General features: G+C 40.6%; 1 protein-coding gene across 8 annotated transcripts; it reads left to right on the top strand.

The window, feature by feature from the left end:
- The first annotated feature begins 118125 nt into the window (after positions 1–118125).
- Positions 118126–266737, top strand: FAT1 (FAT atypical cadherin 1). 8 transcript variants are annotated; one of them, XM_073341873.1, is made up of 30 exons: positions 118126–118673; positions 131038–134319; positions 169802–170116; positions 197702–197763; positions 208873–209202; positions 209748–209958; positions 213256–213324; positions 215763–215902; positions 228275–228550; positions 228814–229024; positions 232969–237036; positions 237679–237875; positions 239053–239206; positions 240929–241162; positions 242832–243221; positions 245077–245291; positions 245727–245864; positions 246260–246403; positions 247603–247800; positions 252462–253263; positions 254254–254385; positions 254497–254660; positions 255387–255849; positions 256223–256376; positions 256665–256775; positions 258212–258843; positions 259185–259322; positions 261602–261661; positions 264180–264215; positions 265269–266737. In XM_073341873.1, the coding sequence occupies exons 2-30, from the start codon at positions 131058–131060 to the stop codon at positions 265892–265894; spliced, it is 13932 nt and encodes a 4643-aa protein (XP_073197974.1). In that variant the 5' UTR covers positions 118126–118673; positions 131038–131057; the 3' UTR covers positions 265895–266737. The 8 variants fall into 8 exon arrangements, 7 of the variants coding, with proteins under 7 accessions (XP_073197974.1, XP_073197978.1, XP_073197973.1 ...); XR_012158655.1 differs by lacking the exons at positions 118126–118673; positions 265269–266737 and adding exons at positions 121367–121504; positions 259790–259843 and having other exon boundaries at positions 264180–264206; XM_073341872.1 differs by lacking the exon at positions 118126–118673 and adding an exon at positions 121368–121504.
- The last annotated feature ends 21621 nt before the right edge of the window (positions 266738–288358 follow it).

The following is a 288358-nucleotide window of genomic DNA, read 5'->3' as shown; positions in this document are numbered from 1 at the left end:
ACTGCATACTCACTAAGCTTTTTGTTTGTCCCCAAAAATCAACAAGTTCAATGTTAAAAGCAGTTGCAGACTGGTGACTGGCCTGCACACTGGAAAACTGGTAAGTACTGGTGAAGAAAATCCCTCCCCCTCCCTCTTCTGCCCCCCCTGTCCCCTCCACCACCCAGTTTGATTTTCCTATTAGTTCCCTACAGCAAACTGTCTCCATTATCATGTTTCTTTTTCTTTTGGCTTATGTGGCTGTGTTCCGGTATTTACTTGATCCCTTTCCAGTAATGTACAACATCTTCTGTTAGGTGCTAGAGACTTTGTTTTAAAGAGTAGAACTTGACTGCAAACAACAACAACAAAAATCCTGCACAATTAGTCTCCAAGGGTCTCCCAAGTCCTAGTGTGAAACTTAGTGGGGGAGCCCTGGTTTGTTAGAGCCAGTGTTGAAGTTAAGGGTCAAGGTCAGGATTTCACAATCTATTCAAGCTTTAATCAAACTTGAATCCCAAGGACATTCTTGGCTCAGCAATAATACACAGTGGAACTACTGCCCAAGCTCTTTTCCCATCACAAGGGAAAGATTCATTATTGTGCTTTATTTTGTGTCCAGTGAATGTTAGTTTACTTTTAATGTGAATCTAATTAGGGGCTCAAAACTGATATGCGCCTATATTAAATCATACACACAACTGTTGATATTGCATAATTTAAAATGAATGCTGCAAGACCCTCAGAAGTCATGGGGGGGTGGGGGGGAAGCAGCATCAAGAAACAATGGAGGTGCTCTTACAATCCTGTGATTCTCTCTTCCCCTGTAGCTGTTTTCCCCACAGCAGACTCCTTCCTATCAGTAGTTGTCTTGTGGAGGGAAAAGGCCTAGGACTGTTCCTTTGTGGACAGGGAAGTCAGCAGGCCCCATCTCAGGATGTACTCCATCTGTTTCTTCCCCCAAAATTATTCCCTCTCCTTCATTTCTCCCCTCCTCCAGTGTCATGACCCTTGGGTCTTAAATCTGGGTCTGCAGGCTTCATATGGGATAGCCATGCTCCAAATCTTCATCTGGCAGCCTTCTATTCCAGGGACCCATGAAACCGAGCCCCAGTTTGAGGCTCTGCCTCTGCAATACTATTGGTGGAGTCCTGGAACAGTTGACTGGCCTGCTCACCATTTTTAAGCCAGCAGCAGGAACAAAAAGCTATCTGAACAACTGGGATCCATTCCTTTCTGGAGTGTGTATCTTCGCTCCCTGATTTCCTCGCATCTGATTTGTTGTTCTGATCTGCAGTTTGTCTCCTGATGCTAACTCCCTCCCACCCCCCCACTGGTACCCTGACCTGGCCTGACTCTGGTTCCTGACACGTGGTTCTGATCTCCAGTTTGTCTCTTGCTTCTGACTTCCTGCTATCCTGACTCCTGTCTTGACAGTGAATTCTGCTCTGACTACATGACCCGACTGTGACATCCAATTCCTGTAAGTGCAGAAGAAGGGGTTTTGTTTTGTTGGGGGAATTTGGAGACAAGAGAGATGTGCCTGTTAATTCAGCCTCCATTCATTTCACCACTACATGAAGGAGGAGGAGCTTCTGCTTCCCTTCCTACTGTACTGAGTTGGAAGAAGGCCACTACTGAGTTTTCCTTGTTGCTCAGTAGGGTTGCCAGATATAAAACAGAAGTAGTAGGGACAGTTACAAAAACTCAGTTACACTCAGTTAGGAGTGGCTTAAAAATCACAAGATTTTTATTTAAAAAATTGGGCATTCTTTTTGCCTGCTGGTTTCTGAGCCTTTAGGGTTACACTCATGTTTTGTCCTAGGCCCGGGAGGCCTGGCAGGGGTGCTTTGAAAAAGCGAGGCTCACACGCTGCAAAACGGCAAATTATTGGCTTCACTGAAGGCAAGTGACACACCCGCAACAGGGACTTCAAGCGCTGCAGTCATGGAGGCGGAGAGCCCAGTGCACAGGAGCAATGCCTGGGACGGAGTTCAATGAAGGGGCGGATAGCAGGCATTAATATACACTTAACATTATCAGCTCATGTATATTTACTAAGGGGTTGTGCTCCCTTACTGGCAAGGGGCCACACAAGGCAGTCAAGGCCGGTTGAGGACCAGTTTCGACCGGTTCCTCATGTCTGACACTGATTGATAGTAACCGTCTGCACGAGAAAGTGTTCTTCCCTAGCTAGGCCGTCACAGAGTCTTCCGCAGTCCCTTACACTCCTCTCCTCGCTTTCTTGAGTGACGTCAGGGACCACAAGGATAGGTTACGGCGGGGGTGCCACGTGCAGCATTGGGAAACCAAGCCACGGCCGCAAAGGCAGCATAAATATAAGCCAAAGAGGCACACAAGGCCCGAAACGAGGCCTTGGATAAGGTGTGCGGCCCAACCTTATAAAGAGGAGAGCCAGGACCAGAGCTAGGCGTCCCCCTGCTGTTGGCGATCCCTTCTGCTGACTGGCAGAGGCGGTATAAGTCGGCCTCAGTGGAGGGCCCGGCATCTGTTACATTAAAACAACACATGCCAATAAATTTTTGGCATTGTTGGCCATGTTGCAGTAGTAAATAATTAACAGCCAGTCTATTTTGCAACATTCCCTGACGTACCTTACCCAACTCCTGTGAAAGGAGTGCAAGGACTGTAGAGGTCAGGTTAATGGCTTTTGCAACAGTACAGGCAAAGTGCTCCACTGCATGATAATTGTGTACCACCAACCCGGGAATGCCAATTAACGAAAAAGCAAGAGCCGCCGCCTCCGGTTCAGAAAATAAGGTTACATTAGATTTACAGGAGGAATTGAGAGGGATGGTATCTCTCCTGTGGCGGGCCGGGAACTATGAGGAATGTGGAAAAATAAGGGGGGCCACTTGGCCAAGAGCACAGGGGCCCCCTGAACTATTAGCTAGGATGTAGGTGTAAGTGGCCTTGCCACATAAGAGGAACCATCCTATGGGCAATTTCTTATGCCCATATGCAAACGGAACAGCAGTGTTTTTATTACAGACCAAGTCCCTGTTTGTGAGGTTTGTCACAATTGTCGTGGAGTTTACAAAGGAGATACAGGCGGGGGCAACAGTTACAGCAGCAAGACGAAAAGAATACATAGACACATCCAGGTTATTTTGGGCTGGACCTAAGGCATACAAGTTTGCATAGGTAATATTTTTATTACTCGTTTTTAGTAAGGAATAGTTCTGCATAAGGGCCGGTGCTGTACAGACGCCGATGAAACAGGTTTCCATTAAGGCACCCATGGCGTACATACGTGGTAGGCAAAACGATGTCGCATTAACAACACTTTGGGCTAATACCAGCCAGGCGTTCACCAAGGAAGTTGCAGCTCCTCTTACAATACTCAGAGAGAGCGCCGCGATAAGCGGGAGAGCGAGACCATACGGGCAGTATGTTTGCCCATCCTTTCCCGGTAGTGAGGACCACGGCGGCCTGTGGTTCTTGCTGCGGTAGCGTTCAGCACACGCTAGCTAGCATGTGCCACTTGGCCTCGCTCGGGGCACTGGTTTCCAGACCTATGGGAGGCAAAGGAAAGAGTTTACACAGGGCCTTCCCTCGCTTCCATTGCAACGTCTCGTTTATAACGTTAGTACAAAAGAGGGCGCCCAACGAGCGGTCCAAACTCAACCAATATGGGGGATAAAATCTTAAGCCCGAAACCAATGGTGTGATGAAGAATAAGCGTGGGGGCTCACATTGTAGCTGCAACTGGGCGGACCAAGGGCCCACCTCTTGCCTGGACTGCAGAGCAGAGGGGTGTGGCGCATATAAGGTCACTAGACCCTGCATGGGGTCGACCACACCCGGTGTGTGGAGGAGGTTTACCCGTAGGCAGGTCGGTGTGGTAGGGGACAAGGTCAAACACTGGAAGGGTGTTTGGCCACCCAGGGAACGATTATTTAGCAGCCAGACAGCTTGGTTCAGTACCCCTGACCAACCGCGGAGCATATGGGTGGGGGTAAGGTGGTGGATCTGATTCTTCAATAGCCCATTCAGGCGTTTAATGAGGCCGCTTGCTGTGGGCATGTACAGAAGGTGGTAATGCCAGTCTACTGCCATGTCTGCGGCCCAGGTCCGCACCGCCTGGGCTGTAAAGTGGGTTCCTTGGTCACTCTGCAGAGTGCGTGGAGTCCCGTAACAGGAGCATAATTGCTGTAGCGCAGCTAACGTGGTGGCTGTGGCCGCAGTTGCATTAGGACACACGAATAAAAGTCTGGTATAAGTGTCGACAGCCGTAAAGGCATACTGCCAGCGTCATTCCTGAGGCAAGGGGCCAATATAGTCCACTTGCCAATCCTGACACGGGCCAGTAGCTCGGTGGACCTTACCGGCCAGTCCCGGGAGGGCAATGGGTGCCAACCGGGAGCAAACCGGACAGCTGGCACGAACCGTTCGACATGCTGCCAAGGGCAGGGAGGCGCCTTGGTGGAGGGCCGCAAATTGCATTGCTCGTGCTCCGCGGTGGCCTCCTTCCACATGGTACCGCTCTGCCAGGTGCAAGACCTTTCCTCGGGCCATGTCATCGGCCGTCGCATTCCAGTGGACCTTGGAAGTGCTAGCCTTAGTGTGGGCATTCACATGTCGCACGACCAGAGGGGCCTGCCGGGCGTAGCATAGCAGTTGTTGCCAGAGTGCGGCTCCCCACAGGGGCCGGCCTGCAAGTTCCCAGCCCTTCGCCTCCCGTGCAGTTATCCAGGTTCGGAGGCCCTTATACAGTACCCAGCTGTCTGTATACAGGTACGCCCGTGGCGGGGCACTCTCAATCGCTAGGGTGGCGGCCCGCAGCTCGGCCCATTGGCTGGAGCTGGCCATTCCCCAAGCCATGGCAACTATGTCTGCACAGGGGGCATATGCTATGGACCACCACTGCCGGGCCCCCTGAGCTGTGTAGGATGCTGACCCGGCCGTAAACCACGCATATTTCCACTCCTCTGTGGACAGTTGGTCCACCGGAGGGGCCTCCTCTATAGGGGAGGAAGGCACAGGGTCCTCCCCTGGGGGCAGCTCATCGGTGAGGGAGGACATGTGCTCCAACTTGATGGCCCCCTATAACAGGGCATGGGAGGTAGAGAGAGAGGGCCGGCCCGTTAGCATGCGCTGCTGCAAATGTTTCCACTTAAAGTGGGTGGCAGCCTGCGCAACCCCTGTTTGTGTCTGTGCCTCTGCCCGTACCCAAAGCCCCAAGGGAATGGGCGTGCGCACAATGACCGGTGTGGAGCCCATCATGGGCTCTGTATCCTGCAGCGCCCAGACTACCACCAGAATTTGCTTTTCAAGAGGGGTGTACCCAGGTTCAGCTCCTTTTAGCATACGGGACCAGAACCCAATGGGTTCCTTCTGCTGGGCCCCTACCCTCTGCCACAACCCCCAAGAGGCCACGTCAGCCACCGTGGTAACTTTAAGTTCAAAAGGGACTCCAGGCTGTGGAGCATGGAGCCGAGCATGAGTAAGCAGGGCCTCTTTACACAGGTCAAATGCAATTTGATGGCCCCATGTCCATTGCCAGGGCACCACCTTTCGTACTAGAGCCTGTAACAGCCTCATCAGAAAAGCTAAATGGGGGATAAAGGCGCGCCAGAACCCAAGGAGACCAAGGAAGGCTTGCAACTCTTTTTTCGTTTGGGGCGGCGGATAACCCTGCACCGTTTGTTGCACCTTCTGCAGAATTTGTTGCTCTGGTCCTGCCCACACGATCCCCAGATACACCACTGTCTGCACGGGGCCCTGTATTTTCTGCGGGTTCAGGGCCCACCCACGCGCCTCCAGGCCAGCAACGACCGCATGTAACGCATCCGCCATCTGCTCACGTGAGGGGCCAGAGACCATTACATTGTCAATGTAATGATAACAACTGGTTGCGTCTGGCAACCGTACTCTGGCAAGGTCTGCACTCACCAACTGGTGGCAAATAGTTAGGGAGTGCTTCCAGCCCTGGGGCAAAACACAAAAGGTGTACTGGTGCGCTTGCCACGAAAATGCAAACTGTTCCTGACTCCCGTGGGCGATGGCGATGGAAAAGAAGGCATTAGCAAGATCTATGATGGCGTGCTAGGGCAAGGCCGCTGCCGCAATACGCTCAATCAAGGTTACCATATCCAATACCACGGCTGTCAGCGGGGGGGTTACCTTATTTAACTCGTGATAATCTACCGTTATACGCCAGGTTCCATTCGGTTTCCGCACTGGCCAAAGGGGGCTATTATATGGGCTTAGGGTGGGCCGGATAACCTTGGCCTCTAACAGCGCGCAGATCATTTGAGTGATCTCCTCTTCTCCTCGGGGAGGCGATACTGTCTCATAGACACCACGGCGGTCAGGGGAGGCAACACCATGGGCTCCCAGCGGGGAGAGCCTCGTAGGATCGTCAACGCCCGTACCTCTCACGCCCGGGTCGCACTTACATATTGGGGATATCCGAACGTGAAGAGGCTGTACTGGGTAACCACAGAGCGACCCCGCAGGACGTCAATGCCCAGTATGTATTCTCCGATAGTGGCTGCCAGAACCGTGGTCCGGAACGGGGGAGCCTTTCCCAGGGTAAGGGTAACAGTGACCTCATAGGCCGGGGTCTTCGCCCCTCCGAGGCCTTTAACCACAGTGGTTCGGCCTTGGGTCTGCGCAGAGTGTAAGATGTATCTACCGTATCTACCAGCGCCAAAACGTGTTACACCCCTCCCCTAGGCCAGCGAATTGCTAGGGGAACATAAGGGCATTGGTCCTGCGCCTCCCTATCGGGTGTGGCCATCGCAACATGCGGGACGGAGGACCCACCGTGCCCTCAGTACGGGCGTGGCAGTTTCCATTCAGGTGGCGGGGCGGAGGGCTCCACTGGCTTCGTACACTCCACTCTCCTCCCCCTTTTCTCCCGCGCTACGTTTGGTAGGGGGCAGCTGCATCCACCGCTTGCAGAGGTCCGCCATTGGCTTTCCATTGATCTTCTCTCGGGGGACACCAGCCTTTAACAGATCTAACCACAAGGTTTTCCAGGGCACTCATATCTCTCCCTTTTCCTGCCCTCCGCCCTGCTGCCCTTTTGCAGCCTGGATGGCTTTAGGTTTTGCACCCGCCAGGGTGACCTCCAGCTGCATGAGGGTGGCAGCCAGGTCTTCTATGCACCCGTCCACAGCCATAACGACTGCAAGGAGGGAGGGTTGCAACTTGTCAGGGGCTAGGCGTAAAACGGTGGTTTCGATGGATTTTGTCACCGGTACATCGTCTGGGCCTTCCAACCCACCCATGGAGATGGCCCAAGCCATCCCCAATTGATGGAGTGTTTGCACCCCTTCGGACACGGTCCTCCAGGGGCGCGTGCCTGTGCCTCCAATTCCCCCACCGACAGATATGCTGCCTCCACTGCTCCCGCCAGCCAGCGGTACAGAGAGGGAGATTCAATCACCTCTCCCTCCACCTGTGGCTGCGGGGGGGGGGGGGTTAGCCAACTGCACATGTACCTGAGAGTCTTGTGAGAGAACGCCCAACTGTTGAAGCTCGTAACAGAGCAGCATGACCGTGTTACCAGCATTGTCCCACACCCTCACAAGCCACTGCAGGACGGTCTCCCCGGGCTCCTGTCGGAACGTCTTCATGATCTCTTGCAGCTCACTTGTCTTAAACGTGCATATGATCTCTGGTTTTAGGACATTTCCTTCTGCTCGCAGCTCCCGAACCGGCTGCACCTGAGCACGGAGGACTCCTCCTCCTCATCTTCCAAGGAGGACGAGGAATCCCAAATATTCCCATCCCAGGTCTCGGGGTCCCAATAGGGGGCGGCTGTCACCGCACACACCTGGGCGGCGGTCACCGGTCGCTGCCCGTGTTTGAGACGCCGTTTGTTCGCTACCCGGACAACTAAGACTTCACAACGTCTTGTCAACTCCTGGGTGCGTTCCGCCTGGGAGGTGACAACCTGCTGTGCCACGGCGCAGGCCTCCGCCTGCGCCATGCATTCCTGAGTCTTCCCTTCCAATGCTCACTGTAAGCGGAGCAGCTCCTCATCCTGGGCCCGGATGGTGGTCAGGAAGAGCCACCCTAGCTCCCCCATCGCCCGCCGCTCTGTCCCAGCCAGCTGCACGGACGTAATCCCGGCTGCCTGTTGAAACTCTGGCCACTCCGCCGGGGCAGCCCACCCGGCTATAGTACGTGCTATCGGCCCCCAGCTCTCCGTCAGGGGCCATCCTGGTATGTGCTGTAGGGACAGCAACAGCTTCCCCACTTCCCCCACCTTTGGCCAAGGAGGCATCGCTCTCGGAGCAACCCTACTCGCTGCGCCAAATGTTCTGTCCTAGGCCCGGGAGGCCTGGCAGTGGTGCTCTGAAAAAGCGAGGCTCACATGTGGCAAAGCGGTGAATTATTGGCTTTATTGAAGGCAAGTGGCACACCCGCAACAGGGACTTCAAGCGTTGCTGTCATGGAGGCAGAGAGCCCAGTGCACCGGAACAATGCCTGGACGGAGTTCAACGAAGGGGCGGATAGCAGGCATTAATATACACTTAACATTATCAGCTCATGTATATTTACTAAGGGGTTGTGCTCCTTTACTGGCAAGGGGCCACACGAGGCAGTCAAGGCCGGTTGAGGACCGGTTTCGACCGGTTCCTCATGTCCGACACTGACCGATAGTAACCGTCTGCACAAGAAAGCGTTCTTCCCTAGCTAAGCCGTCACACAGTCTTCCGCAGTCCCTTACAACTCACTTCACATTTTCCAGCTTTTGACCACAACCACCAGAGCTAGAAACTTCCTTTCTTTTAAATTCTCTGGACTCCAGCAACTGAGACTTTAGGAAAATCACCAAAAATTGCTAGACTTGCATTAAAATCACAATGGTGGAAACACTGGATCTCTCTCCTGCCTGTTTAGGATCTGAATGTAAAGAGCTACACAGAGAAAAGCATTTGCAGGACAAAACAACACGTTTTATTGGTCTACAAAACCTAAGGACCATGCTGCATATTACTGAGTGCCATCTACTGGCACCTTATCTGCTTTTTGTATATACAGTATACAGACATCTGTCTATAACAAAACACTCATGCAACCCCCTACGCAAGTGGGTATCTCTCCGTCTCCTTCCCTATCCATCATATAGTATTGCACAATTATGTGTATTGTGGATGATGGGAGATGCACTTTTTTTGTCATTTCCTTCATTGGCCACTGGCAGAGACCGTATTCTAGCCTGGATGCAGCATTATTTTGTTTTCTTTTGGTAATTGGTGTGTTCCTAGAATGTCTTAACGCTAGTTTTATTATATTTTAATATGTCAGTTTTTATGACAAGTTTTAGCCATTCACAATTGGAAATAGCTGTGCCATACATCTTGCTAAATAATTAGCAACAGAAGCAGTGGCTGACCCTTGAAGACAGTGAAGTTAACGGGTCCTACTCTAATGAGTTCTGGGCCCAGATCCTAGCCTAAGCTGCAGCTGCTTTCCACTTGTACTGCATGTGCAAATCAGCCCTAAAGTCACAATAGCTGGGCCATGGAAAGATGACCTCAGTGTCAGAGAAGGGTCTAGTGATACAGAGCTGACATGGTGGCTCTTACCCAATCATCTCTCCCTGCAATAAGAGGGAAAGGGGACATGTTTGTGTATCTTCACCACACTGATCCCTTGCTGCCTTTAGAATAGATTGCAGGCAGTAAAAGTTAAAGCAGCCCTCAGACTGCTCCGGTTTACATCAGAGATCTGGTCTAATGTGCATCAGTTCTAGGATCTGGGGAGTACTCTGTGCTACCTTTGCATGTACACACCAACATGCTTGTACACCAAATTCCACTGAACACTTCTCAGCTACAGCTATGGATTTTGGCCCTGCTGTAAATATAATTGTAGCCAAAAGTAATCACTTTTCTGTAGTTTACTTATAAATAAAATGACTGTTGCAATGACTGTGCATTCAAAAAATGCTAAAATAATATCAAGACAGCAACCATGGTAAATTCAGGTTGAAAAATGAGCATATCCATTTTCACAGTATATAATCATGTTTAAAAAAAAGCTTTCTTGGAGGAATGTGGAATGACTCAGAATCTTAAATTATATGACGGGTAAGGCAATTTGGGATTGTTCAGAATCTGAAACACCAAAAAAAGTAGGCCTGAAAAACCATAATATTGTGGAACTCAATCAGCTAAAAAGTGGTTTGTGAGAACTTAAAATTATAAATATTTTTACATGAAATGAGAATGCTTACATGGGAAGGTTTTTTTTCTACCCTTAGTAACAGGAAGCAAGAAAAAATATTCTCAGCTTATGAAATGCAACTTGAAAATTCCAATATAAATAAATCATGGGAAAATCTCCTAAAGGCCAGGGCTTGTGCACTCTTTGCTTTAAAAAGCACGTGCTGTGTTTTCCTTACTTTGATGGTTAACTAAACACTGAAAACGTACTGCTGGTTATTTTGAAGGTGTTTTACTTTGGAGATGTGTAATATAGCTGTTTGGCCTTAGAGAAACAATATCAAACATACCATACTTAATTTGGTATGAGAAACATACCAAACTTAATTGTTACTGTCATACTAAAATTAGAAGTAAAAAGCCACACCAAAGAATTCGCTTTCTTCCCTCTTCAAAAAATAAACAAAACCCTTAAAACCCTGTTGGAGTATCCAAGCCTGCATTTAACAAGGGAGCACTTCAAATGACCTTGAGAACAAGATCAATTATATAAAACTCTAGAAATGGAATTCTGACTTGTTCCTTCCTTCCTTTTGAAAGGTTGTGACCTGTAATAAGTCTGAACTGAATACATGTTGTGTCTGAGAACTTTGGTGAATATATTGGCTATCTTCTATGAGTTATAGTAAAACCAAAAGTGATGTCTGGTGGTGATCAAAACACCATCCCATCTATAGGGGAAGATAATTATCTGATCAAGGAAATGAGTTTGAACCGGGGAGTGTTATTAGCACTCGTACCAGAAACTTGGGAGAGAGAGAAACCCACAAATAGGACCGATGTTAGAACTCTCCTCTACTTCAATCCCAGTTCAGTGCTGTCATAATTCTCAGAAATACTATAAATCCTGCTTCCTAGGATCTGAGCCCAATTAAAAGCCCATTGAAGTCAATTTGGAGACTTCCCATTGACTTCAACACACATTTGCTCTGGTCCTAAACAAACTACTTTTAATTCTTTCAGCCCTGGACTGAACTGACGGTTGATGTTGGTTATTACCAGAAACATAAACTCCCAGATTTGGTGAATACAAAACATATCAACATTGCCAGTCTGTACCACTTTGTTTAATATAGAAAGGGAAGGTCGTAATAAAACACTGTGTTTCTAAGTACCCAAAAATACTGAAACCCTAAATAACTTTAAAGAATAATTTAAGTGGCAAAGCCTTAAAACAAAAAAGTTTATTATTATTGTTGTTGTGTCACTATTGTTGTAGGTGTCACTGTTGTGGGTGTATTAATTCATTTCTATATTAAACCATTGAAAGAAATGGCAGGAAAATAACTAAATATTGATTAAACAACTTATTTTGTATTTTAGATATTCTTCACATAGGGCCCAGTCCTTTCTCAAGCAAAACTTCTATTGATTTTAATGGAAGTTTTGTCTCAGGAAGTAGCTCAGGATCAGGCCCACGATAAAAAATATTTATGTATTTAAGTTATTGGAGATTCATATATGGGGGTAAAGAGCTGAGTTTTAATTCTTCCTGACCCAAAAGGGAAGCATTTAGGCCCCAATCCAGCTAAGCTAGTGGTCCCAAAACTTTTCATTGTTGTACCCCCACTCCAGAGCCATGGACAGGAGCAGAGCCACGGCTCCTGGAATGGGGGAACGTGGCAGGGATAAGGGGACTGCAGCTGGGGTTAGGGCTGGAGCTGGGAGTGGGGCTGGGTGCGGAGCCGTGGCCAGGCTGTGGCTGGGGGCTGAGGCTGGGGGCAGGGCTGGAGCAGAGCTGGGAGTGGAGCAGGCTCTCCCTCCCCACTGCACTGCACCCCCCTAAAGGGGCACACCCCACAGTTTGGAGACCTCTGACCTAAGCACTTAAAGGACTTAACTCAAATGAGACTACTTAAAAGACTCAAAGTTAAGCACATTCTCATGTTCTTTACTGGATCGCAGCCTTAACCTATACATTTTCAAAGAACTGAGCTTGATGCATCACAACCATAAAAGGGAGTCACATGGCTAAACTGTACATAGGTCTCTGAAAATGGAGCAAGAAGTGTTTTATTTAAAATTTTAAATATATTTGATTTAATAAACAATGAGTAGAATTTCTACTTAAACCAATTAAACGTTAATTCTATTTTGTTCATGTTACTGAATAATTTGCTCACTGCTAGACAAAAAATCATAATGAATAACTACTGTAACGATTTTTGCCAGTTTTCTGTTGACAAATCGTCCACAAACATATTACAGTTTTCTCAAATGTCATTATTTAAAATTACTCACTGAATAATTTCTGCCAAAAAAAAGGATTTTAGATTGATTACAAGTTCATTGTGAGATTTCAGTATTCAGAATTCAACTGTTTTTGATTGGAAACATAGATTGTATTATATGTCACTTTCTTAAATAGATAAGTGTAAATCTTAACATCTGGTTTCTGGTGTAAATACTCATACTTATGAATTCAGCATTTCTTGCCATGGATATTCTGCAATATTAAAAATTTAAATTTGCTCTTTTCATAAATATTTGAGTCAGGTACACACATTTTCTAGCGTATTTATGGAAAATTGGACCAACCAGTCAAAGCAAATTAATTTAATAATTCTAGAAATGTGTTTGCAATATTGTCTAGACCTAATATTTAGAAGAGATTCAATGGAGGCAATGGAAGTTTTGTTTAGTAACTGCAGAATTTGGCTTGCTATGATAACCCAAAGATTTCTCTCCTGTTAGTTATGGGTTAGTACCTGTGTTTCTTTTGGATGGAAGAATTTGAATTCATGGAACTCTCATTCTGAAAAGGGCTACCTTCTATCTTTCCCCTCTTCTGTGTTTAAATCCCACTGACTTCAGTATGACATAAGCATGTGCTTAAAGTTAAACATATGCTTAATTGCTCTCCTCAATAACAATGATTCCCCGAATCAAGGCCAGATCTTTCTAAAATGCTTGATTTTGGTTAAAAGAAAAAACTGCTGATGAATGTACTCATAAATTGGACTATTTATTGCTTTACGCAGTTACTCTGTTAACACAGAATGATATCTTTAAGACTGCTGAATCAGGGCAAGAATCAAGGTTTCTTTATACAAATACTCACAATTACAAATGTAAACTTCTTTCCATTTATGTTCTGTAATACTCACTTAAAAGTTGCTATTTTGGCACACATTCCTGCTAGAAAACTCATTTGCTACAATATTAATTGAAAGAAAACATAAAAAGGATGTGATCATAGTAGTAGCATATTTTAAACAAAGTTGAATTGCTGTAGATGGAAAATCTTTTGCAATATTTATCTGGTTCTGTAATTCACTAACCACTTATTTAAAATGAATTCACTAACCACTTACTTAAAATGAATTTTGGGTAGAGGCTTTATTTCTTAGAATTTTGGGTAGAGGCTTTATAATTCTGTGGTTTTGTTCCTAGTTTACAGTAGAAATTCTGGCCCAAACACAGGAGTACAAACTGTTAATGGCATTTTCTCTTTTAACTTTTTAAAATAAAATGTCATCCGTTTCCTTTTGAAGGCAAAAACAAGACAAATACTTCACATTAAAAATATGATGAATAACAGCCATTTTGTGCTCAATAGAAACACAATTAATTTCTGTGAGCCAGTGGTATTCATTTTTGCAGCAATATTTCATTTTAGTGGCTGTGGGAAATATGAAGCCAAACCATAAAACAAACTTCTGAGGACATTTAACCATGAACATATTATACTTTTCTACAAAAGAGAATGGTGAAAGAGTTCATCTTGAATTGATCTTCTCTTTGAAACATGAAAATTAGTGAAGAAAATATATTCTGCTCAGCTGTGTTTCCACACATCTGCACAGGACATTTCTCCATTAGGATTCATTGAGAAACAGGAGAATTCTCAAACAAGAGAATTCCAAACCAGTTTGGAAAAAAAAATCACTTTGCTCAGTGTGTCAAGAACTAGTGATGGACAAACCATGTCCATATTTGACTCAAACCTTTCCAACTCCCTTGAACCAATCGAATCCCTCTAAGAGGTTCAAAATTTCAGCAACCTTTTTTTTTTTTTTCATTTTACATACCTCTATATTCCTTGGCTGTAGATTGTCCACAAAGAGAAATGCTAGAATACTATGTGAAAACCATTCTATTAGTGCTACCAGGCTGATCAGCAATAGCAAATGACAATCCTTAGCATTACTTTTATCACAAAATGTACCTTGAGTATTTGTTTCTACCCCGATATTAGACCAAATTTCAATGAGGGAAGGTTGTCATTTATTTTTTAAATAAATTGAGTCCCTGTGATGGTGTCAGCTTGGCATCCTTGGAGAACTAAGCCATCTTGGCATCCTTAGTACAGTGTAGGCAGTGGAGATTCTTTTATACTGTCTCAGAAACAAAAAGGCAACTGTGATTTGGACAAGGAGCATATCTAGGGATAAGAAAGTAGCTGATCAGGGCACACTGGTGAATGAAAGACGGACATACGTATCAATTTAAGTGGCAAGCACAACATTATTAACTTAATGGGGAAGGGCACTATTAACCCTCCCACACATTTATATAATCAATAACTGAAGGTAGACCCTCTTGAATCTTACCGTTAGGACTTAGTTCACTTTTGAATGCTCTCACCCTGTTCCCTGTGAGGGGAGCAGAGGATACTAAACAAGTTTTCAGTCGGCAAAGACTTCAGGACGCCCCTTCTTTTTACAGGCAAAAGGATCCCCAGCCATATCCCAGATCTCATGTGCCTTGGGGAGCTAGCCCTTTTAGCCTTTCTCTGCACTGTACACCGGCCGCAGTTTGCAACGAATGAAGCATTCCTATATCACCATGGCCCCACACAGATGAAGAAGAGCCCAGAGAGGCCCTGGTCATGGTGCTAGTTCCACCCCTCTTGCCACGTCAATCATCCATGATGGGGAGAAGGTCTTTAGAAAGGAGGAAACTTTAGTCATGGGGTGGGGGGGAAGGAGCAGGATTGCCCCAAGCAGCAGACTGCAGGAGCGACCTTTTTTTTCTTTTTTTAAGCTATTTTAAAGAAATAGCTTAGGTCTGTAACAAATGCTGATGCCAGAAGTGGATCCCGTGTCCATTTACCCCAGAGGGAAAACTGGTAGCAGCTTCCCCAAGAGAGGGTCCCATGCAAGTCCTGAGAGAACAGATAGCATGTGGTTGTGACAGCAGATTTTTCCTAACAGTCATTCTTAGTGTGACTTTCCATAGTGACCACAGGCCTGAAGTCGGTCCATTGTGACAAAATTGGACCAGGTTAACTATAACCAGAGCATATGGACTATCTAATTGGACCCAAAACAATGAATGTGGCTCCTCAGGTGAAGTAAGTGAGAGTTGCCTCTTGTAAGGGTCAAGACCAGGCAGACTAGTTTATGTGTTCTCTTCTTTCACCAACAGCAGAGAAGTATCTCTTTCTGTTCCCCTAGGCAGGCTACCCAGATGAAGTAGAGGTGAAGACTTTGGTCATCAGCTGTGCCTTCCTTACCAGTCTCCCGCCTCCACATCTGGTGTCAAGCTCTAACCCAGCGACTCTGTCACCTGATTCCAGTAACTGCAGCCATGTAAATCAAAGATCACAAGACCCTAAAGCAGTTCGAACCCTTTACCTTAAATATCTTATTTTTCCTTTTCCCTCAGTTTCATATTTTTATTTTGAGAGGGATGCCTCCTTGTTGTTCTAGGCTGTGAATGTGTGTACTGAGTGTATGTGTGCATTCATGCATGTCTTTTTGGGAAACAACAGCATTAATAATTATCTTAAATTGAACCCAAAATCTATCACTTAATCAGTGAAGTGCTTCCTTGGTTAAAAAAGTATTATTTGAAGCTGCTATTGTGAACTGTGAACATTGTTCAGCAACTAATTCTGTTCTGAAGTCACTTAGTAAAACTGGCATAGTCTGTGGGTGGGGGAATAAGCAGAGAAAAATATTAGCTGCCATAACAGTAAGATTTAAGGAGGAAGTGTGGAGTAGCATTGAGACTGTAGGTTAAAGAATTCAGTTTGGCATCCACGCTTCTTTAAGACCTAAGTGGAGTCTATTGCTCCAGGCAGTAGCCTAAAACCAAAATGGACAGTCACGTCTTACACCAGCTAAATTGATTTCACTGTCGAGACAGGATCTCTTAGTTGGGTTTGTTTAGGTTAAAGCAAAACAATACCTCCCTTAGTCTCCTGATGCAGGATTAATAAAAGGCAATTCTTTCTTATGTCAGCCTCATGAATTGATTACCCACTGAATTAATATGGTGATTTGATAAACTGATGATCTAAGCCAATATCATTATTAACCCATTGAGCTATTGATTCAATCTAAGTTGTGACCTTGATTTGATCATTGTATTGTTTCATTCTTAGTTTAGTGAAGTAATAGTAGCTTTAACCTTAGTGATATATTTGTTTAATTTTAATATTTGCTTGCTTATTCTATTTAATAAAATCCACAAAAAGTACACCAAACTGGGTTATTCTTTCAAATTGCAACATGGGTCAGAATCACAAGGACTAAGGTAAATTAGTTGAGTTCCAGATAGCTGTTTGGCCTTTTCCTTAAATTAAAACCTTTACCCTCACAAATGCAAAGTATTGTGTGTATGTTGCTATCCTCAGAACATAAAACACAATAAATGTATGTGGTTTTTCATTATAAACAGCAGGAACTAGTAACATTAGATTGACTATTTCTGAACTGATGTTGTTTCATAGAATATCAGGGTTGGAAGGGACCTCAGAAGATCATCTAGTCCAACCCCCTGCTCAAAGCAGGACCAATCCCCAATTTTTGCCCCAGATCCCTAAATGGCCCTCTCAAGGGTTGAACTCACAACCCTGGATTTAGCAGGCCAATGCTTAAACCACTGAGTTATCCCTCCCCCACATTTATAGATGTATGAATTGTTTATGGATATATGAATATGATTAAGGCAAACTCTTAAATGCTTTGTAATTCAGGGGCCTTTCTGGGACTCTGTGGCCATTTTCCTTTCCAGTCGGCTGAAAGATTATATATTGGAGATACTGAACAATAGATTAAAGTTATAGCCCATACATATTCAACGATTCTGTCCCCTACAGTACCATTGCACTGATGATCTTTTTTTTTAAGAGTTCATAATCACATTCCACCCCTGCTGTGAATGTGTGAATCATTCATTTGGAGCAAATATGGTGAGTTTACAGATCTGGGGGTGGAAGCTGGAGAACGTAGGGGGGCAATGAGAGGAGCTTTTCCAGCAGTTGGATAACCAGTGCCAATTGTATCATCCTTCCAAATGAGAAGAGGAAAATAGTGATTCACTGCAAGCTGTTTGTCAGTAAAGACAGACTTTCAAAAATTCATATCCCAAGGAATAACTTTGTATTCCATCTTCTATAAATACAATGTGTGCATATACAGCAAACACATGACCCCATTAAACAAATTGAAAACTGAGGGACCGATCTTCAGCTGGGGTAAAACAGTGTAACTTCACTGACAAAGGAACTACACCACCTTACATCGGCTGAGAATCTGGCCCCAAATATACTCTTAGCCAAACACTCTGTTTTGTTTGCTTTTATTTTTTGTAGTTTTGTGTCACAGGAGCTCGCTTTGAAGAATATAAAATCAGTATAAGCTTAAGTTATTTTTTTTAATTAAATGTTAAGTTTTGCACTGAAGACTAAGAGCAGCTAACAATAAATGCCTGAGGGAGGGATGAGTTGATGTTGTATGGCTACGTGAGATAGGACCAGCCACAGACACATCTTGCCATGTAAAATATTGGCAGACACAACAATAGTATCCCTCAAGCATCTATTTGGCTTCAGCTTCAGCCCTAGCTTCAGCTAAATCCTCTGGGAGTTTGGGAGTAACACCGACAAGGACAAAATCATTGGGCTCATTCTATAGAGACCTCCCTTCCTTCTTTCTTTTTGCCTCTTTGTGGCTTATGTAGCTATGTAACCAGAAGATGATGTCAGTGTTTTCCGTGCGCCACGTGTTCAACTTCAGAAACCCCCTCAACAGGCAAGGGACATCTGCCATTTTGTATTTCAGTTCAGATGCAGAATGTTAGAGTGAGTCACTCTGATTTCTGTCTCTGCCTAATAGTCATTTCTTTGCTTGCTGTTTCCTTAAGCTGACAATATCTGTTTTCCTCTGTGTATGTGGGAAAACATCACTCCCCAGACCTCGGCTGTCAGGCTGCTGTTGCTACTGTGCTTCTTTCCAAGCTGCATGATGCTGTCTAGTGTTTGGATCAGGGCCCTGTCAGATGTACTCAGCCATTGTGTCAATTATTCTTTGCTTACAGTGCTTTCTGTCTCTTTCTGTCAGGCACAAAGAAGGAGCCCATGGTATTTTTAAATTGGGGTCCACAATCGTAGTGCTTTTGATCACATATTTCACTAAGGTGGCAGTTAGCAGCCAAGAAATCCACTTTTTTTTTTCTGCCAGACCTATAGTCCTTTTTCTTGTTGCACCATGTGGACTTGAGCTCATTTTTTTTCCAACAGGAAAATCAACTGGAATGACCTGGCAAACACCAGTGTGATCCTCATTGGCCAGGATCTTGGAATTGTCAAAGGGCTACGGAGCCCTTATTAATCACCCTGGTGAACAGATGGAGATAGCATGTGTGTGAGACATAAAATTGAGGCTGTGGATACTAACAATGCACTTCACCAATTAAATAGTATCCTTCTATATAGGATGGGGGAATGCACAGTGGGTCCGGGAACCCACATGGCAATTAATCAAATAAAAGAGAGAGGTGACTTCATTATTCACAAATAGCATTACTGATATAATATGAAGAGCCCTTTCCAGCATTGCCCGGGGATGCATAACATCCTTGTGTGATCACTTAGCTGGCAAACTGGTATGGGACTTAGTGGTGTGGAGAACCTTGTGTTGGCATATCACTCTGAATATGGCAAGGGTCAAAATGAAGAAAATTCTAAATTGTATCTTAATAAGGCAGTTGAATGGTTGAAATCTTATGTGAAAGACTAATGAGATTTTGGATTTTGCATGTATTCAGCAGCCAATATTGTGCACCAAATTTCACTTACTTTTGTCTTTTACTAGCCCTGCTCCCATTTTGCTTAGGACTTCAGGAACTTTGTTTTCCTTTGAATACTGAATTATTTGAAATGTGGCCCACTACTGCTAACACTGAGGGTATATCTTCACTTTGGAGTTAGCCTGGGCTCTTACTAGAGTGTTTCATTTAACACCCCTCATATCCACACCCTAAAACCTCTTCCTCAAGTTTAGTGCTGCTTTCAACACTGTCTAGCCTGCCTAGCTAGGGGTGCAGGTTACAGACAAGATTCCCCTCTCACTCAGGCTGGTAACCCACCCACTTTGCGTGTTGACACAGGCTAAATCACCTGAGAGCTGATAGCCTTCCAGTGTCTTCCCACAATTCCCTCTGTGTGCTCAGAAGAACAGACAGGTTCCCCCCAATTGACTGGTAAAGAATCAGAGCAGCTCAGCTTATTACAGCACAAAAATGATGGGATATGGCCTCAGAAGTGCTAGCAAATACATACCAAAGAGTGCAGCACTCCCAAGGACAGAGTAACTCGAGTGTGACTAAACAGAACTGGGTGTTGACCACCCAGGCAAACTCTGCAGTGAAGAAATACCAAGATATGGTGAATTTAACTCATGTGAATAGTTCCACTGGCCACTGTCACAGACAGGACACAGGGCTTGATGGACCATTTGTCTGATCCAGTATGGCTGTTCATATGTTGTTAAGTTAAGTAGTCCCATTAAAGATAAACTCATGTAAAAGTGTTTGTAGGACTGGAGCTTTACTTTTAAAATATCCAATCTGGGCAAACAAATAGCAATAAATTGAAACAGCACGGCGGGAGATTTTTTAATATACAGGACAATATAGACGACCCACTTGAGATCTACATGTGTGGGATTAGCTGCTTGTATGAGGTTTAATTGTTTGCCAAATTAGTGAACAACAAGGAATTTCCACTTGGCATATTGGCATAGACTTTGGGGGAAATTTTGCTTTCATTTGGCATACTCGGCTGGAATTAGCATTTCTCTAAAATAGACATTGCTCACTTGGGTCCTGATCCTGTGTGGTGCTGAATACTCTCAACAATCATTGAATTAAACTGACTGGGAATTGAGGGGTGTCAGCACCTTGCCAGTTTGGAATATTGATTGGTTTTGTTCTGTGGGAAAGGACAGGCATTTATGGATATTGGTTTACCTCTCTCTTATTCTGTTTCTGTCTGGAATCTGAGCCTTACAGGTACAGCACATCCCAATATTCAGAGAGGTACATGCATACATCCTTGCTGAAAGAGATAAATATAGCAGACCATAAAAGGTATAACATGATTGCAGTATACTTCATGGGAATCTAACTGTTAGAGCATGAAGTATTGTGTAATGCTTTTGCAGAGTCTGTCTCAAGAATGTGGAATGTGACAATGTGATAAGCGAGAGAAACTGGAATTTTCTTTATAGCTTGCAACATTCTTTCCAACTCCTGACTTAGCTGCTGGATATGTTTGCAAATTGCACTGCCTTGAAATGCTGCTATTTAAATATATACCCCTTAAAATTGCCACCTTGCACAGAAAATGAATGGAAAGGAAGCAACTTAAAACCAGCAAACATTTTTTATAAGTTAAAAAGAGACACCAGCCTGACTCCAATATGGCATTTCAAGAATGTTACAAATGATCAAAAATAAATACAGATGGAAAAGAGAGATGGACAAAACTTCTAAGAAAGCTTTCCCCTTACTATTGCTACTGCTTAATGGTCTTGGGTGGTCTAGTAACAGAGAAAACCTACCATCTTGTCTGAAATCAGTAAATTTTTGTTTACATGGAGAGATTTCCATGCACATTGTCAACCTTGTTTTTTCAAAGCCTTTTTATACTGAATCATATATCATAATATTTGCTAATCACAAATTCTAGTTTCAGGAAGGGCATGATATAGATACCTTATGAATCTTTAAAGAAATATTTGCATTACATAAAATGGGTGCTATTAACATTTCATTCCTAAATCTTTTCAAATGAACTTGTGGTTTTTATTCTCAAAACAGTGAGTTCCGTTCTCTGTTTACGAGCATTAAAATCATCAGGGTGAGTGAAAATAGGGTTGTGTTAGGGCTTTGTGGGCTTAGTTACATCCCTTTTTAATTTGTATCAGTTACAGTACTTGGCAATGAGTTTTTTCAAGTTCTGAAAAAAGTCTCTGATTCCACTCAGCCCTCATCTGTCCCAGTAAACTAATGGAATTTTGTTGTGGACAAATATACAAGGGCAGAACAGTGATATTTGTACTTCTGAAGAGCAGTGTATGCATTTGTTATGCATTTGTATAATTTCACACACATATGAAACATTTCCAGGTTCCCTGTAGCTTCACTGAAAGATAAAATGGATGACCAGTTGTCAACAGTGCCTCTAGTACAATCTTCCTACAGTACCTCCATTACAGTCTATGATCATTTGATTGTGTACAAACCCTGCTTTGAAACAAAAACAATTGCCGGAGCAAATTTTCAATATGTTGACCTTCATTTTTAAAGTTCCTCATGTACATCAAAAGGGTCTGTGGAGCTAAACAATGAAAAGATTTTTTGTTGTTCATTTCTATGGAGCTACGGAAAGTGGCTCTTAAAATATGCATGATTCCCACACAAAATGCAAATAACTGGAGCCATTTTGTGATTGCTCAGTCATATGAATTAAGCTTACACTTAGCTCTGTATTAACTCTACTATCAGGTAACCATTATAATTATAACAGCAGCCTTTAGATCTTCAGAATTTTAAGCTCTTCAAGTGGATTACCATCTGAAAAGTGCTGTTTTCAAAGACCAATTAAGACTGCATTATCATTGCTTTTCACCAAAGAACAATGATAATACCAGCATTATCAAGGTCTAGTCCAAAGCTAATACAAGCTTCAAATTAGGATCTCAACTGATCTCTTAATGTGTATTATAAAAGCAAAGAGTCTATGCTCAGACATGTCCTTTTAAAAATATTTTATCCTTCTGGCAAGGGAATTTAAATGTGTAGCAATAATGATGAAATTTAATTGGTGACATGGAGCTGCAGGTAACTACAATTCTTTTTTACTTTCTAGTCTGAATGTTTCTTGAAGTCACTTATGTCATAAGATTTTGCAATTATAACTTAGCTACAATATTTTGTCAATTTAAAATATTTTAATTGAACTTCAGTTCCCAAAAAGATGCCAAGGGCTCTTAATCTGGGTAGAGAAAATGTGGATAAATGAGGATGAAAGTGTCAAGGTGGCAACATTTTCTCCTTTCAAATTCATGTTTACTGGAAATTATCATGTGCTAAGGCAATCATCTACAAATGGGAAATATAAGGGGACAAAACAAATTCCCAAATCTGCAATTTAGCTGATTTGTATTATGTAGGAATTAACTTACTCCTTCAAACCTCTCTGAACTCTACAGAAAACATTAGGGGATTTATGTGACTTCACTTACAATAGAACATAACTCAACTACATTTAGATAGGGTTTTTTTTAAGACTATATTGTCCATGTCCTTGTCAATATGAATTGGCTTAAAAGGCAGATGAAAATACTATCTGGTTATGATTACCTTTTAACTGTGCCTTCCTAAATAATTATTTGCTAACAAAGACTAAGTGAAAATGGCTATGTGCAAACATTAGAATTGGTGGCACAGAAACACTTGGGTCTGTCTCATCCATCTCATGTTGTAGTTTTTCAGTTTTATCTATTAGTTTGGATTTTTTCCCTTTTCTCTGCATTTACTTTTTTTTTCCGGTGGATGCACTTCCTTCTTTAACTTTGCCTCTTAACCACTGTTGGCACAGTTCTGCTAGCAGGAGCAGGTATGAACTGTACAGCTGGGAATCCCCTAAGCATCATGGCCCAGATCCACAGATGGGCAGTAAAATGCCTAGGAAGTCAGTGGAATAGCAGTTGGGATCTACAAAGCCTGAGCCTAGGATCCCCATACAATGACTGGTGAGAGATAGGCACCTAAGAATAAGATGCACAAAAGCCAGTATACTAGATGGGGAGCCACTTAAGACAGCCAATGGGAGATGCTGACAAGAGTGGTGTTCCCTAAGCCTTGTTGCTCTCAGGGAGTGCAGTGCCTAATGCCAGGATGCAGGAAAGTGCCTATCTCTGTTTGCAATCCATGGTTTCCTGGAGTCAGGCAGCTTAGCTGCTTAAGCTGTTTCTTGCAAGAAGGAGTTAAGCAGGTGCCTGCCTCCACACAAAATGGCATGGGGAAAGAGTGAGAAGGACAACAGTCTCCCTTATAACTGTTAGTGCCATGGTTAGGGTACAGAAAGCAATAACCAAAGAAGGGGTTTGTTAAAGAATTTCTCCAGTATGTAGCAGACTTTTTATATGCCGAGCTACTGTAGGTGCTGATATCCAATTTTGCATCTAATGGAGATGCAAAGTCAAGGAAGAGTTTTGAGTTTTGCTTCTGTATTTGGTTACAGCATTCTGGGGACTGGAGTTGTCCCCCCATATTGGATCCAAGAGGCAGATATTGTTTCTGGGCTACATCCGTAGCCCTCTGTCCAAGTAGTCTCTGCTGTTCAGGCAACACAAACTGACCTGAAAAGATGGGTACCTGGGGATTGCCCTACCACAGGAGAATCCTCAAGAGCTGTAGAGCTATTGTAACTGGTGTTATGCCACTGCCCTAGTGTAGAGGGCATATTGGTGGTGATCTGGGGCATGGGCTTTACCAGTGCCAGATAGAGAAACTTTTTTCTGCTCCTTAGATCCAGCATCTCAGTCAGTTTGTGTGGAATCCTAAGGATCTGGGTCTCTGTTTTTAATACTACTGAAGAAAATATCTGTTTTCCATGTCTTATCTAGTTCAATACAAGTTTTGATATTTTGTTTGTTTGTTTTGTTTTAAATTGACAGAGAGTAAAGCACCTTGGGACATGTTGTGTAAAAGAACTGTTTGTATTTGCACTGCTTTGTTTACCTGTGAGCAGCAATCAATATTGCTTGTATTTCACCCTGTTCATCTACCAAATGTGCTCTTAGAATATCATCTTTTACTATCTATTCCTCGTAGCAAGTCAATGCTTATTTGTAATGCTTATCATCTTCTTACTGAAGACTTAAAATCTTTAGGTCTGTACATTTCTCTTAGTGAGAGAACTGAAAAGGCTGAAGTTGGTATACTGAGAGGGCATAACATGGATTGGCGTTGGAAATACAAGTGGTTCTTGGATGGTTTAACTCTCATGTTCGGTAATAAACAAGACAAGACCCTATGTATTCTGTGGCAAGCTGGATCTAAGTTTTGCAGCAAGGACCCAGGAGAGCTGGTAAAAACATTTTAATTGAATTTTTGAACATTTGCAACCGGCTCTAGTCTCTATATTCTGCAGCAATTTGGCAAAAAATATTGCACATTCTAGTGCAGTTTCCGAGACATTTTTAAAAGGGAGGTTTTATTGAATCAGGTATGAAATCAAATAATAAAAGCACTACAGCAGCCCTTATATTATGCTCTTATAATATCGTGTTATGTTGTCCCCACCTTTTCCATTTTTAGTACGCCCCAGATTGTCATCTGGAGGTTTCTTGGTAGATTTGTTATCAGATTACCAGAAAGGCCAGATCCAAAGCCAATTGAAGTTAACACAAAGACTCCTGTTGACTTCAATGAGCTTTGGATCAGGATGTTATTGCACTTTGAATGCCCCTAAATCTGCTATCATATGTCAATCATTTTCTTGAAATTGTCATAACTCAGGCATCATTGTTGCTCATATTTCATGAACATAAATGTGTACTGAGAACAGTTATGAAAAAAGACTAATCCATAAATCCTGCACTGCTGAACATATAGAAAATCTGAAGAACTATCCCCTGATGTGGGGGGGACAATTAGCACAGAAAGACCAGAGGCATGAGAATGTGCAGAGACTCCTGACCCTGTGGATCTCCGTGTGGAATGCCAAGTCCTACTTCTCCATGTGCTATTCTAACCTCCCTCATTCTTGTAAAAATGGTCAAATCAATGGCTATGCCATCATTGGTCCCTTAGTCACTGGCCACACAGTACAATCCCCTCCAAAAATGGTACAAGCCATCGATACAAAATTAATGCTAAAGCAATATTAATTTATACTATACTTTCCACTGTTACTTAGGTCAGAATACCCCCTAGACCAACTGACTCACAGTGCTTCCCCTATCAGCCACTTCCTCTTAGATTTTGTGGAGATTCAGATGTGTTTATGCACAGCAGCAGCATAAAAGGTTGTGTTTTTTTCTCGACTCCCCCCACTTCTCACACCCTGTCTCATTTTCATGTATTTGCTTTCCTCCATGGTTTGCCACAGAATAGAGGGGACCATTTGGCCCTATATGATCAGAACAGTCATTTCACTGTTTCAAAGTTAAGACCCATTGGGCTATTATTAAATAAATGTTTCCTCTGGAGAATTCGGGCCAGATCCTGACCTCATTGACACTGGTGTACATCCTGTGGAATCCCACTGACTTCAAGTGTTTCACGCTTTGTAAAACTGAGCTTAGTGTCCTTTGGTAATAAATACAAAATATGTATAAGAGAGAAGGATGTTAGCTAACCTCCAACAATGACAGGGACATTCCTACCCTTGATTTGTACACAAGAGCCCCTGATCCTGTACCTGCTGAAATCAATGGAAAGACTCCCATTGGAATGCATCCGATGAAGTGAGCTGTAGCTCACGAAAGCTTATGCTCAAATAAATGTGTTAGTCTCTAAGGTGCCACAAGTCCTCCTTTTTATTGGTTTCAATAGGTGCTGGATTGAGTCCAGATTCTCCAGGGAGCTGCCTTGTTATAAAATCTCCCTGAGCTGCACCACCTACAGCACTGGCAGATGATGATGTGATGTCTCTCCCAGAATGGTTGCTTCCTGTAGTGATTTAATCTAACATGGCGAGGCAAGTCAAGCATACAATTAAAATACACTTCCTTTTGGCTTCTAAGCACACATGTGATTTGCTAAAGTTAACTGAAGTTTGCTGCTGTTCAGATGATCTCTCATATAATTATTATTCTAATTTAAATAGCATAAATTAAGCAACATTTTAGTCAATTTCATGTATCTCTTTTAAGCCTGTTTCCTCTGTTTATTTTTATCATTTTATTGTCTCTGCCACTGTTGTCTGATATCCCCCCAGCTCTGTGCCTCGCACTGTCTGCCCATGGCCACCATAACCTTTTTATTTCTAGCACTTAGCTGATCCTATCCTAAATGCCTTTTATCCCTCACTGAATGTAATCTGACCACTTAACTTCCACATATCTATCCCCTTCTTCTGTCCTCTTCTTTTACAAGGGTATTGACTCCCCAGTGTTTTCCTTTTCACTTTTACTATGTGCTTCTTATTTCCTGCAGACTGAAAAAGGCCCCTAGGCAAGCCATAATCTGTAATCATATTTACCATTTCCAGTGTTTGTTTTAGAAATCGTTTTTTATCTTGTAGCCAGCACATTGACATTTATTCTTTGTTTTTAATGTTACAGATTTTTTTTTTAAGCAAACTGAGATAGCTGACTTGATGACAAAGAGCTGCCTGTCTGCCACAGGGCTGCCAACAAGGGGACTTAATCTTAAAACTAACCCTTGGGAAGGGAGCATTCAGGGCCTGTTTCAGATCTCACATACATTGGTAGAAATCAGGAATAATGCCACGAAACCAATGGAATTATGCTGCTGTAAAGCAGGTGGAATGTAAGACTGGAATCTGGCCCTTTGGAAGGTTTTGCTGTGCTTATACAAGCTGCAAACTAATCCCCCTCCTTCCTCATTCATAAACTTCAGGCCCATTGAAGGAAGGTGGTGCAAGTCTAGCCAGAGAAATGTGGAACTCTTAAGGAGGAGAAGGGGCAACCCCAAGAAAGAAAGACTTGACAACAATGCACAAATAGAAGCCCAGTGAGTAGAGCTGGTTGGAAATGTGACAGAACATCCTTCTGTCAGAAAATTCTCCTTTTTCAAAAGCTAAAAGCTTTCTGGGGTCCTGTCCGTTTTGATGACATTTTGTTCCAGCAGGAAAAAATGAAAAAACAAACAAACTTTTATAACATTTTCAGAATGAACGTTTCGATTTTCCATTTCAAAATGACTTTTCATTTCCAAATGTATTTAAATTCATTTGTATAACATGAAATAAAAATGTTTCCAGGGGTCCAAAACACATTTCTTTCAAAATTTCCTGAAAACAACATTTAAAATGTTTGATTCTGTTCAGTTTTGGAATAGAAACATTTTCAAAATCATGGCATTTCCTCTGAAACAGAAAATTCTGTTCCTGCCCAGCTCTATGAGGGAGCATAATGGGAGACGGGGAGAGAGTGAAGGCTAAAGTAAAATAACTTTCCTGACTTTTCCATCTTTGGGGAGAGTGGAGATGATTTCATTTTATAGCACTCAGATTCAAAAATTTTTAAAATGACTCTGTTAGTTTCATACCAAACCTCAGCACATCCCCTGTAAGAACAAGAAATTGTGTATGTTTGCTGTAGTGTTCCTCAGATAAATCCTCCTACAGAGTCATCTTGTTCCGGGAGAAGAGAGTTAAAGTTATGTTAAGTGAAGAAACAGACTTTCTGGATTTGTTTGGCAGGAATTATTCATGCACCCTGACACAACTTAAAAGGTTTGCAAAGTTCTAAAATGAATAATTCTGGAGATGCCTCTTTGGAAGGATTAAGATGCAGAAAAGATTCGGCTTCAGGTTTTTAATCAGTGAAGCATCATGCACTCCTGCTTTTAGGGAATTCTTGTAATCTGCCTTCTCTTTCTCAATCTTGTTCATTTGGTACAGCGACTCTTTCAGCTGTATTAGTAATAATTTACTTTTTCTCTTCAAAGGGTTACTACATTTTTCTCATTTTCTGATGCCCGTTCAGGTGCACAGTGTAAATGGAGAAGCGGGGGAGGAGGGGGAGAGACTGTGATTCAGCAAGACAGCAACTCATGACTAGCCTACACTGGTGGCAACAGGACAATCAATGTGTTTATAATAGCTCTGACCTTTGCTCTAGTAAGCCCTTTTATTTTATTTTAAAAGAGATGGAATATGTATTCCTGCCTAGGTACAAGTTTTTTTTCATAGACCAATAGGAGGTCTTACTGTGGCAGAACTCAGTCAATGAGTTCCTTTAATATTCTTGTACTCAGTGGGTAAGAGAGAAACGATAATTCTGGCAAATGCCTTGATCGGGTTTTCAATACAAGATGTTGCAAGAAGTCGCTATATAATAGTGCTGTCTTTAGGAAGGAAAGAAGAGTGCTCCAGAACATTTAATGAAATATTCGCACATATCATACCAATTATCCATAATTTTTAGGAACTCATTCAAAGCACTCAGCTACTTGATTATTATAATTACTGTACATTCCATATCTCTGAAGAGCACCAGCTTCCTAATAAGGAGGAAGAAATCTGTCTAGAGGCATGCTCTAACAAAACAATAGAAAATAGCCCAATAACAATGCCCTTTTCATGGTGCTTACCATGCCTGACTGCTGTGTAAGCAAAAGCACAGCAAACTTTTAATGTGAATTAAGAAAATTCACTTGATACCTGGGAGCTTAGGAGGTCAGAGAGAAAAACATGCCTTGTGAGACAGCTTTGCACATAAGTGGATTCAATTATATGTTTGCAATCAGAACAATGCACCAGCCTACACTTTGTGTTTCTGTAAAGTAATCTTCCTGAAAAACAAACTGACTTTATTATTAGTCTTATTGCTCCTGTTACAGTACTTCAATAGAAGTTGTAAACTATTTTCATTTTTTTATTTTGTGATAAAAAGATAGTTCACATTACTGTACTCAGAAACTAAATGTTACATTTATATATTCTTCTTTTTTTTTCAGCAGAAGTTTGCATCCATAATCAGTCCCTCTATTTCAAACAATATTACAGCAAAATCCTATCAAGGGATGTGTGTTTTCTGAAGATATTCCTTGATCCTACAATCCAACTGGATTTTCTCTGGAAGCTTTTTCTTCTTTCTAAAATATAAATGTATTGACTCGTGTGCTCATAAAGGTACTGGATTGATAGTCCTGGAAACTTAATTCCTTTATGCAAAAGAGGGACACAGCAACAGTACAAATTGCCCTACACTCCCACCACCAATTTACTTCAACACTAACACACACAGCAGTACAGGGGGCAGTTGGAATGGGGCAGGTGTGTAGCCAGGGGCAGAGGATTCAATGTTATGTGACTCCTGTAGGCCTCTGCCATGTTATGGTTCTCAAAGGGCTACTTCAACCAATAGGATACCCAAATACTGAGCCTGGGCACAGACCTGAGGATTTGGTCCTTAGTACAAGTTTTTTTTCCATTAGTGTGGTGGAGTTTTTGAGCTAAGCTCTGTATATCTCCATATTAGAAATTGTACTGAAACCTTTAAATCAACACATATGTGCAACTGAACATAAAAATGTATTTGGTTACTACAAAATGAACTGGATTTGAGCTGATGTACTAAGTGAAAGTTTCCTTTAGGCATTGCCAATCCCCTGAGTTATCCAGCCTGCAGCTACCTGGAAATGTTGTTAAATGTAATGAGGTATATTCTGCCCTAAGTGATACCTTGAAACCCTGTTGACTTCAGTAGAGATGCAGCTGTGTCATTGTGGGCAGAATTGTGCCCTCTGATGCACCCTAGTAATATATAAATATTTTATTGCCACATGCAATTTTTTTTTTAACTATGATCAGCTCTACAGATTAAGAGCCACTTTTGCTGCAGAGAACTGTAATTCCATTCTGTCTTTCACATCAACATCATCTCCAGAATGACCAGCTGGGCTCAATTTCCAGAATCTTTTACTGCAGTTTCTGGAACCTTAACCCCTTCCCCCTCCCAACAACCACTACTCATTCGCATTCATAAGGGCACAGACTACAATGTCCTTTTCTGGTGGGGTGAGTAGAAAACAAAGGGAGAAGCCAAGCAGGAGATGTGGGTTGGTAATGGTAGTGGTCACAGGGAGGAATTAGGACTTTGAGTGACAATCATCTCCCAGGGCTGTTGCTGGAGCAGAACTCAGTACAGTCAATTCACAGGCAGGATATAAATTGGCCTGGTTGAGATTTACAAAAATTATTTAATTTGTATCAAGGACCAGGATCCCATTGTGCTAGGTCCTGTACAAACACAGGACAAAAGATGGTCCCTTCTCCAAAGACCTTATAATCTAAGTAAAACAAGAGACAAAAGCTGGATATAAACAAGGGAGCATGAGGAAACTAGGAGACAATACTAATTTCATTAGTTTCAGCACACCAGTTGCCTAATAGTTTTGATTTTTTTTTAAGCATCACGAAAAGGAGAATTGTAAAAGAGGACAATGAAGTGGCTTTGCAGATATTTCTGGGGAGCTCCTCCCAAGCATGAGAGGCAGCATGGGAGAAAGCACTAATCGTTGATGAATTTAGTGACCTTTTGGCCACAATCTCATATTTCCTAGCTCTGTGAGCCAAGCCGTGTTGTTTCCAAATTACTTAAGGCCAGATTTTGTCACTCTTTCTCACACTGAATGGTATCTTGCTCAATAAGTGATTCTACTGATTTCAATGAGCTTTCTTATACAAGTCGCTTCTCATCAGTGGGACTAAGGGGTTCACAATTTGGCCCAATGTGAGTACGTGTTGCAGAATCAGACCCCTAGTGTTTTTCTAATATTCTTTTCAATATGAATATTGTGCAGAAACTGTAAGATAGTGAATTATCAGGACTATGTAAACATAGTACAGTACTTCTATTTTAATATTTCCAGCATTTCTGAATAAAAACATTTTGCATATATCAGATGATGTCACTCCTGGGGTATTTATGGATAAAATTATTTTCTTTGGTTTGTTATCTGCAGTATGACTCTCTGTTCCTCATTTTGCGTTTGTTCCACCTGTGAAATGAGTACAAAATGTATAATACAAATCTACAGTAAGGATCAGAGCAGAAGTTTTCCCTTCATTTTTGTTCTTTATAGCTTCAGTTACTTGTCATACAACCAGGGTGAAGAATCACAAACATAGTTGCCTTCTAACACTAAACAAGAAACATTACTAGAATAAGAAAATAGCTGACTAAAGCTACTTCCTCTCTGTCTCTCTGTTGTCCTCTTCCTATCTAGAGTATGCTTTTGACTGTCTTTGACTGTCTTTAATGAAACAGTACACATTTCCTGACCAAGTACTATTTTATTCTGATGAGCACAGAGGCCCAGATCCTCAAAGGTATTTAGGTGCCTAACTCCAATTGAAATCCACTGAAGGAGGTAGGCATCTACCTAACTTTGAGGATCTGGACCACTGTATCTAGGTTATGGCTGTGTCATGTTGCAAATTATTATCAAATATTTGGGGCCAAATTTTGCTCGCTTTTACAACATGCCACTTCATGGGGCACATTGTTCATGTCAAAGGGTGCTCTGCTTGAAAGCATTGCAATTGTAGACATTTGGAACTAAATTCTTCTCCCTTAAGGGGGTGGCCCAGGTGTAATGAGAATCAGCATTTGTCCACAAATGTTTTCTGAAAGTGCTGAGTGTTCTCAGAGTGCTCTTTTTCTTTAATAAGGGCTGCTCAGTGGGATAAAAAAATGCAAAAGAGCCTCTTAATTAACATTATCCATCTTTGGAATATAATAATATCAAACCATCTCCAATTAGACTTTCAGTAAATTGAAACTGATATTGTAAACAGAGTGTTTGACAGTGATTAGCAAAGCTCTGTGAAGAATGCAATCATTGAATGCTATGCCAGTTATTCATTGAAGGTAGACCTCAGAGATGTCTAACCAGAAAAAGATTATGATGACAAAGTTGAGGATGCATTACATTACATCAGAATATCCTGCAAAAGTGTGGGAACAAACTGTAGCATTTTCTATAAACACATTACTGTGAACAAATTATTATTTTGTCTTGATTTTTTCACCCACAGACTTTAATGAGCTTCACAAATAATGAGAAGTTTAGTAAAAAATATATTAAAAACACATTTTCCTTGGAGAAGTACAGCAAACAAAAATTCTGCTTGTAATAAAACAGACTATGGCTAGCCATTGCATCATGCTCATTAAGGGCTGCATTTATAATTGTTTTAATAATGATTTTCCAGATTGCTTTAATGATTCATAATGGGCTCAGTCTTCCAGTTCATGCAGGGCTGGCCTTACCATGAGGCGAACTGAGGTGGCCACTTCAGGTGCCAGACTGGGGGAGGGCGCCACTAGGACCCAGAGTGTAGAAAATTGTGTCTGCTGCTGGTGCATATGTATTCTCTCTGCTCTAGATGCACAGAGATGGTGGAGTGCTGTGCTGGAGGACAGAGTGCACAAGAGACATAACAGGGAGGGAGGAGAAAAGTGAGAGGGAACAACAGAAAGCAGCAGGAACTGCAGGGAGAGAGAGGAGAAATCTCTTATGTACCTCTCCTGCACCCCCAGGAGCCTGGACTGATTAATCTCAGCTTCACAGGGAGCTTCCTGTTTCCTGCTGCTTCCCTGAACCCACTTGAGGAGAACAGGAAGTCAACTGAAGTAGTAGGAGCCACTTAGGCCCTTAAGACGCTGATATCTTCCGTCACTCAGGCCCTGCTACCAGCCTACTTATTTGGCCCCTTCAATTGAGTGTTGAGAGCCACTATAGCTGGCACAGAACAGCAGTCATGAGTGAAAGAAGAAAACGCCCCTCTGGGGCAGCATTCAGAAAAAGAAAGAAAGCAAAGGAAGCTTTTCTATCGAAGCAGGAAGGAGCTCTCCTGAGATGCATAGACACAAATGTTCACGGTGAGCCTTCCAGCCCCAGTGAGGATGTGAGTGATGAGGCGATGCCTGATCTTCCAGTTAGTCAGAGTGCAGGTGACCTGGCAGCTACTGCAGCATCCATATCTCCATCTCAAATGGATGTAACCATGCACATTCCTGAAGAAAAGTGTAGATCAGAGAAGAGTGTGGTGGAGGCACAAGAAACAGCTGCTGATGAGTTTAGTTCCTTAAGTCTAGATGATCCAGGACTGTGGACCCACTTGAGCAGTAGCCTGAGGGACTTCCTTGTACTGCATGGGCTGCAGCAAGTGAAAAACTTCATGTTCCCCAAAGACAATGAAAATAGAAGTTTCCATCCAACACATTACTGGCGTGAAATCCCCAGTGCTGACAAAGTGGAGAGGCCATGGCTTATGTACTCAAAAACCCAGAATGTTGCATGCCGTTTTGTTGCAAACTCTTCCAGTCTAATGTTCCAGCCACATTGGATTCTACAGGAACAAAGGACTGGAAAAATCTGGCTAGAAATCTGGCATGCCATGAGAAGGCAGCAAATCACCAGAGAGCATTCCATAGGTGGAAAGAGCTTGAGTTGAGACTAAAGTTAAAGGCCACCATAGATGATCAGCATCAAGAGAAGATTGCATCAGAGTCTCTTTACTGGCAAAATGTTCTGAAAAGGCTCATTGCCATTGTGAGAGTGTGTGCTACCCAAAACCTAGCACTGTGTGGCACTTCAGATCAGCTGTATGTGCCAAACAATGGAAAGTGCCCTAAAATTGTGGAGCTGATGGCTGAGTTTGATGCTGTACTCCAGGAGCATCTAAGAAGAGTCACCACCCAAGAAATGTACACACACCACTACGTTGGAAAAACAATTCAAAATGAGATCATACTGTTACTGGCAACAAAATTGTGACAAAAATAAGATTGTGGCAGATCTGAAGTCAGGAAGATATTACTCTGTTATTCTGGACTGCACACCTGACATCAGCCATACGGAACAAATGACTTTAATGGTTGAATTCTTTAACCAGGTGCTAGATTGTGCAATACAGTCAGTTGAAGAACATTTCATGCAGCAAAAGGAACACAGCAGTATATTTGGGATGTTGTATGATATTCCAAAACTCCTCACTATACCCGAAGAAGACCTACACCAGTAATGCAGGGCACTAGAAACAGTGTTGACACATGATGATATGCACGATATTGATATGAGTGATTTAGGTGATGAACTGAAAGCCCTTTCAAGATACATTTCAGCAGGATCAACTCCAAAGGCTTTTCTGGAACATATATGCACAAATAAGATGATCACCCTCTTTCCAAATGTTTTTGTTGCTCTGGACATACTTCTAACAGTTCCTGTAACAGTTGCCAGTGGAGAACGCAGCTTCTCCAAGCTGAAGTTAATAAAAACCACATCTACGCTCCACAATGACACAGGAGAGGCTGTTCGGCCTTGCAACCATCTCAATAGAGCATGAGCTGGCCCAGACTGTGGCCCTTCAGCAGGAAGCAGTTCAAGTCTTTGCAACCAAGAAGGTACGGAAAGCACCACTTTGATTATTCAAACAGATAAAAAAGCCAGAGTTTACTATGCAGACAAGAAAAGTTACATTTGCTGTTCAGGCGTTTGAAAGTTAAGTGTTACTTAAATTTTTTGAACAAGGCATTTTAAGTTGTTAGTTCTCCTTTATTGGGGTAGATAGCAGAGCAGTACCATGAGAGGAGCAGAACAGGAAGAAGGCAGAACTGAGAACTTTCAAAGTTTTGGCCCAAGCGAGGGGGCATGGGGGCGTCATTTGAGCTCCCCGCCTCAGATGCCAAAATGTTGTGGGCTGGCCCTGAGTTCCTGGGCACCCAAAGCTCGTTGAGGTAAAGAGGAGTTTAGATTATATATGGAATGGAGGGCAGGGTCCAATATATGTGTTTTATACAAGCATATTTGTACCTTTTTCTTTTGTATCATGATGACCTATGTATAAACCTCAATTGGCCCAGTCACAACCTCCACATTCAAGGTCCAGACCAGCCTCTTATTCTCATGGGGCTAAATCACGTATCTCATGCAGGCACACATTGTTGGGAGACGGATTAAAGTGCCTCCCCCACCTTGCATGGCCAGTATAAAGGAGGCTCAGAATTACAGCTTCTGTGCCCCAGAAAATGTTAGGGGTTACTATCCAGCTAATCCTCTGGGAGCAACTTGCCAGAAAGGGGGAGGCAAGGAGTAAGTGGAGTGATGGCTCCACCCCTTCTAGGCATCAGCCCACAGGCATTAAACTGGCTGCATCCTAATGAAGGAGGAGGGAATATGCTGCACTTTAAAAATGAATTTAGCAAATTGCTCTCCCTTGGTACAACAAGGAACTCCACAAAGTATTCTGATCCAGGGTAGTCCTATATAACATAATAAGGAAATCAGTAATGGGCACACAGGACTGAGCCCTCAGTTCTTGCTTGGCCAAAACTCCCATTGATTTCAAAGGTAGTTTTGATGGAACGGCAGGATAGAGCTGAATGCAGTTCTGAAAATTCCATAAGTGACAACTGATATTACCTTTCCTTAGTATTGTCAATGGAAAAACAGTCTCAACCACTAGCTTCCTGATCTTTTAAAATTCCTCCTGACTTGTAAAAATATGATTTACAGAGAGTGGGGAAAGGGATTCCTTTTCATTTGGTAGCAGTTCCATATATTATGCTCCAAAGTCTTGGAAACAGCTATGGTATAAGTGGCTGAATAATATACCAGACGGGTTTCTGTTCCTGTAAAACTGAACTACGCTTGACCTCAAAGATAATTTTGCCATATTGTAGCTATTGCTACAACAAGAAGATTCAGATGAAATTATACTGATGTCTGTGATCTACATAATCAGTCATTTCAAGTTTTATAAATAATTTCTGCTATGCTGTGAGTGTTTGCCATTTGCATTTCACAAAGTCTGTGGTAAGACAATTAATATTTCTGGGGAGGGGGAAATAGATTAAATATAATTACTCTCCTAGAAGCATGATTTTTTTGCTATTTTTTCAATTCATTGTGTAATTTGCAGGACACATCTTATTTGTAAAAAGAAAAAAACATGCTCTAAGGGATACAACAGTAATTCCTTTCAAACTAAGTGGGGTTAAAAATACATTGATGATTGGTTAGGAGTAATGCTGTTAGTGTAGAATCTGTCAAACAAACGATAAGCAGAGTAAAAATGCTACTAGACCACATGTAGCCTGCATTTTTCACATCTGTAAATTGTAATTTCAGTATTTGAAACATTTTGAGAATAAATGCCACAGGCAATAATATCTTGCTTAAACTTTTTCATGGTACAGCTGTTTGCAACTTTAAAATGGATGCAACTACATCCATTCCTAAGCCTCAAGAAGTAAAATGACAGCTACAAGTGCCTTGAAGAAATATGTGCTCCTGTTTGCATTGTCCTGCAGGTTACTCCTGAAGTGCATTAAATCTGCAGTATGGTAACTTCAATTTTAAAGAGAGCATTATGCAAAAAAATTATATCATGGCATCAAGGGACAATATTATTTACATTTGGAGCCCAATCCTGGTCCCACTGGAGCCAGTGCAAAACTCCTGTTGACTTCAGAGGGAACAGGAACCGGGTCTTTGCTGTAAACACTTCGCTTTTAATTAGCACAGTACATGTATTTGTTTAACCAGTTCAAAGCGCTCGCCCAAATTCCTAGGACACAGGATGAGACAATATTTGTCCATGTTAAGATGGAGGGCCTGATTCTCCACTGCCTTGCAAGTTGACGCTGCATATTCATTTAATCTTGAGTGCAGCTTCTATTTTGCTGAAGTCCTTGACTTCAGCCCAGCACACTCAAATCACAACTAGCCCCTTCTTCATGCCGTCAGCTTGGTGAGGCAGCTGGCCACCTGCCAAATCCTCTTGGCTAGCCTCTAAAATTCACAGATTACATAGGCCTATTCAATAGAGTCAGTAAGAATAATACAGAGCTTCTCAGACTTGATTGTTAGGCATCTCTTAAACAAATGTCTATTAATTTTTATCTGATAGCATAACATTAGAAAAAAATCCAGGAATCATGCTAAATGCATTGTTCAGTGATGGATCCGGGATTTTCCTAAGGCTCTGTGGTAAGAAACAGCAGGAATAGATTAGTTTCTTGTAAACTCTGATTTTCAGGGATTCACACCTCTAGGGGAAATCTTCTGGGGCTAGAACCTGACTAGTTTTCAGTATCAGAAGTGATTCTTACTTTTTATAAGAAGAAAAAATAATTAGGGGAGACACTCCTAGTCCTGGTGTATAGGAAATGTTTTTCCCCTCCTCTAACTCAAAACCAGACTTGGTTTTGAAATGGACATGTGGCAGCAGAACATAGGTTCACAGTGTCAACAACTTGCTTTATATTGTTTTAGTATCTTAATAGTAACTGTTCCCTCTCTTGTATGAATGGATATTTTTTCTTGTTAAGGAATTCCTTAATAATACTCACATAATGCAGAAATTTTCTATTCTGAAGACATTGGTTTAAAACATTATAGTCCCCCTAAAGTCATTTGGCAAAATCCTGATTTGCAATGACAGAGCAATCAGTGAAGCTCAGAAACAGAGGGTGCAAATGTGATTTTAAGTTTCCTTTTTTGTTCTCTCACTTCTTGGCCAGTATGTGCAGAGCCAGCTCTCCCATGCTACTTAGAACAGCCAGAAATTGTGCTGGGTGCAAAAGGCCATTTCAACAACTGGGATTTGCCAGAGCACAGGGACACCTTGGCCAAAACCCTTTTCCCTGGCCACAATCCAGGCTAGTTGCAGGATTCACCATTCACTTCACCATCCAAAGAATCCTCCAGGAAATGCAGAGAAATTTCCACTAGTCTAGGGCCTGTCCCAATAGCAATTTGGGCACTGACTTCAGTAGGCGTAAGATTGGACCCTGCTATTGTAGGGCCATGATAAAGCAAAGAAAGATACACTTTAAAAAGTTGCTGAATATGGCTACAGTAGTGCTGCTGAAATTATATTGCCATTAGTTCTGTTTTGACTAAAGTATCTCATTAACAAATATATATTTTGTTTAGTAATGTACAGTTTACATCCACACATTCATTTAACTTTTCATATCAGTTTGGACAGAAGCATTTTCATTCCCTCTCCACAATCCAAGAATAAAATGACTTAAGCCTTGTCTACACTAAAGGGAAAAGTTGATATAAGCTATGCAATTTGAGCTACGTGAATAGCATAACTCAGATCGATGTTGCTTAGATCTACTTACCACGGGGTTCACATTCCCGTTGACTTACACTTCTCGATCTGGTGGAGTAGAGGAGTCAACGGGAGAGATCTGCAGTCGATTTGCAGGTGTTCACTAGACCGTCAACCATCGCGTGTCGATCTCCCAGTAAGTATAGACAAGTCCTTAGATTAGCATATTTCCCAGCAGTGTCCTTCAGTGAAAATTCACATTATTTGTCTAGAAGCAGCTTTAGTACTTCAAGAACTTTTAGGTACCAAAGAATAGTCTTAGCTACTTTCCATATATATAGACACAAATATGATATGATTAAATGTCCTGTGATAAAGAAAGAAGTAGGAGAGATATGTTCATTAGGAAATATATGGGTGTAACACTAAATGAAATAGAAATTAGTAGTTAGAGCACAAAAATGCTAGTCAAGACTTCTGAGCTCTTTTCTCAATTTTTCCACTTATTTATTGTCTGACCTTAGTCAAGGCACTTAAGGTCTCTGAGATACCCTTTCTATGGATGGATAAAAAGCATAGTAATAGCTTCTTCACAGAGGTTTTGTGAATCTTAATATATTAATTGCAGTGATGTTTTTGTGATCCTTGGATAAAAAAGGAACATAAGAATGGCCACACTGGGTCAGACCAATGGTCCATCTAGCCCAGTATCCTGTCTTCCAGCAGTGGCCTGTGCCAGTTGCTTCAGAGGGAATGAACAGAACAGGACAATTTATCGAGTGATCCATTCCCTGTTGTCTGATCCCAGCTTCTGGCACTCAGAATTTTAGGGAGGTTAACTGCTGTAAGTATTATTATATAGATAGGTGACTAAACATATTACTTTAAAATTGTACTTGTATCTAGAAGGGAAAATGACAATGTACATCTGTGATGTAAATAAAGGACTGTTGCTTTTGAATAGAGGTGTGAACTGGTACACATTAATATCATCTTCAGATAAATCAACAACTCTTCAGTTCAGGAAAATTAAAGGTTATAATATTCAATATACACAAGAATTGCTTTTTCCAACTGTGCTGAATATTGCCGAAATCAAAAATACTTTTAATTATAACAGCATCACACTTTTTTTTATTTTGTTGTGACAAGCTCTAGTACAATTCTATATTTTGCAGTCCTACTCAATTTTGCCAGTTTTTCTCCACTATCTGAGTCTGGCCTAGCCTCTCTCAGCATGTTAAGTGGATGCTTCAAAATATGTTTTTTATGTTTTACTTCCACAAAGAGGCTGCAGTGGAGAACAGCAGCAAATGGGTTATTGTGTGTCTAATGAAAGTTACTAATTTTCCATGGTTTGTAATGCATAATTTTAGTTTCAGCAAGTTATGCACTCACACAAACACACATTATTTTCCTTCCTCATCCTCCTAGCACACACAAATATAAAGGTAATAAGGATAAATGGGATTTCTCTAATAGGAAAATACTAATTTTGCATTCTTTAAAGGGTATAGTTGAAACTTATTCTACCTTTGACAAAGAGGAGTCTATCCAAATGAAAATGAAGGCTCCAAAATGAAGGCGAAAACATGCTTAAAATCTCAGCTGAGATGTCTTTCAGTAATCAGTGCATAGGTGTTGCACCCTTCCTCCAGTCTCCTTGTCATTTTTATGAAAAGAATATCAATACCTGGCCTACTCATGAAAGCAAAGCAAGAATGGAGAGTGGGCAACCCATGTGCCAGCGTTATGTGCATGTTCGGTACCCCAGCTCTGGCTCTGGGATTTAGCAATTCTACAGCCTTTACGCAAAGGAGGACAAGACGTAAACACAGATTTGTTTGGTCCATATGTTTCTATGGTATGTAAGAGACATGGAGGGAGTGCAGTTAGGCAGACAAATATGTGTGAAAACAGCTGTGGAACTACAGACTTCCCCTCAGATGCACTGAAAGGGGAGATGTGCATATGAAGCAGTCTGCGTGGGCATGGAAATGCACCCTGATCCTGAAAAAGTGTGAAAGAATCCAATAGCCGATAGCACATATGAGGGGAGGAGTGTATCTGTCTCTATGGAGATATAAGGGACGAGTGTGTTTTGCTTGATTAAATAAACACTAGTATTTGCAAGCATGTGGCACACGGTCAATCACGACATAGAGTCATAGATTCTAAGAAGGGACCATTGTGACATCTAGTCTTATGTCCTATATAGCGCAGGCCATTGCACCTTCCCCAAAATAATTCCTAGAGCAGCGAACTTTTAGAAAAACATTCAATCTTGATTTTAAAATTGTCAATGATGGAGAATCCACCATGACCCTTTGAAAATTGTTCCAGTGGTAAATTACTCTCATCATTTAAAATGTACACCTTACTTCTAGTCTGAGTATGTCTAACTTCAACTTCCGGCCATTGGACTGTGTTGTACCTTTGTCTGCTAGATTGAAGAGCCCTTTATTAAATATTTGTTCCCCAGGTAGATACTTAAAGACTGTAATCAAGTCACCCCTTAATGTTGTCTTTGTTAAGCTATATAGATTGAGCTCTTTGAGTCAATCACTAGAAGGCATATTTCCTAATCCTTTACTCATTCTCATGGCTTGTCTCAGAACCCTCTCCATTTTATCAAAATCCTAGAATTGTGGGTACCAGAACTAGACACAAGATTCCAATGGCGGTTGCACCAATGCCAAATACAGAGGTAAAATGAACTCTACACCTCTCTCAGATGCATCCCAGAATCACCTTAGCTCTTTTGACCACAGCATTGCACTAGCTCATGTTCAGCTGATTATCCACAACAACCCCGCAATTTTTTTCAGAATCACTGCCTCCCAGCAGAGAGCTCCCATCCTGTAAGTATGGACTACATTCTTTGTTCCCAGATTTGTACATTTACATTTAGCTGTATTAAAATGCATGTTGTTTGCTTGTACCTAGTTTACCAAAAAAAGAACAGGAGTACTTGTGGCACCTTAGAGACTAACAAATGTATTTGAGCATAAGCTTTCGTGAGCTACAGATCACTTCATCGGATTCATGCAGTGGAAAATATAGTAGGGGGATTTTATATACACAGAGAACATGAAACAGTGGGTGTTACCATACACACTGTAACAAGAGTGATTAGGTAAGGTGAGCTATTACCAGCCAGAGAGAAAAAAAAACCCTTTTGTAGTGATAATCAAGGTGGGCCATTTCCAGCAGTTGACAAGAACGTGTGAGGAACATTGGGGGGGGGGGATAAACATGGGGAAATAGTTTTACTTTGTGTAATGACACATCCACTCCCAGTCTTTACTGAAGCCTAATTTAATGGTGTCCAGTTTGCAAATTAATTCCAATTCAGCAGTCTCTCATTGGAGTCTGTTTTTGAAGTTTTTTTGTTGTAATATCGCCACATTTAGGTCTGTAATCGAGTGACCAGAGAGATTGAAGTGTTCACCGAATGGTTTTTGAATGTTATAATTCTTGATGTCTGATTTGTGTCCATTTATTCTTTTACATAGAGACTGTCTGGTTTGGCCAATGTACATGGCAGAGGGGCATTGCTGGCACATGATGGCATATATCACATTGGTTGATTACAGACCTAAAAGTGGCAATATTACAATAAAAAATAAAATCCCCCTACTGTATTTTCCACTGCATGCATCCGATGAAGTGAGCTGTAGCTCATGAAAGTTTATGCTCAAATACATTTGTTAGTCTCTAAGGTGCCACAAGTACTCCTTTTCTTTTTGCGGATACAGACTAACGCGGCTGCTACTCTGAAACCAGTTTACCAAGTGATCCAGATAGTTCTGAATCACTAATCTGTCCTTTTCATTATTTATCATTTCCCCAATTTTTGTGTCATCTGCAAACTTTATCAGCAATGATTTTATGGTTTCTTCCAGCTCATTGATAAAAATGCTCAATAGCATTGGGCCAAGAACTGCTCACTGTGGGACTCCACTAGGAACAGACCCACTCAGTGACGATTCCCTGTGTACAGTTACATGATTGATCCATATGAGAAGTGCAAGGTTATGTTCATCTGATAATCACATTGGGGATCAAATGCACCGAGTTGGTACAGGGTTGGTAAACTGCTCAACCCTTATTCCAGGTAAAGTCAAGCTTCACTATTCTTGCCCTATTGTGACATAACCATATTGTCTTCACCATAGGACTGGGCTATTTCCCCAGCAACTAAAAATGTGGTTTGGAGAAGCATATATGTTCTATGATCTTTCCACATCTTTCCTATGTGATTTCAAAGGCATATGACTCCTTTCTGAGGACTCAATCTTTGCCTTTACCTGGCCCCCTTCCCATTTCCCCACTTGTAGTTCTCCATGGCTTTCCAATGCTTAGTGATTTTTCCACACTTGCCCTGTCTGCCCATGATTTGCCTAATCACTGTTTCCCCTGCAGTGCTCTGTCTGCAAATTTCTTTTCCATCCAAATTTCTCTACAATATTTTCCATGTAGTTCATAACATGGGAGCTTCCAGCACTGAGGGTCAGTTAAAAATAACATGCATAAGGTTCACAGTAGGTTAAATGCTGAGCCTTTCTGTTCGACGGTGACTCCTTAAAGGTAAGATCCATATAAGATCTCTCTTATTTAAATGACATGGAGCAGAAGTCATGACAGAATAGAGCCCTTTCTTTAATTTAGTATTCTGTCAGGAAATAGCTTATTATAACATACAGAATGATCTACCTGGTGGCACTCTGTTATGGAGTATTCATAGTAATGTACTGCTCATTTCCAGTCACTCTAACATTTGATATTTTTATATATGATAGACTTTTTGTAAAGGAATTGAGATGTTGAGCCAGATCCTCAGCTGGTGTAATTTTTTGCTGTTCCATTGACTTTCAACCACCTGATGCCAGTTTATACCAGCTGAGGATCTGGCTTGTTGTGTTTTGAGTGTTGCCTGGCTTTCACTGAAACACATGTTCCGTCTGAACTCTTTTTAATGTTTTTGTTTCAGTATCGCATATACCCTAACATATCATTCTAGTACCGCTCCTCCTCTCACATTCTCCCCAAGCTTCATCTTAATCAATAGCAATTGTTCTCCATTTCTGAAGTGCATTTCATCTTATGGATTCAAACCTTGCTTTAATATATATATATATATATATATATATATATATATATATATATATATATATATATATATATATAGTGATAGACCCAGGCCAGTTGGGTACAGCAGAGTAGTAAAAGGCAGATATACTGGCCACTGGATAAGCAGTTTTCTGTTCTCTGAGTGACCAGAGCAGGGGCTGCGCTAGAGCATCAGGAACCTGCTAGAACCAATTAAGACAGTCACGCTAATTAAGACACCTGGAGCCAATTAAGAACGTACTAGAATCAATTATGACAGGCAGACTTAACAGGACACCTGGTTCAAAAAGAACCTCCCATCAGTTAGTGGAGGGTGTGCAAGGAGTGAGAAGGCATGCTGCTGGAGGACTGAAGAATACAAGCGTGATCAGGCTTCAGGAGGAAGATCCTGCTGTGAGGATAAAGAAGGTGCTGGGGGGAGGCCATGGGGAAGTAGCCCAGAGAGTTGAAACTGTCACACAGCTGTTACAGGAGACACTGTAGACAGCTGCAATCCACAGGGCCCTTGGCTGGAATCTGTAGTAGAGGGCAGGCCCGGGTTCCCCGCATCCTCCCCAACTCCCTATTTGATATAAGAGGAGTTGACCTGGACTGTGGGTCCCACCAGAGGAGAAGGTCTCTGGCCTGTCCCCAAATCCACTAGGTGGGCCAGCAGAGGCTGTGGGGATTGTTCTCCTCCTTTTCCCCATGCTGGCCAGTGATGAGGTTAGCTGAATGAACGGCAGGTTTGCGCCACCGGCAAAAGTGGCCAAACTGAGGGCTGCCGTAAATCTCTGAGGCGAGCAAATCTGCCAATAAGTGCAGGATCCACCAAGGCAGAGGAGAAACTTTGTCACTATATATATATATATACACACACACATACATTCAGCACAACTGAAATGCCATCACCTCTGGAGAGGAGGACAGAAAGCAACCAATGTTCCATATCATGTTCTGGTGCAGTCAGGAGCAAAGAGCATTGGCATGTGTGGTTTCAGCAAGGTAAGTTGCTTAGGTGATGATAACCCCAAAGTGATGTAGCTGAATTAAAGCTAAAGTAAAGAGAGCCACAGTGTTAACTCTTTCATTGCCTAACAGCACATACAACTCAAGGTACCATAGTCACAATGATTCCATGTCTGCCATCTCTTCATGCTCAGAACCCTCTTTGAAGTCAATGGGAGTTTTGCATCAAGGATGACAGCAGGGCATGGCCCTCAGGCAGTAGTTTTCTTTGCTTTTCCTTCAGATTCCAATCATTGTGGCTAAGAAAGCAACATCAATGATTAAGTATGAGAGCATCTTTGACTCCAGACAGTCTTTGTTTTCCAGGCTAATTATATTACAAACCCTCTCTCTCCTTTTTAGTTTGCCTTGAAGCTTCTCCAGCTGGGCATGTTCTGCATGCATGGCATCAGATGAAATAACTTCCCCCAGATCACTTGGTACTATCAGTCAAATACCGTTTTCCTGATTCAAAGCAAACATCGTAACCGTTTTCTCCTTAATTATAGTAACAAGTTGGAGGGGGTTGTTGCTGAGCTTTGCAGCAGAAGGAACAAGTTAAAACCTTAGAAAAATTATGGTGTTCTTAGAGATCTGTCGTAGCATCTACTGGTTGTCAGGTGCAGAAAATACCTCCCCACGAAGGGCCAAATTCTCCTCTGATTTACATAATAGAATCACATGCTGTGTGAGCAAAAGTTAGCTAAGATGCTTTTTGATTGACTGACAGGTTAGCCACAAAAAAGACCCAAGTTGAAACTTTTGTACTAATTTATTTCCATATAGCTCCACTGAAGCTAGTAGATTGCTGTGGGTGTAAATGAGATCAGAATTTGGCCTCTGTCTTCTCAACACATCTGTTAATTTAATGGTAGCCATTTCATTTTGGGTTATGTTGGCTAGATCAGAATTTAAGGACCAGATTCAGATACCCTGCAGAATGAATTGAATGGAGCCTTATTGTATGAGTGATCCCACTGATTTCAATTGGACCGTTCATGGAGTAAAGTACTATTGAGCACAAGGAAGAGCAACTTGCATGTCCAAATGTGACACAACGTGGCATAATGATACTCTGTGTTCCATTCATCTGACCTCACATCAGATGCACCCTGTTGATATAGAGTGATGAAAATGGCACCACTGAAGGGCTGCTGCATCCCTAGGGAAGGAAGAGCAGAATTGACCTCGGAGGTAATCCTGGCAGCGTTTACATTGCCGGCCACTCTTGGGCAGTACACTGGGTAGAGGAGCTTTCAGTTCTGCTGGTTTGCGGCAGATTCAAAGGAGCCCAGGCAGCAATGGCTTAGGAGCAGATATGCCTAATTAGCACATCTCCCAGTGTCTTAGCCACACATCTCCTAGACCAGCATTGTCCACCTGTGCTGGTGCCTGAAGGTTCCCTGGCTCAGGGGATGATGCCTTGAGGCACTAGACCGCTATCCTTTAGCATATTATTTCAGTGCTAAGGGCACTATGCCAGGGTGGCAGGAGTTGGATATCACAATTTCATAGAATTGTTGGTGAATCTGAGTCTCTTTGAAAAGCAGCTCATTCGAATTCTTCATGGATTGTTTGTTTCTGTGTAGAATTCATTACCTGTACATTTCTAATTAGAATGGTTGCACTGGAACAATTGCTTCACTCTCTCCAGCTGACAATTATTTCTTCCCTCATCAGCATGCAGGACCTTTTTTGTTGGGTTGATTTACAACAGAAATTTGAACTGCAATATTTTTTATTTGTCCACTCTTTCCACTTACTCATACTTTTGTATGTCAAAAGTTACATTAAACAAATCAGTATTCATACTTTCCTGCCTAAAAGCACAAGTTTTCCTTCCAGGGGACGTTTTCACAGCAGCCAAAAGATTTGATTTTTATATTCATTTTTCCAGTATAGATAGCACTTTCCATCTCAAAAGTCTATTCTCCAAAATATATTAGCTGAATGGTGTAATGATCATATGGGTCTCTGCTCTTTTACTCCAGTTGTTTTCCACATTCCATGCCAAATTTTGCACATGGATTAATGTGCACTGAACCCCCATTTTAATAAGAATTCTTCATGCAACCCAGGACAGAATTTGGTCCTTTAACCAACTAGTACGGAAAAGGCAATACTATTGTCCTTAAATATAACACACACACACACATACACATACACAATTTTTCAAGCATTACATCAGGGTCAATCATTTCCTTTAAATGTTTTTACTTATTTTTATCCCAAGAGAAAAGTTATGAGTTATTTAGGGATTGTTACTGTTGTCATGGGGAGAAAGCAATCAGACTGAAGAAAATATGCTGCTAGTTGAGGAAAGATTGTTAAAAGTGTAGACACGCAGGCATGTGAACACACACACACACATCAGCACGAAGCCCTATATCTGTTAAAGAAAAGAACAGGCAGATATTTCAGCTGCACAAGGTAACAATGATTAGTTTTAAAGCATCTCCTTCAGCTGTTGGCTTTGAAGTCTTCAGAAGAAGAAAAGCAATGGCAGACGATTTGTGCTCTTTGAGTGTTTAATTTGAGATGGGCAGAAAAGATCATTCAGCTGAGTTTGGGGCTTATTAAGGATCTGTTATCTTCCTTTCAGCTTCTGGTACGTTAGATACTACAAAGTACTACAGCTTTAGTTACTACAAAGTACATTTTTGACATAATATATTTTTCCTGTGACATTTGTTTTCCTTGTGTGTAACAAGTGTATGTCATTGTATCTCAGTTATTTAGGCATCATTTTACAATTAATCGGAATACTTGCTTGCATAATTAGAAATCAAGCCTTGTGGGTTCGAGTTGCCTGCTGCACTTGTAACTGAATTGTAACATATACTAAGTGAGTAACTGGATTTCAGTCCCATGCCCTTCTATTATCTCTGAAACAAAATTAGACTTGCAATAAACATCAAGATGTCACCAGACAGTTTAATTGATTACATTTACTTAAAGTATATAAAACATAATTCATCTGTGAGATACACCACGAAAATTAAAATTAGCTTAACATAATAAGTACCAGCCTGCACCTCAGACTAGGGTGAGCGAATAGCAAATGTGAAAAATCAGGATGGGGGTGAGGGGTAATAGGAGCCTATATAAGAAAAAGACCAAAAAATAGGTCTGTCCCTATAAAATCGGGACATCTGGTCACCCTCCTCAGATGCTTTTTTAAGCTAATTTTTGCTTATGCTTTTTATGAAGATTTGAATACAACATCATTAAAAAAAACCCTCTCCCCAAACTCAGCCATGCCCTGCTTCCCTCCTGGCATGCAGGCTTCTCCCCTTCCCTCCCCCTTTATGTGGACAGGCTGCATTGCCAAAGCCAATACTGCTCCTGGCTCCTCCAATGCACCTGTGTCCAGACAGAGATTCTAACTATGTATTCCTCTACCCAGCTCCTGGTGTGGATTTGCAGAGACTGTAGCCTGCATTTCTCCATCATAAGAAGCCAAGCAGGGAGGACTATCCAGCATGAGAGGGGCCCACCAGTAGAATTTCTCAGGTGAGAGGAGGTGACTAGGCTCAGGAGCATCCATGCACATGAGGAACTCATTGATATTATGCATATGGAGAGCTCCAAGGCTGACAATGCAATATAGCTGGTGAGGACTGCCATGGCACCACCAAGGGAGGAAGAAACAGTTCCTTCGCAGGGAGGAAGCTGGCTGCTGGTTATTTCTGGAAACAGGCAGTGCTCCACCCCTGCTCCTAATGCAGAAATAAAATAGAAATAAAAAAACTGTATGCTGCCCTGGTATCAAGGGATGAGGAATCTCTCCAAAGGTGGAGGAGTAGAAACCATATACCCTGAAGTCTCGAAGGATCATGGCCAGCACTCCCAAGAGGTAACTAAGGATGGTGGAAGATGGTGACTCCCTTCTAAGAGGGACAGAGGCATCCGTCTGCCAGGCTGACAATGTATCTGGGGAGGTGTGCTGCCTGCCAAGGGCCCATATCTGAGACATTACAAAAGGATTGCTGAGGACCATCCGGCCCTCTGCCCATTACCCCATGCTGCCCATCCATGTGAACACTGATGATACTTCAAGGTCTGACCCTAAGCAGATAAGAAGTGACTACAGGGCTCTGAAAATGAGGATAAAGGAAGTGGGGGTGCAGGTGTGTTTTCACTGATCCTTCCAGTCATGGGTACAAGCCCAGGCAGAGACAGACACATCTGGGGGTGAATACATGGCTGCCTGGATGGCATTGCCAGGAGGACTTTGGCGTCTCTAACCATAGGATGCTGTTCCGAGAAGAACTGTTGAGAAAAGATGAGATCCGCCCATCAGGTAAGGGAAGAGTACTTTCAGATACAGACTGGCTAACCCAGTGGAGCGAGCTTTAAACTAGGTTCAACAGAGGAAGGAGACAAAAGCCCACAGGGAAGTTCAGAACATGGAGATCCGAGTGAAGGCTCAGAATCTAGAGGGAATATGGGCAATCGCAGCAGGGACAAAGGAGAGACAAGAGGGAATATAGGGGGAAATCTAATGACCATCTTACATGTGTGTGTATACTAATACAAGAAATATGGGGAATAAACATGAAGAACTAGAAATACTAATGAATAGTCACAATTATGACATAGTTGGCATCACACTGGTGGGATAATTCACATGACTAGAATATTGGTACAGAAGGGTGTAGCTTGTTCTGGAAGGACAGTCAGAGAAAAAAGGGAGGGGATGTTGCCTTTTATATCAAAGATGTATTCACTTGCACTGAGGTTAAGATGGATACAGGAGACAGACTTGTGAAAAGTCTCTGTGTGAGGATAAAAGAGATTAAAAAAAACAAAAGTGATATCATGGTAGGGGTCTACCATAGACAATCTAACCAGGAAGAAGAGATGGCTTTTTTAAAATAAATAAAATCATCCAAAGCACAGGAGTTGATGGTGATGGGGGACTTAAACTATCGAGACATCTGTTGGGAAAATAATACACTGTGACACAGATATCTAACAAGTTCTTGGAGTGCATTGGAAACAACTTTTTATTCTAGAAGGTAGAGAAAGTGACTGGGGAGAAGGAATTCCCTATTTGTCAGAATCAAATCTAGAAGAACTGGTTGAGAATTTGAAGGTGGAAGGGCAGCTTGGGTGAAAGTGAACATGAAATAATAGAGTTCATGATTCGAAGGAATGGGAGGAGGGAAAACAGCAGAATAATGACAATGGATTTCAAAAAAGGCAGACTTTAGCAAACACAGAGAATTGGTAGATAAGAGCTCATGGGAAGCAAGTCTACAGGAAAAAGGAGTTCAGGAGTGTTGGCAGCTTTTTTCAGACATTATTAAGGGCACAAAAGAAAACTATTCCAACGTGTAGGAAAGATAAGAAGTATGATAAGAGACCACTCTGGCTTAACCAAGAGATCTTCAATTATCTAAAACGCAAAGCGAGTCATGCAACAAGTTGAAACTAGGTCAAATTATGAAGGATAAATAAAAAAAATCCACCAGCATGTAGGAACAAAATTAGAAAGGCCAAGGCACAAAACAAGACTAAACTAAACTAGGGACGTACAGGATAACAAAACATTTTACAAATACATGAGAAGTGAGAGGAAGAACAAGGACTGGGTGGGCCGATTACTTAATGAGGAGGGAAAGACAATAACAGAAAATGCAGCAATGGACAAAGTGTTAAATACATTTTTTATTTCAGTTTTCACAGAAAAGGTTAGCAATGGATCGGACAAGGAACATAGTGAACATCAATGTAAATTGGGTAGGCTCTGAGGTTAAATAGGTAAAGAACAAGTTAAGAATTACTTAGACAAGTTAGATGTCTTTAGGTTTTCAGGACCTGATAAAATGTATCCTAGAATACTTAAGAAACTGACTGAATAGGTCCCTGAGAATTTGTGGACAACGGGAAAGATTCCAGAAGACCAGAAAAGGGCAGATATAGCACCCATTTATAAAAAAGGGAAATAAGGACAACATATGGAATTATAGACCAGTCATCTTAACTTTCGGTACCTGGAAAGATAATGGAGCAAATAATCAAACAATTTGTAAGCACCTAGAAGATAATAAAATTATAAGTAACAAGTCATATCAAACCAATCTAATTTCCTTCTTTGACAGTATAATAAATCTTGTGGATAGGGGGCAAAACAAGTAAATGTGATATACCTTGACTTTAGCAAGGCTGTTTCACATGTCTTTCTCATAAGCAAGTTAGGGAAATATAGCCTAGATGAACCTATTATAAGGTGGGTGCACAACTGGTTGGAAAACCATACTCAGAGAGGCAGAGTCCTGTGGCACCTTATAGACTAACAGACGCATTGGAGAATAAGCTTTTGTGGGTGAATACCCACTTCGTCAGATGCAAGACGTATTCACCCACAAAAGCTTATGCTCCAATACGTCTGTTAGTCTATAAGGTACCACAGGACTCTTTGCTGCTTTTACAGATCCAGACTAACACGGCTACCCCTCTGATACTTGACATACTCAGAGAGTAGTTATTAGTGGTTCACACTCAAGCTGGAAGGGCATATTGAGTGGGGTGCAGCAGGGATCTGCCCTTGGTCCGGTTCTTTTCAATAGCTTCATACATTATTTGAATAATGGTATAGAGGGTATGCTTATAAAGTTTGTGAATGATGCCAAAAAGGGATGCCAAACTGTTCCCTAAAAAAGCAAATATTATTCTGGGCTGTATAAGCAGGACTGTTGTGAGCAAGAAACAAGAAGTAATTCTTCCACTCTACTTAGCACTGATAAGACTTCAGCTGGAGTATTGTGTCCAGTTGTGGGTGCCACATTTTAGGAAAGATGTGGATAAATTGGAGAATGTCCAGAGGAGAACAACAAAAATTATTAAAGGTCTAGAAAATATGACCTATGAGGAAAGGTTGAAAAAAATGGGTTTGTTTAGTCTGGAGAAGAGAAGGCTGAGCTAGGGACAAGATAACAGTCTTCAAGTATATAACAGGTTGTTATAAAGAGGAGAGTGATAAATACTTATCAGGGCTGTCCCTAGCAGAGGGGGGTCCTGAGACAACCCCCACCTCTGCCCCAGGCCCCGTCTCCACTTCCCCCCGTCCCCCAAGTGCCCACCCACCTACACCTTTTCTCACCCCCGCTCTGACCCTGCCCCACCCCCACTCCACCTCTTCCCCAAACCTCCCCTCCCTCACCCCGCCTCTTTCCAGCTTCCGCCCCCTCCTCTGAGTGACGCTTGGAGTTGGTGGAGTGGAGCAGGGGCAGCCTGGGGTTGGGTCGCTCACTGCTGCAGGGGCCAAGGTCCCCACTTATCCCCCAGGCCGCCCTGGACCCCGCATCCCCCTGAAGCACAGGTCCCCCACAAAGCGCAGCGCCCAGGGTGGTTTCCCGGTTCCTCCTGTGGACAGGACAGCTCTGCTTCTTATCCACTGAGGACAGGACAAGAAGTAATGGGCTTAAATTGCAGTAAGGGAGTTAGGTTAATCATTAGGAAAAACTTCCTAATTGTAAGGGTAGTTAAGCATTGGAACAAAATATCTAGGGAGGTTATGGAATCTCCATTACTGGAGGTTTTTAAGAGCAGGTTAGACAAACACCTGTCAGGGATCATCTAGATGGTCTAAATATACATAGTCCTGCCTCAGTGCAGGAAACTGGAATAGACCTATCAAGGTCCCTTTCAGCCCTACCTTCCTATGAGTCTATGATTCAAGCCTGTTCCATCTATCTCTAAAAATGCAGTCCAACAGCCTATCTTCCAGCCCCTTTTCAATTCCCTGTCTTAAAATTCGGGATATACTAAGATTTTTGAGTCATATCCTCAGTTTTAGTAACTCCAATGGAACTACATTAGTTTCCATCAGCTGAAGCTCTGGCCCTTTGTGTATGTACAGTGTGTGTGTGTAAGTAATAGAGTTCCCCCAGCAGGCTGTTTAGCTCAAGCCACAAAGAGTCATGTGTTCAGTTCTTGAGGCCTCTGTCTCGATTGTTGGTGTTACTCAACATAGCAGCTTCACATAATTCCATGCTTTAAATTGTTGGGGGCCCCGATGGCTAGGGTAAGCTTCCTTTGTCCGGAGCAGATATGTAATCTGCTGGTTAGCACGTGTTATGCCTGTCATCTTTGCCTGATCTACAGAGGAAGAGTCTGTTACAGAGCCAGGCTATTTAGCTCAAGCTGTAGCGACTCATGCTTTTACCTCTGTAGGTCCTTGATTCAGTCTCTAGTGTGTCAGCCAAAATAGCAACTGTCAAATATGCAAGAGAAAATGATAACTGAAAGAAGGCTTCAAGGTCCTGCAGCATGACCTCAAATGAGTCTTGAAAGGCAGAGGGACAGGCTGAGCAATTAATTACTGCACTAGCTTGGGGGATGGATGGAGCTGCACTGTACCAGTAAGACCTCCAGGAGACACTGTGTCTTATTGTTGTGCCAGTTATTTTCTTAATCTTTCCAAAATATTGGTCAAATCCTAACAGTATGCAAGGGAGGGAGGGTAGATGACTATGCTGTACCGTAAAGCGATGTAAGCAGAGTCAGGATGAGCTCTACTCTGACATCTGGTGGTGAATTGTGGCAGGCTGTGGAAAAGAACTTCAGGGGCTGATTTCATTTGCATAGCCACACCCACTCCACCTAGATGCTCACTTTGCCTGCTGTGGGATCCCCAGTTTCTCTGTTATTGGGGCAGGAAGAATAAAATGTTATTATCCTGATTATGTGAATCAAGGACAGTGAAATTGTACTTGGCTTTTTGTTATGCTGGAGGGACTTGCCATCAACTAAGTAGCACTCAATAGACAAGGGACATGGGTTCCAAAATTTAGTGAATGGAGAGAGGCTGGGGATAGGCATTTGTACTTTGTGGTATGGTCACCTTCTGAGCCCTAAATACTAACTGTGTACCTTCTTTACTCTCCACTGTGTAATAGCAGAGCTAATTTTGATTCCACTAGGAGTTTGGTTACAGATTGTGAGCTAAATTCACTTTGGGCCAATGGTGCACCAGCACTGAGGCTCTCCTACTATGAGCTGAAATCACTAAGTACTGTGTTAAGTAGTAGGAAGCTGGAAGATATATTGGTGAATGGCTCGCAGGATGGCTGCTGGAGAGGAGCAGCTGGTGGAGAGGAATGGCTGGCAGCGAAGGCTGCAGCAGAAACCCATGGAGAGGTAGGGCAGTCGGCCATTGGAGCATGTAAGGTGCCCCTTTACTCCCCCACCCCATTTCCACACTGGCTGGGAGGGGGGTTAAAACCCTGCAGATGAACTTTTGAACTCTAGACTCACCAAGGACAGAGACAGAGACTTTTGGGTGGCGGAATTTGGGGTTGTTGGACTTTTGGGACTTTGGGTGACTTTTGGGTTGCTGGATTCAAGAACCAAAGGGAAAGGACACGGCCCAATTTGCTTGGGGTGGGTTTTTGCTCATGGTTCGTGTAATGAATCCTGTTGGTGGTGTTTCCCCAACATAATGCCACATTGTTTCTCTCTGTTATTAAAAGGCTTTTGCCACACTCTGTCTCTGTGCTTGCGAGAGGGGAAGTATTGCCTCTTAGAGGTGCCCGGGGGAAAGGGGGTGGTATATATTTGTCCCAGGTCACTGGGTGGGGTCTCGAGCTGGTTTTGCATTGTGTTATTGGAATGGATCCCCTAGATATTGAACCCGGCCTTTGTTGCAGCCAACTCTGACAGGCAGAAGGGTTACAGCTAAAACCAACCAAAATCTTCCCAGCTCAGGATAGGATGCTACATATTGTCCTAGCATACTGCACTGCAAGTCACTTCTTATTGCTTCTATCCACAATATAAATATGCTCTCAGTGACACATACTGACCCACTGCGTACGTGACAGCATGTGTTGCCACTACACATTAGCTGGCTTGTGGATCAGCGAGGTGTCTCCTCCTGCAGCACTAGGCTGGTATAGTCACGAGGAGCACAGTGTTGTGCAAGAAGCTGCACGCTATCTGGTTGGCCATGTTATATGCACTGCTGCTTAGACCCTTTTTACTTTGTAAACACTTGTACAGGGCAGGATTTAGGGCTATGTACTTCTAGCACATTCATGTTTCCATTCCACATAATTTCATTAGCTGACACCATTTTAATAATATTACAGCATATAAGCAGAATTTGTAATATTTTTCTTCTTTCCTTTACTTGTGGTGATTTATTCTTAATTTTACTGATATCCTCTACTTCCTTTGGCAACTGCCCCTCCCCCCACCACCACCACTTTCCTTCTTCTTTGTCTTCCTCTGGATGAAGAAGGAGAAGAATTGGGGTGTGTGGGTGAATGAAGGATGTCCTCCAGGTTAGTAATTTGGCTGTAAAATGTTCTTCCTTTTTCTCCACAGATCTCTCCCCTTGTGTATAAATTAGGGTGCCCATCTTTTCAAAAGGCAAAAGAGGTACACATGAAGGAGCCCTGCCCCTTCTGTGGCCCCGCCCCGCACTTCTTCACACAAGGCCCCACCTCTGCACCTCCTTTCCTTTTCCCTCCTCCCCCCCCCCCCCTCAGTGCCCTGTCCTCTGGCTAGGCTGGAAGCAGGAGCCAGGCCATGGTAAGAGCCACCCAGGAAGCCCAGGCCACTGTGGGGAGCCCCAGACCCTCCATCTGCCCTGGGCAGAGTACTGGGGTCCCGAGAGCTGCCTCTGGCCTGTGTCCCCACCCTTTGGGGTGCACCAGCCAGGGCAGGTGGAGGGTCTGGGGATCCTCACAGCAGCGTGGGCTCCCTTGGCAGCTCTTACTACTGCCTGGCTCTGACTTCTGGCCTGGTGGGGCCTTGGCAGGGAGAAGAGGCACAGAGAGCCGGGGCCCCCAGGGAATCCGGGACAAATGCTGTCTTGGAGTCATTCAGCCCAGGACTGGGACTTGAACTTTGCATTTCAGGACTGTTCCTCCCAATTCGGGACGGGTGGTCACCCTAGTCTAAATTCTTCTTTCAATCTTCATTTTTGGTATTCAAGTAAGTTAATGGCAAACATTTCTCATACAGTGCTGTATTACAGCATTACAAAATGTTGTTTCTCATGGATGAAAATAAGTTGTTCTGTGCTTGGCTTCAGTAGCCTGTGTGTGGCCCTGGATTCCCTCCAGGCTGCAAACTAATAACAGAAAATGCGGGGGAAAGAACAGCCTGTTCACCAGCAGAGGAAGAAACAGAGTGAATCAGGAAAACAAACAAACACTGAATTTGCAGGTATATTAGTTTCATTAGTAGGAAAGGAGCTGCATTTTGCAATTACCTTTCTCCTTGTGGACAACAGCCTGAGAAAGTGGCTATTCCAAGTTCAACATGCCTTCCGTGCCATTAAATCTTTTTATAAAGTAGAAGGAAATGTATTTATTACTCACCCAGCCAAAAGCTTTTGAGTGCTAAAATATTTCCCCTTCTCATTATTTATTTTTTTTCCAATTTGTAAATGTTATGAATAATACAAATAGCCAGCCCACATCAAAATCATTTCTCCACACATTTTGTCACAGGCCCAGGACCAGCCCTGCTTTCAATTATGCAAATGTTGTGCATCAAATTCAGATATTGCAAAACCAAAGTTGGGGCAGTTTGCATCCAGAGCCATTTTTATTTGGGTTTGGTCTATATTTATTTTTTTATATCTGAAAAATAAAAAGTATATGGAGATTTGGTGCCATCTGGGATTAGACACAGTTTGGAAGGGTAAATAACACTACTTCTGTATAAGTACAGTAGAAGGAAAAACAGAATTAACCCCTGACCTGGTTTTGTTGCCATTGACTTCAACAGGGTCAGGATTTCATCCAAAGACTTCAGAATATCAAATGAAGGCTTTCACTATTGTGATGCTCAAAACAAATCCAAGAAGCACATGTACCCCGTCTTCTTTGTAACAATTTTTCTGTGATTAATTATGTTTTCCCCAATCTCTGTCACCTGTGCAAGTAATGAATACAAATGATTGAACAATAATTCTTTTCTATCAAAGTTTCTGAAGTACAAATTTGTAAACTTGGGATTTAAAAAGCCTATATCCATTCCACGTTAAATTGTGATGCTGTCAATCTCCCAAATTGAGTAGAATCATATTGGACTGGTATTTAAACAGGAGACTTCTAAAGATCAAGTGCAACAGGAAATGGTGCTGATCATTTAGTAGGCGGTACTCATTATTTTGAATCATCACTGAAATAAACACCCAGTATGGTATTAGGAACATCCGTTAGAGGTGCCATTTTTCATATGGAACTTAGAATTGATCTCCTGACAAATTCTCATTTTAGAACACACAGCACATTTCACTGAGTTCTAGCCTATCTAATTATCCATACTTATATGGCACTAATCACCCTTCTAACTAGTATTAACCTTAGCATCCTGGATAAGTTCTAATTTAGATGAATACATTCTATTTACCTAAAGTAATTTTCCCTTTGAGTTTCTGATGAATGAATTATTTTTCTCTTTCTGTCCTAAACTATTGTGTAGTGCTGCTATGTGTTGTTAAAAACACAGGACCACATTCAGATCTGATATAAGCAGATGCAAGGCTGTTGAAGGCAATGCAAATTCACCTTGCTTACTGTAAATATGAGTTTGCTCTGTGCCGTTTCTTGCTCCAAAGTGTATATCGATTCTTCAGGATGAAAGACACTATACAAAGTAAGATACTGTTATTGATCTCCAGTGAGGGATCACATTTTATTTCCAAAACGCTAGCCTCCAGTAAATCCAATTATCCCTCTTAAGACTCAGTAGCCTCAAGCCCTTCTTTAATGCCTAATAGCAGATGATGCTTATCGGTAATTTCTTTTCAATTATTTCAGTTGTTCCATTTTTAAACAATGTATTATCTTGTATTACACCTGAGGCTTCTGTTTCTGTTTTTAATACAGTGCTGAGAACTTACAGTTTGAAGATTTTCTTGTTCAGGGTGCTCTCTAATGTAAAGATCCATGCATCAAAGGTTTTTTACTCATGATTTTCCTCTATTGTTTCCTGGCTAACAAAACCATGGACTGTTTTAATGCCACAGAAGGTTCTTGTGTATCAGCACCAAAGTGTGAGAGACATTGGTGCACTGAGGTGGAAGATCCATATGGATCTGTTACCTTCTGTGCAAGCTTTCTCAGCCACCTCAAGAGAGTGCTCTGAGTCTTCCCCACAGAGATTCCCGGAGTCTCTAGCACTGTCCCCATCTTATGTGCCATTGTAACCATTGTGCTTTTTGGAAAAAAAAAAGTGCAAAGAATTCTGAAACACACCCAAATGTCTCTTCTCTTTTGCACCCTATCATACAAAACAGGTGATCCTTAAGTTATCATGTATGAATGAACAGAGATGTAGTACACTATTTTGTAACTGGTGGTAAAGAGAGAAAAAACAGAGATAAAACCTCCAAATAAAAACTGAGTGGATGCATATTTTACATTAACAAAGCTGGACATAATACCTGCAGCTGAAACACAGTGAGGAAATCCTGCAAGCTTAAAATATATGCACATGGGCCCCAGTTTGACAAAACACACAAGCAGTGTGTTTTGCTTCAGTGTTTTGCTAAATTGGATCCATATTCCCAAAGCGCCACTGTGAGAAAGGTGGAGGAATATTTCCCCAGGCTACCAAATCACTCCAAATTGTCTACTGCACCCTAATGGTCCTTAAATGTCCCCTCCCTGCAGGTCACATGATAGAAGGATTCACATATGGCAGTTCTGGTCTCATCTCTGTCTCATTCATGAGCGATGCTCCCACAGTGGTCCCCCAGCATTCAGCCCTCCCTCCATGGCAGAACTGCACCATCTCAGCAGCTTGAGGTCTTCCTGCAGCTGCAGTCACGGGGGCTGCATTTGCCATAAAAGTAGGGAGGGAGAATGCTGAATAGGAACCTAAAAATCAAAATGTGCTTGCTGGGAAATAAACTGATAGATCTGGGGATGTAGATTGGTTCCCAATTCTTTATAGCACCCCCTAGCATAAGCAATATACATTATCATCTGATCTCTCACACAAACTGAAACAGTTAAGTAGCATGACAAGTATAAGATTAAGATTGTATCCGTCACCGATTAACATAATACATTTATTCATAATTTATCCATTAATTGATTTTTGGAAACCAAGTCCTAAAGATATTATTGGTATCACAAATCTATCTGTAGCCCCCAAGAAAGCTTTAAATTCAGATCTCTTAATTAGATTAAAGATATTTAAAATCTCATGCAGGCAGTTATGGTTATACATTTTGAAGTTTAAATATAAGTTATTCCAACAAAACTCAGCAGTTTCAGCAGGATAAGAATAGCTTAATTCTTTTGCTAACTGTGTCCACCTTTCATTTAAACATGCCCCAGGAGAAACTGCCATCATAAATACAGAAGACATAAAGAGATGGAGGCTTGAATTTTTGGTAGTTTGTCAGAACACTGAAAAATAAAAAAGACGCATGGATGCTGTTCTCAGCCACTAAAATTGTTATTTTTTTCCTTTTTTCAGGTTTGTGGGCAGATCTAGGAGTAGGATTTTTCCCAAAGGCTTATATTATGTTCTAACATATGTTCTATATAATATGGGCTAGAGAGGATTGTGGAATGCTGTTAAGAAGCAGATCTGGATTCATACACAAGCTTCCCCAAAGTTCATGAGTGTTCAGAAGTGGAATTTTACTTCAGGTCCATTGTGTGGGCTATATACCACTTTCCATTCATATACCTGGCTCTTGTTCATGTCAATAACCAATCCACATGAAGATGGTATCGCTCTATAAGAGATGTTCATGATGGGAATTTCTCTTTGGATAGTCTAACAAATATAGTATTAAGAGAAACCTACAGTGTTCCATTTGCATGACTTGCCCCAGATACATCCTGCAGTGCAATACAGTACATAACTGAGAAGCATATAAATTGTGTGCAGTGCTGTTGTAGCTGTGTTGGCCCCAGGATATAAAGCGGTAAGGTGGGGGAGGTAATAACTTCTGTCTGTGAAACAAACAAGCTTTCGAGATCCGCAGACCCTGAAGAAGAGCTCTGTAGAGCTTGAAAGCTTGTTTCTTCCACCAACAGAAATTGATCCAATAGCATATATTACCCTACCCACCTTGTGTCAAGCATATAAATTGTTACTTATACATTTATACTTTTCATTACTTACACCCATATTTAGAGGCAAAAGCAGGGTGGGTTTTGATTTTGTTTGGTTTTCTTTTAACATTAGCAGAAATTCACTTTACAGTCCTTTTTGTTTCTTTTGGCCTGCCTTACATGCTTTGTGATTATTTTTTTCCATATTCATGTGTTGTGGTCAGGTTTTATTACATGCAGGTCACAAGGCAGCTTGATAAACCAAGAAAAAATTGGAACTTATGTAGGAAAAATACATTCTGTACTCTTCTCATGCAACTCTGCAAAAATGTTATCAGACAATTAATTTTTTCATTAAAAGGGCCCACAATATTCCTTAGTTATTTCTCTGTTATCAAAATGGTATTATATTCCTCCGCAAAATAAACCAATCTCCTATTAGGTTCACAAAATGAAACTTGCCTGTTTGTATTTATATATTTTAGCATTTAATCCATAATTTTAAATCCTTGTTCATTTTTTTTAATATACCACTTGGCACTTTTATATGAACAAGGTCAAAGACTCACCTCTCTTGCTTAGCACAGAGAGTAGCAAACATATGTAAGTACAAGCCAAATGTGGCTGACAAGTTCAAAAGGATACAGTAGCCATGCTATATACTTGCCTTGCTTCCAAAGCTTTCCTACGATGCTCAGTAGTGTAGCATCTAAGAGCTTTACACTTGTTAATGAGCGTATCCTCACATCACCCCTGTGAAGTAGGAAAAACGTTATCCACATTTCACAAAAGGGGAGGTTAAGGCATAGAGAGAGAAGTAATTTGCCACAGAAAGTGTGTGTTAAAACTGGAAATCAAACCCACATCTCTTGGCCAATCCAGTGCCTTAACCACAGGACCATAGTTTTGCTATTAAAATGTTCAGTGTTGTGTGGAGATTGACCATGAAAAAAGGAATGTGCTAAGAGGAACACCAATACCACACAATTTCAGTGGACACTAGTTGTGTTCCTTAAGGCCTGTTCCTGATCCAGCCAAGTTAATGGCAAAACACCCACTGACTTAATTGGAATCGAGTTCAGTCCTTTAATTTTCTCTTTATATTATTACATCATACTTCACAGCTGCTAGCCTCCTAAGAAGGTGATGCAGTGCACTCTTGTAGGGGCCATTGAGATGATCATGCTATCAGGAAGAAGAGAGACATTAAAGAGCATGTCAAAGGGTAGGTTCCTTTGGGGCTTGCCTCTTTTCTCTTCCTCCATGGAAACCATTGCATTATCTATGCTCTTATTCAAGTGTTTTTTGAAACTTAAGGGTCCCCCCCCCTTTTTTTTTTTTTAGTTTTTCCACATAAGAGGGGGATTTCACTGCATTAAATAACAAAAAGTTTGCTATTTGAAGAAACAACTGTGCCGGGGTGGGGGGGTGGAGGAGGAATAAAAATAAATTGAGGAGAAGGGATCATATATTGTCAGCACTTCAAATATTTAAGGCTAGATTCTCAAGTCTGCTACACTCATTTTGCACTGAGAATGCAGCACAAGTGAACATACACTGACTAGACACTCCCCTGGACAATTCTCACTGTGTAGGGGGAATCTTCCACTGGTATAAAGCAGGTAAAGGTAACCAGCTGCGTCACCCATTCCTGTCACCTGGAGCATAAGACATTAAGTAATTAATGAAGAAAGCATTTATATTCTTAGAAAAGGAAACAAAGGCCAATCAGTGCAGAGCGTCATAATTAGTAGTGTACTTCTGGATAATTCAATACATGACATTTTGTATGTCATATAAATAAGCATGAGACTCTACTTTTACAGCATATTTTCCCCCATTGATCATTTACATGGTGTCCTTTACTCCTGTTTTCTCTGCACTGGTATCTTTCAATGGTTTTGTACTTGTAAATTTTTCTTGCATAATAAAGAACTGGTGTTTGTGTCTATCCTGTGTTTGAGATCCAGTGCACACAAAGGCCCCATAACGTTCTCCATTTGTCCTGTATCCAATGCATTGGTCAAAGTGCATACTTCATCACCAATTAGGTTGTGTCATATAGGCTATGTTCTTTCTCTAGAGAAGAGTTGGTGAACGTATGTGTTGGATTTAGTGTGCCTGTGCTGGGTGGTGATGGTAGCCTATGATATGCGGGAGGTCAAAGCAGATGATCTGGTGGTGGTCCCCTCTGGCTTTAAACTCTATGATATGCCTTAGGAGAGCATCCCAGACCTGCACAAAGTATTTCCATGCTTGTCATCTCTAATTTTTGCTCCAGACCTTTTTGTTCATATTTCTAAGTGTATGCCTAAAAGTCATCATAATTCCCAAGTAGATTAATATAACATGACATATAATTACTTTTTTGCACCTGTTCATACATACATATATTCTCATCAGCGGAGAGTCCATTACTGGGCTTCTAAATGTGGATCTTTGTAATTAGCAATTGAAATGCTTTGTTATTTCATTTCCTCTTTGTTGAATTCTTTTGATCCAGCACTGTGACTTTGGTTTCACATATCTTTGTCTTTTCTATTTTTGTGGGTCTGTGATTTGCCATGGTGACTTTTAGGAAGGGTGTTCATAGGGAAAGGGGCAAAATCATAGAAACACAAGATTGAAAATGTCCAAAGTCACAGGCATTATTCTGTGTCTGAAATTACCTTTATCTTTTCATGTTTAGGGTGAATAACAAGAATAGCACATGTGTTGTGATAACAGTGAGTAATTTGGAATACAGGAATTCCCAGACCACAGCCAATTTTTGCAAATTCAACCAAAGACCCCACATTTAAATAGACAGAGGGGACCTTCTCAACCCTTAGGGATTTAAAGTTTTCAGAAAGAGTTTTAGTCCTATATGTTGTTTCCTTGTTGTTACTGACAATTCTTGTAGCCTCCCATGAACCCTAAGATTTAAATATTAAACTTTTGATGAATGTTTATTGCCCTCACATGTCAAGAGCTAAGAGAAACATGACAATTAGTTGAATCCATGACCTTTTATGGCAGCTGTGAGAACATTTCTGCTTAAGCTCTAAGATATTTAAAACAAGCTAGAAGATGTATTCATTTCCTCCACTCCTCTCACTGTCTAACAGTGGACTTAACCCTGGCTAGTGCTAGTCAATGCAAAGTAGACAGCTAATGAACTTAGCAACATCCATGATTTCATGGAATTTTTATATAGCCTAGGCCTGCCTGAATGGCTCGCATGACATGATTTTGGCTCACCATTTTCCAGCATGGCATTCAGATCATCATGAGCCTGAGAAGATCAGGGAAGGGGAGTGGCTGTGCTTTTTACCTCTATGGTGTAGAGGCTTCTTCATCACTCCAACAGATTCCTAGTCCTGCATTTGTCTGGCCTGGTGTTATTTGTTAACAAATACAGCCTATTTGTGGTTTGCAAATGATTTAATTTAACAACGTCTTTAACTTCTTTGCATTTGCTATCCATTATTTGTGGTATGTAACTGGTCACAGAAATCAAATGATGGTAGTTCTGTTAATTGAGTGGATAACAAACTTTATAAACAGGCAAATAAAAATAGCCAGAGCTTCGCGAACCAGCTGAGCGGCGGAGAACCAGCTGAGCAGCGGGGACAGCAGAGCAGCACACAGCAGGAGTTTGCCTGGGACTGGTAAGTATCCGAGTCTGTGTTTGTTTGCTTGCTGAGGAAGTATCCGAGCGTGTGTTTGCTGGGGGGGCAGTGTGAGAGCCTGAGTGAGTGTCTGATTGGCTGCTAGCCTGCAGGGGGCGGGCAGTAGGGTGTCTGTTTGTTTGCGACAGGGAAGCCTGGCTGTTTAAAAATAGCCAGAGCTTCGCGAACCAGCTGAGCAGCGGGGACAGCAGAGCAGCACACAGCAGGAGTTTGCCTGGGAGTTCGCCTGGAGGGAGCCCAGTGAGGCTTACGTCTTGCAAACTGCTCTGAGGAAGCTCATAGTAGGAAGGTGATATGGAAGGGGGGGGTTCAGCTGTTGTGACCTGCACTGGATGTGCCATGTTTGTCTTTCTTCCACAGGACAGAAGCGACTTGTCTGTACAAAGTGCAAGCTGGTCTCCATATTGGAAGAGAAGATTGAAGGTCTGGAGCAACAGATAACAACCCTGCGTTGCATACGGGAAACTGAGGATTTCCTGGACGAAACTCAGGATAGGCTTCTAGGGGCACAAAGCTCTACAGATATAGAGCAGGTTGCACAGAGGAGCCAAGAGACCAGTGAAGAAGCTTAGCAACATGTGACCTCCAGAAGAGGTAAGCGGAATGTCCGGGTTCCAGTAACACAGACACAGGTAACTAACCGCTTTCATGTTCTCTCCACAGGTATCGTTGCGGAGAGTGGACCAGATGATATGTCTGGGGCAAGAAAGCAGAAGGAGACTCCGCTGGTTGGAAGGCATGAGATGCGCTGTCCTGAGGTTGGGGGTTCCACGACCACCACCCCCAAGAGGAGAAGGCGGGTGGTGGTGGTCGGGGACTCTCTCCTCCGGGGGACTGAGTCATCTATCTGCCGCCCTGACCGGGAAAACCGAGAAGTCTGCTGCTTGCCAGGGGCTAAGATTCGTGATGTGACGGAGAGACTGCCGAGACTCATCAAGCCCTCGGATCGCTACCCCTTCCTGCTTCTCCACGTGGGCACCAATGATACTGCCAAGAATGACCTTGAGCGGATCACTGCGGACTATGTGGCTCTAGGAAGAAGAATAAAGGAGTTGGAGGCGCAAGTGGTGTTCTCGTCCATCCTCCCCGTGGAAGGAAAAGGCCTAGGTAGGGAGCGTCGAATCGTGGAAGTCAACGAATGGCTACGCAGATGGTGTCGGAGAGAAGGCTTTGGTTTCTTTGACCATGGGATGGTGTTCCATGAAGGAGGAGTGCTGGGTAGAGACGGGCTCCATCTTACGAAGAGAGGGAAGAGCATCTTTGCCAGCAGGCTGGCTAACCTAGTGAGGAGGGCTTTAAACTAGGTTCACCGGGGGAAGGAGACCAAAGCCCTGAGGTAAGTGGGAAAGCGGGATACCGGGAGGAAGCACAGGCAGCAATGTCTGTGAGGGGAGGGCTCCTGCCTCATACTGGCAATGAGGGGCGATCAACAGGTTATCTCAAGTGCTTATATACAAATGCACAAAGCCTTGGAAACAAGCAGGGAGAACTGGAGGTCCTGGTGATGTCAAGGAACTATGACGTGATCGGAATAACAGAGACTTGGTGGGATAACTCGTATGACTGGAGTACTGTCATGGATGGTTATAAACTGTTCAGGAAGGACAGGCAGGGCAGAAAAGGTGGGGGAGTAGCACTGTATGTAAGGGAGCAGTATGACTGCTCAGAGCTCCGGTACGAAACTGCAGAAAAACCTGAGTGTCTCTGGATTAAGTTTAGAAGTGTGTGCAACAAGAGTGATGTAGTGGTGGGAGTCTGCTATAGACCACCGGACCAGGGGGATGAGGTGGATGAGGCTTTCTTCCGGCAGCTCACGGAAGCTACTAGATCGCATGCCCTGATTCTCATGGGTGACTTTAATTTTCCTGATATCTGCTGGGAGAGCAATACAGCGGTGCATAGACAATCCAGGAAGTTTTTGGAAAGCGTAGGGGACAATTTCCTGGCGCAAGTGCTAGAGGAGCCAACTAGGGGGGGTGCTTTTCTTGACCTGCTGCTCACAAACCGGGTAGAATTAGTGGGGGAAGCAAAAGTGGATGGGAATCTGGGAGGCAGTGACCAGGAGTTGGTTGAGTTCAGGATCCTGACGCAGGGAACAAAGGTAAGCAGCAGGATACGGACCCTGGACTTCAGGAAAGCAGACTTCGACTCCCTCAGGGAATGGATGGCCAGGATCCCCTGGGGGACTAACTTGAAGGGGAAAGGAGTCCAGGAGAGCTGGCTGTATTTCAAGGAATCCCTGTTGAGGTTACAGGGACAAACCATCCCGACGAGTCGAAAGAATAGTAAATATGGCAGGCGACCAACTTGGCTTAATGGTGAAATCCTAGCGGATCTTAAACATAAAAAAGAAGCTTACAAGAAGTGGAAGGTTGGACATATGACCAGGGAAGAGTATAAAAATATTGCTCGGGCATGTAGGAATGTTATCAGGAGGGCCAAATCGCACCTGGAGCTGCAACTAGCCAGAGATGTCAAGAGTAACAAGAAGGGTTTCTTCAGGTATGTTGGCAACAAGAAGAAAGCCAAGGAATGTGTGGGCCCCTTACTGAATGAGGGAGGCAACCTAGTGACAGAGGATGTGGAAAAAGCTAATGTACTCAATGCTTTTTTTGCCTCTGTTTTCACTAACAAGGTCAGCTCCCAGACTGCTGCGCTGGGCATCACAAAATGCGGAAGAGATGGCCAGCCCTCTGTGGAGATAGAGGCGGTTAGGGACTATTTAGAAAAGCTGGACATGCACAAGTCCATGGGGCCGGACGAGTTGCATCCGAGAGTGCCGAAGGAATTGGCGGCTGTGATTGCAGAGCCACTGGCCATTATCTTTGAAAACTCGTGGCGAACCGGGGAAGTCCCGGATGACTGGAAAAAGGCTAATGTAGTGCCAATCTTTTAAAAAGGGAAGAAGGAAGATCCTGGGAACTACAGGCCAGTCAGCCTCACCTCAGTTCCTGGAAAAATCATGGAGCAGGTCCTCAAAGAATCAATCCTGAAGCACTTGCATGAGAGGAAAGTGATCAGGAACAGCCAGCATGGATTCACCAAGGGAAGGTCATGCCTGACTAATCTAATCACCTTTTATGATGAGATTACTGGTTCTGTGGATGAAGGGAAAGCAGTGGATGTATTGTTTCTTGACTTTAGCAAAGCTTTTGACACGGTCTCCCATAGTATTCTTGTCACCAAGTTAAGGAAGTATGGGCTGGATGAATGCACTATAAGGTGGGTAGAAAGCTGGCTAGATTGTCGGGCTCAACGGGTAGTGATCAATGGCTCCATGTCTAGTTGGCAGCCGGTATCAAGTGGAGTGCCCCAAGGGTCGGTCCTGGGGCCGGTTTTATTCAATATCTTCATAAATGATCTGGAGGATGGTGTGGATTGCACTCTCAGCAAATTTGCGGATGATACTAAACTGGGAGGAGTGGTAGATACGCTGGAGGGGAGGGATAGGATACAGAAGGACCTAGACCAATTGGAAGATTGGGCCAAAAGGAATCTGATGAGGTTCAATAAGGATAAGTGCAGGGTCCTGCACTTAGGACGGAAGAACCCAATGCACAGCTACAGACTAGGGACCGAATGGCTAGGCAGCAGTTCTGCGGAAAAGGACCTAGGGGTGACAGTGGACGAGAAGCTGGATATGAGTCAGCAGTGTGCCCTTGTTGCCAAGAAGGCCAATGGCATTTTGGGATGTATAAGTAGGGGCATAGCGAGCAGATCGAGGGACGTGATCGTTCCCCTCTATTCGACATTGGTGAGGCCTCATCTGGAGTACTGTGTCCAGTTTTGGGCCCCACACTTCAAGAAGGATGTGGATAAATTGGAGAGAGTCCAGCGAAGGGCAACAAAAATGATTAGGGGACTGGAACACATGAGTTATGAGGAGAGGCTGAGGGAGCTGGGATTGTTTAGCCTGCAGAAGAGAAGAATGAGGGGGGATTTGATAGCTGCTTTCAACTACGTGAAAGGGGGTTCCAAAGAGGATGGCTCTAGACTGTTCTCAATGGTAGCAGATGACAGAACGAGGAGTAATGGTCTCAAGTTGCAGTGGGGGAGGTTTAGATTGGATATTAGGAAAAACTTTTTCACTAAGAGGGTGGTGAAACACTGGAATGCGTTACCTAGGGAGGTGGTAGAATCTCCTTCCTTAGAGGTTTTTAAGGTCAGGCTTGACAAAGCCCTGGCTGGGATGATTTAACTGGGAATTGGTCCTGCTTTGAGCAGGGGGTTGGACTAGATGACCTTCTGGGGTCCCTTCCAACCCTGATATTCTATGATTCTATGATTCTATGAAATGATGAATGATGAGTAGTGAATAATAAATAGCAAATAATGCATTTCCAGGATAAATTTTCAGGACTGGCAAATATTTTCATGAATAAAATGACAGTCATCTGAACACTGAATAATATAGCCCCACAAATAACACAACATGCTTGCCACATTATTTCCAAAAATATTCATGAACCACATTTTTTACTATTTAAGTAGCTCTGCTTTCCACACTTCCACTTTCACTTTTCTAGTTATATTCATGTTTGTTCCCATATGTGATGCATCTAGATTCCACTGTGATGGGTGCTGGCTTCCATAATGTGACTATTTCCATAATATGAGTATTTCTTACCTTGATTCATTACCAGTTCACTCACTGGTCTTCTCTATAACTCTTTATCAGAGGGACTCCAATCTGCATGTTAGTGAGTAACTTTACTACAAGATAAAGTTGTAATATGTCCAAGCCAGCAGTCCTCTTTCTCCAGTAATATCAGACACAGATGCTAGTCAGCTTTTCTGGCACACCTCCTTGTTTGTTATATAGTGGTACCATCTCACATTAGATATGCATGTTAAGCGTGTGAAGTTGAATGCATCAAGGCATTTAGCACAGAGAGATTCTGAATTATTTCATCTTGCCAACCTATTAGACATAGATAATCACAATTATATGTCCAAAAGAGTAAAATTGTCCTCTACCTTTATTGCTTCATTACTATTAGTGCACTTTCCCTCTTAGATTTCTTCCTACTTCAAATAGTGTATTATCTCTGTTGGGACTCTGTGAAGTTTTCTTTATACACACTCTATAGGACAAATTCTACTCATGATGTATATAGATGTATATCTGCAACCCTTTGGCTGGCAGCAGAAATATAAACTGGAAATTAGCTATGTCAATTTTAAGTCTTCTTAAATATGGTGCTGGTGATCTCCAGTTCTCTGAGACAGGAGTGAAGAAGGGTTGTGATAGGACATAATGAAGGGACCAGGACATGATCCACATATTAATTTGCCCATATTCATTGAATTAGCCCTGGCTGCTGTGCACATCTATCCATGCAGATCATTTCTGTTTTGAAGGGGCTGTTCTGATGTAGGGAGATATCCAAAGTATTTGGGGTCAGGTGTTGGGTATTAGGCTGCTCATAAAGATGTTAAGACTGAGTAAATTGTCAGAATTGACTCATGTGATCCAAACTGTAAAACAAAGAGTCTTTCATAAACATGGCTTCCCTCCAAAATCTTTATTATCCAGCTTGTGGCATTAACTAAATTTAAAAACAAACAAAACACAAAGGGTTTATAACAAGCAGAAAAACAAAAATCCTTAGTCATGTTACAGATAAAGAACCGCTTCTCCATCCGATCTAGTACTCAGCCTCCTCACAGCACCAACCCAGGAAACCTAAGCGTTCTTTTTATGGAGCTGCTTGGATTACCCTGATCTCTTTAAATCCAAGGATGAAGGCCCAGATATCCCCTTACTGCCAGTAGTATAGTAAGGACACTGCACTCTATCACACAGATTTTTTTTGCAGTATCTATGTGTACTGGTTTGGGAGCACATTATACCACTTTCCCCCACACTCATCAGAGTTTGGCATTATGGTAACTATGTAGGGCAGGTTGAAAATTTTCAGTTTAAATGAAAATTTGTTTTTTTACTAAACTAAATTGTTCACTAAAAGTGTACGATTTCTGCAGAAAATTTCAATCAAAAAATCAATGTCCAAGTACCAAAATGCTGCCACAGTGTCTGATGAGAGATGTAGTCCAATTGCCTCATGTTCCCATTCTCCTCTATGGGCCAGGCTTCCCAGCCAGACCACATCCACAATGATGCACTATGGCCAGAGACTCCATTTATGGATGCAGCCGCTTCTCACTCTGAGGGGAAATGGCAGCATGTCATGGGAGATGTAATCGTATAGAGGAAAATCGGAGCATGAGGCACTGCAGAGGCATTTCCAAATTAAATTATTTCAAAGTTTTCAGCCAAAATATTTCTGGTTTTATTATTCTCCAAAAAGTCAAAATTTTCCCTGGGATGGGGCAGGGCAAATAATTCTGATCAGTTCTACAAAAGTGTTCAAATTAGGGTGACCAGATGTCCCATTTTTATAGGGACAGCCCCAGTTTTGGGGACTTTTTCTTATATAGGCACCTATTTCCCTCCACCCCCTGTCTCATGTTGTCACAGTCGCTATCTGGTCACCCTAGTTCAAATGCAGAGGCCTAATGCTAGTCAATTAAATCCTCATATAGGCACATAAATAACTGGCCTGATTTTTTTTCAGAGATGCTGTGGACACTGAAGTGAATGAAAGCTGTAGGTGCTCAGTTTATTTGAAAATCAGGCCAAATACTTTGTTATCTACGTATGGATTTAGCTGACGTTAGGCACCCATGAAAATTTGGACCTAGCCACTAACTATAGGTCCACTCCAACATCTACTGACATACCTGGAAAGACTCCCAATGATTTCAATAAGCATTGGTTTGGTCTCTAAGTGCGTACGTGTGTATTTGTATGTGTACGTGCAATCTAAGTTCTTTAGTTAAAAAACAAAAGCACAAGAATGACATATGCAACTTATTAGAGTTTGTTTTACCATCCATAATTGGATGTAAAATCTTGGAAGGAAAATTGACTGACTCAGAACAAAGGATGACAACATTACGTCTTTCAGTCACCTTTGTATCCCTAATAGCTCAAAGCTGGAAGAGCTACAAAATAATAATAATTATAATAATACAAACCGAGAAAAGGAATCCCTCAACAGGGAAGACATGAAAATAGTCAGAAATATGAACAGCCACTTGCTGGGTAGATTCCATATAAGTAAAAGTGAAATAAAGTTAAAGAGAACAATGAGCCATGTTGGAAAGACGTATATTGACAGCTCTTCCTTGACAGAGGAAGCCCACAGAGAAAATGGAGATAATTATTTCTAAAAAGCAAAATTAGTTTTAGTGCTTCCTAGCAGATATGGTAATATTCTGTTATACGTCATCATTATACTGATATATACATGTGTATATCTGTAGACAGATATTGTATAAGGTTTAGATGAAGAACACTACATAAATATACCAAAAACATATACCTGAAATGGCAAGGCTTGTGCACATTTGCTATTGAAAATTGTTGCTCATACAAAACAGTTCTTCCTCCTTCTCACCTTTCTATGTATATTCTGACACCCACTGTCCTCCCCTTATAAATATGTAACTCCCTTTGGGCTATATTCTGCCCTACTTGTGCAAAGAGAAGCACATTGTGCCTGCCTGTCCTGTTCCAGCCTGCACCTCTTAGTTAGGGGCAGCTTTAATCTCCACTGAGGACTCAAGTCCTTCCTTGAAAATTTGCTAAGGAGATGAATAATGCAACATTTCTTTCAGATGCCCAGTACATGCTGCCTCCTTGGCTGCCGGCTTTCTGGGCTACACTGACTGGCTGAAAGCCCTGAGGGGAAGGAACAGTTTGCAGGCAGCCTTCGAAAGCTGGTACAGACCCTGGGTGAATGTGGTCCATTGACTCCAATGGAAGCAAGATCAGATTGTAAGAGAAGACTAGATCTTAACTATAAGGATGTATATTTTATTTTCACACAAATATTTGCTTACTACAAACCCAACATTCATGCAAATTGCTACATTCCTAAATTTTCTCAGCAGATTAACATTTCATTATGTGTGGGGAATATTTTGAAAATATAACCTCCAAAGTGTTTTCTCTCCTTTTAATTTTCCTCGCACCCCCTTATCAATTTAAACAGTTTTCACATCCCAGCTGAATTCTTTCTATTTTCACTTTCTTTGTCTTCTTCAGGTTTGTTCTTATCACATTCGCTGTTCATACTTCTTTACATGCATACGGCCTTCCTCAAAAATTGTCTCATTTTCCAAGGCTTGTCACAAATATGTGAGAACTAAAGGACCACAAAAGAGTAAAATAAATAATATCTGCTTTTGCATACAGTGTCATTTAAAATGTTAGTATCTGAAGGATGATAAAATAGTGAATGGGGATTTTAAAAAAAAGTTTACTTTATAGTTAATTACAAATAGCAAAACCCATCAGTTTTAAAAAAAACACCTAATAGATAATACTTGTGTGTATGTGTGTGTGTCAGGGAGTATAATGAAGGGCTCAGAGGACTGGCAATGAACTAATAGAGTCTCCTATCTTTAGATCACTCATTAGCTGCAATCTTGACTAAACTGGCAAAGTCATTACTAACAGATTGCAGTGTTGTAGCTGTGTTGATCCCAGGATAGGTGACAGACAAGGTACTGGGTGAGGTACTATCTTTTACTGGACCAACTTTTGTTGATGAAAGAGACACACTTTTGAACTACACAGACTCTTTGGAAGAAGGCATGATGGCATAACACAAGGGTCTCTGAATAATGGTATAAGTCATGTGTAACTGCAAAGAAACAATGGGAGTCTTATCAACTGTAACTTTTATCAGCTATTTCAGTAACCCATTTCAAATATATAAATGAGGTCAAATTTATCCCTAGTGTAAATCTACTGATATCACCAGAGGGACACTGACGTGTAAATTCATTGACAAAATCAATGTCTCTCTAGTGATGTCAATAGATTTACACCAGGGCCCTTCTGTAAAATGTTCAGTATGCGTCACTGTCCTCTACCATAGATTTCCAAACTCTTCAATAAATTATTTGCATTTTGGACAATAATGTAAACCAATCCCTGGTTGTACACAGTGTGATGATTATATGGTTCTCATGCCTTTGGGTTCAGAGAAGAAAGGCAGTGACTGTGCTGTTCCTGAAAGCCAAAAAGCGCTCTCGAGCTAATATTATAGTCTATGTCAATAGCAGCTTTAGTAGACAGATGTGATGCTAATATACACACCAGAGATTACATTCGAATGACATCAGTTAAAAAATACTGGTGTGCAATCTATTCAAAGCTTTGGTGTACATTTTATTTAAAATATGGCAATATACAAAAGTACCATAAAAGTACAGATGCACAAAAATATATTCCAGGCCTTATTCTCCACTGCCTTGCACATTGTGTAGCCTTTTACCTCTGTGCAAACTGAGTGTTAAGTAAAGGTCCAATCCATTCTCATTTGGTAATATTTTACACCCACTTAGCATTAACTCTGCACCAGGGCAAGGATATGAGAGGCAAATAGATGCTGGGGAAGAAGGAGCTTAATTTTACAGATGTAGAAGCAGAGGAACTGAGTAGCTCAATCCGTGACTTAGTTGTGTCCCTGACTGCTCTTGGCTGACTGAGTAAGGGTCTCAGTGCTATTGAAACTGCTAACTAGGCAGCCACCCTTTTAATCACACTCATGCACCATCCACTTGAAGATCTCTACCCCCAGATCACTCAAGATTCAGGAGCGTTGGGTACAAATTGTTCAGAAAATCACCTGAAGTCATTTTGAAGTTCACAACAGGTCACCTGTGCAAGCACAAGCTTTTGAAATCCTGGCATTGACAACTAGTGCTCAGCTCTTATAGCCCTGTTTACACAATTGCTCCCAGGCCCTGATTCTCTTGACACTTACACCAGTTTTATGCCATTGCATCTCCACTGTACATAAGATCAGAATCAGGCCCTCAGTAGTTGATCATGTTGCCACTGAAATCAACAGCAAACTTTCGATTCATTTCAATGGGAGCAGCATTGGGCTTTATGTGACTTTATTGCATATTTGAGTGAATCACACACAATCAAACCTGATATCAGCCACGTTTCATTATAGATAAGGGGTAAGGCCGCAATCCACAAAGGGACTTGGGTGTTGTGATGCTCACCATCACAATACCTATCTTTGTGTCACCTGGAAAATTGCTGGAACAACAATGGGATCCACAAACCCTCAGTTAGGTACCCAGTGGTTCCCAAACTTGTTCCGCCATTTGTGCAGGGAAAGCCCCTGGCGGGCCAGGCCGGTTTGTTTACCTGCTGTGTCTGCAGGTTCAGCCAATCGCGGCTCCCAGTGGCTGTGGTTCGCTGCTCCAGGCCAATGGGAGCTGCTGGAAGTGGAGGCCAGTACATCCCACAGGAGACAATGGGGAGAGATAGGCACCCAGGCATGGGTTCTACAAACGCCAACATGCTAGGTGGGGAGTTGCCTAAGGCAGCCTATGGGAGATGGTGATGGGGGGGGGTGTCAATACTAAGCCACTCCCCTCTCACAGAGATAGGCGCCTATCTCTGCCTGTGATCCACAGCCAGAACCCCCTGTGCTGGAGTAAGGCAGTTCAGGGTCCTAAGCTGTTCCTTGCCTGAAACACTGGAGAAAGAGAAAGAGCTTCTCTTACAATATTTAGTCCAGTGGTTAGAGTGCTTACTCAGGATTCGAGACACATGGGTTCAATTCCCTCTTTGCCTCAGCGGGAGAAGGATTTGAATAAGGGGTTCCCCACCTCTCAGCTTGCACTGTATGGTATTCCAACGAAGGTTCTCTCTCAATGTCTTCTGTTGCAGCTGTTTCACTGTGTATAAATAACTAAAAAGTCATTTGAGCAGGATGGACTCTGGGTCTCCTGCCTCCCCTTGGGACATTCTAACACCCAGCCAACAGAGTTTTTCTCTCTCTGGCCCAATAACTATTTAAATATTTTCCAAAGTGGAACAGCTTTAATGGGAGAGACTGAGGGAGATCCACAGCAGGGGTTTTGTGACTCACTGTAGCACCTGCATCTGGGATTGAGGAATTTAAATCTGGTGTTCAGGCACTAATTATCTTTGTGGCTCTGGGCCCAAGGGCCTCTCTCAAGATCTGGCCTCTTCATGCCATATGCAAGTGCCGGAGCAACATAAAGGGACTGTAAAAGGCCTGTGTGCAGCTGCAGGAGAATTCCTCCACTGCAAGTACTGCAGCAGACAATTATAAGGCTACCTTCTGAGAACCCCCTCACAAACCCTGCCGGAGATTCCAGGGAGCACTGCGTCCCTTGGGCAGCCCAAGGAGGCTGCTGTAATGTAGACAGGCCTCCAGGGCTGTTAAAATTATGCGAGGGTTCTCTCCCACCTCCAGAGCCCCTAGGTGGTGAGTTCTGTGGAGCACTTCCTAGAAGCACAGCATAGAACCTCACTTTAGAACTTGACCTGGGTTCACCCCTTAATGGAAGCTGGCAAAACCCAGGCTGTGGGTCCCTGTCAGCAGTAACTCCTGCTCTATGCTGTCCATAACTCCTGGAATTGAGAAAAAGCCAGTGATTAGTTAGACCCAGATTTAAGCAGAATCAGGGTGATTATGAAAGTTTTACTCATTCAGTACGCTCATTAGGGAGCCTCTATGGGCATGGCTTTATGAAGCCATACCACCCGTTAAAACCAAAAAGGGCGCCACTCCTCCATAGCTGAACTCCTGGGTGGAACAGACAACAATACTCCCACCAGCCCTACCCCGGGGTGAAAGCCTCTGACAGCATAGATTCCCTATTGGGCTAGGGGTTACAATGTATACACCCATGCCATAGGAGGAGAGGCAAGCCAAGAAGTCAATCTGACTCTTAACAGAGAAAAAAAAAATTGAGCTCTAAAAGTAAGCAGCAAAATCTACTGGCAATGACTCATCCAGTCATGCCTGATCCCCCTCCCACTGAAGTCAACGGGAAATTTGCCATTGACTACAGTGAGATCACGGTTGTGCTCTACAGTTGCTACATGCGTAAACCTGCTGTAAAATACATTCCATAATCTGTCTTCCATTAGTGGGGTCACATAAACATCAGTTATGAGCATGTTTACCAGACTCCTTTATTTTTCCAGTGCTTTAAAAGAGATTATTTATCTATGCCATAAATCTCAAAGTTTCCAGCCCAAAGACACATACAGTGTTAAAATGTGGTAGAGTATCTGCTCATATAAGAGATGGTCAGAAACAGACACAAATGAAATGTAAGTATCATGCATGCTTTTAAGGGCTTTTCATACTTACGGTTGAATTGCTAGAGAAGTATATTTTCTATTAATCAAAACGTGTGTATACCCGCAAGCTCCAGACTTCTTAAAACAAGTGTGGCAGTGTGGGCCATTGCAGCCACTATAAGAGCAATCTTTGGCATAAGTTGTGCTCTTTTATTTGAAGAATTGTAGGTCTAAAAGTAAATATCAAAATTTAAGACAGATTGCCCGATGATAGCTGCTACAAGCATAAGCCTGATTCAAAATACATTGCATAATCCACCTTCCATTAGTGAGGTCATTAGCAGATGTTGTAAAAACCAATTCTAAGCCTATTTACCAAAATTATTCCTCCCCCCCCTTGCTAAAATAAAAATATTGTTTATCTATGCCAAGGTTTTTTTTAAGTTTGTGAAACATGTCTTGTTCAAAAGAAAAGATGCAGGTTATAAATCTTTACTTATGTTAGGGTAAAATACAACTTCTTATTTCTTATTTCCTTCCCTTCTGCTAAAATTAAAATGTCTGTGGTCTATCTAGTTGTTTTTAGCATTCCGTACTCTGCAAAATGGGGTGAGAAATATAAACCACCAGAGATAAACTAGTATCCTGAATTTGCAAGTTTGTATATTTTATATATTTGTTTACATTAAGTGCTTTGAACTAGGATGATGTGATTTATATTGAATTGCCTTCTAGAAAATGTTCTTTGTGAAGTGATTCCAAAGTAGGCAACAATTTTTTTCTTTGATAGATTCACCCCATTTGTATATTGTAGTTTGTATTCTCTCCCTTCTGCTTAGCTGTTCTATAGTGTTGTTTTTTGTATTTTTGAAATATTAACAGACACACATACCCTCTGAAGCCCATTGAGTGTATTTTGAATGACTGAACTCTTAAACTAAAAAATATTGCACATTCCCTATTTTTCTCTCTTTCTGCCTTCATATCTGTTTTAGTTACTTTATTTTTTTCCTCTCAGATCACTACTTCAAGATACAAGGTCAACATGAACTAATTGGTAGCTAATACCCTCCTAACAGTTTTATGTGTGGAACAATTAGTTCTTATCCCTTGTTAATTCTAGAGCTTGGGCAGCTCGTCAGCCCCACATAAAGGGCCAGATCTTCAGCTGGTGTAAATTAGTCTTACTCCATTGATGTCAATGAAACAATGCCAGTTTTACATCAGCTGAGGATCTGGCAAGTTGTTTATTTTAAATTCCTGATAAAGCCAGCAAAGCACAATCCTCAATTCTGAAATCCTAAGGCAATTTAAGCTAACATTAGGCTATTGCTTAGTTTTGTTTGTTTTTTCTCTCTTTCTTTGTTTTTTTTATTAAGAAAATAAAGATAAATGTGTTAACATGTATCTTCTTGGCCTCAGAAAATTTTATATGCTCATATAGACAATTTGATGCTGTTTTCAGAGGCAATGATAAGAAAATATAGTCTGCAAATTATATTTTATTCACTCAGTTTCATGTTTTTAGTAGTTTTCTAAGAGCTAGAGGGATTAAAATTGCAGGTATATGAAAATTAAAAATTCTCCCCATTTTGCGCACTTTTTATTATGCATGCTATAGGCAAGCTAATAAATTTAGATATGCCAATGATTAGAAATGAATACATTATTGCTGCATTATAATGCACAAACAGGTTTTATGTTCTTCTGCATAATATTAGAAGCTCAAATTTATTGAGTCACAGCATTCTTATCATCATCCAGTTTTTAAATTAAGGCCGCAACCATTGATTTATATCAGACATAAAGAAGTTCTCTTGTCAAGGTGCTTGCTGATCCATAGTGTATAATTCTGATAAACTACTGGAGTCTGTGACTGGGTCATTAAGAATTTACTTGGATGTGTGTTCAAAAAAAAGTTCATTTTTACTGTTAATCTCTTTAAAATAGCATCCTCCTATTACATGCTATTATCTGCTATGAAATTGTCGACATTCACCAAATCCACATGCGCAGTTTTTCACTTCATAGAGCTTAAAGATAAAATGTAACTGCAAGATAAAACATAAAAGGGAGATACATATCTGTGACAATGCGCTATAATGTATTTTGAATGGGTAAATATTATTGGGTAAATGATTTAGCTGTAGAGACTGTTCTGATAGCTAAACAATCATTCACTCATCCAGTTAGCAATGATTAAGGACCTCATCCTGGCTGCTCTCTTTGAAATCAGCAGCAAAACTCCCATAGACTTCAATGGGATAAGCTAAAGCAGTGTTTCCCAAACTTGGGACTCCACTTGTTCAGGGAAAGCCCCTGGTGGGCCAGGCCAGTTTGTTTACCTGCCGCGTCCGCAGGTTCGGCCGATCACGGCTACCATTGGCCGTGGTTCGCCGCTGCAGGCCAATGGGGGCTGTGCCTGTTCTTTCTGTTTGTTTGTTTTCATGGGCCTGATCCTACAGCCTGTATATATGTGAGGGGTCCCATTGATTTAAATTGGACTATTTTCATGATCAAGAGCTGCAGGATCATGCCCTGTGTTTATATGTGCATTTTTGGACATTATTTACATCTGCTTCTCTAGGATAGTTTGTGATACCTTCGCTCACACTGAATAGTACCTGAAACCATTAATAGTCCCACTGAAGTCAGTTGAACTGTTACTACTTGAGGAATAATGTACTACTCAGTATGAGTAAGAGCTTGTCTACATGGTGGGGCAATGCTCTCTATGGAGGACATGATTTCTAAACATAGTAACATGTGGTGCATTTATTGGTCCATGTAAATTCTTCTGGTGTGCACAAAAGATTCCCTGGTGTGTCTTAACATAGTACAGTTACAAACAGCACTACATTAAAGCACATCAGCAAGGTCTACACAGACTAGTTAATATACAACATGTTAGTGCACTTCAGAAATCACACCACTGTAGGCTGTACCCCGTCCCTCACCTTGCAGACAATCTGTTAGTGTATCACAGTCTGGCCCTTTAATGCTAAAAGAAGCAGCAGGTCCAAGGAAGAGATTTCAAACAGGTAGCTTTGACTATCTCCTGACATTTTGAGCTAGATTCTTCCAAACAAAAATGATCTATTATTTGTTTTTAGTTTAGATTCTTAGAAAATTAAGAGTCCAGTTCTGCAAGACATTCCTCACATGGGTAGTCCCATTGACATCAACAAAACTATTCTCATGAGAAAGGACAGTTTGCACAAGTGTTGATATTAGGGTTATTTCAAATTTGAACAAATAGTTTCAGTGAGAATAATCAAACTTCTGTAGTGAAGGACAACCAAAACTTCCTAAATACTGAATTAGGCTAGTATATACTGTAAATTATTTCATGGTATTTACAGTGTCTCCCAAAAAAGGTTAAAATCTATGCACTCCAGTTTGTCAACAAAATATAAATAACACTGCTGAGTATGTGAATTTTTTCTGATACTTTCTGTGTTTATACACAACAGATCTGATACCCACGTGTGCTGTCAAAACTTTTCTATGTATCCTGTCCATCATATAAGATATATCTTTATTTAAACTGCAAAATGGACTCGACCTGATTGCTGAGATGGATTTAAATAATGTCTGTGGTTATCGAATGTGTATATACACTGAGAAGAAAACAATCCCAGAAACATGCTTCCGTCTTAAAGACTTGATCCTGAGAACACAGGCTACCCCAATTAACTTCAGTCCTCAGTATTTCTCAGGATCTGACCGTGAAGTGCTTCAGGAATCCCTGAAAGTATTACAAATTACATAAACATGAATGGGGTCTATTTTATGAATTTGCTGATGTGCCAGTTAGATTTTTAAAGCGGTAATCTAACAAACTAAATAGGCCTATCATGCTGACCAGTACTGTATCACTGGTTCCTTATTCTCCTATGTCTGTGTGTTTCCCTCTGTTGGCTCATCTTATACTTAGATTCCAAACTGTTTGGGGCAGGGACCATTTTTTGTTCAATGTTTGTACAGCACCTAGCACGATGGGGTCCTACTGAATGGCTGGGGCTCTTAGACAGTATGGTAACACAAATAAAAATAATAGTTATTTTAATTACAAGCAATGTACTTTAATTACAAAATTCTGGTACAGAGACTTCATTGGTAGATTTCCTAATCTTCATTCTGTCTAAACTTTAACTGTCTAAACTTAACGCCTTTTCTTGCTTTTTCAATGTCGCAACAGTTAGTACTCTGTTTCTACTATACAAGAGACTCAAGATCCATGTGCAGGTCTGGGACCTGATTCTCTTCTCACTTGAGGAGGAAATAAGGGATCTTTTATGGAGGATCCTTTCAAAAATTAAGAATTGTCACTACTTACATATCATGACTGCTGACACAGAATTTAGCTGAGCTGTGAGTTTTATGTCTTTTGTTCCCTCTGCCAGATTTTGCTATCTTCCCTTTGATAGTTCCAAAATATTTCAAAGGAGTTGACAATATTATACCCTAAAAACTGTTAGGATCCTAGATCCAAGTCAAAATGAGATTATCCTGTTTACGGTACAGTAGTTCCAATTTGACACAAAAAGAATACCTGCACACAGACAAAAAAAATCTTTCACAAGGAGGATAAATCCAGTGCTTGTAAGTAATCACAGTCAGCGGTAACTGCACAATTTAATTTATGGTGTCTGGCCAATTTGGGATCTATAAGAGAAATGTGGCTATTGGGCCTGATTTGCTCTTCACTTTTACTAGGTTACCCAGGCGTAAATCCATTGATTCCAGTGGAGTTACTGCTGCTGATTTACACTGATGTAAATCAGACCTGCAGTTTTAAATCAGATACCTGTCCAGTCATTAACTCTTCTTTAATAACCGTGTACATTAGTTTGCATTTACAGCACATATATTTTAAGAACACTGACAGATATGGTGTAATTTAACTTTGCACATTTCTGCAGTTAAGAGAGAAATTACAGAACAAAAGAAAATTATTTACACTACTAACTTACCGAACAGAAATCAAGCACTTACTCTGCTGTTGGAAGCAACACCTTCAAAACCACATCCTTTCTAAATTGTTATTGGAAGCTCTCACAAATATGGGAGCCAGAAGTTAAATAGTCTCAAAGATTGAAGAAAGCCAAGATGCAGAAGAAGTAGATGTTATGTGTCTGATTCCGATTCTAATACAGTTTGAATGCATTTATGCTGGGATAGCCATTGAATGTCAGCCTCAAAAATATTTTTTACCTGAGCTAAACTTGCTTTCTACCAACATGAAAAAAATTTAATAACACCCAGAAATGTAAGTAAAATTCCTGACTTAAAATCTAATTTAGCTTTCTAAATTGCATAGAATACTACTGTACTATTTCAAGAAATGACAGCAGGCATATAAAATTTATGGGAAGCAGAGGTGAAGGGAAAGTTATTTTACTACATTTTTGACAGAGGTTATGCAAACCAAACTGGTATAAATATTCTTATTAAATTGAATTTTTTGACAAGTTTTGTCATGGATGGTTAGGAAAATGTGTAGGAAGCATGCTGAATGTGTAGAAAATAATTGCAGAAATGACTCCATTTTGGTGGATTTCTGCATAATTCAAATACTGTAGATAGTATGTTACATTAATATGTAATAACCTGCAATCTAAGTCATCTGTGGTTACTAAATAAGTCGCTTGTAATTACCACTGATGTGGCACATTCATGCTTCTGAGTGAATTGTTCCTTCAAGATATGTATTTGATTAAACACAGATAGGTAGTAGGGGATTGAATAATATCTTTCAGTGAAATTACACAGACCCAGCTACAATAATCACTTTTGAAAAATAGCAGCATTTAGAAGGACTGTCATGCTTTCAGCTTTTGAAAAACTTCTTAGACATTTGCATGAAAACCACAGGTTAATAATGCAGATTTTAATTGTTCTCCATTGATTACACTTTTGTAGGTAATACAGTATGCATGTTAAAATGAATGAAGAAATAATGTAGCTGTCTTCATGAAATCAATTTCTCTCTAAATTTTGGGTCTAGGTCAATACAAACATAACACCCTGCACGTGAAATATCCTCCTATGATGGAAGTAGCTGCTTTAAAGAGTAGGAAAGATATAAAAACATGAATTATTAAGCCTGAATTTTTTTCACATTCCTACCAGGCTAGGTCAACAAAGAGTATTTAGGAAAGAATGAACTTTTTTTCTCCCTGCCAGATATAATTCCACAATATAGTGGACCATGATTTCCTTTTAAAGCCAATCTTTCAACTGTGTTCATCTGTGTCAATACACATAATGCCTAAAGCAATGAAGGAATTTAAAAAAAAATGAAACCCATTAACAGAGTGAGGCTGGACAGCTGTTATTTTTGGTTAAGGATATTATAGTTTATAGGAAAACTCCCAGAAAAGAATGGAATGTTTATATGCACATTCTTTGCAGATGAAAGTCGTTTAAGTATGGCTTGGTGGTAAAGCCCTATAAATATGAATGTATGGATGTTGGTAGTAAAGACAATTGTATATTATCACAATCCCCAGGAAACATTTGTTTTAAATGTGTTTATTATACACTCATGGAAAAAGAAATGAATTGGGCCTCATCTTTCTCCCATTGAGACCAATAAGAATTTTGTCACTAACTTAAGCAGGAGCAAAATCAGGCCCAACAATTCTATATTAAAGAGACAGGTAAGTTTATATACCTCCAATCCAATGTAAAAATGTATGGCCTGGATCTATGGACCCAGCAAGAACACATGTTGAAAAGAAACTCCTTCTGAAAATTTCAGAGTAGCAGCCGTGTTAGTCTGTATTCGCAAAAAGAAAAGGAGTACTTGTGGCACCTTAGAGACTAACCAATTTATTTGAGCATAAGCTTTCGTGAGCTACAGCTCACTTCATCGGATGCATTCAGTGGAAAATACAGTGAGGAGATTTATATACACACAGAACATGAAAAAATGGGTGTTATCATACACACTGTAAGGAGAGCGATCACTTAAGATGACCTATTACCAGCTGGAGAGCCAGGGGGGTGGGAGGGAGAAAACCTTTTGTAGTGATAATCAAGGTGGGCCATTTCCAGCAGTTAACAGCAACGCCTGAGGAACAGTGGGGGAATAAACATGGGGAAATAATTTTACTTTGTGTAATGACCCATCCACTCCCAGTTTCTATTCAAGCCTAAGTTAATTGTATCCAGTTTGCAAATTAATTCCAATTCAGCAGTCTCTCGTTGGAATCTGTTTTTGAAGTCTTTTTGTTGTAATATTGCAACCTTTAGGTCTGTAATCAAGTAACCAGAGAGATTGACGTGTTCTCAGACTGGTTTATGAATGTTATAATTCTTGACATCTGATTTGTGTCCATTTATTCTTTTACATAGAGACTGTCCAGTTTGGCCAATGTACATGGCAGAGGGGCATTGCTGGCACATGATGGCATATATCACATTGGTAGATGTGCAGGTGAACGAGCCTCTGATAGTGTGGCTGCTGTGATTAGGCCCTATGATGGTGTCTCCTGAATAGATATGTGGACACAGTTGGCAATGGGCTTTGTTGCAAGGATAGGTTCCTGGGTTAGTGGTTCTGTTGTGTGGTGTGTGGTTGCTGGTGAGTATTTGCTTCAGGTTGGGGTGCTGTCTGTAGGGAAGGACTGGCCTGTCTCCCAAGGTCTGTGAGAGTGATGGGTCATCCTTCAGGATAGGTTGTAGATCCTTGATAATGCGTTGGAGAGGTTTTAGTTGGGGGCTGAAGGTGATGGCTAGTGGCATTCTGTTATTTTCTTTGTTGGGCCTGTCCTGCAGTAGGTGACTTCTGGGTACTCTTCTGGCTCTGTCAATTTGTTTCTTCACTTCTGCAGGTGGGTATTGTAGTTTTAAGAATGCTTGATAGAGATCTTGTAGGTGTTTGTCTCTGTCTGAGGGGTTGGAGCAAATGCGGTTGTATCGTAGAGCTCGGCTGTAGACGATGGATCGTGTGGTGTGGTCTGGATGAAAGCTGGAGTCATGTAGGTAGGAATAGCAATCAGTATGTTTCCGGTATAGGGTGGTGTTTATGTGACCATCACTTATTAGCACTGTAGTGTCCAGGAAGTGGATCTCTTGTGTGGACTGATCCAGGCTGAGGTTGATGGTGGGATGGAAATTGTTGAAATCATGGTGGAATTCCTCAAGGGCTTCTTTTCCATGGGTCCAGATGATGAAGATGTCATCAATATAGCGCAAGTAGAGTAGGGGCATTAGGGGATGAGAGCTGAGGAAGCGTTGTTCTAAGTGAGCCATAAAAATGTTGGCATACTGTGGGGCCATGCGGGTACCCATAGCAGTGTCACTGATTTGAAGGTATGCATTGTCCCCAAATGTGAAATAGTTATGTGTGAGGACAAAGTCACAAAGTTCAGCCACCAGGTTTGCCGTGACATTATCGGTGATACTGTTCCTGACGGCTTGTAGTCCATCTTTGTGTGGAATGTTGGTTTAGAGGGCTTCTACATCCATAGTGGCCAGGATGGTGTTTTCAGGAAGATCACCGATGGATTGTCGTTTCCTCAGGAAGTCAGTGGTGTCTCGAAGGTAGCTGGGAGTGCTGGTAGCGTAGGGCCTGAGGAGGGAGTCTACATAGCCAGACAATCCTGCTGTCAGGGTGCCAATACTTGAGATGATGGGGCATCCAGGATTTCCAGGTTTATGGATCTTGGGTAGCAGATAGAATACCCCAGATCGGGGTTCCAGGGGTGTGTCTGTGCGGATTTGTTCTTGTGCTTTTTCAGGGAGTTTCTTGAGCAAATGCTGTAGTTTCTTTTGGTAACCCTCAGTGGGATCAAAGGGTAATGGCTTGTGGAAAGTGGTGTTGGAGAGCTGTCTAGCAGCCTCTTGTTCATATTCCGATCTATTCATGATGACGACAGCACCTCCTTTGTCAGTCTTTTTGATTATGATGTCAGAGTTGTTTCTGAGGCTGTGGATGGCATTGTGTTCTGCACGGCTGAGGTTATGGGGCAAGTGATGCTGCTTTTCCACAATTTCAGCCCGTGCACATCGGCGGAAGCACTCTATATAGAAGTCCAGTCTGTTGTTTCAACCTTCAGGAGTCCACCTAGAATCTTTCTTTTTGTAGTGTTGGTAGGAAGGTATCTGTGGATTAGTATGTTGTTCAGAGGTGTGTTGGAAATATTCCTTGAGTCGGAGATGTCGAAAATAGGATTCTAGGTCACCACAGAACTGTATCATGTTCATGGGGGTGGAGGGGCAGAAGGAGAGGCCCCAAGATAGGACAGATTCTTCTGCTGGGCTAAGAGTATAGTTGGATAGATTAACAATATTGCTGGGTGGGTTAAGGGAACCACTGTTGTGGCCCCTTGTGGCATGTAGTAGTTTAGATAGTTTAGTGTCCTTACTCTTTTGTAGAGAAGCAAAGTGTGTGTTGTAAATGGTTTGTCTAGTTTTTGTAAAGTCCAGCCACAAGGAAGTTTGTGTGGAAGGTTGGTTTTTATGAGAGTATCCAGTTTTGAGAGCTCATTCTTAATCTTTCCCTGTTTACTGTAGAGGATGTTGATCAGGTGATTCCACAATTTCTTTGAGAGCGTGTGGCACAAGCTGTCAGCATAGTCTGTATGGTATGTAGATTGTAATGGATTTTTTACCTTCAGTCCTTTTGGTACGATGTCCATCTGTTTGCATTTGGAAAGGAAGATGATGTCTGTCTGTATCTGTACGAGTTTCTCCACCTGCTAATAGCTCATCTTAAGTGATCACTCTCCTTATAGTGTGTATGATAACATCCATTTTTTCATGTTCTGTGTGTATATAAATCTCCTCACTGTACTTTTCACTGAATGCATCCGATGAAGTGAGCTGTAGCTCACGAAAACTTATGCTCAAATAAATTGGTTAGTCTCTAAGGGGCCACAAGTACTCCTTTTCTTCTTCTTAAAATTGAAATTCCACTCATTTTAAAGATTCTGTCATACAGGTGGCAAAGAGATTTGGGTAAATGTGAGTTCTTTGACAATTGTAACTAGTATGCATAGCAGAATAAACAAGTTTAGTTGGTGTAGATAAACTGACCGTATGTTTCTGATCTTATGTAATAACAACAATAACTGTCACTTACATAGTAGATCTCATAGCATTTTATAAAGTACTATTATCCATTCCCATTTTATAAATGGGCTAAGTGAAGCATACAGATTTGAAGTGATGCAGCAAGTAAATGGCAGAACCAGGAATAGATCCCCCTATTCCCTGACTCCCAGTACTATAGTTGCCTTTCTGCTAGACCATAAAAACTTCCCACTACTTTGGTTATGATGACTAAACATGACATAGACATCACAAATGACATCCTAAATGTAGTTAAGGCACCTTTTTTCTTATGATATATCTGTTTCAAGTGGTGTGACATTATTGACGTAAACTGTGACCGTCTAGATCATCGTTGCAACCAGGATCCTATGGTTACACCAGTTCTTATACAGAGGAGGCCACATGGGGTGTCTATGGGAAGGTTGTCGTTTGCTGGTTATAATTATGCTGTCTGTATGTGTGTATCATTTTTGTATTTGAAGTTATGAATATTGTCTATGTATTTGTTTGATTCTAAGTAGCCCCAGTGAAGCATTTGGTCAGCTTTCTGAGAAAGGACTATTCTCAGTAAGTGCCCAATCAATAAACACTTAACTGACAATGGACTTTGGGAGACACTAGTCCACATCTGAGCTTTCCTTGGAACATTCAAACTAGCATGTAAACAATGGCGTCGGCCTGCAAAAAGCTGAATCATTCATAGACATCTGACTTGCCCAGGTGGCTGCAAACTACATCTTGTTGAGGGGATTTTACATAGAAGAACAAAGGGGTTTCCACCCACAAGAGAAAGACTATAAAAGGCCCTGGAAACCCCTCCATTTTGTCTTCAGCTGGCTCAAAAGATAGCCTCTCCACCCCAAAGAGATGCCTGAAAGAAACTGGAACAAAGGACAATAACTACAGAGGTGTAAGTGATTGCTGGACCCAGACTAGGAAGGAGTCTAGTCTGTCAAAGAAGCTTATTGAAACATCTCTGATGGTGAGATTTACCTGCATTTAGTTTCTTATTGTATTAGGCTTAGACCTGCATGTTTTTGTTTTATTTTGCTTGGTAATTTACTTTGTTCTGTCTGTTATTACTTGGAACCACTTAAATCCTACTTTTTATATTTAATAAAATCACTTTTTGCTTATTAATGAACCCAGAGCAAGTATTAATACCTGGGGGAGCAAACAGCTGTGCATATCTCTCTATCAATGTTAGAGAGGGTGAACAATTTATGAATTTACCCTGTATAAGCTTTATACCGAGTAAAATTGATTTATTTGGGGTTTGGACCCCTTTGGGAACTGGATATCTGGGTGCTGGAGACAGGAACACTTCTTAAACTGTTTTCAGTTAAACCTGCAGCTTTTGGGGGATGTGGTTCAAATCTGGGTCTGTGTTTGCAGCAGGCTAGCATGTCTGGCTCAACAAGAGAGGGTACTGAAGTCCCAAGCTGCCAGGGATAATGGGCTCAGAGGTAGTCTCAGCACATCAGGTAGCAGTCCCCAAGGGGTTTCTGTGCCCAAACCCATCACAAGCAGTATCTATAGTTAATTATGACTGAGCAATGGATAAGTCAATTACTGGCATCAAACTGCCTTTCTGTGGTTGGAAATGAAGGCAACCAATGTTGGACCTTAGGAAACCTTTAAATAATAAATAACATATGATTGGACAATTAAATACTGTAAAGGTTTGGACCAATGCACTGAGATGAAGAACCACTTAGAAACCAGGTACAGAAGCAGTCAATGGATATTTAAAGAGTAATTCTGTGAGAACAAATTTATTATCCTTTCAGCATTTCCATTTCCAGTCCTGGCTGGAACCCAGAATGGCACAATCAACAATTGCCCAAATTAACCTGAACATTAAGACATTAAAATGAGGACTATAGATAGGATGAAAAAGGAGAAAAGTTTAATATCACATAGAGTTTTGATAGGACTGCTAATAAATAGATTATGCATCTAAATGTAAGAAAAACAGAAGTTTGCACTTAACCATGAGATAATGAAAAACTTTAATTGATGCTATCAACTGACAAGACAGAAGAAAAGAATAGAAACACATCAACCACAATATGTGATCAATATCACAAGGTTGAAGAAAGTGACTAGTAGCAGGCCTTGTCATGATAGATTTAGGGACTTCCAAAGACCAATTTATAATTGTATAGTTGTGTATATACTAAGTTTATATCTATTTAAGTTGAAAAACATGTTGTATAAGATTTCTGTTGCAAAAGAACAGATCAGTTAAAAACAGAATAAAAGAAAAAAGAAATGAAATGGGAAGAAATTAAAAAGGAATGTTTTTGCAAATCTCTGCATGAGCTGAAACAAAAATCAACCCATTTAAAGATTGGTTTCAGTTCAGTTCATCTAAGACCTCTGATTTTACTGAGATTATTTTCACTGTTAAATCCAACATTTTTGGGGGAGATTGCATGGAAAATTGCCTGTATACAGAGTCCAGGGTCAAATTCAGTTCTCCTGTTGGGTCAAATTGTTCACTGACTTGTACTCAGTGCAGTGCAGCCCAGTTGAAGAGTTGCCCACACTGTAAATCAGTACAGACTCAGATATAGTCCATTGTCTTTAATGAGACTGTTCACAACAGAATTCATCTCTTTATAGACAAATGTGCAAATCTTGTTGAATTGAGTTCCAGTTTTTGGTGGATTTTCTTTTAAATCATTGTTTTTCACTTCTGGCTTCTAGAGGCTCCATATTATCCATAGGAATCCAGGCACTCTTCCAACAAAGAGTTAGCAGAGTGTTTTTTAACAATTTTTTTATACTCATGGTGTGTAATAAGAATTTTCTTCCAATCTTGTAAAAATGCAATATTGTGAACATTTGGACATCTGATGTGGTACCAAATTTCTTGGTCTACACTAGGTCGAATTTAGCTGCGTTAGGTCGATTTAAACACAACCAACCCTGTTCCTTCAACCTAAAGGGCTCTTAAAATCAACTTCTGTGCTCCTCCCTGATGAGGGGAGTAGCGCTAAAATCGACCTTGCTGGGTCGAATTTGGGGTAGTGCAGATGCACATTGATGGTATTGGCCTCCAGGAGCTATCCCGGAGTGCTCCATTGTGACCGCTCTGAACAGCAATTTGAACTCCAATGCACTAGCCAGGTACACAGGAAAAGCCCCAGGAACTTTTGAATTTCATTTCCTGTTTGGTCAGCATGGTGAACACAGCAGCACAGGTGACCATGCAGTCCCCCCATAATTGTAGAGCATAAAATGTTTCTACGCTCCCCCATCATCTCCGTCCCTGAGGTTATCACAGATTAGAAGGCAAAAAGAACGCACTCGTGATGACATGTTTTCCGAGCTCATGCAGTCCTCCTGCACTGATAGGGCACAGCTGAATGCATGGAGGCATTCAGTGGCAGAGGCCAGGAAAGAATTAAGTGAGCATGAAAAGCGGAGGCAGGACGCGATGCTGAGGCTTATGGGGGAGCAAACAGACATGATGAAGCATCTGTTGGGGGAGCAAATGGACATGATGAAGCATCTGTTGGGGGAGCAAACGGACATGATGAAGCGTCTGTTGGAGCTGCAGGAAAGCCAACAAGGGCACAGACCCCTGCTGCATCCACTGTATAACCACCTACCCTCCTCCCCATGTTCCATAGCCTCCTCACCCAGATACCCAAGAACACGGGGTGGAGAGGCTCCGGGCACCCAGCCACTCCACTCCAGAGGATGGCCCAAGCAACAGAAGGCTGTCATTCAAATACTTTGATTTTTAGTGTCACTACAATAAGCTTGTCCTTCCCTCCTCCCACACCGTACCCAGGCTACCTTGTCCGTTATCTCATTTTTTTTTAATTAAGAAAGAAAGAATGCATGGTTTCAAAACAATAGTTACTTTATTTCGAAGCAGGGAGGGTGGTTGGCTTACAGGGAATTAAAATCAACAAAGGGAGTGGGTTTGCATCAAGGAGAAACACACACAACTGTCACTTCGTAGCCTGGCCAGTCATGAAACTGGCTTTCAAAGCCTCTCTGATGCACAGTGTGCTTTGCTGTGCTCTTCTAATCACCCTGGTGTCTGGCTGCTCAAAATTGGACACCAGGTGATTTGCCTCAACCTCCCACCCCGTCATAAATGTCTCCCCCTTACTCGCACAGATATTATGGAGCACACAGCAAGCAGCAATAACAATGGGAATGTTGGTTGCACTGAGGTCTGACCTCGTCAGCAAACAGTGCCAGTGAGCTTTTAAATGTCCAACGGCACATTCTACCACCATTCTGCACTTGCTCAACCTATAGTTGAACTGCTCCTTACTACTGTCCAGGCTTCATAAGCCATGGGAGCAAGGGGTAGGCTGGGGTAGGTGCGACCGTGCGGTGCTGCCATCTGGGAGAGCAGCCTGAGGCAGAAGCCTACAGCTCGCATGATATTCCAGGCAGGACTAAATCTCCATGAGACAAAACTTAAAGAAGAGAATGACCTGGAGTCTCTGGCTCCCATTTGGTGCTCTATGAGGAGAATAGCCATGTCTGTCCAGGTGCCCCTGATTGACCTCACCGAGGTCTGCCAGGAGCATCCAGGAGATGTACGACGGCTATCAATCCTATTGCACCATCTGCCACAAAGGCAAGGAGCTGCTGCTGTGTAGCAATGAAGTACCGCGTCTGCCAGCAGCACCCGGGAGATGTATGGTGATGGTGAGCTGAGTGGGCTCCATGCTTGCCATGGTATGGCATCTGCACGGGTAACCCAGGAAAAAAGGCGTGAAACAATTGTCTTCCGTTGCTTTCACAGAGAGAGTGGGGGGGGGCTGACGACATGCACCCAAAACCACCCACGACAATGTTTTTGCTCCATCAGGCATTGGGAGCTTAACCCAGAATTCTAATGGGCAGCGCAGACTGCTGGAACTGTGGGATAGCTACCCACAGTGCATCGCTCTGTAAGTTGATGCTAACCACGGTAGTGAGGACATACTCTGCTGACTTAATGCATTTAGTGTGGACATATGCAGTCGACTGTATAAAATTGGTTTCTAAAAATCGACTTCTATAAAATCAGCCTAATTTCTTAGTGTAGACATACCGTTACGCTCATAAGTGTGCAGATACAAATATAAGAGAGGAAAAAGATGAAGAATAATATCACTTACTGTTTAATTAACTACAATGTATTTGGTTGATTAGCCAATAGGTTTGTCATATTGTTCATTGTGTTATATTATTTTTGGTCACAATTATGTTGCTTTAAGAGAGTTTAGAGTTATTACTCAGAGAAGGGGAGAGAGGGCTCTAGCATTCATTTTTCAAGTCTACTTCTTCGAGTTTCTTCTTCTAGAGCAATGTTTTAAGTAGATGTCACCAATCCCACTGTTTAATAAAATAAAAATAGTATTTAATAATAAACACTAAGCATTTACCACTACATAATACTTTGCAAACGTTAAATAATTAATCACTGTGGTGCATCTGTGTGGTAAGTTTTACTATCCCTATTTTACAGATGGGGAAAGAAAGACTACTAGGTTAACTGTTTTTTTCCAAGGTTACTCTGTGAATCAGTGACACAGCTGGGATTGCATAATACTGTATTGTGCTTAGATCTTCCTTGCCCCCCTCCCACCGCCCAAATCTCTATTCTTCATTAAATCCTAATAGGCTTTAAAGGCAAAGAAGCAAATACAATAAATTTAATCTCCTCTTATGCTTCAAGAAGGACAAGAAGGCCCAAATTTTAAAAAGACATCTAAATTAGGCATGCAGAAATGTAAAAGAGAAGAGAAGCAGTTAACTTTACAATGAAAACAAGAAGTTCCACACAGAAAAGCAGTTATGCACACAAGTTAGTATTTGCAGTCACTTTTTTCATGTGTCCAAATTCACATATGTTTCAGGAACAATTTAGGAGTCCAGTTTTGAAAACTTGGCCTCAATTGCCCAGCACAGAGACACTTGAATGGCTTTTGAAAAACACAGAAATGCATTTATAAGGCAGAGCTCTAGCCTTATACAAATACTGAAGTATTTTCCAGGAATTGGCCAAAACACTCTGAATGCTATTATAATATGTAGGGTAACATTTTCCAAAGTTCCTAAGCAGATTAGATTCCTAAGATCAGTAGGAGTTAGGCATCTCACCTGCTTCGGCACTTTTGAAAACCACAGCAGGCTCCTATTTCTCTCATTAGGCGCCTAAATGCCTTTAAAAATCTGACTCCTAGCCACTTTTGAAAATCCTCTTGGTGCCTATCTGCATCTTTAGGCCCTTAGATACCTTTAAAAATCTACCCTCAAAGTCACATTGAGCTAGACCCACTAAGAGATTTAGGTACCTAAGTCACAAAGTTTAGATCTTCAATACCTGCTCAGTTGACACCTAATCCTGTAGGCATCTACATTTTCATCAGTAAAGTCCCTGGGTACCTACATTTCTGTCAGTGCTCATTCACAAAGCTGCCTAAGGCCTAACACCACCAAGCTACATGGCACCTAGCTCATGCCTAAACCCAGCAGGATTCAACACACTAGATTTTCCCCTGCTTATCCTGCCTGATCCAGTAAGCATTCTCAGAGAATGGCTAACCTGCACAAAAGACAGGCAAGGAAACGGTGGTGAACCATATCCTCCTTTTACATAGCACTCACCTTGGGGACCCAGATTCAGATCCTTCTCTTCTTGATTTTCAGGAGGGACTTGAACCCAGGTGAGTGTCCTAGCCAGTGAGCTATAGGGTATTCGGAGCTGGCATCAAATGCTCCCACTGAAGCTGTTCCACTATTATAAAATACTTTAATTAGTCACTGGGCCACAGAGAGCATGAGAATGCCTCTATAGCCTAGGGGTGAGCATATTCTCTTGGAGACCAAAGTTCCAGTCCCCGCTCCAGGAAATATTTATACAAAGTGGAATAGCCTTGACAGGAGAGAAAACCCAACCCTAGAATACTGTATAAGCCACTGGTTAAGGCACTCAGCTAGGAGACCTGGGTTCAAGCTCTGGCTCTGAATCAGACTTATGTGGGAATCTGAAGCTAGGTCCTGTGTGAGAGTGCTAACCTCCACCACTATTCATTGTGAGAAAGGGTTTAGACACCTAAATCTAGGAGCAGGTTTGTGGCTGTGAATCCTGAGTGGAGATAGGCACCTCCCTCTAGCCTGGGGTTTAGAGGCCTAAGTTCCCTTGTGAGGCAGAAATTAGGACCTACCCCTCTCCTTGGCATTTCCCACTGGCTCTCTTAGGCAGTTCCTTGCTCAGCTTGCTGGCTTCTTTGAATCTCATTCCAAGACACATTTCAGAGTAGCAGCCGTGTTAGTCTGTATTCACAAAAAGAAAAGGAATACTTGTGGCACCTTAGAGACTAACAAATTTATTTGAGCATATGCTTTGGATACAATTAACTTAGGCTCAAATAGAGTCTGGGAGTTGATGGGTCATTACACAAAGTAAAACTATTTCCCCGTGTTTATTCTCCCACCCCCACTGTTCCTCAGACATTCTTGTCAACTGCTGGAAATGGCCCACCTTGATTATCACTACAAAAGGTCCCTCCCCCCGCCCCTGCCCGCTCTCCTTCTGGTAATAGCTCATCTTAAGTGATCACTCTCGTTACAGTGTGTATGGTAACACCCATTGTTTCATGTTCTCTATGTATATAAATCTCCCCACTGTATTTTCCACTGAGTCTGATGAAGTGAGCTGTAGCTCACGAAAGCTTATGCTCAAATAAATTCCAAGACACCTAATTCTGCCCACCTAACTCTCTTGCATAGAGAGCCTGGGCATCTCACTCAAAGCTGTGAATTCTACCACATGACAGGGTGCCTAAGGTTAGGTATTGCAACTCTGAGCAGAAACCCCCTTTGTGGAGATAGTCCTTAGGTGCTTTGGGAAATGATACTCCCAGTGCTTTGAACCAGTATTGAAGAATGCCACAGTACATTTGAAAACGGTGAGTACACTTATCTCATGGAAAAGGATAAAGTAGAGTAAGTTAATTTAAGTTAATTCGCAATGAGTTTTTAATCAGATACTACTAAAGTGATGTTTAACTTTTCTGCAAACTGTGTTAATTGTCATTGGAACAGATCCTCAGGTGCTGTAAATGGACTTCAGTGGTGCTACCCTGATTTATACTCTATCTAGTCCTTAATTTTTATAGTCCTTCCCTGTTCCTTTTGCCTTCATCTTTCTTTTTAAGACCAACAGTATCTGTCTATTGACAGTTATATAACATTGCAACTGGGGAATTAAATTAAAAATTTAAATCTCAGGAGATAATGACTCCATTATGAGAGATGCTGCTTAGGCCTCATCACGAATCAGCAGGAGCTGATGTTAAATTGGAATAAAGACTTAATATTGAAAGGTGACTTAATAATGTTATACGAGTATATGTGGGGGTAAGGTGTTGGGGAAAGGGAAGATATGAAGTAGGAATCCACTTGCTTTCAGTACAGTGTTATAATAAAATTCAGAGGAATAAACTAAAATGATAAAACAGATATTTAACCTGGGTCGTAAAAAATAAATGTTTCATCCAAAGTCTTGTTAAAATATAGAAGAGTCTGCCAAGGGACATAGTTAAAGCTAAAAGCATCAGAGAATTTTAAACTGATAGAGAGGAGTATTTGTAGTCTCATCACATTTTGTGATATATCTGCTGAAAGCCAATTTGAATCAGTGATAGCCAAAAGGCAGCACATGAAGTCCAAGAAGTCTGTAGTGAAATACAGGCAACACCCCTGAGCACTCCTCCCTAATTTCAAAGATGAACTTGGTACCCAGCTGTATCAATGTTGGATATGGTACCTTCCTGTTGAATTGCTGCATATTTTAGCACCCGGTAGATTCTGGGGGGTTCCAAATCCCATGTGATACCAGATTGTGTGACATCAGGCCCTGCATATCCCAGATTCTTGCATGATCTGATGCACAACACTTTGCTTATGAAGTGGCACATCAGGGCCCAATAGATATGTATGGACCTCAAGATCAACTATGTAGGTAAGGAGGGTTCACCAGAGATCACTACACAGGAAAAGGGGTAGGAAAATGTAAGGGGATGCCTCTCATGGGTTTTGGCTCTAGGAGGGAGTGATCCAGCTCACTGCCTCAATCTATATCATATAAATGCTCTCAAAGTTTCAAGGCAAATAGGTGCTATTTATCTTTAAAAGAACAGCTCACTAGAACTACATTATTTTGCATCTGTCTGTTATTATTCTTGTTCTTGACCTTTTAGATCATTAAATCACCTCCATAGCACCACACATTAAAGAGAAATATTTTTGGAGATAAAGGGGACGAGATACAAAATGCATGTGTAGGCCACAATGTCAAAAACATCCCACATTACATGGTGCTGCTACACCAAAACCAAAAGAAATGTTTTCAAGCACTTGCCCACCTTCTAAAAGCCTTTAACATTGTTATTGCCACCAGAGAACTGATGTCTCTTCTTGCTAACTGGAAAATACAACTTTATAACTGCATTAAAAAGCTACTGTGAGACAATGATCCAGAGATGTGTCTAGAAGCATTTGTCAAGTCATTATTTCACTGTGTGGCATTATATGCTTAGGGCACCTTTCATGACATGGACAAATGAAATATTACATCTGGATGGTCAAGGATACCTACAAAAATAACAATAAGAAAACTTGAAGTGCCTTTTCTTTCAGGATGTTGCTGTGGTTTTGAGAGGGAGCAAAAGGCTTTAAAGAAGGTGAGTTGCACTAGGTGGCTTGGATCTTATGACCCAAACTTTTTTGAATGAATTTCAAGTTTAGGCATCAAGGACCAATAGGGAAACAGTAGGATCAAGTTAAAACAGAAGTGTATAATCTTTCAGTCTCATGGCAAGTAGTTTTGAAAACTTGAATTGAAACTTAACTAATTAAAATGAGGAAACAGATTTTTACCCTGTGGGGTGAAACGTAGAACAAACGGCAGATAAAAAAACTAACAGATGACATGTTAAGCCCTGTGCAGGTACCACCTCTGCATCTTCACAACAACACTGAGGGCCCAGTCCTGCATTCCATACTCATGCCAAACTTCTGAAGTCAATGAATCAAGAAAATACAGGCTCAGACTTTTGATTGTTTGGCGTCATCATTTTGCTGCATTTATGCTAGTTTTAATTAAATGCTAATACAAAAGACTTGTGCTATAGGGTAATTAAAAGAACAAGGCTTACCTTTTTCTGATTTGCTCTGCCTGGTGAAAGGAATGTCACTAATGTAATTCATTTCCTGTCGTGTACCCACTGGCCTTCCCACATTAAACATTGCAGCTCATATCTTTAACAAAAAAAAATTAAAGACATGTAGAAACACAAACCTCTCTTAACAATTGAACTTCTGTTAGGAGAAAAGATGACATGACATAACAGAGCAGAACAGGTAACATGCTGCTTCTTTCTTAATGAAAAATAAACTGGTTTGATTGTTACTGATGTAGATAGTGGAACTGCGCTGAAAGGTACAGAAGAGGCTAGGCAAAAGTATGATTGACCTGAATCTTTTATGTAGCAATTGATCATGCTCAGGCATCAAAAGAGCTGTCTTATTATGCTGCTTGTGACAGATTCCAGGGCTGGCAAGCAAGCTCCTTCAGGATCTCACAGACTTTCACATGTGAATCAGGCGATGAAGAACATGTGAAAATCACACAAGACTAAATTCACAAAAAGAAAAGGAGGACTTGTGGCACCTTAGAGACTCACAAATTTATTTGAGCATAAGCTTTCGTGAGCTACAGCTCACTTCATCAGATGCATTCAGTGGAAAATACAGTGGGGAGATTTATATACATAGAGAACATGAAACAATGGGTGTCACCATACACACTGTAACAAGAGTGATCAGGTAAGGTGAGCTATTACCAGCAGGAGAGCGGGGAGAGCGGCGGGAGAACCTTTTGTAGTGATAATCAAGGTGGGCCATTTCCAGTAGTTGATCAGAAGGTCTGAGGAACAGCGGGGTGGGGGGTGTGAAGGGGAATAAACATGGGGAAATAGTTTTACTTTGTGTAATGACCCATGCACTCCCAGTCTTTATTCAAGCCTAAGTTAATTGTATCCAGTTTTCAAATTAATTCCAATTCAGCAGTCTCTTGTTGGAGTCTGTTTCTGAAGCTTTTTGTTGAAGAATTGCCACTTTTAGATCTGTAATCGAGTGACCAAAGAGATTGAAGTGTTTTCCAACTGGTTTTTGAATGTTATAATTCTTGACGTCTGATTTGTGTCCATTTATTCTCACAGATCTTGGGAGACAGGCCAGTCCTTGCTTACAGACAGCCCCCCCAACCTGAAGCAAATACTCACCAGCAACCACACACCACACAACAGAACCACTAACCCAGGAACCTATCCTTGCAACAAAGCCCATTGCCAACTGTGTCCACATATCTATTCAGGAGACACCATCATAGGGCCTAATCACATCAGCCACACTATCAAAGGCTCGTTCACCTGCACATCTACCAATGTGATATATGCCATCATGTGCCAGCAATGCCCCTCTGCCATGTACATTGACCAAACCGGACAGTCTCTATGTAAAAGAATAAATGGACACAAATCAGACGTCAAGAATTATAACATTCAAAAACCAGTCGGAGAACACTTCAATCTCTTTGGTCATTCGATTACACCCTATACTGGAAACCTACTGACCGCTATGCCTACTTACATGCCTCCAGCTTTCATCCAGAGCACACCACACGATCCATTGTCTGCTGCCAAGCTTTATGTTACAACCGCATTTGCTCCAACCCCTCAGACAGAGACAAAACATCTAGAAGAGTTCTATCAAGCATTCTTACAACGACAATACCCACCTGCTGAAGTGAAGAAACAGATTGACAGAGCCAGAATAGAACCCAGAAGTTACCTACTACAGGACAGGCCCAACAAAGAAAATAACAGAGCGCCACTAGCCATCACCTTCAGCCCCCAACTAAAACCTTTCCAATGCATCATCAAGGATCTACAACCTATCCTGAAGGACGACTCATCACTCTCTAAGGTACCACAAGTCCTCCTTTTCTTTTTGCGGATACAGACTAACACGGCTGCTACTCTGAAAGAAGACTAAATTGTGTCCCTCCTCCCCCATAGGGAGGACCAACCCCATGTGGGTGCTCAGTGGGAGAGTTAGAGAGAAAGAAATTTTCTCCTCATGTAGAAAAGAGAACCAGAATTTCGACTCTGGGTACTACCAAATAGCACCTCCCTGGGAGAAAAGAGGGGCAAGGAGCAGGCAGAGCTATGGTTCTGTTTTTTCTATGCATCAGTCAGCACAGCCAGCCAGCCAGCTGAGGAGCAGGAGAAGAGATGTTTTAGACAGCATTCCCTCCCAACCTCCTAGTGCTGTCCCTGATTATAGTGCAGCTCTGGGCCCCGTGGTGTTTGCATAATCAAAGCCAGAGTGTCAAATGTGTGACAACTTGAACAGATGAGAATAAGGAGAGTGTGGATTAATCCCTTAAGGTATGGCTTTGTCCCTATATGAATCTGAATAAAGTATCCATACAGAAAGGAAAATACAGGCGAAGCCATTCCCTACATAATTGTGGGAAGATTGTGTCTTGCTATGTTCAGGCACCTAAACTTAAGGAGGGGAGAAGTCAAGTGAACTGAAACTGGAAAAGAGATTCAAGTGAACCCACTGCAAACCAAAACAAGTAAGCTTGGCATTGGTACTGCTCTGGTTTAGCTGTTTGAGCTAGACAGGGATCGGCAACCTTAGGCATGCAGCCTGTCAGGGAAAGCCACTGGCAGGCCAGGACGGTTTGTTTACCTACAGTGTCTGCAGGTTCGGCTGATCACAGCTCCCACTGGCTGCAGTTCACTGTTCCAGGCCAATGGGGGCTGCAATCGGCCGAACCTGCGGACGCTGCAGATAAGCAAATTGTCCTGACCCACCAGTGGCTTTCCTTGACAGGCCACATGCCAAAGGTTGCCGATCCCTAAGCTAGAATGAAATGGCCAAATTGTGAGCTGCTACTCACAGGAGTATAAGAGAGACACACCCTAGCCTTAAATATGTAGGAAGAAATCCTGGCCCCAGTGAAGTGAATGGGAGGGTTTTTTTCCCATTGACTTCAATAGGAGCCAGGAGTTCACTCTTGTTTTCAGTTTGTATAACATTATAGTGTGTTTAAATAACCCCTGGGGCCAAATTCATCCCTGGTGTAACTTAAGCAACTTCCATGAAGTAAGACCACTTCCCTTTAGTGAACTTATCCTAGGAATTGTGTTGTAACATCTGAACTATGATATTTTAAGGACCGGAGGGCAATGTCATTCACTGCAGCTATGGCTCCTCAAGCTTAAATAAAGACATGACAGACAATGCTGGATCTCTGTATGCAGCAAAAAGTCAAAAAAATATGAAGTCATGCTTTGCTTGTATTTGAATAAACCTCATTTTCTGTGACCTTTTTACCAAAAGGTATCCTTCAAATAACAATAACTGAAATATGTTTTTATAACTACTCAATATGTTTGTTTTCCTTTATATAGAGAGGCTTAATACAAGGGGCAGTCAGAAAGTTTCTTGCCTTACAAAGAAAAATACATAGTTTGTGTTCAATTGTTTTATTTTCACTATATATCCTCCACCCTTGACATGAATACATTTGGTCCTGAGAAGCTGCAACTTGACTATGTCTATTCTGTACAAGTTCTTGTCCTGCATGTCCAGAAATTTCTCAGCTGAAAAAAGTAACTCATGATAATCACCGAAACTCTTCCCTCCAAGGTATTCCCTCAACTTGGGCAACAGGTGGAAGTCTGAGGGAGCCAAATCTGCTGAATAAGCTGGATGGGGAAGCAGCTGAAAGCCACATTTGGTTGCTATAGTCACTGCAACCTGGGATGTGTGAGGTGATTCATTGTACTGGAGAAGCAAAAAGTTCCAAATATTCCCTGAAAAGGTCAAGTCACTCTCTCGTCTGATCATCCCTCAACATTCTGGGCACCCAACTTGCTGACACCTTTCTCAAGCCCAAATCTTCTTTAAGGTAGGCGTGCATTGACCCAGTTTTGATGTCCACTGTCTCAGCTATGTGTCTGACTTGTAGATCTTCTTTCATTCACCACCACCTTGTGAACTGCATCAACTTTTTCAGGGGTAGTGGCCTCTCTGAGGTGTTCTGACCATGACTCTTTCTTGGTGCTGATTCTCCTGCACTTAAATTGAGCAGCCCAGTTTTTCACTTAGGCATATGAAGGGGTATCATCCCGCTGTGTCATCAGCCACCATGTCTTCATGGATTTCCTTTTGGGAAGCCTTTCTTATGGAAGTACTTAATCACCGTTCTGATTTCATTCTTCTAAATTTTTCAAATCTTCAGTGACTGGCTCACTGGCATACATCCATGTATAAATTCTGAACAGATGGAAAAAGTAACTTCGAACAAAAAAAAATCAAAATATCAGTACTTTGATCTGTGAAATCTGATGGGCCCTAGGTTAGACCCTCATATGTAAGTTATTGCCATGTAACCAAGAGGAGAATTTTGCCCATTAGGGCAATTCATTTGTTGTAAGATTGTTATTTTGTGCTAATGCATGCCAATTGGCTGGGGTTTTGTCAAAGTATAACTGGGGGAAAAAATAGTTGTATATTATGTATGAGTAATATTTGATGTACATTTCACAAATTATAATATGAAACATATATCTTACAAGTTTCATTTTAGACCATGACGTTTTAGGCAAAAGGAAAGGAGCAGAAGCTTTTCATTGTATTTATGAAATTCAATGTAGCTTTTCATTGTATTTCTTTTCATACTCTTCTCTTTAGATGTTCCCCATCATCCCATACGGTTTCATGTGTGTCCTCAAGGTTTGCACAGATCCCAAGAAAATCTGGCATCAAACTAATGTATGTAGTTTGGTGTAAGATTTAATAAATGGATCTTTGTTTTATTAGGTAATATAAATTATTATGCATCATGCTTTATTGACTTGTATGAACATATCTGTACTGACTTCTAAATAGAGCTTGAGGAAGATATAAGTCTTGTACCTGCTTATGAGTTCAATTATTGAGACGCCCTTGGAAAGTGAGTGTTTCTCAGACCATGCTGAACAAAAAGACATAGCCAAGAAGGAGTCAGTCATGCCATGCAGTAACCTTCTTCCCAGCTGTTTGAACCATAGGAGTCTGTATTTTTCATCTTTGAAGGAACAATGAAAAACAATGTTTCATTGGTTTTAATGTTTTTATTGTTATTAATTATTTACAGTAAACTAACTACTCCACATTTCATGGTCTAAATCTTTCCCATGTGCAATTAAGTAGATGTAAAGATCATAGCTGCTTGTTCTTTTTGATGTATTATTTTTATTATATGGTTGTAAATGTACTGCCTTTTTTGTCAGTAGGGAATAATGATAATGGTATGTAGCAAGTGACCATACATTGAATTTGTTCAAAATCGCATGCAAAGGTTAAAACTAAAGGACAGATTCTGCACTGATTTTCTCCCTGTGTAACCCACTGAAACTCATTGTGTAAAAGACACTGCAGAATGGCACGTATGCTTATGGAATTAGCAACTTGGGCTAAGATTTTCAAAGCAGTTTAAAATAGTAAGAAATTAAAAGGAATACTTGTAGCACCTTAGAGACTAACCAATTTATTTGAGCATAAGCTTTCATGAGCTACAGCTCACTTCATCGGCTGCATACTGTGGAAAGTGTAGAAGATCTTTTTATACACACAAAGCATGAAGAAATACCCCCCCAACACCGCACTCTCCTGCTGGTAATAGCTTATCTAAAGTGATCACTCTCCTTACAGTGTGTATGATAATCAAGTTGGGCTATTTCCAGCACAAATCCAGGTTTTCTCCAGCAGGAGAGTGGGGTGGGGGGAGGTATTTTTTCATGCTTTGTGTGTATAAAAAGATCTTCTACACTTTCCACAGTCCAATGTATCCAATGCATCCAATGAAGTGAGCTGTAGCTCACGAAAGCTCATGCTCAAATAAATTGGTTAGTCTCTAAGGTGCCACAAGTACTCCTTTTCTTTTTGCGGGGGGGAGGGGGGGAGAGAAAACCTGGATTTGTGCTGGAAATGGCCCAACTTGATTATCATACACATTGTAAGGAGAGTGGTCACTTTAGATAAGCTATTACCAGCAGAAGAGTGGGGTGGGGGGAGGTATTTTTTCATGCTTTGTGTGTATAAAAAGATCTTCTACACTTTCCACAGTATGCATCCAATGAAGTTAGCTGTAGCTCACGAAAGCTTATGCTCAAATAAAAACCAATAAATTGGTTAGTCTCTAAGGTGCCACAAGTACTCCTTTTCTTTTTGCGAATACAGACTAACGCGGCTGTTACTCTGAAACCTGTCATAGGAAATTAAAATGATTGGGAACTGGGCATCTAGTCTCCTATGACTTTGTCCAAATAGTTTTGAAAATCTCAGCCTTATTGCCTGCTCCATATCAGTTTTAATGTACTATATAACTTGAAAAGGAGCAAGTTATCTGTGTAATCCCCTTTAGCTGCCAGGATTGATTAGATGTCTTCTGGAACTACTTCATGGAGATTTCTTGCATTTAAGATCAGGGGTCAAATTGGAAAAAAATATAGTGCTACTATCCGACGCTCTATCTCCAAACCCAACTCTTGGTTTGGGATACTAAAATGAGAAGCCACCTAGAATAGATTGAGCAGATCTCTAACATATGATTATCCCTCAGTGACCATTATAATCCATCAATGCCAGCTGGCAAGAGCGTTACAAGAATACTCTGTTCCTGGTCTGTGCATTCTGGTTTTCCAGAGAATATCATATGAAGTCTTAAATGAAAGCCAAAGTCACACTGGTTATTAATATTGTTGTAAAATGTATGTACAGATACTGTGCAAGAAGTTATGTGTATATATTGAAAATATGTTCCTGAAGTCTGTATCAAGGCAAAGTTGACAAATCGGTTTTCTGTCAGACCAAAGATGTTTATTCACCTGTCTCTCTGGCATGTAAATTATGCATTGTAAGTTAACACAATGGAGAGTTATTTACATACAAAATTAACAGGGTTAATTAAGAGGGCTGGACATTGCAGAGCAATGGTTTGGGGAAAAACTGGGACTAGAGCATGTTGGGGTCATCTTGCCATATGTAACCAGAATGTGGCTGGGCTGTAACAAGCAGGCTGCTGAAATCAAAATTGCTGAATCAGAGGTGTTTAATACACAGTCCACACAAGCTTCTATGCTGGTTGGGAGTGTGCAACAACTACCGAGCATTTTGAGGTTACAGAGCTACAGGGCAGCCAGTGACACAACCCCTCAGTGGTCTGGGTTGCACCCCAGAATGTGACAGAGACTCCTTCACAGAGATGAAGAAACTTTTCTTCATCTTCTGGACACCCTGGCATAATAATTACAGATAAATCTTTGTTGCAATCAGTCCTTAGACTTCTATCACTGGCACTCTAGCTGTCTTCTAACTCACTTCATGTTTCATGAACCACAACTACACCATGATGACAAAGCCAGGGACGAAGGCATGTAGGGGCTGATGGCTGAGGACAAAAGATCACTCTGAAATTCTACCTAAAGTGTTGTGGTTTTGTTTTTGTATTTTTAGACAAGCAGTATTTTCCCTCATTGCCATCTGAAAGTGTATAGCCCAACAGGTGCCAATATACTAAAAATGATTTCAAGGAAATAATTTGTCAAATAAGCTGGATGTTCGAGGGACACATCCGATGAAGTGAGCTGTAGCTCACGAAAGCTTATGCTCAAATAAATTTGTTAGTCTCTAAGGTGCCACAAGTACTCCTTTTCTTTTTACAAAGGGCCTAGCCACTGAAGTGTCTTCTGCGCACTTCGATTAATTTCAACACTTCAACATGTTAATGTGTGTCTACTTCATACTTGTGTAACAGGATAGGTATTAACTAAGAAAAGGGTTACCATGGTAAAACCTATTCATTTAATAGAAGATTGAAAAGGAGCATAATTAAACTATGTCAGTTTATTTTAGAATAGGATATTCTATTCCACATGCTTGTTTCTAAAAATATTTCAAGATTTTAAACTTAATGGGGAAAACAGTTAAAAAGATCAATTCTTGGCTAATTGTGCTCCTGTTTGATGACTGCATAGCCCACAAATGAAAAATTTAAAGGTGTCCACATATGGAATAAACTATCACAAAATTTACTTTGAGAATATTACATGTTTTCACTGAATTCACTCCCATCAAACAGATTGGATTCATATGTGGTTTAAGACTTTGGTGAACAATTTTCCTTTTGATCTAGCTTTATTTGCTTAGAGCCCAGTTCTGCCCCTTTACTTGTGTTGGTGGCACTTTTGCAGGAAGTTCCATTCAGTGAGAGTTACAGAACTGACCCTTAATTTTTAAAGGGGCATCTTTTAAAATAAAACCTTATTTTAAAGTGAATTTACCACCTGCCTGAATTTACTGAGTTAACCGCCTTAGAAACTGAATCCCTCAGTCCATTGAACAAGTACACCACAGAGAGTGAGACTGCAGGCTTCCCTGTTTACACCATGTGTGCGCTAAGCTGGACAAGGGTGTGTCTACATTGGAGCTGGATGGGGTAAATTCCAGCTTGATGAGACATAATCATGCTAGCTGTGATGAACCTAGCATGCTAAAAAAGAGAAGTGTAGCAGTGCTGAAAGGAAGGACTAGCCATTCTGAACACATACCTATGGTCTCAGACAAGATCGTACTTGGGGTAGCTAGCCCCTCATGCTGCTTGAGCCACTGCAGCTGTACTTGACTGGAGTGAGGAAGGGGTGATGCACCCAAGATCAGACACTTCATCTGACTTGAGATGTAGACACATTTGATTCAGGAAGGAAAGTTGGTGCAGTCTTTATTGATCTGAGGGCAGTCTTCGACACCGTGTGACATGCCGGGCTGACTGCCAAGCTGCTGCAAGTTATTCCTTGTAGGCCAACAGTGTGGTTCACGCAAGAAAGTATTAGCAAGTGAAGCTTCATTCTGTAAGTTAGAGAGAATACCAGTCACCTTACGTGTCCCCACAATGGCCTTCTATGGGGTCAGTTTTGGTCTGTTTTTTTCAAAATATGCACATATGACCTTCCTGAAATGCAAGGAAATAAATACGTGTATTCTGATAACATCTGTATTGCTGACACTGGAAACAACTTCCAGAGGATTGAAAGGAATCTCAGCCAAGACATGGATACTTTGACCACTTACTTCCAGCAATGGAGACTAATTTACAGTGAAACCAAGACAGTGGCAACTAGTTTCCATCTAAACAATTGTCTTGCCAATCAACTCATCTTGATCCATGTCCAAGGACAGTTACTGCCACTCCATCCAATTGCCACATACTTGGGAGTAAGACTTGAACATAGCCTGACATACCAGGCTCACCAGGTCCATCTGAAAAGGAAGACATCTTCCCATACTGCCTTGAAAAGCTATTGGGAACCTCCTGGGGAGCAGACCCTTTAGGCATCTATTTTGGCCCTGGTGTTTGCTCCAGCTGAATCCTGTTCTGCAGTCTTGGTTGCAGCCACCACAATAAGTGTATCAACATGGAGCTGAATTTGGCCGCTCATATTCTTAGTGACAGTTTGAAGAGTACCCCAGCCTCCACTCTGTATGTCCTAGTGCACATAAGCTCCGCCAGAGATTCCATTGCCGTTAAGTCTGCTTGGAGAGCTGCAAGAGACGAAAGCGACCAATTACATCTCAGGTTGACTGATGCCCCATTCTCAGACAGGGAACAACATACTGCACCAACCCAAAATAAACATTATATCTGCTTTACAGAAGAGAAAACTGAGATGGAGAGCTCCATAAATAACTTGCCTGAGGCCAGCGAGGGAGTTCGTATCAGGTTTAGAACTCAGGACAGGCATTCCTGACTTATTCAGACCATAATTCCTTTTGTAAGCACGGGACTGTAACTACTTGTCAGAAAGAAAGCTTTAATACGAATATTCTGCAAAATGGAAAAAAAAAATCACAAGGACAACACCATCAAAGAAAATGTTGTTTAAATATGAATTTCCTTCAAAGTGACTTTATACTGATATAACTTATTGGTAATGGCAAACATAAAATATTAATTAATGATCCACAATAATGCTGTTACTAGATTTTCTCTGTTCACAAATCAACTGCAATATTTTTTTCCTTTGGGTATTAGTGTGTCAATTAATATGCACCATGAATTATAAAAACTGGGTTTGTAAAACATTTCATTTCAGTAGCGAGAGCTTTAGCAACAGCATGGCAGGAGTTTTGTCTCAACAGCCTGAAGCAATCTCTGTGGAATTCTTTCCATAGGGCTGCACCAGTCCATACATAAGAGACAGTATCAGGACAAACGTCTTTGGGTATCAGTATTAAGGGCAAGATTGTAGTTTTAAGACACAGCCATAGTTAACTATATTGGATCATTGAAAAATCTGCATATAATCTGCATACATTTGCATTGTATGGGATTACAAGAAACCCATAGTATTACACATTTGCACATCTTTACTGGGACAAATGGTAGGCCTGTTCTTCTGTATCATCTTCATTTGAGGAGAGGATTCTTCCTTTCTTTCTTCTGCACTCCAAACTCCTTCTGCCTCAGCACAGTCATGCCCCACCATCTCTCTCTTGTCTTCGTCCATGAAGTCTGGCTGCTGCTTCTCCTCCCAGCCCTGCCTCAGCTCTCCACTCCAGCCAGCTTTCTCACAGCCATCATTTCTCACCTTCTACCCACCCTGGCTCATCCCAGTCTGGATTCGTCTCCCAACTCTATCTTCCCTTCCTTGTCCAGATCCCTGCAACAAACTTTGCCTCCTCACCCAGCCTGAATCAGAGCAAAGGGTAATTTCAATTATGTCAATGGGATCACTCAATGTGAGTCAAGACTGTAGGACTGAGCCTGTGTGGCATTCAGATCCATTTCAGATTTTACTGCAGAATTTGTTTTTGAGACACTGACTTAATAAGTACTGTCGCCGTAAAAAATAATACAGTAATTTTTTATTTGTAGGGCACCTCACGCCTGAAGGCCTGTTGTGTAAATAAAAGTAGGTAAATATAAAATGATGTTACAACTGCAATCAGAAAAGAACATATATGCTTTTATTTTACAACCATTGACCTTTATATGATCCCATTTAGGTGAAGAAATTCTTGAGTACAGTCACGTAATGCAATATTGGTCTAAATGAACAATTCTACAGTGTTCATTATCTGTCTAATTTACATAGTAACAGCCCTATCTGAGGTGCCGTAACACTACTAAATATAGTATAGAGACCAAACAAGACATTATAACTTTGTTATGGGGGATGGTGCATTACATTGACCTCGGACTGTCTATGTGGCCTTTGGTGATTTAATGATTCATAATATAAAGCTCTCCCCAAAAAAAAAAGGTGTGGGGAGAAAATTTCTTTAACACAATAATGAAAGATTAGTGGGAGCTTTGAAAATGCTGATTTTCAATTTAGATGTTCAAAACGAAGGTAGGAAAATCAAATTTACATGTACATTAAATCCTTTTAGTTTAATCTTCATTTTAATGTACATATTACTTTTGTGGCCAGAATCTCTTGAACATACTAAAAATGAGGAATCTGTTCCATTAACAGTACAATTTTATACATTTTCCTACCAAAAAAGTGCTTTTTACTGTGCCGCTCTTAAACTATGCAAAAATACTGTATCCACTGTATAGTAACACAAACATTTTCAAAGTTGGGTGTCTAAAGTTAAACATCTAAATCGACATTTAGGCACCTGTATAAAACTGGCCTGATTTTCCGAAGTGCTGGGCAGCCACAACTCCCACTGAAGATAATAGGAGCTGCAGTGCTCAGATATTCTGAAAACTGCTGGGGGCTATTTAAGAGCCTTAAAGTGGATTTGGATGCCTAAGTTTAGGTATCTGTATTTGGAATATTTGGCCCCCGCTTTGAAACATTTCACCTACATTTTCATTAACAGTGGTGAAGATATTTTACTTTTTATGGGAATTTATTTATTAATTATTATTAATTGACTGAGTCCCAACAACAGAGTGATCCCTGCTACCCTCATCTCTGTCATTGCTACTCTTAGTTGGAGGTTAGCTGTTTAATGCCATAAGAAATATATTGCTTCCAAGGAGGCTAGGTTGCCTCTCTCACCAATCACTCCCCTAGTTCTTCCTCACCATATCTCTCCCTATCCCTTTATGGCTCCTCCTCCGTCCTCCAGAGACCTCCCATCTTCCCCATTCCCTGCTTGCTGTACCAGAAGTCCCAGGTGAGGAGTGCTCCTTGCTACTCTGAGCGTCTCTTGTTGGTTACATACTTAGGGCTTGCCTACATGGAGAGTTAGTGCACAACAAGCCAGAGTTTGAACCTACGTCACACCAGCCTGCCACACACTGAGTCATTGTGTGGATCCTGGTACTGTGCACTAAAAGTTCCACAGTGCACTTTGTGCCTAGCAAGGTCTACACAGCCAGTTAATGAGTGGCACCTTGTAGATTCACACCCTGGCTTGTCACACACTTTCTGTGTGGATAGGCCCTTAGACTACTGCCATATGGCCTGATTCAAAGTCCGCAAAAGTCAATGGGACTCTTTCCATTTACTTCAGTTGGACTTGGATTAGGACCATATTGCAGAACAGTAGGTGACGAGAGAGGTTGTTAAAGTATTCTGAATGAGGTAGGGAAGCGAAGCAAAGCAGCTTGCTGGGTAGGCTGCTGTCTTCTGCATGTGATTCCATTGAGTAGGGAGCTGCAGGAATAGAGAAAGAAAGAATAAAATAAAATAAAATAAATAAACACCCTTACTCACTGGCCAACAAAATCTAATCAGCCTGGATTTAAATACAGTTTAATTACACCTAGATATATTTTTAATGTGGTGTATATATAGATATATAGTTTCTCAACCTAATTACCATTGTGGGCCACATATGTGGCCCACAATGTGTTACATGGGCCACAGGTTGAGAACCACAGCGCTCCTCCCAAAACGCCCACAGTCCCCTATGCCCAGTACCCCCCCTGCAAAGAGTGGGGCCAGGAACGGAGCCCTGGGTGTGGGCCAGGTGGCCAGACCACGGGACCCTGCTGTGTGGGGAGGAGCGAAGCGCCCGATGCAGGCTGGCAGCCAGGACCCAAGAAGGGGGGCCAGGAGCAGAGTGCCACCTAAAACCTGGGGCTGCTTCAACACCCCGGCAAACCCCTAGTTCCCACCATACCCACCCCCTCACTGCCCAGAGCCCCTCACCCCCACCCCAAGCGTGCCCACAGATCCACTCTCCTGCCCCCTGCGGCACTCACCAGCTCCCTGCTGGCAGGAGCACTGGTGCAGGCTGCAAGACGCTGTCTCCCCCTTGGCCAGCTCTGCCCCTTGTCAGACCAGAGAAGCAAATTTTGAATTTTTTTAGCACAGAGCTGGCCCGCAGCTGTGTGCTAATTGGGCCACGGGTTGAGAACCGCTGATATAGATATTCATGTAATTGTAGGTTGTATGTTGGCTTGAGGGAATCGCTATTTAATATGTATGTGTAAAAACTGTATATTATATTAAAGAATGTTAGAATGTCACTGTATCAGTTAATTAGTGTCAGTGGTGTTGGTTGTCAAAAAATGTCTAATTTTATGTCTTTCACTATATTTATGAAATTAATACCTCAGAAGTGTGGTAGTGTTTAGTAAAACAGTTGCCTGAAATGATGCAAATATAAAACTTTATTACTACAGAATGTTAAATATTTTTAAGAACTGTTTGAGACACTGATGTAAAAAGACCACCCTAATTTAAAACAAACATTTTAAGTCTAGTATATTGTAAACTATTCAATGAATTGAAATAACCTTAACTAAGAGAATATAAAACCATGCTGAAATGGACACCGTCAAGGAGTTTAGATGCAACGTTTGTCTTTGGAAGAAAATAAATAGACTTTTCCCTCTATGAGTTAAAAAAAATATTCCATGAAAAGAAGGTTTTTTTAATTTACAAATTCCTTTCCAGTGTGCAAACTGGGGACACAGCAACATTGTGCAAGTGAATGAGCACCGGAAAATAAATGGTTATATCCAGCTCTGCTGGGTACATTACAGGAATTATCACTTGATCACTTTGAGTGAAAGTAAAGTAATCCAACTCGTAACAACACAGTACCTTCAGCTTCCCACTTTCAATCCCCTCACTATATCACAGTCATTGAGCCCACTGACTACTCCTCTTCTACTCCTGTATCCCAAGGCCAGACTTTTTCTTCTTACTGTCTTATGTACTTCACCATTTTAATTACTAGGGCCCAGACCCTCCAAAGGTATTTAGGCACCTAACTCCCATTCATTTCAAATGGGCCAAAGGCTTAGTGTTGCAAGTCCCACTTAGTGTTATAAGGTCTAAATCTTATTTTCAAATGTGACTTAGGCACTTAAGGCTAGATCTACAAAGATACTTAGGCAACTAACTGCCTCTTTAGGCACCTATATCCAACATGTAGGTGCCACTGACATTCTCAAAACCACTGCTCAGCTGCCACATAACGCTGTAGGCATTTGAATTCTACTAGGAGCCTGTGTTTCCCCTGGTAGACATGCCCAAAGCTACCTGGGCCCTTAGGCCCAGATTTTCAAAGATATTCTCTAAGTGTCAAGTGTTCATAATATAAACACAGTCCAACACAGATTGACTGAGCTGTGGATAACCAAAACTTGGTTATGGTCACTGTAGCACATAAGGGATTGTACTGTATTGTTTACTGCACTCTGAGTTCCTCAAATACAGTATAAAGCTCAGTGAAGAGCCACTGGCTAGCTTCCCTGAGGTTGGGGATTTGAAAACTGATGCAGATGATGTTGCCAAGTCTGCCTAGCACTGAGCAGCAGACTACTGTGAGGGATCACGGGCCGTAAAGTAGTGCTCAGGCCATAATTGCCACCCAGTTCACCTGAGTAACTAGGGAAGGTCCAGGGAAGGGCCTGTCAAGGTTCCTTCCCCACTCTGAACTCTAGGGTACAGATGTGGGGACCTGCATGAAAGCCCCTCTAAGCTTATTCTTTCCAGCTTAGGTTAAAAACTTCCCCAACGTACAAACTTTGCCTTGTCCTTGAACCCTAGGCTGCCACCACCAAGCGTGTTAAAGAACAGGGAAAGAGCCCACTTGGAGATGTCTTCCCCCAAAATATCCCCCCAAACCCTACACCCCTTTTCCTGGGGAAGGCTTGATAAAAATCGTTACCAATTTGTACAGGTGAACACAGACCCAAACCCTTAGATCTTAAGAACAATGAAAAAGCAATCAGGTTCTTCAAAGAAGAATTTTAATTAAAGAAAAGGTAAAAGAATCACCTCTGTAAAGTCAGGATGGTAAATACCTTACAAGGTAATCAGATTCAAAACATAGAGAATCCCTCTATGCAAAACCCTAAGTAACAAAAAGACACAAAAACAGGAATATACATTCCACTCGGCACAGCGTATTTTACCAGCCATTAAACAAAAGGAAATCTAACGCATTTCTAGCTAGATTGCTTACTAACTTTACAGAAGTTCTGAGTCTGCATTCCTGATCTATTCCCAGCAAAAGCATCACACAAACCCTTTGTTTCCCCCACCCCTCCAGCTTTGAAAGTATCTTGTCTCCTCATTGGTCATTTTGGTCAGGTGCCAGCGAGGTTATCTTAGCTTCTTAACACTTTACAGGTGAAAGGGTTTTGCCTCTGGTCAGGAGGGATTTTATAGCATTGTATACGGAAAGGTGGTTACCCTTCCCTTTATATTTATGACAGGGTCCAACCCCTAAAGCTCCCAATTGGAAGAAACATCCAGCCCCTTGACTGGCTAAGGAGACCTATATAAGCCAGGAAGTCACATCAGGATTCAGGAAGTTGTCTGAGCAACTAAAGGAATCTTTGGCTGGCTGCTACTATGGACCCTTCCTGCCAGTTCCCAATTCCTGCTTCCCCACCTGCTCCGGGTTCCTGTCTTCCCATCCCAGACTCCTGTCTACTCCCAGTTCCTGCTTTCCTGCTCTACTCCAGGCCCCTGCTCCTCTGCCTTATCCCTGACATTTTCTCTAGTTCTGACCTTCGGCTTGGTACCTGCCACTGTCTTTGGTTTTGTCCCTCTACTCTGACCCCTAGGCCTGACAGCCCATGCCCCAGTCATTTGCAGCTACACATTGGTTTGCCAGCCCCAGAACACAATGAACAGTAAGATGGATGGCATTATAAAGAGCCAGTTGATCCATCAGAATTCCAGTTTGTTCACTATATAATCAATAGCTCATCTGTGGGCCCAGGTTTTAAAGTAGGTTGGTGGGGAAGAGTGTTGCGTTCTTAAGTAGGTTCACATTTCCAAAGCACAGTGAAGCTGTTCCCCAACTGTTGGCTGGTACTTAAGGGTAATCGGTACCCTTGAAATGCATTGAATAAAAGGTTGCCTGTCTTGCTCAAGGTCAGTTGGCATTTGAGTGGGAGATGCACTGTAGACTTTCCAAACTTGCTGTTAAGAGAGATGAACAGCTGGCTTCTCAGATTAGCTAGTTCTCCCAATTAATCAAATAGAGATTATCCAAATATTTTGGTTGTCCCAAGACATTTGGTTAATTGGAGTTCAACCAAAAAACAAAAAGTGAAATAATTGGGATATTGTACCTTTTATTGTAACCCTACCAAAAGACATCTTTATTACAAAATGCAAGTATGTTTAGTGGGAATCCACCACAGGGTCTAATGTTTGAGTTGCTTCCAGTACTTGTCTTCAGGCTCAGAGTACACATGACATACTACCAAATAGTTGAGAGGGCTTTTGCATTTCCATGGTATTCATGGTGATATATGATTTGTTATTTTGAGAGTATCTCTTTGAAAAGTCTGTATAAGCCCAATAAAACAGTAACTACAGATGCGTTATTTCTATGTTGTGTAAAGTCCCTGGCTATAATTTCAACAAAAAGCTACATTATGAAAAATAAAATATTCCTACCTAAATAATGTCAGCTAATTGAGTGTGTTCAGTGCCAATCCTACAGATGTGTATTGGCTACGCAAATCTCACCTTTCTCCTGCCATGACATAGTGGTGGCATCCATAGATAAGTGAAGGTGAGGGGGGTTGCTCCAGTCTACTAGGTTTGTGGAGAGTCAGAGCCAGGAATCACGCAGCAGCTGGGACCTTCTGTCCTCCTCATCCTGGACCTGTAAGGAAGGGAAACCAAAGACAGACCACAATGAGGAACTGCTGAACCCTTCCTACTGTCCAAAACCAGGATCACTATGGAGCATCTTCTTTGTCCGGGGTGGGAGGAATAAAGTGATGATTAAGCTACTGATGTTAAATGGGGGAAGAGAGCAAGTTCAGACTACAATTTGTGCCAACTACTGTAGCATCCCCTCTTTTTCTGCTTCTCCTTTGAGGGCATAAGTGGGATTTAAGTAGTACATAGGCCCTGCACAGGAGTGAATTTCAGTCTTATCATATCACTTCATATATAACTAACTGAGAATTTGCTGGAAATTGTGCCTGACCCCATTACTGAAAAGGTGTATTAGCCCTTTGCCATGGAGGCTCACAATTTTACAGATGGTTATGGATCCTTGATTACTCCTGAAGGCCCAGACAGTGTTGATGTTCAGAAGTACCTTTTATCATCTGCACTTTGTGTGACAATTGCCACCTTTTCTCTCTGATACAGACCTTGTCACAATTATTCGTGTCTTTGTCATCTTTAAATTGGATGTAATTCAAAGCGCTGATTTTCATCTTTAAATCTTCATGTAGTTTAGGTCCCTCTAGCCTAAGTGACTGCGACTCTCCCCAGATACAATCGCAATAGTTGAATGATCAGCTGAAATGCATGAGAGCAGTCCCTCAATGTAAATTTCTGGGGGATGGCGACAAGGTTATTTCTGTAGAGAACCCTTGACTTCAGTATTTACTTTCACTTCTGTAAGTGATCCATCAGAACTCTAATTTGTTAACTATATAGTAAAAAGTTCATTTGTGTGCTTAGGCTTTTGCCTGAGATAGGTTGTTGTGGAAAAGTGCTAGGACCTTAAAAAAGGTTTTTTGATTACTGTGTTTGGAGATATTATTTCTGAGTTTTTGCTCCTTTTTATGATGCGTCCTTTTATGTAGTCAGTTGCTTGGAGTATGATGTTGAAAATTTTATTAGCTGTCTCTTAGTTGCTCTAAATATGCCCAGAATTTTAGACAATGGGTGTATGTTTCTTTTTAAAAAAATAAATCTGTCTAAAGAGCTAAGTATTATTAATAATAGACAGTGGAACTAGGTTTCAGAGCTAAAGCTTAATCCATTATGGGCACCTTTACAAAGGCTTGTCACATTCATTGATCAGGTATCAGAGGGTAGCCATGTTAGTCTGTATCCACAAAAACAACAAGGAGTCCGGACTCCTTGTTGTATTCATTGATCAGGTGTGTGATTACCTAGTCCAGAATATTCTTTGCTCCAAAATGCACTGTGTTAAAGATCTTTTAAAGTAGTGTCCAGGTCTCTTCTCCCAGACTTCTCAATGTTGTGTCTCATAACCATGGGCCCACATGACTCAGTCTGATCTTTTCAGAGACACCCAAAGTGTTCTTCTCTTGTACAGACACCCTGTTTTGTTTTGGAATGAAACAATATTCTCACTATACGCTGGTGCCTGTATTTTGAATGCTAGCCTCTCTGTCTTGCTAGTGGGTTCGTTAAATACCATCATAATATACCAGTTTTCTCTTGGATAACATGTTAAGAAGTCACCCTGCAAGGATACATCCTTAAGTATGGTGCAGTCAAATATAATTATAATTGTTTGTATAGACATTATTTTTAAGACCAAAAAATCAAAGAGGAGAGAAAACATAAAATGAAAATAGAATATTGAGTAACCATCTTGCAAAAATTACCTAGTCAGTATGGTTCATTATCTTGGAAACCTATTACAGAAGATCATAAAAATTATACACATAATAAAACTTACAAACACCAATGACTAGAGATCTTGGCTTATCCTTTTTCTTATAAATATCGCCACTCAATGTGTCAGAGTGACCTTGTGTCTCCTTTGTTCTCTATTTTAACTCCCTATGAACCACACAGCATAGTGTGGGGATGAGATAGGATAGGGTGTTCTATGAGGAGTAGTAGTGATACTCACCTAAATCTCAATCCTTCTAAATTCTGAATTTCTGGACATATGCACACCTTTATAGCTTCTCCTAAGAGAAGTTCACTGGCCCTCCTTTGGATGGTCATCATCTAATCAACTAGCTAGTAAATGTCTCTAGATCTTGGGAGTCTGAAGCAAAGCCTACAAGGCTAACCTACTACTTTGACCAGTTATTATCTGACCCATGAAAACCAGCTGTGACAAAGTTCCTCCTCTGCCTTGGTGGGCCCTGCACTTTTTGGCAGATTTGCTTGCCTCAGAGGTTCATGGCAGCCCTCAGTTTGGCCGCTTCCGCTAGAGGCTCAAACCTGCCGTTCACTCAGGTAACCTCATCACTGGCCAGCATGGGGGAAATGGAGAACAATCTCCACAGTCTCTGTTGACCCACCTAGTGGGTTGGGGACAGGCCAGATCCCTTTTCCAAATAGACCTTCCCTTCTGGTGTTTCTCACAGACCAGGTCAACTCTTCTTCTGTCTGTTCAGGAGTTGGAGGAATAGGGGGAATCCAGGCCCACTCTCTACACGGGGTTCCAGCCTAGGGCCCTGTGGATTGTAGCTGTCTCCAATGTCCCCTGTATCAGCTGTGTGACAGCCACAACTCCCTGGGATACTTCCCTATGGCCTTCCCCCAGCACCTTTATCCTCACTTCAGGATCTTCCTCCTGATCACGCTTATACTCTTCAATCCTCCAGCAGCACATCCCCTCCTCCCCCCCAACTGATGGGAGGTCCTTTTTAAACGAGGTGTCCTGAATAGCCTGCCTGCCATAATTGATTCTAGTAAGTTCTTAACTGGCTCCAGGTATCTTAATTAGCTTGCTTGTCTTCATTGGTTCTAGCAGGTTCCTGATTGCTCTAGGGCAGCCCTTGCTCTGATCACTCAGGGAACAGAAAACTATTCATCCAGTGGCCAGTATATTGCCTTCTACCAGACTCTTGTACCCTGCCTACTTCCCGGATCCCAATAGGACCAGACTCCTGTACCCCACTGGTCTAGGTCTGTCACACAGCCAACAAGATATATAATAGTCAGCTTCAAAATACTGGGCTATAATAAGACTTGGAAAGATTAGATAATTATTGGTAATTGCTGATAATCTTTGATTACAATGTACACACACAGACTACCTATCTGAAAATTTGATTTATTGATGGATATATTTTTCCATCAAAGTAAGAAAAATGCTGCTTATTAACTTATTAGAGTTTGATTTTAAGAATATTTGCCTAATACGCTTTAATATGTGAGGTTGACAGTGTGTGTTTTAACAGTTTCTAAAGTTTTAGCTTTTTGAATCTCAGTGTGTGCTGCTATTAAATAATTTTTGTCTGACTCCCTCCATAAGTTCTTGTAACTGTGAAAATTTTGATCGATAAAAATAAAATATGCTTAAGACCCTCAATTTTGCCCAACTGTGAACATTTAAATTGATAAAAATCAGAACAAAATGCTTAAAACTAAACATCAATATTATTCATCAAAACTATAAAAAAGTAAAAATCAAATTGTGCCAACTCTAGCTATTAGTGACCACACAAGCCACTCAAGTTGGAAAGGCCTGTGTAGAAACCAGAGCCCTCAAATTGAATTATAGTCTTGTAATTCAAATGTGGTTGTATTTATTTCATAAAATATATAAATGTGACAATTTAATCCAATTGAGGAAGTAAGCCATTTATGTGAAGAAGAAACCACATGCTTAGTCTTGGAATAATATGAAATGAGGAATGAGACGATGAATCATCCAGATTGAGAAACCACTCCCACTTAATCAACCATTGAGGAGGCTTCACCTTTGTTTCACCAGAGGCTCATAGCTCCCTCCCAGTATTTCCATCTTCCTTCAGTGTCCACCTCTTCCCTGGCAAAGTAAAGAAAGAAGGGTATGAATAATCACCATCTGTTGCAAAGTCTGATGTGGGTTAATTTCTTATTGTTATCCAGTTAAATTGGCCTACCATGAGGGCAAGGCCTTCTGTACCAATTAAGCGCCATATAGTTGCTGTTCTGGAGGATCTGCTGCAGAGTTGATCCATAACTCTTGATAGTGGGAGGGGATACAATTTAAAGGTTTGGGGGCACTTGAGCACCCCACACATTGCTTCTGGCCCCTTTCTTACTTCCCCTGCACCTCCCACACCTGCTCCAAGCCAGTGCCACCTTGCCCCCACTCCCTTCACAGCTCCTTCCCCACTCACTTCTCCTATTGCCTCCCTGCTGCAGGCATGGCATGAGCCAGAGCGAGCTACAGAGACCGCAGGTAACTGTGGCTGCAGGTGAAGAAGGGATGAGACTCAGGCGGCTTCCCTGTGTCCCCTCTGGTGGAGCTGCACTGCCAGCCCCATCTCTCTTCCCTGCTCCAGGCACCTCCTAGTGGGGATCAGCACGAATGCTAGGTGTCGGTGCCTTTCCCAACCACATCCCTCTCAGCCATGCTCAGCCCAACTCCCACCCTGGAAGAAATCTGGAGGGGCACATGGCCTCACGTGATGCCATTGCCTCTGGTCTGCTGACACATCACCCTGTATCTGCTGAACTCCAATGCTCCTACACCCTGTGTAGTCCATTATAGAAGCCTACATTGTGAGAAACCTGAGGTGAACTACAGCAGAGGCTACAGTTCCATTTTTATACAGATGCAGTAACCCCAGTACCTTAAGTGTGTGACAGAAAGGGGCTGTAGATGCTATTCCGGTTGGACCCTGGGAATCCTTCCATTGACTTCAACCGGCTTTGGATCAAGGCCATAGATTGTAAAGTGATTGAAAATCCTTAGGGATGAAAGGTGCTATACAATGCTACTTTGCACTTCTACTCCATCATCCACCTGAGACTCTCAGGGTACTTTACAAATTTAGTCTCACAACACCCTTGTGAGGCACATAAGTAAGCATTACTGTAGGAGCAGCAGTGACTGCTCTAGTCAAAGTCACATAGGCAAGTAGCATTTTCTGTTTCATATGCCTTACCATTCTGACCCCCTCTTTACAGTTACTTGCAACTTTCTGAAATTTTGACCTTTGAGGCTGAAATTTTCCAGTCTGGTTTCTGCTGGAGGATGCTTTTTTTTGTTTGAATGGGTGAGCAAAACCGTTTATTTATGTATTGGATTATGAAGAGAGTGGGAGAAAAACGTATCTTTTCCCCGTTAGGAACAAAACCAACTCTTCCCTCTTTTATTTATGCAGATCTAGTGCCAAAACAGCTGGGGGGAGGGAGGGGGGTATTGGAATTTAGCATAATCGCCCTTTTTGACTGTCCTGTTGATAAATGGCCTGGAGTTGATCCAGGTATGACCTGCTGGAAATTGCACCCGGTGCATGTGCAGTACCCCCCGAGGGGTGGGGTATTGGTAAAGCGTTTGAGGAGTAAATCATGAGAGCGGAGTGGTAGCTCAAAGGTTTATAAGGGGAAAGTTACCCAGCATTTGCTACAGGCTGGGCTGGGCTGCTGTAGTGCAGAGGCCGAGGGAGGGGGCGATACAGGAGTGGAGGAAGCGCTTTGGAAAAGGGAACGGCAACAGCCCAAACTTCTGCTGCCAAGAGGGCTGGAACCGTGACAGCGGAGCCCGACTCCCGGGCCAGGGGCTTAGACCCGGGACGCATCCCCACTGAGCCCCAGCTCCAGGAAAGGCGGCGGCGCTTCACCCGCTGCCACACACGGGCTCGGGAAACGCTGCGAGCGGTAGTGGGAGAGGGGCTCCGGCTCAGGTGTCTGATAGCGCCTGCTGTGGAGGCAGAGATCCGCCCCCAGGGAGCCGCTGGGGCCGGGGTAGGAGGAAAGGCTGCCGCCGCTGGAGAATCCCTTCAATCCAACGCTTGGAAGAGGGAGGGGACGGCGCTCCAGTGAGCGATGTCCAAGAGCGAGCGAGGGAGAGGAGAGGGAGTGAGTCAGTGATCCGCTGCAGCTCGCTTTCTGCTGCTGCGGAGCCTGCTGCTCAACTCTACCCGCTCTTTGCCTGGACATGTCTTGAAACACTTGGGTCGTTCCGTCCCTCGCCTTTCTCTCTCTCCCCCTCCCCACCCCCTTTCAAGTTTGAAAATCGAATGGGTACACGCCGAAATGCGGCCATCGGGATATGGGCAGGGGCGCTGGATTTGCTGCGCGTTGGACCTGTGCTGAAGAACAGAAGGGTGGCAAAGTTCATACTTTAGACGCTTGACAATTTTTTTTAATTAAACAAAGTGTGCGGGGAATCAACTAAACTAGAGTGGACTTTGGGAGAGAAGTATTAAGTCCAGCTGGTCTGGTGAGTTCTTAGATTTTGTTTTCCCTGGATTTTAAAAAAATATTTAATTGTATTTATGTTGTCCAGTAGCATAAATAGGCTTTAATGAAGTACACACTACTGTGTTTGTCTGGCTAGTGTGTGTGGGTATATACACACACTCCTATGTATACCTATGTTTTGATCCCTCAACAGACACACATCTATTTCCCTCCCTCGATATAGACAAAGATATCTAGATAGTTCAGTCAAAACCTGTACAATACGGAACCAAATTCAGAAGGCTTGTTGCAAAGATGTTCGACTGGGTTTTGCATTATTTTAAAGTGTAACTTGTTTTAGAAATGGTGCCTGTGGAAGAAGAACAAGGAGTCCGGGGCGATGTGTTGTGGTGCAGCGCCCTCTAGCCTGCGCACTGGGTACGGCGGCTCCTTTTCCCCCCACGGCTGCCAAGTTCAGCGTTGTCTGGAGACACAAGGGACCGGGAGGAGCCCCATTGCCCTCTTATCCCGCTGGTCCTTGCTCCAGAGGTGCTCCAGTTCTGTCTAGAACCATAAATGAGGTCGCGGGGTCTTTGCGTCAGGACTTTACAATCATTTCCATCAAGCCACTAAAAAGGCAAACTTGAGATATTTGTGAGTCGATTACTTCTGATCCGGTCCTGAATGTGTGAAGATTTAGTCATAGATCAAGCAGGAATCGTTGGGGCTCCCAGTGCTGCCGCATCGATCGATTGATTTATTTGGCTAGGAAAAAAACGGTGCACGGCGAATGCGTAATAAACGTGCTCCTGTAATCTTCTCTCGCCCTTTGCTTGCTTGCTTCCTGTGGCGATGAACTCCGGTTTCTTCCAGGCAATTAGGTTTCTCAGTGAGTCTGCCGAGTCAGAATTCCCTAAACAAATGCTTGATCGTTATTAAGCGTTTATCATTTATTAATGAATGGCGATCACTCCAAGGAACATTTGGGAGTATTAATCTTTAATGTTATTTACATGTACGTGCCAGGACGATATCATTTCAGCTTTATCCCAAATGGCTATTTCTTTATTGGTAGCATTTACTATTTCAAGGAATGTCTAGGAACTAAATCAAAGGTGTTGGACCTTTTCAAAACCAATGCACCTTATAGCTAACGTGTAGTAGAATTTCGCAAACATTGTAAAAGATAAGACTTCAGGATCCACTCAGGTAACCACATTTTACATCTGGTCATTTATATAAATAATTTGGCCAATCCCACCCATTCCTGTGGTTAAGATTTTCTATCTTAGAGAACAGGGATATGTGTGTGTATGCATATTAGGTTGCACGCTATTATCTACTAAACCGCAAATTGTACACTGTTACTACAAATAAAAGTACCAGCGAGCCCAGGGTTATAATTTCAGGTCAGTGTAAAAGTTCTTTCTTTACATGGAGCAATAGTGTTCTGTCTCGCTGTCCCCGTAGTTGTTTATTTTTTCCCCTTTCCATAACTTGTTAGAGACTTTCATGTACACAGCTACTGAATGATGATAACTGAATTCAGCTGGGAGTCATGAAATACCTGACCTTGGTTTTCCCTCCCCTTCCAAAAAACCCTTTCTGGAGAGCTCCCTATTGAGAACAATCTTTTTGGCTCCCATGATTTAGGTCTCCACTTCTTCTTTTAAACACCCTAAACACTTGTCTCTGAGGTTGAGGGAATAAGCGAAGGGCAAGAGAGATTCTTACACTGAGCCAAATCTTGCTCTCTTCAGTGTAATCACTGTGGTTACTCGTGTGAGTAAGGCGTCCAGGATTTGGTCCGGTGTCGCTTACATTTTGGACTTGATAATCTTTATGCATAAGGTTTTGTTTTGTTTTTGGTGTATCTTTGGACTTCCTTTTAGATATTTACAAATGTCCAGACTACTGTCTGAAGAGTTCTGCTTTTTTCAAGTTTTAAATAAGCCGTCTAATAAAATAACTGTACACAATGGAATGCAAAGCTGTCCTTGTCTCCCAAGTTGGTATTTTTGTCTTTTCCGTCTTCAATTTCTGGCCGGATAATGAGGAGGTTAGTGGTGTTTGGGCTACAGGGCGTAGTATGCATGCCACTTTCCAGAGCTGGAGTTTGCAGAGGTTAGGTTTTCTTACCCAGCTGTGCATACAAGTCCTGGGGAAACACTCCCACTCGTTGCACTGGGAACTTTGTACTGTGTGGTGTGTTATCACTGGAGGAGGTTGATTCGGTTCTAGCCGGATTCCTTTTAGGGTTCGTTGAATAAGCAGGAAACTATAAAGCAATGATGGTCCTGTAAACGAGAGGAGATAAATTTAAATGCCGATTGCAATAATCTCGGACGGTTTGAAACAGCAAACTCTGAAGTTTTTATAACAAAAGAAAAGATCCCCCGTTTTCAGCTTCTAGATTACTAACATCATACCCCGCTCTGCTCGTTTTTTAACTTGCAAATACCAACAGAAATAAGAACAAAAATTAGCAGGGCGAAGGCTGAGTTTTCGCTGCCTCTGCTTTGTTACCGAAAGCTTTTTTTAAGCAAAAACCAGTGAAATGAGTCCTGCCATCGAGGAGAGATAGTGGATCTTTTGATGTGAAGGGTATAATAATTTAGGAGCCAGATGGTTGGGAGCCCTGGAGTCTCTGGAAGTGTGGTTTAGGTTTTCATGCCAGGGAAATTAGTTCCGGAGGGGGGGGGGTGGCAGGCCTGGCCTGCGGAGGAATATAGAAATGCAGAGTGCAGCGGCCCGGGAGAGGGGAGCGGGACGGCGGCGAGGGGAGAAAGAGAAGGAGTGGGGCAGGTCACCATGCGGCGCTGGGCGCCCACGAAGCCCCTCCACACATCTCCTCCCCGCCGGCAATGAGAGGTGAGGGACTGGCGCGCCTGGCTCTGGCGGCCTCTTTGGGGAAACTTTCGGGCGACTTTGAGGCGTGGGGCAGAAGTTTGGGGCTGGGGGCCCGGGAGAAAGGAGCGCAGCCGGCAGGGTGCAGAGCCTGCCGAGCCCGGGCTGCTGTCCGCGGGCTCTGCTCCCGCTGCCCCGCTCGCACGCAGCCCGCAAAGGCTGCAGCCCCCGGCCCCGGAGGGGACTGTGTCCTGGAAGTTGGGCAGGGAGTTTGGGGGCAAGAGGGGGCGTTCGGGGGTGGACGGTGAATGGGAAGGTGCCTGTAGCCCTCCCCCCGCCGCTACCTCCTTCCTGCAAGGTTGATTGCAGCCGCCGCTCACTATCTTGCCTCCCCCGGGGTCGATGAGCATGGTGGGGGCCAGGGGGTGGGTGAGAGGAGACGTGAGGGGAATAGTAAGTCCCTGGAAGTGAGCTTGGAAACAAGAGGCTGGCGCGGCGTTAATGGCCTGGATTCATTTGCTACACAATCAAATCAAAGCCACGATGCAGGGGCGGGGAGCGTGGGGGGAGAAGACCTGGACGAGTTAAACCTGCGCTCACGAGTCTCTTTTCCTGCCTGGCTCCATCAGGCCACGTTATCGCGGAAACGGAGCTGAAAAATGTGAAAGATCTCCCATTCTCATCCCTCCCAGCTATGCTTTAGAGACTTCTTTTTGTGTGGCATGGTGGCTGTTTCTGGTCAGTTCACTATGAAGCTACAGCTTCTCTCGTTTTAATGCTTGTAAAAGGGTCTTGTTATTACGAGTTTAAATGAGCAGAGAAATAGTCAGAGAGTTGGCTGTAATTTTGTCTGCAGGAGTCTATTAAATTACGCCTAGGAAGAGAGGAGGAGATAATTTTGTACCCTGAAGGGAAGGTGTCTGTCTGTACGCATTATGCATTTAATGGCCCATTGTAAACTTAATATCCATGGTAAGCCGACGAAGATTCGCAATGAATAAATATCTCCGGCTGATTTTCCTCTTTGTTTGCGCTTTTGCAATGTATCTACCATTGTTTGTCCCTTGGATTCCTTTGACACGTAAAGAGCAAAGCGTGCACTGAAGAACTCAAGGTTTCTGATTCCTCCCTCTTCTCCCTCCCCCATGTTCTGTTTCTAAAATGCTCGAGCTGAAATTCTTCTTCAGGAGTTTACATTTTGTGTAGCAACCATAATAAATTGTGAAGTTTCACTACCAAAAATGTACTTTTTAAAAAAACAAAAACCCCTTTAGTAAGTTTTCACTTACCATGTATTTATTACAGTTACAAATTTGACACAATAATAAGCATAATGTTAATAATGTCACTTATTTTTAGGGGAATTTCTTAAAAGCTATTATACTGCCCTTGATATCTTTGAATATTAAACTTACGATACATTTTACACAGTTTTAAATTACTGTATTAATAGATGTATGGGAGGGATAGCTACATTCATTTTTTTAATTATTGTGTTCCTTACACTATGCATAAAGCTCTGATTTATATGTGCAGATTTAAATATTGTTTGATTGAAACTTCATCTATTACTACTGTAATGTCTCTTCATTTTAAAAGAGAAGCAATAATGGGTGTCAGTTATGCCAATGGTCTAATAACTTCACTTGAAGAAAAGCTTTATAGGGGCCCAATTCTGCTTCCTTTGAAGGTCAGTGGCAAAACTCCCATTCCCTTCTGTGGAAGAAAGGAGTACAATACTTAAAAGAAAAATCTTAAAAAACAAAGTTGCACTTAAAATGTTACCCCTTTTAGATAAAGTGGTTTGGTCACCAAAAGTTTCAAGATAATCACTTGCTACGTTGAGACTTTCAGGTATTTGATAGTTTTCTGTATATTATAATAAAAAAAGCATTATGTATATTGCACAAGAGATTATATGGTATCTCATTACAATTTTCCCTTGTGAAACTCATCAACAATAATGGCTGATTAAGAGTCTTTTAATGATAGAGTATCATTAAAGCCACTGTTACATATGAATATAAGAAAGTTACAGAGCTGTTTTGGCATAGTAAGCCATTTGAGACACAATAAAGATTAAAGTCTCCTTTTCCTGGAGTGAGGGTTCAGTCCTTCAACCTTTACTCAAGCAAATATCGCTGCTAATGCAAAACTTCTACATTTTCTTTTTGCCTGTTGTGAGTTTCAGAGTATTTGTGCACTACATAGAGTAGTTAGGAAATAGGTCAATTTCAGGGATTTAATAAGCCAAAATGTTTATAGCATATAGGGCTTGTGTTTACCCACAAGTTTAAACTATTATGTTAATCTTCCCAACAATGTGCATTTTCCAAATAACTTTCTGGCTTTAATAAAATAATTCAACTGTAAGCTTTCATCATGTGTTAATTTTTTGAATACAAACCCTTCCCCCCACCCATCCCGGCAAACTAGTCTCGGGATTTTGACCTAAAACTTGACTCACCTTTAAACAGTTACAGTCTAATATGGAAACTTCAGGGCTATAAGCAACTATTCTTTTAAACAGGTAATGCTTAATTGCTGAGAAATGAAAATATATTGGTAGGGTCTACAAACTCATTGTCTTTGTCTCCCTCTTCAGGCTCTGCAGCAAAGGCCTGGTCATGCAAGCTCTTACTCAAATAGCAACTTTTTGAATGAAAAAAGCGTTTGCAGATTCATATCCTAAAAGTTTACAAATTGTACTCACCAGAGCTTTTTTGATGTTGATGTTGATGCATAAAGATGTTTTGGCTTGTTAAGGTAGTATATAAATTAAAGAAGTTGTTAACGTAAGTGTGTGTGTGTATGCATGTATATTTACATTTATCTCTCTCTCTGTATATATCTATATACACACACACATTAGTTCCCACTTATTAAAAATTCATGGGAAAAATCTCAGTAGAACAAAACGCTAGAAACTACTATAGAGCCCAATTTTCATTGGCAGAAGAATGTACTAGAGGCATTTCTTGAGTACACAAAACTCCCATTGAAGTTTCCCTGTAGCTATAGGACAAACTGTGCTAATAAGAAAGACCCTAATCCTGTAGTCACGTATGCATGTCCCACTGAACTCAACTGGATAGTCTTGTGAGTAGATGATGGATGGTATTGTGGTTAAGGTGCTCGACTTAGGGCTCAGGAAATCTATGTTTTAATTCCTGGTTTTTTCATGGTCATTCTATGTGACTTTGGGCATATCTCTCTGTCTTAGTTCCCCACAGAGGTGGGGTGGGAGGGAGGAGAGGGGAGGCATAAGTGGTCACATGCCCCCCAGATTTGCTGCTTGGTTTGTACAGAGCATGGTCTGTAACACTGCTGAAGCTGGCGTCCTTTACTCTGCCCCCACCCCGCCCGCACCCTCCACTATCAGCAGGCACAGGTTATGTCTGGTTCCCCATGTATAAAATGGGGACAATTAAACTTCCTTTAAATGTCTTCCATAGTCCCAAGCTCCTTTGTGTTGGAACTGGCTCTTACTAAAGTAAGTGTGTGTGTGTGGTGCCTAGTACATGGGGGGCCCCAAGCTTGGTTATAGTCTGTAGGCACTAGTGTATAAATAATAGTAAGTTGCATACGTTTGTGAAAGATCGATGCCCAGTTTAATTCAGTGATTTACAGCTATGGTAGTGGTGGAAGCATACTAGCCCTAACTTTTGGCCTAATTTCATTCTTTCTATTGCTGTCTGAATATTTACTAATTTGTCTTAGTATTTTTTCTTATTCAGAGTGATATAGTATCTTTATCAGTTAAGTTTCCTTTTATGTAAGAAAGCTTCCACTACAGAAAAACAATTGCATCATATATTTAAAAATGAAACGCTGAAGAAAAATGTGAATATTAGTTACATAATTTCTTCCAAATAGGAAATCAAAGAATGTCTGGTTATGGCATTTCAGAGGAGTATACTGTGTACTTTTATGAACATGTGGCAATGAAATTTAGTTAAGCAAACTGTTTTGCTATATTTTGAAAATGGATAGAAAATCGTAGACTCGTGATATTTCAGAGATAACATTTTAAGAGTTTAAAATGTAGCTTTGGCTAAAATGTTTCTGGAATGTAGTCATTTTGGCTCACTAAGAATGAGTTATAGGTGATTAAAATACAGCCTGATGTTTTTATAAAGCATTGTATACTACATCACCTGACATCTTTACATTGTTAGATTCCCCCCTCCCCCCCATAATTCTTTTGTCTATAGAATTAACATTATTTCATATCTTTGGGTCTTAATCAAGACATATTACATAGAGGTCTTCAGATAATCCGAGATCTATTATTTAAAATTTCCAATATCTGTCTAAATTATGTCACAAACTAAAAATCCCACATTTAAAACTTCATGTTTTGAGGTACAGAAATATCAATTAGTAATTTTATCTAGGTGGGATATTATTCTGTGTAACTGATAGACATCTCTTGTTCCAGGTTTTAAATCAGCAATTTGCCCAAGCTGCTGTTCAGGGCTGGATTCCTTACTGGCAGCCAGGCAATCATGATTTAAATATTTGTGTACTGTTTAGAAGTGACAGATTCTATATTTGAAGTTCCTATGGAAATTAAGCAATAACTGCTTAAAAGTATAATACAATATTATTAGATGTCACATAATAATGTTGGAGTAGTTAAAATGCTAATGGTGTTTACACTTTTCAGAATTCTGAGTTGAATAGATGTAATGTATTTTCATAAATTCAAGATTCACGTTTTCAGTCAAAGTGAGATGTGAGGAGGACAGGATAATAATGCATTCATCTGTAAACAGACTTCACTTTTCTTTATGAAGGGAATATGATCTTTCAAATTTTGGTACCATATGAACAGCTAGTGGTAAGTTTAAGGTTGGCAGGAGTGTCAAAAGTCAGCAGTGTTATCAGTAATGGAAACACACAGTTGCCAACTTTCACGAGGTAAATAAGCACCCCGACTTTCACAATAAGCCAAAAATCAAGCTAATTCCATTTCAAAACAAGACAGAAACAAGCCAATCCCTAAGAACCCCAACACTCTGTGACTAGTTCCCCTCCCTACCCCGCCCCCCGGCGTGCAGTCTGGGACTTTGGTGGACCCGCTGTACACCCCTCACTCTCTTTCCCCCCCTCCAAAAAAAAAAAGAAAAAGAAAAAGCAACCAGCTACTAGCCAACAAGCCGATTAAGCCAAAAACAAGTGCAATTTCTGCATTTTTTTTTTCGTGGGTTTGGCATGTCTGATTACCTTTCTAAAAAGAAGAATTCCATAATATTATTGAGGGAGGAAAGGGGAAATGTGCATTGTGACACATAATGTAAGCTGTATCAAAGAGTGGTTTCTGAAAGTTTGCTTTTGAATTAAAAAAAACAACCACCACCACCTCAGAATTGGAGGAATTTAAAATATAATCTTAAATGCAAAGACAAATTCAGAGGCAGACTCCTTCCTCGCCCTTTAATTTTAACAAATTGGGCAAACCATACCTTAATGTGAAAATAGCCACAGGATGGTAACAGGAGGGCACAAGAAATTCTGTAAGGGTGAGTTTGTGGAGTTTCCATGAAATCATCCTGTCTGTGGGGAAAGTTTAGGGAGGGCACAGAGGAAGAAGATTCACTAATGCACAGAAAGGGGATTATTAGTGCCATGCATGCATGGTGTGCCCCTCTGTACTGCTGCCATGTGCTTGACCCTGGCTTCTGCTAAAGTTGTTGCCCCTTCTAAGGGGATGGAGACCATAATCATCAAGCCTCAGCTCTGCTTCACTGCTTAGATACTAAGATGATCAGTGCTCCATAAATACGTTAGAGAGATGGATAAGGCATGTGTATAATCTGGACAACTCTTCCACTCCTGTCTATACCGATGAAAAGTGAAACGTGAACAGCTTCAGTGAGGGGTCCGCGACTGTGGAGGTGACAACCCTTCCTATGTTTCTGTGCCACGGAAAGCAGTGCCTGCTTGCAAAAGCAGAGATACAGTTGAGATCCTTGTATAGTCAAAGCACTTTTGTGAGATATGTTTTTGTTTAGTCTCTCGTTGATTGCATTTAAAAAATGGCTTAGTCATTTTATAACATGGCCTTTAGCACAATTTAATGGCCTCTTAAATTGCCCTGAGTTTTAGAATTATTGGAGTAATTTTAGGGTGAAACTGTTCATTTATTTATTTATCTTGTTCAAGTGAATTTATTGCAAATAAAGTCCTGGGGATCCAAGGACACACAACAGGTGACAGCCCAGGTAAAGTGTGCAAGCTTCCTGACAAAGCTGTCATTTGAGGCCCACAAAATCATACCTCCCACCCCAATTTTAAGATAATTTAAGTACCAATTCTAACCTTAGATTTAATTTTTAAAAGGTTGTAGTCTTTTTTGGTTGTGGAAATAGCCTTGCTCGTGTAAACTAATTACTTGGTTTGAAAGATTATCACAGTGATTTTTTTTTCCCCAAACAATTACTGATCATGTTATCAACCATTCCCTCTATGGTTTCATATGGCCACAGGCTTCATGGTCCAAGCCTTAAGTCCCACAGCTTTCAGGGACTTTGAGTAATTGATTCGTGGTTGTGGGTGAGCCATTATCTGGCTGCCTGAATGAGCTCTCTCTCTCTCTCTCTGAGTTGTCATTGTGACATCTAGCCATGAGATGGACTAGCTTAGTTCTTGAGCTAGGTCAGGTGCTTATCAGTGTGTAGGGTAAAAAGGTAGTGGGGATTTGGCCTACTTGTCCTGTTTCAGAAGCCTGCTTAAGGGAGTGGGAACTAGAGGAGGGTGAATCCTTGTGAGGAGAGATGGAAAAAGAAGGCACAATGGGAAGGACTTTGGAAAGAGACAACAGGAGGGGGCTGAAGCCACGCTAGAAGCAAGGACTGGAGGGAGGGAGAAGAGAGAGATAATAGAATTCAGGAGGAGGGGAGGATCACAGGAAGAAGAACAATGGAAGAGCACAGTGAAGAGTCAGTGTGACACTGGAGAATGGGTGAAAATAGGAAAGACCATGTATGGTAGGTAATGAATTAAGAGAATACCAAACAAGAGAGAATAGTCAAACATAGGAGAAAAAAATAGGATAACGGAATTGAAGAAGGGATTAAAAAAAACAAAAGATTTAAAATACCTGGGTTAGTGAATTTTGTGTAATTTATGTGTTTGTTTTTTTTTTTGGTGTTTTCTTGGCAGATGTCCTATGTAATAGCCTATATTTTATGGGGAAGGAAACGGAGCTCCCAAAGCCTCAGGTTACCTGGAGTGTGGTCCACTGCAAACATCTCCAAACTATCTGTTGTGGTTCTTTTACCATATTCAGCATTGTGGCATCTGAATACCTTTGTAAAATCTAAATTAACCACACAAGGATCTCTGTCCATCTCGTCTTTTGTCAGAAAAACTATATATTTATTTTTTGCTAGCAATTATTACTGTAGGATAGGGATGTCAAAGAAGAGGGTTTTAACATTTTGATCTGACAGTTTTGAGGTGATTCTGACATCTGTTGGGGGTAAGTTTCATATTCATGGGCCAGCTGCAGAGCAAATTCTGCCTCCTGAGCCCTAGAGTCTTGCTCTTGTGGTTGATGGTTCCGTTCTTCCAGTGTAAACTGGCTGTTTTATGAGGTTATATGCATGCTATATGAGGAAGAATCTCTGCTAATGTGGGCCATTCCTTTAGAGGGCTTTGAAGAGAATGACAAAAGCCTTGAACTTGATTCTCTATTCATTAGTATTCAGAGGACTGGAGTGATGTGGTCTCACCATTCTTTTTTGCTGAATAATCAAGGCTGCTACTTTTTAATTTTTTTTTTTTTTTTACGGTTGGTGACTTAATTCCAACAATGCATTGCATTGCAGTGATGAAGCATGGAGGCCATGAATGTGAAGATGTCTGTGGTTAACTTTGAATCTTTTAGGATGGGGAACACACACTGGTCCTGCTGCAGGTGGCAGAGTCGATTCCTTATCTATTGATATTTGGGTATCTAATAACATTACAGAGTCCACAAAGACCTTTAGAATGACCATCATAGTGGTATGAGGGCAAACATTCCTAGTGAAAGGTGGTGCTATAGTAGTTGTGAGGTCCTCAAAGTGCTTCCCTCTCATCACAATTTGTCCTGGATTGAAATGTTGGCAATTATGCATCAACACGTTTACAATATTGGGCTCTCCTGCTGGTGCAGAAAAGAAAGCTAATGGTGACTTGAAGATTCTGCCCATGTCCATTAAATATGGGGAATGTCAAAAAAAAGTTTGGAGAGGTCCTTTAAGAAAGGTAATTTTAATGGCCTTCCCAAATTTTTTGGGCCAGTCCTCCTTTCTTCCTTTATAACATTTGTTTGCCTCAACTTTGTTTTGATGGGGATAGATCTAAGGGTAAGAAAGTAATTCATTCCCTCCGCATGCTGAATCCTCATCTTCTCCAATTTAGTGTTAATTGGGAAAGTATTCATTGTGGTGTGCACTGCCACCTGCTCAAGATGCAATATACGGACAGTCCCTGTCCCAGAAAGCTTGTAAAGTAACTAAAACAGACCTAGAACAGAGTGGTTGCACTCGGAAGTCCAGAGGAGTGAATGATTACACTCTTAACATAGTCTCAGTCCAATTCTTAGAATATCTTTTGACAGCCATTGAACAGCCTAAATTAGAAGGCATGAGAATGACTTTCTGTCACTATTGTACCAATGCCACATGTGACCCAGTAACCTGAAGTGAAAGGTTCGGTAGTCTGTTATGAAGCACTGGGGTCATCCAGACACCACTAATTTTTTATTTATAAAACAAGTCAATAACACATGGCCTATAATGGTGACATTTCAAAGACTATTTTTAGTATGGTATAATCTTAATAACAATTGCGGCAGCTAATCATTGTCTGCTTTTTATTTGGGCTTGAATGAGAAATGTTTGTTACATGTGGAGGAATTTTATTCATATGGATAAAGAAAGTGCACAACTGAAGCCATTACTAGGCCACTAGTTTTAAGGTCAAGATGTGAGAAATACAGCATTAATAAGCTATATGACAAAGCATATTAACTTTGGGTAGCTATGGGTATAGTTATATTAAATGAATACTTTCCAAATTGATTTTCAAATTACAATAAATGAAAGCCCTTTAAGTAAAAAATTAGGGTAGTCTTAAATTTAGTGTTATATAGCCAAACTTAATATTTGCAAGAAAATTCAAACTGAAGTTATTAGATTTCTTTAGTAGTTGCTTTCAGATGGTCCTTTCAAGACAGAGTAAAAAACTGTGTAATTAACCTTGGCTTTTAATTTATTAATCCTTCCATGGTATAGCGGTATTCCCTATTTTTCTGGTTTATGAACTTCCATCATTCAAGTGTTACATTTTTAAGATTTTTATTATCTGACTACCTTTAAATAGTCTGAAACATATGGAAACTTTATTGAGAGATCATAATCTAGTCATGTTACTTTTAGCCACATTAGAGATGTAAGACTTTAACTAAATCCTTTGTATTTTAAATCACATAATTAATCAAAATTAAAATGACACGTCAGTAATTTTTGCAAAGCCTCAGTTAATGATTCTTTATTTTGTTTCAGGGATTTTGATAATTGACACCATGGGGAGACCCTTGACCATGCTGCTGTTGCTGCTGGTGCAGCATTTTGGAAACTGTGAAGGAAATCAAAGACCATATCATACTTCATCCGTGCAATTTACACAAGTCCAGTACAATGCCACGGTGTATGAAAATTCTGCAGCCAAGACTTATATTGAGCAGCCAGTAAAAATGGGCATTTACCTTGCAAATCCACTGTGGGATATAAGATACAAAATTATTTCTGGTGACAATGAAAACTTGTTCAAAGCTGAAGAGTATATTCTTGGAAACTTTTGCTTTTTGAGAATACGGACCAAGGGAGGAAATACAGCTATTCTTAACAGAGAGGTGAAAGACCATTACATATTGACTGTAAAAGCAGTTGAAAAGAATACTAATGCTGAAGCACGCACACAGGTCAGGGTGCAGATACTGGATACAAATGACTTAAGACCCTTGTTTTCTCCAACATCGTACAGTGTTTCTTTGCCTGAAAATACAGCAATAAGGACCAGCATTGCAAGAGTAAGTGCAACAGATGCAGATATTGGAACCAATGGAGAATTTTACTACAGTTTTAAAGAAAGAACAGATATGTTTGCTATACATCCAACAAGTGGTGCAGTGGTTCTAACTGGAAGACTCGACTATGCAGAAACTAAGCTTTATGAGCTGGAAATCCTCGCAGTGGATCGTGGAATGAAATTGTACGGCAGCAGCGGTATTAGCAGCATGGCAAGGCTAACTGTTCACGTAGAGCAAGCAAATGAATATGCTCCTGTTATTACAGCTGCTGTATTGGCTCCTTCAGAATTGGACAAGGATCCAACATATGCAATTGTAACGGTTGAGGACCTTGATCAGGGTTCAAATGGAGAAATAGCATCATTAAGTATTGTGGCTGGTGACCCACTTCAGCAGTTCAAAACGGTGAGGTCTGTTCCAGGAGGTAAAGAATATAAAATCAAAGCTGTCGGCCACATTGATTGGGAGAGCCAACCTTTTGGATATAATCTGACTCTTCAGGCTAAAGATAAAGGAAATCCTTCACAGTTTTCTTCTGTAAAAGTTATTCATGTGACATCTCCACTGTTTAAGTCTGGACCGGTCAGATTTGAAAAAGATGTGTACAGAGCAGAGATAAGTGAATTTTCCCCTCCAAACACTCCTGTGATAATGGTAAAAGCTTTACCTAGTTATTCCCAATTAAAATATACTTTTAAAAATGCACCAGGCAAAGTCAGATTCAACTTAAACCCGCACACAGGTCTTATTACCACTTTAGAACCAATAAAAGCACAATATGCATCCCATTTTGAACTTGAAGTCATGACAAGTGACAGAAAAGCCTCTGCAAAAGTGTTGATTAAAGTAAAAGACACAAACAGTAATCCCCCTGAATTTACTCAGACATCATATGAAGCTTCCTTCGATGAAAATGTGCCAGTTGGTACTAGTGTCTTGAGTGTGAATGCAAAAGATCTTGATGAGGGTGAGAATGGTTATGTGACGTATAGCATTGCAAACTTGAATCCTTTACCATTTGTGATTAACCATTTCAATGGTATTATCAGTACCACAGAAGACATGGATTATGAATTGATGCCAAGGGTTTACAATTTAAGGATTCGAGCATCTGATTGGGGCATACCATATCGTCGAGAAGTTGAAGTTCCCGTTACTATTATTTTAAATAATTTGAACGATAACACACCACTATTTGAGAAAATAAATTGTGAGGGAACAATCCTTAGGGATCTTGGTGTTGGAGAACAAATTACTACTGTATCTGCTATTGATGCTGATGAGCTCCAGTTGGTGAGATACCAGATTGAATCTGGAAATGAATTAGATTTATTTATCTTAAATCCAAACTCTGGGGTGCTTTCCCTGAAGCAATCTCTAATAGATGGTTTAGGTGCTAAAGTATCTTTTCATAGTCTGAGAATTACAGCTACAGATGGTGAGAACTTTGCAGTACCATTATATATCAACATAACTGTAGCTGCCAGTCGTAAACCAGTAAACTTGCAATGTGAAGAGACTGGTGTAGCCAAAATGCTGGCAGAGAAATTACTGCAGGCAACTAAGCTGCACTCTCATGGTGAGGTTGAGGATGCTTTCTTTGATACTCACTCTATGAATCTACATGCACCTCAGTTTCGAAGTACTCTTTCAAGCAGTGTTGAAGTAAAGGAAAACCTGCCTGTGGGTTCCAGCATAATACTTATGAATGCCACTGATCTTGACACTGGCTTCAATGGAAAACTAGTTTATGCTATCTCTGGAGGTAATAATGATAGTAGTTTTACTGTGGATTTGGAAACAGGAATGTTAAAGGTTTTATCTCCCCTTGATCGAGAAGTAAAAGATAAATACACTCTGAATATTACTGTGTATGATCTGGGAATACCACAAAAGTCTGCGTGGCATCTTTTAGATATCAAAATTTTGGATGCCAATGATAACAGACCAGAGTTTTTACAGGACAGCTATTTTGTTGAAGTGAGTGAAAACAAGGAGCTGAACAGCGAAATCATTCAGATTGAAGCCACAGATAAAGATTTGGGATCCAATGGGGAAGTGAAATATTCTCTTCTTACAGATACAGACATGTTCGCTATTGACAGTACGACAGGTGTTGTGCACGTTGTAGGGGCTTTGGATCGTGAAATCCAGCACGTGCATTTCCTGAAAATAGAAGCCAGGGACCAGCCAAATGAAGAACCTCAGTTGTTTTCCACTGTACTTTTGAAAGTGTCTTTAGAAGATGTCAATGACAATCCTCCTAAATTTATTCCATTGAATTATCATGTGAAAATTCGAGAGGACCTTCCAGAAGGAACTATTATCACATGGCTGGAAGCGTATGATCCTGATGTGGGCCAGTCAAGTCAAATACGATACAGCCTTTTAGATAGTGGAGATGGAACCTTTGATGTAGATAAATTGAGTGGAGCAATACGTATTGTACAAAGACTGGATTTTGAAAGGAGACAAGTTTATAACCTAACTGTACGGGCCAAGGACAAAGGAAAGCCGATTTCATTATCTTCTACCTGTTACGTTGAGGTTGAGGTAGTTGATGTAAATGAAAATTTGCACCCTCCACGGTTTTCCAGCTTTGTGGATAAGGGTTTTGTAAAAGAAGATGTCCCTATTGGTTCATCTGTGATGACAGTGACTGCCTATGATGAGGATGCAGGAAGAGATGGAGAGATTAGGTATTCAATCAGAGATGGATCTGGTGTTGGCATTTTCAGAATAGATGAAGAAAAAGGTAAGAATTTTGTCAGCATCTTAATTCACTTATTCTGTTTCCAGTATTTCAAACAAACAAAAAAAACACCAAACCTAAAGCACTAACAGTAATAAGAATGTGTTTTTACATTATTTTATTAAACATTTCTTATATATAATTTATTCACAGTTTTAGTGGATGCACAGTGTTAGGAAGTGAAACAAAGTGAAAATGTTTGCTAAAGTTACATTTTTCCTACTTGGATTAAATTTTTACAGCACATATAATAAATTGGTCTCAAAACCTCTCCCACATGAGCACCAAAAGGAATATTACATGGGACCCAGATTGTGGAGCTCTTACGTTGTTGAGAACTTACTCATGTGAATAGTTCCATAAGTGATGACTCATCAGAATGCCACAGTCTGGCCTTAGGGAAAGAGTGGAAGCTTTAACTCTGGAATTTTCTTGCTTTTTTTCTCTTTGTTAGAGAAGCTATATTCAAAGGATAGCAATGATATATCTGTGATGATTATATTTGCTGCTTTGGGTAAATTTATTGATAGCTTTCTCTGTTCACCTTAACAATAGTAACTGTATATTTTTGGTGAACAAACAGAAATAAACTTCTTCCAAACAGAATATAAATACATTTGCAGTTTGTTAAATATCATGGTGATAAAGGATCTATACATGCATTGGTATAACAGATTTAGAGGAGTTGCTTTGTTGTGTCGGTGATTCATAGGTTAAGAACTGCTGTAGGCATTTTATTCCAGTGTAATTCATTCAAAGGGGCTATCATCATAACCTCAGTAAAAGATTGAAATTCTATTAATTATTTCTTGAATAAGTGTCTCAGCACAGTTAAAATGAAAATTGCTACTCCTTCTAGCTTCCCCCATACAGTTTTCTTCCTTTATGAAATTTAACAATATTTATTTTATTTTTTAAAAGCAAAGAAATTTAGAGTGTCATCTTGTACAGTCTCCGATAGTTTGTGTTCAATAATTGTATTGATTTTCACATACCTTCAGTGTTAGATTACCAAAGTACAAATAACAAAGTTAAGCAGCAATCATGGGCAAAGTTCTGCGCTGTTACACCATTGGTAATCTGTCATAACTCATATTAGTTCATTGGTATCTGAAGATTTCGCTCATGTTTTGTTAATTGGTCTCACAGGGTATGTCTACACTGCAGTTAGTCACCTGTGGCTATTCTGTGTCAGCAGACTTGAGATCATGTGGCTTAGGTGGGGCTGTTTAACTGCAATGTAGACACTTAGGTGTAGGCTGCAGCCTGAGCTCTGAGACACTCCGAACTTGCAGGGACCTAGAGCCAGGGCCCAGGCCCGAGCCTGGAAGTCCAACACAGCAGTGAAATACCCCTGCAGCCCAAGTCCCATGTGCCTGAGTCAGCTGGCATGGGACAGCTGCGGGTTTTTAATTGCAGTGTAGACATTCCTCCTGTCTGTGGGTAACTCTAGTTACAACTCACTTAATAATGATTCCATATATTATACTAGGGGTCTGCCAAATTCGTGCCTCTGGAAAAACATGTCACGGACCGTGAAATCTGGTCTTTTGTGTACTTTTACCCTACAGTGAAAGTACACAGAGTTTCTCAAACTGGAGGTCTCAACGCAACGCAACCCAACCAGGGGTCGCAAGTCTATTGTAGGGTGGGTACCGGCACTGCCATCCTTACTTCTGTGCTGCCTACAGAGCTGGGTGGCTGGAGAATGGCAGCTGCTATCTGGGCACCCAGCTCTGAAGGCAGCACCGCCAGCGGCAGCACAGAAGTAGAGGTGGCATGAAATATAAAACTGTATGAACATCTCCACAAAATTTGTTATTTATGCCCTAACCAACCTGTAAAAAATGGTGACTTTGCTGCAGTTTAGTTAGACCCCTATTTATACATGTCTGGTAGTGTCCCATGAGTACTGGTGAGTTGTGCCCATAAGATTGCTTACCTGTTCAAAATTTAGAAGCGCAAAATGTCACTTGAAACATTGCTTAGAAAGTCAACCATTTATCAGAATAATATTGGACCTTGTTAAAGAGCAGGTCTCCAGAGTTGTAATTAAGTCTCTCCTCTTTTACCTTATATTTGTACAAAGTACACAGTTAAGATTACGAAATAGGTTTAGAAAAGTTTAATGAAGTACTTTCAAAGCCTTAGTAATTTCACATTTAGTTTTTGGCTTGCTTGACAGATTACTGACACTTTTCAGTATTTTGCCTTTTCCTTAGTGCAAATATATTCAAGTTTGCTTTATTCTGAGCTTCAAAGTTTTATGTAGAAAAGAGTTTTACTAATCCCATGTGTGGGTCTGTAGAATTAATCCAGTTTTGCCATTTTACTATCTAGGTGCCATTCTTTCTTCTTCAGCGCCAGTTCATTTGTGTATGGGCCGTGATTCTGCCACTCTTATTAAGTAGGTGGCAGAATCACGTGTCTAATGTTTCCTTTTACTCCTTCATTTACCTAACTTTTTTTTTAAAACCTTGTTTGCCTTACTTTTTTGAATTTAATAGGACTACTCATGTAAGGCAAGCAGGATTTGGTCCCAAGGCGTCTATTTAATAATTTTGGCAGGGATAGTGTTGTAGTGGATATCTGTAAACTCAAGTTTAAAAGTTGCTGTTAGCTAACCTTATTTTCATAGCTGATATTTAGTGTTATTTCTATGTTTTGATTTTAATAATGGAGGCCCTACTATACATGCTGTTGAAATTAGATTGCTTACTTCTATGTCCAGTCTCTTTTTCAGCCTTTTTGGGAAAAGAGGGCAATTTTCCTCACCCCCTGCAAAAAAGGCTGAAAAGAAAGCTGAGAAAAGTTACCAAGCTCTTCACAGTATGTTTTAAGAATATAGAAGTCTTTGATACTGAAACACCACTTAAAAATAAAACCTTTTAATTATGCTTCTTTGGAGACCTTATGAGGACTCTATTACAATTCTATGTCTAAGTATTCATACCACTCATGACCGTGGTATTCTGCCTCTGCTCTTGGTAATAGGGAATAGGCTGATAAATAGGTGACCGGGAGGCAGAGTACAGAAGCAAGAGATTGGACCCGGGGGACAGACCAGATTGGACTTCTGACAAACAGCTGGGTGGCTGATTTTCTAGATTCACTGAGGAGGAGGGGAAGAGCCCTTTATTCCTTGAGCCAGTTGTGTCTCCCAGGTATTCTCCTCTGGCAGCATCATATTCCTTCATTCATGTTACTCCCAGTCCAAAGGTAGGTAGACTTCATATTTTAGGAAGCTTTTTTTGAGTCAAAACTAAGATACTAAGTATCTAAAGGGATCCACTTATCTTATATCTAAGAAATTGAAGGTGGGAATCACATGAAGTGCATGTGGGGAATTTAAAACCTTTGAGAGGTGTGTGTGTGAGGGAGAGAGAAAACAGGTTTCAGAGTAGCAGCTGTGTTAGTCTGTATTCGCAAAAAGAAAAGGAGTACTTGTGGCACCTTAGACTAACCAAATTATTTTGAGCATAAGCTCACTTCATCGGATGCATCACGAAAGCTTATGCTCAAATAAATTGGTTAGTCTCTAAGGTGCCACAAGTACTCCTTTTCTTTTTTAGAGAGAAAACAGTTCAACATGATGGAATTTCTTGGGGCTGGAGGTAGTTTGTTTTTTCAGAAAGCTAGGAAATTACCTACAAAACTTAGATTACAAGAACCTTGAGTGTGCAAAGTCAAGCTCAAAAGTTAGGAAATGCAGTAGCACCTCAATTTTACAAACACCAGTCTCTTATGAACAATCGCTTATATGAACCCTTTTTGTGGGGGGGAGGGGAGAAATTAAATAATAGAAGCGATGTCAGTGAAGAACAACATCTTTTCACATTCCAATTCCTTCAGTGGATTGAAAATCACTTTGCAGCGGTTGAAAGGATAAGAAGAAAATGATGCAGTGCACTATACTAATACTTAACACATTACCTACTGCAACTTTTGAGATGTTCAGTTTTATGAACTTTTTGATTTTATGAACTACTCTGTCCCCAATTAGTTAATAAAATAGGGTTCTAGTGTACTAGAATTAAGATTGGTTTCTGAGTGTCTGTGCAACCTTAAATTAGCCATTTCCTATCTTTTTAAATGACTGATTTTTGCCACCTTAATATTCTTCTAATGCCTTCACGCCAGTTGCCCTCCTCTAGAACATGCTTTTTCATGTACTAGTATGTACGTACCCTTATAAGATATACTCTCAGGGAGCCATGTTCTTGTGCACCCCAACTCCCCACCTTGGCAGCCAGAGGATTGGGAAATGATCCCCTAGATGTGTTTCTGTCGTTTTAAATGCCCCCCCTCCTTTTTTTGGAGCTACTGCGCCCTAGAATGCCCTGTGGTGAGAAAGAACTCCAAAAATGAAGGCGTATTTCCTAGTCTCACTGCTATTGAATGGTGATGAGGAAGTTGGGCACCCCTTGCATTTCCCTTTCAGTATTTTATTTGGATCTATACATGGGACAGGTTTACTGTATGGCTACCAAAAACCTAGAGTGGGGCAGCTGGCCATCTTTGAAGGTTGAGTGGGAAGTTTGTAGTCACTGCCTTCATTCTAGAAGACAGCTTAAGGTCAGGAGGCCCTACTGGAGACTATTTGGTGTAGTGGGGTAAAACCTATTCAGATCTTTATGAAACAGGTGTTTTATTGGGGTTGGCTCAAGATTTGCTGGGAAACCAAAACAAGCAAACTTCAAGCAAACCTCAGGGGAAACAGCTGGGACCATCCAGTTTAGGTTCACCAAAAATGTGTGAACCCAAATACACATTTCACGTTGCTCCAGGAAATGATACCATAGCTAGTTCTATGTGTTGAGAATCACCTCTGAACTAGTTTCCAGAGGTGTAGCATGAAAGCTCCAATGTGTTCCATAATAAATATATGTACTACAGACAAAAATATTGTATAAATCGTACACATGCACCTGGGGCGCTGGAGATAGAATACTTTAGCTTTCGAGGTCCAAAACTGTCTGTCACTTGAGCCTAAGGAGAGCTTCCCCAGTTAAACAGATGAACTCATGCAAATAGCTTAATTCTGTATTCTCTGTAAACCCTGGTAAGGTTGGGTTTAAAAAAAAAAAAAAGTTAACATCATACTACTGCTGGCAGAACTTATATTATGGATTCTTTGCCATATTTACACCCCCAAAAGTCTGGTGAATGTAGAGTAGTTGTAGAAGCTTTTGAAAATGGCCAGCTATCAGCTGCTTAATAACATTTTCATCCAGTTGTGATAGCAATTAGTATCTTGGTAATATAAGATGATTTGTCAAACATCAAGAATTCCAGCAGTATAGCTAACTGTGTCCACAACTTCAACTGCTGTGATTTGCTTATTAATAAAGACTTCAGATACTGGTGATTACTAATAATAGTAAAACAGCTTTTGTAGTTTTGTGGTAAACCTAAAGTTTTTCATATTTTTTGAGTGCATCATCAATCGGTATTTTAATGTTATTATTCATTTGAACGCTCGTTATAGTACAAGCTAAAGTGTTTTTTCAGAAACCTGCTAAAACAAATTGAATACACTGAAACATATGTTTAATTAAGTATATATTTTTAATTTTTATGTGGTCACTTGTCCTTTATTGTATTTATTGATTTTATTTTTAATTAACTGAAACAAACAAGTTTTTTATAATATTAATGTATAATAGCTTAATTTATATTCTGGGGAGAAATACAGTATAACCTTGCTACTCCTTGTTTCAGTAACCAATGAATCTTCATTGATCATGCATTTTTATGTTCATACTTTACTGGATCACAAAATGGTGAAGTGCTGCTGCCATGGCAGAGCAAATGCAGGTGATATGTACCATGTGGTCCAATGGGTGAACGAACTTATCCCCTCTCCTCATTCTATTCTAGGTGTTAATGCTCTACAATAGGTCTACAGCATTGGCTGCTGCTTCTGCTCAGCATCTCTCTCTTTCCTGTTGCTTAAGGCAAGGTCAGAATCTGACTGCTCCTATAATAGCTTTTGTGTGACTTCCATTGAAACTGAGAGTAGCCCAAGATCATTATGTGGAGTGAGGGACTCTAGTGAGGCAGTTTCCCACCTCTGTTCCCCTTCAGCAGTGGTGTGGCTATTAGATAAATTGACTCTGATCCTCGAGGGGTTGAGTCCAGCTGTGGAAAGAGGTTAAAGATGACATTTGGATCAGAAGCCACTAAAATCAACATAAACTGACCTCTATTGTGTGACACTGGAATTATATTTTTATAACCCTGACCCAGGTCAGGTGTCTGAGGGCAGGAAATAATGATCAGGCTCTTACTGGTGTTTCTCTTGGTTGCAAGTGTGTCACTCCCAGCACAATTTACAAATAAATACAGGCACAAAATATACTAATGAACATACAACTGGTGAAGAAAGGTCTTAGATAATGATGCAGAAAGAACTACAACAGACTTGTTTGTGACACTTGAAATAAGTAAACACATTTGCATTTCAAAATAAATACTGCAGCTGAGTGCAAAATAATCGAGTATACTCAAAGATTAGTGTGTGCTCAATGTTAAAATTAAAAACTAAGATTGTTTCACAAAGTGAAGCTATCCAGCAAAGTCACACTGGCATATCTGGAAAGGAAGATACCACACAGTAGACCTTGGAATAAAAGAAAATAAAGTCCCACATTCTTAGGTTGAAGAGCAGTCTGCAAGTTCAGATGATCAGGTATATCTACTAAACAAGAGGTAAATGTATTCTTAAAGAATTTGAGGAATTTAACAGTGGAATATATTAATGATAGAATGTATCACCTTGATATAGATTCCAGTGTGTTGTTAAAAATACACGCACTGAACAATGAAATTGAGATAAATCGTTCCAATTTTATGCAGCTGCTGCTGCTGTTTGGAGAAGCTCTGAGGGGCGGCAGAGGCAGATACTAGAACTAGTCATAGGTGAGGAAGACGCAAAGCAGAAGCTGTTCAGGGCCATAGAAACACAGAAATCCCTTCCCTCCTTGTTCTTGTCCCAAGTCCTATATTGGTCCTAAAATGATGCTCTACAGAGGGAAGGGAGAACAAAGAAGAATGCTTGTTCCCCTTTTCCATCAGTCAGTCATTTAAATCAGCCAGAGACTGAAATGAAACAGGGCCCCTAAACAATTTCCAGGAATAGTGTTTGATAGGCATCCCAGCACCCATTTCAGCTCTGGTTGGGAGGCTGAATTTCTCATCAAGGCCACCCATGTTTTGTGTTAACCTCTGGATTGTAAGTTTGGTCCTCCAGCTAGCAGGTGCTCTATATATGTTCCAAAGCCTTAGCCAGTGCCAGGCAGGGTCAGGGTTAGATGGCTCACAATAACCTCGCAACCAACATTCAATCCACATACCTACTGGGTCTCTTCTTGTCCTCCCTTCCTATTCCCATAACCATATTAATGAGGTTCTAGCATCATCATCTGAACAGTGCAATTTAACGTTTGTGTTAGTTATTTTTTGTGTATTACAGAATAACAATAATTTTGTCCTGAAAGTAACAATCAACCCTTGTTTTGCTTTCAAGTGATTCAGAATATCTTATATCCCTGTGATTAGTTGAAATTCAGAGGGTTAATACACTTGCCAAACTCATAAGATTAGATGAAGTTGAGAAAGAAGATTTTGTGTGTTTGCTAAAAAGTGTAAAAAATGGTAAAGATTTATTGAAGAGTAGAAATTATATATACACACACAAAAATCTGCTTTACAGGACTGTCTCTGTGTGCCATAGAATATCATCAGTAAGACTTATTGGGTATCAGACATCCTATTTCCAACACAATACCAAACCTATTTCCAAGAGTGAAAGGAGGTAATTCATTAGAATTGTGAATAAGATTTAGAGTAAAATATTGAATTATGCTGCTAATAGGTGCAGGACAGTCTTAACCGGGCATATAATAAACTGAGCATATTAAAATGTGCTTACAACTGGTAATTACATCCTTTTTTAAAGGAACGTGATTTAAATTTATGATTAAATACTTAAAAGGATTATGTCAAGTTCTACATTTTCAATGGCTGCCCTTTGGCTTTTATTTAACTTTTTTTGTTGTTACACCATTCATTACTGTTGAATTTTAATACTGTAATGAGTGTGGACATTTACAAAGATTAAAAATTGTGATCATTAAATGAGCACATCACCAAATTCATGTCACAGTTGGGAGAGGCTTTTTAATCCAGATTTATGATACAGAATTGAAACCTTAGGACCTCTTGTTATTTCCTTTAAGCAAATCAGTTTTATAACTCAGCCGTCCTATAACAGATCTTTTTAGATTTGCCTCAGATTCATATAGTAAACCAATTTGATCTACTTGCCCTAAAACTGTACCTTGAGAATTTTTTTTAAATACGTTCTAATTTGTTTCTTTTTGTAAAAAAAAATAATAAAACTCAATCATAAGGAAATATGAGAACTTCATGCTTTACTCAAGTTTAAAGAAGACAGTAATTTCCAGAGTTTACACCTAAGTGGTGCTAAGGACTATTCGTTACTTAAGCTAAATGGAGCAGGCTCAGATCATCTTCCTATCAAAGCCATCTGTTGCATATTTTGTGTGTATTTCTAATCATGCTAAATCTGTCAGCTGTTTTAATAATTTAATTCTGTTTAAATAAATCTCCATATTTTAATGGTTTACACTCAGTGAAACTTGTAGTGGAAAAATTGATGACCAGACCACTTTTTTTATAGAAGGTATTAAGTGTGAGATTGAGGCTTTGTTAGTTGATTGGGGAAAATGTATTTATATATTACATTATTTGCATGTGTGAGACACTGGAAAACTTAGTAAAACATTTTTCTTCATTCACCCCATCCCTCTCTACCCTTACATTGTATACCTGTCATCAGGGCAGGTTATTAGAAGGGTTCCAATCTTTTCCTGAGCATGAATTTGAGATTAGTTTGATCACCTACAACTAATCAACAGAATGACTGACAGGGAAGCCTTTAGCAGAGTCTTTCCCCTAGTTTGTCAAAAATGTGGAGGAGCTTGCAAGCCAAAGGCAACTCTTATTGCCTTAAGGAAGATGTGTGGAGCCATTCCAAATGCTCTAAAAGGAGATATGAAGGGCCTACTAAAGCAGCCCAAAGAGGAATCAAGTGATTCACTTACAAAGTAGTTAATCCATGTGGCTGCTGTGGATGAGCGTGTCTTCTCTGATTTCCTGTTCCATGAGATGGTGTTAAGAAGGGCAGAAAGGGACACTACTAGTGGTGTAAAGATTGAGTCCATTCCCTGCCATGTTGAGGGAATAGAGTTCAGCAGGCTAGTAATGATGAAGCCATAGATGGTGAAAACAAACTGGCATATGAATGACCATGCTAAGCCACAAAGAATAGTAATGTAAGATTAGTGTGAGGGAAAGAACAGTAGCTGATCAGAAAGTTATGGGGAATTTCCCTGATTTTTCTGTCCCTCCCTCCTCCCAACTACTTCTGTGAATACTATGCCAGGATCAGACACTCTATATAGTCTAACAGATCCCCACAGGAGGATAGCTATGTCAAAGATCCGGACCCGTTCGAGAACTGAAGTTACTGAACATCTGAATCTAACAGCCTACCAAGAAGCCAGTAGATAGCAGAGCTTAGTAGAATCCTGGACAAAGGAGCACTTGAAGCCAGTTTTTTATATTAATTAAATCCTAATACAAACAGCAATTCTGCATTGCATGGCCAGATCGAAAATGACAGAACAGTATCTGAAATATCCTGATTTTGGGGGGGAGGTTTGCTGAGGAAATTGGAGACAATGTGCATAATGACCCAAATTCTTTTTTCAGTAGTGCTGGTGTAAATTCTATATAACTCTATTTGTACCAGGATAAAACTAGTTTAAGTGGGATCAGAATCTGGATTCATGAGAGGATTTTGTATTAAAGGAAATAACATTTGAGGTTACCCAACATAGTCTGTAAATGCATTTAATGTATTAAATCTTTTGAATGATTGGTAGGTAACCTTGACATTTTGGGTATCAATTAAGAAAACCAGAACTGTCTGTCTATGGAGAATGTGTGATGAAGATGTACTTTCTGGGGAGGAGAAAAAAAAAGCTAGTAAGTGGAGAGGTATTTTTGCTAACAACTTCTTCTTAGGATTATTCCTTGGAATATGGATGTGATAAGACACTTCGCACATTGATATCTGAAAGCAAAAATGGGTGGAAAACCTTTAAAGATTCCAGGTTTAGAATGCAAGGGGCATCTCTTATGTAGTAGTATCTGGTTGAGATTCCGTAATTTCTCTTAAGTTTTTGGTGATAGGAGTTACTTGTACCAGAACAAAAAGAAAAATATTTGCATTTATGAGAAACTGTAAACATTGCATGAAATGTTTGTCTCTGTTTAACTGACCATTTTTGTTACTAAAAAAAGAAAATATTTCCTTAAGATATTTTTGTATTTCATTTCATGGTAAGGATAATTGCTTTATGTAAGGGGGAAAGTTAGGCCACAGACGCAGAACTACCTTATCTCCTGCACATTCATATGCAGAGAATTTATAATGATTATTAAATAACTATTTATTGGACTTAACAAAGAAAAGAAAAAAAAAGTGTGAGTATTGTGATTACTGGGCAGTTTGACCTAGAGAGCTCTTGTAGTGCTGATAATTCTGTATAATTTTCTGTTTCTAGTGTTCTGGCAGTAATAATGAGCTTGTTTTGTTTGGTGATTTTGCAGTATCTATCTACCCTGGCCTCTTAATTGAATTGGGGAAGTGGGACTGCATAAACTGCATTGAGGAGGGATAAGCAACTTGAATTGATTTGGGGAACAAGGACTATCCCGATGTCTTCAATTCTGCATCCCCTAGTGGCCATGAAAAGACCATGCAGGAATTTCCTTCATGGACCTTCCTCCCACCCACCTGAAGACTGCAAAACTGATTGATTTGATTTGCACATAAAACCTCCTTAAAACAGATTTTATAGTTACAGACCATAATGATCCATCAGTTATATTGCTCAGCAAAAAATGGGCACCACATCTTACTAATTTCATTTCACCCATTTGAATGGGTTTGTGTTCTACACAGGTAGGGATGAAGGTTGAGAGGCGTGAGTGGGAGTGGATCTGGGGCCCTGGCTCAGTCGGTCTGCTGCAAGGCAGGCTCTCCTGTCTAAGGAACCATGAAACTGCAGGGCAATTTTAAGATTGCACAGTCACATAGACATTTTAATGTCCCATGGTTTTAAACTAATATTCAAATAGGATGGGAAGTGTTTTTGTGTTCTGTATGTAATGATCCCTTGGGGGTATGTATAGGGAAATAAGCATGATGTGGAATGTAGGGGAGAAGTCTGTTGCCAGGAAGTTCTGTGTGGTTTCAGTTCTTTGCTCCTGCTAGTAGTCTTGGCAAGATTGCCTGTCAAGAGGAATTGCACTGGAGTTTGGCCTATTGTATGTAAAGTCAGTTGGTGTTCAGAAACTTGCATACGGTTGCACTACCTGGGTTAGGTTAAAAAGTCAAGTTTAAAAAGCCTTAGCTTAAAATTTCATAGCTTCTTAATTTTTTCACCAAACTGTTGTGCTTGTTTAAATGAGGTAGTTGGTGTTTGTTGGGATTCTTTGACCACATAGAACAAATATCTCTAATGGTAGTTTGATGACAGTGGTTATTTGCTATCTTTCTAAATCCACTCAAGATTTCCACTAACGCTGAGAGGATGATCCCTCAGTCTCCTGGAGAGCTAGTGTTAAATCAGAAGTGTGATCAAGGATCTAACCCCAGGTGCAGCAGAGCAGAAACTCAGCTCTGATATACCATTTCTGAATGTAAGATTGATGCAGAACATCCTTAAGCAGAGTTTAAAAATGGTAGTATGGACAGGGCTTTAAATAAGTGTTTCTTTTTTTGTAATCTACATCTCTTGAGATTTAAGAATAATATGAAGACAAATTAAAGTGCTGTAATTGTTTGGATTTTGAAATTTATCCCTTGGAATAAGTTTTATTAGTCTTAAACAAACATGTTTATTTTGTGTTTTGCTGCTGGCAAAGGCATATGGTAAGGTAGTTTGATCATTTTCTTAAATATCCTGCTGGGTAAACCATCACGGTGACAGGTAAATAGAGACTCTATACAAAGGCTTGGGCTTGCCTCAACCTCCACTTCTGCATGGCTGCTGAAAGTAGGGATTGTTTTGCTGTGAACCCTATTGATTAGGTCACAATCTGGTCTGATGAAAACAGAGCTGCCCACGGGCTGTCTCACTGTAGGAGATTTACTGACACACTGTGTGAAACAGCCACATGTGGTCTCAAGATTACCTTATAAACAGGAATCAATGCAGGCAGCAGAGTGCACGTTACAGGCCCATTAACTTGTTCAGTCCGCTCTCTGTCTTGAAAAGCACTTGTGAGCAAAGGAATGATTGCCAAAAGCTGTGGAAGGTGCATCTTGCCATATCACTGTTGGTACATCTGTTGACTTGAAGTAAGTTTTAAGGTCAAATGAGGGGAATTTGAAAATTATTTTGTAATGTTTACTCTTTTCTTTGAGATTTAAAATTTTAATCAAACACCATTTGGACAAGTTTAACAAAAGGCAATCCTACACATGTATTTGGCAGGCTCCGATATATTTATAGCAAGAAGTAGTCATAACTTTAGAATTCTGAATTAATTCTGAATTCTTGATCCCACTGAAACTCTGGTTCGCATGTCAGTTTCTTAATGTTTTATAATACTTATTGCATCCATAATTTAAACATACTTGTCTGAATATGAAGATTAATTTTCAACTCTGTGTGCTCCAACCTAACTAAAAAAATAATGTGCTAAAATACTAGTGATTTTTTTTTAAGAGGGCTTGTGGGAAATTCTAAAGTAGCCAAGGAATTCAAAAAAATGGTTGCAAAAAATATTTCATGGTTCAGAAAGGAATAATTTCTATTAGCACTTCACCTTGCACACCACTTGATACTTTCACACTTAAATAGCTGCCCGCATTTCAGTTTAACTTATATCTGGACGAGGCTCAAACAATAAACTATATTTCTTTTAGAGCATTGTATATTTTTGGTAGGTATTCGTGATGAAGAAGAAATTTATTGACCAGTGGATGTAAATTGTCTTGACCAGCCAATAGTGAAGATAATTTGAATTCTTTGCATTCAGAGGTCTGTAGCTATACAGAAATTGTCATTTTGCCATCAAGAATCCACAACTTGAGCATGTATAGCTATACGATGAAAAATTATATATAAAATTCAGTGGTTGTACTCTGTTAGGGCCCAATCCTACAGTTTCCTGTTCTCCTGAGTAATCTTTACAGGCGGGAGTAGTTCCAAGGGCTCTTTTTAATTACATCAGCCAGTTACAAATACATAAATGACAAGTTTAGTTACTTATACTACAGACCATTTCCATTTTGCTGATTTTAAAAAACCATGCTATTACTTTAAAAAAAAATAAAGGACCAGAGCCTGCTGAGTCTGTCTTAGACTGATTTGCAGGATCGGGTCCCTGTTTTACTGTGAAGAGACCATTATTATATTTAGCTTCAACAAAAGGAAAACAGTCTGTACAGGTAACAAACTAGACTTTTGATTTAGGTGTCATTGGTAACTGAGTGCTGGTATTATAAAATTAATAAATTTAGGCAGGTAAATTAGGTTAAGTATGGGTTAACCTGGGAATCCATTGTGTTAACCAATGTGTCCTTCCCTTTTATAGCTCTTCCTAATTGTCCCTGTAGTAGCTATGCCTAGACTGAGCAGCTCAATGGACCTGTGCTACCAGGAAGCTTGGGGTGTGTCCACAGGATCTAGAATCAATAAGGAGACGTGATTTTCACGCTGATGGCTGTGCCCTCCACTCCCCCCCTCCGCAAGAATGATCTGGATTTGGGAGGTTTGGGGATGGGCTCCACAGCCTTTCCGGTGGATGGGTGGGGTGAATCAGTATCTCACAGAGATCTTTCTTCAGATCTCCCCTGTCACAGTAACTGCACTGTACTTCCCCACCCCCCATGGTCCACTCCAAGAGTGCCCTGTTTGGTCTCAGGCCTTCAGCAATCATCTGTCTCTGGGTAGAGGCCCTTGTCCCATTCCCTTCTGACTGGAGGTTTTTAAAGCTGCATTGCCCCCTGCCATATGTGGCGATTATCCCCAGCAAGCCAGCCTCCCTAAAGCCCAGCACTTGGGCTGTGCCTTTTCTCCTAGTACAATGACTGTGTTTTTACAAGTGACCACACAGCTCTGTCTTAACAGAATACATTTATTTTAAGGACCAAAATGCACACAGAGGAAACACAAAAAGCAATAAAAGTTCTTACATGTTCAGTGAGAGTTTACCAGAGGTCTCCTCCAACTGCTGCATAAGGCTTTGGTAGGTGTCAGACTTTCCAACCCTTCAGCAAGGGTTGGGGTTTCCCAGTGTAGGTTTCCTGGGAGGTGTGATTCCCAGTGCAGGTAGACAGATGTGCGCTAGCTCAGTTCAAGCTCGTGCACTAAAAATAGCAGTGTAGACATTGTGGCACTGGGAGCAGCTCATGCTAGGTGCCTGAGCTCAGTGCCAGGGGTTGAGTGGGCTTGAACAACCAGTGCTGCAACATCCAGCACACTAGCTTGAGTCTGTCTACCCATGCTGGGATTCACACCTCCCAGCTGCAGTGTAGAGGTGCCCCTGAGAACCCATGGTCCTGTCCATTTGCTGAATCAATATGAAAGCCCTGTGTCAGTTAAAGCTTAGCTTTTTGTACCAAAAGCCCTTTCTTTGTTTGTCTCTAGGAAATACTACTGCATGGGGTTGTAATATATTACATCTTCCCCCATAAAGAAATGGTAGGGTGTTTGACTGGCATCCTAAGGGAACCAGGGGCTGTGGAGTGCCATTTAAAGTGTTATGTGTGTGGGGGGATATTTCTCCTTCTGCCTGACCCCTCCTCTCTTGCCCCTGGGCCCCTATACTCACCCCATCCAAATTTGAGTGAATGTTGTTGCAACTGACATGGGGTCACAGTGTCCAGCCAAAAAGTGGTTGGGTCATGGTCTGGTTGGCCATGCCAGCTCTTTAGCCTATGAGGAGAATCCACTGGTTTATTCCCTGGATGGTGAATTGGTCTGCCAATTCCTTTTTATACCTTCAAATTTCAACAATTCATGCAATAAAGATTCTCCCCCCATAGCCAGATTTCTTCCTCTGTCCCACCTTCTGGGAGGTCAGGGCCTGGGGAGTCTTGTGACATAACCTCAGGGTCTCTAAGGCAAGGAGGAAGTATTGACTCACCCGCACACCCTGGGTAGGCAGTTTGTTCCGCACACACTGAGTCAAGGTGATCAGTGTTTCTTCCCCCTCCTGTTTCAAGGTCCTTTACATTTTTGTTGTATTGACCAGGCAAGGTACTAACAAGCTTCAATAGGACTTTATTTTCAAAGTGGAAAAACCTCTTTTCCAAGTTGCTGCTGCATGCTCTGTAGTTCTCTCCCAGCCTCTCAACTCGTCCCCCCTCCTTCCTGTTTCCTGTCCTTTCAGACTCCCAACAGCCAGTGCTCCCAATTCTAATAATTACAAGCAACATCTAAACACCACAATTTTCACAGACCATCAGGAAGTCAGACTGGGGGAAGAAGTTCTCCCACCTCTCTGGTTGTTTTATGTATCAGTTTCTTAGCTACTTACACTACTTCCAGTCCCCTCCCCCTCCCCACGCCTTTTCTGTGTCAGCTCCTCTTTCATTCAGGCTGAAACCTTTCTGCATTTTGAGTCAGCTAGAGGTGTTTGTATCATCCTGGCCACGTCTACACTAGCAAGTTTACAGCAGCAGAGCTATACCAATACAGCTGTGCTGCTGTAAGATCATTTGTATAGCTGCTCTGTGCCAATAGGAGAGAGCTCTCCCATCGACATAATTAAACCACCTCTGTCAAGTGGCAGTAGCTGTGTCTGCGGGAGAGTGTCTCCCACAAACATAGCGCTGTCCACACTGGCTCTTCTGTCACCGTAATTTATGTCACTCCCCTTTTTTCACACCCCTGAGTGATCTAAGTTATTCGGGCAAAAGTGCTAAGGTAGGCACAGCCCCTGTCCGTCTTTGCTGCTGGAAAAGCTGAATTTGGGTTTAGAGCCCCATTTTCATTTCCAAAAATAACATGTCATAAGATGTAACCTCACATATTCCTGCAGTCAGAATCCCAGAACTTCCTTTGGTGTTCATATTGACTCAGGCTACAGGCAGAGTGCTGGGGTTCAACATATCCAAATCTGCCTGCTTGCTAGCCCTGATTAGGTACACCACCCTTGTGTTTTCTCTGAGTCTCCTGGGTGTGACTTGACCATCTTCTTTTCTTTGAGCCAGTGGTATTTGTCCTGGTCAGCAAGCTTTTGTCACTCCAGCTCCATCCATCGCTCCTGGGTCTTTCCAGCTCCAGCCTCCATGTTTCTGGTCCTCTCACTATTTCCTCTGCTGGACCATCTGTGGCACCATCTCCTTGGTCCCCTATAGGAGGAAAAGGGAGTTCTCCTAGATCCCTGTCTGGAGTAGGTTTCCCATTCTGCCTCAAATCCTGGGAACATAGCTTGGCTTATCACCTTTAGTTTGCTGCTGGTCTGAAGAAATTAATCTTACTTCTGGTACAAAATGAAGTCAACAGCTGCTGTTTCTTCACTGGTTCTTAATTGCTGCTTCTGTCCCCCCACCCCCCATTAGTTTCTTGAAAAGTCTGAGACCTCTTCCCTGTGCTCTGGAGTTGTTTATAATCCCCTCACTGTTGTTAGTTCCTGGAGGAGCTGTTGTAAACCTACCCATGGAGTGGAACACAATCATACATGAACCCCCATTCATAAATTTAATACAGCCGTTCCCAAAAATACTTATGTCACACTGTACCTGTAGGTTTGTATATTCTGTCTGTGAAAGTTAGTTTTCCCTGTGATAGGAGCTTAGTCTGCTGTAGTAGCAGGCATGTGAAAACTTCTGTCTGTGGAATTTTCTCTTTGATCCAAAAGTCATGCCCTTCCTGTAACAAAGGCAAGGTAGGGTGGCGAATCAAAGTGAGGCTAGATAAGACTTGAATTTGTGTGGTGTTATATGGCTATAATTTTTGGTGTTAAAACTCTGGTCATATACTTGCCCAAGAGATTAGCGACAGTCCTATTTCATTTATTTTAACCCCTTTAATGACACTGTTTTAGTTACAAGTGTGAGGTTTTATTGTTTAATTCCGGACTCCGCTTAAGACATAAAAGGAGTTGCCAAAGTATCAGAGACTGGCATTTGCAGTAAGTAAAAACTGCACTTCAAGTGGTAGATGGAACTGCTCTTGGATTACTTCTTTGGTGTAAATTTGTTGCCCTATCATACTATTCAGTTCTTTATTTTAAAGTTATTTCTCTGTGCATCCATTATGAAGATGGGGTATACTAGCATGTGGTTTCTCTCCCTCCTTTTTTTTTATTCACTGAACAGCTAATGATTAACAGCTGTTCAGCTACTTATGTAAGGAATGTTGATTGCTTTGAGAAAATGCATGGTAATTATGTGTAGTTTCCTAAAGAAGGTTTGTACCATAGTTAGTTCACTCTGTTGAAACTAGACTGCATATCACAGTTATAATTTAAGTAATTCACTGTGTTCAGATGTGGAAAAGGAGCCTCTTCGATATTTTTGAATAGTATTGCCTATGCATGTGATTTGCACATCATCCAATAGGGGATATAGTTTGGACTTGTTGGTTTTTCTGTTTAAAACATTTTATGGTAAAAACTTGCTGGGAGAAAATGCACATTTGTCAGAAGTGCTGAATTTTTGGTAGGTATGTGAGGTGGTATGGGTGTTGTGAAAGACATTTGCCATACTGTCAGCTTCATACCACTCCTAATCAGTTTCATAATGAGGAGTCACATGGGCTAAAGTACAAAGGTCCAGAGATCTGGAGTTGTACTCATAAATATTTTCAACTGCATGTTTATTGGCCAGATAGATCCCTATGTTTTCTGAGAAGTAAGTGCTAAACACTGACTGGAATAGCCATCTGCAGTGTGTGCTAGTGGTGGAATTTAAATTTTCTTTTAAATCCATCCAAAGGACAGGATAATGTCAGAAGTTCTTAATCTAACATGCTGACATTGAATAGTGCTTCATTGTAAAGAGACACTGCTGCTTAAGAGGAGGTAGGTGAAAGTCAGTGTGAGGAGTTTGGAAAAACAGTGATAGAAAAAAATGAGTTGTGAAGTAAGTTACAAGGGAGTCAATTTACAGATGTGCACTGGTTAATGAGTCTACAGTTAAGAGAATATGGTGATCGCTGTAGATTATTAAGGGTTAGGTTTAAAGTGAATATTGATCCAGCGTGTGACCTTTAGGTTGAATAGAGCTGGGAATGTATGCTGTGTTATGTGTGTAATTCAGGGAATGTAAAGTCCTTTGAAAATTCAGTTGTTTTATCTACTCTAATATGAGAATACAAAGTACTTGAGAATATAATGTAGGGAACAGTCCTGGACTGGCAGGAGGATAGAAAAGGTCACCTACTGGTCTCTTCCATTTCTAATTTCTGAGAGTGTGTGAATCTCTCTCAAAAACAAATAAAAAACTTCTAAAATGGTTCAATAGAAAACTCAGTTTTGTCAATGGTTTATAGTTTACCTACAATAACAGTGATCCTTCACTTGCAGTACCTAAATCAATGTAGGAAGAACCCCTCCCCTGGCCCCAGCCCAGATCCAAACTTGTTGTGGCCAGGGGACAGGAGCACCAGCCCTGACCAGCCGAGCCCCAAACCTGCCGTGGCCGGGGGACAGGTGCCCCAGCCTGGCCCGGACCTGCTGCGGCCGGGGAGAGGCGTCTTTCTCTTCTCCCCCCCTCCTGCTCCGATGCTGCTGCAGGAAGAGAGCGGGGTTGGGGGAGGGAGTCCTCTGGCACCACCCCAGAGCCTTCAATCCCAGCCAGAGCCCTCATCTCCCTGCACCCCAGCCCTCTGCCCCAGCTCTGAGCCCCCTCCCACACTCTGAACCCCTCGGTCCCACCCCGAATTTTATGTGCACCGATGAATTCTGTTATGTGCACCAATATGGAAGTGATGTGCCACACATCACCTCCATATCGGTACACATAACAAAATTCATTCCGCACATGGGTGGGAAAAATTAGAGGGAACACTGGTATTATCCAATGAACACTGGAAAAACACTGAAAATTGCTACTTATATCTAAGGACTTGTCTAGTTTGCAAACTGGACACCATTAAATTAGGCTCATATCACATTGGTAGATGTGCAGGTGAACGAGCCTCTTATGGTGTGGCTGATGTGATTAGGCCCTATGATGGTGTCCCTTGAATAATCACATCAGCCACACCATAAGAGGCTCGTTCACCTGCACATCTACCAATGTGATATAAGCCTAATTTAATGGTGTCCAGTTTGCAAACTAATTCCAATTCTGCAGTTTCTCATTGGAGTCTGGTTTTGAAATTTTTTTGTTGGAGAATTGCAACTTTTAGGTCTGAAATTGAGTGTCCAGGGAGGTTGAAGTGTCCTCCTACTGGTTTTTGGATGTTCTAATTCTTGATGTCTGATTTGTGTCCACTTACTCTTTTGCGTAGAGGCTGTCCGGTTTGGCCAATGTGTCAGCAATGCCCGTCTGCCATGTACATGATGGCATATATCACATTGGTAGATGTGCAGATGAACGAGCCCCTGATGGTGTGGCAGATGTGCTTAGGCCCTATGATGGTGTCCCTTGAATAGATGTGGACAGAGTTGGCAATGGGCTTTCTTGCGTGGATAGGTTCCTGGGTTAGTGTTGTTGTTGTTGAGTGGTGATCATATTCTCTGATCCCCACAGTCAGATAGGACAGGGAGTGTAATCAAGGGACTTAGTAGTGTTCAGAAAATTGTAGGACCTGAGGTCAATTCTAGATTTAAAGTAGCTGAATCAGTTTGAGAAATAGCAGAAGCTCAAAATGGAATCCCTCCAAGCCACCATAGCTGTGATTGTCAAAAGAAGTTTCTTTTCTCAGATGATTTGAAAGATGCATAGTTTCACATTCTGGGATTCCTCAGATTTACAACAGACCCATATTGTTTCCACTGCTGGCCCATTACCTTTAGTTTACCTCCTCCCAGGACATTTATAAAAACGATGGTGACAATAGCAGCATGTCTGGGAAGTTTGTATATCTAGATGTCGATACCAGTTTTGTCTGTCCCTGAAGACAAGAATGTGTCCTGAATGCCAGTAAGGATAATTGGAGAAAAGATTGTGCCAAATCATGAGAACATACTCTCATTAATAGCCCCAATAAAGTTAGCTGGACTGCTTTAGTAAGTCAGGTGAGCAGTATTTGGCCCAAAGTCTTGTGGCAATTTTTTTTTTTTTTCAATAATATTACCATTGTAGTGCTTCATTGTTACAGTAGCATAACCATGGCTTTCAGGCCTTTCTCTCTTTTTAGAAATCATGTTGCTTGACCATAACAAAAGCTGCTTTTCCTTCCCCTTTTTGCCAAGAAATCAGGTTGCAGTTGTCTGTGCATGACTACATTTTCCTAGCAATATAATAGTTAACATTTCATTTAATATACACTAAGTTTTTTTTTGTTTTTTTTTTTAAATGCCTCTCTACATCAAGGTTTCAGCAGTATAAACTGTTTCTGGTATAGCAGTTATACTGCTTGTCCAAAAATCTGACATACAAGTAGCCTAGTTGACAGAAATAAGCTGGAGCTATTAAAATAACTGTAAACTAGAAAGATAATAGGAACTGTCTGCCTTTGTCCCAAAAGATTTCCTGAACTGGAAGTAATAGGCTAAATTCTAAGGCAGCTACATCAGGGATCTTCTGATTGATTGCATCAACTTTTCCCCCTATTTCTCTGAATGCATGCTCACTTTGTACCCTAATGCTCTTTTTTTCTTTTAACCCAGATATGGTTCTGATGACCCATAATTTTTGTGAACAACTTTTTAAAAGGCTATTTTAAAAAACGTAATTTTGACTTTTTGTGTAAGAATGAAAGGAATGTGATCACTCATTTTTTGTTGAGATGTAGTTTTACTTTTTTTAGTCTTAACTAAGATTTGTAAAGTCTCTTCTCAATGTTTACAAGTATATTCTTAGCTTAATGCTCAGTTTTGACCAACTTTAGCCTGTAAAACTTTGTATCCTCTTTATGAACACAACTAAATTTCAATTAGCCATTAGCTGACTCCAGAATTTCTTTTCCGTACCACTGTATCCAACTTGTTCTGGACTGTTTGAGCTACATGTAGTGCCAGTCCAGAGTGACTGTTCCTTTCTTTCCTCCATATTTGAACACAATTTATCTTGCTACCATCTGTTCATAGTAGAGAAGTGAGGTAGTCCCAAACAATTCTGCTTCTTAAGTTTTATGTCAGGGTTTTGGTTCAACTACATGCTGGAGCATTCTGGGTTGTCCAGTTTTGTTTGGAAGCAACATTTTACTGTGTATGCATTTTCAGTTGCTTTACTTTGTGGTATTGAGGCTGTCGAGATTTGAAGCCTGTCTCTTTAGCCAGATTCTTTAAATATTAACCTGATCCTGTATAAGTAATGCAAAATGTAATATTTTCATGTTTCATGGTATCTTTGCCTTAATAAAAAGTTTCAGAACAGATACTGATATACATAATTCTTCTGCTAAGGGGGCTTTCTTCTACTGTAGTAACAATATGCAGAAATAGTCTCATTTTCATATAGTATGAAGGGAGGGTGGAGAGAGGGAGTGCCACCCAGCCACACTCTGTTCCCAGCTGCAGCCCTGGCTCTGCTCCCGGCTACAGCTCCTGACCGCAGTTGATGGGGAGAGGGGAGGCGGACAGGTTCCATTACTGATAAAGTGGGGGAGGCGATGGAAAAAGTTTTGGGGCCACTGATATAGCAGTTTACAACATTTAACAGCTTTGAAAAATACGTACTCACATCACAGTTACTTAATGTGTTGACACTAGACCAAATTCTACTCTCTTTTCCACTAAGTTCAGTGGAGTTGTTTGAGGTATAAATCAGGACTGAATTTGAACTGTTTTATTTTATTAATATTGAGGTTCTACTTTGTTCAGTTAGTTTTAAAATAGAGCATTAGATATGATCATGCAAATGTTGCTTATATTTTTCTGTACAGGTCACTATATATTGTAGAGGAATATGCAGTAGTAGCAAGTATTGTGTTAAAGCAAAATCATCTTATGAAACAGACGTGAGTGTATTTTTCTGCTGCAAAAAGTATATGTACCCAACTGCACCAATGGCTAGTAGATAATGTATACTCCAAGCACCTCATTCCCTCTGGAGTAGTGTTCTGCCCCCTCTCTCATATACCTGTTCCTACTTAGAAGAGGAGAAGGTCCAGTCATGCTGTGAAGACCCTTCCAGTGCAAAGTGGAACCGTCATCTACCTGTTAATGAATTTCTTAGTGCAGACGCACTTCAACTGTAACAGATTGCCGATATTGCTAGTGATTAGTTACTAGAAACTGAGAAAGTTATGTATACTAGAGAATGGGCAGTTTGATATTCTCAAGGACTATTAGAACAGTTACCAGTATCCTCTTTCATTTATTAACCCTGTCTAAGCAGGATATATTAGTAACTGGTTTAGGTAAATGTTAGCATGAATATATACAGCTATATTAAAGAATCATCTTTAGTGGTAACTAAAAAAATCTTTGGTTTCAGAGTAACAGCCGTGTTAGTCTGTATTCGCAAAAAGAAAAGGAGTACTTGTGGCACCTTAGAGACTAACCAATTTATTTGAGCATGAGCTTTAGATAAGCTATTACCAGCAGGACAGTGGGGTGGGAGGAGGTATTGTTTCATGATCTCTGTGTGTATATAATGTCTGCTGCAGTTTCCACGGTATGCATCCGATGAAGTGAGCTGTAGCTCACGAAAGCTCATGCTCAAATAAATTGGTTAGTCTCTAAGGTGCCACAAGTACTCCTTTTCTTTTTAAAAAAATCTTTGTTGACATCATTTAATTTTCTTTGTATGTTTACTATGTCTTTATTTAAGGCTGAAAAAGAAATTGAAATTCCAGTATACTCTTATTTCAAAGTGAATTAGTTATATAAACCTGCCCTTGCTTTATTTATTCCTAGCTGCACCAGCAAAACATTCTTCTGAGAGTCCTTTGAAGCAGAAATTAGAAAGTGTAGGAACGAAATCTTTATGTATTTTAATACCCTTCTCCTGACTTATTGAGAGGGGAATATTGAATCTGCAATGCTGCATAAGACCAGTTCATAGAAAACTTATTAAATTAAGGAGGGTATATTTTATTTAATTATAAAATTTAAACATAAATATGACCAAAAATTATTAAAATTGGAGAAAAAATCAAATGACCTGAAAGGTGAGGTAATATTATCTAAGGACTGCTGTGGTAAATTAGAGAATCTCTAAATATACACCCCACTGCATTGTTGGGTTACATCCTTTTTTATCAGTCTTTTAAATTGCTTTTGAAAGCATTAAACTTGAATACAACTTGAATACATTTAAAATGAGAACACAATTGAATTCTTTAACAAATTAGAAATGTTTTATGTTGTTGTAAGATTCATCTTTGCTCAGACATAAAATAAATGGGCCACTGAAATGTCAAAAAAGTATACAAATCAGTGAAAATACTTGAAACTAAATTGATTTCTTAATTATGCACATTCATACTTTTCTTATAAGTTTGCAAACAACTAATTTGCATGAATTAGTAAATTGGCTGGCATTACATTGGCTGGCTGTTGCTAAGTTACCAGTCTCCTTATTTATGCCCAGTTAGAAGTTTCTAGAGCAGAGGAAAAAGCATGTGCACATGTAATTCAAAAATTGCAAATAAAGATTATATTTTGAAACAAAGGCAATTTTAAATCAGTTTTAAGAAATCTGATAGGTGATTTACCTGTGTAATCCATCTTTATTGATGATAAAACTTAAACTGCCTAGCATTTGAGAGCAAATATTTTCTGTATGGCTATCGCTCCTTATTCTTCAGAAAAAAATATCAAATAATACTTTCTATTCAAAGTATATATGTGATATAAGTAAAGAAAGGGAAAGGCCAGCATTTTTTGGCTCAGTTATGCTATCAAGACATTATTTAAGTCAGCTTGTGTGTCATTTTTAAAAGCTCACATTGACCACCACAGATCTTCAACATTTTAGGAGTTTAGACTGTGCCTCTTTTGGCACTCTGCCCTGTTTATACAGTAGACAAGCTGACATTTTACTTTAGCAAAAGGAATCTCATTCCATTCCTTCTTTAGCAGGAGATTGCTTCAAAGAGTTCACAGCACTGAGATTTTGGTCTTTTCAAATGACATTTTAAGTGCTGAATAGTTCCTTGTCTCCATGACGGGACATTACAGCTTAAGTGCTATGGGGCAATCGTTTTGCCTAGTTTAAAGATCCAGTAAGATTATGTGGTGGGGTTTTTTATGTGGTTGGACAAATAATATGCAGTTTTGTTGACATTACTCTTGGATGTTGTTTTAGTGAAACTGCAGACAAAAGGCTCAATTGTACCTTACAAGGAATGCCTCACATTGGGAGGTGTGGGGACTTGCACCACCCCAGATTGAGGGCATGAAATAATTTTACTTTTGGGAATTCTGTAGGTTAAATGTTTTCAGACTCCTTTCCAAAGGTAGAACTCCTTCTGGCATACAAGACTGTGGCTGTCCATGGCAGTGGCTCAGGGTTGTTCCCTTTCTCTTACCCACCCTTGGCACAGTCAGGCATAATCTAGTCTAACGAATCTTCTAGAAGATTCGTTAAATTTTCAAAGGATCAGAAGCATGGAAGTGGCTATAACTTTACAGTAGTAGTCATTTTACATTTTTACACACTGTAAACAGAATATACTGGACTGTTATCTCCGTGTGTTAGAAATATAGGTTGTCAAGGTTCCTTCCCCACTCTGAACTCTAGGGTACAGATATGGGGACCTGCATGAAAGACCCCCTAAGCTTTTTCTTACCAGCTTAGGTTAAAAACTTCCCCAACGTACAAACTTTGCCTTGTCCTTGAACCCTAGGCTGCCACCACCAAGCGTGTTAAAGAACAGGGAAAGAGCCCACTTGGAGACGTCTTCCCCCAAAATATCCCCCCCCAAGTCCTACACCCCCTTTCCTGGGGAAGGCTTGATAAAAATCCTCACCAATTTGTACAGGTGAACACAGACCCAAACCCTTGGATCTTAAGAACAATGAAAAAGCAATCCGGTTCTTCAAAGAAGAATTTTAATTAAAGAAAAGGTAAAAGAATCAGCTCTGTAAAATCAGGATGGTAAATACCTTACAGGGTAATCAGATTCAAAACATAGAGAATCCCTCTATGCAAAACCTTAAGTTACAAAAAGACACAAAAACAGGAATATACATTCCATTCAGCAGAGCGTATTTTACCAGCCATTAAACAAAAGGAAATCTAATGCATTTCTAGCTAGATTACTTACTAAGTTTTTACAGGAGTTCTGAGTCTGCATTCCTGATCTGTTCCTGGCAAAAGCTTCACACAGACAGACAGACCCTTTGGTCGTTGTCCCCCCCGGCCCTGGTCCAGCTTTGAAAGTATCTTGTCTCCTCATTGGTCATTTTGGTCAGGTGCCAGTGAGGTTATCTTAGCTTTTTAAGCCTTTACAGGTGAAGGGGTTTTGCCTCTGGTCAGGAGGGATTTTATAGCACTGTATACGGAAAGGTGGTTACCCTTCCCTTTATTTTTATGACATAGGTAAATACATTAAATCAGGGGTGGGCACATTTTTTGGCCCGATGGCCACATCTGAGTATGGAAATTGTATGGTGGACCATGAATGTGCACGAAATTGGAGGTTGGGATGCAGGAGGGAGGGGAGGACTCTGGCTGGGGATGCGGGCTCTGGGGTGCAGTAGGGTGGGACTGAGGGGTTCAGAGGGCGGCAGGGGGATCAGGGCTGGGGCAGGGGATTGGGGCCCAGGAGGGGGTCAGGGGTTCAGGCTCTGGGCGGCGCTTACCTCAAGCAACTCCCGGAAGCAGCAGCATGTCCCGCCTCCTGCTCCTACGTGGAGGCGTGGTCATGCGGCTCTGTACACTGCCCCGTCCGCAGGCGCCGCCCTTGCAGCTTCGATTGGCCCTGTTTGCTGGCCAATGAGAGCTGGGGGGAGGTGTGTGGAGCCCTCTGGCTGTCCCTATGTGTAGGAGCTGTAGAGGGGATGTGCCGCTGCTTCCGGGAGCTGTGCGGAGCAAGTCCCCAACCCCGCTCCCTGGCAGGAGCTTGAGGGCCGGATTAAAACGTCTGAAGAGCTGGATGTGGCCCCTGGGTCATAGTTTGCCCACCCCTACATAAAATGAAACGTTTTGCCTTCTATCCATCTACCTTGCTTTCCTTTACCATGTCTGATGGTGAGTATGAGGCTCTAAAGGACACGTAACACATAGAATCACACGTGCCAACTCTCCTGATTTGTCTTTGTCCCTACTTGAAGGGGAAACAGTTGTGATGTTCCTCCTTGAAGCCTCTTGAGACTGCTGAACAGCAGACAAACACTGTCTCTCCTCCTTTTCCAGATGGTCTTCACTCCTTCACCCTGCTGGTGCTGCTTCTTCTTAGTAACTTTACAGGTCAGTGAGGCATGTAGGATGAGGAGGTGGTAAAGAGGCATCAGGAGCTTTCTCCCATCTAGCCAGCCTTGGTCAGGGGCAGCAGCAACCTTAAGGTTAGGGCCAGGGAGAGGAGGAACTCATAAACTGCAAACGGAGATGCAGAGGGAGTTTAGGAAAGGGAGAATGGCACAGGAAGAGACAAAAGTGGGGAATTTTGTGAAGAGGAAGAGAGAGAGAAATACGTCTTGCCAAGACAGAGGAGGAGCAGGCCAGCAAACATTCCCATCTAATCTAGTAGTGGTAGGGGCCACACTTCTTCCAAACTGCCCCAGAAAGACACAAACAGGAGCTAGAATTCCAGATTATTTGGATCAGTGAGGTGAGACTGTGTGGGTATATGTACTTGTGTTCAGGTGCGGAGGATGAATTAATAGGAAAATCCAAATCTTACTAGGATTTTTAACGAAACCATATAAAATGGGATTACCCCCATCATTCTTTGTATAAATTTGCACTGAAACATCATTATTGTAACATCATTATATCATATATTAAGGTGATGTCATTATGTAATATAAAAAGGCAGAGGATGCAAATGTTGGAGGATATCTCTCTTGCTCTATTTTTTTCCCCTGGACCTTTGTTATTGTAGAAGAGTGGAGTTTTAAGAACAGCCGGAAAATTGTATCTATTTTGAAGCCGTTATAATGAACAGAGAAATTTTGGTAGCCTTATTCATGCTCCCCAGAAGTCCCATCAGTATCACTCAAGGAGCATGGTACTAATGAGCATCATATAAGTATCAGAATCTGTCCCTACGTGATTCATACACTTAAAAACACCAAAAAACAAAAAAAGAACAAACCAGAAATTTGACCAGAATAGCCACACAGTCATCTGGTGGCCATGGGCCTTCAGGTTGATTTGAACCTATTTTTCAAATATTGGCAACTGTGCATAGGAGAAATACAGCTGTGCATACATGTACGTAGCAGGGAGGGACTGGATGAGAGAGTGAATTTCAATAAACATTAAGTTAAAGCCGCCTCCTGTTTTTTTCTTTTGCTACTTGAAAATGGGTAGTATACAGCTTAAATAATGTTTTGTACTTTTATGTCTCACTAATGAGATAAAAGATAGCATACTGTTTTGCTGTCAATACAGACAAGTGGCAGTAGGGAAAGCATGCGTCTTGGTTTGTAATAGATTTAATCTGTTTAATTTTTAATCCTTCATTTGAACTGTCTATTGAAGGTCATATTTGATCAAAGTATATGTTCACGCAGTTTTCAAAATAGTACTGCTGTTACTTCATATAGCAGTAACAGGCTTTAAAAGTGGCTGAGGAAGGTTTTGATTTACCAAGCTTATTAGAATTTAGATTAATTAAGTTTGTAATCAGATTTCAAGCATCATGTTCCAGGCCAGGGATTTCTCTTTGTTTGTTTCAAATGTCATTCCCAGGGCAAGCTCTGTTAAACTGCATTTTCATGCTTTGCCGAGAAATGATTGCAGGTTTTGATTTCCATTACAGAGTCATTAATATTGTTAATGAGAGTTTTCGCGGATAAGCACACTTAAGGAGGATCATCCTTGGGAATTGGGAGTATTATAGTTGGAGCATTTGTTAATTGGTTGGAATTGGTGTATATAAGACTGTCTGCCCTTCGTTAGATTTATACATTTATTCTTGGTTTATTAGTGACTTTGGTCATAGTGGTTTGGGCTATTTAATTTAAATTAGACATACTATTAAGACCTTGAAAATTCACATTTTTGTCAACAGTTCTTTTTTGTTGAGAATGAGAAATGTACTGCATTTTAAATAAATCCATTATGGCTTTTGTAACCTACAGCATCCATGATATTCTCCAAATTGTGAAGTGGCTAAAACATGTGGCCCCGGTGGTGAAGGAAAAAGAGGGTTGTACCTCTCAACCTCCAATCCTAATTCCTCAAATATTGTGCTCTTGGGGTAATTTATTCTTCCAGATCGATGCTATCCCATTGAATTAATTTAGGATCATCCGCTCTTACTGAGCGTCTCTTACTGAAGTCATTAGCTCCAGTGGGAGCAAGATCTGGCCCTAAGTTTGCAACTGTGTGTAAATGAGGGAAGAACATGGCCCCATGCTCAGCTCTAATTGGAGAACACTAGTGAATTTTCTTAACTCTAGGTTAGTATTTTTTTTTCCCAAAAGGAAATATCAGTTCTGATGTCCCTTTGCAGATTACAGTCTAGGATAAGATTCATCACATAATTATGTTTTCTTCTCACTAGTCTAGGAGTAAAACCCTAATTTTGTCCTGATCTCTTGAAAGGCTGAAGAACTTCTTCATCTCGCCTAGAGAAAAAGGGTTTTGGAGCTTCAGATTTCACCATCCCCCCAACAGAGCTGTATTTGATGGACAACAATTCTTTAGCAGATACAGAAACTAAAGAAATTTTTAATAGTGATTTTCCTTCTTTGCAGAATGCAACTAGGTCTAGGGGCAAGATAGGGAAGGGAGCATAGCATTGTAAAAAGGCAAGATTATCAGGCTGCCTAGGCAAAAATGGGTGAAGAATTCACTGATAAAATTTCCTTTCTATGAAAGAAAAGTGATAAGAAGTAGTAGTGCCTATCTGTAAAGTGTTTAAAATGTAGGGGAGGCCATTCAACCACCTTCCATTTAAAAACTGCCTAACACTGAAAGATATTAGTGATGCTTATGAAGGGCCAGATTCTTGTTTACATAAAACTGCTTTATACCACCCTGGCAGCGTAAAAAGACCTTTCAGTAGGTGTCAGTGTAACTTAGTCCCACTTTCAAGACCTCATTACACTGCCAGATTGATGTAAAAGGGCCTTAATATAAACGAGAATCTCACACAGTATGTGCATTTTGATGTTCTACCTTTCCTCTTCATTCTGAAATACTGGCTTTACTGTCAGTGTGATATGAAAAATCGTCCTTCAGCATCTTCATCTTTTGTCATGAGAGCAGGTCAGTTGGAGGTGTGTTAAGGGAAAATAATCAGAAATATAAATCCCAAACTCTATATGGTGGTGAATGTTCTATATTTATGTGAATTAAGCACTTGTTAAAGTGATGGATTTGCAGCATGGATTAGAGCCAAGTGTAGCACAGTCAGGAATTGAAATTTACATTTATCTAAAGTCCAGCACTTGCTATATTTGTTCTTGGACCCATGCCAAAAAAGCAATGGAAGATGGAGGGATAAATGTAGATCTAATGTAGCTTAAGACCTGATACCTTGTAAACCACCAGAGCTAAAAACAAATATATATATTTTTTTCATACTGCTGAAGAGGTGGAAACTCTACCCACAGCTATCCCAGTGGAAAGAGCATTTATTTACTGGACTTGGCTGGTCACAAGGTATCAGAAATCACACCTTTCTGATTCTTTCTTCTTCTTAGTATTTGAAATGAAACATAATTTTTGTGACTGCTCTCTTGAAAACCACTGGAGCTCTAATCCAATGATTTACTAGGTCTGAAAGCTTAGAATGCTGGCTTCCAAATAGCATAAAGAATTAGTCTAGCTAGCATAAAGCATTAGTCTGCTCTAAAACTGCGTGAGATGGGCTACTAGAATAATATAGTAAAGATTGCAAAGAGGAATAGTTGGCAGACCAGCACAAGACCTTTAAGGACCAATTCACTTTTGGGAGCACTGGTCCTGGACTAGTGATAGGGAAGAAAATATTGTTATCTTTGTGAAAAGCATCTTCATCCTGGTTTAGCTTGATCTGTTCCAGGCCTGTAACTTCATGAGCAGAGCTTGAAAAATCTATTGAATTGTGTGTGTTTTTGTGTGGTCCAGTGTCCCTTGAGATTTAAGGTGCGACTATTAGTGTTATTCTTTTATTGGTGATTTAAAACATTTAAGGTCAGATCTGAAGGAGAGGGGCTGGTAAGAGATTTTAACGTGTGGCTTTGTGCATAGTTTCTGATACAAACTGGACTGTGATTTTTAAACTATTGAATGTATTTTGGGTTGTATATTTCTGTAGGGGGAGCCCTGGAAAAAATCTGGCTTGTCACAGCCAGAATTCCTCCGGGGGGAGTGCACATTGGATTAGTAGCTCTGCCCCATTTTGAAAGATGTACTCCTCAGAGCTGTCCTGGTGTAAAGGGGGAAAGCTGAGTCATACCCTCGCACTTACCCCTCCCATATCCTTTTCACCAGGTTAGCTCTACTAACCAGGAGTAGTGGGTCTGGTTCCAAAAGAAATTGTGGCTGACCTGTGTGCAATGTGTGAGGGAAAGCTGCTTGGCCTCATTTCTTCCAGCTCCCTTTTGCATGTACCGTATACTGAAGCAGTGGTTTTTTGTATTTTCGTTTTTAATATTGTCAGACTAACTTAATTCTTAGAATGTATGTGTCCATTTGTAATGAGGTATCTATCTTCTCTAATGTGCCTATCACTGATAGCTGTTCTGAAGTGAAGGGAGGTGGAGAAGTTTGTTTTTCTACTATATTTTGTTTGCAAATTTGAGGAATCTTCGCATCAGGTAGTGTTTTTTTTTTTAACATTAAGTTCAGGTCCCAATACAGATATCAGTGTTGTTGTTTTCTCAACTGTTCCATAGAATGAACTTCTTTCATACTTGTTTAATCTGATTCAAACTTTTAAACAGCAGTCCTATTGAAGAAATATTTGTTCAACAGTTTGGGATTTGTTCCAACAGGAAAAAATGGAAGAATGATTCATTTCACTCTCACTGTCAGCTTAGGTAGCTCAGGTTTCCGGATGCTAATCACTAATGCAGACTTACAGTGCAGGTGACCCTAGAGCAAGTTAAAATTGGAAGAATTCTGAAAGCCAACACTATCCTGTTGGGTAGACATCTGTGCTAGATGAGTTGTTCACTGGTTAATTAATCAGTAGCACTGTAGGTTTGTCATTGTAAATTTTCACAAAAATCATAGCTTTGTCAAAGTGAAGAGTTTGTAGAAATCATCTTATGGACCCAGACTGAATTTGAAATAAAACTAAACATAAATGTACTAACATTTTCAGGAGTGTCATGTTTCTGGTTGTTACCCTGATAATCCTTTTATATTAGAGTTGCCAGGTGTCCGATTTTTGACTGGAACACCCAGTTGAAAAGGGACCCTGACAACTCCGGTCAGTGCTGCTGACTGAGCCGTTAAGAATCCGGTTGGCAGCACAGTGAGGCTGGCAGGCTCCCTGCGGCTCCCGGAAGGCTCCTAGGCGGAGGGACGGCCATGGAGTCTGTGTGTGCTGCCCCTGCCCCAAGTGCCGGCTCAGCAGTTTCCATTGGCCTGGAACCGTGGCCAATGCAAGCTGTGGGGGCAGTGCCTGCGGCCAGGGGCAGCACGTGGAGCCCCATGGCCACCCCTTTGCCTAGGAGCTGGAGGAACATATCACTGCTTCCAGGGAGCCACCTGAGATAAGCACCATCTAGAGCCTGTGCCCCTACCCCCGTCCTATGAAAAGGAGCAAGTGAGTGAGGGTGGGGGAGAGTGGGGGGGTGGGGCCTTAGAGAAGGGGAAGGGCCTTGGGAAAGGGGTGGGGCAAGGATGTTCAGTTTTCTGCAATTAGAAAGTTAGCAACCTATTTTATATGGTTCCCCTCTGAATCTAGGTTTCTTTTGTTTTTGTGCAAAAACATTTTTCTTGTTTAAATAGTAGATTTAAAGTTTTCAGGTGTTGGAGAGAGATGTCAAGGGAGCAAGACTTTGACAGTCTGTCTGTAGCTAGGAGTCACCATAACTAAGGAGAGGAGGTGGAATTTGTAAAAGGGGGTGGGTGAGTGCCTTGAGGAGGTCTGTCTTAAAGTCTACCCTTCTGAGAATTTTAAAACCATACAGGGCCATTTTAATATTAATCTGCCATTTTATTTTGAGATAGCCAGTGTTAAGAATGCAGGGGAGGCATATTATGATGATAGTTGCTCAACCTAATAAATAAGCGTGCCACTGCATTCTACACAAGCTGCAAGCAACAGAGAAGCCCTGCTAAAAGCCCTGCTAGGAGGGAATTAATGTAATCTAGCCTTATGGTCAGTAGGGCATGTAGCTTTTGCGAAGTTGCCACAGGATAAATAAGGGCACAGCCTGCACAGATTGTACAACTGAAACTCTTGCATGCCACATTCAGCACATGGGGTTTCTATGGAAATGCTGTGGTTAAAAGTGAAGTCAGGATTCTTAATCTGGTTCATTAACTCTCAAGTAAGTCTTCTTAATAAGTAAAAAGACATAAAAAATACAACAGGAGTAAATAATAAAAATAGATCCTGGACATTCGGGGGGAATACAGATCAGACAGATACACTTAAAAATAATTTATGTTCTCTGTGATATTTAGATATTATGCTTGCAGGATGAAGAGCATAGCTAATTGGCAACTGCTTAACAGAGATACAGTGATTGCATATTATGATTATGGTTTTTTGAAAGAAAATCCTAGGTAAACAAAGTACAAATACAAAATAGAAAAGTAGAAAATATAAAATACCAACTTATTTTAAAGTAATACCTTATCTTTTCAGTACTTTGCTGGTATTAGTGGATTCCTCTGCAAAAAGAAAAAGTACCTAGACAGACACTATTATCTATTTTGTTTTTAAGAGCATCCTATACATAATATAATTTAATATACAGAACTCTCATTTGCCCTTGTCCTTTACTCCAGCCCTACCGCTTTCTACATTTCACACAACCAGTTTCCCTAGTGACATCTGGTGGTAATTCTAAAATGTTGAATACTGTGTTTGAAATGATGTGCATTTCTGCTTTAACAGTAAAAGGTTACTTGAATTTTCTTTCTTGTATTAGAAGCTAGCTTTTTCAGAAAATAACCCTGCTTTCATTTTGGATTCAGGGTTTTCATCATCAGACTCTCATGCAATTTTCCGTAAGGACAAAGACACAATTAAGAGTTTGAGAAACTGTTAATCGTATTATCTTCTGCATCGGCCAAATTGTGCTCTCTGTTCATACTACTCCTAATGGGACCTCAGTGGCAGTTATGTTTGGACCATAATTTGTCCTCAGATACACAATCTGAAGATATAAATTTAACAATGTTTAAACCTCTTAGAGTAGTTTTGGTGAGGGGCAATATTCCCCCCCACCTATTAAAAGCAAACATTAATTATGTTTAATGAAGGGAGAGGGGTTACAGTGCCCCTAAAGCAGGGGAAATGCAGCAGTACTATTTTTACAAACATCATGCTCCAGAAGGTACACTCATAAATGTGTGTTTACCTCGATCCAATTTTACTGACAGCATGCATGAGCAGAACAGATAGGCACAGGATAGTAGAAAATATTACATGCACATCATGTAAATGTGTCCACAATCCCAAACCTAGCTGGCATGTCACTGTTCTGGCTCATTTGGGCTCCAATCACGATTAGGTCTTTATTCATTACTGTAGCATAAAAATAATGATGATGGTTAATAATGACCGGCCTTCACGGTGCCCCTTTATGATTATCACATACTGTTGCTTTTTTTTGGTCCCTCTCTTTGTAGATATTAAGGTGTTTTTATGTCAGGTCCTCTTTGGGTCTAGCTAGAAAATGATGCCTGGGAGAAGAGAGTCTGGATGATGTAAGAAAGATTGGCTCAAAGGAAAGAGGGTGAAATGATTTTAGTGTGTCCTGCTCTTTGAAACCTTTTGATATTATCCCACTTGTCAAATAAATTACATTATATGCCACATTCTTGGCATGGAAACATATACGTTATAATTTTACCTTGGGCAGTAAGATGCGTGTAAAATAGTGCTGTATGTATTTTCCCTTTATTGGGTCAGATTTTGGTATCCTTGTTCCGACAAACTCCTGTAGATTTGGGAGGTAAATTGTATTAAGTGTGTATTCTGTAGCTGCTCCTCTGTTTCTTTAGAAATAGTGAATTTTAGATCTTTTTGGGATACGCAATGAGGGTGAGAGGAGCACCTTCATTTGCCAAAGTAATGGCAAACACTGTAGCTAAGGCTGAGAAGGGCAACATAAACCTCTCTCTATTTTCAGATTTCTCAAAAAGGTTGTGTATATGGATTCAAGTATTTATACACATTAAGAAACATTCATTTACATAATTCACGCAGACACATAGATACATATGAGTGTATATGTCACCAAATTTTAAATAAAAACAGGAGTACTTGTGGCATCTCAGAGACTAACAAATTTATTAGAGCATAAGCTTTCATGGGCTACAGCCCACTTCATCAGATGCATAGAATGGAACATATAGTAAGAAGTTACAGAGAAGGTGGAAGTTGCCGTACAAACTGTAAGAGGCTACACACATACAGAGATCTGCTTACTGTATGTTCCATTCTATGCATCTGATGAAGTGGGCTGTAGCCCACAAAAGCTTATGCTCAAATACCTTTGTTAGTACTCCTGTTCTTTTTGCGGTTACAGACTAACATGGCTGCTACTCTGAAACCAAATTTAAATAGGTTCTCACTAATTTAAATGGTGATAAATAGTTCAAAACCTTGGTACTAAATCAGTTAGATAATTTAATACAGTGTTAAACTCTCATTGTCAGGAGTGATGAATTGAGAGGGTAAATCAAATCCCAAAGACTTCAGATAACTCATAATTAATATCTTCTGGGCAGAAATAGTTTCAGGAATGATGTTAAATGATCAGATAATTCTCAAGAGAGGTTAAAAAAGAAAATAGATTTATAAATATTGAAACAATACAATATAAAAATTCAGACCCTTTTAGTACTAATTAAGGACGTTCATTTTTAAACTTTCAGGTTAACCCTACACACACGCACACAAGAATCTGTGCCATTCATTTGTGACTTTTGTGTTGGATTTGGTGGGGGGGGGTTAAATTTTTTTTTTTAACTTTTTATACTTATGGAGCATTTAATATTGTTGCTTTTTTCCGTTCTGTTGAACAGGTGTAATAGAGACAGCTGATCTGCTGGACCGTGAGACTACCTCACATTACTGGTTAACTGTTTATGCAACAGACCAGGGTGTTGTGCCTCTATCTTCCTTCATTGAAATCTACATAGAAGTTGGGGATGTTAATGATAATGCTCCGCAGACAACAGAACCTGTTTATTACCCAGAAGTCTTGGAGAATTCACCTAAGGATGTATCTGTCATTCGGATTGAGGCATTTGATCCTGATTCCAGCTCTAGTGAAAAGTTGACCTACAAGATTACAAGTGGAAACCCACAGGGATTCTTTTCAATAAACCCCAAAACTGGTACGTGTATATCATAGCTTTATGTGACATGTGTATCAGTTAATTTATTGTCCTGTGTAAATGCTGTGGAATGGACATAATTAAGAAAGTATTTTTTACCTATTGAGTAGCTTTTTGATTATAATGTTCTAGTCATACTTTGACATCACACAGTTAAAGAGAGAACCAGATTTCAGTGATTTTTAAACTTGTTGGGCGTAATATGACCCTCATGTAATTTTCTTTCAAGTTGTTGTGTTTATTTTTTCCACTTGAGATTTTTGTTGACAGGCAAATCGCATAGGGACGATTATCAACCATTTTCTCATACAAGTAGTTCCACTGAAATCAATATGGACTGCCGTCCTTGTGTAACTGTTCACCTGTGTAAAGAGTTAGTAATCTAGCACATAATTTGAAAATGGTAAACTGGAGAATGTTGTTATTCTCAAAATGTACCAGATACAATTCTGTTGCAGTGTTATGGCTAACATTTGGGGGCACCTAGAAATATTGCAGTTTCTACAGAAGCATAAATAGAAGAAATGGGTGATGCTGAAATTAGAAGTACTGAAATGTGTGTAAGAATGGAGAGATGGGAAGCTAAATCCTGTTGTTAGTTTTAACTGAAACAGAACAATGAACTAAAAGAAAGTAAATGTTACTTAGAACAATGTAAAGGTTACCCAATAATATCTGCCTTTGGATGACTGTAGAAAACATTCAAGATATGTATGCTGTTTTTTTCATTAGTCTTTACAAAAGGTACAGGAAGTGGTGCAAATGCCGAGACTTGTCAATGATTCTTAATTTAATCATATATCATTGCTTAGGGCACAGCTCTGCATTGTATGTGGGAGGTATGTGCAGCTGCTATGTTACAGTGGGAGTCCCAGGAAGCCCTTCTGACTGAGTCAACCAGAAATGCCTCCTGGGTATCCAGGGAGGTATATACTGCAGCTGTGCTTTGTCTTCACCCACACCCTGCCTCCCTTTCTGGGCAGGTTAGTATTGCTTGCATTGCTAGTACAAGCAGTGGTTTCACTCTCCAACCACACAAAGTCTAGGGAACAATGGAAGTAATTCTGCATTTCCCTCCCCTACCCTCACCCCCCACTGCCCTTGTCCATTCACACAGGGGCTAGTCACAGGGGATTCAAAGGACCAAAGCTTAAAGTTAAAATCCTATTTCTAAATCTAAATAATATAATTGGGAAGTGGTGATCACAGACTAACATAGCTATCCTGTACCTTTGCTCCCAGCCTTACACAGATGGATGACATCTGACAGGAAGTACAACAGTATAAAAAAGCATAAATAAATTAAACTATAATGCCCTAACCAAAATTTTTGTGCCTTTTGTTGCTTATTCCGTTTCCATTTCTTTCTCCTTTTTCTCTCCATTCATGGCTGACCCATTATTTCCATCACCAAAACACATTCTCTCCTGTCACTGTGTCTACTCTTTTTCTCTTGTTTTGGTTTCCCCTTCTCTGTTGTCTCTGTAAAGCAACATTTCCTTGGTTCACATTCTCTATTTCTTGCTTGTCTCTATTCTTAGTTGTCCATCTCCTTGCTTTCTTTTATGTCACATTCTTTCTTCTCCTTCTTTTGTCTCAGCATTCCTCATCAGTCTCTCCCCTCCCTCTACATCACTAGTGGCCAACCTGTGGCTCCAGAGCCACATGCGGCTCTTCAGAAGTTAATACGCGGTTCCTTGTATAGGCACCGACTCTTGGGCTGGAGCTACAGGCGCCAACTTTCCAATGTGCTCTGGGGTGCTCACTGCTCAACCCCCGGCTCTGCCACAGGCCCTGTCCCCACTCCACCCTTCCCTCCCCCTCCCCTGAGCCTGCTGTGCCCTCGCTCCTCCCCCCGTCCCCCCAGAGCCTCCTGCATGCCACAAAACAGCTAATCGGGAGGTGTGGGGAGGGAAGAGGGAAGGTGCTGAATGGCAGGGCTGCCAGTGGGTGGGAGGTGCTGGGGGCGGGGGGGAAGGGGAAGCTGATGGGGGGCTGCTGATATATTACTGTGGCTCTTTGGCAATGTACGTTGGTAAATTCTGGCTCCTTCTCAGGCTGGCCATCCCTGCTCTGTATTATTACTTAGCATAGACAGCACATTACAAATTTTAATTAATTATTACACTCAAAAATCCAGGGAGGTAGGCAAATAAATATTATTGCTCCTATTTTACAGGTGGGAAAACTAAGGCAAAGGAGGTTAAGTGGCTTGTCCAAGTCTTCAAAGAGCATTTGGGTCAAAGCTGGCATTAGAGAGTAAGAATTCCTTATTCTCAGTGCCATGCCCCCAAAAGGCCTTAGGCTCTCTGCCTGACTGTTTGGTTTTAGAGTATTGATCTGCACCAGATCCCCAGTCAGTGATCAAGATGCATTTGGATTGAGTTTATGAGGGCCATTGTCTTCCAAGTATCCATTCTCTCTCTTGGAAATCAAATATACTTTGATTAGGCCCTGTTTAGGGCTAATTTTTTTCAAATGGATTAGAATGTAAAAAAGTTTCAAAATGTCTTTAAAAGACACTAGATATTGTGTTAACTACAGAATGCAATTTACATCATTCTATAATAGAAAGGTCATAAGTATTTTAATTAAAATAGGACTGAACTGAGCAGTACATCTGGGTACAAGTGATCTCATTATGAGCGAGATGGTAACCTGCTCCACTTGCCTACATAGTGGATATAAGAGGGTTTAAATGGTTTAAGTTGCTTCCTTATAAGGGCTACTGAACCAAGAATTACTGCATGGGGAAAAGCGGCCTTCATGGTGCACCTATGCTCCCTCCCACATGGATAGACAGAGGTGGAGAGAGACTTAACTCTGCTCCACCACACCATCCAACATCTGAGCCATCACAGAAGGGGAAGTAAATGGTGCCAGATAAGGGGCTGGTGCAGATGACTTTCTTCCTTCGGGGAAAGGGGAAACAAGCATGCATTATGATTCTGTGTGTCACAGTTCAGCCCCTGATCTGCTCTTGGGACTGCACAGCAATGTGAAGCCCTATAGGTAGCATCTTGTGGTAACTCAGGTCAAGCCCTATGTTAATAAACCAGGAATAAATGATCAAATTATTATTAATGGTATATGCTTTAGAGCCATTATGTTATAATTCTTAAAGTGTATACTGGAAATACGCTTGAAATGATTTCAGATTGTCACCTACTCTTTGAGGTATGGACTGTCTTTTTTATTCTGTTTGCACAAGTAACACAGTGGGGTCCTGCTCCACGACTAGTGCTCCTAGGTGCTGCTGCAGTATAAATAATAATAACCTAGATGTAACCTGTGCTAACACAGTGGTTCTTGTCCTCTGCTGGTGGCTAATCCGTATACAGAGCTTTATGGGTCTGTTAGCCCTGGTCTACACTACGGGGGACGGGGTAGGGGGTCGACCTAAGATATCTTAGGTTGACTTACCTGGCCGTGAGGACGGCAGCGAGTTGACCGCTGCCACTCCCCCTTCGACTCCACTTCTACCTCTTGCGAGCTGGAGTTCCGGAGTCGACTGGGAGCGCGTTCGGGGATCAATTTATCGCATCTAGAAGTGTTAAGGAAAAGTTAGTATATGTGCATATGTGACTCCATTTTGGTTTGTATTAGGTATAATTTGTAACAGACGAGACACAAAAAATTGATCACTACCCACCGATCTGCCAGGTAGTGAGGACCTGCCCTTACAGCCTTTACACTAAGGGGCCTTGTTCTTAGGCTATGTCTACACTACAGGTGAGTCCAAATATAAATCGCAGTGTAACCATGGTATGGCAGCGGAGGCACGACTCATGTACATACCCACCAGTTTCAGGTGGGTTGGTATGTGGCATGGCTCAAGCATTCTCCTGCTGCTGCTACTACCTGTGCTACCATAGCAACGTGGTTATTTATACTTGTGCTAGTTCATTGAGAGTTAGCGTGCAAATGTGTATATATACACAAGTAGGGGAATCACACCCCTTGCTTGTAATGTAGACATAGCCTTAGCGTCATGCAGGAGAGGCTTATATTTTTTAGATCCCAAGGTCTTGAGTTCAGTCCTCACAGACAATCACCTATCTAGGGGTGTCATGTTGCATGACCTTAAAGTGCAAATAAATCTATTTTCATAACTATTGGTGAACTGATCTTTGTTCAACAAGTGGTACCTGTAGAAGTGGTATCTCCCATGTGCCTAAGGAAGTCCAGGTATCAGATATCGTCTCCTTCAGTAAACATTTAGTAGCCCTTGGAAGCAATTTCTCTGATTATGTTAATTACTTATAAACACAACTGTGCATTTTTAAAACTTTTTACTAACATATTTCCTTATATTGTAAAGAGAAATGCTATGCAGTAGCTCCATATGAAATGAGAAAGCATAGCACATTTCCTCTTTATATGCAACAGTTTCCTACCTTATTTACTTCAAGTACATCTGTGCTTTGATGAGATTAATGTATTATCATGTTTTTGGATCTTGGAGTTCACTTGTAATGAAGAAAGCTGCTGCACAAAGAAGCTAGCCAGCAAGAATGAGACTAGTATCATAGTATTGGTCATTTAGCAACTGACAATCAAAGCAGAGATTAATTGCAAAACTTTCTTGGTCTTAGACTGTAGCCAAATATGCAATCCATGATAACTATTCTATGGTTTTGATCATTTAATCCATCAGTATGAAAGGATGACTTTCCCGATTCACTAACACATGTAGAGCCCTTCACTGTTCCTTCATTCTTCTTTGCAGAAATGGATTAAGGCTAAATATGGCCCAGGTTAACCAAAATTGTGGGACTCCAGACCTACTCAGAGATTTTGGAAGAAGGAGGTTGAAATAGCAACATTTAATAGCCTTTCAGAATATGTGGCTCAGGCCAGTCAATCAGTTTGATCCTACCACTGCTCAGAAATGGAAGCCAGAGTGGAGAGATTGTACTTTGTCCTTATAGCATCTTATATGTATATATTGCTTTTTATTCTAATGGTTGTTCAGCAGTGTGTCTGAATTTACCTATTACTAAAATGTAGCCACTTCTGCTGTGTTCCACCCAGATGTTTAGCAGAAATAATTGAGTACCAAAAAATCTGGACTCCTGTGACTGAGGTCCACCACTGTAGGCTCATGTTCAGATCTTTTATTTTCCCCTGATATGTCTGATAGGGAGCATTTTACCCATTTTCCCTACCCATTAAGTGCAGTCCAGTTATTCATTTTCTGATTCTTAGCACTGGAAGCATCTTATAGCAAGGATTTGTAGCATAGTCACACAATATCAATTAGTTACTAGCTTTTATATATGGAAATGTGGAGTTTCTCTGTTACTTTGAGAATGGGGAGCCAAAGTCACAAAGATCCAGTTTTTCAAATAAGAAATTGCTGGATTCATGTTGGCAAACACAACTGACTAAACACATTTGACTCTGATCCTTTCCCCATTGCTTTATTAGCAATTTACTACAACTGGGAGATTTCAGATATTATTATGGTCTTGTTATAGTGCTGGCCCTTTAAGGGAGTCAGATGCCTAGCCTAGTCTACCTATGCCAAGCTCCACCGAAGAGAATGAGCCAACCTGTGTCCACCTGGGGATAGTTAACTGCCTAAGTAGATAGAAGGCAGTTAATTAATTAATTAAAAAGCACATGGACCTAATAGAAAGCTTAGGAGAGAGAGCTCAGCTGAAAAAAGTTCCTGAGAAGAAAGGAAGCTCCAGGGGAGGGGAGCTCCTAGGGAATCTGAACTAGGCAAAAGCTCTCCAGATAAGGATGCCTGGGAGAGACCCTAAACAACCAGGAGAGAGACTACAAAGCTATACAGCCTGAGGCCTTACAGTAGAAGGAGCTGCTGCTGGAACCTAGAGATATTTTGTTTTGGGACTTTAAAGTTCTATGCAGGCTCTGAAGTAAAAGCCTTTAAACCCTTGTACAAGTGCTTCTTTCAGCAAGCTTTATTTATTGCTGTAGAGTGGCTTCTCCTTGACCGAGATGTTTGTGACCTCAGTGTCCCCTTATTAAGGGGAGAAACTGAGGCTGGCCACAGCAGAGCAACGTCTAGTCACAAGGGGGTGCTTGGGAGGCAATGAGGCGCCTTCTAGAGGTACAAATTGCTATATAGGAGACAAATGTATAAAAAAACTCCACAAAATGATATAGCACTAACCTTTTACAAATACTGCCAGCTTACAAAGAGACTATTTAAATACAAGCATAGTGCTATAGTTGAGTAGAGGAAAGAGACTTTTTCCAGTGGTGCATTTCAGTTGGGGAAGAAAGTCTAAAACAAGATGAGTTTTGATGTTTCTTCATATCCATTCCTTCACCAACATACTGGGACCCCCTGGAACAATACATTTACTTGAGATTCAGAGAAATGTGTGTATTTGAGATGCTATATAGCACCCAGCACTAAAACAAGTACTACTAGATTCTCTACTTCCAAACCTCCTGTTTGCCTTAGGATAGCTAAATAAAAGTACAGAACTGGTGGAGTCAGGAAATCTGACTTTGTGTTTGCCTTGATCTTTGACAAGTCACTTAATCTTCATTTTACAGAGGACTTATATTTATCTATTCTACAGGGGTTTGGTGAGTGTATTCGTGAATTCTTTTGTAAAGCACTGTATATTTTTGTTTATGATTTATTTTACATAATGCAATTACTTTAAATTATATATTTCCTTAAGGTAAAATCCCCTTGTGGCAGGATGCTGTTTTTCTATTATTACTTCCTGTAATTTTGTACTGTGTCTGTTATTTTTTGTTAGCCTGAAAACTCCACTGAAAGGAAAGGGTTGAGCTTTAACTGACTAAGTAATAATGGCTCAGCAGGTAAAACACTTGAGTATTGTTAATTACCTCTGGCCTAGAGCCATTAAGTTGTAGTCCACAAACAAAGGGGTTTGATTGACTTTTGGCAGGGCAGCCTCTGAATATATGTTTCACATGGATATGTTAGTTCTGCTGTACTGTGGTATAAACCAGGCTCTTTGTTAAAGAATTCAAGCTGTATTATAACTCAGGGTATGTCTGTGCTACAGCGGCACGGTTGCTGTGCTCCAGCTACGTGACTGTGTAGTGCTTGTGTTATAGACACTTGCTACTCTGCCGGAAGGGGCTTTTCAGTCACTTGTACCTGAGTGTCTACCTAGGCATGTCTGCATTGGGGCATAGGTCGTCTTAACTATGGCTCTTAGGGTGTGAACTTTGGCACCCCGAAGTGAAGTAGCTAGGTTGACCTATGGTTTAGGTGTAGACCAGCCTTAAGAGTGAGACATGAAAGGATGATATTTTGAGCTGTCTGGAAAAGAGGCCTGTGCTGCCTTCTGTTACTTGGAGGGCGTGCATTGGGAGGGTGGGAACAGCATTGCCAGTCCATGTTAGGACAGAGGGCCACAGTGCAAATGGGGTACCAGTTACCTTGGTAGCTGATTTCCACCAAGTATATCATTGAGCATGAGGCTAGAATCCTGTTCGGCTGCCAGAGAGGTGAAAAGGCTGCATGCACTCTCTTCCCCAATAGAGATCCATCTATTCAGACAGGGATTTGTCCATTAGAATGGAGAATAAAATTAATTTTTGCTAGATTGATATGTCTAGTCTTTTCCCAAAGGAATCCTGCCTCATTCAATGCACAGGACAGACTGCATTCTGAATGAATTGGGCATGTGCAATGAATGACACTACTGTCTGTAGGAATCTCTGCCACATTTTGTTGTAGAAGTCAGGTAGTGTACAGAGAATGAGACGGGATTACAGGATGAGAAAGGATGGTCTCCTGTGCAAGGAAGTTGAATGCCACCCTGGAGAATTGGATTCTGCCTCTGCCACAGAGTTCCTATGTGATCCTAGTCAATTCACTTAAGCCCAAATTATCACAGGTAGTCATTAATTGTGTTTTCCTTGTTTTCTGGGTGCCCAATATGAGACATCTGGGGTTAGATTTGCAGAAGTGTTGAGTGGTCATAACTGCAACTGAAGTCAGTTGGATCTGTGCTTTGTGAACATATAAAATGTTATGATGATGCTAAGAACTCTGAAAAATCCGGAAGTAGCTATCTTAATCTGGGCAGCCAAAATTAGTGGACACTGACAATTTTTGCTTTAATCTCTGTGCACCTCAGTTCTCCAGCTATAAAATGGGAATAAAACCACCTAAACTCTTATGTCATGAAGTGTCATGAAGATAAAATGCATTTGTTTCTGTGAAATACTCTGATACTATGATGAGAACACCATAGCCATACCCATAAAGAAACTAATAATTTTGTATTCAGTACAGGGTTTGGATGGTAGGTGGCAAATACAGCTGGGAGCCACACATTGAATATGGAGGATAAAAGGAAATATTGAATAGCTATCTATTCAGTGAGCATAATCCATCTTGTACACTGAATGAGTCAGGGGGCTGTAGAAAAACTGTGTGTCATGTAATTAAAGACCACAGGGTGGGCTGATTTAAATCACCAACCAGGAAATCTTGATTTAAACAATTTATTTTAATCATGTTTCACATTGGTACTTCTAGCTAGTTGATGTAATCATCTCACGCCTACTTTTTGTTCATAGACTGGAAGAGAGAGAGAGAAACTTTTTCTGCTTTTTGAACTCCCAGTTGGTTGCTTAACTTTGAGTGAACTAGTCACTGAACTATTTGAAAATACTTAAATGAAGGAAACATTCTCTCCGTACCTGTAGAAGAAGCTAGTGCTTTCAAACGCTGACTTAGCACTTCAAACTCTGGTTCCAGATGCTCAGCAAGTGACTTCAACCAATTCAGTCATTTGGCTTTCTTTGGACTTTGGCAGCAAACGTGTCACTTTGTGTGTGTGTGTTTAAAAAAAATGATTTGAATAGATTATAGTAAGGTTAGGGCTTAAGGCAGGTTCTAATAATTTCAAATGTACTTTTATATAGTTTTTTAAAATAAATCTGTATTTAATTTTTATTAAAATATACAATTTTAAAAACCTGCTTTATTTCTTTGTTAAAATCATCCATTTTTTTAATCCTCCCTGAAAGAGGAGGGATACACACAAAGGGAGCGAATTAAGGTTGCATAGGCAGTGTTAATCCTGGTATTTCCTAACTTGTGAGTGCTTGAGTTTGCAATCTTAGTGTTCTTTTAAAATAATCTTTTTGATGTAACACTGATAGTTTTGCTGCACTTTTTTGGTTTGATTTGTGTTTGAATGTTGTTGTTTTTTAAAAAAGTCTGATAGGAATTTTGCTAATGTGTGGCAGCTCCTGTAGTTCAAACCATAGCCTTTGGACCTTAAAATGTGCATAACATTTGAGCACGAAAAAAGTGTTTGAATTAAAGGCTTTTTTTTTTATTTTATTTTATTTTATTTTTTTTTTAGAAAATGTCACCTTTATTTTTATACGTAAAGTCCCACCGTATAATGCAGATTTAATTTAAAAAGTTTAGCCTCAGACAATGAGATTAAAATTTTGGACATGCTTAGTGTAAGGATTCTCCTGTCAATTGACTAGTCTTTGCTAATCCTTAGAGTATTGTGAAGTCATAAAATGCTAATAGTCAGTGGGTATAATGGCAGATCATCCAGGTCACATGCTCATATCAGTTTACAACTGTTCCTAACATTCAAAGCAATGTCAGTTTGCTGTGGCTGATCCGGAGACTGAGCAAAGTGTAATAGGAAATGGCTACAGCTGCAAACAACTTCCAAGGGTTTCCGATATTGTTGGAGAACTGCTTAGTTAGGAAATGAAGGCCCTGTGGCTACAGTGGGGTATATACTTCTTTTTAACAAAGGAAATCTCCATTGTTTAACATTGTGGCTCTTCATCCTGGTTGAGCTAACATTTTCAAAACTAGAATCAAACATTTTTTGTTAAATCATATGCTAAATCTTCTGAAAAACCAAAATTGCATTTAGCTGCGATTTTTAGCTGTTCAGATTGTGCCAATATATTCCCTATCCATTTCTGCCACAAATCTCGGAAGGTATATAGTAATTAGCTGTTGCTTATTTGACATATATGGGGGAGAGGAATAAATGAAGATGTGCAGTCTTGCTATCTTCAGGTCAAATTTTTGTCTTATTGAAATTAATAGGCTGCAAAACTGCCATTTCAGTCAATGGGGATTGCACATACAGACTGAGGTCAATATATAGCCCTGCATTTGAAGACAGAATTTAATTTAGCACAGGACTACTGTTCTTTATAAAAGTACTAGCAAGCGTTTGAAGATATGTGACTAGACTATTGACAGATTTATTTCAGACATTGTCTGTAGTCTTTTAAATGAATATTTTTTTTTAAATATAGTTCTACTATATTCTTTTTTAGAAAAGAGGTGGGGTATGAAGCAAGAAAAATAAAGAAAATGAAAGAACACCACTACCCCAGAATTGTTGTCACTCTAAATTGCAACAGGATAGGCCATCTTGTGGCCTGGCTTAAATAGCATTGCAGAGGCATAAGGAAAAATAAGATCCCCTTCCCATGCTATTGTGGAACCACTTCACATCCCTGCTGCAGGCATGGTACTATGTACTTGGAACTCTGCTTGTGTGGAGGGGGGTTGGATGCCATCACAGATGAGTTGAGCTAGAATGTGGAAATAATAGTAATCATAGCACATTGGAAAGGTAGAAAGCACATTACCACCTTTGGAATCAAGAAGAGTATCTTGCCTTTCTGAGGTATGGTTCCTTCCCTGTTGGATGGTAAGTACTGCTCCTTGCACAGAGCTGATTTTTGTAAGTGCACAGTGTAGACCCAGATGGAAAATTGAAAGCCCTTCCCATGAAAAAAAATTTGTGTTTCTGAAAAACATTTTGCCCCAAAATGGGACGAAAAGTCAAAACCACATTTTTTTTGGGAAGGTTTTTTGATAAAAATTCAATTTCATTTTGTTTTGGATCTTCACAAGTAAAGTTGACAAGAGCCTTCCTGCCTAGCTGCTGGAGAGTCAGAGTCCACAGTTCCAGCACTGGAGGGGAAGAGCACCCAGGTTGGTCTTCCAAGGGCTTGGGGGCAGATGGAGTGCCTGGGCTGTCTGGTGCTCCAGCCCCAGAATTTGCCCCTGGCCACTCAGCTTAGCAGTCCTCCAGGAAAGTTTTTGTCAGTTTCACTGACAGAAAGTGAAATGACAAAAGTCCTCTAGCAGGGTACCATCAGTTTGATTTTGGTTGTGCAAAAAGGGCATTTTTTTTTTCTTTGTCAGAAAAAAATTTGTCAGAATTTCTTTTTAATTCTGTCACCGTTATGTATACACACTATTAAAAGCATTTGAAAAGAAAAAAATAGGACAGATTTCTGTTAGGTTGCACCTATTTATTTCATGTTTGCATAGATATGAGAATACACCTCTGCTGTTTTGGATTGTCTTTATTTGAGCAAACACAATCAAGTTACAGGACTTGCACTGAGAATTAAAGACCAGCTAGAAGGAGCAAGTAGTCTCATATGTAGGCCTTCCCCTTGTTGCTTTCAAAATGTGCTCACTACAGCATCCATGGAGTGAGTCCTTGATGATGAAGGAAAAGGGTACTTGTTGCATTTAAGTTGGTTTTTCTATCCCCCATCTCCCCCCAAATGGGAGTAGAGGGGGATGAAGGGGAAGTTTGTGGAGAAGAGGAGGAAGCAGCTGGGCTTACTCAGGAGGAAGGCACTGCCATTCTTTCTGACCGGGAGACTGAGACTGGGTGGGTGGAGTATTTTTCCCCATACAGAACTTACCAGGATTGGGTTGGCAGCACCTACCCATGAAATTTGCAAAAGGACCGAGTTTCCTCGTGACTTGCTGTGGGCATCACACTTATCACCCTTTTTCCTTGGGGCCAGGGAAGGAATTTTTCTCTCTCTGCCAGACTGGCCAAGGTATGGTGGGGGTTTTTCCCCTTCCACACAGCAGGTTTGGCACCCGGTGGAGTGGTGTTGGGGAGTTACGTTATAATCTCACAATTTAGTAAGTGAAACTTGTGGCAGCTGTTCCGTGCAAGTTCTTGTTATGGAAGGGATACATTTATCAGACAAAGTGGAGTTGAGGAGGATTTGAGGGAAAGCATCCCTTAGGGAGCTAAGAAGGGGGAGTTTTGGGGCATCTGTGTCTGGTACAGTGGAGAGCCGACCCTCCTCTTGTGAGGGGAGGGTCGCAGGGTTCTAGCTACAGTGTGGCTGGAGCCAGGTAGGGGATTATGTGTAAATGGTTAAGGAAATTATGATAACCTGCACTGTACAACTTATTGCCAGGTATTCCCAGATATTTTTGGTGAATAAAGTTGCAGCCTAATTAAATCACATCCCTTGCCTCCAGTCTTTCTTCTGGCATGGCTGGCGAACTCTTCTTGGTGAAATATTTTTATACTCAAACGTTGTCTGGCATTGTTCTGTGTCCTTCTCTCTCCCTACTAGCAGCACAAAGCACTATCTTTAGGCTAGTGTGTATTCTAGGGCTGTGCTGTTGTGAAATCCCTCAAAGAAACTTTCAGCATCTAGTATGGGTTGAAATTCCACCACAGAAATAGAGGAAGAGGAGTAAATTTGCTCATGAAAAGGAAGAAGAGGCGCTGGAAGAGAGGGGGAAGCTTCAAGTTCCATTTTCAAGTATGGGCGGTGTGTGTTGCCTATTTTTATTTAATTGAACCTACTTGTCAGTTGGTGTACACAGGGCAGTATAAGTTAGATGACAAATATTGGGGTTCTTTGTGTTTTAATTCTTAATTTTGAATTGTTTTAATTTATTATTTTAATAACATGCATATGGAACTAGTAGCCTGCAGCAATGCACGCACACAAATCACAAAAAGAAATCTTAAGATAATGTATAAAGCTGTCAGGAGGAGTATTCCTGATATCATTTTGAACTCCTGCTTCCTCTGGATTTCTGTCAGTGTGCATATGTCCAACATAAACCATTCTTAATATCAAAGGATAAAAAGACAGTGGATGAGAATCCCATCTCAGAGAGTTGCTATCCTTTCAGGTTAACTTTTCTTTCATTTTGAGAAGATTTAGATATGTAGTCAGAGAAAATTTCAAGAAGATGAGTGTTAAACTCATAGCAGCCCAGCAAAAAACAAACAAAAAACCAAGCACCAAAATGTTTGGAATTTCATATTTTCCTTTCAAAGACAAGAATTCTTTTTGCTGGAAAAAAAAATTCATTGTGAGGCAGGCTGGTTAATGCTATATTTTTACATCTCTTTTTATTGTTTTGGGTAACCAGCCATTACTTACTGTTTCAGTTTCGTGAGAAATGTATCATGTCTAGGCACAGCTCCATCCAAATCTGCTGTTTTAATATGCATATTGAATCTTTTGGAAAACTCTCCACTTTTCTCTTGGTATTGGAGAGGGAGTTATGTATATTAACTTTTCTGTGTGTGAAGCCAAAAATCAGTTCTCAAAGTTGCTACAGGAGACCTGATTCTCAACTAGAATAGAGTACAGAAGTTGTTAAAGCTGATGAAGGAAATCCATCTTTTACAACTGAAAAGCTTTCAGTGGAAGCAGTGAATTTAAAGTTTAGTATCCTAAAAAAATCCCTGTAAATCAGATAAATTAAAACAGGTAAAAATAGCAAAACAATCAAACAAAAGCTAATAATTTAGCTCAGAAAGTTGTGTTCCCTGTCCCATGTGTAGTTTAAACAGAAAGGAAAGGAACATGTTTTTGTTACCTAAGCAGAATGCAATCAAACTAGCTTAGATTTTCATCCTTTGTCTTGAGATTTTTCTTTAAAGTGGATAACATTTCTTAATCATTTTTTAAAATATCTTCTCAAATCAAACTAATTTGCTGCTTCATCTTCTCTAAAATTAATATTTACCATGTAATGTGTTTCGTTTTCTCTGCTTGTGTTATAAGGCATACTGTGGTAACACTGAATGTGATGGGGGTGGGGGGGACGGGGACTGCAACTGAATTACCAGCTGCATCTGCATTCTTTTTGATTTCCTATATAATAGAGTTTATTTTGGCCTTGTTTAGGCCACGGGGACTCTCACCAATTAACAATGAACCCTTCTGAGGGCAAAATTGAATATAGTATCTCTTTACATTTAGGTCCAAATTCTGTTCTTGATCATTCTGTGTAAAGCTAGAGTGGCTCTAGAGTAGACCAAGGTAATTGAGATGAAAATCTGCTCTTTAAAGTTTGCTTTCCAAGGATAGAGTTACAACACTGTAATAGGGCAGACTAACTTAACATAAAACCTGCATGCTGTTGCCTTATCTGACATCTTGTATAGGGTATGTTGGAACGTCTTATTTCCCAAAAGGCAGCTCCTTTTAATATAATACATTAAGTACTAAGAAGCTTACATGTTAAACCACACATTTTAATTTCTTATTTTGCTTAAGGCACATCACTATAATTTTCCTGAAATCTTTTGATTTCATGCAGCTGACTACATAAACTTCTGTGGACCAACTGTTGCTCTGTTGCACCAGTATGTAGGAGAGCAGAATTTGGCCGTATCTTGGTGTGTCAGACTTAATGAGAGAGTTTCTGTGCTACTTTTGTAGCTAGCAAAAGATTGATTTTTTTCAAGTAGTAATACATTTTCTGTTTATGTTCCATGATGCATTTTGATGTCTGTAGAAATGTCATGTGTCCAAAAAGAGTTTCAGTTGGTGAGATTTTTATTTTGTTGTCGTTTTTACAATTTTCAATAATGTTGCCATTTTTCTTGTGCTATAATTGAAAATAAAGCACAAATGAACATTGTGGAAGTATTTTTCCCTAAGTAAAAACAGTTTAATTGTAGTAAAAATAAGTTTCCTGACAATTGTAACAGCTTGGAAAAACTGCTCACTATATTTTTAAAATGCCTGGGATGTTTCTCTCTGAAACAAGATATTGCTAATTACCAAATAACATTAAAATGGCAGGTTTAAAGTTCATAAACTGTTTGCACAGCAGGGCGAAGCCACCATAAATACTGAGTCCAAATTTATGGTGGTTGATAGCTGGCTCCACTATACAAATGTATTGAGTTGAATAGGTGGGGTGTCTTTAATGAATGCAAGAAAAAAAGTTAAATATTCAAGTTTGTTTAGCTACAGTAAATGTCAGATCCAGTATCCATCAACCAAAGTTTTACACTGAGCAGAAAAGTCCAAAGAGTTATGTATGGTCTTTTTTTCTATCCTGAAGAATTCATCAAAAGCTTCTGAGATTCATACTTATGGTGCAGGCATTTTATGGCAGTTTAATCATGAAGTATAAAAACATCTGGAGCAGATGAAGTGAACCTTAAAACTAACTAATCCTTTAATCATTACTCTTTTATGTTTCTGCTTTCAGCTGATCATGACTTTATTACACATTAACAACTAAAATGTTGGCCTCACTGAGATTTTGCTGTTTGAGTAGAGTAGTATATATTTGCATTAGCTGAAATAAACCTTAAGTTTTTTTATAGAGGAGATAATTTTTATTAGCTGTTTAAACAATACGATTATGACAGCTTGAAACTGTCTTGCCAGGTATCATGAGACACTGGGCAAATAGCGGTGAGCTTACTATTAAAGAGCTTAGGACTCAAGAAGAGGAAGAAATTGGCGAACAATGAAAAGGAAGTAACCTCACATACTGATTTCTGAATGGACTTGGACTGTTGGTATTTTATTTGGTTGTAGCTTTGGTGGTTTGGATGTCACTGAAGGCAGTATACTGTTGCAAGGAGAGAGGAGACTTAACAGGAGTTCAATGCTACTTGCTACCTAGTGGTAATAAAACCAAGACTTGTTCCAACAAAACCAAGGCTCATTTTACAGGAAATTATGTATTGTTAACAAAATAGCAACAGAAGCAAACATGAATACTTAGAAGGAACCTGACTATGCACAAGTATACAGAGTAAGAGTAAGCAGACTGGAAAAACTTGGGAGAAATTTGTTCTCTCACTCATCAGTTTCAGTTACAGAAACCTTAAGTCTCATCTACATTTTAAAGTTTTACTAATATAACTGTTTGGTTTGTGGTGGAGATGGGAGAGAATGTGTGGGGTGTTCTCCTCCCCCACCCCCTTTTGGTTTTAAAAAAAAAGTTAGACCAGTAAAAAGCTATAAGATGCAATGGAGGAATTGCAAAGAATTTTTTTTAAAAAAACAAACACAAAAATAATATTATGGGATGGAATAGAGGGAATTGTGGGAATTTCATCTTAAGCTTCCACAATTCCCTGAGAGGCACATTGATGTCCCACAATGCACTGAAAAAATTTTCCATGAGGCAGTTCCCCAGACAGTGGCATGGAAGATAACTGGGATACCTACCCACACTGCAGCATACCTTGCTGATATAACCTGTTGCTGTGAGGATGCACTGCAGCAGCAGCAAAGACAGCCAAGAAAAACTGCATTGTCGGCAGCTGTATGCCAGCACTAATGCTACCGGTAAAACTTTCTAATGGAGATGTGGCCCTAGTGTAGATGTAGTTTCACCGCTTATAAAGGCGATATACCAGTATAGTTATGCCCCTTCCGGAGTGGGAATAGCTAGATCAGTGTAAAGCATTTTTATACTCATATATAACCTGCATCCACAGAGTTGTGTGTCCTGCGTTAACTGTACTGGTGGTTTGCTTAAAGTGGTACCACTTTCTAGTGACGACAAAGCCTTAGTGGTTACTTGTAATGATAATAGTTTAAATCCAGAAGGAAATATGATTTTTAAATTGATGATGTAGAATCATTGAAATGTAGAGCTGGAAGAGACTTGAAGAGATCATCTAGTCTAGCCTTCTGCACTGAGGCGAGACCAAGTATATCTAAACCATCCCTGACAAGTGTTTGTCTAACCTGGTCTTAAAAACCTGCAGTGATGGGGATTCCACAACATCCCTTTGAATCTTATTCCAGTGCTTAACTATCCTTATAGTTAGAAAGTTTCCTAATATCTAACTTACATCTCACTTGCAAATGAAGTTGATTATTTCTTGTCCTGTCCTCGGTGGACACTGTGAACAGTTGATCACTGTCCTCTTCGTAACAACCTTTTGAGGAAAGTTAATTTAATCACTTGTACTCCCACTTCTTTAAGGCAGGAAAATCTAAATGTGTTTTGCAGAAATGTACATTCTGCACCTTTATTAAGATATATTGTATTATTGCCTCATCTGAGTGGGTATGTGAACCACCACAAGAAATTAAGACAATTGAACAACAGCATAAAATTTTCAAAAGCACCTAAATTCCATTGTAAATTGATGGGACTTAACAATTTTTGAAAATGTTTACACTCAGTCCGAAGGTTGTGGAATCGTTATCTTTCTGGGGGAAGTTTTGTTTATAACAAAGTCTTGGTGGAGACAAAATGATGATGATATTATTTAGTCCTTCAGTAATCTGTGAATAAAGTAAAACCAAATAATTGCTATCAAAACAAAATTATTCATTCTACTTTTTTTTTTCATTTAGATGTCTTTCTCTCCTAAATCCACAACAGTGATTTTGATCTCTGTAGTTTAAAATTCCAGCAGTTCACACTAAAAGCTAGATCCACAAAGAGCACTTAGACTCATTGTTCCAACACCTGGAATCCCCATCCTTGAATTAGGCACCCAGGCTCCTTAAGCAATGCATGAGGAGAGTTAGGCACCTATGAAATGAGGCCACAACAACGAGTACTTTGGGTGGGGAGCTGCCTCAGGTAGCCAATAGGCAATGCTGAAGAGAGTAATGGCCAAAGTCGCCTTCTGCTTGGGATTCACAGCCATGAACCCTTTCCTAGAGTTAGATGCCTAAGCGCTTTCTTTCGAGCCAGGAGGGAGAGCAAGTCTCTTCTCCCCGTCAGGCAGAGGAGAGAATTGAATCTGTCTCCCACATTGTGGATGAGTGCTCTAACCACTAGGCTAAAGGTTATAAGGGGCAACTCCTACTCCAGCATTGTGTTTTGTGGGTCCTGATCCAGGTGGTGACTTCTGAGCATGCCTACTGGGTTGGGGTCCACAGGCAAGATAGGTGGGAGAACCATAGTTTGCGGATTGTGGTGGGACTTTGGCATAAGATAGGTGCCTGGACATCTAGACAGAGACATGTGCATATGCTCACTGGCAGACTTTTAGGTGCCATGGAGAATTTACTAGTGGAAATTTAGACACCTAAAGTCCTTAGAGAGTGCTAAGCAGGGGTTTTGAGGACTTGAATTTTTGATTTAGGCACCTAAAGTAGTTGCAATTAAACATCTTAAATCCCTTTGTGGTTTGAGCCCTAAAATATTCCAGTGTGAAAACAGTTCTTTTAAGTCTAGATATTACTTTCTCAAGGAGTTATGCCTTCATAAAAGGAGTCTGTATAGCCTGAAAGTAGATGTGCTCAAATCTGCATAGTTGCCATTTTGATGATGCATATAAGCAATTTACCATAATATACTCACTAAACTAGTTTTCAGCCTTCTAATACAAAAAGTTAAAGATTCAAAATGTTTATTCGCTTGACTGACTTTCAGATGTTTGTGTAATGCTGTTTTTTCGTCTGCAGCCCATACATTATTAATCTCTGGGAGGCTGCAGGTCCTGTCTGTACTTCCTGAGTGAAATCACTAAAATGATTAATGCCTTCTATGATCAGCAAATTCCAAATCTTTGTTGCTGACGACTGTTGAAATAGTGCGGGGAGGTAGGTCTGACTGAGAGAGATGTGAAATTATGTACTAGACTGAGTAAAGTTCTTTGGCTACTGATAACGCAAGTGACTCTGTGAAATATTAGATATGGTATAAAGATATGGACCTTTGATCCGATATATAAAGTCCTGCAGTCTGTCATGGCAACACACACAACACTCATAAACATTGACATCATTGTACTTTATTGAATTTCTAACTTTATGATACAAGCTCATCAGTAAGGGCCAGTCTGCTATCTTTTTACTCTCATTAGGTGAAATCCTGTCACTATTGAAGTCAATGACAAAATCCCATTTACATGTTATTTTTACCTATCTTGTTGCACAGTTCCATGGGACTGTTCAGAGTAAGGCACTATTTGAGTGAAAATAGCAGGATCTGGTCCTAAGTGTTGGAGCCATGTACATAAGTACTTAAGCAAGTACAGTAGAACCTCAGAGTTACGAACTGACCGGTCAACTACACACCTAATTTGGAGCTGGAAGTACACAATCAGGCAGCAGCAGAGACCCCTTCCCCCAAAAAAGGGGAGGGGGGAAGGGGCAAATACAGCATATTGCTGTGTTAAATGTAAACTACTAAAAAAAAATAGGGAAATTTTTAAGAAGTTTTTGAGAAGGTAAGGAAACTTTTTCTGTTACTGTTTTATTTAAATGAAGATGGTTAAAAGCAGCATTTTTCTTCTGCCTCATAAAGTTTCAGAGTTGTATTAAGTCAGTGTTCAGCTATAAACTTTTGAAAGAACAACCATGACATTTTGTTCAGAATTACGAACAATCTCTGTTCTTGAGGTGTTCGTAATTCTGAGGTTCTACTGTACTTAAGTCCCATTTAAATCAATGGAACTACTCATACTTGAAGTTACACGCATAGAATCACAGAACTGTAGGACTGGAAGGGATCTCGATAGATCAGCTAGTTCGGTTCCCTGCACTGAGCCAGGACTAAGTACTATTTTATCTAGACCATGCTTAAATGCTTTGGTGAACAGGGATGGAATTAAGCATGTGCTTAAAGTTAAGCAGGTATTTGAACTGCATTGCTAGTAGCTATGTGACTATTTAGTTATATGCATAGTCCACTCGTTCAGCACTTCAAAAGAGGTTTTTTTCATTTCCCATAGTTTGTAATGTTCTCTTGAGGAAATAAATGTTACATTTACACGTCTATGAGTTTTGTCCCTTTTCTTAGTTAATGATCGTTTTAGGAAAAACTTTCCCTTCTGTTTCTGCACAAGTCAACCTGGTGATAAATTATTTACGTGGTATTTGCGAAAAGCATCATCATTAGTGCCTGCACGATTCTAGGACTAAAGTTTGATCATTGCACCTCTGCTCACTGGATGGCTGTTTGTTTCAGCAAAACAAAACAAAAAGTGGTGGAACATAATCCATCAACACTGGTTGCTTATGCTTTTGTGTTTCAGAGTCAGATTGGTGAATTTATAAGAAAAAAATAAACCAACAAAACAAGCAAACAAAGAAAAAGGATGGTCCCTGTCAGATTAAAACTATTTTAAAGTGTGGTTCTACTCAAACAAGTGACTGAAACAATAGCACCTCACTAATCAGATTTCCTCCCAGTGTATTGTATCTGCTGACTTTAGTGACCCCAAAATATGTTTTTACTGCTTTTTACTTCTGTTAAGCCTGCAGAGCCAAGAGTGAGCTGGTTCTTATGAATTTGTTCTAGAAAGAATTGTTTATTATATTCTAATTATTTACACCTGTGCAAAGCCATTAAAAACAATTGGTGTCATTGAGGGCCTGTTTTAGACTGCAGAACCTTTATTACTGGTGATGATTTATTTGGGGGAGGAGGGAGGAATTCCCTTAATTCTCAGATCCCAGGTTGAGTTCGCAAAGCTGGCAGAAGGAGGGAGGAGGAGATGGGTTTTTTTTAACCTGTAAACTGAACATGCTTGATGCATAAAATTCAACAAAACAGCAAATCTTGAAACCTCTCCTCCTTTTTTATGCCATTTTTGTTAGCCATACTGCATAAGTAAATGGTCCAGTTTTTTATGATAGAATAAAACAAAAAAATGTATTAAATTAAATACATCTTCAAATCCTTTATGTAAATTTAAAACATATTTGAAATTAAATTTCCCCTTATTTGCCAAGAGTGAAATTCAGGAGTTTCCATTTCCTTTGCAGAAACTGAGATGACATTATAAAATGAATAGGCAGTGTTTTGTTTTTTTAGTTTTTGTTTTTTTAATTAAAGCTTTTGCTGATGGGTATTAAATGAAGTATTACTTGGGATCCAACTTCTTGAATATCTTTTTAATGTAATCTTAGTTTTCATATGATAATGCATTAAGAGTTACATAGCACTTTACAGGATTTAACTAATAGTCCCTTAATGGCCAAAGGGAGATGGTAGGGCGCTATACTGTTTTATACTTGTAGAAACTGAGATAGCCAGGTTAACACGTGATTTGCTCACACAGTGAACTGGTAGCTGAGCTGACATTTGAACACAGGTTTGCCAACGATGCTTTATCTAGGGAGTGATGCTGTTTGCATATGGGACTGTCTTATTTATGCTATTTACGTAAAGTTCTAAATTATTACATTTTTGTTCTTCTATATTTTTTCCCCAAACATTTCAATGGTACTTAACCTAGGCTAGACAAAACTGAAGTGATTTTAATCTGGAGATTCGAAACTCGAATAGAGCTGTTTAGAAATTCAAGCAGACAGTATCACAAGAGGCATCCAGTGAAGTGAGCTGTAGCTCACGAAAGCTTATGCTCAAATAAATTGCTTAGTCTCTAAGGTGCCACAAGTACTCCTTTTCTTTTTGCGAATACAGACTAACACAGCTGCTACTCTGAAACCTATCACAAGAGTGCGAACTCAAAAAAGGAAGGAAGGAGAGCAATGAGAAGTGTTAATCATATTTTGTTCTATGATTTGTAGGATGACTGGGATTTTTAGATAGAGCCTCACCTACGCTTGGCATTTTTTGTTTAGTGTGGCATGGCTGTGATCTCTTCAAAGACTCTCTAAGTAATTAAGCTGCCTTATGAAAATGTGTTACTGATGTGGCAAGTTTTGAAACATTACCGACTGTAAAATCACACCAATTTTCTAGAAATATCACTTGTTTCATCATTAGCTCAATAACGATTTTTTCGTAAGGTTGTGTTTTCCCAAGATGCCTGACCTATCTCGCCCACTCTGTACAGAGTGTATGTATTGATTCACATGCAAAATCACAGTTAATATTGTAAGTTATTGGACTTTATTTGTGTGTGTTTCACTCAGCAAGAGCAGATAGAATAAAAAATAGGAAAATCTGATTGTAAAATGACACTCTCCTTTTCTGAACAAAAACTGCCAGTTTTGTCAGAGCTCAATACTCACTTCCCTTATTCAGAAGATGGTCACCAACAGATAATAAGGATTTCAGAAGAGACCTAATTATAGACATAAACTACTTCAGTGCTCAATTAAACTTCATCCTTTACTTTTCCACCACTTTGGCATTCATTCTGTATTTCCTTCCTTTCTGACTTTAAGGTAAGTATGTAAACATGTTTAATTAGAATTTTTGAATTCTTGTCCCCCATTTTCAATCTAAATTGTTTCCTGATATTGACACCCATAACAAACGTGGATGGGGATTTGAAGAGTGGCAAGAAGGAAACAAAGGAAACCTTTTAAAGTGTACTAGCATCCTGACAATATTGAAAATGTATTCTATCAAAATACATTGATAGCTGGACCATTGAGTATACTTATCCTTACCTAAGTACAGAAAGTAACTTGATTTTAAAACACTACAAAACCCATGATTAGCAAAAGTCATGTTGTGCCCTTCATCTGGCCCCACTGAAAAGTTACTGAGAATTTGGAGCCAGTGTTCACCCACAATCTCTGTTGACATTAATGGGAGTTTGCTGCCTGCATGTCCGTGGAAGCATTGGGCCTTATTACTAAGTCCTCTGCCCCAACTTAGTAAAGACACGTCCTTGAGTTAATACTAGAGCTGAGTAAACATTTTTGGAGTAGTAGTGTCTTTGCTGAAAAATTCAGGTTTGGTCAACCTGAAATTATTTGAGAATTTGACATGAATTTGCCAAATAGTTTTGGCAGCCCCCCCAAAAAAGTGGGAGAAAGGGGAAGGCTTCTTCCCTTTTAAAGCAGTTAGCTGAATGGTTAGGGCATTCACCTGGGATATGGAGATCTGTGTTCAGTTCCACTCTCTGCCTGATGTGGAAAAGGGATTTGAACTTGGATCTTCCCCATTTGAGTGGAGCCCTCTGTTCTCCATGGTTACAATACTCCATAGTTTGGTGGATAATCTGTCCTGTTGAACCTGCTCCACTTTGCATAAATTGGAGCAAGGGTTTGAACTTGACTCTCCCACAGCCTAGGTGGGTGCCCTAATCACCAGGCTATAGAGTCATTCTTACTCTTAATTCCCAGGTCCAATAGCTGTTAATTGTGATTCAAAGAGGCAATGAGTTGTCATTCATAGTTCAAATCCATGCTCCAGTGACTTCAGTTATTTATACACAGTGGAATAGCTTCAACAGGACAGATTGAGATGGACCTACAGCATTATATCCTATAGCACAATGGCTAGGGTACTGTCCTGTAACATGGGAGACCCAAGGTCAAATTCCTGCTCCACATCAGGCAGAGTGTGGAATGGAACCCAGGTCTTCCACATCCCAGGTAAGTACCCTAATCACAGTGCTAACGGTTACAAGTGAGACTGCTGCCTTCTCCTCCTCCACCTGGAAAAAATATTTTTTCAGTTGATTTGTTTGACCCTAAATTGATTTTTTTTTCAGTTTGCTTGGGGGGGGGGGGGAGTTTGCAATTTTTCTATTCAGTTTGACCTGAACTGATTTTTTTTTTTCCATTTTTTTGGAATTTCCAGTGTACTAAAACATCAGTTATTCACCCATCTCTATTCAGGACTGCACTAAACATTCAGAATGTTTGTGTTTAATATGTGTAAAGGGTTTGATTTACATTGCAGCAGAGCAGCTATCCTATTCAGATAAATGTTTAAATACTACTTATTTCTTTAGGAAAATGGATACCAGTAAAGAGTTAAATGCAAAGAATGGTGTGTGTGTGTGTGTGTGTGTGTGGCTGTCAGAGAGAGAGAGAGATTCTAAATCCAGAGGTGTTATATTTCCTTTGTTGGCATTAGTTTCTGCTGAATTTACAGGATATATATGGTGAAGACTAAACCCTTCTGTTAACAGTCTGAAGTGTTTTAACAGAACTGTGTGGCATGCAACATCAGAAAACTTAGTCAAAAGATTATTAGAAAATGATTATTAATACAGCAAAGCATATTAATTTTAAGTATATTGCTTACTTCTCTGTTTCCAAAATGTATCAATCAACTTCAGTTGCAGAAAAGTCTAACCTGACAAATTCATTTCACAAATGCAGAGGTAGGTTAGACCTTGAACTTCTAGTTTGGGGCATTTATTTGCAGTAAAGACGGGATATGTTAGTGTATATTTGCCTTATGATGTAAGCCTTTACTGGCAGTATTTGGCATTCACTAGTGTCGTTCCCAGGGTTCACCTTATGGAGTTAGGTCTGCATGCCACTGTTGAAAGGGAGGGTTTCCCAGCCTTGTGGAGTAGGTGGAGTCTGAGAATCTTAAGGATCCACAGGGCAACACAAAGCATAAGCACGTGGATCTCTTAGAATGAGTTTACCCTTCACTGTGGTCTCTGGTGGGCTCCTCCCTGCCCTGATCCCCAACCCCTCAATAGCAAGACACATCAGCAGCTGAGCTGGCACACTCTGTTCTGCTCTGCGTTTTTCTGTGAAGGTGGTTGTAACTGCAGAAAGAAGGCTAGAGCTTCAGTCCCATCTCAGATTTTCAGTCAGAGGGGTCTCAAGGTGCTCATGCTTCATAGAGCAGTTCATTCCCCCCTGCATATGTAAAATTTCCTTAGAAGCACTTTATGGGCTCCCCAGAACAAGACGTACAGCAGAGCTGCTGCTTCCCAAAGTTCTATCTAAATATTTGCTCCTTTTGCCTACATAAGGGGAGGAAAGCATCTGGTCCTTCATTTGTTCATTTCCATTTAACAATTCCAAGCCGCTCCCTAGTGTGCAGGTGACAAGAAAAGGGATGGAATGATCAGCCTCAGCCAAGAGGCTTGGTAAATGCTTTGTCTTTGCGTGTATGAAATGTTTGAAGCTTGCCAGTGTTCACAGCTCTGTACTCTGTGTGGAAAGATGTAACTCTGAGGAACTGAATACACAGTCAGTGCATCTGACTTTTTCCTCTCCCCCCCCCCCCCACCCCATCCCCAATGTATAGCTCTTCTATAGTTTTCTGTTTTTTCTTCAGATTTTTTCTGTTTTCTTTCATTAATGTACTTAATTAATTCCCATTCTCTTTGGACTGTATGGTGGCCATATATTTAACTATAAGTAAGGCTATGATGTAGTCACAGAGGTCTCGGCAGTCATGGATTCCATTACTTTACTGGACCTCTGTGACTTCTTCGGCAGCTGAAGCTGGGGTTGCGGCTGGGGCTGGAGCCAGGGCCATGCACCCCTGTTCCAGTGTGGGGGTACCAGCTTCTGCTAGAGCCTGCAGCCGGGGCCACGTGTCCCTGCCCCGCAGCTTGCGGTGAAGGCTGCAGCCCACCATGTGCACATTCCCCTGCCTTGCAGCTTGTACACTTATTTTTAGTTTTTTTTAGTAAAAGTCACAAACAGGTCAGGGGCTCTGTGACTTTTTGTTTATTGCCTGTGACCTGTCTGTGACTTTTACTAAAAATAACCGAGGCAAAATCTTAGCCTTAACTGTAAGTACCCATTGCATATATTACTAAAAGCTATTATAATTATTATGGGGAGGGGGGAGGTGCATACAACAAAATGGGAGGAACGGTCAGCAAATGTTAGATAGAAAAAAGTACTCACTACAATGGAAGAATGAAATTGCTGGAAAACCGAGGACAGTTTTGACCATAATTGAAAGGATTGTGATTTATGCTACCCATTTCTTGAAGAATAATAGTCGTCTGTATAGTTGACAGGTATTGTCATATATAGGAGTTACTCATATTATTTAGATGTGATTGTCCATTTTTGTTGGTGTATGTAGGCTAGAATTCTTTTGTGGCAGGGTATTTGCTAGCTATGCCAGAATTCTACTTCTATTGGCATTTCTATGTAAGTAAAACTGGAAACTTATTGATGTTCATTTTTTGAGTTTCAAGCTCTACTTCTATCAGGGCTGTGACACAAAATAGATTTTTTCGGTGTAGCAGTTCAGTTTTCATTAGTTGATAAGTTTGTGATGTTTTTGTTATGAAAGGTGTGTTTATAATAAAAAAGAGGTAGAATAGAACTGTTAATTAGGAGACCTGAGTTCTATTCTTGATTCTTCCACTGATTTACTGCAAGATCTTGAGCAAGTCACTAACATCTCCATACTTCAATTCTGCCAAGAATAATAGTACTTACCCATAATTGCAAAGTGCTTAGAGATCCTCAGATAAGAGGTGCTGTGGACCTGCATTTTGGTGCAGGGGCCCTGGCTCTGCTTCGACCCTAGCTTGCCCCACTCTGCCAGCCTGGTGCTCCAACCGGGGGCACGGTCGAGGGCTTACCCAGCTCCCTCCATCTGCCCAGTGATTCTGCCAAGGAGTGGGGTCGGGGCTTGTGGTGGGGTGCCTGTTTTTTTGGGGGTCCCCAATTGGCTGGGGCCCCTGGGCACACCCCTTTGGCCCAGTGGCTATTTCGCCACTGGGAGTAGGGCGAGCTTCAGGCGACCCAGTGGAGGCACAGGAATCCTCAGAGAGGTAGGCCTGCCACTTGGGGAGCCAGGCCCAGCATGGGACTGGGCCAGGGGCCATTGCCGCTAGAGAGCGGCTTCTCTTCCCGGAGGTGGGAGTGGACCTGGGGCTCTAGGCGGCCCTAGCCAGAGTATCCATCACCCCCTGCAAGGTGGACTGGTAATGGTCGAAGGGAGGCGTGCCCAGATCTCTTTCTCTCTCTCTCTCTCCCACCCCCCGCCCCTCCGAGTCATTTCCATCTTGGCTACGCCACTGGTGTGGTGGTGGTATTATTTTATTTCATTTTCACATGAATGTGTCTCAATGACTAATATCATTAACCTGACCCTAGAAATGATTAATTTGGGTAGGACCTCTTCCTAGTCAGATATTAGTGTCTCTATTCCATTCTCTTTCTCCTTGGCCTCTCCACTGCTTTGGATACTGTTGATCGAACCTTTCTTCTTGACATCATATTCAAAATGCTCGTCACTCTCCCCATTCTCACCATCACTCACTCACATAGCCTGGCGTTTGTCTTTGGCTCCTCTCTCCCTGTTGCAATACCAAGCCATGTGTAATGCCCATTACATCTTCCCCCATAACATCTCTAACATCCACCCATTTCTTTATTTCTCTACAGCTAAAAATGATTGGCTCCATGTCATCTCCTTTCTTGATTACTGTGAACTCCTCCTTATGTGTCTGCACCATAGATTTCCCTCTGGTGGCCAACTAAACCAACTTTAAAGCTGTTTTGCACTAGTAGAGCAGCTTTAATCTGACACAGGAGAGGATCAGTGCCTAGTCTTGAGTCCTAGATTAACTGTCTTCTGCTAAAACGATTGACAGACATTACAATTGACTTATGAGTGAATACCCCCCTGCAATGAATGGGGTCAGTTCACATATGTCTTTGTATGTGAGATGGAGACATGCAATTCCTGTTGGCTCATAGCTGTACAGATGTATCTGAGAACAAAATTGGATCTGCTGTCTAGACACTAAAACAGCTCTTCTTTGGTTCACATTCCAAGGGATATCTTCACAATTACAGACTAGAAACTTTTTTTAATGAAAATTTAAATTCTGCAGACATGAATGAGACCACCAAAGACGACGTCCGGGTTGGGCATATCGCTGATTACTGGCTCAGTCTCCATCACAATTACTTTTCTGCAAGGACTGATAAATTACTCTTTTATATTTACAGGGCTAATTATAACCACATCAAGAAAGCTAGACCGAGAACAGCAAAGTGAACACATACTGGAGGTAAATGATTCTTTTAGATCTCTGAAATATAACAACTGCATAGAACATAGAACCCATTAGTTTACAAGGAATATAATGTTTACAATATGAGCTACTCTACATAATGAATTCAGGAAACAGAATTAGAGAGAGAAATTAATCCTTATTTTTAATAGATAACAATTCACGGAACTAAGCACCTGATAGTAACAAAGTGTGTCAATATTGTTATTTTTAGAACAGATGCAAGACAGAACTAACATGCATGCTAATTTTTTAACTCGAAACTGAGGTGGTATGGTTCTTCCAAATATGGTCTGAGATCAGAGGCATTGCTGTGGAAATACTTTGGTTTTCTTTTCTCCTTTTTGCTGTCTATAAATGTGAGAATAATTGTTTCATAACTGTCTTTGGCTGAATGTGTCTGTATATCTCCGAAAGGACAGATGCAGACCTTTAATGTTAAAATATATGGATGATATGTTAGAAGGATGACATGGTATTTTTCCACCTGTTGTAACACAATTATCTGTCACATTCAAAACTTAAGGATAATTCTGCTTGGGAACCTGCATTTTAACTTGAACATATGTCTGGTAAGTTAATAGGTAAAAAATTAAACATGTGTCTTGTGGATTCAGAGTCCAGTAATCTGGGTATGGAAACCCTTGGCCATTTCCTTTATTTACTTATATCTGCTTTTAATGGATGAACTGGAGTTTAGTGCTCAGCTAATACCATCTATTCGCTCTGGAAAACATTATTTAGAAAAGAAACTCAAAACATTGTGCTATATATAACCTAAATATACAACTAGATCAATATGTTGTACTGTTACTTTGCGTGCTGCAAGTTTCTCTGACATGAAACTACCAAATTTACATTTTCATAGATTCATAGATATTTAGGTCAGAAGGGACCATTATGATCATCTAGTCTGACCTCCTGCACAATGCAGGCCACAGAATTTCACCCACCACTCCTAAAAAAGACCTCACACCTATATCTGTGCTATTGAAGTCCTCAAATTGTAGTTTGAAGACCTCAAGGAGCAGAGAATCCTCCAGCAAGTGACCCGTGCCCCATGCTACAGAGGAAGGCGAAAAACCTCCAGGGCCTTCCAATCTGCCCTGGAGGAAAATTCCTTCCCGACCCCAAATATGGCGATCAGCTAAACCCTGAGCATATGGGCAAGATTCATCAGCCAGATACTACAGAAAATTCTTTCCCGGGTAACTTGGATCTTACCCCATCTAAAAACCCATCACAGTCCATTGGGCCTATTTACCATGAATATTTAATTACCAAAACCATGTTATCCCATCATACCATCTCCTCCATAAACTTATCGAGTTTAATCTTAAAGCAAGATAGATCTTTTGCTCCCACTACTTCCCTCGGAAGGCTATTCCAAAACTTCACTCCTCTGATGGTTAGAAACCTTCATCTAATTTCTAATCTAAATTTCCTAGTGGCCAGTTTATATCCATTTGTTCTTGTGTCCACATTGGTACTGAGTTTAAATAATTCCTCTCCCTCTCTGGTATTTATCCCTCTGATATATTTATAGAGAGCAATCATATCTCCCCTCAACCTTCTTTTAGTTAGGCTAAACAAGCCAAGCTCCCTGAGTCTCCTTTCATAAGACAAGTTTTCCATTCCTCGGATCATCCTAGTAGCCCTTCTCTGTACCTGTTCCAGTTTGAATTCATCCTTCTTAAACATGGGAGACCAGAACTGCACACAGTATTCCAGGTGAGGTCTCACCAGTGCCTTATATAACGGTACTAAAACCTCCTTATCCCTACTGGAAATACCTCTCCTGATGCATCCCAAGACGACATTAGCTTTTTTCACAGCCATATCACATTGGCAGCTCATAGTCATACTATGATCAACCAATACTCCAAGGTCCTTTTCCTCCTCCGTTACTTCTAGTTGATGCGTCCCTAGCTTATAACTAAAATTCTTGTTATTAATCCCTAAATGCATGACCTTACACTTCTCACTATTAAATTTCATCCTATTCCTATTACTCCAGTTTACAAGGTCATCCAGATCCTCCTGTAGGGTATCCCTGTCCTTCTCTAAATTAGCAATACCTCCCAGCTTTGTATCATCTGCAAACTTTATTAGCACACTCCCACTTTTTGTGCCCAGGTCAGTAATAAAAAGATTAAATAAGATTGGTCCCAAAACTGATCCTTGAGGAACTCCACTGGTAACCTCCCTCCAACTTGACAGTTCACCTTTCAGTAGGACCCGTTGTAGTCTCCCCTTTAACCAATTCCCTATCCACCTTTCAATTTTCCTATTGATGCCCATCTTATCCAATTTAACTAATAATTCCCCATGTGGCACAGTATCAAACGCCTTACTAAAATCTAAGTAAATTAGATCCACTGCGTTTCCTTTATCTAAAAAATCTGTTACTCTCTCAAAGAAGGAGATCAGGTTGGTTTGGCACGATCTACCTTTTGTAAAACCATGTTGTATTTTGTCCCATTTACCATTGACTTCAATGTCCTTAACTACCTTCTCCTTCAAAATTTTTTCCAAGACCTTGCATACTACAGATGTCAAACTAACAGGCCTATAATTACTTGGATCACTTTTTTTCCCTTTCTTAAAAATAGGAACTATGTTAGCAATTCTCCAATCATACGGTACAACCCCTGAGTTTACAGATTCATTAAAAATTCTTGCTAATGGGCTTGCAATTTCTTGTGCCAATTCTTTTAATATTCTTGGATGAAGATTATCTGGGCCCCCCGATTTAGTCCCATTAAGCTGTTTGAGTTTCGCTTCTACCTCAGATATGGTGATGTCTACCTCCATATCCTCATTCCCATTTATCATGCTACCATTATCCCTAAGATCCTCTTTAGTCTTATTAAAGACTGAGGCAAAGTATTTGTTTAGATATTGGGCCATGCCTAGATTATCCTTGACCTCCACTCCATCCTCAGTTTTTAGCGGTCCCACTTCTTCTTTCTTTGTTTTCTTCCTATTTATATGACTATAGAACCTTTTACTATTGGTTTTAATTCCCTTTGCAAGGTCCAACTCTACTTGACTTTTAGCCTGTCTCACTTTATCCCTACATATTCTGACCTCAATAAGGTAGCTTTCCTTACTGATCCCTCCCTTCTTCCACTCCCTATATGCTTTCTGCTTTTTCTTAATTACCTCTCTAAGATGCTTGCTCATCCAGCTTGGTCTACAACTCCTGCCTATGAATTTTTTCCCCTTTCTTGGGATGCAGGCTTCCGATAGCTTCTGCAGCTTTAATTTAAAATAATCCCAGGCCTCCTCTACCTTTAAACCCATAAATTCTTCAGTCCAATCCACTTCCCTAACTAATTTCCTTAATTTTTGAAAGTCAGCCCTTTTGAAATCAAAAACCCTAGTTGCAGATTTATTTTTGTTAATCCTTCCATTCAATTTGAACTGAATTAGCTCATGATCACTTGAGCCAAGATTATCCCCTACAACCATTTCCTCTATGAGATCCTCATTACTCGCCAAGACCAAATCTAAAATGGCATCCCCTCTAGTCGGTTCAGCAACTACTTGTTGAAGGAATCCATCAGCTATCGCATCTAGGAAAATCTGAGCCCTATTATTATTACTAGCACTCGTCCTCCAGTCTATATCTGGGAAGTTAAAGTCTCCCATGATCACACAGTTTCCATTAGTATTTACTTTATTAAAAACATTAAAAAGGGCTCTATCCATATCCAAATTAGATCACGGCGGTCTATAGCACACCCCAAGCACTATCCCAGGGGAGGCTCTAATAGTTTTCTTCCCCAATTTAATTATTGCCCAGACAGACTCAGTCATATCCGTTTCATCGCTTCTTATTTCTTTACATTCTATCTCATCATTGATATACAGTGCTACTCCACCACCTTTACCTTTATTTCGGTCTTTCCTAAACAGCACATACCCTTCAATACCTGTAGCCCAGTCATGACTACTATTCCACCAGGTCTCTGTTATACCTATAATATCTGGTTTCACTTCCTGCACCAGTAACTCTAGTTCCTCCATTTTGTTACCTAGGCTCCTTGCATTAGTGTACAAACATCTTAATTTTTGCTGTTTGGCCTCACTCACATTCTGTACCCTATTAGGCACGGTTATTTTACTACCAGTATAACCTATTAGACTTGTATCTACACTGCCCTTCCTCCTACCTACAGCTGTATCCACTCTTACTTCATTTTCTTTCCACTCTATGCTAAATTCTGGCGTGGAGATTACCTGGACATCTCCCAACCATCTCCCCCAAATTCCTAGTTTAAAGCTCTCTTAATCAGTTGTGCCAGCCTCCATCCTAGAAGTCTATTTCCTTCCCTACTCAGATGAAGTCCATCCCGAGAGAACTGTCCTCTATCCATGAATGCCTCCCAATGGCCATACATCCCAAAGCCCTCCTTATAGCACCACTGCCTAAGCCATCTATTGATAGTCATAATCTTGTCACACATTTGTACACAAACCTGTAAAAGTGTAGACCGGTCCTTTAGTCAACTTCATTAAATGTGATTTGCCAAGTAGTGAATCTGTTCCCACTTCAAGAGTTTCAAGATCTACAGTTTCTGGGCAGATGAAATACTTCTGATCCAGAAATACAATAAAAGGATGCTTGTTTTTTTACTTTTTCTAGTACAATGCTTTGTTAACAATCAAGAATTGTGCTGTTACTTGAACTTCTCAACACGATTTATAAGCATTATAAACATTAATTAAACCTCATGCAACCCCTGGGTAAGAATTACTGTAATCACTCAACCAGAGGGTGGCTTTTTGTTTTAATTAGTGGGGTGGGTTAATTAGCATCAGGTAGAAGTACAGAGCTGATGGCACCTTTGTTGAAATAAGAAAATCTGTCTGTGGTGACCAGTGTTTGCGTGTAAGGGTGGATGAGTCTAAGCTCCAGTTACCTGCTCAGGAAGGGGAGTTTGCTTCCTGCTCCCTCCTCAGTGTATCCCCCCAATATAGGTAGTCTGTGCAGGTGAGTAAGAAGGCACTTTCCACCCCAAAACCCTCCTCATAAACACATACGTTGACTCACAATCTTGTCCAAACTAAGTTTGAGAGCTCATTCACATGTAACATCATAGTATCTGTTCCATTGGCCTTCATATTACAGGTCACTGTTTTCTTCATCTGCCCAGTAAGATCTGGGGTTTTGTTAGATGGACACGAATCTTGCAGAATATGATGTGTTAGATGAGCCCTTCTTCTGTCTGTCTTATCTCATCACCTTTATTGATATCCCAGAGTTTCATCACCCTGAATTTCTGTCTGATTAGGTTTTGTTTTGTAGGCTATATTTAATATCCCATCCAGTATATTTCCGTTTCTTCTGGTTCTTGTGTACTTGTAAATGCGAAAGGTGGTTGAAATTTTATCTTAATGTTTAAATTCTTGGATTACTTAGTGCTCCCACACCAGTCTTGCTTTCTCAGTGCTGTCATGGCACAGTGCTGATTCCAACATCCACAGTGAAGGCACTGATATTCACAGTATATCTAATACTTCACTGGGCATTTACTTGTTCCTGAGCTCTAAGGAGATAAAAAGGGACTGCAGTGTTAGCTAGGGAAACTAACAATAGGGCAGCAGCATCAATCTTGGGTTTAATCAAAACTTAGAAAGACACTAAGCCTCTAGAAGGATTCTATGAAAAAAATGCAAGAAATAAACTAAACTAGATATACTGGGGAACTTATTCCCAGATATCATCTGTGATCCCCTGCATGCTACCTACAGCACAAGAGATCTTCACAATGTGCTGGTTGTTCACACCATCTTCTTGACCCCCGTCTACATCCATGAAGCTGCGGGTTGAATTTAGCCATTCAGTTCCAATTGCAGGGCCAATTTTTGCTATCAGTTTAATTTTCTTATCACCTTTGGAGACAATGGGATTATGCAGCTCTAACAATAGGGCAGAATTTAGGCTGCAGAATATTTTACTGGTAACAATGAACAGGAAGATACACAGCTTGATTTACAGAGCTCAGATTGAATGTGCAAGTGTGATGTATTAGTTGGAAAAATCATCTTTGTCCATGTAAATCTGCAAAGCCATTGCATTAAATCGCTTCCTAAAACCCACTTATACAGTGTTCCCTACAAAACTGTTGGGATTGGTTACACAGCTGCTGTTTGTGCCCACTGCTTATTACACTGGTTATAATCATGTCAATGTTCCTTTGTTCCGTATTTTTCACCATTATTTGTTGTATGCATCTTTTGTTTCTTGTCCTATATTTCCATAGATTTCAAGGCCAGAAGGCCACTGTGGTCATCTAATCTGACCTCCTCTGTAACACAGTCCATAGAACTTCCCCCTTCTTCCATTTGTTACATATTATAATTTTTTTAAATTTTCATAGCTGCCTTCACTTGCCTTCCAAACCAGGTGTTATTTTAACCTGTATGGCCTTCTTCCTCAATTGTGAGGTTGTGGCTAGTTGAGCATCTGTAAAGTTTCTTTAAACAATTCGCAGTTATCATTCCCACTTTTCTGATTAAATTCTTCCTCCCCAGCTGAGTTGGCTTCATAATTGTTTTCAACTTTGTGCAATTGCACGTTGTAAAGCACCAAACATATTACTGGTTTGGATTTTGTTTGGTTTGCATATTAATAAATGTGATCAAATCATGATCACTTGTACCTAAGCTACCATTAATTTTTAGTTGTGTGATCAGTTCTTCTTTGTCAAGACAAGATCTAACAGAATTCCCCATGTTGGGTGCAGCACTTATTGAGTTAGGAAATGGTCATCTATTATATTTAGAAATTCCAAGGATATTTTAGTACTGGCAGCATGAGACCTTTAACATATAGCACTCAGATTGAACCCCCTAATGATCACAAAGTCTCCCCCCCCCCCCCCCACGTTATAGATAGGTGTTTGAGGAAGTCATCCTGTTCCCTAGTGTGAAATGGTGATCGGTAGCAGAGGCCAGCTAATACCCATAATGTTTTTTATCTATTAGGACATTGATTCATGAGTTTTTGAGATCATTCTGAGTTGCCAGTGGCTTGGGAACAAATAATGCCATTTTTGATATAGAGTGCTACTCCCCTCCCCTTTTGACCATTCAGTCCTTCCTAAATAGGTTATAACCATTGATTTTAGTATTCCATTCATGCAGATCATCCCACCAGGTTTCAGTAATACCAACTGGATCAAAATTTATGCTAATAAATGAGCAACTGTGAGAGCTCGTGTTTATTACCCGGGCTGCTAGCTAGCATTGGTGTATTGGCAACTAAAGAATTTCTTCTCATCATGTCCTTTGGTTCTTTTGATTAATTTTGTTCTCAACATTTCAGTTTTGTGCTTCCTCCTCATATCCTCTCTCTTCATTCACTCCTTTTGTTTTTAGTTTAGCACCCTCCTGATTGCTCTAGCCAGCCTGTCCCCAAGGATATTGGCCCCCTTCTAATGAAATGGAGGTCATTGAAACTATACAGCCCCCTCTCCCACAAAAGGTAGATCAGTCTTTCACAAAATCAAAAGTTTCCTGCCTATGCCACTTACCAAGCCAGCGGCTCACTTTCAGAATCTTCTGCCTTCTGTCTTCCTTTGCTTGTGGGTCAGGAAGGATCTCTGAGAAGATTGCATGTACACTCTTCTTCTTCGCAAGCTTCTGAGTTCCCTAAAGTCATCTATGATCTCTGATATGACCCACAACACAAACTGTAAGCTCTTTGGAAGAGGGATCATCTTTCCATTATCTGTGTAAACAGTGTTTAGCACAATGTGGCCCTGATCCTTGATTTGCCTCTGGTCGCTACCACAATACAAATAAAAGATAACAACAAATAACTTGTAAACAGAGCAAATTTTGATCTGAGGTTATTTCAAGGCAATAGGACACGATTTTTAGATTAGGACTTCACCTAGCATTATATAAATATTACTGTAATGTGCTCTATGCAAACAATAATAATAAAAGTACCGATTCCTCTTTGATTTTGGTTATTGGTTATCTCCTTGTATTGGTATACCTTCTCCTTTAGTTCTCCTTTTCCCTTTCTAGGCCATTGTGACCTAACCAATAAAGCGGTAAATTAGAGTCTGCAAAGTATCAAAGGAAAAATGATTTACCATTATACTATAATGAAAGCCAAAATGTCTGAAATATACATTTCCCCATTTTGTTAATTTTATGCTGATAACCTTGAAAACAGGTTGGGAAGAAACCCAGAAATTCACAGAATGGTGGCAATATAATATGCAGCTTAAGCCAAGGGCTGTGCATCTGGCTAATTAATTGAGCATTGAAAAGTTGTCCAGATTGGTTGGTGGGTTTATTCCTTGTGTGTGATTAAAATTGATCCTTGATTGCACTCTTGTTTGCATAGTAATAAATAATGTGCTCCATTCTGTTTTGTTTCCCTATTTTATACATGTGTATTAAATGATGGGGTTTTTTTTAAACATAGCTGATTTAATTTAGGCTGTCTTCATGTTGTCCTTTACTATTGGATCTTACCTTTCTTATCGCTAAAAGTGATACTTTTGTCTCAAAATTCACATTTAAACAATTGTTTTACTTAGTTATTAGTAACACCTAAGAAACCTACAATTGATCTAGTTTTCAGATTGTATTTGACTTTCTTCAGTTTTTCAACTTATTTTGTTGGGCAAGTGTAATGCTATTATTTTTGCAAACAGATCTGTTATTTTGTACAACCTTGGCATTGCCTATTTTCTTGTTTCCAGCGTGATTTCATCATGCTTTAGCTTTACTCTAGAAGCCAGTGTGCAGTTTTCTCCATTCACCTTCTTAAGGGAAATAGTATTTAATAGTGCAGGAAAGCTGCCATATATTTGGATATGAGGATGAGTAAATATAATTTATATCGTTTAATGTATTTGTCATTGATAAAATGAAGAAGTGTAAGTGCTTAGATTTATTATTTATGCTTACAGATTGTATTATACAACATTTCCAATCCCATCTTTACCCAGAAGTCAAACAACCCTTCCCTCTTCATATGTAGATAGGGTGAAATCATATCCGCAGTGAAGTCAATGGCCTAGCTCCCTTTTCATATTGAGATTCCAATCTGATGTGCCCCTCTCCCAGGATCTTGTTTTATATTCATGATCTCCTTGCCTCCTGCATCATTTTCATATTCAGACTCCTGAGGTCATCCAACTAATTTGTGAAAGGATCTGGAAGAAAACCCTTTGTTCTCCCCTATACTGAACCCCGCACCAATATTCTCCATAATACCACAGCAAGCAGCTTAGCAGCAATCTTCCCTAGAGCAAGTCCTCAACAGTATTGCAGCAACCTTCTACCAAAAGAAGTTTCTCTCACAGACAGACTCCTTCTCCCCCATAAAATCCCATATAGAATTAAACTGATGTAGGGAAGAAATTTCCCCCAGAACCTACTGGCAGAGTCCTTGGGTTTTGGTTTGCTTTTTTCCATCAAGCAAGTATCCATTCGGATAAAGTGAGCATATTCCCCTCTATCAGTTTCCTGGGATTACATACTGGTGACCCTCAGGCATTCCTGTGTTTCCTTTATTATAACAAAGAAGATAAAGTAAAGACATAGAACACAAAGGCAAGGAAAGAGAACCAAGAAGGAAAAAAAGAGAGGCAAAGGAAAGAAAACTAGTAGAGGATACAACAGATTATATGGAAGAAGAGACTGCTTCTCTGGGTCAAAAAAACACTCTATATTATTGTACGTGTTTTATAAGAGACATAAAAGACAAAAAACAAAAAGGAAAACCTGAGAAACTGAAAAGAGAAACTAAGGAACGAAAAGAGAATGAGAGAAAAATGAATGAATGGAGCAAGGTTTAGATCTGTTTTCATGAACATTGTTCTATAAATCTTCATTCTGTTTGTCTGGAAAACATCCACAACATCAAGTGGAAGGCATGGGGCAGATGGGCAATCACAGAATACTTATGAGACTTAAATTGCTGCTGTTGATTTTGTACTGGTATTGTTTTTTAAGAATGCTGATCATGCTAGAAGCTAAATTCTCCCCCATTACCACCCAATTTCTAAACGTATTGGTTGTGTAAAAGGCTGTAGGTACAACATACAAACATTGAGCCTGACTCCCTAGCTTTTACATTAATGGAACTGTTCACATGAGTGACAGCTGCGGGGTCAGGAGCATTAAACTCAAGTCTGTTATCTCTTTACAACAGATATTAAAGTAATTTAAAATACATATTTAACACCACCTTGTTTGTAATGCTCTTTAGATGTGTTAAATTCATCTATACATTTGGTACTTTCCCACTTCATAGCTATTGATTTCCTCTTTGCTTTCTAAATAAGTTCAAATTAACATAAGATTTTTATTATTTATTTGTGCATCAGTATCCTCAATAATGTCAGGTCAGCCCTGGAAGTAATGTTGAGAAAGATCACTTAGTTTTGTGGCCTTTCTAGAAATTGTGACTGCTGAGAGAGTAGGGGTAGATTTTCATTTCCCATTTCCTTTAAGTTCGGGAAATACGTGTTCCGTGCCTAATATTTTTTTAAAAATACTATCTCTTTTTAATGTTAATTCGAACTGGATAGTGCTTTTATGTCTTAGTGTTGCTATCTTTTAATGTAAAATCCCGTCAAATGTTTAAAGTTATGCACTTCCTATAAATTGCATCTTTTGAACAGGGAAATCAAGCCAATAATTGCAAAATAAAACCTTTAAGAAAATACTATGCTAAAATATATATAAAAATGTTACTACAATAAAGCCATTTACTGAAAAAGTGTATTAGACTTGCTCACTGTTGCTGACATTCATGAAGTTAGTATTTCAACTAGAATGCTGGAAAATAATGCAGTTGCTTTAATGTGTACCTATTAACTCCTACATGACACGCTTCAAGCGTCAAAATGTGAGGACAAAAAGCTGAATAAATCGAGTGCTTTTTTTAAAATATTCGTTGAATATAGTTAGCGTTCTTTGAGTAAACATAGTTGAGGAATTATTCTATGGTTAGAATAGAAATCTGTGTATTTGAAGGGTATTGGATAAAAAAATTCATTAGCATAATCTTGAAAAGACCATGCTTGAGTTGAAGACTAACCTTATCATCTTTTCTTATAAAAATAGGTAACCATTACGGACAATGGTATTCCTGCAAAGTCAACTATTGCCCGGGTGGTTGTGAAAGTCTTAGATGAGAATGACAATAAACCTCAGTTTTTGCAAAAGTTCTACAAAATCAGGCTTCCAGAGCGTGAGAAACCAGAACGTGAGAGAACTGCCAAGAGAGAACCTATTTATCGGGTTATAGCTGCAGATAAAGATGAAGGCCCCAATGCAGAGATATCTTACAGTATTGAAGATGGTGATGAACATGGCAAATTTTTTATTGAACCGAAAACTGGAGTGGTATCATCAAAGAAGTTTTCTGGAGCAGGAGAATATGATATTCTTTCAGTGAGTCAAGATCTCCTATGCCATGAATTTGTTAAAGTGCTCTTTTATCTGTGCTTTCATCACTTGTTATTCAGTAGCTGATGCATGAGTGTTTCTAGTGTTTGCAATTTAACAAGTGTCAGACAATACTTGATACTGGACCAGAAAATTCCTCCCCCAAACTGTGAATTCAACTGTCACTTACATTGAGATCATGAATCCCAACAGCGCTTTTCTTTTCAAGAGCTAGGTTGATGGTGACATATTGCAGAAATGAAAACAAAAGCAACTAAGCTTTAACTTTCTTCAAGGAAGCTAGTGAAATAAGTGTGAAATTTATGATAACCAAAAGTACAAACCTGTGAGGAGCTGAGTGCCCTCAACTCTGACTGGCTTCACGGGTGTTTGAGGGCACATAGCACCTTTCAAGAGGCACTCAAACCTTTTCAGATCTGTTTGCTAGTGATGAGCATATTTGGGCTTTTTTGGTTATATTTTCATTTTTGTGATACAAAGATTACATGATTGCTTTAGCACAAAAGTTGTCTTTTTTTTGTATTTCATAGATTAAGGCTGTGGATAATGGTCGCCCACAAAGGTCCTCAACTACTCGGCTTCATATAGAATGGATTTCAAAACCCACCCCGCCCAGAGACCCCATTTCTTTTGAGGAAACATTTTTTTCCTTTACGGTCATGGAAAGTGATCCAGTAGCTCACATGATAGGTGTAATAGCTGTTGAACCTCTTGGCACACCACTCTGGTTTGACATTACCGGTAAGGAGGCCTTAAAGTTATTAATTATTAATATATATTGGTGAATGTTGTGCTAGCTGATATTTTGCATTATTCCTTGCAGCCTTTTTGTCTTACCCTAGCTCACAACCTTATAAGGAGTTGAAATTCTTTACCTGTAAACATAAAATATAACACTGCAACATTCTGTTATGACCATTTTGAAAACGCCGTGCAGATATTTTGCATGTAAACTAAGTGGGATTAAGTTACTCCTAAAGTTTGTGGTGGGGGAGGGGAAGCAATGAAAAATGGCTCTTCTCTGTGCTAGTCAGGGTTGCTGCAGCTAAAGATAGATTCACCTGTGGGAGAGAGCAGGCAATGTTCATGTTGCTTTCTTACACCCAACCCTAGGCTCATCCAGGAGAGGGAAGCTTTAAAGTGCTGCCAATTCTTGGAGCCAAACTAATAGCTTCTAATAGGCATTTTGCCCCACTGCAACTCCCCTTCGTACCCCATTTGGGGTCGAATTTCTGCCACTGAGGGGCAGACACTGTGCTGGTAGAGTGAAAGGGGCCCATAGGTGATGGAAATAAGGGTTCAGGAGGTGCTGCCGCAGCCCATGGCTTTCCCCAAACAGCTCTGCATGGCCCCACCAACACTCCGCCTCCCGGCACTCTGCTGCAGCTCTTCCGCGGAGGATGTGGGGGGATTGTCAAGGCTCTGGCCACCTGCCCCGGGTTCCAGGGCTGGGAGCAATACCGCCTGCCATCCCAGAGCTCTGGAGTTGGGGGCACTTGGGTGGGCTGTGGGGGAGGAGGAGCTGGCAGCCATGGAGGTTGGCCCTCTGGGCCCCAGCAGGGGAAGAAAGGGAGAAGAGAGGGACCACGGGCAGAAGGAGTAGTCTGGGCCGCAGGCTAGCATCCCTGAGCCCAAGATTCACCCATCACTAATGTCCAGCACCCCTATTTGGACCCAGTAACTGCAGGGTTATCTGCTGGATACCCCAAAATGCAAGCATGTGGGGAGAATTCAACATGAAACCAATATTAAAAATAACTTATTTTGCCACTTATGTCTTTCAAAATCAGAGATTGCCAGCACCTGCTTCTGGAGATATCCCATGATGCACTATTGCTAGACATGTCACAACCTACCTAATCCGTACATATTCTAGGAGTGGGATTTTCAAAGGCATCTGCGGGGATAAGGCACCAAACTCAGTGTAAAGTCAGTGGGAGCATATGCAAACCAGTAAAGTTGGTTTCCTAACTCCCTTACTTGCCTTTGAAAATTTTAGCCGTGTGCATGGAGCTGGACTGTTTTTGAGTTGTGAGGAAAGAATTTCAAGAATAGTCCTATTTAGGCTGGCTTCATGTTCAAGTGAGATTTGTGGTGGTTGTGATGCAGTTGTTACCATTAAATATTTACCAAACCATACACTTGTGTGGGACTTTATGAAGAATTTTAAAAGACAGGTCGCTGTTCAAAGATTACAATCAGATTTCAACAAATGCATGAAAATAAACAAAGGGAAGGGGTAGAGAAGTCTTCTGCCCTACACACCTATCTAGGGGAGAGAGGAAGCATAGATGCCCCCTTGCATCCCTCTAAGGGCTGATTGCATTGTTGGTAACTGCATAGGGGAGAGAACAAGCAAGGGACTGCTATTCCTATCCCCATGCACATGTGGGTGGACAGTGGAGGGGAATAGGTAAGTGAAGAGGTGGGCGGGGGTGGGATATAAGCAGAGATTTGAGGCTGCTCCCATCAGTGTTCCAGTTGAGCCAGTCGGTCAGTTGAGCCAATGTGATGGGAAAAGAAATCTCCTGCTGGCCACAGGCAGACAGAAGAAAACCATGAAAGGAAAGAATCATAAAGACGTAAGTGGGAGATGGTTTCAGGAGTGGTTAACAGAGAGCAAGAAAAATAAGTCCAGAGAAAAGACCTTAGACTAGGAAAGAAGGAGGTTATGGGTGACTTTTATAAGGCAGTTTCAGTGGAGTAAAGCAATAGTATTTGCTGGGATGTCTCATGAAACAGGATCTTGTGACCCCTGGTTTTGGAACATGCTATACTTAGGGCTCTGCATATACATGGCCATGAAAGATGTGTCACGAACGATGAAATCTGGCTTTTGTGTGCTTTTACCCTGGGCTATACAGATTTCATGCGGGAGACCAGTGTTTATGAAATTGGGGGTCCTGCCCAAAAGGTAGTTGCAGGGGTGTGTCAAGGTTATTTTGGGGGGAGGCACAGTGTAGCCACCCTTATTTCTGCGCTGACTTCAGAGCTGGGCGGCCAGAGAGCGGCGGCTGTTGGCCAGGCGCCCAGCTCTGAAGGTAGCGCCCCACCAGCAGCAGCGCAGTGGTAAGGGTGGCAATGCCACACCATGCCACCCTTACATCTGTGCTGCTCCCTTCAGAACTGGGCGGCTGGACAGTGGCGGCGGCTGACTGAGGGCCCAGCTCTGCAGGCAGCATTACAAAAGTAGGGGTGGCAATACCAAACTATACTATCCTTACTTCTGCGCTGCTGCTGGGTGGCTCTGTCTTCAGAGCTGGGCTCCCAGCTAGCACCTGTCGCTCTGCAGCAGCTCAGCTCTGAAGGCAGAGCTGCCACCAGCAGCCGCGTAGAAGTAAGGATAGCAATATCGCAACTCCCACTACCATAACCTTGTGATTCCTCCCCCCTCCCACCCCCTCACACACACACCTTTTTGGGTCAGGACCCCTACAATTACAACACCATGACATTTTAGATTTAAATAGCTGAAATCATGAAATTTACGATTTTTAAAATCCTATGACCATGAAAATTGACCAAAATGGACCCTGAATTTGGTAGGGCCCTAGCTATGCTTTTAGACACTTAGATCATTTGTTTCCTTTATTTCAACTACTATGTACTGTGTATAGAGTATTAGTATTCTAATACTTTTCTTTTGATTTTTCTTCTCGGCGTGCTGCGTAGTTTAAACATTTAATGTTCATATTTATATGCTTAACCCTTTGTGAACATACTGAAGACAGTTAACCTTGTCCTGCTATTGTTCCTTAAGCACGGCTCCTACTGGGGTTTTGTGTGTGGATTGATGGTAGTACTGGGTCCAGGGAGTGTAACTTGTTACTTTCATTGTAAAATTTGTTTTTAATAAAAAATTATTTTGGATAGGTTGATAGCTATGTGACTACATCACATTGTCAAATTATCAGCTGTTCTTACAGATTCTTACTGCACCTCTTTACTGTTTCTAATAGCATGACATAATTTGATTGACAACTTTCTTTTATGTTCTGTGCTTGCTTTCCATGCTTTCTTTCTTTTTGGCTGTACCAGGAGACAAACTTGCTAGTGAAGTTTTTTACATCTTTCAGATGACTTGTGACCTGAACTGTACAGCAGAAGGTATCTGCTGAGATCACATAATTTATTAACCAATTATGAGATCTGAAATAAAACATACAACTTTAGAATATCTTATTATCTCTTCGAGAATGAAAGTTTGCTTAGATGCTTTTGTGACTTTTTGTTGTAAGTTATCTATAAGTACACACAGCACCACATCAGAGTTCTAGTTTTGGATTTTGTCCTCAATTGTTGCTTCTGCACCTTTAATTTGCCAGATGGACTGGGTGCTGCTTCAGGAGATTGACAGATATCAGCACTAATAGAACAGTTATATAAGGCAAAGCATATGTGATTTCCTCGTAAAAACACTGCAAGACTTGTGTGCTTTCCTGGCCAGAAACTAAAAGTCTGCTGCTGGGATTGTCTTCATTTCAGAGGAAGTGCAGCTGGATAGGCTCTCATCTATTCACTCTGCTGTTTTCCTGTAGTGGTGTATGTGACTAAACCGAGACCTGAAATTCTCCCTTTCTGTCATCTAAAAAGATTATATGGCCTACAAGTAGTAAAAGTTAATTTTAGGGGCACACTTTCTGAAGTTTGACTTCTGGCCCAAAACCAAACCAACGTTTTATATATAAAACCCATTCAAACCAAAACTGCTGAGTGTCACATTACTCAATTTATGTCTGTGTTCATGCTAGGGAAACTTCCTCTGGGACAGGAGCTGGGGTGTAGTGAGACTCCCAAGTCACCAATACACTTATCATTCATAGTTACTAAATATCTGTCAATCAGTGAGGCAGACTCCAGACCAGGGGTGGGTAATTTTGCAGGGGGGCCACTCCACGAATTTTGGTAAGTCATCACGGGCCTCACATTTCTACTATATTAATGGAGGAGGTGCAGGAGCTGGGAAGGAGTTTGGGTGCAGGTGGGAGTTCCATGCTGGTGCAGAGTGTTGGGGTGCAGGAGAGGGTGAGCAGTATGGGCTCTGGGAGGAGTTTGGTGCAGGAGGGGGCTCCAGGCTGGGGCAGTAGATTGGGGTGCAAGGGGGGGTGCAGGGTCTGGGAGGGAGTTTGGGTGCAGGAGAGGATTCTGACCTGGGGCAGGGGGTTGGGGTATGGGAGGGGTTACGAGGTGCAGGCTCTGGCTGGGAGGCACTTACCACAGGCGGGGCTCGGGCAGGCTACTTGCATGCTGTGGCCCCACGCCATTCCCAGAAGCGTCTGCAGTCAGTCTCTGCGCGCCCCTTGGCAGAGTCATGCCAGCAGCTTCCAGGAGTGGTGTGGGGCCACAGCAGGCAGGCAGTCTGCCTGAGGCCCCGCTGCCCAGCGGGACTTTTAGCAGCCCAGATATTGCGAGGGGGCAGCCAAAGAGCCTGGTGGGCTGGACAGAAATGTTAGACGGGCTGCATCCGGCCCGCAGGCCGTATTTTGCCCACTCCTGCTCCAGACAGTCTATCCTTGTCTGATATATCTGTCCTGCAGAACAACCTCTGAAGGTAAAACGTTTTCAGGAAATGGCACTAATTTCAGTATTGTTCTTACTTTGATTAAGTCGAATTTTACCATCCATGATATTTTACTCCCTCACTTCTGTGCATGTCTCTTTATAGTTGAAATGTAGTGATTTCCTAAGATATGCATTTAATATCTTAAAAAATCACTCCACTTATGTCTGAATAATGTGATTCTAAATGTATAATTAGAAAAACACGTACACAATGTAATTAGGATAAATGGCTTAGCCACAACTAACATTACGTTGACAACAATAGAAACTAATTTCTTCATTTTAAATAGTTCATCTAAAAGTCTAAACCAATTGATGTTAATGGCCAGTATTTATCACTGCTAACAACATTTGGTCTTATTGGGTAGTATGTTGTCAGGGCAATCTGCTTAAAGTATCACAAATATTATTATGATTGGCTGCTGGTTACTCAGCTACATTTCAATGTGGTTATTGAACTATATTTCTTCGGGCAATTTGAAGTTTTATAAGTAAACAAATTTGTTTCAGAAAAGGAGCTTAGTGCCTTTCAAGGAGCTATGTCTTTGTGATTTTTCTTGACTGTTTCCATCATTTTTATTACTTCCTCTACCTTGATCTCAAAGACACTAATAGCGACAACCCCCTTGGTTAGGAGGACTTGCTACTCATCATAGATTTTAAGGCCAGAAAGAACCTCCTGCAAAACACAGCTCATATTATTTCAACCACTAATTCCTGCAACAAGTTCAGTAGTTTGTGTTGGAGCTGGAGCATATCTTTAGAAAAGATCCAGTCTTTAAATCAAGATTTCAAAAGATGGAGAGTTAAGAATTTTCCCACAGGATGCAATCAGTGCCATCCCATAAGTCAGCAAAAAGACATATGAAGGATTAACTCAGACCCAAGCTTAAATATCTTAAGACAACAAAGTGTATGTACACGAAGAAGTACACCACTGCAGTGCTTTATGAACTTCTGTCTCTTTCAATTTTTTGAACCAGGTGGCAACTATGACAGCCGGTTTGATGTAGACAAGGGCACTGGAACCATCATTGTAGCTAGACCTCTTGATGCAGAACAGAAATCAAATTACAACCTGACAGTAGAGGCGACAGATGGAACCAGCTCTATCAGCACCCAGGTAATGGATTTCTAATAGTGTTTTTGAGAAGAACTTGTGAATGAAGAACTTGTAGCCCTTCTTTTTCTGGACATACAAATGGTATGTATAAATTAGGGACTGCATCTGAAAAAGGAGTGGATTATGACATTGATACTGCCTTAGTGTTTCATATCTGAAGTGGAAAGGTTGTGGTAAATAGATTAGTACAATTTGAATTAACAACTTTCAAATTATTCCTATATTATCAAAGTAAATGAAAAACAGGAGCTCAGCCTTACATATGTGATTCACTTACAAGAAAAGGATTAATTTTTAAAAATCAGCAACCTCCATGAGTGTTTCAGCAAGGCATTAAATCATTGTCTATCACTTTGAGAGCTGTGGATGGAAAACTTTCAGTATAGAATCAATATCCTTGTTGTTCTGCAAAACAAAGCTAACTGCAACATATTATGAGCCATCTCTTCCCCCTCCTGCAGTGAAAGCCATGGAAACAAGTTCTGTATGATGACATTTCAGTGAGCATATCCCACTGTGAAGATTCCCTTGAATTGCCTTTCAGGGGAGGGGCGGTTTGCCACATATGGAAAAGGGTGTAGGGCTGGAGGACCCAGGAGAGGTCAAGTGTCTCTGTACCAGCTCTGGCTTGCTTGGAACTTCACTAGCAGGGAGTTCTTCTTGGCTTGGCAGCCTTTGGGGAGGTTATGCAGAGAAGAAAATGCAGCCTGTGGCCAGGGAGGATATGATGTGCATCCCCAGAACCCATCCCAATCTCCTCCCCCAGTGTGGACCTGAATACACAGAGAGCACTCTGCCAGGTCCAGGTTGCAATGCCATGGAGGCTGAGTCTCCCTTCCACACCGAAGGGAGTAGATCCACTCATGGAAGACCCCTGAATTGAACTGGAAGAGTATGATATGATTCTCAGTTAGCTCATAAAGTATGCATCACTTATAGCTATTTATCTTTTATTTTTCAGTTAAATGTGGAAAAATTCTTCAATGTGAAGTATAGGTTAAAGTGAAGTATACAGTTAAAATATAAATGTCAAGAAAAGATAAAGTGAAGGATTGAATACCATTTCATCCCTGCAGCATTGCACACTCCTGCATGCATTTATGGCATATGTGTTATGACAGAACCAGCATTATATTAAGCTACATATAGGTCTTCCTGAGCCTAGGGAAAGAAGATAGTGGCAGAAATCACAGCATCCTGAATACTGCTTTAAGTTATGATGGCTGCCAGTGCCCCCCAAAGGCCATTCCATCAACTGGGGATTGTATGATTCTGCTCTGTGCTTCTTAGCCCTGGTCTACGCTGGGGGGGATCGATCTAAGTTACGCAACTTCAGCTACGTGAATAGTAGCTGAAATCAACATACTTAGACCTACTCACCAGAGTGTCTTCGCTACGGTGAGTCGATTGCTGCCGCTCCCCTGTCAACTCCGCCTGCTCCCCTTGCAGCAGTGGAGTACATGAGTTGACGGAAGAGCGCTCAGGGGTCAATTGACGTGATAAATCAACCCCCCCATCCCTACCCCCCGCTGGATCGATCGCTGCCCACCGATCCGGCGGGTAGTGTAGACATACCCTTAGATGCACACAGACTCTCATCCATTGTGTTTAAATGAGCTGCTTGTTCTACATTTTGTAAAACAAGGTGAACTTTGTAAATACTTACTTTGCAATCTCCCCCAGGAAAATTAGACTGGAAGTAATTAACTGGTCGTCTTTTTTTCCTCTAAATTCACTGATTGCTTCCTGTGGTTTTCTTTTGTCTGTCTCTCTCTGGCCTTTCCCTTCTTATCTAGAGTTGGCGGAAGCAGAGGTTGTGGTTTCTTTTGCAGGAGAACACACAGTCTTCCATTTCCTTATCTTTCTCTTTCCTCTATTGGTGGCAGAAGCATGGCTGTGCTGTTAGAATCTCATCTGACTGTGGCACATGGATTGACGAGTGTCCATTAGTAGAAACTATAAAACTGGTGGTGCATGAACAGAATGTTCATTGGCTTTACTCTGGATATATCACCTTTCAGAGCTCATTCATCTTCCTCCTCTCTTTCATAATCCCTGCCTAACCCAAATGCACCAATCTATTTAAGAAAGTCCACAGGACTAGAATTAAGAGGGTATGTTTCAGGAATGCATCCTCACATTTGATTTCACTGAAAAAGAGCTCCTGTGTAGCTCAAAAGCTTGTGTCCAATAAAAGATATTACCTCACCCACCTCATCTCTTACTTGATTTCACAGTCATGTTAATTTATTTCCCCTGAAAATGAGTTATTTAGGACTACCAGTGTGAAAACTGAGTTGCACTTAAATCCTGACACCTTTAGTGACAATGATTATAGTTCAAATGCTGAAATCATGCTGGATCTTTGTAAGAACTTATTAGTAGAAAGCAAATTGTGATACACACAAATTGTAAATCTGAATATTGTGTGTGTTCAGAAATATTAAGTATAATAAACCTTCATGGACACCTTTTTAACATGGAAAATACTTTGACTAAGCACTTGAATACAAAGAACAATTTAACAAGCCTTGATTAACAGTAGTTATTTCTCAAGTAATCTTAAATTTAACTTTCAAAAGGAAATGACTTTATCATATTATTGTCTATAGAAAAATAACAAATAAAATATACAGCCCCATTATGTAAAAATAACTCATTGTGTCTGACTTCTAAACTATAAGGCTTTGGCTGGCTGCAAGCCATGAACATCTGTGGAATATTTGACTCTTTCGTGACTTTATTTAAATTGCTTGTTTGAAAAATATTCAGGCAGTGGGTTGTGAAGCTGTTAGAGTTTCATATGCTGCTAAATGCTGAATGCATGATGCACAAAGAGAATAAACAAATTCCAGGCCTCCTGTAATGATGTTTGACAGTGGTGGAGATGACTGGGAGGAATAGCATTGAAAAAAATCAGATTCATTCAAAGTACTAATCCTTTTGGATTATAGTGTTTTGGCCTTAAATGGGAAAGATTATGCATGGGAAATAAGAACAAATGCATGAACTACTCAGTTGTTTTTTTGTGAAAAATACAGTTTACTGCCACAGCCACTTTTAGTCATTGGTATTGCTATCCATTTATACATATGTTGTTTGGGGTCAGTTTGGGAAAGGAGGCTAGAATGCCGCTATTGGTTAAATTTGCGTTTTGCAAATGACCACACTGCTCCACAGAAACGCTTCTCTGGTAGTAGAATAAGGTTACTTTTATCTCACAAGCATTAACTTTTAAAACAGACTATTCATGAACAAGAATATAACTGTAGTTAGATATAATTATGAGTAAGAAGGAGATAAAATATTTCTTAAGCTACATAAGGAAACGAGGCTAAATGTAAAAAATACAACAAATAAAATAATTGTTTTTAAACTATATTTTACAAGGGAGAATGTATTCAAAAGATGAAACATTTAGATTTTTTTGTGGATGAATATTCTCATTTTGGAGTTTTACTTGTTGTGGCAATGACAAGTATTTTCTCTATAAGTTCCATCTTAGTATATTTCTATCACAATTTAGCTGTCACCTGTGATACCATTAATGGGTTTTCATCCTTGTGTTCCAGCTTACTTTCAACTCTGTTGTTCCCTAGATCTGCCTGCCCAGATCTCACTGATGTCAGTGAGAATGTGTGTGCAGATCAGTGGTGTGATAAAGCCATTTATATACCTCTGTAAAATGATTTGAAAATCTGTGGTTCAAGGTTGCTTTATTTCAGAGGTCCCATTATGATCTATTAGCATCAAGCATTTCTATGGTATGCTCCTGTGATCTGCATCTTCTCCCTCCAAGCTACTACCTTATTGTATTCAAAGCAATTTTATAATATTTTCTTTTAAATGTAATCCATACCCTGCTTTCTGCTTTATATAGCTATTTTTATTGTATTATGGATTTCAGTTTAAGATGGTATCATACAGATTGTGGTTTGCATTGTGCTTACCCAGAAGCCTATGTTTTCTGGAGTGGCCTCTAAAATTACACCTATAATTTTTTTGCATCCATTTTTTGTTGTGTAAAAATGAGGATCTGAAAATTTTATGTGAAAAACTTGTTTGTGAAAATTGTCAGTGCCAGATAGCGACTGATTTGAAATAGCTTTGAAAATTTGATCCATGTACATTTTTATTTTATTTTTATACACTTCCAGAGACACTGTACACTGCCATCATGGAAGTAGGTAGACACAAAATAATAACCTTAATGGTTGAGAAAAAGAAAAGGAGTACTTGTGGCATCTTAGAGACTAACCAATTTATTTGAGCATAAGCTTTCGTGAGCTACAGCTCACTTCATCAGATGCATTATGATGCATTATGCATCCGATGAAGTGAGCTGTAGCTCACGAAAGCTTATGCTCAAATAAATTGGTTAGTCTCTAAAATGCCACAAGTATTCCTTTTCTTTTTGCAAATACAGACTAACATGGCTGCTACTCTGAAACCAATGGTTGAGAAATTCATCCTGAAACTTTAAATTTTAAGTTTTTCAACTCCATAACTAGGTCAAACATAAAATGTGAGTCTTAAGTTTTTGGGCTTGATTGTGATTTGACTGATGTTTTAGGCCAGAGACAGAACGAGTGCAAATGGCTGACTCAGTAGCTCAGTGGTTACAGCATTCGCTTGGGAGACCCAAGTTCATGTCCCTGCTCTAATGCTTACTTATACACAGTGGAACATCTTCAACAGGAGAGCTTGAGAGACACCTACAGCAGGATACTTTATATAGCCCAGTGGGTAAGGCACTCACCTGGGTGGAGGGAAACCTAAATTCAAGTTCTTGCTCCGCATTAGGCAGATGGTGAACCTTTGTCTTCCGTGGACAGAGTTAATCCTCTCACCACTACGGTACCGGGTAAAAAGGGGCATGTTCTTTTCCTTGCGTTTCTTTAAAATAAAAATGGGAGAGCTTAGGCACAGAACCCCAGGAGAGTGCAACTGTGAATCCCGAGCAGGGGGAGGTACCTTCCTCTGGCCCAGACTTAGGTCTAATCTACACTACAGACTTACATTGGTATAACTACATCGCTCATGGGTGTGAAAAATCCACACGCCTGAGTGATGTAGTTATACTGACCTAACCCCGGTATAGGCAGCGTTATGTTGGAGAGACAGCTTCCCCGGTCAACATAGGTACCGCCTCTCGGGGAGGTGGAATAACTCTGCCAAAAGCGGAGAGCATTTTTATTGAAGTGGTACAGCGGCGCCTAAATCCTTCTTTGGTGTGTGGTTTATAGTCCACACCCCCTCCTCATTCTTTCCTATTGTCTGGTTTTAGGCAGCGCCCCACTCAGCTTGCTGGCTTTTGTTCCCTAACTCTTCCCATGCATTATAGAGGGACCCTGGCTACCTAACTTGGAGCTGTGGATTCCATTAGGTGGCAGTGTGTCTAAATGTTAGGTGTTGCAACTCTGTGTCTAAATTCTCTTTGAGGACCTAGCCTTAATTTGTTTAGTTGGCAGCACTTTTCGTGGCTGGAATTCAAGCTGATGTGTTCAGTACCTCAGCAAGACTTGAGCTCATATTCAACATTAACAATGTAGTACACTATTAAGGAAATCCTCCTTGATAAAGACAGTTGTCCTTCACTTCCTTAATGAAGAGTTAACCCTGAGGTCCCTTCTGCTTATGTCATTTGGTAGTACTAGGGGAAATTAAAGGTGATAATACTGGTATTGTGCTCAGCATTCCCCTTCTCAGTTAAATCAGTTCTTCTACAAGTGCTAGCTCATGTCGATTCCATTCTAGGTGTGCACATGCCCATGTGCATAGTCGTCGGTGATATTTGCTTTAGCGGTATCTGTAGAGTTGGCTGCGGCACCCCCTTGAGAGCTCATGCCTCGGTATATCAGACGCCACTGACCCTACGCCCTCTCAGTTCCTTCTTACCACCCAAGGTGGTTAGTTGGAGTGCCTTTCGAAGCTTCTATAGCAAGGGCTAGTGGTTTCGTCTCTTCTGAATTTCAGCCTTAGGGCCTTGTAAATACTTTGTTTATAGTAGTTAAGTGTAGTTAGAAGTTAGAGTCCCATCGGGGACTTTGCCTCAGGCGGGATATGCCTCGGTCTCCAGGGTTTAAGCCCTACTCGGACTGCAACAGGCCTATCCCACAACAGTTGCTTCAAGTGCTTGGGGAAATGAAACGTGAAAGACAAGTGTTGTGTCTGTAAAAAGTTTTGACCCAGGACCCAGAAAGAGCGTGATGTACATTTGAGGGCTCTCCTCATGGAGGCTGCTCTCCGAACAGCTTCTGAGTCATCCCAACTGGACTCTACCCTAGTACCTTGGCCTCGGTGCATAGCACACCCCTGGCACCAAGCTCCACTCGGCACCGCTCTCTGTCACTGGTACCCAGAAAGGAAACCAAGAAACATGGCTTCCTAGCATTGGGCAAGAAAGGCCATGGACAAAGGGCTCAGTTCTGGCCAACCACCCACACCTGAGCCACATGGACATGCCTTCAGTTGAGGCCCTTAGCCCCTCAAAGGATCCACTGCTGACTCAAAGGGGACCCAAACTTGTGGCGAGGTCGATGCTCTTCCGGTGCCTAAAGAGCAGAGGCCTCTACCAGCACCGCTGGCTCCATGTGTGTTGCAGGAAGCGGCAAAGGCTCCCTACATGGGCAAGCCAGCCACCAAGACCCGCCCAGAGCACAGTGGAGCACTGCTGATCTCCTATGCCAAGGCAGTGCTTTCCAACTCCGAGCTATAGATCTCCGGCTTCGCAGCCCAGATCCTCGGGGGCTCACCTTAGATCACTGGCACCATGTTAAGTCTCCACCCTCTCAAAGCGGGTTGCCTAGGGGGAGGTGCTGGTCTCCATATTACCGGCACCATTCAGCCTCCCGACAGTCATCTTCCCATCCCAGTACTGGTTGCCCCAGCAGCGGTCCTCCTATTTGAAGCGCCAGTCTCCAGCAGCGACAGTCAGCTGTCAAACGCAGGCATTGACGGCTGCACTGTGGTCACCAGAAGGGGATTGTTCCAGCATCGAAGGTCAGTTTAGCCCCTTGCCAAGGCAACACTGATGTGACTGGGCACTAGAGGCTGTGTCGACTTCTACAGCACTGCCTTGGCAGCATGACCAGTGACCTGTTGGAGTGCGTGGGGCATGCCTGTGATGCCGATGACCCCTTCACACCACCCGTCAGCCACCACCTTGGAGCGACAGTTGACGGCACCAGGCTCAGTTCGGGAAACACACTCTGAGGTCAGGGTAGAGGAGTCAGTGCCCATGCCAAAACGATGATGCTCCCGGGTATCCCCCAGCGGTAAAATCATTATCCTCATCCCCAGACAAGATGGTGGCAGGACCCTCAAGCGCCAGTCCACTAGACGAAGAGAACACCAGGCCCTGGTTTGACGGGGAGCCAAGAACTTGGGCCTGTAGGTGGAGGAGATGGCTGAGCAGGTGGACACCTTGTTCAGTGTGCTCTCGGCCTCTACCCCTGCCTGTGTCACACTACCAGTGCATGATGGGGTCCTGAAAATTGCCACGGCTCTCTGGCAAACTCCATTATCCATCCCTCTCACCTCCAAAAGGGCTGAAAAGGAGGGTACTATGGCAGCAAGATGCTCTCTTCAAGTGATATAGGATGGGCTGACTCGGTGGCTAGGGTGGTCACATCGGCGGTGGTCATGAGGCAAAGTTTCTAGCTTCAGACCATTGGCCTCTCCCAAGAAACACAGATCTGAAGCCAAGACCTCCTATTTGATGGGAATGGACACTTAGCAGAGCAGACAGATGCACGGCTGCATGGGTTGAAGGACACTCGGTCTACCCTTTGCTCACTGGGCATGAATACACCGCAGTCTGCAAGGAGGTAGTTTCGGCCATCTCCTTCACCAAGGTTTTAGCAGCCTTGACAGGGGTCTGCAAGGAGAAGGGATAGAGATACGAGCTTTAGTTGTTGCTGCCTTTCCTCCTGCTGCTCACCCACGCAGCCCAGTCTGGCAAAGCATACAGGGGGCCAAAAGCATTCGTTTTGAGGGTGTGCTCGAGACCAGCATCCCAGTCATCCCCCCAGATCAACTTGGTTCTTTCCTGAACCGTCTCCATCCCTACCATTCGCTCTGGTTCGCGGGTCACCTTGGACTGCTCAGTGCTTTACCCTGCAATTGTCGGCTGCCTCTTTCTCCCACTCCCTCTCTTCCCCATCCCTCTTCAGGGACCCTTCTCATCAGCAACACCTCATTCAGGAGGTCGAGAACCTACTGCACCTGGGGGCAGTGGAGGAGGTCCCTCGGGACATGGAGGGAACGGGGTTCTACTCCTGCTTCTTCCTGATGCCAAAAGCAAAAGGGGGCCTCAGGCCTATTCTAGGCTTGTGACGCCTCAACAAGTCTCTCGTGAAGTTGAAATTTCATATGGTCTCCGTGACCTCCATCATCCCATCCCTGGATCCACAAGACTGGTACAACACCCTCAACTTGAAGGACGCTTATTTCCATATTTCATGGTGGACGGGCACCATTTCCAGTTTATGGAGCTGCCCTTTGGCCTCTCATCAGTCCCAAGGGTGTTCACAAAATGTATGGCGCCAGTGGCCATTTACCTGAGATGTCAAGCGGTCCAGGTCTTCCCGTATCTCGACGATTGGCTCATCAAGGGCAGATCTCCAGAATAAGTGCAGAGGAGTCTCTATCTGGGGGCGCTCCAGCTGCCGCAACCTAGGCCTTTTGATAAGCGACAAAAAATCCACCTTAAGGCCTGTGCAACGGTTAGAGTTCATTGGAGCAGTTCTCAACTCCACGTGGAGCAGAGCCATCCTTCTGGAGGTGCGTTTTTAGGCTATGTCAGACCTGATCTCCCATGTGAAAAACCACCTGTTCACCATGGCTTGCACCTGCCTACGGTTGTTGGGCCATATGTACTGTGACAGGGTCGGGCCAGATGGCTACAGGAAAGTGATAAAAAGCACATATATTAGCCCCAGGTTAAGTAGGTCCCTTTTCCCTGGGTAAGGTAACAGGGAAGGTTCCAGAACAATCAGGAACCTTCTGGAGACAATTAAGACAGACAGGCTGATTAGAACACCTGCAGCCAATCAAGAAGCTGTTAGAATCAATTAAGGCAGGCTAATCAGGGCACCTGGGTTTAAAAAGGAGCTCACTTCAGTTTGTGGTGTGCGTGTAAGGAGCTGGGATCAAGAGGCATTACGAGCTAAGAGTGAGAACGTGGACTGTTGGAGGACTGAGGTGTACAAGCATTATCAGACACCAGGAGGAAGGTCCTATGGTGAGGATAAAGAAGGTGTTGGGAGGAGGCCATGGGGAAGTAGCCCAGGGAGTCGTAGCTGTCACACAGCTGTTCCAAGATGCACTCTAGACAGCTGCATTCCACAGGGCCCTGGGCTGGAACCCGGAATAGAGGGCGGGCCCGGGTTCCCCCCAAACCTCCCAACTCCTGGTCAGACACAGGAGGAGTTGACCTGGACTGTGGGTTCATGAAAACAGCCAAACGTGAAGCTCCAAGGCGAACAAATCCGCCAATAAGCACAAGACCCACCAAGGTAGAGGAGGAACTTTGTCACACTACATACATAGTCAGTCCTGCCTGGCTTCATCTCTAGCCTCTGCAAGGGTGGCTGGCGTCAGGGTACCGGATCACATCCAGTTGTCTGTGGATTGGTGGTTGGACCTCCGTGGTTAGTGTTGGAGGGAGTTCCCTTCGTGGCCCTGTCCCCGTCACTGACAAGGGTCTCCGATGCTTTGGACCTGCTCTGGGGAACCCACCTGGGCAAGCTCTGCACACAGGGACGATCTGGCCCTCTGTATCAATATTAGGGAGCTCAGAGAAATTAGTCTGGCTTGCCAGGCTTTCTTGCTCCACTTGAAGTGCAAGGTGGTGCAGGTCCTGATGGACAATACCGCTGCCATGTTTTACATCAACAGGCAGGGCAGAGCCAGGTTGTTGGCCCTTTGCCAAGAAGCTCTCCACCTTTTGTGTGCAGCAGGCCGTTCATCTGGTAGCTGCACACCTGCCTGGGACCAGGAACGTATTAGCAGATCACCTTGGCAGGCCCTTCTCATCTCACCACAAGTGGTTGCTCTATCCAGAGGTAGTTAATACAATCTTCCAGAGGTTGGGGACTCTCTAGGTGGACCTGTTCGCATCCAGGCAGAACAGGAAGTGCCACGTGTTTTGTTCAATCCAGGGGAGGGACAGGGGCTCCATCAGATGCCTTTCTCACCCTGCGGTCGGGGGCTCTGATGTACGCCTTCCCACCAGCGCCATTGATTTACAGAGTCCTTGTGAAGACCAAACAGGACAGGGCGAAAGTTATCCTAATAGCCCCTGCGTGGTCTCACCAACACGGGTTCAGCACACTGCTGGACCTTTCGGCAGCTGCCCCTCTGGCCAGATCTGCTATCCCAGAACCAAGACAGCCTTCTGCACCCAAACCTGGCGGTGCCACACTTGATAGCATCACTGCTGCGTGGTTAAATGTGTACGAACGGGAATGCGTGGCCCACGTTCAGCAGGTCTTGTTTGTTAGCAGGAAACAGAGCAGCTTACCTAGCCAAGTGGAAAAGGTTCACATGCTGGACCTCAGAACACAGTATCTGCGCTGAGCAGGCCTCGCTGCAGGAGATCCTGGATTATTTTCTGCACCTCAAACTCCAAGGTTTGGACTTGTCATTGATCAGTGTCCATCTGGCTGTTGTTTTGGCTTTCCACCGTCTGTTCGAAGGCAGGTCGGCCTTCGCTCACGACATGACAGCCCAGTTTTTGAAAGGTCTGGAGCGTCTCCTCCCGCATGTCTGGGATCCCGTCCCTCCCTGGGACCTGAACCTCATGCTGTCGAGGCTCATGGGGCCTCCCTTCCAGCCTCTGGCTTCCTGCGCCTCTCCTGAAAGGTTTCATTCCTGGTTGTGATAATGTCAGCCCACAGGATGTCCGAAATCAGGGCACTTACTTCAGAACCACCCTATACAGTATTCTTCAAGGATATGGTCCAGCTGCAACTGCACCTGGTGTTTTTGCACAAGGTAGTTTCCCAGTTTCATACTGGCCAGGACATATACTTACCTATCTTCTTTTCAAAGCCTCATATGTCAGATGAGGAATGCAGGTTGCACTCCCTGGATGTCAGGAGGGCACTGGCCTCCTATATAGATAGGACAAAGCCGTTCCATAAATCGACACAGTTGTTCGTTGCAGTGGCAGACAGAATGAAGAATCGCCCAGGGTTTACTCAAAGGATTTTGTCCTGGATCACTGCCTGCATCCAATACTGCTATGAGCTGGCAAACGTGCCTCTGCTGTCAGTCGTGATGGCATGCTCAACTAGAGCACAGGCATCATCAGTAGCCTTCCTGGTGCAGGTTCCAAACCAGGAGATCTGTAGGACCACTACCTGGTCATCTATCTACACATTTGCATTTCATTATGCACCTACCCAACAAGCTCGAGACGGTGCTGGCTTTGGCGGAGCAGTGCTGCAAACTGCATGACCATGAACTCCGAGCCCAGCTCCATGGACACTGCTTGTGAGTCACCTAAAATGGAATCAACGTGAGCAAGCACTCGAAGAAAAAACTATTACCTACCTTTTCGTAGGTTGAACATTTTGTTGTTCTTTGAGGTGTGTTGCTCATGTCCATTCCATTATCCGACCTCCTACCCCTCTGTCAGAGTTGCCGGCAAGAAGGAACTGAGATGGCGTAGGGCCGGCGGTGCCTGATATACCGAGGCATAAGTGCAGCACTCAAGGGGGTGCCATAGCCAACCCTAGGGATACCACTAAGGCAAAATACTCCCAACGGCCATGCATGTGGATGTGTGTGCACACCTAGAATGGAATGGACATGAGCAACACATCTAGAAAAAGAGTTATGAAAAAGTAGGTAACCATTTTTTCTAATGTTAATGGCTTTGGGAATGAATGTTGAGCTGCTATATTTGCTTACACAATCATAGCACTGCTGATATTTAACTCAGTACTTTGCACAGTGTTTTGAGATACTTTGAGCCAGGTACTGTGCCCTGCTCTGTCCCCATTGCATTGCATTGCATTGCTCTGGCAGCGCAAAGAGCGTGGAATCTGGACATAGTTTCCCGATGGGATTCTTCCAATAAGACATATGAACACCTACAGCACGATCCACACTGACTACAACATATCAAAGAACCGCAGTTACTGTAAAATAAGTAAACATTCTTTTAATTGTACAGTATACATGAATGGTTTCCATTTAAGAGACCTCCTCTTAAAGATTTTTAACTGTCTGGACTTCTGGATTTATTCTGTACATCTTTTTTTTTTTTTTTTTCCTCCTCCATAATTCCTGAGTGTCCTGTTTTCTTCTTTATTTTCACCAATATTTATCAACATAATCTTTTTTTCCATTGTGTTGTTTCAGGTATACATCAAAGTGATAGATACAAATGACCACAGACCTCAGTTTTCCACCTCAAAATATGAAGTCATTATACCTGAGGACACAGTGCCAGAGACAGAAATTTTGCAAGTCAGTGCCACCGACAGGGATGAGAAGAATAAACTAATTTACACAATGCAGAGTAGCATTGATCCCATCAGTCTCAAGAAATTTCGTTTGGATCCTGGAACGGGCTCTCTTTATACTTCTGAAAAATTGGACCATGAGGCCATCCACCAACATATACTTACAGTGATGGTAAACAAGCCTACCTGTTACTCTGCAGCAGATAACATGCTTACCTTTTTCACATTACAGTTAGAATGCTTTTGATATACATTTAGGTTCTGATCTTGGCGAAATTTACAAATGTGTTTAACTTTTACTCTCTTTGAGTAGTCCCATTTATTTAAATGGTAAAGATCGAGGCCTAAATTCGTAATAGTTCTCTCAGAAATTGGATTAGTAGTAGTATAAATAAAGCTTGCTGCTAATTATTAATAATGTGTTCATCATTTTAGGTACGAGATCAAGATGTTCCTGTCAAACGCAATTTTGCTAGAATTGTCATTAATGTTAGTGACACAAATGATCATGCTCCGTGGTTCACCAGCTTTCCCTACGAAGGACGGGTATATGAGTCAGCAGCTGTTGGGTCAGCGGTACTCCAAGTAACAGCATTAGACAAAGACAAAGGGAAAAATGCAGAAATTGTGTACTCTATTGAATCAGGTATATCCACAGTCTCTTAAGTCCTCTATATAGTTTAAAATTTACTTTGGTCATCGTTGACTTGAAATGTAAGTATGTAAAAATAAGCCATTATAGAATCAAAGGTCAATATAAATGTTTCTATAATGTTTTAAAAAAACACCAAATGGACATATTAAATCCTAAACATTATTTCATTTGGCTGCTGCTTGAGAACCTCAAAGTGAAAATGACTAGAAACCAAATAGAAATCAACGTGAAACTGACTCATCTGTTTTTTGTTCTCCCAGTGGAGAAAATGGAAAAAAAAGTTACTCTTAAAAGAGCATAAACATTATAATTAGTGAACAGTAAATTAGATTTTAAATACGTTTTGATTTTATTATCTGATGTATTTTGTAAAATAGATAAGTAAATGTTTTAATTTTAAAAATATTAGGCCAGACTCTTGGATCTGGTTCATTGATATATGGTACAGCATGGAGGGAGGGGTACAGAAAGTTCACTTTAAATCACCTTCATGTTCCTGCAATCCATGGAGCACTGCCTGGTTCCAGTCTAGGAGACGTAGCGGCTCCCAAGCTATGACCCATTACTAGGTGGTTTAAAAAGGGGTGGGAGTTTGCTATCAGGTAGCCCTACACCACCTGAGGATTGTCCTTGATGGAAGGGAGTCCTTGGGTAACCTGTTAACTTGGGTTTGCAACTGCTTTGTGCTGGCAAACCAGTGCAAAGCAGCCACAATGGAATCTAGGATTCGGCCACTTATTTTTAACCTCACAGTATCTCTTTAATACATTACCTTGTTCATTCTGTTAGTTAATTAATTAATTGCACTTGATTTCTAAGCATTAGAAAATGGGGTCTTCCATTTATCCACAAAGTAATGAAAGTATGAACAGCATCCCATACCCGACTCGCCAGTGTTTCTCATCCCTTACATGGAGAGATCATTGGTGGTGGTAGTTCACTTTTCATGCTTCTTCATTCCAATGCTTGTCTTGTTGGCATCTTTCCTAAGGTGCCCACAAGTGGCAATGATAGGTAGCTTTAAGAAGTGAATAAATACCACAGGAGCCAGACTGAAATCACTACCTCATTTTATTTGGACTACCAAGCATCTGCCAGTTGGTAATGATTTTTGGTCACACCAGTGAATTAGATATGAATGGCTCCATATCCCCTTGCCAAGCACCTGAACCAACTATACATGTTGCAAAATGAACATGCTCTGCGTTTGTTACCAATTTAAAAAAAACCCACCATTGGAAAAGGAATTAAATTTATTTTTTAGCTTTACAAAATGTTATAAAACAAAAGTCAGTATCAAGCATCAGAAACTTTATTAAAAAGTATAAAAAAATACAAAAACTATGTGATTTTGCAAGTGACAATTATACCTTATGATTTGTCCCAGCCATAAAAGGATTTTTAAACCATACAGATTCATTATTATATTAAAAAAGAGATTCTTATTGCTGAAATTTCATTCAAATATGAAAAGCCATTGCAACTATAATATAATACATGCTTTATTTTCATAATTTTTTAAATAAATTTGATTATGATACTCTAAGGAGGAAAACCAGTAAACATGATAAACTCCTTTAAATGTATCAGTTGTTTTCTATTTGTGGAAATATTACATATTTCCTAAGGCAATATGTAAGTGTTCATGTAACTCTATTCTTGACTTACCTGGATAAACAGTGCATTCCATTTTATGAATGCCAAAGCATTTCAAGAAAAGAGTTTGAGTATTCTCTCTTTCTCTTTCATCCCTTCCTTCCCCTGCCCTCCCAAGTCTCTCCAGATTTTTGTGGGAGTAAATATTAAACTTTATCTTTCTTAGCTTAGTTTTTTTTTATAGAATTGTCAACTACTGGGAAGTTAAAGCATTATGGCTGATATCCTAAGCATATGGAATGAACATTCCTTAAATGCTTGTAATGGCTGATGGGATTTGTAATGGGATATTCTAAGAACACCACTGTGCTTAGAGCCTTAACTAACAGAAAAGAAAATATCAACTGCCCACTCATCTGCATAATTCAAACATTTTAAATAAAATATTTCCCTGTTGAGAACATGATTTTAGTAATAGTTGCTATATTTGTTCTTTAATTAAACTTTTGAGGAACCACAAATTCTAGTCTAATTCAGTGCATGTGTTGAAATCTTACAGGCTGCAAAATCCGTTACAGTTTCTTTACTTGTAAAGGGCTTGTTCATAACAACTTGTTTTCAACTGTTCTATATCAAATTGCAGCTGGTAATATTCAGAAAGCTGTCATTTTTAGCACAGGGTATAGCCTATTAATTAGTAGCAATTTAGGGGGGAAATTTTTGCTCTAGTTCTCTCTCTGTTGCCTCTCTATTCCATGCCTTCATCACTACGTTCTGTCTTTGCCAGTGTCTTGCTGCAGTCTTAGCTTATTCCCATGTCATTTGGATAGCTTTCAATTCTGCTTCTGTTGTGTGTTTCCATGTTCTGCTTCCGGTGTGTGTTCTTTGGTCTGCCTCATCACCTCTTCTCCTGGGGGTTCCAGTCCAATGCCTGTCTTGTTATGTTATTTGGGACTTTCATCCATGCAAGTCCTACCCATCTCCATTTTGTTCCATAATTTCCTGGCCTATCGATTTGTTTCCTTCTCCTACAGAGTTCATGTGTGATGGGTTTTTCCCTGGCCATCTGATTTTGAGGATTTGTCTAAAGCAGCTGTTTATGAAAACTTTGAATTTAGATAGTAAGGTCTTAATAAGACTCCAAGTTTCAGTGCCATATTGTAAGACCGACTTCACAATGGTGTTAAATATTCAAAATTTAGTTTGTAAGGCAAGGTTTCTGTTTCTCTTAGCTCAGCTTAAGAGTTGCACAGGCTTGACTAGCTCTTGCTATTTTGCTTCAATTTCTTCATCTGTTTCACCTGTTGTACTTAAAACGCTTCAGAAATATGCAAAATATCAGACCTCCTCTTTGTCAGTCACAAAAAGCATTATTGGGGTTTCTTGTTGTGTGATTCTCATGGTTTTTGTTTCCTTGGTGTTGATTTTCAATCTTGCAGATGGTTTGTTTTGGCTTGCATGTAAAATCCTATGGGTATGGGATAGCAAATTGAAGTCATCTACAAAATCAAGGTCCTTTAACTTCTGTGTGAAATTCTATTGTATGCCCCTGATTGTTCTGTGGTCTTTCTCATTACCCAGTCCACTACTAATTAAAAGAGCGTGGGTAACATAAGACATCATTGTTTAAGCTATTTGAGGTTACTACAGGTGTCAGTCAGTTCGCTGTTATGTATTACTTGGCATGTCATATGTGCATTGCTGTTCTGAATGATGTTCATCAATTACTGAGGGATTCCATAGTGTCTAATTCACTAAGGACTCTTTAATTTAGAAGTAATGATTTAAAGGATATTTGCATTAACAGTTAATTGAGATGCACTTGAGCACATTAAAAGCACTGTTTTTTCCCAAAAACGCAGCAATTAATTTTAATTCCTGAAATATAACTATAATGCTACTAACCTGAGTTCTTAAATATATGTTTTTATGTTTAATGGCTGCTTTGATTTGATTGACCATGAGCTCATTAAGAAGATTGATTTAAAGAAGTAACATCACCTGTAATTTTTTTAAGGTTATAGAAAACTTGGCATATTTTAAGACAGTCTACATTTCTGCATTTTATTTTAGTCCTGGACAACTTTTCCAGTTATGTTAAAGCAAAGTATCTTACAGTAAAACAAAAGTTAGTACTAACAATTCTTTATAGGAAAATTCCAGATGACTAGAAATTGTTTTAGAACAAAACTAAGAAACATTAATACCTCCCTTGGTTCTCAACATTTATTCATTCTTCTAGTTTATGGCCAGTTGGGCACAGACTCTTAATTTTTGTACATTTATCTTTGTCTCTTTCATTGTTAACTTTTTGTTTCTTTTCTTTTTTTTTTCTGCAGGAAATATTGGAAATTCTTTTACTATCGATCCAATCTTGGGCACTATTAGAATTGCAAAAGAACTAGATTGTAATAACCAAGGAGAGTACAATTTGATGGTGAAAGCTACAGATAAAGGAAATCCTCCAATGAGCGAAGTAACGTCAGTGCTTATCTTTGTCACAATTTCTGATAATGCCTCACCAAAATTCACACTGAAGGAATATTCTACAGAAGTCACTGAAGGTGTCAGCATTGGTAGCTTTGTTGGAATGGTTACTGCGTATAGTCAGTCTTCTGTAGTTTATCAGATAAAAGATGGTAATGTAGGTGATGCCTTTGATATCAATCCAAACTCAGGTGTCATCATCTCTAAGAAGATACTTGATTTTGAAACTTTGTCTTTTTACACGCTAACTGTTCAGGGAACCAACATGGCTGGGTTGTCGACTAATACAACTGTTTTGGTGCATATTCGGGATGAGAATGACAACTTACCAGTTTTTATGCAGGCAGAATACACGGGAATCATCAGTGAATCAGCTTCAATTAACAGTGTAGTTCTAACTGACAAGAATATCCCATTAGTAATTCGAGCTACAGATGCTGATCAAGAATCAAATGCTGTGCTGGTTTATCAAATTGTTGAACCATCTGTGCACAAGTATTTTGCCATTGATTCTAGCACTGGTGCCATCCGTACCATTATGAGTTTGGACTACGAAGAGACAAACATTTTCCAGTTTTCAGTACAAGTACATGATATGGGGACACCACATTTATTTGCAGAATATGCAGCTAATGTGACTATTTATGTAATTGATATCAATGATTGTCCTCCTGTGTTTTCAAAAGAGTTGTATGAGGCATCCCTTTTGGTGCCTACATATAAAGGAGTGAAAGTCATTACCGTAAATGCTACAGATGCTGATTCAGGAGCTTTTTCACAACTAATTTATTCTGTCACTGAAGGCAATATTGGAGACAAATTTTCAATAGATCCTAAGACTGGAACTATAACTGTACAAAATACAACTCAGTTAAGAAGCAGATATGAATTAACAGTCAGAGCATCTGATGGGAGATTTGCAAGCACTGCATCTGTAAAAATTAATGTGAAGGAAAGCAAAGCAAGTCAACTCAAGTTCACACAGAGTTCCTACTCTGCAGTAGTGCGAGAGAATTCCACTGAGGCGAAAACCATAGCTGTCATTACTGCTGTAGGGAATCAAATAAATGAGCCTTTGTTTTATCATATTCTAAATCCAGACAGTAGATTTAAAATCAGCTACACTTCAGGAGTACTTTCAACCACAGGAATACCATTTGATCGAGAACAACAAGAATCTTTTGATATAGTGGTAGAGGTGACAGAGGAGCATAAACCATCAGTAGTTGCACATGTTGTGGTGAAGGTCACTATAGAAGATGTAAATGATAATGCTCCAGTTTTTGTCAATCTTCCATATTATGCTGCTGTTAAAGTAGACACTGAAGTGGGCCACGTTATTCGACGTGTTACAGCAGTAGATAAAGATATAGGGAGTAATGGAGAGGTACGCTATTACCTCAAAGACCATCATGAACACTTCCATATTGGGCCCACTGGTGAAATTTCACTCAAGAGACAGTTCGAACCAGACACGCTAAATAAGGAATATCTTGTCACAGTGGTGGCAAAAGATGGAGGAGAACCAAGTTTTTCTGCTGAAGTTACAGTCCCAATCACTGTTATGAATAAAGCCATGCCAGTTTTTGAAAAGCCTTTCTATAGTGCAGAGATACCTGAAAACATCCAGTTGCATAGCCCTGTTGTCCATGTACAGGCAAACAGCCCAGAAGGACTTAAGGTGTTTTATAGTATCACAGATGGAGATCCTTTCAATCAGTTTACTATCAACTTCAATACTGGAGTTATAATTGTTGTTGCCACTCTGGATTTTGAGTCCCATCCTGCCTATAAACTGAGCATACGAGCAACTGACTCTCTAACTGGGGCTCACGCTGAGGTGTTTGTAGATATAATAGTGGAAGATATAAATGATAATCCTCCTCTGTTTACAAAGCTATCTTATACTGCAGTCCTTTCTGAGGCATCTGTAATTGGAACATCTGTTGTACAAGTTAGTGCTACAGATGCTGATTCTGGAACAAACAGAAGGATTTCCTATCACTTGGTTGAAAATAATAGCAAGAGTCACGAGTATTTCCACATAGATAGCAGCAGTGGGCTCATTCTAACGGCAAGAACTTTGGATTATGAACAGATCCAGCAACACCAATTACTAGTAAGGGCCATAGATGGTGGAATGCCCCCACTGAGCGGTGACATCATTGTAACTGTCAATATAACTGACCTCAATGATAACCCACCATTATTTAACCAACTGCTTTATGAAGCTAAAATTAGTGAACTGGCTCCCCGTGGACACTTTGTAACCTGTGTAAAAGCCTCAGATGCAGACAGTTCAGATGTAAACAAACTGGAATATTCAATTCTGACAGGCAATGATCACATGAATTTTGTAATTAATAGCAAAACTGGCATTATCTCCATCTCAAACCCACGCAAACAGACTCTGAAGCGTCTTTATAATCTTAATGTGTCTGTGTCTGATGGGGTCTTTAGAAGTTCAGCTCAGGTACAGATAACTGTTACTGGAGCCAATTTGCATAGCCCTGTTTTCAGTCAGAATGAATATGAAGTGGAACTAGCTGAAAATGCTCCATTGCATACCTTGGTGACTGAAGTTAAAGTGACAGATGAAGATTCTGGGACTTATGGACAAATCACTTATCATATTGTAAATGACTTTGCCAAAGATAGATTTTATACTAATGAGAGAGGGCAAATATTTACCTCTGAAAAGCTTGACCGTGAAACACAAACAGAAAAAGTAACTTCTATTAGTTTAATGGCCAAGGATGCTGGAGGAAAAGTTGCTTTTTGCAATGTTAATGTGATACTTACAGATGATAATGATAATGCCCCTCAATTCCGAGCAACAGAGTATGAAGTGAATATTGGATCTAATGTTCCAAGAGGAACATTTATCACTAAAGTTTTGGCATCTGATGCTGATGAGGGTACAAATGCAGACATTACATATGCCATTGAAGCAGAGTCTGAAAGTGTCAACGAGAATTTGGAAATTGATCCTTTGTCTGGTGTAATTACTACAAAAGAAAGTTTAATTGGTTTAGAAAATGAGTTTCTGAGTTTCTTTGTTAAAGCCCGGGATGGTGGATCTCCCCAAAAACAATCAGTGGTTCCTATCTATATTAGAATACTCCCACCAGAAGTGACTCTTCCCCAATTTGCAGAGCCATTTTATTCTTATACTGTTTCCGAGGACATTCCTATTGGCGCTGAGATTGATGTTATACACGCAGAACATAATCAAACATTAGTATACACTCTAGTTAAAGGGAACACTCCTGAAAGCAATAGGGATGAATGCTTTGTGATTGACCGACAAAATGGGAGACTGAAACTTGAGAAGAGTCTTGATCATGAGACAACTAAGTGGTATCAGTTTGCAGTGCTGGCACATTATACGAACGAAGGTTATAATGTTTTTTCCTCAGTAGATATAAGCATTCAGATAAAAGATGTAAATGACAATAAACCGGTTTTGGAGTCCAGTCCATATGAAGCATTCGTTGTTGAAAACATGCCAAGCGGAACAAGAGTCATCCAAGTGAAAGCAACTGACTTGGATTCAGGACTGAATGGGCAGGTTACGTATAGTTTAGATCCATCACAAGAACTGGAAATCACAGAGTCTTTTGCCATAAACATGGAAACAGGTTGGATTACCACCCTCAAAGCGCTTGACCATGAGAAACGGGATAAGTACAAAATTACAGTGGTTGCATCTGATCGTGGTGAAAAAATTCAGTTGTCTTCTATGACAGTGGTTGAAGTTACTGTTACAGATGTGAATGACAATCCTCCACGCTTTACTGCGGAGATATACAAAGGGACAGTTAGTGAAGACGATCCACCTGGTGGTGTGGTTGCTATCTTAAGTACCACTGATGCTGATACAGAAGAATCTAACAGACAAGTCACCTATTATGTTACAGGTAAATGTTTTAAAACATTTAATATTAACTTGAGTTATAAAACTAGAATGAAGTGAGGTAACCCGCTTTAAAAAGATTACAAAATATTTGAAATGGGGCATATATGATATTTTTTTGAATTTTTAAAATGTTTCAGAAGCCATCAGGATGGATCACTTTTTTTACTTACCTTGTTTAAAAATAGTTTAGTTATCATTCATTTTGTCTTTGTGATATTTATATTTACAGGAGGAGATAGTTAGACTGAAATAAATTAGTGCAATGAAAAACAAAGCAAAAAAAATCCATAAAATAATAGATGGAACATAGTTTTAATTAATCTTCAGTAGATTTTTTTAAAAATGTTTTTCTGTTTAGTGTAATTGTTTAAATATGTCGTCCTCTATAATGCTGCATTAATCACCATGGCAACATTAATAGCAAATACTGAATGCACTTAAATTCTTTTTATGTGTATTTATATAAAACCTGATTTAAAATGCTACTTTAACCCCCCCCCCCCCCCCCAAAAAAAAATCAAGATTTTTTTTTTTTTACAGAAAGCCATGAGGTGTGATTGTTGGGGGTTTTTTTATTATTTTTTTTCTCCTAAATAGTACCATTATCTCTTTTTGCTTGAATGACACATTTTTGACTGTTTAGGAGGTGATCCCTTTGGACAGTTCGCAGTTGAAAACTTGCAGAATGAATGGAAAGTCTATGTCAGAAAACCTCTGGATAGGGAAGAAAAGGACAATTACCTTCTAAACATTACAGCTACTGATGGGACCTTTGCAACAAAAGCTGTGGTTGAGGTTAAAGTCCTAGATGCTAATGACAACAGTCCTGTTTGTGAAAAGGTAGGCTTGAATTTTACATGGGCAGCCATTTTCAGTATATGTACACTTCCATTGTAAAATCCTCTTTATCCTAGGTGACCACTCAAGAGACTGAGAAAAATTGTTTTTTTTATGGAAGTGACTTTCTAATAAATGTGGAGAAGAAATTATTTGGGCCACTAAGACAAGAGGTTGCTGAATAAGGGCAGTCTCTTTACATTTCACTATAATTTAAAAACTCATAGGGCTGACCCAGCAACCTATTCATAACTCACTGTGCCACTATGCGGAGGATTGGAAGACAGTGAATTGATTTTCAGTTCTTAAGTTCCCATGTTAATGCAGGCATTGCAAAGATAAAGCAAGGAGAGAGCATGCTTTATGCTGCTGCCATGGCAGTGGATACTAACTGATTTCCATAGGAAGTGTGGCTCCAAAGAAGTCCAGGTACCTGCACTTGGCAGGATGATACTGCTGTGCACATGCTAATAGAGGTGGAATTAAAAGAGTGCTGTGCTCAGTGGTGCCGGAGCTATCCTTGATAGGAGTGGAAAGGTTGTACAGGCAAGGAAATTGCAGTGTCAAAGTCCTAAAATTCTGTAATCCATGTATGTCCCCAAGCCTGCTGACAGAGCCATCCTTTTCCACTTTTGATTTTCTGATTTAAAAAAAAAATTTACTTCTGCCATCTCACCGATGAGATCTCACCTACGTCTTTAAAGCCTGTATGTGTTGTGTCTCTGTTTTTAACTGGAGTCCTATAGGTCTTAAGCTGTTTTATAAAAGGGGTGAATCAATTCTTTGAAGGTCAGACCAGACCTGGGCAATATGACCTATCAGTAGCTCGAGATAGGAAGTTGAATGAAATTCACAACAGTAGGGGTGTGGATATCAGGAAATAATTAATCAGATGTTCAGGTGTTTGAAGCTCTTGGCTGTGCCTTGGCACTCAGAATCCTTGAGTTTGTGAATGTCAGTAATAAATAATTACTTCACTGAACAATTTATTAATGGTGAGGCAATTAATTAGAAAATCACGTCTTTATCATTTTCAGATGTTTCAGCCTCTGGTTCACTTCACATGTTCCAGAATCCTCTAATGTCAAGCAGATAATTTCATCTGTCCTTGTCCTCTTTTCCCTCCCCAATTAAGCATTGCTTCTCTAATGCATTTTAATCTTTCTTTAAAACTTTTTAGGCTTTATACACTGATACTGTTCCAGAGGATGCCCCTCCTGGCAAACTGATCATGCAAGTCTCTGCTACAGATGCAGATATTCGTTCCAATGCAGAAATTACTTATACACTGCATGGCACTGGAGCAGAAAAATTCAAGCTCAGTCCAGACACAGGTAAAATTCAGAATATATAATATTACATATAAAGTTGCATACACTACCTTTTAAAAAATATTTACAACTAAATAAAATGTATGTAAATGTTGATACTTAAATCAATATGTATGCACAAAAACAAATGTTGTTTATTTTTAAAATGTTAATTCAATGTTAAATTGTTTTAGAGGAAAGCAGTAAACATTCAGTATTTGGAGAAGAAATAAAGAAATGAACACACAATTAACTTGTGGATAGCCAGGAGATTTTGTGAAGGCCGAGGATATAAATGAGTTTTAAAAAAAAAATTTGATACATTCATGGACGATAGGTCCATCAAGATGGTCGGAGCACAACCCTATGCCTTGGGTGTCTCTAAACCTCTGACTGCCAGAATATGGGACTGAATAACGGGGGATGGATCACTCGATAATTTCTCCGTTCTGTTCATTCCCTCTAAAGCATCTGCTACTGGCCAATGTTGGAAGACAGGATACTGGTCTAGATGGGCTATCGGTCTGACACAGTATGGTCATTCTTATGTTCTTGAAAAATATAAAACACCTTGAAGCCAAAAGTCATGTTTCTTTAATTGCTATCAGACTTCATGCCAAAGAAGTTCAGAATAAAAGGATACCTTAAATATTGTTCTTTTTCATATTTAATGTATTGGTTACTAACCATAGCTTTTGACCTGAAAAATAGCAAGTTTCATTTCAGTCAGATTCTGGTGGCCAACCCTCTGGCTGGATTTAAATCTTGCTGTACACATAGAAAATAGTGCAAAAGGGAGGTCCAGTGTTCTCAAAGCTTTGCAGCTAGTGGCAGGGAATTAAATAGGATGAGTGAACCAGAACCACCCCAGGCTTGCTTGGAAGCATTAAGTGAGTGGTCTGCACTCCGTCACACTCTTATTGGTTGGTTTCCATGCCACTCAGAGCTACTTAAGCAAGAGTTAGGTCAAGCTGGACCACTTTGAGGGCCTAAGCATCCCACTCTCCAGTCCAATGCAATGCAGGGTGCAGAAGCAAAGGGTGACAAAAATAAAGCAAAGTAAATGGTGGAGCCATAGGGACAGAGCCAAGGGTAGGTTCCCCATGCAAGGATTGCAACTTAATGGCCTGAGAGAGGAGCTTGTGGATTTCCTAGGTGTTTGGGCAAAGGGGAGGTCTCCCCTACCAAATCACTGGCAAAAACTCTCATTTTTGTTTTTAGTACATAATGAAGCCTTCCCTTACTCCAAACCATTTGTAACCTTCACATGACCATCTCTTCCTTTCCTCACTCCAGGGATAACATGTCATACATTTTCTTCTAACTTTGCATTTCATTAAAGCAAGGATGCAAACGTTTCTTTTATTTAAAATGTTTGTTTTCAAATAATGCACCATGTATGTGTATGCATAGATGTATATGTTCTGTGTTTTGCGTGCTACATATTTGGTCAATTGCAATTTTAGAGGAATTTTTTAGAAAGCAAAAGGTTTCAGTGTTTAATGTTTATAAGCTGAACAGACAGCCATTGACGTGTTTTGCCCAATATGGGGCTCATTAGTGTAGTGCAGCTGTTGTCTCAGCCATTGACAAAATTATCCTCAAAAGGAAAATGGTTATTTAGCTTCTGTAAGTAAAAAAGAAGAAAGATTTTATAAAAACATCATGGTACAAATCATTTTGGAATGCTTAATTCTGGGGACTCAAGTAAGTCCATTTATTTTACATCTGTTGTTCTGTTTATAGGTGAACTGACCACATTAGCACCACTTGATCGTGAGCAGCAAGCAGTTTATAATCTTTTAGTCAAAGCCATAGATGGAGGAGGAAGATTCTGCAAGGCTAATGTTATTCTCACTCTAGAAGATGTGAATGATAATGCCCCAGAGTTTACAGCTGATCCTTACTCCATTACAGTGTTTGAAAACACTGAGCCTAAAACACTGTTGGCAAGAGTGCAGGCTACAGATGTGGATGCAGGTACATGTTACTTAACTATATTTACTAATTATAGTAATCATTAGCTAGTGGAGATGTAGATGTGTCTTTCAGTGGAACTTGTAGGAACTCAGTACCTCTCAGGATCAGGTCGCTAAATGGTATGTTTAGGTCTAGTAAATTCAATACAATTTTCATCTTAGTAGCTTTGAAAGTGTGTACTTGTGCCTGTATCTAGTGCTGTGCAGGATATAGTTTTCACACTTGAAAAAAATTTGAAACTTCAAACATTTTTCCCATTACACATCGGGATGAAACCAAAATCTTCTGGATTTTTTTTGTGAAAAAAACAGAGGAAGAGGGAGGCTCACCCACCACAGAATAGCCAGTAGCCCAGTGGTTAAGGTACTCAGCTGGCAAGTGGGAGACCCTCGTTTAAGTCCTTGTTATGCCTGATTCAGAAGGGCCTTGAATCTGGGTCTCCAACATTCAGGTGAGTACCCTAAGCACCAGGCTGATGGCTGTTCTAGGGTGGGTTTCTCCCTCTGTCTGGTTTGATGAGAATTTCCATCCTAGTCCTGAGAAATATCAGGTTTCGATGAATCTGTATTTTCTGACAAACTGTGTCATCAAAAAATTCCCAGCCAGCTCTATTTGTAACTAATTGTGTGCAAAATATGGAGGGGAGTGAAAAGTGTGGGCCCGAGTCTCCTCTCAAGTACACTAATTTTACAATGTTGTAAGTTCGTTGGCTTAGTCCTTATTTTCAGGCTCTCTGTGCTCGAGGGAGTGTCTAACAGAAGTGACATTTTTAAAAAATGACCCTCAGTCAAATAGATCATGACAGTATCATACAGTATTGTACTGTTATATGATATGCAGTGGTATTGAGATAAGTAGTTCATCATTGTTTAGCTATAAAGTGCTGTGTGAATATGGCCTGAATTTGACATTAAAACTAACTTAGAGTTACGCTTTGTGCTTATAAACTCAACAGGAGAATTACAGAAGCATATGATTTCTGTGTTTGAAGGCACAACACTGTCCCATACGTGTCAGGTCTTGATAGTCAAGTTGTAATATTTGGTATTGCCTCAGTGCTAAGAAAAACATTATTTATAATGATAAAGTTAAATTGCATAATAGAAGGTAGCAGCAGAGAGCCAGTTTCATACTTTGCCAGTCTCTGGGGCTCATAAGCGAACTGAATGGCACAAAATGCTATGTTGTTATTTTAATACAGAACTCTTGCCAGAGAATGTCGTTCATCTTGTGTACTTGATTCTTAAATAAACTTACTGGATTAGAGCCTAGTTATTTGATGCAACCTGGCCTGTGTGTGTGTGTGTGTATAATATAATATTTTTAAAGGATTTCACCCTCTAAAGCAGAAATTAACATTTTGAAGTTCTAATTAAATTTCTATTACTACCCGATATTTTCATATTAACAGAGACTGTGAATAAAACAGATAGCTACTTCAGTCTTTCTGGAGTAGAAGTTACAAATCTATAGCTTATGATATAGTTTATACCATATGAGTAGCTTCTACTCTTGACTGTAGCCACTGTAGTTATATAAATTTGCTTTAATGTGCATGTCAGTGTTAAGAATACACATGAAAAAAGTGTAATCTAGATTAATCACTATAGCTATGCATTTTAGCTGTCATTTCATGTTCCATAAAAAGCTTTTCTGTTTTTAAATGCAGGGATGAACCATAAAATTCGCTACTCACTAGTGAACTCTGCTGATGGGCAGTTCTCTATTGATGAATTCTCTGGAATTGTTCGGTTGGAGAAGCCTTTGGATCGGGAGTTGCAGGCAGTGTACACTCTGACTTTAAAAGCTTTAGATCAGGGTTTACCTAGAAGGCTGTCCTCTATTGGTAGTCTTGTGGTTTCTGTTTTGGATATAAATGACAATCCACCTGTATTTGAATATAGAGAGTACAGTGCCACTGTATCAGAGGACACTTTAATTGGAACAGAAGTTCTTCAGATTTATGCTGCTAGCAGGGACATTGAAGCCAATGCTGAGATCACCTATTCAATAGTCAGTGGAAATGAACATGGAAAATTCAGTATTGATTCAGCAACAGGTAACAGAACATAAGGGTGAATTAACAGAAGCATGTGTGTTAATGTATATTTAGCTGTATCATTTTCACCAAGCAGTGTTATTACACATCATGCAACTGATAAGCCAAGCAGATAGACTTAAAACATATGTCCTGTAAAGTCAGTGATATCTTAGCCTGATGTGTTTTGTTAGTGTCTGCTGAAATGTTCATTCGTTTAAAAATAGTCTTGGAAAGGAGTGTAATATATGAAAAATTAACTGTATGTAATGTTTTTGATAGCTGCTATTTAGGATACCCTTACTTAGTCTACAAAGTAGAGTAGAAGTTTCCTAACCGGTGTGTTCTCCACGATGCCAAAAATAAAAGAACACAAACAAAAACAAAAAACAACTACTATAATGACAGGTAACAGTCTGTTCATAAAAGCCATTATGTATAATCTAAATGAGGTTTTGTCAAAGAAAGACCTGAGATTAAACCGACAAGGAAAATTGATCATTGGTCCTCAAAGATGAAAATTTTAAAAGAGTTGGTATGGCATTAGGGAAAGATAGAACTATGTTACCCATCAATGTATCCAGCCTAAAGATGAAGGATTTAAGGACTGAAAGTCAATGGGACTGCGGAACTAAGTCACCTAGTTGCTTTTAGAAAGGGAGTACTTGTGGCACCTTAGAGACTAACCAATTTATTTGAGCATGAGCTTTCGTGAGCTACAGCTCACTTCATCGGATGCATACCATGCATCTGCAGTTTCCACGGTATGCATCCGATGAAGTGAGCTGTAGCTCACGAAAGCTCATGCTCAAATAAATTGGTTAGTCTCTAAGGTGCCACAAGTCCTCCTTTTCTTTTTGCAAAGACAGACTAACACGGCTGTTACTCTGAAACCTGTCATTAGTTGCTTTTGAAAATTGTGTCCAGTTCTACTACTTTAGTAAAGAGTAACTTATACCTCAGTTCTCCTTACAGCATAAGTCCTGTATATTCTGTAGCGTTTTTGCAAAAGGTGTTTTCAAGAAAAAGAGTTTCTCTCTCCTAAGGCCTTATTTGCACACACAAGTTGTACTACTTTGGTTATTGTTAAAATGGTACAACTCCTTCCCCACTCCCCACATGTAGTTACACTGGTATAAAAGTGCTTATACCAGTATAACTTATTCTCATATGGGAAGAGAAACAAACTATACTGGAATTAGGCACCTTCATGTAAATATAACTGTGTCTGGTATAACAGTGTGGTACCATTTTGGTTTAAAAAAAAAAAAAAACCAGACTCCTAACCAAAATCCTTCTACTGCTACAAAACCTGTGTATAGCCCAGGCAGTTCTATTGCTCCCACTCCGTACTACACACTTGACATAATACTCTTGTATTTTTGACATCAAAGCTGGTTTCTGTTTAAATGAAATCAAAGGTTATTTCTCATATTTTATTTATTTTGATGGAAAATGAAAACAGGACATGTTTTTTCTGACTCTTGTTTTCCTAGAAAGTGAGTTGGATCCGAGACAGTTTTTCGCTCCAGCAGCAGTAGCTTCTAAATGTTTAGGGTTTGATTTCATAGAATCATAGAATATCAGGGTTGGAAGGGACCTCAGGAGGTCATCTAGTCCAACCCCCTGCTCAAAGCAGGACCAATCCCCAACTAAATCATCCCAGCCAGAGCTCTGTCAAGCCTGACCTTAAAAACCTCTAAGGAAGGAGATTCTAGCATTTCATTGCTGTGTATCTCCCATTTTACACTGTCTTAACACAGGGATTAATCAGGTCATTGGGCTGTTTGGAAATGAATTAAAACAAACTGAAAAGCAATAGTATGTAATAGTACAGTAATATCAAAGTATGAAAGTATGTGATTTTTCTTTGTAGGAGCCATTTTTATTATTGAAAGCCTGGATTATGAAAGTTCCCATGAGTATTACTTGACAGTGGAAGCCACAGATGGAGGCACACCTTCACTAAGTGATGTTGTAACAGTGAATATCAATGTAACTGATATCAATGATAACACTCCAGTGTTCAGCCAAGACACCTACACAGCAGTAATAAGTGAGGATGCCATGCTTGAACAATCGGTCATTACGGTACGTATTATCATGTGGTTTTGGTTTTGTTTTTCGTCTGTTTTATTCAGTTGTGCCAATCATAGTTTCTCTCTTGGAGAAATAAATATTAATTTGAAGGTGGCCACAAATGAATGGATACCGATTTGCTATGTAGTAAATTGTTAACCTTTTAAGAAATCTTTCACAACTGGGAATATAAAACATATAGGGAAAGTGCAGAATATTTTGTACTAGTTGTAGTCCATTTATGTGAATTATGATTTCATTTTCAGAAAGATTCCAGGGAAATTAATTTAGCTGATTTCCGTAAAATCCAAATATTGGAGTTTTTGCCTTGATAACTCTGTAATATGCTAGACTTGAAACAGCTGTGCTTTCCATTAGAATGAATTTATTGAAAGAGCACCAGTATCTACCTAGATGAGTTTTAAATGAAAATATGACGTCCTCTAGGTTATGGCAGATGATGCTGATGGACCTTCAAACAGTCACATTCACTACTCAATTATAGATGGCAATCAGGGGAGTCCTTTTACAATTGACCATACCAACGGTGAAATAAAAGTGACTAAACTTCTAGACCGAGAAGAGGTAAGTAAGTTTTATACTTTTTTTTTTTTTTTAATTCAGTTGGTACGATTAAAATACAGGTAATTTACATTGCTATTTTCCGAGGTGATATTTATGTAAATTCTGATGACTTCAGGTGTTTTAAAATATAGGTAAATGTAATTTTTTCAATACGGACACTTTAAAGAAGTGACGCCATCTGTTTATGGCATTAGTTTGTGTTTGTTTTATTCAGATTGGAAGAGGGTCTTTTATTAATTGTAGTATTTGATATATATTAGAGCTTTGTTCTTGGTCTGAAGTACCAGTGTATTATGTGGGTTCAAATATTTTTCTCACTTAATAAAAATTCTTCAGTTTGTCACTTTTTTCTTTCTTTTAATGAATGTGTGGATTTTTTTTTTTTTTTTTTTAAGATTTCAGGATACACCTTGACAGTTCAAGCTTCAGATAATGGAAATCCATCCAGAGTCAACACAACTACTGTAAACATTGATGTATCAGATGTAAATGACAATCCTCCAGTATTCTCAAAGGGGAACTATAGTGTTATCATCCAGGTAATCTAGCACATCTAAACATAGCACTATAGATTTTATGACAATCAAACTAAGTACAGTTTTTGGATTTAATCTGTGACTTGAAAATTTTTGCAACAGAAAAAAATATATATTTTTTTATTATTTAAGGCTGAATTAATATAAATGGGACTGTTTACCTAAGTGCTTATCAGTGTAAATAAGTGTTGTAAAATCAGCACCATATTGTGCAGCCTTATTACAAAAGTTGCAGAGAAATACTTCATTCATAGGCTGTGTCACTTTTAACATGTACGTTATTCTATTTTTATTTTGGGTTACACTGTACAACATTCAACATACATATACAGTACAGCTTAAAAATACATACATTACAAATTGACCTATTTTGCTAATCACGGATAGAGATTATGCTTAGAAAACTATATTTTGGCTGCTCTGTTGTAAAGTAGGTGTTCTGTACTCCTGCACATAGACCATTATTTAATTCATGTAGCTCCATAGCCCTCTTTGGCTGATTAAGAGATGAGGCTGAGCAGCTGTAAAGGAAATGTCATTCACATCTCACAGGGTACAGATGGTAGATGTGAACTGATGTTTTGAGGATTTAAGTTTTGAAACAAGGAGATAGAGGTAGCAGGAATACTCAGAATAAAATATAACAAAATAACATGATATTAAAGTAACTCTCTGAAAATAAGAAACTTTTTTTCATTGGGTATGCCCTTCATATGTATGCCAGGGGCATGACACAAATTTGAATTGGGCAGAACATAATGGCACTGGAAAAGAGATTAAATAAGCAAGTATTCCTGACTTAGGGAAACCCTGAACCATATTTCACTCATGTTGATGACTGATCATAGCTAACTTGTCTGTTTGCCTGTTGTGGTTTATGCCTTTGTCCTTGCATATGAAAATAAAAATAGTTAGGTGCTCAAAGTTCTCCATAAAAAAAGCGGGGGCAGCCAAAAATTTTTTTTCTTGGGGTGGCAAAAATCCTAGAGCCAGCCCTGTTTCAAGGCCAAGACATTTTTTAACACAATAAGCCAGAAGAACTGGAAAAATTTCCAGGAAGTAGAAAAAACAACTGTTGTTTGACACTACTGTGATACCAATTGACTTTTTTCTGTTGTGGAAAGGAAATCCAAATCAGAGTATCTCGCTAATTACATTATTATAATGAATCTGTGTGATGTAATGTTCGTATATGTTTATAGGAAAATAAGCCTGTTGGATTTAGTGTGCTCCAGCTTACAGTGACAGATAAGGATTCTTCCCATAATGGTCCACCTTTCATCTTCACCATGCTGAGTGGAAATGAAGAGAACGCTTTTGAGATTAACCACCAAGGAGTGCTTACCACATCTGTTGCACTGAAACGCAAAGTGAAGGATCATTATTTTCTCCATGTTAAGGTATGAGAGGCTTATCTCTAGCCAGTTTGCATTTTTAACCAGTTTAATTACCCAGTTCACTTTTTCCCTGCGGTTGGAGGATAGCCATTTGCATATTGGTGACATGACCCGTATATCCCAAGTAGTGATTCTTGCAATGAGATCTCCACAGGCAAACCCCATTGACTCCACAGGCAAACCCCATCAGCAGGACTCCAAGCAGGTCCGGGGTCTGTCTTTGTGGATTTCATTGGAGGATTAAGGCATATGTGAAGAGTAAATAGGGTGAACATTTGTCCTAGGGTGTTTGTTCACCCCTTTGTTTTGTGTCTATTTTTCAGAATTCTGTCCCTCTTCTTCATTTCTTATCAGGCATTTTACTGCACATGAAAACAGCCATACTCTAGATCAGTGGTTCTCAACCAGGGGTCTGTGGCCCCCTGGGGGGGGGCCTCAAGCAGGTTTCAGGAGAGCCGCCAAGCAGGGCTAGTGTTAGACTTGCTGGGGCCCAGGGCAGAAAGCTGAAGCCCGATCTGAAGCTGGGGGCCCTGAGTCCTGCCACCTTGGGCTGAAGCCTGAGCATCTTAGCTTCGTGGGGGCCTCTGTGGCACAGAGCCCCAGGCAGTTGCCCTGCTTGCTACCCCCTAATGCCAGCCCTGGCTTTTGTATGCAGATCATCAGTTGTTGTGGCACAGGTGGTTTGTTGAGTTTTTATAGCATGTTGGGGGGCCTCAGAAAGAAAAAGGTAGAGAACCCCTGCCCTAGATCTGTAGTGCTGTTCCTGAGACCATCTACTGGTGGTAATAGAGGGCATTGTCTTGTTGCATCCTTCTTCCTATTGTGGCTTCCAACTGAAACCTGGAGGAATAAGCTAGAGAATGCTCACATGCTCATAACAGGGGTTAATAAAGGCTTCACAGCATTGCAGCGCTGAAATATTACGTAATGAATTAAAAAACACTTTTATATAGCACAATCTTCTTTTCACATGGCTCTATATAAGTACAATAGCAATACAGTTTTGGTTCTTATGATACACATCAGATACTAATTTACATGTTGTATTGTAACAGTGTTTCCACACAATGGATTAGATTCTCATCTGATGTAAATCAGCATATTTCATTGATTCTCTTTAAGTCAATGGAACTGCACAGATTTTACAACAGCTGAAGATCTGGCTCTGATATTGTAACTTTTTCAAGTGCCAGATGTTTTTTATACTTTGGCTTAATCTCTAACCCAACAGGCTGCTATCAAAGCAATCTACAATAAAGGGAAGATGATCTAACTCAATAAATCTCACTTTCTTTGATAGCTTAGTTTTCCCAGATACGTTTTTATATCTGTTAGATGACTGTGCCATAAGAAAAGATCAGACGACTCTTCATTGTCTTATCAGATGTTATTTAATTCAGCTATAATTTGATAAATAAGATAACTATGAACGGAGGAATTAAGATCCTAGGGCTAAAAAAATTTTCCCAAAATTTTACAAGTTTTCAGGACTTATTTCATTTGACTCAGACATTTCTAGACTTCTTGTTTTGGGAGAAATCTTCTGCTCTGTTCCTACACATTCTTTAAAAGCCAATAACAATTTCTCTCCCCAAAGCTCCAGATTATTCCTGTAACTAATATTTAACATGCATGAGAAAACAGAGCTTTGCTTTCCACTAAAGCTGGATGTGGAAACTGTTTTCCCATTCTGCAAAAATAAATTGAGATTTCCAACATTTTCCTTTTCCACAATGGGATGAAACTGCAACCTTTCCCATTTTTTCCATGAACAGAGAGGCACCCAAGAATAGGTATTCGGCCAAGTGGTTAGGGAAGTCTCCTGGGATGTGGGAGACCTCTGAACCAGTCAGAGTAGGGACTTGTACCAGGGTCTCCCACTTCCCTAACCGCTCGGCTGCCAGGCTACTCTGCGGTGAGTGTCTTTCTCTCTGGTTTTGAACAGGAATTCCATCCTCAGAAACCCTGTTGAAAGCAGCCTTTTCCCACAGAAAGTTTGTCTGACGAATTGGCATTTTCAGACAAAATAATGCTTCATCAAAAAATTCAGATAAGCTGTACCTCCTACTTCTTAATGCAGGGGCCTGGAGAAGTCCTGTCCACTCTTCTGTGTATGCTGATTCAGTCCATATTGAGATAACAACCATACCATACTTATCCTAAGCAGGAAGAGAAAAGAGAGAGCTGTGGTTTACTTTTGAGTGTCATACACAGATGCTATGATAATGGGCACCAGTATAAGAACCAGTATAGACAGAATCTTCATTTGAATGCAGCCCAAGACTTGGGATGTAGGGAGGAGGTGGTCGGGGTAAGAAAAGCATTTGAGGAACACAGATCTTAAAAACAGTCTCTCTACATTCCTGCATTACCTAAGGCTTACAGATTCCCTGGATCGAGAGAAAGATAGAGCTCCTTCAGATGCCTCTGTAGAGCTATTCTCTGTGTCAGTCTGTCCCCCAATAGCCTCTGACAATTGATGTTTTTCTGGGGGCCCCCAATTTTCTAGGAGCCCCTGGGCCGAGCATCTATCCATGCCTCCTCCCCCGCAAGACCAGGTGGAGAGGCGGCCAGCTCACTCCTACCCCTCCGCGCCGCACCCCATCATTGCCCGCCCACCCAAATGTCCCCTCCTGCCTACTCCGCTGCTGTAACAGCGGGTCCCCAGTATACGTCGTTTTGGTATCTGTTGCCCTTTTCAAGAACACAACCCCAATGTATACCGGGGACCTGCTGTACCTGAGTCTTGAGTCAGACCAAGGACTTCATCCTGAATCTCCCACATCCCAAGTGCGTACTCTAACTTAGCGAGGGAAAGACTATCCTATAGCCTCGTGGCTAGGGCACCAGGCAGAGCAGGGTTTTGAGGTAGGCTTTTTTGAGGTGTGTATCTCTGATTTGCACAAAAATTTCCATCCTGGACCTGAGAAACCTTCCTGATTAAAGCACTGTCTGAACTGATACGTTTCCACAAGAAGTTTCTGGCAAAAATGTTGTGGCACAAAATTCCTAACCAGCTCCATTTAAAATACTATCAATATATTTATTTTAAATATAGCCACATTAGTTAATTCTTCTTACTACTTTTTTTCTACATGCCCCTTTGTTCTTTTTTATTCTCTCTCTTTTCTCCATTTTTACCTATCCCCCAGATCTGAATTCTGCCCTTTGTTTTAGAACAACCAGTCAGAAATCTAGGCAAAACCAAACATAACATGTGCTTGAGTCCTGTCTCCTTCTGTAAACATATGGGTTACTAAAAGTCAGCTTTCCAGACATAAGCCCATCTTTCTAAAATAATTATACTATATTAAAATGGTAAATTATTGCATACGTGTAAAACCTTTTTATAATCTTATGTTCAGATTTTCATAAGTTTGGGTTTCTGTTTCTGTATGAAAATATAAAATGATTTTCCTGTGCCTGTCTCCAAGAGCACTAACCCTCTCTAGCAGTAATACAATAACTGTAGGGATGCTTTTTACTACAACATAGGATTTTCCTGTGCCACTCTGTATTGTGTGTGCTATTAGAGTTACAATGCTCACATTTGCTATCTGTGACAGAACTCTGCTCCAGAGAGGTAATGCAAAGAGAAGAACTGAGAAGGGAAGGAAGAGAAAAATGGAAGGGAAAGGAGGGGAGGAGATTATCTCACTCTATTTTTCCTCTCTTTGTATCACAATATGTGTCCTTGTGCTAGAATGGGTTGTAGGTTCGCCGGCATCATGTTTAAAAAAATCTTTGGATTTTGTTGCAGCTAGACAGTCTGATACTGTTGAAGATAATTATTATAGTTATTTGAAGCAAATATCATCACAGGATGTTTTTCTTCATCACAATGACAAATCATGAAACACAATATAATTAAACATAACTTTCTGCCTTTTCAATTTAATGTAATGTTTGGCATTTCACAATTTGGATTTGTTTTAACTGAGGTTCTCCCAATGACTGTATGGAGAAGTGTGTTTGGATGTTTGTTGCGTGAATCATTGTGGCTTTGTAGGATATTTCCATGTTTGAAATACAAGAATACTTCAAGCGCCATCTGCTGTCTGAAACCAGCTACTGTGCATTTCTTATTTGTTAACACATACCTGGAAATGCAAAGAAATCTACTCTTATAAACAGTGTATCTGTTTAATCTTTGATTATCTGAATTTTTTTTAGATACTTAGTGAATCACTAGGACTTGAAACTTTATTTCAGATCTTTAGCTTTTCATAGTTGCTGTGATATTATTGCCTGAAAACTATGAATCAGTGGCTAGTATTGTATAATAGTGTGTTTGGAGCTTCACATTGACAACTTTTCTCCCTATTTTAATAAATAGCAGTGACGGTATTAAACAGTGTCCTTGCTGCTTTATCAGTTTAAATTTTATTGCACAGATAATAGAAATACATAAATAATTTCATAATTATATACATAATCTATAATTTTGATTATGAATTATTTACATTGTTGCTACTAGGTTTTCTCTCAAGCACTGTGTTATGTGTGAAACTTTAATAAGGCGGCATCTTATAAGAAAAACAATATATGTTCCTGAATCAGTATCTTGCAAGGGTGTTTTACTCTCTACAGTATAGTAAATGTTTCTGTTAAAAGCTGATGAAACAAAGCAAAAATCCATTCTTTATCTCTCTATTTTCTAATAGGTGGCAGATAATGGAAAACCACAGTTGTCATCTTTGACTTACATTGACATTAGAATTATTGAGGAGAGCATCTATCCTCCAGCAATTCTGCCACTAGAAATCTTTATTACAGCCTTTGGAGACGAATATTCAGGTGGTGTCATTGGGAAAATCCATGCAACAGATCAAGATGTTTATGATACTTTAACATACAGTTTGGATCCCAAGATGGAATCCTTATTCTCTGTCTCTAGCACAGGTGGTAAACTGATAGCACACAAAAGGCTAGACATAGGACAGTACCTCCTGAATGTCACTGTTACAGATGGAAGATTTACTACTGCAGCTGACATTACAGTGCACATCAGACAAATCACAGAAGACTTGCTAAACCACAGCATTGCTATACGCTTTGCAAACCTCGCTCCTGAAGAATTCATTGGTGACTACTGGCGCAATTTCCAGAGAGCTTTAAGAAATATTTTGGGTGTGAGAAGAAGTGACATACAGATTGTTAGTTTGCAACCCTCTGATCCTCCTTCAAACCTCGATGTACTACTGCTTGTTGAGAAATCTATTAGTTCTCAACATCCAACCAGAATTCTGCTCCAGAAGATAAACTCCTCTGTAGCTGACCTTGAAGAGATCTTAGGTGTCCGGATACTTGACATTTTCCACAAGCTTTGTGCAGGCCTGGATTGTCCTTGGAAATTTTGTGAAGAAAAAGTGACACTAGACAAGAATTCCATGTCAACCCACAGCACAGCCAGGCTGAGTTTTGTCACTCCACGTCATCACAGAACAGCAGTTTGTCTTTGCAAAGGTAAGGAAAAGATGTACCCTGAAAATAAATGGTATAATTTCAAAAAACCAGAGACATTAATGATACGTTCATTTAATAGTCCAAACACTAAAAATATGCTATAGCCACCATTGACACGATTGCGCCATTTCATGCTAAATAAGAGAAGAATAAGGAAATGATTTCAGGGTAGTTCTTGCCCCACATACAGCTGTCCACATTTTGATAGCTTATCCAGTGTAAACCCATAAGAGGGTTTTTTGTTTCTCAAGCATTCTACTGATTTGTTTTATAAAAGTGAACATCCCATTTTGCAGCTCTACCTTGCTTCATGATTGAAGGCTAGGATAGTTGCCTGTCTTTTGACATGCAAGTCCCCACAAAGCACCTGTCTATCTCCCGGGTGCTGCTTAGAATGTTGCTCCACACAACATCTGGACAGTGCCAGGAGCCTTACCTTCAACTGGGATAGTAAAACATGGCTGCAGAACAAGAGATATCAGGCCGGACCTTTCCTGGAAGTAAATGAAGCTATGCTGATTTACAGCAGGTGCGGATCTGGCCTATGAATCTTAAAAAAAAAAAAAAAAAAAATAGGTACAGTATTATTTTCTAAAATAACTAAGGTTTTATAGTAGGTGAGGGATCACATCTTTTGATGGCCTTTTTAAAAAAAAAAAAACACAAAAAAACCCCAAAACCTCCACAGTTTGGGGGATTAAAAAAAAAACCACACTAAAATAATATCTATCTGGATTTACCTCAGTAAACAGGCACATTTTTGTTTCAAAGTTTCTGCCGGCAGGAGTTGAAATCATGACTGTTCAGGAATTCCATAGCTACCGAATGTACTTGCTGCCTAGTCTATTTTTCTTGTCAATTACCCAACATAACTACCACTTTACTCTCCCATTGTCTAAAGTTAAGAATTTTGTTTTGTATTTTAAGTTCAAGGTGGTTTTGCTTTAAATTACCATGCCCGAAAAATAAACCACTTGTTCTGTTTTACAGAAGGGAAGTGCCCCCTTGTGAATAATGTGTGTGAAGGAAACTCATGCCCCGAAGGTACTGAATGTATAGCAGATCTTAAGGAAGGAAAGTACACCTGTGTTTGCCATAGTGACAAACCTGGCCAGTGTCATGGTGAGATTTTAATTCTGATAAGTCTTTGGATAAGTCTGCAGTACTTTGAAAGGGAACTTTGGCTTTAATCTTGTGTTTAAATTGTTTCATGCTTGTCTATCTTTTTTTAAGCATCAGTTGGTTCATCGGTGACATTTACTGGGAGCAGCTATGTAAAATATCGTCTCTTGGAAAATGAAAACAAAGAGGAAATGAAGCTCACAATGAGGCTTAGAACATATTCAACCCATGCAGTTGTCATGTATGCCCGAGGAACAGACTATAGTATCTTAGAGGTATATTATAATCTACCATTGCATAGATCTCTACCTCATAGTTTGCTTTTACATCAGCCGAATTAAAAGATATTTTTATTACCAGAGTTTAAAGATTTAATAATTCCACCATTGCAGAATTCTCATAATGACTATTGCCTTCAAAGTAAAAAAAATTGTTATTTATCCAGATGACAGCAAACATTTATCAAAAGATTTTTTAATGTGTAATAATTCCTTTTCTTTAATAAAACTGATCCTTCGCTCTTGTTGCAGCTGATGGTATTTGTCTAAAACTATCAACTTTAAAATAAGGATCAGTCTTTTTTTTAAATATACTGATATATCATACAGAAATGATATTTAAGATATATTCTTGAAACAGCTCCCAAGTGGGAACATTGAAGAGGGAGACCCTGGTTCTTCAAACAGTCTGTCATGTCCTTTACCACAGGAAAAAATAAAGACAAAGTAAAGCACACACATTTTAATTAAGCCAGACAAAGAGCCATATGCGCAATGATTCATCATCATCATCATGAATGTGTTTGAAATATAACATCAATAAACCTGCCATATGAACATTTAATAATGCTTTGTCATTTCTTTAACATAATTGGAAACCTCTACTGGCATAAATATTTAGCATATTTGCTTAAGGTGACAGTGTTGGTTGATTGTCACAGAGTAACAGAAAAGCTAATGATATGTTGGTGTTTATTCTGTTTTTGTTTTTCCCCTGTATAGATTCACCATGGGAGGCTACAATATAAATTTGACTGCGGCAGTGGTCCTGGCATTGTCTCAGTTCAGAGTATTCAGATTAATGATGGTCATTGGCATTCAGTGTCTCTTGAAGTGGATGGAAACTATGCCCGGCTGGTTCTAGACAGGGTGCACACTGCATCTGGTACTGCTCCTGGCACGCTTAGAACACTAAACCTAGATAACCATGTGTTTTTTGGTGGACATGTTCGGCAACAAGGTACAAGGCATGGGAGGAGTCCACAGGTCAGCAATGGTTTCAGAGGATGTATGGATTCCATTGTACTTAATGGGCAAGAGCTACCACTAAACAGCAAACCGCGGAATTATGCACATATGGAAGAATCTGTAGATGTATCTCCTGGATGTTTACTGATTGCTACTGAAGGCTGTTCAGGCAGTCCTTGCCAGAATGGAGGCATATGTAATCCACTGCCCAATGGAGGTAGGCTTTATTTATTCTTTTGCTGGTTGTTTTAAGTCACTTTTCCAATCCTCTGATCCTGGGCCAGCTGGAGATGCCTCCGGAGGAATTTTTAAGTTTTTTCTAAGAGGGTTGTTGAGTGGTTGTGGGTTCTGGAATTGTTTATATTGCTATTAACAAATATTGTCTCTATCCAAATGCCATTTCATGTTGTTTTTTCTATTTGTCTGATTAAAAAACTTGAGAAGTTAGACTTCCTTTCCCTTCAAAGGAGATACTGATTGCAAACCCTGCTCCTTCTCCCCCCCCCCCCCCCCCCCCGGTAAGTTTGAAATGGTAGATTCTTTGAATGCACTAAAGGCATACCTTTCATACAGTGTTTGCTTGATTTTAGGTTATTATTGCAAGTGTGCTGCTTTGTTTATGGGAACCCATTGTGAAGTGAGTGTCAATCCATGTGCCTCCAATCCTTGCCTTTATGGTGGCACTTGTATTTCGGTCAGTGATGATTTTGTCTGCCAATGCAGAGGACAGTACAGTGGTCAGAGGTACGTCTTCATTGTTATAAAAATGCAGTCATTACATTCAATAACTATACTCTTCATATAAATGTATAATGTGGTACTGTAACAAGAATGCCTCTGGGGTCCTACAATATAAATAAGAGTCTGTATATCCTCTCCCATTTACTTATTTAGGGCCTGACCCTGTGAGGACACCCTTGTGTCCACTGAAGTCAGATGAAGTTGATGGCACCCAACACCTTACAGGATCAGGCCTGTAGTTTGTACCACTTATGGGAAGTAGTAATTTATACATTTTTTTTCCCTTTCCAGGTGTCAGTTGGGTCCATATTGCAAAGATAACCCTTGCAAAAACAGTGGCAAGTGTATTGATAGTTTGGATGGGCCCGTTTGTGAGTGTGAGGCTGGTTTTCGTGGAGAAAGGTTAGTAGCTTTGTACATCTGGTTATATTTACAGTTTTAGCAACATTACTTTTATTAGCACATAGCTGATTTTATTAGCACATAGCACATATGCTGACAAACATAAGAACGTTTAGCCTGGGCCAGAACCCTTAGAATTTCGTAACAATGAAAAAAAAAAATTGCGGGAGGATTCTGTCACTCAGATTTAATTATGCTCAGTATTTCCCACCCTTAATAGTTCTAAAATAGGTGATTACCTTGTATGCACAATGTTTATATCTTACTCAAGTACACATTAGAGGTATATCTGGATTCCTTCATGATAAATACTGTCCAGAATATTAAAACTTCAAAGCTCTCATAGTAGTACATCACAATGCAAACAACATAAATTTGGAAGCTGTATTCTTTGCACATTTGATCATTGTAACCGCACTGTCTTAAGAGAAGAGAATTTCTTTTAGGACTGTCTTTTCCATATCAGCCTAGTGTTGAATTTATAGACCTAATTTCCCTTCCTCTTGGGAGGAGGAAAGACTCATCAGTATGTTAATATTTTCAGTTTGTACATTTGTAAATAAGGAAGCACTAACATTTTTGTATCAGGATCAAAAGAGGCAGTTTTATCCTAATCTGTTTTTAATCAACTTATGCCTTCATGGAAAATTGAAAATGTCATTTGCAGTTCATTCTGTAAACTCCGGCAATGTGTTTTCCTTATTCACACTATATTTCAGTTGTTTCCGAGCAAATTGCTCAGAAACATAATTTTGCAGCAGCTTGGCAGCAAAAAGCATTAGAACTTCCCTATCCCACCTCAAGCATGGGTTCTCCTGCTATTTGCAACATAAGGTGCTGCTCAGCATAAATAAGGATGGCCAAATCTTGCCCAAATAAAATAGTTTTTCATCTTGACACAATCAATTAAAGTGACATGCCCAACACATATAAGGAGGCATGAAGCTGACGGTTGAAGATCCAGCTCCTCCAGTGGGATTCACTTATTCAGAAACCTGTACCTATGTGGAATGCTTAGGGGTTCACATCAGTAGATCCCATTATGGGATAAGGGTTTAGGGACTCGGAATCTACTTTGGAAATAGACAAAGCAGTTCAGATAATATGTTGATGGTACAAGGTAGAAATAGTGAAGAAAATTTGGTGTCTCAGCCTTGTCATCTTTGAAATGCTTATATTTTAGGAAAGTGTAAAATGGATTCCCCCTTTTATTATTTTGGAGGGAAACAGCAGTGAAAAAATTCAGATAAAAGTGGTATCTGTACTCTGCAAAATAAAGACTCACATAAGAAAACAATATAATAGAAATTGTTCAGTAAAATGTAAATTCCGTATATTAAAAAAGAAAACAAACCTACAACTGCTGAGTACTAGGAGTTTCATGTAGTATTAGTTAAGTAGCATCAATGTTCACTATTATTTCTCTACTCTGGCAGGTGCCTGACTGATGTTGATGAATGCACAGAAAACCCATGTCTCAATGGTGCCCTTTGTGAGAACACACATGGCTCATATCATTGCAATTGTAGCCATGGATTTGGAGGAAAATATTGTGCAGAGATTGTTCTCAATAAATATGTTTCAACGTCTTGGAACATTAGCTTAGCAGAAGTAATCGGAATTATTGTTTTCATAGCGGGAATCTTATTATTAGTTGGGATTTTTGTTTTCTGCCGCAAACTGATCAGTAGAAAGAAGAAACGCCAGCCAGAGTCTGAAGATAAACACCTGGGAACAACAACAGCTTTCTTGCAAAGACCATATTTTGATTCAAAACTGAATAAGAACATTTACTCAGACATCCCACCCCAGGTGCCTGTTCGTCCCATTTCTTATACTCCAAGCATTCCAAGTGACTCCAGGAACAATCTTGATAGGAATTCTTTTGAGGGATCGACCATCCCAGAGCATCCGGAGTTTAGTACCTTTAACCCAGATTCTGTACATGGCCACCGAAAGGCAGTAGCTGTCTGCAGTGTGGCACCTAACTTGCCTCCCCCACCTCCGTCTAACTCTCCTTCAGACAGTGACTCAATTCAGAAACCTAGCTGGGATTTTGATTATGACAGTAAGCAATCTTCTTTTGTTAAAATATATTTGTGGTACAACTATATTTAGAATTCAGAGTTTGAGTCTGTAGTACTGATATAGGGCTATGAGTTTATGAATGTGTTTTACACAAAGATAAAATATTGAGTCCATTAGATTTTATTGTAAACAGCAGGACACAAGATGCATCACGTATGAGGAACAGTTTACACGGATATATTTTACTGGTTATGGGAGTTGCCTTTTGCTCTGAGGTTTTGTCACAAATACTTTCAGACTGCTGAGGGGCATTAATTTTTATGAAGATGTTCAATCCAGAGTATACTAATTTTGTGACGTTACATTTCTTTTTGCTTTCAGCTAAAGTAGTAGATCTTGATCCTTGCCTTTCAAAGAAGCCTCTGGAGGAAAAGGCCTCTCATCCTTACAGCACTAGAGAAAGTATGTCTGAGGTTCAGTCCCTTAGCTCCTTCCAGTCAGAGTCATGTGATGACAATGGTATGTAATGCCTAATCATTCTTTTCTATTGCTCACACTCATTTGTTCCCTCCCTGCCTGTCACCACATATAGATGTATATCGTTATCTATATCCATAGATAGATAGATTTTATATAATACATACTTTACTTTATTGGTTAGTTCCTGAAGGCTACTTAAACCTGTAAAATTAAATAAGTGTTTCAGCTGTATTACATTTCATGTTAAGAATTGTATCCTGACAAAATATTTATTCCACTGTAAAATACTAACAATGACAAATTCAGAATTAGATGTTTGGTGTTGATAGGAAGTACAAAAGTTTCTTGATATACGTAATCATTGGTTACAAGTTTATCCATAACTGCTCTATAAAAAATTAGCCTCTGCACAAGTGTAGTTTTAGCTTTGACATTCAGCTTTCAGTAAAACTTTTTGGTGTTACAGTTTCATTTGTTTCCTTTTTTTTTTCTTGCTGCGGCCTCAGCTCCCATATGGATCAGATCAATACTGAGTGAGAGCAGAGTTTAAGGGACGGCTTGTAAGTTTGATTATATTAGTAATGAAGGAAGTTGTGCAAAAGGGATTTTGCTGTAGAAGTATAGTAGTAATTATCTGACTTTTGTCGTGACCAGATATGAATATATAGAAAACCTCCGTATATCAAAAACATGCCAATGTTATTCTATAATCATTGTAAATGGTATTTTGATGGTGACTCTGGGCAACCAAAAATTACTCAGTGAACTTAATTTTCAGTCTTTGCTTTTTACTAATTGGGAAGCTTTCACTCAATTTTATTTTCGTTCTAATTACAGACACTTTTTGCTTTTATATGAACACATCATTTTTATTTACAAAGTTTCAAGGTTAAGGAAAATGGTTGAACACGGTTTTCGAAATGGATAGTAACCTTACCTGTGTCAACAAATCCAAAATGATTAAATTAAGATGTCTGTTTATGTATCTACTTGAGCTTTCTTAATTACTTAGGAACAAACTAAGTTCTACTTCTCACCAAAGTAGAATGATGTTGTCTTTTTATTAGTGTGAAGTGGTGTGTATCAGTGGTATATATTAGAGCTCATCAAAGTAAAATGATGTCTATTGGCAAAATGCTGAGACATATGTAAGCAGGTATTATATTTTTAAACTTCTGTTTTCATTAAAAAGCAAGCTGCTGTTGAATTAATAGCACTCTTCACCTCATAATTTCCAAATATCTTTGCCCAGAATTTCAATCACATATTAATGGGAAAGTGAATGGTTAAAGGTAGATGTGAAAGGTACCATATGTCAAGTAATATCTTGCATGGAGTAATGAAGGCAGTGAAAATGTAGTTATAGGGGAGAGACTAACCTTTAATCCACTTTAAGCCATTGAGGCAGACAAAACTCCCATTGGCTTGAGTAGGAGTTCTAGACATGAAGCAACGGCAAGTCTGGACCTTCGTTTAGAACAGTTTTGGCCAGAACAGTAGTCATATATAATGTGTATATGAGGTAGAATCTGACTTTGCAAGAGTACTTCCTTTTTCTCCTGGTCCTTTTCCCCTCCCTAGGCAGAGAGCGGACACAAAAACAGTCTAGTAAGCTTTTTGTTTTCATTTATATTCTTGTTTGTTTGTTTCTTTTTTTTAAGTAGAATAGTATTGTGACACTGATTTGGCATTGCAAGTGCTAAGGCCTTTGAAATTCAGCTATGCACAAGACCACTTAACTTACTAGTGCAGCTTGCTACAATAAAAACACATTGCTCAGGTAAAATATAGATACTTGGTATTTTCCTTGTTCATTCTCTTTTATATCCTTTTATATTTCAGTCCCATTTCATTGGAAGATTCCCCAACAATTTTTGGTTTTAAAGTGGAATATATATATATAATATATATATATATTGTATGTATGTATGTATGTATGTATGATGGGAGCCCTAGTTCAATACCCTTAACCTCCCCATTGGTGTCCTTTAGAAAAGTCCATTTTATAATCTTTCTAGAATAAGTACCACAGCTACAGTCATTTGGTGACCCAACATTTCAGAAATTCCTATCTAACCAAAGGAACCCTGTGCATAAATTGTTTGGTTTCAGGTCTAACTATGGTATCAAATTGCCTTTATACAGAAGAATAAATTAAAGATTATATATATATAATTTATTATTACATTGTTATTTGTTAAGGTAGTAAAGCACTGAAAACTTATTTTTATTGTGATGTCTTTATATACATGTATGCTGTTTAAATTGATACTAACTATAGGTTTGTTTTAATTTGCTCCTTCCATACCATTTACAAGCTTCCATAGTGACTGTAATACACCTTGTCAATGCTGTTGTTGACTCGGTGGAAAAAGAAGGTATATATGTGTTTTCACTTTTTTATTTACTGCTTTGGCAGAATATTGCATGTTTTTGTCTTGTAGTAATGTGGTAGTAAAGTAGATGGGCAATTATGAAATGTTGTTTACTGATCAAAAAATGTGTGTATTTTTAGTAGTGTCTGTTTTCCTGTGTGTTGTATATATTCTCAGTACAGATATATAAAATGTATTTACAATTTTTCAAATGTGAGTGCCTAAATTTAGGCACCTAACAAAATTTGGCCTGTTTTTCGGAGGTGTCTCCTCTGCACAAATACCTGTGCAGCGGGTCAGGCACAATCCTAGTCCTTATAGGCTTGTTACGTAAGGCTCTAGCATGTAGACAGGGTGGGAAGAGAAGGCTGCCATGGGCTAGTTGTCCTTCAAAACCACGTAACAGAGCTGGGCCAGCAGTGAGGGGATTTGGCACACATTGCACCAAGTAAAGGGGAGCGGTGGGACTCGTGCATTTTGCCTGCCTTAGGCACAATGGGCTTGATTCAAAGCCCTTTGAAGTCTGTGAGAATCAGACCACTGACCTTAGTGGTCTTTGGATCTGGGCCAGTGCACAGCCGCTATTCTCATCCTCACACACAAACACAACTTTCAATAATGTAATTATTTACGCTCAGTAATCTCCAGAAGATACAAAACATTGCCAATGAGTCTGTCAGACTCTTTGGTATATTGAGAATCTGTAACACAAAGACTGCTTTCCTTATAAAATGATGTGCTCAAAATATTGACTGTGGATCAAATCCCATGCCCTTGCTTTGTGGCTGTGGAGGTCCCCCTACATGCAAAACCAAGGTATTTCTGGTGTGAGAGCTGGATAGTCGAGGTAGGGACTAGATAGTCAAGTCCATGCAGGAGTGCATACCCTATGTACTGCATGGAATCCCATTTCAGACCTGTTGCCTTCAGCAGGCCAGAGGATCCAATGGAATGCAAATAACCCATTCCTTCCCATCCCCTCCATGGATTTGCAGAGGCTGATTTAGGCATTGGACTGAAATAGAATCCAGGGATCAGCTACTGAGAAAAAATTTATTCCTGCCCCTCTGATTATTCCATATTCCTTAATTTGAAAGGAAGTATTACGCTTTCCTAGAAAGGATTTATCAGTTAAACCCTTGCTCAGAGTGAAGCCACCTCTAGAATATAAAATTGTTTATTGTAGCTGTGGCTGCCATTTGAATTATTGCCCTATAAAAACTGAGTACTGTCTAGTATTTATAGTAAATATATAAACAGAAGGGCAAGTAGATTAAAGCAAAGACTTCCCCTTCTAATTACAAGTGCCAGGAAAACATTTCACTAGTATACTTTTCCAGTGCTTGATCAAAGGTTTTCAAAATCACAGTGTATTCCACATATAAATGGGCAGGGTTGTGAGAATGGGTGGTAAGAAACCTTTGAAAAAATTAGATTAATGCAATTTTCTGTGGTTCTAATGGTTAGAAATGAGAAAAGTTGATGTTTGTGGGATTTTTATTTGGAGTTACAAGTGATCTGAACAGTCGCCAAGTATCAAGATAAGATGGAGAGGTGCAGACATTTAGTACCCTTTAAAACAATTCTTCAGAGACTCAGGTTTTTATTTTTAATCATTTAATATTTTACCTGGGTTGATATTTTAACTACCCTGAAGCTTCACCAAATACCCTGCAAATGTACATCTTCTCTCTGCATTTAGTGATAGACTTGTGCTTAAAAAGAAAACCCAGAGCTGTTTGTAAGAAGAACTATATATAAAACCATGCAGAACAAAGAAGCAATTATCAGGCCAAATCCTGCCACCCTTATTCAGTTAAAACTCCCAAAAATTACTTTAATGGGAGTTTTGCCTAAGCAAGGACTGATTTTTGCCTTTGCTCAGCAGTATCTTGAGAAGTCTCTAAATTTCTATTCATTCTCTCTTTCCCCATGTTCTCATAATCCATTTCTCTAAGGTAGGCTCTCCAGCCCTTCTAGATTCAACAGGACAGGAAGCAAATTTTGCACTCTGTTACCCCAGTAACCCATTACATTGGTTGCACAGGTATAACTTAGGGTAGGTCTATACTGCAATTATAAACCTGCAGCTGGCCTGAGCCAGCTGACTTGGCCTCATGGGACTCAGGCTTAAGGAGCTGTTTAATTGCGCTCAGGTTGGGCTCAGGCTGGAGCCTGGGTTCTAGGACCCTGCAGTGTGGGAGGGTTCCAGAGCCAGTTCTGCAGCTGGAGTCCAAACACCAACACCGTAAATCAATTAAACAGCCCCTTTGTCTGAGTCCCGCAAGCCCAAGTCATCTGTCACCGGCCAGCCACAGGTGTCTTTGCAGTGTAGACATGCCCTTAATGGCAGATTTGCCCTCCCCAATATTATAATAGAGAAAAATAAGGGAGCGTAGCATGTCCATCAGAAGCAGCACATGCTGTACAGCTGTTATTTGTGTGCCTTCACATTAGTTCACCTATTTGATTCCTAATTCAAATGTTTTCTCCTTTTTTCTTCTCACTTTGCCATCTAAAGAGTCTTTTGCTGTTCCTGACCTCAGCAATTCAAGAGGTGACTTCTGCATGTTGTTGTTCATTGATATTCACTTAACTCTTTGTTAATATTTGGTTTTAATACTCACCTTCAGTTGTTTGCTGTGTATTTGTTTTCAGTAATTACTATTTATTTGCTAGACTTTGCATCTTATTTAGATCCTGTAACATTTTTCCTTTTTAGTGCCTATCTGAAAAGTAAAAAGGCTTTAAACTGAGTGGTCTTTTCCACCGTTGATACTAGTTTGGCTTCCAGTCTCTAATGGAGCATTTTATAGTTACTCAGAAAAAAAGCTTACAAACAGGGAGCAGTTCTGTTATTTATGCATGATAAATTTAATCTTGTGATTTTGTTTTTATGTTTGAATGCAAATGTCTTTACTAATTGAGATGAAAAGGTTTTACATATATGTGTAATAATTATATGCTGCAGGATTCCATTAATGAAAAAGTCATAGGGTTGAAGGACAGTAATTAGTGGAATCAGTATGTTAATCTTAAGTAGAATGGTAAAGTTACTTTAAACCGTCTATATACTTTACCAAACATAGATTACTACTTTTAGTAGGAAACACAAGGTTTATATATGCTAAATATATATATTCATAGGAAAAAAGACTACTGATATTAGTGTAATCAGTAACTACACAACAAATGTTGTTCCGCAGGAATTTAGGTTCCTCAGGGAGGCTGTTTTGGTTATTTTATTTTATATTTTTTTAACCAAAAGAATGATTGTATACCATTGTGTGTGTCGGTACATCTCATATGTGAACTGCAGCACCTCCCACTTTTGGAGAGATGTTCAAAATATTAAAACTCTAAATGTGGGCAAAATAATAAAATATCTAATGCATGGCGTACTATGAAGTTGTTTTGTGTTAAATGTCTTTGTGAAACCAGGAGCAGATTGCTCCAGAAGTAATTAACATAAGTTATGTCCTTATTACTAGTGGTCATGTTGTCTTCAGTACAGTGTGTTGATTTTCCAGTACAAGTATACTTTGAGGGCAAAATACTAATACTGCTTTTTTTTTAAAAAAAAAAAAAAAAAAAACACTTCACACTGCAGGTTATCACTGGGATACATCAGATTGGATGCCAAGTGTTGAACTGCCAGGTATCCAGGAGTACCCGAATTATGAGGTGGTTGAAGAGCCAGCTCCCCTTTACACAGATCCAAATGCCATTGATACAGATTACTATCCTGGAGGCTATGACATAGAAAGCGATTTCCCACCTCCACCTGATGACTTTCCTGCACCTGATGAGCTCCCACCATTACCACCAGAATACAGTGACCAGTTTGAATCAATACAGCCACCCAGAGACATGCCAGCGGTGAGCAGCTTGGGTTCTTCTACAAGAAGCAGACAGAGGTTCAACCTTAATCAATACCTTCCCCATCACTACCCAGCAGATATGTCAGAACCTCAGAACACAACCAGTGGAGTCAACAGTAATTATAGAGAACCTTATGCTCCTTACACTTTAGGGTACAATAGAGACTTTGAAACACCCACTGTAGACAACATGTCCCTGTCTGTGTACACTTCCACGGCTTCGTGCTCCGATGTGTCAGCATGCTGTGAAATGGGGTCTGAGGTAATGATGAGTGACTATGAGAGTGGAGATGATGGCCACTTTGAAGACGTGACAATTCCTCCACTTGATTCCCAACAACATACAGAAGTCTGACACTCACGCTCAACAAAAGTGCCTAGGCTTTAACGAATTTTAAGGATTCTCGAGGAGCTTTTTTTTCCTTAGCAGCAGTGCTTGACCGCTTTTGTTTAGTGAGGTAAAACTGGCATGGCTGCACTGGATCATGCAGCTCATTTCAACATATTAGCCTATTTCCATTTCCTGACCTACTGTAATTGGACAGATCAAAGGTTTCCATTGGCTGTGCCATTTCTGAAAGTGTTTTTTGTACTCACTTTGTCTGTTAAAGAAATTTAAAAAAAACAAACGACATACCACTTCACCATGTTAGCATGATACATGTATTTATATAGTTCTAATGCAAATTAATTTTCTCCAATCTTTTTTGTAAATTTTATGTACAGTTTTGATTTTAATAGTTTTAACTAGATTTTGTAGATATTTTGTGAATTTATTTTCCACTGAATCTAGTGGTGTTAGTGTGCCATTAAACTAGCACCCTGACTATTATTATAATCAGGGCTTCACTGTATGTTTGTTTGTTCATTTCTTCCCACTGAGGTTTGGCATTTCATTATAAGGATTTCAGCATGTTCATGTGATTCCAGCTGTACATAGGTTAGACGAGATCTGATATTTTCTGGGTCAGATATATGGAAATGTCTTAAAGGGGTTGCTGTATTTTAGAATTGTAAACATTTTCCCCTTCTTGGAAAGTGTGTTGGGGACCCTCTGCATACCTGTTTAGAACCAAACCCACCACGACACAGGTTTTATAGTGTCTGTATATTTGTGATGCAATGGTCTTGTAAAGGTTTCTACTGAAAACTATCATTAGCCAGTCTTTCTTACTGACAATAAATTATTAATAAAATACTTTAGCTTTCCTCTGTGTATCTGTTATGTATTATACAAAGAAGGGCAAGGCATTCAGTGCAGCTTTTTTGAAATCTCTCTTTATTTTGTATTGTGTAATATTGGCTCCAAGCAGCACATTTTCCTTCTTCAAAAATCAAACTGCAGTTATGTCAGATGCCCACTAGATGGGAGTGTGCGGCTCCTTACTGTTTTTGTTTTGCTTTTCAAAAGAAATCTGGCTGGTATGAATAAACATAGGTACAAAACTTAAGTAGCCTTCTCACTAGTTCACGTTTTCTTTTGAAAACAGATTTGAAGTAATTGAATTACGAAATGTCTACATTGTGAAGCATTTAAACCCACAGCAAAAAATACATATAAAAAGCTTCGGAAGATTGCTAAGTATTTTTCACAAGCCACTTTTTTCCTGTATCATACATGCAACTTCTTACAAGTGTTGCCAAAAGAGTGCATCTGCTTTTTGGTTATTTTGTTTTCTTTCCTGCTAATTCACTTCCACTGTTTGATGTTCCAGTGTTATTTCCTGCAGACCCTGCTGTGTTAAGCACTATGTCACTGAAGAAAAAAATCTACTACTGAAATATTCATTATTGCATCATAGTTGGCTCAAAATATTTGACTTTGATAAATATAAAATGTGTGCAAGGAAAGAAATGTGCCATGGTAGAACTAGCTACTTTGTTTGTACTTATTTATTTATTGCTCTGTGTTTGTTTATAGAACTAGAAAGGAGTTTGAAAAACAGAAGGGCCAGTTGTTTCTGGTACAGAATAGGTGCACAGGTGGGGAGAGGAAGCAAGATGCTTCTCTGCCCCTTGAAGAAGGAACCTTCCCTCCATGTACCCCAAGATGCTCAATCCACACTTAAGGAAGTGGGGAAGGGGCTGGGCCAAAGTACCCCGCTCTGTTCCTGGCCTGGAATATGATTCTATGGTGAACAGAGGGAAGTTGGCTGCACCATCCCCATAGATATGCCTGCACACTCCCCTGTGTGCCAGCGAGCATTGGGACAATGCAGTTCTACACCTTTGACAACATGAGCTAGTGACTAAATGTTGCAATCTGGCCCTACGTAACCGTGCTGTCAGAGATAATACCTCTCACTGACATACGTATAAGATGGGCAAATGAAAGGGAAATGTAAAAACACATAAATAAAACTGTCAGCCCAATGCTGGGCTGTAGTCAAAAAAGCAAACAGGGATGAAATGCAAAACAAGAGAAGGTGATGCTATTATTGTACAAAGCACTTGTTACATCTCATTGGAATGTTAAGTGGTGTATTGGTCACTGCAATACACAGCACTACACAGGATCTTATTGCCATGGGGTTTGCCTGAATTCTTATTGAAGTAAATGGGAGTCTTTCCAATCAATGATTGCAGCGTGTTGGGTTGGGTCCATACATAGGATGCAGTTTAGGGTAATAAAGATTATGTTGGAAAAGAAGAGACTTCAAGGTGACCTTATGGAGGTTTTAGAAAATATACACGTAAATTATGGACATAAATTGTATCCCATGGGGGTGAGGCTTTCAAAATCTAATGAACATCATTTGAAAATTTAGGAACTCATTAGTAAATATGGAATATAGCAATATTATATGCAAAGGTTATTTATCATGTAATAATTTACACTAATACAATGCAATTGCAGTTGAAAGTGTAAATAAACGAGAATTATAGTAGATTTTTTGTATGACATAGTGAAAAAGCAGGAGACTGAGATTAAGATAAATCAAATAAAGGACTGGGATGTTGGATCAGATGGCCTTTTTCCTTTACATCTCTTCTTATGAGAAAAGAACTGATATAACAATTATTTCAAATAACATTGTTAATAAAAGCATCTGTTTATTAAATGGCTTAGAGTTGTTAATAAATCTTGTGTTGAGAAGCTGATTGGGAAGTTTACTGGTGCAATCTTTAATAAACTGGGACAGTATTTTGGGTCAGTCCCTGACTGTCCTATTAATGATAAAACCAGTGACAGTTTTTGCTCAGGATTGCTTAGTGGTTGGTTCTCTGTAGGATTCAACGTTGAAAGTTAACCAGCATGGGACCCTGTCAGTGTGAGGAAAACATAATTCTGCGCAAACTAAAGCTGCTTCCTAATTGGCATGACCCCAGTAGAAGGGAGAGGTGACAATCTGTCTAATATACTAGACTGACATTTTCTTAAACAACTGAAACAGAACAAAAATGGTGAGCAAATCAAAGGGTTGATATAAACGGGAGCATACATTTTTATTCAATGGGTTTGTGCTTTAACTGAAATTAAATTTACATCTAAATCAACCAAGTTGGGAAAACCTGAAAGTCAATCAAGCTTTTTAGTCTATGAAGAAAACTGCTGTGAATTTTGAGACTAAAAAAACCCAAACTTTTAATTATGGTTTGTGAAAAATGGACAGCAGTAGAAAATGAATGGAATCACAGTGCAGTTGATGTCATTTGTAAAAGGTAAGTGTATAAAAAAAATAAAGGATAGCGTAGTTACTCTCAAGTGATGCAAGGCATTCAACTCTGGTTCAATTCATTGCATCAATGAGGACCAACTCTATATTCTACTTTCCATATACTTACCTAATCTCAGATTGAATACCTCTAATAACTTTACAATGACTATATTATTAGGCAAAGTATTCTACCCACTGATTTCTTTTACAGACAAAAGGGCATTATACTGGTAATTTATTTAAAGCAGAGTTTCTCAAACTGTGGGTAGGGACACGAAAGTGGGTTGCAACCCTGTTTTAATGGGGTCACCATGGGTGGCATTAGACTTGCTGGGGCCGAAGCCCAAGCCCCACCGGCCAGGGCTGAAGCCCTGGGTGGTGGGACTCAGGTTACAGGCTCCCAGCCTGGGGCTGAAGGTCTTGGGCTTCAGCTTTGGCCCCACCCCCGCCTGGCGTGGTGGAGCTTGGGAGGGCTCAGGCTTGGGTCCCCCCTCCTGGGTCCTGTAGTCAGAAGTGGGTCTTGATGCAAAGAAGTTTGAGAACCCCTGATTTAAGGGAAGGGAGAGATCAAGGGCAGAGAAGATGATGTGCTGTAAAATTATTTGGGAGGGTGAAGAGTTAGCCTGCCCTCGAACAGTAGAGAAGAAATGCAGTACATGCTGCCGTGTCATGAGTGCCAGAATCTATTGCCTGCTTTGAGTGTGATGGTTCTGATCAAACTTGTTATCATTAAAAATGCAATGAATATGTTGAGGAATGCAAAATAAACAACCTGAAACTTTTAACCCTTTTAAAACACAGACTTGACACTTCAGTTGCTATTTGGCTGGATCCTGGTCCCTCAACAGTCAGGAATTGTGGGGAGTCTGAATGCTGCCATGGAACCATGTCATTTGATTTCCGGGGGTTCCTTTTCAACCTTTTGTACTCTCTACTCCTGCAACTGAAAAAAAACTTTCAGGGAACGCACCAAGGCTTGCAGTTGCTGCAACAGTTTTAACATGATGCACCAAAAGGCAACTGCTTTTCCTAACTGGTCTCAGACAGCCTCTAAGGAATCTTAACAGTTTGTTTTGTGAGCTCGTTATGACACAAGGGATGTGTTGGGGGGGTTATACTGCTTTTAGCATGAGCTACAATAACTACGAATATTAATCTTGGTGGGCTAGATGATGCCGTTACATCTAGCTCCGTTTAAGGAAAGGACTGCCCTTCAGCAGTCCAGGGAAAGAATTTCAGTACTGCGAATCCTAAATGTTCAGAACAGTGAGTATAATAGGCTGTAGGTTGTGGTAAACGAAGGTTGTGAAGAACAGTAGGGTCTCTTTAACCTGCTCTCCCCACTCCCAGAGCAGCAATCCAGAGAAGCCCCAGGGTAGAGTGTAGGGTTTTACTTCCGTTTTCCCCCCAGCACAGTTGGGCCCTGCACCAGCAATTATTACTACTAGATAAATTGCTCCACAAAAAATTGGGAAAACTTCAACAAATAAATGCCATACACGATCTACATTAAAGACTGTTGTGGGTGCAAAGTTAGCTACTCAAACGTCAGGAAAATGTCCCCGTTAAAGTTTTGCATCCTTGTGTCTATGCACACACAGCTTAAGAGGCTGAGAGGTTGTGACATGGCACTTGCAGAGCATGTTGCAGTGATCATCATTGTTTCTTGGACATTTGGATTGGGATCTGAGTTCATGAGTAAAGGGGTCAGACATGTCGGCATTGCGGGTGACAATTGTTACGTGTGCAGTCCACAATGTGTTTCCATGGTGTGAGTTCTGTTTTTGTAGCTGCATTTTAATTGCTCTAAAAGTGCCCAAAGTCAGGGATAGGGGCTTTCAGTTAAATCAGAAGAAAAACTAATTAATTTAGACAATCATTTTAGCAGAACCTCGCTTCATTCAATGTACAGGGTAGACGGCACACAGGGAATGCCTATGAGACTTGTCCCTGCATTGTGTATAATACATTTAAAATAAACAAACTGTGAGAAAAATTGCTTACTTTATGTATTCCCCCCACCCCGTTGTGCTTATTGTAGTTACAGGTGGGGAGGAGGAATTAAATGTGCTCTGAGAGGAGCAACATGAAGATTCTCATGCTCCCTTCAATTTGTTCTCACACTGTTGTGGTTTTCACTTGTTCTTTCTCAGAGATGGTTAGGTAAAATTTCAATGAATTTACAAGCTGGGAGAAGGTTGATCAATCAGTTCATCTGTCTTATTGGTAGCTTGCTGTACACACAGCCAGATCATGGAATGAGCTACTGCAGAAGTCTTTTAAAATATTTTGGGGGGGGAAATCTGAACTTAATTTTGCAGGGCCAGAATTTTAATGGTATTTAGGTGCTGAAAGATGGAGATAGGAGCCTAGTGGGATTTTCAAAAGCCTTGATGATCAACATATTCATGTGAGAGGGGACTTGGAACACCATCCTATTGAGATCAGTATGAAGGTTTCATTCTGGGTTTTGTTAAAAAAAAAACCCAAACACTGGGCCAAATTTGCAGATGTTTGTTAACCTTACCTTAGTTTTGAGCACACTTGGACAGGCTTTTTTGTGAACTTGGGCCGATTGATGGCTTCATTTGGAAAGCATGTGCAACTCAGTGGTTCTGCATGGTTTCTACCTGATGCAAAGCAAAACTTTATGGCTCTTGCTTAGTTTAATTTTGAGGGGTGTGTGGGGGGGGGGATTTGGCATTCAAATCCACACAAATGGGTATAAAATAACAAAAATGAAAGAGAGAGAGAAAAAGGTGCTCATGGAGCCCATCATGAAGCTAACAAATTTTTGACAGGTCTAATCATTCTTCTGCTACTGAAAATAAAGTTCAGTTGTCAGCAAGGATTTTGTATATGATGTAGCATATTGAAGTGTGAATGTGTAACTTACTTGCTTTGATCTTGATTGAAACCTAAAATGGCAGAGCTAGTTTGAGAGAAATTGACTAATTAGGATAGTTTATATCAAGTAATAGTGTAAGTTCCTGAATGCCTTTGTCACAAGTTGTGTTATTAAAGCAGGCCTTAGAATATCAAAGATCAATGTCTATTTGCTGTCTAACCCACCACAAATATTCTTCACTCATGACACTATGTTGCATGAGCTTTTGGTACAATGAGGCCTACTGGATGGCAACCTTATATAACTTAATAAAAATGTCTGTAGGATTAGCTACCAACATGACTATACAAATATAATGACTGTAATCAGAGCTAGAAGCAAGCAGTTTGCTTTTAAAAAAAGTTCTCAAAGATTATAGTTTTGTTTCATGAACATCTCTTGTAAGCCCCCTGCTGCTGTTGATCAACTTTGAATTTCTTTATCAATAGTTGAGTATTCATTTGGGGAGAAGAATTTTGCAGTATGTATGAGGAATTGCACTCACACCGCTCATTAGTGGTAGCATGACTCATTCGCGTAAGCCCCAGTGCACCAATTTGAAAATAAGTAGTGTGAACAGTTTTCAGAGCGGGCATAAATTTGAAGTGGCGTATATTGGAAGAAATTATATTGTATCAAACATTTCAAACTTTCCACCTTTTTTTCCTTTTTTAATATTTAACTTGCACTGTAAATAATTCTTCCATATGTGATCCAAGACTTCAGGTGTCCCACATTGCAGTTAAAGATGGTTAGAAAAATTCTGACAATACATTATTTTTCATCAGAATTTGCTGACTTGTTGAAATTGAAACATGTCACAGAAATGGTTCCATTTTGATTAATTTCCCATGGAGCCCATGCAGGGTTCCAAACTCCCAGCCTGCTCTAAGCAGGTTTCAAAACCTGCTGGGTTTCCTGCCAGTTCACTGGCAGCCCTCCTGCTGGGCTGCAGAGGAACTTAGGGCTCCAAGCTCTTCAGTAGCCCACTTGAGGATTGCCTCTGAATCCAGGACCCCAGGGCTCTCAGGGTTTGCAGCTGCAGGGCAGCTGTCAGACTGCCCCAGAGCCGGGGTTCCGTTCCTTTTCATGGAGAATTTTGAAATTGTTGGTTTTCAATAGGAACAAAACAAACTTCTGAAATAATCGAAATCCTTGATGCAATGGAATTACCTTTCTCTGCACAGCAATACTTTCAGGAGTTAAAATGCAAAATGATAAAGGCCTGGATGAGAGTTTTGGTGGTTTGGGCAAGGATGAAAGGCCAGATCTTTGAAATGTTATGTAAGATGGAGCAGCAACACTTAAAAATGGGCAGGAGGGGTGGGCATGGAGCATGTGCTGAGTCAAAAACAGTGCCTGAGTGACCTGTGCTGCTGACCACAATTACTGAGTAAGGAGGGCTTGAGGGGAAAAGTCTGAAGTTCTGTTTTGGCTATGCTGAGTTTAAGTGGATAGCTGGAAATCCACAAGGAGAAGTCAGCAAGAGAGGCAAAGGTCAGTGAGGAGATTGGGGGTGGAGGGCACAGCTGTAGTGCAGTGGGCACTGCTGATTCCCTGACAGAGGAATGATCTGCATGGTACCATCCTATTTATTTATCATAGGTATTTACATGCCCTCATCACTGTATTATCTGAGCACCACACAATCTCTAATGTCTTTATCCTCATAATATCCCTGTGAGGTTGGGCAGTGCTGTGATCCCCATTTTACAGATAGTCTCTCTCTACCTCAGTATCCCACATGACTTGCCCAGAGTGAAGCAGGAAGTTTGTGATGCAGCAGGAATTGAACCCAGTTCTTCCCAACCCAAGCTTGTGCGCTAATCACCGGACCATCCTTCCTCAAAACTGGAACATAACTAGTCTTCATACCGGTCTCACACGTGCGTATGCTCTACTACTGAGCTACATCCCTACATGTAGCCTGTGCAAGCAAGTACATGAATCAATGCACCATTTTATCTCAATGTGGAGAAGACATTTAAATGGGTAGTGAAGTAGAGAGGGGCTCTTACTTTCATACTTTTGAACAGTACAACATGTGGGTAAGATTTTTAGGAGGGAGTCAAATTGTTCTGGGTTAATCTTATCTGTTATTCATAATGGCTGCAATATAACCTTTGTCAAAATGGCTTAGTGATTAGATTTTATAAGGATATATTAGAATGGCTTGAACAGCTCTCTCTCTCTCTCTCTCTATATATATATATACACACACACACACAAGTGTATAAAGAAAATGATAAAAGGGAGAGAAACTAAAACTAAATAAATATGCAAAATACACAAAAGGTCATCTCTGCTTTTTGTGACAGTTGGAAAAAGAATTATTGAGAGAGATGTTAAAGTTGCGATGAGGATGTAAAATATTTTCACATACCAATGATGTCTTGTTTCTCCTGATAGACCAAGAGAACTCAATCAAATTTGGAGATAACAATTTCTGTACTTTACCATTCCTAAAATTAACTAGGAAGAAAAATCAGATAAGCATGTTGTCCCTGTTATACACTTGCACAATAATTTGCCAATGGAGGTTTAAATGAGTATGTAAGGTTTCTATTTTAAAATGGCTTAAATATTATGAAAGATAATATTTATACAATGTCAAATATTGTGAAATGGTTTAATAGACTATGTGGGGTGGAATGCAAATCACTGAAATGGTTACTACTCAGGCTTAATTATGTTTCCTTCCAATAATCCACCCTTACAGTTACCTAATGCACTCATAAAATGATTTGGTTTTATTTTTTCTAAACATTATCACCCATCTCTAATTATAAGGTTAATAACCAAAGTACAAGAGCTAATTAGGTTAGAAAAGTATATACATTTGTTTATATTTTATGTTTAAAATAACGACGTGTACAGTGTCATATGCTGTTTGAATGTCAATCATCCATTGGTATTGCAAAAAAAAAATTAACAGATAAATTTAAGTACCATTGAAATATATTATTTTACTTTGATCATTCTGAAGTAAAACTTTATCTGAACTCTGCAACAGGGATATATAAAGATGTGACATTCCCTTCTGGTCTTATCTGGACCGGTGATCTACTAGGTCACTCCAATCCTTGACTCTGGGAGCCAGCCTTGCCCTGCTCTGCTGTGAGAACCCCCACTCCTGGGCTGTTCACGCACAGCCTCTGGCACGTAAGCTGCTCCTTGGATTGTTCAACTGAATGACACTAGCCAATATCTCCGGTCCCAGACACAACCCTAGGAACCTCCATTTTGCAGTGCCCAGTTATGCCTGCTGGAAGCTGCAACCTTATATAAGTTTGTCAATTTAACAAAGAAATTGATATGTACCAGGCTTGTTATCCCAAGAGGAGTCTCTGACACCCTTCAAACCAAATGCACTGCTTCAGGTAGAATAAACAAACAGATTTATTATTTACAAAGATAGATTTTAAGTGATTATAAGTCAAAGCATAACAAGTCAGATTTGGTCAAATGAAATAAAAACAAAATGCCTTCTAAGCTGATCTTAACACTTTCAATGCCCTGCCACAAGTACTCCTCTTCTTACCACAGGCTGGCTGGTTGCCCTTCAGCCAGACTTTCCCCTTTTGATCAGTGCTTCAGTCGCTTGGTGGTGATGTCTGTAGATGGAGGTGGAAGAGAGAAGAAGAGCATGGCAAGCATCTCTCCCTTTTATCATGTTCTTTCTTCCCTCTTGGCTTTGCTTCCCCCCCCCCTTCAGAGCCAGGTGAGCATTACCTTATCGCTGTCCCAAACTGACCAAAGGAAGGGGGGTGACTCACTCGAGTCCAACAGATCCTTTGGTTGCTGCCTAGGCCAGCATCCTTTGTTCCTGTGAAGCTGAGCTGGGTTTGTCCCATACATGCCCTGATGAGGTGTGAACTGCCTCTCTGCTCTTGGAAAGTTTTTGCCTGGGCTTATTTTACACCATGAAGACACATTTTCAGCCTCATAACTATATACATGAAATTATAACCTATAATATTGCTGTAACAACAATACTCAGTGTATCATGAACCTTCCAAAGACACCCGATGTGACAAACTTTGCATTGGATACCACACAATTGTTTTACAAGGATGAACATGGGGGTTCCCCCAAGGGACAGAGCGTCACAAAAGGTTTCTAACAATCTCTTCAGCTTGTTTCCACAACATAGAGAGATCAATACTATCAAAGTATAAGTTTGCAAACGTATCTTCCAAAAACAATCATAGCTATTTTATAAAGTCACTTAAATTGGGCCTACACAAATAATTATGTGCCTCCACTGTTGTCAGGATTCCCCCAGCTTGTTTTTCTCAATGCAAAGGAGGTTTCTGATCAATCAATGTAACTTCTGGCTGTGTTAAATCTCTGCTAGCTTTTCTCCACTGATGTTTGGGCAGATGATGCTCATTTATCTACTTACTAAGGTATTTATAGAATGCCAGTCACTGTAGTATCTAGGCATCCCCCCAACCCATCTCTTTTATCCAGGTAGGCCAGGGAAATTGAAGCACAGAGATTTGTGCATGGTCATCCAGCAGGCCACAGACCGATTGGGAATATAAGCCAGGACGCCTGAGGCCTCGTCGAGCACTCTACATGTTAACCCACTTCAGCGGACATTGACAGGTGCTTAGTCTGTAGTATAATTATACTATTCTTCTGGGGAAAGGACAAATGTAAAATATAGTTTTGAATATGGGGAAGAGCTATGAAACTGGCCGAGCCATGACTGTTTTTAAATGGCCTGCGATATGCACATTAATTTCATCTGAAAGAACTTCTGAATGTGAGCCATGTGGTATGAGAGAGACTAGGCTGATGGTAGTTGAAGCATGTGTGCGCCTCAGTTGGGACCTGAACGTGAAATCTCTGGAATAGAAGTAAGAGTGTAAGATACTGAGTTACAAACATGACAGACCATCACTATGAGGGCTTACTAATTACTTGTGCTTTTCTACTTGATAACACCTGTCCAAAGCTATTGGGATTCTGTGTCCCAGGTACAGTTTGTTTTCATTAAGAAGGCACAGTATGCGGATGTGAGTTCTTTGTCAGTGATGAGTCTGTGCAGAGAGTAAAACGAGGGCAATGAGATTATTTGCAAACACTTTGCAGCTGGAATAGTAATGACAAAGAAGGGTCCCGCTCCACTTTGCCTGTCTATTTTGCTCCTTTAAATACAGAGGGAGATCACAGGTATAGAACAAAAGGTAAATAACCTCAATAAGTGTTAAAAATATGGAAAGGGTTGAAGCTCAGTTCAATTACAGAATGATAATATGGATTTTATCTCTTGTGGAGAAGGATAAAAATAACCTGGAAAAATTTAACAAGTACAGGTGTATATTAAAATGTCCCAGGGAGCTTTGTGTTGTCATTATACATTACATTCCATGCTTGGATTCCTGCTTAAAGCCACACAACAATGGAGGTTTATTAAGCAAAGCCTGTTGTTGTATGAAGTAAAGTTAACTAAGAGGTCTCTCTTCTTTGTTAATCTGGATAGCTCTTTTCATCAAGTACATATTCATGTAACGGCAAAGAAAGGCATGCTCCAGAAATAACATACAAAAGCCCTTTGGGCTGAAAATTGGGCATTTTTTTCTCCCATTGGTGTAAGCAGATGTAGGCACTTGCTTAATAATTAGGGAGAAGTGTTACCATGGAGTTAGGGAGAAAATGCAGTTGGAAAGCATATTAACCTGCAACATTTCAATAACGCTGTTTTTTTTGATGATGTGCTTTCCATAAATGGGTTCCATAGAAGATAAAGTAGGCAGTCTAATAAGGAGGCTCTCTTCTCTTAAAGAGAAAAAATACCACATCTTTGCCAAGGCCATTTTGGTAGAGTGCTAAGCTTGTTCGTTGTTTGTTGTTTTATACAAAGTTGACTGCTTGAAATATAGATTCCAATTTTTAAAGAAAAATAATCATGTTTAAATTACTTGTCAATTTAGCAGCCCCTCTTCTGATCATAGAAATCTCAGCTTGCTTGAGGCAAGATTTTATAACCCCAGGTACACACTATGCTTTGCAGCAAGGAAAACAAATGATAGTAACAATAAAATACACAAATGTCCTTTAAAACAAGATTCTCCTTTAAATGGTCCCCATTTTAATCTTTTCTTCCAGATTTTCATCTGTGAGGGTGGAAATTAAAGATGGGGGGGAACCTCTATTTTTCCATTATGTTGCTGTATTCGCAGTCTCCTTCTCTTCTCCTCAAAGAACTGGCTCAGTCCAACTGGTTACACATAAACAGAGACTTTGGAGGTAGGCTGGCTCCTAAATTAAACTTGGTGTAGGGGCCTGGCAGCTGAAGAACACTAATGTTAATGCCTCTGTACTGTCAACCCCAATTGCTCAAAAAATCGTGAATCAGGCCCTAAAAATCATGAGACTAGTGAAAATTAATGAGATTTTTAAAATAAATTTGTGGTTCTCTTTATTCCCTCAGGTTTCTGAACCTTTAGGGCAGCAGACGAATCTGTCCTATCTCGCGGCCTCTCCTTCTGCCCCTCCACCTCCACGAACCTGATACAGTTCTGTGGTGACCTAGAATCCTATTTTCGACATCTCCGACTCAAGGAATATTTCCAACACACCTCTGAACAACATACTAACCTACAGAGACCTTCTACCAAGACTACAAAAAGAAGGATTCTGGGTGGACTCCTCCTGAGGTCGAAACAATAGACTGGACTTCTACATAGAGTGTTTCCGCCGATGTGCACAGGCTGAAATTGTGGAAAAGCAGCATCATCTTGCCCCATAACCTGAGCCGTGCGGAACACAATGCCATCCACAGCCTCAGAAACAACTCTGACATCGTAATCAAAAAGACTGACAAAGGAGGTGCTGTCGTCATCATGAATAGGTCGGAATATGAACAAGAGGCTGCTAGGCAGCTCTCCAACACCACTTTCTACAAGCCATTACCCTCTGATCTCACTGAGGGTTACCAAAAGAAACTACACCATCTGCTCAAGAAACTCCCTGAAAAAGTACAAGAACAAATCTGCACGGACACACCCCTAGAACTCCGACCTGGGGTATTCTATCTGCTACCCAAGATCCATAAACCTGGAAATCCTGGACGCCCCATCATCTCAGGCATTGGCACCCTGACAGCAGGATTGTCTGGCTATGTAGACTCCCTCCTCAGGCCCTACGCTACCAGCACTGCCAGCTATCTTCGAGACACCACTGACTTCCTGAGGAAACGACAATCCATCGGTGATCTTCCTGAAAACACCATCCTGGCCACGATGGATGTGGAAGCCCTCTACACCAACATTCCACACAAAGATTGACTACAAGCCATCAGGAGCAGTATCCCCGATAATGTCACAGCAAACCTGGTGGCTGAACTTTGTGACTTTGTCCTCACCCATAACTATTTCACATTTGGGGACAATGTATACCTTCAAATCAGCGGCACTGCTATGGGTACCCTCATGGCCCCACAGTATGCCAACATTTTTATGGCTGACTTAGAACAACACTTTCTCAGCTCTCATCCCCTAATGCCTCTACTCTACTTGCGCTACATTGATGACATCTTCATCATCTGGACCCATGGAAAAGAAGCCCTTGAGGAATTCCACCATGATTTCAACAATTTCCATCCCACCATCAACCTCAGCCTGGACCAGTCCACACAAGAGATTCACTTCCTGGACACTACGGTGCTAATAAGCGATGGTCACATAAACACCACCCTATACCGGAAACCTACTGACCGCTATGCCTACCTACATGCCTCCAGCTTTCATCCAGACCACACCACACGATCCATTGTCTATAGCCAACCTCTACGATACAACCACATTTGCTCCAACCCCTCAGACAGAGACAAACACCTACAAGATCTCTATCAAGCATTCTTACAACTACAATACCTACCTGCTGAAGTGAAGAAACAGATTGACAGAGCCAGAAGAGTACCCAGAAGTTACCTACTACAGGACAGGCCCAACAAAGATAATAACAGAACGCCACTAGCCATCACCTTCAGCCCCCAACTCAAACCTCTCCAACGCATCATCAAAGATCTACAGCCTATTCTGAAGGACGACCCATCACTCTCACAGATCGTGGGAGACAGGCCAGTCCTTGCTTACAGACAGCCCTCCCAACCTGAAGCAAATACTCACCAGCAACCACACAACAAAAACACTAACCCAGGAACCTATCCTTGCAACAAAGCCCGTTGCCAACTGTGTCCACATATCTATTCAGGAGACACCATCATAGGGCCTAATCACATCAGCCACACTATCAGAGGCTCGTTCATCTGCACATCTACCAATGTGATATATGCCATCATGTACCAGCAATGCCCCTCTGCCATGTATGTTGGTCAAACTGGACAGTCTCTACGTAAAAGAATAAATGGACAAATCAGATGTCAAGAATTATAACATTCAAAAACCAGTCAGAGAACGCTTCACTCTCTTTGGTCACTTGATTACAGACCTAAAAGTGGTGATTCATCAACAAAAAAACTTCAAAAACAGACTCCAACGAGAGACTGCTGAATTGGAATTAATTTGCAAACTGAATACAATAAACTTAGTTTTACTTTGTGTAATGACACATCCACTCCCAGTCGTTATTCAAGCCTATTTCCCCATGTTTATTCCCCCCCCACTGTTCCTCACACCTTGATTATCACTACAAAAGATTCCCCCTCCCCCCCCCCCCCGGCTCTCCTGCTGGTAATAGCTCACCTTACTTGATCACTCTTGTTACAGTGTGTATGGTGACACCCATTGTTTCATGTTCTCTATGTATATAAATCTCCCCACTGTATTTTCCACTGCATGCATCCGATGAAGTGAGCTGTAGCTCACAAAAGCTTATTCTCAGATAAATTTGTTAGTCTCTAAGGTGCCACAAGTCCTCCTTTTCTTTTTGCGGATACAGACTAACACGACTGCTACTCTGAAACCTGTCTTTAGGGCTCATGTTTTCTCTGTAAGCTTTCAAGCTTTTCTTTTCTTTGCAATCATGACAGCTAGAAACTTCTCTAAAAATGAAAGCTGAGATTCTCATGAATTCATGTAACTCCAGGCACTGGGGCTTTCAGAAGACTGTGAAATGTCATGATGGAGATGTCAAGCACTGAATGCCAATTTTTCAAAATTAGGTGCCTAAAGTTAAAAATAAGTTTAATCCCTAGTGAGGAAACTAGAAAGGAGTATAAACTCTGGCAAGTCAAATGTAAAAATATAATAAAATATGCCAGTAAAGAATTTGAAGAGCAACAAGCTAAAGACACAAAAACTGAAAGCAAGTATATTTCTAGGTATATCAGAATCAGGAAGCCTGCGAAACAGTCAGTGGGACCACTGGATGATTGAGGTGCTAAAGGAGCACTCAAGGAAAACAAGACCATGGTAGACAAGCTAAATGAATTCTTTGCTTTGGTCTCCACTGCAGAGGATCTGTGGGAAATGCCCACACCTAAGCCACTCTTTCTAGGTGACCAACCTGAGAAACTGTCCCAGATTGAGGTGTCAATAGAGGAGGTTTTGGAACAAATTGGTAAATTTGACAGTAATATGTCACCAGGACCAAATTGTATTCACACAAGAGTTCTAAAGGAACTCAAATATGAAACTGCAAAACTACTAAGTGTGGTATGTAACCTATTGCTTTAACCAGCATCTGTACCAGATGACTGGAGGGTGGCTAATTTAATAATTTTATGAAAAAATCTATAGAGGCAACCCTAGCAATAAATGCCAGTAAGCCTAATTTCAGTACCAGGCAAATTGATTGAAACTACAGCAAAGTACAGAATTATCAGACACACAGATGAACATGGTATATTGGAAGAGTCAACACTTCTTTTATAAAGGGAAATCATCCCTCACCAATCTATTAGAATGCTTTGAGGATATCAACAAGCTTGTGGACAAGGGTGATCCAGTCAATATAGTGTACTTGGACTTAGAAAGCCTTTGACAATATCCCTTACCAAAGGCTCTTAAGCAAAGTAAGTTGACATGGGGTAAGAGAGAAGGTCCTCTCTTGGATCAGTAACTGGTTAAAAGATAGGAAACAAAGGGTTGGAATAAATGGTCAGTTTTCACAATGGAGAAAGGTAAATATGGGGGTCCCCCAAGGATCTACAATGGGACCTCTGATGTTCAGCATGTTAATAAATTATCTGGAAAAGGGAAAGAACAGTGAGGTGGCAAAGTTTGCATATACAAAATTACTCAAGATAGCTAGCAGTATATGTAACAGATGATAAGCAGACTTAATACAGGAAGATATGGGAAGAAACTTTCAAGGTAAAAGATTACTTTAAAATCAATAGCCTAGGGAGGAAAGTTGAGGTTTTAAGGAGAGTCATAGCAGATTAAACAATGAAAGATAGAATCATAGAATCGTAAGACTGGAAGGGATCTCAAGAGGTCATCCAGTCCAGTCTTCTGCACTCATGGCAGGATCAAATATTATCTAAACCATCTCTGACAAGTCTTTGTCTAAACCTACTCTTTAAAATCTCCAATGATGAGGATTCCACAACCTCCCTAGGTAACTTATTCCAATGTTTAACCACCCTGACAGGAAGTTTTTTTCCTAATGTCGATCCTCCTTCCTCCTAATGTTGATCCTCCTTCCTCCTTGTAGCAACCTTTCACATACTTGAAAACTGTTATCATGTCCCCTCTGTCCCCTCTCAGTCTTCTCTTCTCCAAACTAAACAAATCTAATTTTTTCAATCTTCCCTCACAGGTCATGTTTTTAAGACCTTTAATGATTTTTTTGCTCTCCTCTGGACTTTCTCCAGTTTGTTCACATCTTTCCTAAAATATGGCACCTAGAACTAGACACAGTACTGCAGCTCTGGCCTAATCAGTGCAAAGTAGAGTGGAAGAATTACTTCTCTGGTCTTGCTTACAACACTCCTGCTAATGAATCCCAGAATGATGTTTGCTTTTTTCCAACAGTGTTCCACTGTTGACTCATATTTAACTTGTGATCCACTGTTACCCCCAGATCCCTTTCTGCTCCTTCCTAGGCCCTCATTTCCCATTTGAATGTGTGCTACTGATTGTTCCTTCCTAGGTGGCATACTTTGCATTTGTCCTTATTGAATTTCATCCTATTTACTGCAGATCATTTCTCCAGTTTGTCCAGATCATTTTGAATTTTAATCCTATCCTCCAAAGCACTTGCAACCCCTTTGACCTTAGACTCATCCGCAAATTTTATATATATACTCTCTGTGCCATTGTCTAATCTGATGAAGATATTGAAGAGAACCGGACTCAGAACTGATCCCTGAAGGACCCCACTTGATATTCTCTTCCAGCTTGACTGTGAACCACTGATAATTACTCTCTGGGAATGGTTTTCCAGCCAGTTATGCACCCACCAGTTATGCACCCACCAGTAGCTCCATCTAGGTTATATTTCCCTACTTTGTGAGACAGTATGAAAAGCCTTACTAAAGTCATTGAGTAACGGACCTACCCTGTCCTTGGTCTTCCTCTTGCTTCTAATGTATCTGTAGAATCTTTTCTTATTATTGAGTACTGTTTTATCATAAGGAGAATTCCAATCTCTTAAGAATTTACTAAATGAGAGTTATTCTGCAACTAGGAACTAGGCAGATAAATGGGAAACAGATCACCACTGCTTATAGATTCACAGAAAGCATCCGTTATAAGCAGCAGCTCCTCCTACCAAAACCTGTCAAACATCATTCCTGAATGAAGACCTACTCACAATCGCCTATCAGTAAGGACAGTCATAAGTGACCAAAGCTGGTACTACTGGACACTTTATAGCTTGTAAGTCTTTTTTTTTTTTTTTTGGCCCCCTTCTCTTCAAGGGGATGTTTATTTTGTCCCATGAGTTTCTGCATAATTCCTTAATATATTTTTATATTACACATGAACAGATCACACCTGCCTAGCAGTAACTTTATGAACTATCTTCAATCAGGTTACTGAGGAGATCAGTACAATACAAACAAACAATAGAAAAGGTGTATCTGGAAAACAGACTCCCAGCCTTACAAAGTCACATTGTTACTATACATCATTACAGGATCAGGCTCCAATATCATTTTAAAGAGCTAATTTAAATAAAGACTAAGCTATTGTAATTGTAAGCATTTTATTTTGACACAATGTTGATGTGGCCTATTTCAAACAACTGCTTACTGTGGGCTCAACTGTGTCCATCCCTGTATGGATACAGAGAAGGCAGGTGGGAGGAGGGGGAAGACAGCACAATGAGCTTTCCTTCCTTGCATCCATGTATAGGGACCAGACATAAATGCATTCTTTCTGCTCAGGAAATGCCAGGATTATGAGCCTGATTCTACTCTCATTAAAGTCACTAGCTCCATTTCTATTCACTTCAATGGTGCAGCATTGTATCCTAAGTGATAACAGTAGCCACAGTGGTAGTAGCCTCACCAAATTGGGCAGGGAAGGGTACAGAAGGGACAGAGTCATACCGCTATGCTTCCTCCACCCTGCTCCACATCTGCCAGTAGAGATGGCTACATAGTTCAGGTGGGAACAGTGAAATGCCACACTTTACACAGTCCAGTCAAGAGGTGAAGCAGCAGCTTCTCATTCCCTTTGAATCAGAGATACAATGGCCTTGATCCTGCAAGGTGTTGAATGTTCCCCGTGAAGTCGTGATTGCCCTCATCATCTACTGAAGTCAACAAGAGTTGACATAACTCACTCCCTTAGAGGAATGCTCAACACGTTGTCAGACTGAGCCCATTGTCTTTAAGTGCTCCAACTAGCTCTTCCCTTCCAGACCTTGTTTAGCCTTGTATATGCTATAATAATGTGCCATTCCCACACATTCCTGTGCAGCACTATAGGTACCCTACCTTAGTTTCTCCCAGTTAAGTCATCAGTAAGTTAACCAGGCTTTTAAGTGCTAAAAGTAGCCGTCTTCCAAGGGTCTCATTTATTAATAGAAAGTTCAACAGCAATACAAGAAAGACCTTCACCCAGGCAGACATCAATTGAGTCTACCAGTCCCATATTCAGGCCCTTGAATCTGAAAGATACTCTCAGCCTTGATTTCCTCTGTTAGAGCCAGGACCTCCTCAGGACCTGCTGACAGCAGCTCTTCTCCAGGCAACATACAGCTTCTCAGAGGCTGGAGCTCCTGAAGCTGTCATGGAGAACTTCCCCCTAAAGTCTTTCCTTAGGAGTTCTCCTGTTCTGTTTCCTGCATTTTCTCTCTAGAAATAATCCCTATAACTGACCTGTGGCAGCCTTTTCTTAGCCAGTTAGTTGCCAAGCAGCCACGTAGGCAGCTAATTACCTACAGGAGGGCGGAAATGGACTCATTCTCATAAAGCTCTTCTTGGATAGACTGGGCCTACCCTGGAACACATACAATATAAATATTCCAATCAAACATTTAACTGAGACTGGTAGCAAGCTCAAGAAAGCTTTAAATTTCTCTCTGCTTGTAATCTCATCACAGATATGGAGAGGCTACTTCATCTCTCTCATGATCAATAGAATGTACATTCAGGAAATGTTTATTCTGCAAGCACATTAAACTACAATAGCAAGGCTGAAAAATAACGGCAGTTATCAAATAATTTATACCAAGGAGTATTTGACTGGCCGCTCGAAACTCTAGCAGCAGATTATTAGTTTTGCACCCTGACTCTGCTTATAATTTAGCATTTTTACGAGAACAAAAGCATATCCATATATGATTCTTTTAAATAATTCATTTGAACACGCAATGACATAATTAACAAGACAACAATAGACAACTCCAGAGCCCAGTCACGCCGCATCCTTATGGATATACGGTTGTGTCCTTTCCTGCTTGCTGATAGCATAGGAGTTGGATTACCTTGTGATAACCATGCTGTATTTTATGCCTCATTACTGAAATATGTATTGTGGTGGCCATTTTGGGAAATTGTTGTAACTACAGCAGTGCCAAGGCAAGCTGTTTATAGTTAACAGTCCATGCAAAATTTCTCTTATGAGCTCTCGTTTTTTAAGCAATCTCTATTGCCACCATTTTAACTAACAGGCTTAAACTGGCATGGAAGTTTTAAAGGCCATATGAACATTTCCCACCCATTAGTTTGGATTTTAATCTGCTGGAATATTCTTTAGCTAGACGGAGGCAAACAAAATATTACTTTCATTTTTTAAAAGGCTATTTAAAAAAATCAAGTTGGAGTATTTTATGGTACTACTGTAGGATAGGATGGATATCTATGGTGCCAATCCTGCCACTCTTCCTGTAACATGAGCCTTTATAATGATAGGGACAATGTGTGAAATCCAGATCTGGGTTCAGATTTCAAACACATCCATGTATACACCAAAATTGGGAGATGTTTATCCATGTCTTCACTTTAAAACTTGGGAATATTAATTCAATTTTAACATATCATCAGCTATTCCTTGCAGGCACAGATAAGGTGGTGGTTATTTCCAAATGCCTACAGTTGAGGAATGAGCTGTAAATAGGTTATCCTAATAGTTATACCACTTAAAAAAATCTATAAAATGAGAAGGCTTGCCTTGTGGTAAAGCATTGGACTGGAACTTTGGGATCAATTCACAGCTATGATACAGACTTCCTGTGTGAACTTGGACAAATCACTTATAGTCTCCCTGTCAATTCATAGAATCATAGAATCATAGAATATCAGGGTTGGAAGGGACCCCAGAAGGTCATCTAGTCCAACCCCCTGCTCAAAGCAGGACCAATTCCCAGTTAAATCATCCCAGCCAGGGCTTTGTCAAGCCTGACCTTAAAAACCTCTAAGGAAGGAGATTCTACCACCTCCCTAGGTAACGCATTCCAGTGTTTCACCACCCTCTTAGTGAAAAAGTTTTTCCTAATATCCAATCTAAACCTTCCCCACTGCAACTTGAGACCATTACTCCTCGTTCTGTCATCTGCTACCATTGAGAACAGTCTAGAGCCATCCTCTTTGGAACCCCCTTTCAGGTAGTTGAAAGCAGCTATCAAATCCCCCCTCATTCTTCTCTTCTGCAGGCTAAACAATCCCAGCTCCCTCAGCCTCTCCTCATAACTCATGTGTTCCAGTCCCCTAATCATTTTTGTTGCCCTTCGCTGGACTCTCTCCAATTTATCCACATCCTTCTTGAAGTGTGGGGCCCAAAACTGGACACAGTACTCCAGATGAGGCCTCAACAATGTCGAATAGAGGGGAACGATCACGTCCCTTGATCTGCTCGCTATGCCCCTACTTATACATCCCAAAATGCCATTGGCCTTCTTGGCAACAAGGGCACACTGCTGACTCATATCCAGCTTCTCGTCCACTGTCACCCCTAGGTCCTTTTCCGCAGAACTGCTGCCTAGCCATTCGGTCCCTAGTCTGTAGCTGTGCATTGGGTTCTTCCGCCCTAAGTGCAGGACCCTGCACTTATCCTTATTGAACCTCATCAGATTTCTTTTGGCCCAATCCTCCAATTTGTCTAGGTCTTTCTGTATCCTATCCCTCCCCTCCAGCGTATCTACCACTCCTCCCAGTTTAGTATCATCCGCAAATTTGCTGAGAGTGCAATCCACACCATCCTCCAGATCATTTATGAAGATATTGAACAAAACCGGCCCCAGGACCGACCCTTGGAGTACTCCACTTGATACCGGCTGCCAACTAGATATGGAGCCATTGATCACTACCCGTTGAGCCCGACAATCTAGCCAGCTTTCTACCCACCTTGTAGTGCATTCATCCAGCCCATACTTCCTTAACTTGCTGACAAGAATACTGTGGGAGACCGTGTCAAAAGCTTTGCTAAAGTCAAGAAACAATACATCCACTGCTTTCCCTTCATCCACAGAACCAGTAATCTCATCATAAAAGGCAATTAGATTAGTCAGGCATCACCTTCCCTTGGTGAATCCATGCTGGCTGTTCCTGATCACTTTCCTCTCATGCAAGTGCTTCAGGACCTGCTCCATGATTTTTCCAGGGACTGAAGTGAGGCCTCTCTAAAAATGGGAACACTAATTGCCTATGTCACAGAGGTAAGAATAAAACCGATTAGAGGTGCTCAGATACTATCGTTATGAGGACCATATAAGACAGATACTTGTCCTTTCTCCTCCATAGTTGACATTTGTGTCTGGTGGGCTCCTGAACCCTATGCCCCAGCATGAGCAACATTGTCTATGAATGAGGCAGCAAAATTTACCTACATGTATCTATCTATCATTAGCATTTCTAAGCTTCCTATCACCATGATGCCTAACTACTAACTAAAGGATGATTTTTCCC

Source organism: Lepidochelys kempii, chromosome 4 (genome assembly GCF_965140265.1).
Source record: "Lepidochelys kempii isolate rLepKem1 chromosome 4, rLepKem1.hap2, whole genome shotgun sequence".
NCBI classification, from domain to species: domain Eukaryota; kingdom Metazoa; phylum Chordata; order Testudines; family Cheloniidae; genus Lepidochelys; species Lepidochelys kempii.
The sequence above is the reverse complement of the archived record's forward strand: the minus strand, read 5'-3'. Positions and strand labels throughout refer to the sequence as shown.

Coding starts and splice junctions, on each gene's coding strand:
- FAT1 (XM_073341872.1), top strand. Junction 197,764..208,872: donor AAAGTGAACACATACTGGAG/GTAAATGATTCT, acceptor TTATAAAAATAG/GTAACCATTACGGACAATGG. Junction 246,404..247,602: donor ACTATAGTGTTATCATCCAG/GTAATCTAGCAC, acceptor ATATGTTTATAG/GAAAATAAGCCTGTTGGATT.